The sequence below is a fragment of the Lissotriton helveticus genome, chromosome 2_1 (genome assembly GCF_964261635.1).
Source record: "Lissotriton helveticus chromosome 2_1, aLisHel1.1, whole genome shotgun sequence".
Classification (NCBI taxonomy): Eukaryota; Metazoa; Chordata; class Amphibia; order Caudata; family Salamandridae; genus Lissotriton; species Lissotriton helveticus.
In genome coordinates this window covers 262039226-262327583 of record NC_136059.1, presented here as the reverse complement: position 1 = coordinate 262327583, position 288358 = coordinate 262039226, and the positions used below count along the sequence as shown (strand labels likewise).

Below are 288358 nucleotides of genomic sequence, written 5' to 3'. Positions count from 1 at the left end.
GTCTGCTGGTGGTGGAGGTGCTACTTTCAATGCCAGATGAAGTGGAGGATGGGTGTGGCTGAATTTGACTCTGTTGTGCACTTACAGCACCACTACTTGAGGTAATGGAGGTCGAGCTGGATGGAGGTCCCTGCTGGCCCTTCTTACGAGAAAATATGGAAGCTGTAGGTCGTGTTGGTGTAGTAGTTAACTGCATTGGTGGTGGTACCAGTGCCACGCCGCCCACATCACGCTCAGCAGCAATTCGGGATAGGGTAAAAATGTCTGTCTGCTGCATGCTCTCTGGGCCTGGAGTGATGACTGTGATGACTGGGTCGTCGTCAGATTGTTCATCAGCAGCAGAATACAACACTTCTTGTTCGTCGTCATCACCCATAAATGGAAGCCTTACGGGAACCTTCCTTTTAGGCTTAGCTACCTTTGTCGGCTCATGGCGTGCCTCACTCTCAGACTGCATTGGTGGGTTCCAGTCAACATCAAGATCATCAGAAGGAAGGGGGCTTGAAGAAGAACTTGTAGTAGCCCTCCTTGACCTTTTTCTTGCTGGGGATCTGGAAGATAATGGATCATCATCAGGAGGAGTGGCTTCCTCGGATGATACCTCCGCTTCAATCTCGATTTCCTGATGTGCCCCTACTGCTGAAGGAACAAGCATTGTGGGCAGTTGTGCCGCTTCATGTGCCTCTAGTTGCGCCTCTCCATGCACCTCTCCTTGCGCCTCTCCTTGCGCCTCTCCTTGCGCCTCTCCTTACGCCTCTCCTTGTGCCTCCACTTGCGCCTCCACTTGCGCATGTACTTGTGCATGTACTTGCGCTTGTACTAGTTGCACCTGTGGTTGTCGTTGCATCTGTTATTGTTGAACACTCGTCAGATGAGTTACACCCTGCGTTGATTGGATGCTACTTTCTTACGATGAGCCAACATCACTGGTCGATGGTGATTGAACAATTAAAGTGCCTGCCTCTGCAGCACTCGTGGTCTTGGACCTAACTTGGCGTGGTGGCACTGAGCCCAATGAAGCGGAGGTGCTGCTCCCAGCTTGGTCCCCGGCAGATCCCGCTGCTGCAGGCATAGTTTTTTTTCCCCCCAAAAAAAGTGTCTGTAGGCAAACCACTCTCCTTGGTAAATGGCGCCACTTGCTTCTTCTGCTCCTTCTTACTGGCAGTGGCACTGGCAACTTTCTTGGTGGTGGAGCTACGGCCACCTTTCTTTGGGCCCATCTTCTTCAGATGTCAGAACAGCAGGCCGCAGTTGCACGAGTTGCAGAGTTGTCTGTGGCCACACGTGACGTCACGTGGCGTAGTGCTTCACACACCGCAGCAGGACGTCTTCCTGGCACTGATGATGAACGATGACTGATTTGTGATTCTCTCGTGCACCTAAAAGCAAAGAAAGCCAGAGGAACATCAGTTAAATAAATGTTGCATATGTCGTGCTTCAATTAATATATGCAACTAGGCATTTATTTTTACAACACACCCAAAAACGGAAAGACCCAAAATAAAAATTGCAATTCTAATCAAAAATAGATGTTTACATTAATAGAAGAGACACCCCACAGAAAGACATGGTACATGCACCACTGAGTACCCCTGGTCATAATGGATGAAAGCAAGGCAAACTGGGTGCAGGCCTGAGCACACTGCCTGGCTTCAAAACGGCCCCTTGACCCCACCACATGGCCAGGCCCTGCCTGTACCAGGCCTCAAAATGGCCCCCACCCACATGGCCAGGCCCCAACAACCCACCAAAAAGTCAAAAAACACACAAAAAACACCCGAATCCAATGCCATCCATGCCCTCAATGATCTTTAAATTCAAGACACCCCATAGAAAGACTTGGCCCATGTACCACTGAGTACCCCTGGGCATAATGGATGAAAGCAAGGCAAACTGGGTGCAGGCCTGATCACACTGCCTGGCTTCAACATGGCCCCTTCACCCCCACCACATGGCCAGGCCCTGCCTGTACCAGGCCTCAAAATGGCCCCCACTCACATGGCCAGGCCCCAACAACTCACCAAAAAGCCGAAAAACACACAAAAAACACCTCAATCCAATGCCAACCATGCCCTCAATGATGTTTAAGTTCAAGACACCCCACAGAAAGATTTGACCCATGTCCCACTGAGTACCCCTGGGCATAATGGATAAAAGCAAGGCACACTGGGTGCAGGCCTGAGCACACTGCCTGACTTCAAAATGGCCCCTTCACCCCCACCACATGGCCAGGCCCTGCCTGTATCAGGCCTCAAAATGGCCCCCACCCACATGGCCAGGCCCAAACAACCCACCAAAAAGTCAAAAAACTCACAAAAAACACCCCAATCCAATGCCATCCATGCCCACAATGATGTTTAAATTCAAGACACCCCACAGAAAGACTTGGCCCATGCACCACTAAGTACCCCTGGGCATAATGGATGAAAGCAAGGCAAACTGGGTGCAGGCCTGAGCACACTGCCTGGCTTCAAAATGGCCCCTTCACCCCCACCACATGGCCAGGCCCTGCCTGTACCAGGCCTCAAAATGGCCCCCACCCACATGGCCAGGCCCCAACAACACCCCAAAAAGTCGAAAAACACACAAAAATCACCCCAATCAAATGCCATCCATGCCCTCAATGATGTTTAACTTCAAGACACCCCACAGAAAGACTTGGCCCATGCACAAAAAGTAATCCTTCCAGCTCCAGTTCCAAATAAAAAGTGACCAGGACATGGACAAAGCACTGGGAGGAGCCTGCTGGTCAGGAACAGGAAGTTGGAAACTCTGGGGTACTTCCTTCCTCCCCCCCCAAAAAAATGGACTACTTGCACAAAAAAGTGCAGCCAAATGTCAATCTGAGGAGTTATTCTGATCAAAATCATCATTTTCAGAAGGTTTATGCTGCCTGCGGTAGATTTCTTGTGCAGAATTGCAATTTTCCCAAGTTCGGGAAAGCGAGCTGTTCAAATCTCCCACCTGAAGTCAGCTGCACGCCGCATCTACGTGTTCGCAATTGTTTACTCCCGCGATGCGTGATCGCGGGCCCTTATGACGTACTCGCGTTGTCAAACTTTCGCTGTGCAAGATGGCGGGCCGCGATGACGTACTAGCGCTCAAAAAACTCTCGCGCGATCGCGCAGCAAGATCCAAAATGGCGCAGCACATGCAAACCGGGAGAAAAACAACTCAGAGAACTCAGAATCACGGTAAGTCAACGCAGCACACGCGATATTGTATTTTTCAAGCGCGACCAAGCAAAAAAATCCGCCAGCTTGCGAATTGCGGATTTTGGGGCAAATTTGCGCGATTCGTGGACCGCGAAATTACCAAAAATCCGCAAATTCCACGAGCGGAACGGATTTTACGCCCATAGTTACTTTTGTACAGAGTTATTATACAAAAGATGATAATCCTGCTGTGTACGTCCTGGGCAGGGGATTAAGATATGATACTAGGAATCCTCATGCATAATAAATTAGGCCAGTTTTGGAGAAAACTGATCAACATTTATTCAGCCTATAACTAGGTAAAAGGTCAGTGCCAGAACTGTTATGCAGAGCAAGGTAGTATGAATGTGGGTAAAAGGTTGTGTAGCTACCTAGGCCTATATTTGGGTACATTGGGCTTCATACCAGTAGCACATCCACCTATGTATCCTAAGGTACGGGGTCTGCCACTAAACTCAGAGATCTATACTATATAACCAATTAGCTTCAGTAGTACGGGAGATGGTTAGGCAGATCTGTCAGATAACATGACAGGGCTTTTCATGGTATATGGTTTATTAACCATGCTGATGATATTATTGATATGTATGTGTTTTCTAATTGTGGTGCTCTTATTGCCTCATTTAGCACAATAGTTTAAATAAACATAGTAAACTTCCATCCTGTCTCTTTTTTATCTTATTGTGACCAAGTACGAGTGGGAGAGGTGTGTCCTGTTACCACGATTCCTAGGAGGGACGAGAGTGTTCTGTTTTGGGGTGCCAAATCACTTGTCTCGCTGGAAAGGTTAGGAGGGCAATTGAGGCATATAGATAGTCAGACACGTGCTCAAAGATACCGAGGTAGTATGATGACTCAGTCCCTGAAGGCTGTTGTTCTATGGTCCCAAGCATAGTTATGTTCCTGGGCAGAATACCTTTAACAGAATGACAAGAGACTTTATGCTAAAAAGAAGCAACATTTAATTGTGCAACAAACTGAAGTGAGATATGGGATGTTTGCAGGAGAACTGCTCAGCTTTTCAAGATTATAAAAGCTTGTGAAAATAAGTTTTTGATGTGACTAACTCTAAACTGTTGTACACCAGAGTGATGTGTACACCAGTATAGAGTTAGTCACATCAAAAGTCAATTCTTGGGGTACCTGGATCTTAATAACACTGAGACTTGGTTGCCAGAATGTATCTGTTTGCTCTATGTATGGCTCTGATAATTATAACCAATCTATTGTTCAGCAGGTAATCTTTGAGGCTGCTATGACATAGACTTGTTAACTCCCTAAGTTCTGTTGCGGAATCCCTTTATGATATTTGGGCTTGTTCACGCTTAATCCTTTAACTTTTTTCACACAAGGAAACCAAGTCAAATCAGCATCCTTTTTGGTCAATGGGGAGTGAGTGTCATCTTTAAAGGAGTCACCTCATACAACACATAGTTCATCTCATTCTTTGGCAATAGGAAATTTATAAAGGCACCAGGCTTCCTCTCAGTGTAATGCAGAACTCTCACTTTTCACAAAGCTCTTGACTGTCATTTCTTATTGTTTTATTTGCTACCCAAAGGGAAATTTCCCTTTCTTTGAGATGACCCATTATAAAAAAAGATCTGCAAATTTAGTTCTTGGTTTGCCCAGTTGCAGGCGAGATACCAACCCAAACAAAACATTACTCTTGTTTGGTGTAAGGATCCCTACTCGTGACTTCTGCAATAACTGCCTGGACCTGAGTCAAAAACAAAGTGGTAACTGGGTAATCTCACATCATATGGTAAAAAGGAGCTGACTACGCGTGACAGCAGGTGCAACCAACCGCGGTGGTGAGTTACAGCTTATTAATCATGTGAGGGGATATATACCCTCTGTGTAGTTGGTAAAATTGTATCTGTTGGAGGTTTGCTTTAAGATACACTTTTTCATGGTATTCTAGCATCCTTTCCCAGTCCTAATCTCCCTGGGAGGGATGTTGCTCTGTCGTCCATTGAGCTCTCAGTTTATTTAATGGCAGAATAGCTAAGGGCAGTATGGGTCTGTGAACCATGTGCTATGCACAATTTTCTCATCAATAATGTAATTGCAAATGTTGCAGTGATGTTATTAATGATCACTTAGAAAATGTCATGAATAATGTAACATGTTGGGTAGTGCATGATGAGGTCGCAGGTTATGGTTACTTTAGGGCACAAGTTGTAATTACGTGAGCTAAAAATAACTGGTGCATTTCAGTGGTTTTGTACTTTTAAAATGTTATGTTGTAGGACGGCAGAGGAGCGAGGCAAGATGGTCACTCGATAGCGACCCTCCCGAAGCACCAAGGAAACATTTTTGCCAGAGTAAAAGCTTTTTCAAAGCTATTCCCTCTCCGCTTGTCAGCCATGGCATCAGAATGTAAATGTAAATGTAAATGTAGGTATACTTATATAGCGCAACCTGTCACCACAAAGGGCATCCTGGCGCTTGCCTAGGGAACCCGTCCTGGTATTCCCCTGTGAGAAGCCCCGACAGGGTGTCCACAGGGTGAAAGTCAGGCATCCCGCCGCGAGGGGCCGTTGTGGAGATTAAGCAAGCTATTGCCCAGAGTCGCAGAGTGTGAACCTGTGAGTCGAGGAGGCACCGGGACGAGAATTATCGAGTCCGTGGAATTTTTAGCCCAAGACCTGCTGGGGCAGGGAATTGAACCCTGGTCCAGGACCGATCTCAGATTCCGGGTCTGCCGCCTCTAACCCCTGAGCCACACTTCTCCACTTCATCAGAAGCATCCGCGAGTGGCGCAGTGAGTTTGCACACATGGCTCTGATCTTAGTATAGAGGTTAGCAGTTTAAGTCTGCCATGTTCAACACAGCAACACTGCTGCTGCCGTTTTAAAAACTCCTGGCCCATTTTCTTTCCTCAACGCTCGGCTCTATACTCAGCAACCAGTGCATTTACTTTATTCACAATTAGTTTCTGGCAAATTGATCTGTTTTACTGGCACCAATTTCCTTTTTCCTATTGAATACCTTCCTTCATTTGCGATTCATGGGTCCCTATTGCTGGATTTCACCTCAACATTGCCTCATATGTAAAGCCCACTTTTTCTTTATGCCACATTTATTTTCTGTTGCTCTTTCATATAGGCTACTTACTTCATTCTCTTCAATTGTTTCAATGATTCGCTCATAAATGTTACCTAACTTTAGGCTTGAACTCTGTGACTCCACTTGACAAAGTCCTATATAATGATACTGTGCTGATTTATGAACAGACTTTAAAGTCAAAGTCCTCGGCGGAGCCATTTTCTTTTGCCAGTTACTAGCTGTGTAATCACAATGGCTGTTTCACTATTTTCAAAAGCACTTACTTCATATACTCCCAGTGCCACTGGCCATAACACATGCATCACAAACACACGCGCAGCGGACGCGCGCGGCGGGCCGACAGCGGGTCGCCGAAGGCTCGCCAAAGGCGAGCCCGTCTGCGCCCGCCAGCGCTAGTCCGTCGCTAGTTGCCCGGACCCCTGGATGTCAGGTTAGCGAATGGCCCCCTACGCCCGGGAGTAGCTGATTGCTATCGGTACACAGGCAAGCTGCACGGCTCACCTATGGCATCCAGGCTCTCTTTGCCTGTCATGCAATCAATGTGGCTTTAAGGCCTCGGAGACTAATCAGCTATTAGTATCAGCTGCGCCTGAAGCGAAGTCTTCTACAAAGTTACGCCTGGTGAGCCTTAACTGTAGATCGTTAGTAAAACATCATGAGGACGTCCATGAGTTTCTCGAAGACCACTCCCCTGACCTTCTTTTTCTGACAGAAACATGGTTAACTGATGACACTACGGCCATTTCCACCTTGGCGCTTCCCCCGGGGTGCCTCATATGTTTCCAGAATAGATCTAAAGGTAGAGGAGGGGGTATAGCTGTGATCTTCAGAGACAACTATTCCTGTACCCTCAACCCTACAAATATAATAAACTGTGAAAGTGCGGTTTTCAAGGTGCGGGTTTCTGACACTTTTACCCTTACGGGGCTGCTGATCTATCGCCCTCCCGGATCAGCCAGTGCTTTTCAAGAGTCGCTGGTGGTGACTATCACTGCGCTGGCCTTACAGCCAGCTAACTTCAGTGTTTTGGGGGACCTCAACCTCCATCTTGAGTGTCGGGAATCATCTACTATACTGAGGTTTCTGGGAGATATGGAGGCCTGCCAGCTCAACCAGTTGGTTGAGGGGCCCTCACATCAGGCAGGCCATTTATTGGATCCGGTGTTTACAAACATTCAGGAAGCCTCTGTCTCCACTCCCGGTCCCCTGAGTTGGACGGATCATTTTCTGTTTTTTATCTCAATTCAGATGCCAGCTAGATGCAGGGAAAAGCCTCCACCTTTGTTGCGGAGACGCCCCTGGAACAAGCTTGATAATACAGCGTTCGAAGCTAGACTCCACACTTCCTGCCCCACCTGGCCGAGCAATCTGGATAAGGCTGATACAGCCTATAGGGACTGGATTGAGGAATCACTTGATCATTTCATCCCGATGAAATGCACTAGGCCTAGACGGGGCCAAACTCACCCATGGTATTCGGAGGCCCTCACAATAAAGAAAAAACAATGCAAACAGCTGGAGCGTCTATGGAGGAGGTCATATGACCATCTGGCTAAAACTAATTTTAGAGCAGCCACTAAAGCGTATCATAAACTCATAAAACGGTCCAAAGCCAAATATTATACAGACTTGATCAACTCCAGTACTAACCGCTCCAAAACCATCTTTTCCTTAGTAAAGGATCTGACCAAGACACCGAAGGGTCCCGGTAATCTTATTGTATCTGATGCACAATGTGAAGAGTTGGCCTGTTTCTTTGTAGACAAAGTCAATGGGATTTATAATTCCCTAATGTCAGACGGACCCACTGCAAACCTCAACCCTGTGGGCCCTGCTGACTTACCTTTCGCACTACAATGCTTACCATCTATTGAACAAACTGAGATGGACTCCCTGATAAAAAAAATAAAGTCAGGCTCCCCGGAAGATCCTGTTAAGCCGGAATTGTTTAGACGATTCCAGGATCCTATTTTGCGGGAAGGACTGAAGTTAATTAACAACTCACTTCAGTCGGCTATCATTCCCTCATCCTGGAAACATGCCAAAGTGGTTCCCCTTTTAAAAAAACCTTCATTAGACTCCACAAGACCGGACAGCTACAGACCCATCTCCTTGCTACCTTATCTATCCAAGGTGATGGAGGTCCATGTAAACTCCATTCTGACTACATATTTGGAGACGAATGAAATACTGGATGAATCTCAGAACGGATTTCGTGCTAAACATAGCACGGAGTCTGCTCTGTTAGCTGTTACGGAACATCTGAGGGAGGGGCAGGACCAAGGTATGACATCGGCCCTGATCCTGCTGGATTTGAGTGCGGCCTTTGACATGGTCTCCCACAAGGTCCTGCTTGCAAGACTGTGGGAGATCGGAGTCAGGGAGAGAGCCTTGGAATGGTTCGCGTCGTTTTTATCTGACCGCTCCTTCCAAGTGCATGCCCCGCCGTACTCATCCAGCACACACCCCCTGGAGTGTGGAGTCCCGCAGGGCTCCGCGCTCAGCCCCACATTGTTCAATGTGTATGTCCGCCCCCTGGCCATGTTGGCTCGGGATCGTAACATCAAATTACAGTCATACGCGGATGACACACAATTCATTTTCACCTTTTCTAAGAACACAGGGGCCGACCAAGCTAAGTTCCAGGAAGACATCTTGGCTATATCGAATTGGTTGTCACAGAACTATCTCCAGCTAAATTCCTCTAAGACGGAGATACTTCTGGGAGGTAAGGACACTCAGAAATGGGATGAACACTGGTGGCCCCCAACCTTAGGTCTCCCCCCTGCCCCCAAAGAGGTTGTCAGAAACCTGGGCGTGATGTTGGACAACTCACTCTCTATGGAAACCCACGCTAAGAGAGTGGCAGGCACCTGCTATGGTCGCCTACGCTCTCTGAAACCTATTCTTGGTTTCTTTGAGCCCTGTATCCGTCAGATTATAATCCAGGCGTTAGTCTTATCCCATCTAGACTACTGCAATGTTCTTATGCTGGGTTCTAGTCTGACAGTGATACATAGGTTGCAGAGAGCTCATAATGCCGCAGCCCGCATCTTATTTGGGCTGCCAAAAAAATGTCACATCTCGCCTATTCTTCACCGGCTTCATTGGTTACCGGTTAAACAACGCATCCAGTTTAAAAGCCTATGTCTAACCCATAAAATCTTGTATGGCACTGGTCCTCAAACCCTGCAGGGACTCTGTTCCTTCTATGTCCCTACGCGTGCCCTTAGATCGGCTGATCTATCTCTGGCACGCATGATTAAGATCCGTAGGTGCAGAGCAGGCGGTCGCGTTTTTAGGTATTTGGCGCCGAAGCTGTGGAACTCGATCCCTCTTAGGGCTCGGGCCACCTCTAACCACTTTCTGTTCCGCAAACAAATTAAAACCTGGCTGTTCTCCTCTATTTAATTTCTCCTCGCTGTTGTGCTGCTCTGTCCTTAGGTATGTCCGCAGTGCTGGGACGCCCCATTGCTGGGGTAGCCATGCGCTATACAAGCAGATTTAACATAACATAACATAACATAACATAAAGAACCTGGTGAAAATGCTAATAAGAGAGTCAAGAAAGACCAGACCCAACCTCCTCCACTAAATCACCACTACCTCTAATGTTGGAAGACATTATGGACAAACATAAGCTAATGAAACCATTTGTGGTGGAGACAAATATGCGTCTGCAGAGAATTGAGGAGAAATTGTCTCATTTTGATTCTAGGCTTATCGAGGTTAAACAGCTTGTCAGTGATGTTCAAGACATTATGGTCAAAGTGGATGGTTTGAGTAAGGAAGTAATTCTGCTAAAAAATAAGACAGAAGATTTAGAAACTGTAATAGGCATAACAAACTTCACATTTATGGCATTCCAGAAGGCTATGAATGGTAAGATATGATTAAGCTTCTTAAACTCCACATATCCCAATCTGTTGACTTACATGATTCCGCCGACCTCAATATCCAAAGAGCACATCGTATTAGTTCATCACAAGCTTCTACCTCTAACAGACCAAGAGTGATTATTGTCCTTTTTCTACAATATTCAGATCTGATGAAGGTACTATCAGCTGTAGAGCAACATAAGCAAATGCAATGGTTTGGACATAGGATCTTTTTCAGCAAAGATGTAGCCAGAGCGACGGCTACTCGTAGGAAAGAATGTTTGGACTTGCGAATAGCTTTGAGATCTATGAATGCTTAAAATAGCCTTATCCATCCTTGTTTGTTTAAGGTCACAAACAAAGACAAAATAACTATTTTTGACAACCCAACGGATTTGAAGCAGTTAATATACACACACAAAGGAGAAGCTATGGAACTAAGTAAAACATGATCTGGTTTATTTGGGTCCCTTAAACTTTACTTTGTTTTCTGCAGGTTTCAAAGTCTGCCTAGACTACTAGATTTAGATGTTGTGTCCTCCAGTGTTTTAGTTTTAAAACAAGGATTTAGCTTCAAAGTACATTTATGCCAAAACAAAACTGTTAATGTATAGAGATAATACCATTTTATGGACATAGGATTTGTTTTTTTGACAAAGGGCCATATCATATTTTCTTCTGTGTATAGCTGTATGAGTGAAGTATGAATGCTGACGGTAGGATGTGCAGAATTTTTTGTAAATATATGTAAATCTGTCTGTTTTGACATGTATAGTTTTGTAAATGTTTGTACATGCATAAATATATCATGATATGATCAAAAAGTAAAAATGCTCTACTAGTGAGAAAAATACAAATTCAACTAGTGACGTAAGTTAAAAACGGACCGGTATGTTTCATTCATAAAGGTTAAGGTCTGAATACATAAAATCAAGTCCAGTATTGGCCATTGTATTGTTCCTTTGTTATATTTGGCTTAGCCTTACTGGGTTCAAAGCCGGAACCTTGTGGTGTTTTTCCTACTAATTAAACACCAGCATACATCCATTTACAAACAACACTAGTGTTGCATCATGGGAGATGTAGTCTGTGTCAAAATAAGTGTAGTGAGGGAATGACTTGAGCTGATAAACATTATTAAAACACTGATACAGTGAAACACGTCTTTTATTATCATCTGTCATCTCTTTTGTCACATAGACACACCATTTAAAGCAGAGGACACTGATGGGGACACATCGGGCAGCCACGAGCCAGAGGAAAATGAGGAAGGGCAGGATGCTGGTGAAACGAATGGGGACAGGCCCACTGACAACCCATCCACTGTGGCTGAAACCACTCCATTGTCAACACCAACTGCCACCTCTGCAGGGCAGCACGACACCACGTCACCATGCCCTCATTTCACCCGTGAGCGTCTTGCATGGAGAACCCAAAAGTCCCAGCGTCAAACCCAAGGTATGTCCACAACTGGGGCATTCAGTCAGGCAATGTCTACTCCCATTGATAAAGAAATGCTGCAGATACAGCGCCTGCACAGCCAAATACAAAAATAGAGAAATCTCAGAATGTCCCAGGGCTTCCGCATGGTGACAACAAAACTAGCACAAAAGCAGTCCAGAATAGAGACAAAACTGGATGCCCTCACCAGCACCATAGCAGACATGGCCAAGGAGTTTTCAGCGGAAAGAGAGAACCAGAGGCGCATTGAGCACAGCAGGGGACAGAAAATGGGCAGTTTCACCTGGGTAATCAACAGGCTGGCACATGCCACTTATAGACAAAACCAGCGCACACTTGGCCTACAAGTGGAAATGGGCCACTACAGTGATGACGTGGTTTGGAAAATATCATAGCTGCAGTTGAAACACTGCAGACAAACCAGTTACTTGGAGATGTTGGACTTGGTGGCACTGATATTGAGTTATCTAGCAGGAGCAGCATTTCAGCCACCGATGCACCTATGTTGCGCAGAAGCAGCAGCAGCAACCTTGGGATGGCTAGTGGCCCCTCTGGCCAGGCCACGCGCAGGGGCAGTAAATGACATTTTACTGTTACCCAACAGTAGTTTGAAATCTGGTCCCTGCGCCTTCTCCCCTCCGCTGCAGCGCTACCATCCCTTAGTTGTTGGGCAGGTGGTCCCGGACCATCATCCTCAGATCCTCAGAATCTGTGTCAGACACATCCATGGGCAGTCCACCAATGCAGGCCATGTTGTGCAGCATGCCACATGTTGCCACAATTTTACAGACTGTCTCTGGTGCATACTGCAGAGCTCCACCCGTCTTATGTAGGCATCTAAAGCGCGATATTAGTATTCCAAAAGTACGCTCAATCACTGTCCTTGTGCACCTGTGTGCAGTGTTGTACCACCTTTCATGGATGTTGTTGGGCGACAGGTACGGTGTGAGGATCCACGGACTCAGAGAATACGCACTGTCACCCGTTATGAGACATATGACGTTGATGTTGAATGCTTACAGACATGTTATGACATTAACAAAAGTTTGGAAACAAGTGATAACATTACCTAGGAGGTATCCATCATCTAAGTCACCTCTTTCTAACCTTTGATGTCGAACACTGTGCCGGTAAATTAATGCATCGTGGGTGCTTCCTGGGTATTTGGCTACAATATCTGTTATGGTGTTTCTTGTGTTACACACTACTTGTATATTGAGGGAATGTGTACTTTTTCTATTGTGAAAAATATATTTGATGAGGAATGGTGGACATATGGGCACATGTCTACTATCTATACACCCTGTACCTGTGGGAATCTTGCTAACCTGTAAAAATCAATTTTTGTCTGGTCTAATTCCTGATTGTCACGGAGCATGTATATGTGTTGATGTATGTGGTGTAGCATTGCGTCTAGGAAGTCATGGAATAAACGCGAAAGCGCACTTTGAGATACACCACCAGCCACTGCTATGACATCCTGGTAACTACCAGTGGCCAAGAGGTTGAGGGAACACAAAACCCGCACATGTGTGGGAACAGCATTGCTGTGCATGGTTCTCCTCTCAAGTTGTGGCTTCAGGATGTCAATGAGCTCTAGTATGACCCTGCTACTTAGCCTGACCTGATCAAAAATCTCCTCTTCAGTCTCATCCAACAATGTCAGCCTGACTCTGAATATCCTCTCCTGTCTTCTTCTCCTCTGCCATGCCGCCATTATCCACCCCCTCCTTGCTAACAAATACAGGGCAGCCATTGTGGAAAGGTTTGTGATGCATTCAGGGTGTCTTTTTTATAGGTTGGACCTGATTACCACCTGTTGCTGCTTAGTGGTAAATTGTATGTGCAAAATGGCCTTTTTGCGAGTTTTCGCAATTTGCAGCTGTTCTGTACATGCAATTTTGCGACTCGCAAATTACGATACGCAATCTGGCAGTCGCAAATTGCATGAGCTATTATTGTTTGTCGGTATTTACTCATAACTTGCTTGAGGCGATTGCGAGTGGATTTTGAACATAGTAAACAACCATTTTAGCATGCGCAAACCATTTTGCGACCGATTTAGCGCATTCAAAATGGTCGTACACCTGCCCCAGAGGGTGCTTACCCAGCTCTCAAAATTGAACTGCCAAATTGCTCTCTTACACCTTAAATAACGGGGCAGTGCTTGTTTTCGTCAACACTGGGTTGGACATTTTTTTTGTTCCCCTGCTGTTAATAACAAAAATGGTATAATAATTCTGGTTCTCAAATTCTTACCTATTCAGATTATGAATGAATTTAAAGATGATGCAGGCAGATGGATTATACTGACTATTAAGCACAATGGCTGTCAGTGTTCTATCTGTAATGTTTATGGTCCTACAGGAGTTGACCCACAATTTTGGCATCGTTTCTCTTCTCTACTAACATCATGTCGATTAAATAACCTCATAGTAGAAGGAGATTATAACCAAATAATGGAGACCCTTTTGTAGATTGTCGCTCTCAGACCAATACACCTTCACTAAAATGCAGAAAGCCTTTCAGAAATCAATAGTTTTCAGGGGCTTAGTAGATGCGGGAAGAATCTCCCATCCTGATGTTTTGGAATTTACTTTTTATTTCCTTTTTCACCACTCACATTCCAGAATAGACTATGTATTCCTTACAGAAAATGTTTTCCAGTTTATGTTGAACACAGAAATAGGGTCCATCTTTATATCTGACCATGCCCCTGTTACAGTTGATTTAGACATCCCATCCGGGATGTTTTCTAATATATGGAGATTCAATAATGCCTTGTTACAAGATAAGTTATTTATTGAACATTGTGTTTGCTCATGAATTATTTACAATGAATCTACCTTTAGACACTGGGATGAATTTTATATGGGACGCCTTTAAAGCTACAGCCAGGAGTTTTAGTATAGATTATACTGGAACGAAAATAAAAAAGAACCTTGAAGAATCCTTACAATTGCTCAAACAGATTAATACCCTTGAACACAAATATTTTACCTCTATAAAAACTAACACCCTATCCAGATTAATCCAGGCTAAATTACATAATAATAAGTAGTCCTGGGATAGCGCATGTGGCACTTTAATCAAAATTAATGAAACATTTTATGGCAGCAGGAATAAAAAGGCGGAATACTGGCAAATTATCTGAAAGACAAGAAACAAAAATCTAAGATATCTGTCATTACTGATAAACATGGGGCCAGACATACTAATGATTCAAAAATATTGGAATGTTTCACAGATTATTTTTTATTTTTTTATTTTTTTAAAACATATTTTTATTGATTTTGTGCAAAAATCATACATTCACTGCAGATTACGTATCAGCAATTATTCTGTACAGTTCCAGGCTCCCGTGATGACATCAATTACACAACAGGTTGTCAAAACAAACCTATAAATTCTCACAGAGTTCAAAATTAACAATATATCATTGTACAAACAAAAACAGGTTGTCAGAGCATATCACATGTCGTACATTTATCTAATTCTGCGTCGATCACAACCAAATCAACTACTGTTGCATGTGCACCATTTCCGTTCTTGATTATTCTTAACAACAAACCCCACCCTCCCCTTTGCAGATCGGTCCTTCTGGCTAGTAACACGTGCACAAGCATGTCCTTATCCCCGCTTGCATGTTTTCACTGTATGTACACCTCTCCCTGTCTCACTGTCAGAGGTGGAAGAGTAGTATCAACATAACCTCATATAGTTGCACCTGGCTTCTGTGGGGGGTGTGTGTAGGGGGCTAGGCACCCTTGCGCTCAATACGCCAGCATATCTATTGCAGTGTATTCCTCCATTAACATATTCCACCCCATAGAGATCGGCGTCCTTCGCAAACCCCTATGTTCTTCCCTTTGAACTCTGCTCCCTCCGCTCTCCCCCATCTAATCACTTCTGTATGCCACTCCTGTAGTGATGGAGCTCTATAGGCCTTCCATTTCATAGTAATGTTCCTTTTTGCGAATAGTAGTGCAAGGTTAGCAAATCTATGAGATGGGTTGCCTTTCTTCCCACGTGGCCCCAAACCCAGTATACAATACTCCATCCTGTCATTGTTGTGTGCTGGAACGACAGCCGTCAATATCTGACATAACGACATCCAGTAATATCTTAATCTCAGACAGTTCCACACCATGTGCGATAAACACACGTTTGATGCGTGGCAACGAGGACAGGTGTCTTCCACCTCAAGGAACATAATGTTAAGTTTATGCGGGGTGAGATATGCTCTATGGAATAGCATCAACTGGATACATCTGAATTTAGAGTTGCGCTACACTTTCCTGGGGTATCCCGTTATAGTATCCCATTCTTTATCTGTAAAACCCCAACCCACATCTCTTTCCCACTTGGCCCATAGCGCCTGCATAACGAGGTCTCCCCACCTGTGCGGATCCCCCGTGCTAGCCACCTAATCAAGTGTGCTCCGTGTCCCATTAAGTATTGCATCGTGATGAGGTCGTTCGTGATGGGTTCTATATCTTCCTGGGCCCATGTGTCTCTAATGTATCTTGAGATACCTGCATGTAGAAGAAACAAGGTGTCCGAAGTTCCATGTGCACGCACAAAGGCCTTGTGTGACATCAGTACCCCCTCTGAGAAGAACGCTCCTACGGTAGTTATACCTGCATCGGACCATGCCCCCAGTGCACAAGCGGGCACCGCCCCTGTCTGGTAAAGGGATCCCCAGCAGCGGAATAGTGGGAGCATATTGTGTCATGCGTTTGGTATATCACAATGCACATCTCCAGTACAGCAGCGCTATCCGTAATAAGTGCAGTGATGTTGGTGAGATCCTGACTTTTGGTAGGAGGAGTCTGTGAATATCACCCCGGTCCCTGTCCCGAGTCAACATTCCCACCTCATGCAGGTTACGGCCCGCTAGCCAATATGCCAGCCACTGCAGCTGGCTGGCGTAACAGTACGCTCTCAAATCAGGCACCCCCATGCCACCCTGTCCTCTATAAAGTTGTAATTTCGCCAAGCCAATCCGTCTTCTCCCTGTACCCCAGATCAACTCTGACAGTAGTGAGTCCAACATTCTAAAACCCCCCTGATATCAAATGTTTCACAGATTATTATACTAAATTATATACCCCAGAGACTTCCCCCACTGCAGAAGACTTAGATGGTTTCTTTCAATTTATCCCTAAAGCAGTTCATCATAAGGTAGATCTTTCTTCTTTAGACACCGCAATATATGAGACGGTGATCAAAATAGTCATCTCCAAACTTCTAAAATATAAAGCTCCTGGGCCCAATCGAGTTTTAGTCGAGTTCTATCGTAAATATGCACATCTTTTAATCCCAACACTATTACTTCTATTTCAGTATTTTAAAACCTAAGACCAAACACAAGGTATCTTGTCTGAAGCTATGTTATGCCTACTCCCTAAGAAGTACAAAGATATATCCATCTGTGGAAATTATAGACCTATTTTCCCTATAAATACTGATTGTAAAACGTTGGCAAAAAACTTGCTTTACACTTCAACCAAGTCAAACCAGACCTAATCGGTAAACAATAATCAGGCTTTGTGAGGGGAAGGTGTATCTCTGACAACTCTAGAACCTTCCTCAGCATTTTTCACATGGCCTTCAAGTCCACTACTCCCATAGCTGCCATAACTTTAGACGCAGAAAAAGCCTTTGACCGTGTTAATTGTGATTTCATGTTTGGCGCATTGGAATTGCATGGCTTTAGCTCCCATATCCTCAAATATATCCACTTATTATACTCTGCACCCTCCACCTCTTTGTTAATGAGAAGCAGTCACAGTACTTTCCTTTGCATAGAGGCACCAGACAGGGTTGCCCATAATCTCCTCTTTTATTTATATCATCTCTAGAACCCTTCCTGGAAAACAACCGCCAATCACCTGTTTTTCTGGTTTAAAACACAAATACATCGATATTAAATGTACAGCTTACGTGCATGGAATTTTGGTCTTTGTGTCAGATCCTCAAAATACAATCTCAGAATCTTTTGTTTATTAAATGAAAATTCAGCTGTATCAGGTTATAAACTCAACATAGAAAAATCAGAAGTTCTGCCACTGAATAAATATTGTTTTCAGGAGTTGTTTAAAGACACTGGTTTTACTAGGAATTCCAAAAGTATGAAATGTTAAGGCATTTTATATTCCAACCCCATCAAATACACTATTAAAACTAATCTCAGTGAGGTTAAATCTAAAATATGTGTGACAGCTAGTCTCCCCTATATTTGCCCTGTGTAATCAAAATGATGCTGCTGCCAACAATTGACTTCTATTTGTCTTTGCTCCCAGTTACACTCCCACTTATCTTCTTTCAATCTATCAATAGTTTTTGATAACACCGGATTCGTATCTTATCTAACCATCTCTTAGCACTCTTAAGAATCCTTGGCCGACTGGATCTTTTTATCTGCTGTAAAGTTTGAAGGGGAGAAAACCAATTCATTCACCTCGGCCGGTATGGACAAATCAATATAGGCTCTAAAAGGACCACTGAGTACAAATTAAAATTTAGGGGCTTATTACAAAGCCAAAAATAACTGGACATACAGGCACCTCATGGAGAGATTAAAGAAATACATGAGCACTAGTAAAAAGTTCATTCTACACACCAATCAGATCCACTGTAGCATAAGAACTAAGAATAAGCTATTCTAAAAGGATTAAACAAGCGACAACTGCTCCAATATCCAAATCCATCTTCATTAGTTGCTGCAGAAAGGAAACATAATAAGTTAACTCTCTCCCTACACTAACAATAAGGTGGCATCCCTATTAGCAACTCCCAGGCAAGACCGAGGAAAGGGATCAGCTCGTGAAGTTCAAGTTCAAGGATTTGTATAGCGCACTACTCACCCATAGGGTCTCAAGGCGCTTGTGGGAGGGGGTGCATTATTTATCGAATAGCCAGGTTTTAAGTTCCTTTCTGAAGGAAATGTGGTTCTGTGTGAGGCGGAGGTGAGTGGGGAGAGAGTTCCAGGTCTTGGCTGCCAGGTAGGAGAAGGATCTTCCTCCCATGGTGGATCTGTGGATGCGCGGAACTGTGGCAAGCGCTTGGTTGGAGGATCTTAGTTGGCGGGTGGGTGTGTAGAAGGACAGTCGTGTGTTGAGGCATTCGGGTCCTAGTTTGTAGAGGGCCTTGTGAGCGTGGGTGAGGAGACGGAATGTTATTCTCTTGTTGACGGGAAGCCAGTGGAGGTCTTTCAGGTGGCCGGTAATGTGAGCTTGGCGTGGGATGTCCAATATGAGTCTGGCGGATGCGTTTTGGATCCGTTGGAGTTTTTCCTGTAGTTTGGCTGTGGTTCCGGCGTAGAGGGTGTTTCCATAGTCCAGTCGGCTAGTGACCAGTGCGTGGGTGACCGTCTTTCTTGTTTCGGTGGGGATCCAACGGAAGATTTTTTTGAGCATGCGGAGTACGTTGAAGCAAGAGGATGAGACGGTGTTAGCTTGTCTGGTCATCGAGAGGGAGGAGTCTAGGATGAAACCCAGGTTGCGTGCGTGGTCTGTGGGTATGGGTGCTGTGCCCAGGGCCGATGGCCACCAGGAGTCGTCCCAGGCAGAAGGTGAAGATCCTAGGATGAGAACTTCCGTTTTGTCTGAGTTAAGTTTTAGGCGGCTGTTTTTCATCCATTCGGCTACTTCTTTCATGCCTTCATGAAGATTGGTTTTGGTGGTGTTAGGGTCTTTGGTGAGGGTAAGGATCAGCTGGGTGTCGTCGGCGTAGGAGATGATGTTGAGGTTGTGTTGTCGCGCGATTGATGCGAGGGGACTCATGTAAACGTTGAAGAGGGTGGGACTGAGTGATGATCCTTGTGGGACTCCGCAGATGACTTCGGTGGCTTCTGATTTGAATGGGGGGAGTCGGACTCTCTGGGTTCTCCCGGCGAGGAACAAGATGATCCAGTCCAAGGCTTTTCCTTGTATTCCGACGTTGCTGAGGCGTTGTATGAGGGTGCTATGACAGACTGTGTCGAAGGCGGCGGAGAGGTCAAGTGGGATGAGGGCAACTGTTTCTCCGTTGTCCAGAAGCGTTCGGATGTCATCTGTCGCTGCAATGAGGGCGGTTTCGGTGCTGTGTTTGGCTCGAAAGCCGGATTGTGAGGGGTCGAGGGAGTTGTTGGATTCAAGGAAGGTGGCGAGCTGGCTATTAACGGCTTTCTCAATGACTTTGGCAGGGAATGGGAGGAGGTAGATGGGGCGGTAGTTCTTAAGTTCAGAGAGGTCAGCTGTGGGTTTCTTCAGGAGGGCACTGAGTTCGGCGTGTTTCCAGCTTTCTGGGAAGGTAGCGGAGTTGAAGGAGCAGTTGATGACATCACGGAGATGGGGTGCGATGATGGAGTCTGCTTTGTTGAAGATGTGGTGGGGACAGGGGTCGGTTGGCGAACCTGAATGGATGGAGTTCATCAGGCGGATGGTGTCTTCAGTGGTGATTGGGTTCCAGGCACTAAGGTTGTTAGAGATCGGTTTGGGTTTGGAAGTGGGATGGGTGGGCTGTTCTTTTGAAATGTTCTTAAAGCTGTTATGTATGTCGGCGATTTTGTTGTAGAAGAACGAGGATAAAGAGTCGCAGAGGTCTTGGGAGGGAGTAATGTCGTTAGAGGCTGCGGTGGGGTTGGTAAATTCTTTGACGATGTTGAATAGTTCCTTGCTGTTGTGGGCGTTGTTGTCGAGTCGATCCTTGAGTGCTGATTTCTTGGTGGATCGGATCAATTGGTGGTGTTTGCGGGTGGCTGCCTTGAAGGTGGTCAGGTTGTCAGTTGTTGGGTTTTTCTCCATGTTTTTTTGAGAGTACGGCATAGTTTCTTGGAAATCTTAAGGTCATCGTTGAACTAGGGGGCCTTTTTGCTACCTTGTTTGATCTGGTGGTTTTTCAAGGGTGCTAATTCGTCAGCGCTTTGGGTGATCCATTGTTTGAGTTTGGTGGCAGCTTCGTTTGGGTCCGGTGAGAGGGCTGGAGGGTTTTGGTTGAGTGATGTGAGGAGTTGGTCGGTGGTGATTTTGTTCCAGTTTCTTCGAGGAGCAGGTTGTGGGGGGTTGTGAGTCGTGGTGGTTTTGTAGCTGAAGTGAACGCAGCTGTGGTCCGTCCAGTGGAGAGCTGTGGTATAATTGAAGAAGATGTGTTTGCTGGCGGTGAAGATAGGGTCGAGCGTGTGTCCGGCTAAGTGGGTGGGGGTGTCAACAAGTTGTTTGAGTCCGAGAGTTGCCAGGTTGTCCAGAAGGGTGGTGGTGTTGCAGTCGTTTTTCTTTTCTAAGTGGAAGTTGAAGTCTCCCAGTAGAATGTAGTTCTCGGAGGGGAGGGTATGTGGGCTGATGAAGTCGGTGATGTCTTCGCTGAATTGTTTACGGGTTCCTGGTGGTCTGTAGAGGAGGGTGCCTCTAAGTGTGGTCCTGGGGTCGGTGTGGATCTGGAAGTGGAGGTGTTCGGCGGTTGCAAGGTCATCTTCGGAGCTGGTTGTGATTCTGATGGTGTTCTTATGGACGATGGCGATGCCGCCTCCTGTTTGGTTGGAACGGTCTTTTCGGATGATCTTGTAAGCGTCCGGGATGGCTATGGCGATGTCGGGTGCTGATGATGCTTTCATCCATGTTTCTGTGAGGAAGGCGATGTCCGGTGACGCAGTGTCGAGTAGGTCCCAGAGTTCTGTGGCGTGTTTGTGGATCGAGCGGGTGTTTAGTAGGATGCATTTCAAGTGGTTAGAGTCGGAACTGTGTTTGGAGTTCGTGGATTTGGTGTGGGTATTGATGCAGGTGAATTTGCGGGAGTGGCAGGCGAAGGGACCGTGGGTGCGTCCAGGGGCAGCTTCGTAGCATCGAGGAGTGCGTCCGGGGTTAAGGGCTAAGAGGGTGGCGGCGTCATACGTAATGCGGAAGGAGTGCGGTTTGCGGGGGCCAGGGGGTCTGGCGCTGGGCGCGGTCCAGGCGCGGACGGGCGTAAACGGGCTTACCTTTGGCGCACCTTCGGCGCGCATGGGGCGCGACCGCTGCGCGTGAACGCTGCGCGCAGAAGCATCTGTCATATGTGGATGGTGGAGGGGGAGGGGCGAGGGAGGGTCAGCTTGGAGGCGGGAGCGGGGAGGAGACACTGGCCAGGGATCACAACAACAAGATGGCAGAACGAAATGGAAAGCGAAAGAGGGGCACGGGATAGCGCTATGATCTGAGCACAGTCAGGCACAAATGCAGGCAGTGCGGGCAGTTTAAAATAAATAATACACGCTATTGAGCAAAGTACGATACTGCACTACACCAATATCCAGCAAATCAGCAATTCAGTAGAGAAGTAATAGCAAGCGGTACGATGCTAGGCGCTACGGGAGTCAAATAATGCAAAACAGGCTCAGCTACTAATTAGCACTGAGCGCAACGATACCAGGCTGCAGGAAGGAGTGTGGCGCTGTGGATTCAGGAGTCAGGGAGCGTGGGGAGCAACCGCTTCAGTGGGAGCTTCGACGGTCACAGAGCTGGTCTTGGAGGGGTCGGCCTTTAGAGTCAGTGGGAGGGAGGGTCAGCTGGGAGGCGGGAGCGGGGAGGAGACACTGGCCAGGGATCACAACAACAAGATGGCAGAACGAAATGGAAAGCGAAAGAGGGGCACGGGATAGCGCTATGATCTGAGCACAGTCAGGCACAAATGCAGGCAGTGCGGGCAGTTTAAAATAAATAATACACGCTATTGAGCAAAGTACGATACTGCACTACACCAATATCCAGCAAATTAGCAATTCAGTAGAGAAGTAATAGCAAGCGGTACGATGCTAGGCGCTACAGGAGTCAAATAATGCAAAACAGGCTCAGCTACTAATTAGCACTGAGCGCAACGATACCAGGCTGCAGGAAGGAGTGTGGCGCTGTGGATTCAGGAGTCAGGGAGCGTGGGGAGCAACCGCTTCAGTGGGAGCTTCGACGGTCACAGAGCTGGTCTTGGAGGGGTCGGCCTTTAGAGTCAGTGGGAGGGAGGGTCAGCTGGGAGGCAGGAGCGGGGAGGAGACACTGGCCAGGGATCACAACAACAAGATGGCAGAACGAAATGGAAAGCGAAAGAGGGGCACGGGATAGCGCTATGATCTGAGCACAGTCAGGCACAAATGCAGGCAGTGCGGGCAGTTTAAAATAAATAATACACGCTATTGAGCAAAGTACGATACTGCACTACACCAATATCCAGCAAATCAGCAATTCAGTAGAGAAGTAATAGCAAGCGCTACGATGCTAGGCGCTACGAGAGTCAAATAATGCAAAACAGGCTCAGCTACTAATTAGCACTGAGCGCAACAATACCAGGCTGCAGGAAGGAGTGTGGCGCTGTGGATTCAGGAGTCAGGGAGCGTGGGGAGCAACCGCTTCAGTGGGAGCTTCGACGGTCACCGTCCGCCGTGAAGACTTCCTTAGAAGTACACTCACGTTGCAAGGGTCAGTAGCCGAAGCTAAGTATTCTTTCTGAGAGTCGGTTTCCCTTCTTCTACCCTCCTAATGGCTCTCTGCTAGCTCATCCCTCGGGGCACTGTCCCTAATACAAAATGAACTTTCAATAGATGACGCCCCTGTAACACCTCCTCTGGTCGGGCACCTCACATAGGTAACCTTCCACCGAAACTTGTATACAGTCCAGCAACGGTTGATGTGTTCTTGGGTCTCCAGCGGATTCCTAATTATGGGCATTTCACTATACACTGTTTCAGGTCTCCTCTAAATCTAACTCCTAAAACAAAGAGCATCAGTCTAGCTAACGAGAACAATGTCCTTGCACCTGCAACAGAAGCATGTGAACGAAGTAACCTTGCACACACAAGAAATCTGCTGACTGTCTTCAACTGAGAGCTCTTCCAGGGAAGTACATTTCGGGCCTACTCAATTCAGCTAACATAAGAAATATGAATGTGCCTTCCATAGTAAAATGTAAATACTCGGTTAGGCCTTACACAGCAAGAATTACACACATTACTAAACATTGCATCTATAAGTATTTCGTTCTTCACAGTAAGGCACAATTAGTCAGTTCTACACGTGCCGACTTTATGGTGCACGTTTAAATCTAATGCATTACATTACATATGAACTGATTCGTTAGGTATTTGCAATAAGCAGTTTACAGTCAAATGTCGTTTTACTTCTTCTCTAACACAAACTAATTTTCTAACATTACTCTTACATTGTTCATTATTACGTCCACATTTCTAATCATCGATTCTTAGGTCAACACAAGCATATATGCGGGTGCGGACCATCCGTGATTATGATGCACCCCTACAATTTCAGAATATCATGACTCTCCATCATATGCGAAAGTCATGTATTTCATTAGCCAAACTTCAACAACCCAATGGTAATGGAGGGATCTTTCCAAATCTCAGGCAGGCTGTATCACTCTGCTTTTACTCTAATGCAAATCTGGACTTCCCTCTCTCCCACTTCTCACGATCAAACTACCATCTGGTGTCAACTGGAACATTCCCAAACCACACCTTTCTCAATTTGGGACATAGCTTACATTTCACACACCCCTAAGTGCTTCCTTTTACCAATACTCACTCATTCTATTATTATTGCTAAACCTTTACTCATTCGCTTCCCATAGAAAATCTTGAGAAAACTCCTATATGGTACAATAAAAACTTAAAATTGAATAATCGAGTTCTCTCATGGCAAGAATAGATACATAAAGGGATTATAACCATAAGCCATAAATTCTCTGATGGAGGTCTTCTTGAATTTCAGGATATTCAACAAAAATGTGCTATATTTTCCTGTTATGTCTCTAAATATCAACACCTCAAAACCATTCTTCTTCAACTTTTCTCCCAATCTGCACTCTTGCACTCCAATACACAAACCTCTTCTTCTACTCATAATTTTTCCTCATACATAAAGGCACTTTTTATCTACAAAACTCTCAATAATGTCCCTACTCCTACTGATAAACCGAAGTCTATTGTAGAATTACAATGGGAAACTGAATCTCACCAAGTTTTCTCTCAACTTACCTGGAGGAAAGTATGGTCTAAGATTCACACTACATCTTGTTCATCAGGTACAACCCAAACAATGTTTTATTTTTGCAACAGACTTTATAACCCTATGTCTCCTCACAGGTTCAAATTGTCTAAAGATACTAAGGACCACATGTACAAACCTTTGTGCAGGTCGCACCATTTGTGAATGCAAAAAGGCTTTTTGCCTTCAACAAACCCAAATAGCAATACAGTAACTTGTTACTGAATTTCAATTTGGGTTTTGCGATTAAGTATTAGTAAGGGGCATGTTAAGGGCGTCCCTTCCTAATAGCGACTCGCCGTTCGATGTGCGAATGTTTTGCAACAGCATTTCGCATTTGCATTTTATTGTCCGCTTCAAGTAGGTCGTAACCCAGTCACAAACAGGAAGGTGTCCCCAGGGGACCCCTTCCCCTTCGTGAATGGTTGCAAAAACGTTTTAAGAACAGGCAGTGGTCCCAATGACTGACGTATTTCATTGTTCTTTCTGAAACGCATCCCATTTTCCTTCAGGGAAAAAGGACCTCTTTTAAAATAAAAAATGTTGCTTTATTTAAAAGCAAAACCATCCCTGTGTTTTAGTAACTCCAGATGGGTCGCAAATTGTGACCTACCTCATGAATACTAATAAGGTACATCAATTGCAACCCACTGGAAATTGCAAATGAAACTCAAAAGTGTTTTATACATTTGAAATAGCGATTTCCTAAATATTTCAAAGTTTTGTACATGTGGCCCTACATGCTGGTCTTGCTCTCAAAATGACTGTGATTTTATACCTATGGTTTTTTTAATGTCCTCTGGTTAAAACATTTTGGTTTCAAATTTGGGATACAATAAACAAAATGTAGTCTACAGATATACCTTTTAACAACCTACAATTATTTTTAGGAGGCTCATCTTCCATATGGCAGTATCAAGTTATGGTTGGCAAATTTGTTGACTTGCTTATTGCAAATGCATTACAAATTATCACTTTGAATTGGAAAAATACCACCAAAATTAAATTTTGGGGATGGTGGAACATACTTTGCCACAATCATAGAATGGATAGAGCTAATGCCAACACTACCAAACTGATGATTAAAAGAGATCTGCTATGACTGCTGCTCACGTCCTTCTTATCCAGACAAGATGTAATACCCTTAATTACCAATACCACTTTCGAACCCCCATGATGTTTCTTACAGAATATATGGTTGCTATAAGTATTATCTTTTGATTGTTTAGATTTGCATTTCTTAGAATTTATTAAATATTTCATCTTCTCTTTTCCTCCCCTCCTTTTTTTTCTTATTCTATTGTTAAAACTTCTTAAAATGTTACTACTTCTATAGTACATCATTACAGCATCATGTATTATACACAATGTATTCTGCAATTGATATGTTTGAAACATATTTCACGTTCAATCGCAATATTCTTTTAATTTATTTACAGTGCTCGGCTTGCATATTTCATAATTGTAGTGCTGTATGTTTTCCAATTTTCTCCAATAAAGTACTATTGAACTAAAAACTAAAATGTTACGTTATCATGAGAATTCTAACTATAACATTACTTTTACCTTTGTTTTTTCAGTGACTTTCTAGGGTTTTTTAACATAAAGTAATATTTAGTTGGCATACTTAAAGTCAACCATCCGTCATGCACAGCCCTGTATCCTATCCCACCCGGAGGCAGTTAACCCTACGCTGCACACGGTCTTCAGCCGTGTGGCAGCTGGGGGGTCGGCCACACTGCCTGGCCGCACCACGCACCTTAAGGCAACTATAACCCTGCCATGCACAGTTGTCTCATCAATAATTTCATTGCAAATGTTGCAATTATATTGTTAATGATGTCTTCGAAAATGTCATGAGTGATGTAATATGTGGAGTATTTAGCAGTGCATGGCGAGGGCACCATTTATAGTTACCTTAGGGCACGAGTTATAGTTACCACAGCTAATTATAACTGGTGAATTCAAGTGGTTTTGTGGGTTAAAATGTTATGTTGTCACTGAAATTCTCACCTAACTATAAGGTTACTTTAACTTTTTTTCCCCAGTGAATAGATATATATGTATGTGTGTATATGTTGGAAAGTGATTATTAGTAGTGGTAAATATGCATCTATTACTGGCAATAAATAAGGCCACTAATACAGTAATGGGCTCAGAATTAGTCTCTGAAAATTATTACTATGCTCAACCCTTGGTGGCTTGGCTTTGAACAGGCAGGCTTAACTTCAGGATGGATTTGGGCCCAGATCTTTTGACTGGGGTGAATGTGTGACATTGATCCACATTCTGTCCATCATTGTTGTGTTTGCAGTTAACTTCAGAGACAGCTTTTAAAAGCACTTAAAAACACCAGTTCAGTAAATAATTAAGACATAACATACAATAAAAATCCAACACCAATTATATAAAAATAGGAAACATTTTTATCTTAAAAATGACACCAAAATGAAAACAAAATCCAATGTAGGCAACCTTAGATATGACTTTTCAAAGAATAAACACTTTCTAGCACTTAGTCACCTCATGTAGTTTTTTTCCCAAAGTTGCTCCAAACTCTTCTAATCTTTTGGAACTTCTTCCTGAAGTTCCTCTTGAGGGTCCACGGGGTCCAAAACGCAATCCAAGGGTCTGGAAGCTCCAAAATGGTTCTGGAAGGATTGGAACCACAATTCCCACAATCCACCAAAGCCCTCAGAAAATCCACTGGATGCACTTCAGGCTCGGGACTGTTAGTAGAGTTCACCCAGGTGAGCTCATTAACTTGTATCTTGCAGGGAGTCCACTCTTTACTCCTCTTGAAACAAGGTACATCCAAAGGGCTGTAGTTCCAGACAATGCAGCAGGCAAAGACAGTCAAAATTGCAGGGTCTGATGGTGCAAATTAAGTTTCCAGCTTGGCAATCCTTCTTCATCTCTCAGTTTCAAGCAGCAGAGCTGAGAGGCTCTGCCCCTTTCAGATACTTATTCAGTGTTTCTTGGGTCAATCAGGAAGGCACTTCTGTCCAATGAGGTGCAGGACAACACCCCAGAGCATGACCATTTCAAGCACTATTTGTCAAAAATGTAATATGGCTGAAGTCTCAGCAGAGAAGCAAGAGCTAGCTAAACCAACCTCCAGGTTGGCTCTTTCAATAACTCCCCTCCCTCCTGAATCTGCACATTCTTCCCTTAAGGCTGCCATCTAGCTGAGTTCAGAGTGTAAAGGGGGTAGATGGGCCTGTCCCCTTCTACTCTTGAAGCTGAAGCTTAACAAACCTTCCCCCCCTGCTCTGGCATAACTGTGGAGCAGGGTCCTCTTACAAGAGATAGCCTTTTCTCCCTGGGTGCCACTTATCACTTCATCAAAGCAGCCTGGCTAATCCACTCAACTCTGAACAATCAGGACAGACCACTGGAAGGCTGAATTTTGGCTTAAAGACAAGAAAGTCTTATAACTTCTTTTCTGTGCATTTTAGGATATTTCAAAAACAGGGCATTGTTGGATTTAGTTACACCATTCTCCTAAGTCTTTGAATGATATTTAGTTCTGTCCCTTGTGCTAATTATGAATTCATAAACTATTGCAATGTTAACCTATGTGACTAGAGATCTACAATAAGAAAAATAAAATGTCAAATTTCTTCAAAACCAGACCCTAAAAACAGCTTTTATAAGGACACTGCTTATATCTGCATAACCCCCAATCCCTGGGACATCTAGGGGAGACATAAGGGGTTTTGAATATGAAAGGAATAATGTAGATCCCCTCTCAACAGTGCTCCTAGCACAAAAGTCGATTTTGGGAAGGACTTTACCACAATAAGGGAAGAGAAATATGCAATTTCTCTATCCCCAGTGCATATAAAACATATTTTTATAAGAGATCTCCTTATAAGTACCCGCCTTGCACCCCATAGACACCTAGGGGAAACCCTGGGGGTACCTAATATGTCACAATATTACATTTTATCCATTTTTATGTGCTCCTAACATTAAACTCAAGTTTGGACACAATTTACACTTGAAAGCAGTTCTGCAACCCAGGGCTGCTTTTACAATGACCTCAGGCTCTCAGCAGTGGACACATGTAAGTGCAGAAAGAGTGCTGGCCTATAAAACTACCATGCCCTATAATATACTTGGGACTTAAAGGTAGTTTTAATCCCCCTGCCCTAATATGTACTAGAGCCTTAAAAGGGAGGTCATGCCAATTATAGGAGTACCCTAACCCATTGTGTACCTCTACTGTACGTAGGTGTTTTAATTGTATTCTGAGTTTTTTCAGCATGGCACTGGCCTTGGGCCTAGTTAGGTAGCGATCAGGGACAGTCAGAGTCAGATACTACCAGTACCAGTCAGCATAAAGAAATGGGGGTGCCCAGGGCACAGGATGACTTTGCAATAAATATATATTTATATCAAAATATATATACATATACATATTGTAGGACTTGGCCTTTTTTCGTTAAAGTTCCCTAAACTTTTTACTTCCCCCCCCTAGACTGTTTTCCTCACATAGAATAGCCAATTTAGATGCTGTGGGTACTTTGCCACTGCTTATCAGTGACAAAGTACCAGAGTTCCCTGTTTAAAATGTAATGGTGATTGATTGGTCATGATTGGTATGTTAGCCTTACTAGTAAAAGTCCCTAGTGACGTGCACTGTGTGTGCAAGGGGTATAACTAGGAAAGCTGAAACCCCTGAAAGTGGGAATTAATTAGATATGGATTGAGACTGTAAAGGTTTGGACCCATTCTGTGGTCAAGAGGAACCTCTGCTAAAGAAGGAGCAACTGAAGAGACTGCTGTGGACAGACCAATCCTTGCTTTGTGATCTGGGGCTGGTCTATAGTTTGCTGTTCTAACTAAGGAGAGAGTCTGTTGGGACTGTGCTTAGAGGCGCTGGGTCCCCCTGCTCGAAGAAGACTTTGCTGTGTTCTGTGTCTTGTAAGCCCCATGGGCCCGAGGTGAGCTGGCTCCCTGTTTGTAAATACAGGATCATAAAAGTTTCTGGATAAGTCCCAAGCAACGCGGTATGCGCATGCTTTTGCAGCTTCAGACCCTCAGAAGTTGTGCCGTGTGATTGTGGGCATGCAGGAGTAAGCAAAGTCTCGGATGTGCTGGGTGCGTGTTGAAGTGCAGGCCAAGGCGTTGGTGAGGAGGGCCTGGTCGTGGTGTGCACGGAGAGACAAGGCGAGACTAGGACGCGCTGGGTGTGTGTCTTGGTGCAGCGTTTGGACATCGTGTACACCAACGGAAGAAGTGAGTCTCGGACGCGCTGGGTCCGTGTCGCGGTGCGGCCCGAGTGTTGGTGAAGAGTGCCTGGGCCTCGTAGGCACCAAAAGAAGAAGTGAGTCTTGGACGTGCAGGGTGCATGTCGTGGTGCAGCCAGGGCGTTGGTGAGGAGCGCCTAGACATTGTGTGCACCAGAAGAAGAGGTGAGACTCGGACACGCAGAGTGAGTGTTGTGGTGCAGCCAGGGCGTTGGTGAAGAGCACCTGAACATCTTGTGCACTGGGAGAAGAGGAGAGACTCGAAAGCGCAGGGTGCATGTTGAGGTGCAAGTGTAATGTTGGTGAAGAGTGCCAGATCATCGTGAGCACCAGAGAAGAGGCGAGTCTCGGGTGCGCGGTGTGCGTGTCGAAGTGCAACCTGAGGCACTGGTGAGGAGTGCCTGAGTAGGGGGGCACTAAAATGGAAGTAAAGTCTCCACAGAGCTGAGGACCGATCTCGGTGTGGACTGAGACCGCCGGAAGGAGGGCCAAGTCATTGGGACCTCAGCATCAACTGCCGTGGCCCAGACCGACAGTCACGGAAGAGCTGAGCCGCCGTATCCCGTGACGGAGTTCTGAATCAAGGCCCAAGTCGCTGACGTCAGCGTGGAGAGTGGGGTCGCACTCCTCCAGGTAACGTGGATCAACACCTGGGGTGGGGTGCGGGCCCGGAGGGACACTTTCTCAGCCTCCTGTTTCAGTCAGCTGCGCAATCGGTTGCTTAGGCTCGGATTCCGGCCCGTGCTGACCCAAGGAGGGGCAGTGCTGGGGACCGGAGTGGGAAGCAGTACTTTTGTGTCATCATTTGAGCCATAACGGGGGCACTGGTAACGGACCACGTAAAACTTTCGTATTACACTTTGCATTATTGCTGCTAACAAACTATCGAACTGTCTTATGCTGCCTGACCTCATATGTGCCTGACGAACTACATGCTTGGTGCACTACGCACTGCGTTATTTTTCCCTTGCATATTACCTGTTTGTAACGTGGTGCATTGCATTATTTTTTCAGTGCACAGTATCTGAGTAGAACGTGTAGCAGTGTATTATTTCTTCATTCCACCATACAGGATTGTAGCGTGACGCATTGCTTTGTTTTCTCTTGGTACAGGGCATGCTGGTGGTGATATGCATTGCATTATACCTTCAATTGCAAAGTACATGATTGTGGCGCTACGTATGGCATTGTTTCTCTGCTGCACAGTATAAGAGAATATCGTTACGCATTTCAGTATTTGTTTCCTTTTGCAAGGTGTGTTATTCCAACAATACGACTGGCCTAAACTTTTGAAAACAGTTAGAAGTGAGCTTAACTGTTGGTTAGAAGTGGTGGTTGGGATTAGAACCTACCAACCCACCTGAAAAAAGACTACCCATTCTTATATGTTGATTTTGTATTGTGTAGTCGTAACTTATAATTGCTATTATAAAGATTATACTCATTTTATCAAAACTCATGAGGAGTCTATTTGTGGTGACATCATGGGGTTACTGTGAGCGTGGTTGCACATACTGGACACTCGTGCCTTGGAGATAAGCCTGGCTGCTCTTGCCAGGCTACTAAGAGGGTGAGCAGGGCTATCTCAGTCGGTGTCCTTACTTAGCCTAACGTTGAAGCGAGGGGTCGGGGTCGCCCGCTTCCAGCATTTGGTGGGAGCAATAAGGACCCCCACTTCCAACACATATGTATATGCACATAGGCATATATATATATTGGCCAACAACTATCAACAATCCATAATATGAAACAATACCAGAAGACCTGCAGAAACTGATCCAGTCAAGCATGTTACATGCAGATCCCAGAGCTGCATTCACTTCTGGGACCTGAAAAGCACATTACTTTAGCCTGTGTTAGGGAAACAAAAGTCAAGCCAATATAGGAACACGTCTGGTCATTTTAAATTTGCACTCACTTTATATATATTTTTTTCACTAGGCCCTCAGACCCGCATGCACAACTGCGGCATCTCCACCAAAAGAACTCCGCTAAAGAGCCCCCTTGTGGGGCCCGTGAGGGACTGCAGCGCCACCCACACGAGGAGCAACGCCCAATGATGACTCAGGGCGCTCGTACGGTCTTCTGAGGGCACTAGGTCACCGAGGAGAATCAACCCACCTCACATCTCTCTCCCTTCCTTATAGTTTTCTGACAGAGCAAACGACCACGTTACCCAGAATATTCTCTCCTTCAATCTGCACTATTGAGCGAACTAGATTATGGTTCACTCTCCTAGAGGAACTGATGCCCCCTTTGTGTGTTTAATCCTCAATCTCATCTCAGAAGCCATTTCCCCCGCTTTGACGAACATTTGCAATGCTATGTTCACCACCGGCTTATATCCCTCAGTTTGGAAAGAGGCTATCATTAAGCCACTCCTAAAAAACTCACTCTTGATCCCCTTCTCCGAGCTAGTTACCGACCCATCGCATGTCTCCCTTTCCCAGCAAAAGTATTTGAAAAAACTATGAATATACAACTTTCCAAATTCATAGATAAAAACAACTTACTGGACGAAACCCAATCTGGGATTAGACAGGGACATGGAACCGAAACGGCTTTAATAAAAGCGGCAGAGGAAATAAGGATGACATTGGATAAAGGAGGAGCGGCAGTATTAATACTGCTAGATCTCTCTGCAGCCTTCGACACGATCGATCATGCCACCCTGATCGACCGTGTCTCAGCAATAGGCATTCAGAACAAGGCCAAAGAACTCCTCGCCTCCTTCTTAGCTAACCGCTCACAGACATAAAAATGGGTCATTTCACCTCCCGTACCTTCACCCTTCCTTGCGGAGTACCACAGGGCTCCTCGCTAAGTCCGACACTATTTAACATTTATGTTTCGGACTTAGCGAGGGTGATAAAGTCCTACGGCATCGCCCTCACGACCTACGCCGACGACACCCAATTGGTGCTATTTGTACACAACGACGGTGCAACAGTTGCTGCAAACTTTCAAAAAGGAATACTGGCAATCAGTTCCTGGATGTCATCAAACTGTCTCAAATTAAACTCTGACAAGACAGAGGTGATGACATTCGGGAAACTGGAACCTACTTGGTCCCCTCAATGGTGGCCAACTGAGATGGGATCTCCACCAGAACCTGTCACCAAGGTTCGTAACCTTGGAGTTACGTTTGACAATAAAATGACCTTCCATCATCATGTCAACTCCATGGTCTCCTCATCCTTCTTCACCCTGAAAAAAATCAAAAAACTTCTGCCCTCCCTCCCCACTTCAGCTGGTAAAACCCTAATCAGCACTTTGGTTCTCGCCAAACAGACTATTGTAACGCCCTCCTTCTGAATGCCCAGGAAAAAGTCCTTAACAGGCTACAGCTAGTTCAGAATGTAAAATGTAAATGTAAATGTATTTATATAGCGCAAATCACCGACACGGTATCTAAGCGCTTGCTTAGGGAACCCGTCCTGGTATTCCCCTGTGAGATACCCCGGCAGGGAATCCACAAGGTGAAAGCCAGGCATCCCGCCGCAAGGGGCCGTAGTGGAGTTTAAGCAAGATGTTGCCCAGAGTCGCAGAGTGTGACCCCGTGAGTCGAGTAGGCACCGGAGCGAGAATTATCGAATCCGTGGAATTTTAGAGCCCGAGACCCGCCGAGGTGGGGAATCGAACCCTGGTCCACGGCCGAACTCAGCTTCCGGGTCTGCCGCCTCTAACCACTGAGCCACACTTCTCCACTCAGCCAGAATCCTACTGGCCATTCATAAGTTGACTTCCATCTCCCCGTATATCCAACAACTGCACTGGCTCCCAGCCAGGAGCCGTACAAAGTTTAAGGCATTGTGCATTGCCTATAAAGCCATTAACAACTTAGACCCACAGTTTCTCAAAGACGCCCTCTGCCCGCTTGAGAATCTAAGAACGCTTCGCTCCTCCTCAGCTCATCTGCTCAAAGTTCAACGAACAAAAAAGGCCAACTGGGGTGACAGATGCTTCACGATTTCCACAGCCAAACTTTGGAACGCACTTCCCCTTTACATCAAAACGGCCCCAACGCTCATCAGCTTTAGGAAGAAATTAAAAACCTGGTTTTTCTCACATTAAATTTCTGCCATAGCTATCGTTCTGCATACTGAGCGCCGAGACACCCCCGGGTAGTTGTGCGCTATAAAAATCGCAAAAAACATAAACATAAACATAAACCTTTATGTGCACCCGGTTTCGCTCCTCGAATACAGCACTGTCCGGTTTTACTATGGATAATTTGTTAAGTGATATTTTAGGAATGTGCAAGGATAGGTGCAAGGCCGGGTAGCTGATAACTGCCAGCAAAAGATGTTATAGAAATTATGAATTTTTATTCCATACTCCAGTTAAAGACCATGTTAAAATATTTGCTTGGAAATTTATTTCTGATAAGTTTGAGTAACTTATGCTTGGATACAAACTGCATGACTTGATTGAACTAAGGGTAATCAAGGGTCCGATAGAGTAACAAGCTTAATCAATGAGCATTGATTGACAAGCTGATGTTCAAGTTGGCTCATATAGATAACACTGATCAGTGGCTTGAGTTGGCCTAATCCCACACACACTTTAAAAACTATTTCTCACTGTACATTTAGATTATTAACTACGTCAATGAAAATTGCCTAGCAATATGCTAAACAGAAAATGCAACAACCGTGGGTTTGAGGGTGGAATGGCTGAGATGGGGAGCTAAAGAGAAGGAGAAGAACAGAAGTAATGGAAACGTGAGACAAAAATAAGATGTAAATGCAGGAGACAGAAGGTAAAAAGAGAGCGTGGTATAGGGGACAGACAAAATAAGGAGAAAAGAAAGGGTGAGATAATAGGAGAATGAAAGAGGATAAGAGAATTGAATAAAACAATACAAAAGAAAATTAAGACAAACAATGAGCACAGTGGGGAAAATGAGAATGGATATGAAAAATAGAGGTAAAGTAAAATTTAAATAAATTATATCAGATGAGTGTATTAAAGTGGAAAGGGGAAAATGGGAAGAAGTAAAAGAAAGAAAGCCACTAAAGGAGACGGTCTGGAAGACATTGTGGATGAGAAGGAGCATAGGTAATTGTCAGATGATAATCTTCCACTGCTGACAGATTTTTCTGTGTCACTACGGCACATGCAAAATAAGCACACAATCTAAGTGTAGCTTGGGGCATATAAGTATGCTCTGGTTGTCATAGCTGTTCATTATTTTGACAACAAAAAGAGAGGTAGGGAGAGGTACGAACACTCTTAGTCCCCAGGAATTAACAGAAGAAACAACAAAAGAGTGTCCCTTTAAAAGGGATGGGAATATGCACGGAGCACAAGGAATCAACAAAGGCCCATTTGGTTTGTTTATAAAGCCCTCACTCACCGACCTGGTCGGTGACTTGCTTCATCATCGGGCCCCACCGGGTGTGACCGAATGTCACCCCGGTGTGCTGCAACGCCAGAATTACTGCGGAGCTGGTCTTGTGAGGAAGGAGGGCTATGTGATAGGTGACGTGAATAGTGTCAGAGGTGGTGGTTTAAAATTGTCTTGGATGTATCAAAAATTATTTAATAGGTGATCATCAAGGACAAGGTTTAAAAAATGTGGTGGTGAACAAGGCCAACTAATTGGATGGTCTTGTACCAATAACATTACGTGAAAATGTGGTTGGTCAACATGTTTCAGCCGATATGGTATATTGACCTGGCATTCGTCAGGACCTAGAGTGTAAACCCCGGCGGTCTAGGCACGCTAAGGCCCATCCGACCGTGGGCCGTGAAAGTGAAAAATTGTGTCTGTGAAGTAAAACCGAGGGGAGCGCTACACCAGCCAAGGGCGGGGAGCAAACAGCCTCCAGTCTCTAGTTAAAGAGACGAAAAATTAAAACCTGTAGGGATAAAAGTACAGACAAACATACAGAGAGACAAACAAAACAAAATTTTTTAAAATCATTTGTCAATTGGCTCATAATATTGCAGCCTGTGACTTGTGCTCAAAGTGCAAGGGGGTGTAAAATCATACAAACTAGCAGAGGTGCGTGACTCTGCCTGTGTTCAAGGTTCAGACGACTATAACTAAGCCTTTAGTGGTGACTGAACAGTCTCACGTGTGGACTATTAGGCTGGCTAACAGTGCTAGTGAGCATCAGGGGTTGTGAAAGTGATGGAGTTGGCAACTAGCAGTGTGATAGACACACACACGCAACTCAGTCACACGGGCGATCAATGGGCCAAGGGCCGGTGACCACACAACAATGGACTATTAAGGGTGAGAAAGGAAGGTTCTCACTTCACAGGGGGTGGTATTACACCCCATAGACCACGGGAGGGGGGGACAGCGCTTTTTGGCACATCCTAAGGTGAGACAAAAGGGGGGGGGGGGGAAAGAACAAGGGACAAACACAGTCAATGTGTTGCAAAGAGTACTTAGCTCGTTTCAGCTGTTGCGGTCGCGGTGTTACTCACGCCCACTACGCCAGTCTCCCGCCGATAAACCTGTTCGGCCCTCGGAACCGGGTCTCGCCGATCCGGGTTCGGGGAGTGTGAGGCGTTTTTATGTTCTGAATGCGCTTCCGGGTAGGCTGCCACGAGTGGTGCGCATGCGCCTTGTTCGGAGAACTAGACAGTACACCTGACTACGGGGAAGCGTACCCACTTCCGGGTTTGGAGGTTTGATGTGCGCATGCGTATGAATCAGCAAAGTAAACAGACTCGGAAGGACAGAAATAAAGGGTAATACGGCAAGGAAAAGGTTGTTACAAAAAGGTCTGGGGAATTCAGAATTCGTTTTCTTGTAGACCGCGCTCAGCAGAGCTGAGTCTGGGTTATTTCTTAGGCAGCCCGGGGGGAGTGGCACCCTTGTTATTGGGGGCAGTCTAAGCTCAGATTGGAACAGGGGATTTAGCTAATCAAAATCGATATAGGATCTTGTGGTCGGGAGGCAATCCATAGGTAATACTACATGAGAGGTATTGGGAACTCAGTATCCTCAAACCTCAAGCAGGAACAAGCAACCAACCAGTCTAGTAACTAACCTCTCGGAGCCAGACTCTTCAAGCAGGAACAAGCAACCAACCAGTCTAGTAACCAACCTCTCGGATTATCAACTCACTACCGATGAACTCACAGTACTAGAAAAGGGGCTTGGATTTGTGCCTACTGCCCGCCCAGACAAGTTTAGACTACATTGCGAATTAACTGATTTTTTTCGCAAATTAAAACTGAAGGCTTTTTTTGAAGGCAAGGAGGACCCAGATGCAGACCTACGAAAAGGGGACACAGGATTGAGATTAAAATCAACGTTTGTACCCCCACCACACTCGGTACCTGCTGCCATCACAGCTTTTGAACAAGCGGTGTTCCAGGATTTGGAAACCAGTTCTGAACCAGAGACCTATGGGAACTTTAGCGCCAAAGAATACCAGGCATTGGAGAAATTAAAAAACAACAACGCGATTACCATCAAACCTGCCGATAAAGGCGGTGGGATCGTCATCCAAAACACCACGGATTACGATAAAGTATGTGAGGGATTATTGAATGATACCAACAACTATACCCCACTTACTGTAGACCCTTCCTCTGACCTACAAAACCGTATCACCAACCTGGTTAAGGAAGCTGAAGGGAATGGCCACCTATCCAAGAATGAGGCGGATTATTTATCAACCAGTAAGAAGGTCATCCCTTATTTTTACACACTTCCAAAGACTCACAAGAACAGGCTGCCACCACCTGGCCGCCCTATAGTGTCAGGGATTGGTTCTCTACTAGAACCGTTATCCACCTTCTGTGACCAGTTCTTTAAACCAATTGTCCAGAACACTCCTACCTACTTAAAGGACACAAAAAACCTTCTATACGAATTACAGACAATTACGTTTGAGCCTAATACCATCATTCTAGCTACTCTAGATATTGAGAGCTTATATACCAGTATCCCTCAAGATGAAACGATAAAGGTACTCGGAACAGCCCTCAACTCAGTCACATGGGAATACAATACCCCCAAGGAATTCGTAATAGAATGTGCTACCATCGCTCTCAAAGAAAATTTCTTTGCGTATAAAGGACAGCTATTCCTACAGTGCTCTGGGACCTCGATGGGCAGCACGTTTGCGCCCAGCGTGGCGGGGTTATATGTATCAGACTTTGAGGCCCAAAACATCCAGTCTATTAATAACCCGTTTGCCAGAAACGTTACCTTTTGGAGACGATACATAGACGACGTGCTGCTAATTTGGAAAGGCAGCATGGAACGATTGATGGAATTCCTGGGGTGGATTAACACCATCAGTAGGTATCTGAAATTTACCCACACAGTGAGTACCACGGAGGTGGTCTTTCTTGATGTGGTAATTTCAATCAGCGGTACCACACTGACTACAAAAACCCATTACAAGGCCACTGCTAAAAACAATTTACTGCAGTTCGCCAGTTTCCATCCCCGTCCATTGAGGGAGAATTTACCCTATGGACAATATTTAAGAATCCGAAGGAATTGCAGTAGTCTAAATGATTTCAAAACCCAATCATCCGATCTGACAACCAAGCTTACACAGAGAGGCTACCCCAATCGTATTCTCCAAAAGGGTCTGAAACGAGTTCGAAACCAACCCCGAGAAGCCCTCCTTGAACCGGTCACAAAAACCATGATGGAAGTGCCACTAACGTGTGTGACCACCTATAGTACTTTATCCAACCTGATGAAGAAATCCATAAATAAAAACTGGAAAATCATCACAAGCACGAAGAAAGATTGGCAAAAACCACTATTTTCATTCAAAAAGGGACACAGCCTGAAAGACTCTCTTGTACACACGAGACCCAGACAATTGACAATCCCCCCAATAAGAAGCATCACTGATGCGTGGAATCTTCCTAAAGTCACTGGCCACTTTCCTTGTGCCAATTGCTCTGTCTGTCACCTGACTACCTCCTCCAAATCTCTAGATCTGGAACCGGGTAGAACCTGGTACCAAAAGGCACACACCAACTGCAACTCCACAAATGTGGTTTACCTTGTCACATGCCCATGTTCTCTTCGGTATGTCGGAATGACAACCAGAAAAGTGAAACAGAGGATATGCGAGCACAGGAGCAATATCAGGTGCAAGAGAGTAACCACCAAAATGAGCGATCACTTCTTATCGAACAATCACACCACGAACGATCTTAGATGGACTGTGATTGAACAAATCACTGGAGGTGCTAATATCACAGACAGACTGTTCGAAAAGGAACAGCGGTGGGTGTACCGTCTGGGGACCCATACAAATGGCCTCATTGACGACATACCTTGGGGTTCCGTCCTGAAATAAATTGAGCTCCCCATACCTTGCATGAAGTATTGTCTATAACCCGAAAGATACTGAGTTCCCAATACCTCTCATGTAGTATTACCTACGGATTGCCTCCCGACCACAAGATCCTATATCGATTTTGATTAGCTAAATCCCCTGTTCCAATCTGAGCTTAGACTGCCCCCAATAACAAGGGCGCCACTCCCCCCGGGCTGCCTAAGAAATAACCCAGACTCAGCTCTGCTGAGCGCGGTCTACAAGAAAACGAATTCTGAATTCCCCAGACCTTTTTGTAACAACCTTTTCCTTGCCGTATTACCCTTTATTTCTGTCCTTCCGAGTCTGTTTACTTTGCTGATTCATACGCATGCGCACATCAAACCTCCAAACCCGGAAGTGGGTACGCTTCCCCGTAGTCAGGTGTACTGTCTAGTTCTCCGAACAAGGCGCATGCGCACCACTCGTGGCAGCCTACCCGGAAGCGCATTCAGAACATAAAAACGCCTCACACTCCCCGAACCCGGATCGGCGAGACCCGGTTCCGAGGGCCGACCAGGTTTATCGGCGGGAGACTGGCGTAGTGGGCGTGAGTAACACCGCGACCGCAACAGCTGAAACGAGCTAAGTACTCTTTGCAACACATTGACTGTGTTTGTCCCTTGTTCTTTTCCCCCCCCCCCCCTTTTGTCTCACCTTAGGATGTGCCAAAAAGCGCTGTCCCCCCCTCCCGTGGTCTATGGGGTGTAATACCACCCCCTGTGAAGTGAGAACCTTCCTTTCTCACCCTTAATAGTCCATTGTTGTGTGGTCACCGGCCCTTGGCCCATTGATCGCCCGTGTGACTGAGTTGCGTGTGTGTGTCTATCACACTGCTAGTTGCCAACTCCATCACTTTCACAACCCCTGATGCTCACTAGCACTGTTAGCCAGCCTAATAGTCCACACATGAGACTGTTCAGTCACCACTAAAGGCTTAGTTATAGTCGTCTGAACCTTGAACACAGGCAGAGTCACGCACCTCTGCTAGTTTGTATGATTTTACACCCCCTTGCACTTTGAGCACAAGTCACAGGCTGCAATATTATGAGCCAATTGACAAATGATTTTAAAAAATTTTGTTTTGTTTGTCTCTCTGTATGTTTGTCTGTACTTTTATCCCTACAGGTTTTAATTTTTCGTCTCTTTAACTAGAGACTGGAGGCTGTTTGCTCCCCGCCCTTGGCTGGTGTAGCGCTCCCCTCGGTTTTACTTCACAGACACAATTTTTCACTTTCACGGCCCACGGTCGGATGGGCCTTAGCGTGCCTAGACCGCCGGGGTTTACACTCTAGGTCCTGACGAATGCCAGGTCAATATACCATATCGGCTGAAACATGTTGACCAACCACATTTTCACGTAATGTTATTGGTACAAGACCATCCAATTAGTTGGCCTTGTTCACCACCACATTTTTTAAACCTTGTCCTTGATGATCACCTATTAAATAATTTTTGATACATCCAAGACAATTTTAAACCACCACCTCTGACACTATTCACGTCACCTATCACATAGCCCTCCTTCCTCACAAGACCAGCTCCGCAGTAATTCTGGCGTTGCAGCACACCGGGGTGACATTCGGTCACACCCGGTGGGGCCCGATGATGAAGCAAGTCACCGACCAGGTCGGTGAGTGAGGGCTTTATAAACAAACCAAATGGGCCTTTGTTGATTCCTTGTGCTCCGTGCATATAGCTGTTCATTAGTCCAATGTGGCTTTTTCTTCTCTTGCTAAGTTAATCAGACCAATTCTCAAGGCAGAGTATTCTCATCAATTAATTCCATAGCCGATTACACTAACTTCCTCGGTGGAGGGACTTCAAAATTTCAATGCTGGCTTTAAGTGGAGAAAATGATTGTGATAAAAATGACATTGCTTTGTGAGAATTGCATCCAAAGGACTTGCTCAGCATTTTTGAGAAGAGAGAACATATATGAGGGGAAGGCAAACTGAGCCTCCTAAGGGCTCAGAACACTCACTTCCAAAGGAGAAAGGATTGAGGTTCCCCGTTCTTCAGTCCCAAACTGGAACTCTTCGCTGTTTGAGGCTAGAATGAAAACATCTGTTCCCGGGTTCAGGAAGGTACTGAAAACTCACCAGTATGCCCAAAAACTGACTGCCAGCAAAGGACCTTTCATAAGGTTTTACTACTAAGAGCTAGTGCCTAGAGGCAACACCGTTTTTAGCATGTGCCTTACAAGTGAAGTAAATCGGAGATAAATAAGAAAGATTTATAGAAATTTGAGAGTGGAGAAAAAGAGGGAGAACAGGAACAGTTGGATGGTAATGGAATTCTTGATGGCTGGGCCAAGTGCTGTATCCAGATGAGGATTCAGAGGAGGCATGTTCTCAAACATAAAGCTGTTATGGGACATTGCAATAGACAGGTCCTTCTCCAGTTATAGCACTCCCTCCAGAAATTAAACTATTGCACATTAGTACATTACCCTGCATCTGGCCCAAAGTCTTTTTGGACTAGAACGAAATCCTTAAATGGGTACACTGATGACCAAATAAGACTACATGGAAGGAAATGATTTTGAATCGAGATCTGAAATTGAAAATGTGTCCTGTTGTGGCACTCAGTGACTCTAGATATTTTAATAGAAAATATAGATAGAGGTCCATGTCATTACTATATATGGCAAATCTAGCATAAAGTGGTTTTATCGGATGCTTAATGATCACAGATGTGGTTCCCCAGGTTAAAAAGAGATCTGGATAGCATCAACATTCTTTTCAATAATGAGGGATGACTGGATACATTTGCACTGTGTAAACTTTTGTCCTGCTCAGGAGCGCAAAGAAAGCAAAAGACACACAATTGATGGAAGGAATGCAGAACAAATCAAAACATTAACCCCCAGTCAAGAGATCTGGGTTAAATCCATCATTATTTTGCTCACTATGCCACCCCAGTTCAGACCTGGCCATCTGCAAATCAGTCTTGACCCTGTGCCTCATGGGAACAGTCCAGCCTGAACTGCCAAGCCAGGTCCTCCCTGGACCGGAAACAAGCATCCTAAGACCGGTTTTGGGGTTTCACCCCTCATCAGCCAGGATAGCTTGAATCCAGTGGCACAGTGAGCCCGGGACCCACGTCTGGGCATACTCGGTGCACTTAGGGCAAGAAAGCAAAAGACACACAATTGGTGGATGGAATGTAGAACAAATCGGACTGGACTGTTCCCATTGGGTACAGGGTCAAGACTGATTTGCATATGGCTGGGTACAAACTGGAATGACTTGGTGAGCAAACAAACCGTGGATTTAGGCCCGGATCTTTGTACTGGGGTGAATGTATGACGTTGTTCTGCATTCTGTCCATCACTTGTTCTTTTTGCATTTTTCACCCCGAGTGGGATGGGTATGCCCAGACGTGGGTCCTGTGCTCTTCATGCCACTTGAGTCAAGCTAACCTGGCTGGTGAGGAGTGAAACCCCAAAACCGGTCCTAAGTTGCTTGTTTCCAGTCCAGGGAGGACCTAACCTGCAGTTCGGGCTACACTGTTCCCATTGGGACCAGGGTCAAGACAGATTTGCATATGGTTTGGTTCAAACTGGAATGACATGGTGAGCAGAAAAACGGTGGATTTAGGCCCAGATCTTTGTACTGGGGTGAATGTATGGGATCAATGACAGAATATCTACAGTCAGAATATCGAGGTAAAAAAATATTGACACAAAAATATCGATGTCCAGAATATCGAAGCCATATCTACATAATGGTAAGTACAAAAATATCGAGAGAAAAAAATTGTTAAAAATATCTTTATTAAAAATATCGTTTTTTAAGGTTTAAAAAATAATGTAAAATAAAGTAAATAATACAAATAATTTAAAACGCATCGTTAAAATTATTTTTTTAATTACATTTTAAGTAATATAAGTCAAAATAAATTAAACATATATATGTATAAAATTTAATATATATACTTACCTAATACCATTTATAAATAATTATTTTAATAACTTATAAATTGTTAAAAACATATTTAAAATTATAAATACATGTACATACACATACACCGATAATATAAATAAAAAAAATATATAACAAATGTAAATATTACAATATGTTTAATCTTTTACACTGCATTAACTAAAACAGTAGAGAAAATATTGGATAGCAGAGGGGATGAAATTACTATTCCTACTCCAGAAAGTGCAACAGTAGGGAAAGTGTTGGATAGCGTAGGGGTAAAAATTACTATTACTACTCCAGTGAGTACAACAGTAGGGATAGTGTTGGATAGCGTAGGGGTAAAAACTCATATTCCCACACCAGAGAGTGCAACAGTAGGGAAAGTGTTGGATAGCGTAGGGGTAAAAATAACTATTCCCACTGCCGAGAGTGCAACAGTAGAGAAAGTGTGGGATAACAAGGGGTAAAGATTACTATTCCCACTCCAGTGAGTGCAACCATAGGAAAAGTGCTGGATAGGGTAGGGATACAAATGACTATTCCCACTCCAGATAGTGCAACAGTAGGGAAAGTGTTGGATAGTGTAGGGGTAAAAATTACTATTCCCACTCCAGTGAGTGCAACAGTAGGGACAGTTTTGGATAGCGGAGGGTTAGTAATTACTATTCCCACTCCAATGAGTGCAATAGTAGGGAAAGTTTTGGATAGCGGAGGGTTAAAAATTACTATTCCCACTAGAGTGAGTGCAACAGTAGGGAAAGTATTGGATAGCGTAGGGGTAAAAATTACTATTCCTACTCCAGAAAGTGCAACAGTAGGGAAAGTGTTGGATAGCGTAGGGGTAAAAATTACTATTCCTACTCCAGTGAGTACAACAGTAGGGATAGTGTTGGATAGCGTAGGGGTAAAAATTCATATTCCCACACCAGAGAGTGCAACAGTAGGGAAAGTGTTGGATAGCGTAGGGGTAAAAATAACTATTCCCACTGCCGAGAGTGCAACAGTAGGGAAAGTGTGGGATAACAATGGGTAAAGATTACTATTCCCACTCCAGTGAGTGCAACGATAGGAAAAGTGCTGGATAGGGTAGGGATAAAAATGACTATTCCCACTCCAGATAGTGCAACAGTAGGGAAAGTGTTGGATAGTGTAGGGGTAAAAATTACTATTCCCACTCCAGTGAGGGCAACAGTAGGGAAAGTTTTGGATAGCGGAGGGTTAGTAATTACTATTCCCACTCCAATGAGTGCAATAGTAGGGAAAGTTTTGGATAGCGGAGGGTTAAAAATTACTATTCCCACTAGAGTGAGTGCAACAGTAGGGAAAGTATTGGATAGCGGAGATGTAGAAATTACTATTCCCCTTCCAGAGAGTGTAAGAGTAGGGAAAGAGTTGGATAGTGTAGGGTTAAAAATCACTATTCCCACACCAAAGAATGCAACAGTAGGTAATGCGTTCGATAACGTTGATGGGGAAATACTGGCAAGCATTGCCAAAGCCAGTAGGTCTGACATTGGAGGCAGGTCCGTCCGCCGCTGATCCGCGGGGTGTTGACCGCAATTTGGTGGCGGTGTCTGCAAGACACCGCCAGCCAAATTACGATGTGTGTGCAAACATGCTTTTCCGCGGCGGATTTTCCGCCGTGGAAAAGCATGTGGAGATTTGCTTCTGGGGGGCCCTTGCGGGCACCCAGGGTGTCGGGGGTGGGGGGTGCACATGGGAGTACCTATGTTACCCCCCTGCATTTGCATGCACAAAGCGGCAGGCACCGCGCAGTGCCTGCCGCTTTGTGCATGCAAATGCAAAGCATGCATATTTAACATTGCGGCGGGTGCTGCTTTAAACAGCACCCGCCGCAATGATAACTATACGGATGTGACCGCCAGGGTGGCGGTCACATCCTAATTCCGATGGAGGGAACGCCGCTGCCCCTCCGGACGGTCCCTCCACCTCGGGGGTGGCGGACGGACGCAAGTCCGTCCGCCATCCTAATCGACGCCTTAGTTTTGGTTCACGCATATAGTACCCAACAATTTCACAAGGAAAAGCCTTATTATAGCTTAAACATTCACTTGATATGATTAAATCTCATGATAAAAAAAAGGCAGCTCAGCAGGATTGTTCTCAATTTCTTTATTGATGACTCCTTTTTTCGCAAATGTAGAACTGTAGCCAACGTGTTTCGTCCTCGCGGACTTCTTCAGGGCAAGAGGGTGTATGCAGTCTCCTATCCTGAAAAGAATTTTTTGCGTTGTTCAGTCTCTCCTCTTATTGTTGAGATATTCACAATTTTGTCTGTAATTTCGGGTAATTTAGAAGACAATTAGGTCAAACCGTTTTTGATCATTTAGTGAATCATCTTATATTGGGCCAGTCAATCTGATGGTGATGTTGGCATCCGTGTCACCCCATTTGTGGCTTTCAAACAGTATCTCAGCTGACGTGGTAGCGTGGCATCATAAGTTACCTAAACCAGGCCGTATGTAGAAAGGATGCTCCCTCTGCTCCATGTCTCAGGCACTTAGACGATCTAGTGGTATAAATATCTTGCTATGTGTACTTGGGGTTAAATAAGTGTGACCACTGTAGCTTGCACCACACATTACCCCTGCTATGCCGCCAATGATAGTAACAACACATCTACTAAACATCACACTCTTACAAGTGTGACAGTTCAGACTATTTCAGGCCCCCAAATCTATATGAGTGGCTTGGGCGGCATGCAATAGTCACTTTTAATGTCTATTAAATGTACTATTAACTGTTGTTGTGGTCATCTCTAAATCAGCCCGACAGTGAAACCCTGTGGTAGACTGTCAAGCTCCGGTGTTGACAATTTAGTGCCGGTGCCGAGCACCTGAAACCACCAGGTCAAATTAAGCCCTGATTGTGAAGCAAGTTGTTTAAATGATTTTGTTTTAATCGAGCGTTCCCCAAAACCTTCCCGAATAATTCATTCATGGCTGCTCAGTTCCTGTCAGAGAGTGTGGGGCAGTGCTTTCCAAGTATGCCTAGCCTTCTATGGCATGATTAAGTGCCGTCCTGTGCCTAATTGCAGGATACTGTCTAGAGTATGCATCAAGGGCACATCGTTGGGCATAATGTCCAGAGTTCCTTCGCCGTGCCAGCTAATTTTGCATATTGTAAGAATTGCCCAAAAATGCAGATGTTGGTAAAGTGCCACTTCACTGCTTTTACACAGTTGCAATAATTACCTGGAGATTGGACAGTAATACCGTCACACTGTCTCATATATAAGACCAATGATTCTGATAGCTAACCACTGTTGAGGGAGGAAGCACTGAATACTGCATTTAAACATACCTGTGGCAGTGACCAGACTTATGATTGAACACTAATTGGATCCAGTGTTTAAATGGTAAAAGAACATAAGTGCAGGGCTCAAAGTTTTTTTAAGAGGTCGCCGTTGATGCTGCTAAATTCCAGGGTTGTCAAAAGCTAAGGCTGCCTAATCTTCCACCTCATTTATCTTCTTTCATCCTGCACTTCCAGTCTCTTTTCATCTCTCTTGTAAGCTCTTTTCCATCCCCAGTTTCTTCCTTTCTCAGTGCTTTTTCTATCGTTCTTGCCCTCCTTACCTCTCCCTTTTTTGCTTTTCTCTTTTGTGCTCTCAAATAAAAACTGATAATAAAAAATAAGTGCCTGTCCACAAAGAATGAGTGCTGATCCCCACCACCTGTAACCACTGACACATATTTAGGTTACGCTGGGATAAGAATGATGTTCCATTCCAGCCGGTGATCGTGTGGGGCCCACCGGAATCATTTTTGGGGATTGGCACGTATTTTTACTCAATAGATTTTGGTCCAGAGGAGGAGCGAGAAAAACGCAAAAGAGGAAAGAAGGAGGAAGTTGGAAAAGCAGTGACAAAAGAGGAGGGCAGGGATGAAAAAGAACCTCCATGAGTGAGCTAAAGAGGCAGGAAGTGTCTGGTGGTGGATAAAAGAGACATAAGGTGGAATCGACACTACACAGCCTTGAAAAGTCCAGAAAAGTGACACAAGAGGTGTGGCGCCGCGGCCAGGGCGACTGACTCCAGAATCTGGGGATCACGGTTCGATCCCCGGCACCGGCGGCAGATTAGCCCAGCACCATGTGACTCTGGGCAATAGCTTGCTTAATCTTCCCGACGGCCCCCAGCGCCTAGAGACCCTAACGGGTTATTGTGCGCTTTACAAATGTGGATATTATTATTATTATTATTAAAAGTGGCGCAAGGGGCTTGTAAATCTGCCCCGTCAGTGCTTAATTTGTGCCTGAGGTTTCCGGTGCTCAGCATTGGCACTAAATTGTCAGCACCTGCTCTATTGAGAGTCCACCAGATGGTGGTGCTGTCTTTTTAATTTCGAGATGAGCACAACAATTATGCTTATTAAATCAATATGTACTGAAAATGATTAATGCTAAACTCTGATGACATTATTATAGCTTTGTGTGGCCTGAAATAATCTGCATTGTCACACTTGCATAGTGTGATGGTTAGGTGTTATTTTGGTACTGTCATTGGTAGTGGTAGCAGGGTATGGGTGGTCTAGGCTGCAGTGGCCTTCCAAGAAGGGCCCCAGCACTTATTTTTTTTACAAATTAAGCACTTCAAACATACTCTGCCTACACATGCACACACATTCACACATGCACACACTCTCTCTTACATAAACACACTCAAAACTGCCAGCACGCACACAACAAGCATGCAGTTAAAAGCATGCCAGGGAAAGTTATATTCCAGCTATTTCTACTCATTTTTTTGTTAAACTAATAGCAAATATATAACATTACTTACTATTAGTATAATAAAAAAAATGACAAAAACGAGTGCTGTAAGAGGGAAATTTACAATGTTTCGGTGTTATGGCTGGTCGTGAGCTGCAGAGGGGCGGGGGTGAAGCAGACCCGCCGCTTGTGCTGTGTAACTTGACGTGATATGAACTCGCTCACTTGTACGGACAGAATTATCCGTCTATAAATAAATAAAGACCCACGTCATTCCCGAGGCCTGCTGAGTGCACACCAGCCTGTTACATTACTAAAACACATGATAACCCTGGTTTATTTTCACACGTCTGTCAAAAAGGGTCATGCCACGTTTGACACCTTCAACCAGTCCTGGCTCTTTGTCTTCTGGGACGTATACTTTCACTTTTCATATCCTAATTATGGGCTCGAATATCCCAGCATGCATAACGCTGTTGGCTGAATAGCCTAGAATGGATGTGGCTATGGCACGCGGCATTGAGCATCCCGGTGACTGTGAAACAACAACAGCAACCGGCCATGGAAACATCATTGGAAAATCCAATCAAAATGTTGTGTGGCCGCTCGCCTCGTGACAGCGAGCCAATCCCTTGGCATCAGTTGATTTTTCCTTTAATCGTTTGAGACAGAGATGGGCCCAGACTCTTTCGAGCCCATGACGTAGTGCAGGCCAGAGGTCACACAAGGCTGTATAACTTTTGCCTTGTCAAATGTTTGAGGGATTACTCTGGCCACCTCGCTAAATTTAGAGCGCTGATATATCTTCTTCGTGTGTCTTATCTCTCCAGTGTCTGCATTACAGGCTGAGTAGATTTAAGTACCAACAGATATATTCTGCAGATGCAGCATGACATATCTATCTATCTATCTATCTATCTATCTATCTATCTATCTATCTATCTATCTATCTATCTATCTATCTATCTATCTATCTATCTATCTATCTATCTATCTATCTATCTATCTATCTATCTATCTATCTATCTATTTATCTATGTCTCTATGTGCATATATATATATACATATATATATATATATATATATATATATTATTTTTTGGGGACACTGAGGAAGCCTTCACGGCGAAACGCGTCTGTCTTCTTGGGGGCAGGGGGGTCTGCCAATAAATCTTTTTTCTGCATCGAAGCTCGGAGTGCCGTCTACTTTGTCTGGAAAAGGAATTGAGTGTTTTGACCATATATATATATATATATCTATATATATATATATATATATAGATATATATATATATATATATAGATATATATATATATATTCCCATTAACAATTGCAGTCATTAAAATATTAAAATGATGAGCAATTCTGACAGATCAGTACTACGACTAACTGCATTTATATTGCTTTAAATAACGTATGTGTCTCTAGATTCTAGGCACTGCAATTTAGACATCTACATGTTATTTAATAATAATTCAATCGATGGATAAAAATGTGTGCAGAAGAAAGATATGTGTGATAATTTGAATAAAGATCTAGTCATGTTTTCCATCCGTTACTTCAAATCCATATGTCTAGTGAAAAAGTTTGAGTACGCAGTTACTAGAGAGCTCGATAGTGGCCCAACAAAGTGCCTTTGACCCTTTCAAGGTGCTTTATTATAATGCTGAATTAATTGTACTAGACAGGAACCTCTAGGGATAGTACGCACTGTGCAACAAGCATCTGGTGTCTGCCTTCAAGCCAAACACCCACCTTAGATTCCTAGTAAGGGTCTGCCATAAGTCAGTCTCAAAAGATAGAGAAACTTTCCCTTGTCACAAATGATCACCCGTGAGGAGTGAACAATTCCTGCTGTACCAGGATGCTGTGCTCGCTGAGGTTGAGGCATAACACAGTTTTGGGGAAAACCTTCTGAATGCCCACACCTGTTGGATCAATATCACATCTGCAGCTTGCAGGAGTTTCAAGGAAAAGAAAGGTCTTTGCCAAAGAAAGAGGCAGCAGCTGAAAGAATTAGGTGTTAAGTGCATATCAGTAAGAGTCTAGTGGAAACTATGCAAAACAGTTACCCTTGAGGAAAAGTCAAATGCTGAACATTGCCTTCAACTCTGAAAGTTCACATCTTGAAGACTGATGGACAGAGCGAGAGCTTTGGTGCTGGAATTTCCATTCGCTTGCTGACAGACCAGCTCTGGGAAAGGTGAAGGCAATGTACAGCATTTAACTTTTCTTCTAAGGTAACCATTTTGAATAGTTCCGCTCGTCCAGGAGTTAGTGAGCTTGTGCAGTCTTTGGTTGCCTGGAGCCCCGCTGTGGATTTGGACCTGCGTGGGGAGAGACTTGGAGCAGCAGGAGGACGGGACTGCGAGGTCCGGCAGGCTGTGCGTGACCCACCGAGCACACCTGCCGCCTCTTCCCGTGTCCCCGCCCCCTCATTTCTCAGAACACTTAAGATCCGGTGCATGCACGCGTTAGCGGGACGCGTGTGCGGGACATATCCCGGGACAAAGCCCGGACTAAGGGCGGACCCTCTGAGACCCTCCGAGACACGAGGAGACCGGTCCGGGCATACCTTTTTGCTTCCAGGTACTGACTGTTTTTATATCTAATTTTCTATTATCACCACCAACTGTCACAACAACCGACCCCTCTTATTTATATATGGCAACTGTTAATGTTGAGCTGCATGTGCAGGACAAACAGGGTTTGCTGCTTAATGGGACCTTGGACAATTATTTCTCCAAATCATCGCCTGATATTGCTAGGGAGATTGTGCTGGCGGAGCGGCGGGCAGACCGCCGCCGCTCAGTGGAAAGTATGAAGAATGGGTCTACTTTATCATCCTTATCTCCCGTGATCGGACCTCCTGCCAATGCTGCTGGGACACTAGTAAACGAGTCGATCCCTCTACTAGATAGTATACTCCCGGATGTAAATACGGCTGTTCTTTCACCTGAAACCGTATCTAGAGCGGATATGATTGACCTGTCCGCATCATCGATTGGAAGTAGCCTAACGACATTAAAGGGAGACGCCTTGTCACAATTGCATGCAGCCCGAATTAAGGCAAAAAAATTACCATCTTCGGGGCAAATTTATGGCCCCCCGCCGAACAAAAAGCGACGGAAAAGGAGGGATCCGTTGCAACCCAAATTGAGTTGCTCTGACTTTGGTAAAAAATTGTCCACAGTTGTCAAGAATCCCTGTGTTGCTCAATCTGATTCCGAGGGGATTCATATCATTTCTGCATCCCCAGTCCTACTGAATATGTCTGCAGACAATGAGGTCAATATGGAGACTAGTGCGAGAGATGATGTTCACACCGAGAATAAGGGTCCTGTGTCCCTACAGGACATTGAGAACTTGATCAGATCATACTCTGCATCTATCTTGGAGAGGTTAATGGAGGTGGAGTGTAGATTGTCAAAAATTGAGAATGCATTGCCCAAAAAAGATCTTGTAGGCCATAAAGGAGTTAATTATGCAGACAGTCAAGCATTTAATTGTGCACCCCAAGTTTTGTCATCTGCTGTTCAATCTCCTCCCCCTATTTTACCTCATATTGTTCCTACCCCTCCCTCAATTTTATCTGTACCGAAAACCTTGGGGAACACAGTAACAGCTATTGCTCATCACCATGTTGCCTCCAGACCATCTCAAGAAAAAACTGGTGACCAAATGCCGGGCACCGTTGCTAGTAAAACCTGTGTTAAAACACCTAAAAGTTCTGGCAACATAACTAATTCAGCTTTGACAGACTTAACAAGGGAGGTGAGGGAAACTAGACGCACCTGGGGGAAACCAAAAAGGGTTCCTTTGCCTGAACTTCCACCAGAGGCATTACCCTATGTGGTAGTCCTAACAGGTGTGCCGGCCCTTGAACAAAATAAGAGGGAGGGCTTTTTCCAACTAAAAAACAAGATAACGCACTGGTTGAGAACACACAGGCCTATTGCAAATCATATTAATGGGGATATAGTTCATGTTCGACGCCTTGAATGGTTGGGGGGCAGAACTAAAGATATCGAAGGTGACGTAGTGGTCGTTAATTTCAGGGATCCAAACGCGGTCCATTATATATTGAATTGGCAGATGGGCAGCTCTAATAGTACTATAATCCCAAGACCTCTAACGTACTTTTATCCAAGGTCAGTGGTGTTTCCATCTCAGTTTCCCCTTATACAGGGATCAACTCAAACTCAGCCACTTAATTATTCAATTGTACAGAATGTTGGGAGTAGTCAATATGCTCAGTACCCCCCGATTTATCAGGGTACGAGAAATATGCCTTGTGCCCCTTGCCCTGTAACAGTCCCAGACCCCTGGGGATGGAACTCTGTCCCAGTTAGACATCAAAACTTTCATAACTTTCAAGACAGAAGGATGGACCATCTAAAACCCTTCACGCCTCTTGAAACGTCAAATCGTTTTGATATTTTCAGTGGCCTTGATAGTTGCGATTGAAGTTTTTTGAGGGGGGGGGATGAGGGAGGGGACACAGGGAACCACACTGATATAGGGGTTGCAACTGAGAGTAATCTATTGCCAACTGTTCTATCTCGACCTTTGGGAAAAAACGCAATATGCAACGATAATATCCCTGAAGAACAGGTAGAACCTACTCGTACTTTAAGACACTTACCTTCTGAGGGAATATCCTCGGGAATCCAACAAGTGGCATACACTGGTGTTGAGATGCCAAGGGTTAATACTGTTATGTCTTCTGAACTGGGGACTTCGGTTAAACTTGTCAGTTGGAATGTAGCTGGGGTTGCTGGCAAATTGAGGGATCCTGACTGGGCTGCATATATGGAATCCTTTGATTTTTGCTTACTTCAGGAAACCTGGGCAGTTGATACTCCCCATAGGGTGGGCTACAAGACTTTTGGTATTGGAGCAATCCCATCCAGAAGTGGTAGGCCGTCCGGGGGTCTTCTGATCTGGACAAAGATCAATCTAAGGGTTAATATTGAGGTGTTAGACACTAATTCTGTAGATATCCTAGCATTAAAAATAACAACCTCCAATGGGAATAAATTATTCCTAATGAATATCTATAATAGGCCGACACCGTCAACAAAGGAATCTCCGACTGTTCTTAAGTTGGATTGCTTTTTGAGGGGGTTGGATCCTGGGGAGGATTTTGTCATCTTGGCTGGAGATCTGAATTGTAACTATGAACCTGTGCTGGGCATAAGTGAGATTTTCGAGGAGGAAGATCAGGCAAATAAAATCCCCCTCCTCGGGAGCAGCAAATCGGTGAAATGTTCCATTCTGGCTCTTCAACTGATCAAATTGTGTACAGAGCATCACCTTAGGGCCTGTAACGGTCGGTTACCGTCTGACACCATAAAAAAACCAACCTTTAGTAGGAATACATATAGGAGCAACTTGGATTTTGTAATAGTCTCAATCCCTCTTTGGTTGTATCTCATAGATCTTGAAATAATGGAGAGGGCAGAAAGTGATCACTTTCCACTAAATTTGTCACTAAATGCTGCATTATTTAGCGATCCTTCTCCAACACTCTCCCTTGATGGGAGTGTTGGGGATGGTAATGATATTCATATTAGTAACAATAGGAGAACGCTAAAATGGCCATTTATTTTGGATCATGGTGATATCTTGAGCGAAATATACTCACTTTTTGCAGGGACTTTTGCTACATATCTAAGTTTAACTCCCGAGGAGGAAGCAATAACTCCCTTTCTGACTATACACCAGGAGTTTTTTCAAAAAATAAAACTACTGGTAACTAAAATGCCTAAAAAACCCCAGCAGAAGACTCAGAACCTGTCTCACAGCAAGCCTTGGTATGACAGATCCTGTAGAGAGTCTAAGAGGGAACTGTTAATTGCTATTAAATCCAAGTCCCAACTGGATGTCAAAAAAGCTAGAAGTAACTACAAAACTGCCCAAAGGACATCAAAAATTGCGTGGGAGGAAGAAAAGTGGGCGGAATTGCTGTCAGCTGCAAGATCACATGACACTGTAGTCTTCTGGAAGCTGATAGCAAATGGGAACAAGGTAGGAAGGGTGGTTAAAGACACTTTCCTAGACGAGGAAACCTGGGTAACCCATTTTACCAATTTATACAGGAAATATGACGACCCTCATACAGCATCCACTGCAGTAAGTCCTGAATTTCCAGTAGACCCGTTGGACTTTACCTTGGGGGAAACAGAGCTGGCCATAAGCCAAGTAAAAACTGGGAAAGCCCCAGGTTTGGACAAAATCCCCGGGGATCTTTACAAGCATGACTTGAAAATATGGGCACCATATATCAATTATCTATGCAACAAATTATCTCAAACCTTAGAATTTCCTGAAAGTTGGAAAGGAGCTGAAATTGTTTTAATATTTAAAAAAGGAGACAGGAAGGATCCCTGTAATTATCGTCCAATAAGCTTAATGGACATCCTTCAGAAAATCTACTCACGCCATATTTTATTACGAGTGAGTAACTGGTTGGATGAAAATTCATTCTTGTCTAAATTTCAAGCCGGGTTCAGAACTAAAGTCAGCACTATAGATCAATGCTTTAGATTCTGCTGCCTCTACTGGAAGTACGTAATGATAAAGAAGGCCCACTTATATGTTGCCTTTGTTGATTTAAGGGCAGCATTCGATCTGGTGCCACGTGATCTTCTGTGGAAGACGCTGAGTGCAGCGGGTATGCCAAACAATATAGTAGCTCAAATTATAAAATTACATGATGGGAACTTTGCGAGAATTAGATGGGGACAAAATGGCAAATTATCACGGAAAATTCCTATCGAACGTGGAGTTCGCCAGGGATGCGTTTTGGCCCCCACTCTTTTTTCTATTTTCGTGAATGATATTCCCTCTTACTTAGACAAATGTAAAAATGACGCACCTAAATTGAATGGCGAAAGGGTAGCATCTCTATTGTTTGCTGATGATACCATTCTGATATCCCAAACAAAAAACGGCTTGCAGATTTTACTGAATACTTTTAACGATTACTGTTGTCAAAAGGGGCTAGAGATTAATGTAAAGAAAACGAAATATATGGCCCTTAATCCAACCAAACCAGACAAGGGTTGCCTAACTTTAAAAGGGATAAAGTTGGAATCAGTGCCTCACTTTTCTTATTTAGGGGTGACGCTTGATTGCAACTTTACCTGGAAAGCACAATTGGAAAAAAGCTAATTGTTATTTGCTCAGAACGTTAAACCAATACTCAGAGAGCAAAGCTTAAGTACCAGTAAAGCGGTGCGTCCCGTTATGGAACTTTTTAAATTTAAGGTTCAATCATCAGTGCTATATGGTGCTGAACTATGGGGGCCGGGCTCCAAGGAGACCTTTAGTATTCACGATAACAACTTTATGCGAAGCTTGGTTAGGGTTCCGAGAGGAACCCCATTAGTACCTCTGCAATTGGACCTTGACCTTAAAAGAACAGACCATCACGTTCTTATTAGACCGCTTATGCTCTGGGTAAGATTGTGGCACGTTTCTGAGCTTCAAGCATACAGAGAAGGGCTGATAGAGATCATGGGGTTGGATAGTAACAAAAAAATCCCATGGCTTACACATGTTAGGACTTGGCTTAACCTTATAGGCCTGAAACATTTTTGGGAGCATCCCGAGCTGTTACCATCTAATCCCAAATTAGTCCTGAAAAAAGCATTTTGGTACTATGTAGCAAACATGTCTGTAAATGTTAGTACTAGTGGTTCTTTAGTTTCAAATTTTTTACGTTTTAAGGATGAACCCTTTTATGAGTCCTTCATGGACGAAATAGAGCCCCCACTTGCCAAGACACTATTTCTAAAGTTTAGATATGGAAATCTCTTATTAAAATCAACCTTGGCACGTTGGGCAAGGAACCGTGATCCATCGGCTGAGGTATTGGATGAAGCTTGCTCATTTTGTGAAAACGACCAAATTGAGAATGAGCAGCACATTCTTTTCTTCTGTCCTATCTACGCCCACAAAAGAAAAAGATGGATTAAACCGATATGCCTTCTATTAGGCTTGAGGTCCTGCAATCAGGCTCTGAGAATTTTGACTACTAACACTTCACAACAGATAATATTTAGTGTCAGTAGATTTCTACTTTCTATTTGCTACCGTAGGAAAAAAATGGGCCTTCAGCTGTGAACCGAATTTCTATTAATTTGGTTTTAATTTATGGAATTGAATTTGTTCATTTTTAGCTTTAATAACACTGCAACCATTGAATTTGCTTATCGAACTATTGAGGTGTCCTCCTGTCTCATATCATTTTTACTGTCATGCTCCAAGTACTTTCCAACATGTGTTGCACAGTTACATAGAATGTATTTTATCTTTTTAGAGACCGTCATTTATTTTTACTAAAATGTAATGTTTAAACTGTTCTTTTATGGCGTAATGCCGAAATAAAGATTTGAAATTGAATTGAATTGAATAGTTTAAATGAGGCTTCTCTGGCAACCTTCCACCCCCACCTTGGTGGACCATAACGGAGACAGTCCATCATCTTGTGTGTTTTGCTGTTCACCCTATGTGGGAAGGGTATGCCCAGACGTGGGTCCCGTGGTCACTACACCACTGGAATCAAGCTATCCTGGCTGATGAGGCCTGATAGTCAGAAACCGGTCCTAGGATACTTGATTCCGGTCCAAGGAAGACATGACTTGGCAGTTCGGGTTGGACTGTTTCCATGAGGCACAGGGTCAAGACTGATTTGCATATGGCCATGTCTGAACTGGGTTGGCTTGGTGAGCCAAATAACAATGGATTAAACCGGGACGGGATCTGTGCCTGGGGGTGAATGTTTTGCCATTGTGCAACATTCCATCCATCATCTTGTGTGTTTTGCTGTTCACCCTACGTGTGAAGTGTATGCCCAGACGTGGGTCCCGTGCTCACTATGCCACTGGAATCAAGCTATCCTGGCTGATGACGGCTGATAGCCAGCAACCTGTCCTAGGATGCTTGATCCCGGTCCAGGGAAGACATGGCTTGGCAGTTCGGGCTGGACTGTTTCCATGAGGCACAGGGGCAAGGCTGATTTGCATATTCCATGTCTGAACTGGGGTGGCTTGATGAGCAAAATAACGATGGATTAAACCCAGATCTGTGACTGGGGGTGAATGTTTTGCTACTGTGCAACATTCCGTCTATCATCTTGTGTGTTTTGCTGTTCACCCTATGTGGGAAGGGTATGCCCAGATGTGGGTCCCGTGCTCACTATGCCACTGGAATCAAGCTATCCTGGCTGATGACGGCTGATAGCCAGAAACTGTTCCTAGGATGCTTGATTCCGGTCCAGTGAAGACATGGCTTGGCAGTTCGGGCTGGACTGTTCCCATGAGGCAATCAATCAATCAATCAATCAATGCATTTATATAGCGCACTACTCACCCGGAGGGTCTCAAGGCGCTGGGGGGAGGGGGTCCGCTACTACTCGAACAGCCAGGTCTTGAGCTGCTTCCTGAAGGCGAGGTGGTCCTGGGTCAGGCGGAGGTGGGTAGGAAGGGAGTTCCAAGTCTTGGCGGCCAGGTAGGAGAAGGACCTTCCTCCTGTGGTGGCTCTTCGGATGCAGGGGACGGCGGCGAGGGCGTGGCTGGTCGATCGAAGCTGGCGTTTGGGAACGTAGAAGTTGAGGCGGCTGTTGAGGTATCCTGGTCCTTGGTTGTGTAGGGCTTTGTGTGCGTGGGTGAGGAGCCGGAAGGTGATTCTCTTGTTGACCGGGAGCCAGTGCAGGTCTCTCAGGTGTCCGGAGATGTGGCTGCGGCGGGGGATGTCCAGGATGAGTCGTGCTGAGGTGTTCTGGATCCGCTGGAGTCTCTTCTGGAGTTTGGCGGTGGTTCCGGCGTAGAGGGAGTTGCCATAGTCCAGACGGCTGGTGACGAGGGCCTGGGTGACCGTCTTCCTGGTCTCGGTGGGGATCCATCGGAAGATCTTACGTAGCATGCGCAGGATGTTGAAGCACGACGAGGAGACGGCGTTGACTTGTCTGGTCATGGAGAGGGAGGAGTCCAGGATGAAGCCCAGGTTGCGTGCGTGCGCTGCCCAGGGCGGGGGGCCACCAGGAGTCGTCCCAGGCGGAGGGTGAGGATCCCAGGATGAGGACTTCCGTCTTGTCCGAGTTCAGTTTCAGGCGGCTGTTCGACATCCATGTGGCTACGTCTGTCATCCCTTCGTGCAGGTTGGCTCTGGCGGTGGCGGGGTCGTTAGGGAGGGAGAGGATCAGCTGGGTGTCGTCGGCGTAGGAGATGATGTTCAGGTTGTGCTGGCGTGCGATGGCTGCGAGGGGGCTCATGTATACGTTGAAGAGTGTTGGGCTGAGCGAGGAGCCTTGAGGAACGCCGCAGATGACTTCGGTGGCCTCCGATCTGAACGGGGGGAGGCGGACTCTCTGTGTCCTTCCGGCAAGGAAGGAGGTGATCCACTCCAGTGCCTTCTCCTGGATTCCGATGTTGCTGAGGCGCTGTACTAGGGTACGGTGGCAGACAGTGTCGAAGGCCGCGGAGAGGTCCAGGAGGATGAGGGCCGCTGTTTCTCCGTTGTCAAGCAGGGCTCGGATGTCATCGGTAGCTGCGATCAGGGCGGTCTCGGTGCTGTGGTTGGCCCGGAAGCCAAACTGCGAGAGGTCGAGGGAGCCGTTCGTCTCGAGGAAGGGGGCCAGTTGCTTGTTGACGGTCTTCTCGATGACTTTTGCCGGAAACGGGAGCAGCGAGATGGGGCGGTAGTTCTTGAGGTCGGTTGGGTCTGCTGATGGTTTCTTGAGTAGAGCGCTGAGTTTGGCGTGTTTCCAGCTCTCCGGGAAGGTGGCGATGTCGAAGGAGGTGTTGATGATGTCCCGCAGGTGGGGTGCGATGACAGCGTCGGCCTTGTTGAAGACGTGGTGAGGGCAGGGGTCTGTCGGAGATCCGGAGTGGATGGAGTTCATCGTGCGGATGGTGTCTTCGGTGCTGATCGGGGCCAGGCGCGGAGGGTGGTGGTGGGGGGCGGTGGTTCGGTCGTGGCGTGCGTCGGTTGAGTGCTGAAGCTGTTGTGTATGTCCGCGATCTTGTTGTGGAAGTAGGAGGCGAGGGAGTTGCAGAGGTCTTGCGAAGGGGTGATGTCGTTGTTTCCGGCGTTGGGGTTGGAGAGCTCTTTCACGATGTTGAAGAGTTCCTTGCTGTTGTGTGCGTTGTTGTCCAGTCGTTCCTTGAATGCGGTTTTCTTGGTGGCGTGGATCAGCTGGTGGTGTTTTCGGGTGGCGAGCTTGAGGGCAGTCATGTTGTCCGGTGTTGGGTCTCTGCGCCAGGTTTTCTCAAGTGCTCTGCAGTTCTTCTTGGAGCTCTTGAGTTCGTCGTTAAACCATGGGGCTTTCTTGCTGCCGGGTCTGCTCGGCGGGGTCTTCAGCGGGGCGAGGTCGTCTGCGCAGTCGCTGATCCATTTCGTGAGGTTGGTGGCTGCTTGGCTGGGGTTGGTTGTGCTGGTGGGAGGGTTCTTGCTCAGGGAAGTAGCGAGCTGGTCTGTAGTGATCTTGTTCCAGCTTCTGCGGGGAGCCTGTTGCTGGTGATGGTGGAGCGTGGTCCTTCTGAAGCTGAAGTGGACGCAGCTGTGGTCCGTCCAGTGGAGTCCCGTGGCATGGCTGAAGGCGATGTCCTTGCTGGAAGAGAAGATCGGGTCGAGTGTGTGTCCGGCGTAGTGGGTGGGGGTGGTCACCAGTTGCTTGAGTCCGAGGTTGGCGAGGTTGTCCAGCAGGGTGGTGGTGTTGCGGTCGCTGTTGTTCTCCAGGTGGAAGTTGAGGTCCCCGAGGAGGATGTAGTTGGCGGAGGGGAGGGCGTGTGGGCTGATCAAGTCGGCGATGTCCTCGCTGAATTGTGTGCGTGGTCCCGGGGGTCTGTAGATGAGGGTGCCTCTGAGGGTGGTCTTGGGGTTGGCGTGGATCTGGAAGTGCAGGTGTTCGGCGGGTGCGAGGGTGTCGTCGGTGTTGGTCGTGATGCGGATGGTGTTCCTGTGGATGATGGCGATGCCTCCTCCTGTCTGGTTGACGCGGTCTCTCCGGATGATCTTGTAGCCTTCTGGGATGGCGATGGCGATGTCGGGCGCTGAGGAGGCGTTCATCCAGGTTTCCGTGATGAAGGCGACGTCTGGGTCTACGGTGTCGAGCAGGTTCCATAGCTCGACGGCATGTCTGTGGACGGAGCGGGTGTTGAGCAGGATGCACTTCAGGTGGGTGCTGCTGGTGTTCGGCTTGGTGGGTGCTGGTGTGGCGTGGGTCCGGTTGCAGGTGAACTTGCAGGAGTGGCAGCTGAAGGGTCCGTGGGTGCGTCTCGGTGTGGCTCGGTAGCAGCCCGGTGTTCGGCCGGTGTTGAGTGCGTTGAGGTCGGTGGCGTCGTAGGTCCATCGGGACGGCTTCCGGCGGTGGGGACCAGGGGTCCTGGCACTGGGCGCGGTCCAGGCGTGGACGGGCGCAGACGGGCTTACCTTTGGCGCACCTTCGGCGCTCAATCGGTGCTCCCGCTGCGCGCGTCCGCTGCGCGGTCGCTCTGGGGGCGTCATAAGAAGGGAGCCGGGAGGGAGGGTCAGCTGGGAGGCGGGGAGCGCGTGGGCCACTCGGCAAGCGGGGGGGCGGGGTCGCGGCAGGAACGGCGGGAAAAAAACGGCGCACAGGGTCAAGACTGATTTGCATATGGCCATGTCTGAACTGGGGTGGCTTGGTGAGCAAAATAACAATGGATTAAACCCATATCTGTGACTGGGGTGAATGTTATGCCATTGTGCAACATTCCGTCCATCATCTTGTGTGTTTTGCTGTTCACCCTATGTGGGAAGGGTATGCCCAGATGTGGGTCCCGTGCTCACTACGCCACTGGAATCAAGCTATCCTGGCTGATGACGGCTAATAGCCAGAAACCTGTCCTAGGATGCTTGATTCCGGTCCAGGGAAGACATGGCTTGGCAGTTCGGGCTGGACTGTTCCCATGAGGCACAGGGTCAAGACTGATTTGCATATGGCCATGTCTGAACTGGGGTGGTCTGGTGAGCAAAATAACAATGGATTAAACCCAGATCTGAGACTGGGGATTAATGTTTTGCCATTGTACAACATTCCGTCCATCATCTTGTGTGTTTTGCTGATAGAAACAGGCAGCAGCTGACAGAATTAGGTGTCAAGTGCAAATCAGTAAGAGTCTAGTGGAAACTATGCAAAACAGTTACCCTTGAAGAAAAGTCAAATGCTGAACATTGCCTTAAACTCTGAAAGTTTACATCTTGAAGACTGATGGACAGGGCGAGAGCTTTGGTGCTGGAATTTCCATTCGCTTGTTGACAGACCAGCTCTGGGAAAGCTGAAGGCAATGTACAGCAGTTAACTTTTCTTCTAAGGTAACCATTTTGAATAGTTTAAATGAGGCTTCTCTGGCAACCTTCCACCCCCACCTTGGTGGACCATAACGGAGACAGGAGGCTCGGCAGCAGGATGTTCACCATACAAGAAAGAGTAAAAAATGTCCCCTTCCTGCACATAAACAATCCAGAATGGCGAATCGTAACTTCTATGTGTGCTGCACTGTGCAGCACACATGGAAGTTGCAAATGGTCATTGTTTTAATGATTGTTTATGTGCAGGAAGGTATACCTTTTCATGGTACCATTCATGGCGGTTTGCTGTTTCTATGTGTGCTGCACAATGCAGCACAAATAGAAACAGCAAAAAGGAGGAGAAATAAAACATTTCTCCCCTGTTTTCATGTAAAGACCAGGTTTTCCCTGGTCTTAATTTTGGCGCTGCCTCCTATTTACGCCACCCTTCTAAATAAGGGGCAGCGTCAAAAGCAATGGGTGTTGCGGCAGAATGCCCACCACAACACCCATTGCCAACCCCTGCCATGCTGAGTGTAGCGTAAAAGGGAGCCTTATTTATAAGTCGGCGTTAAGTCACATTAAGTGGCCTAACACTGTCTTCTAAATAAGGCTTAAGGTTTATTCCACAGGAACGCCGTAAAAAGTGACCTTCCTGTGGTGATAAACCCTTGTAAATATGCCCCTGAATCTTCTAGAGGCTAGTACCAAGTATTAGTTTGCTGTGTATGCTATTCCTCTCCATTGAGCAAGATACAGTCCCCGCTAAATCAACGCAACTGGTTAGTCATGTTCAAGGGTATAGGCTAGCATGTTTTGAGTTTGGACATCCATTGCTGCATTTTATCTCAGTCCATATTCACCCTATACTCTGCTTCATTTTACTATGGAAGATAATTTGGTTATTTTCAGCACATTTGTCTTGTGTCTTATGTTTGAATGATTTTGAATCATGTTAGTTATTTGGCTGGGTCCAAACTGGGGAGGCACAGTGAGAAAATGAACTATGGATTTAACCTAGATCTATGACCGGGGGTGAGTGTCTGAAAAGTTTCAGCGCTCCGTCCTTCATCTCCTTGTGTTTGCGTTGTTCGCCCTAAGTTGGCAGGGTATGCCCAGACTTGGGTCCCTTGCCCACTTTGCTACTGAATTCAATCTAGCCTGGCTGATAAGGGGTGATACCCTGAAACTGGGCCCAGGATGCTTGTTTCTGGTCCAGGGAGGACCTGTCCTGGCAGTTCGGGCTGGACTGTTCCCATGAGGCACATGGTCAAGACTGATTTGCATATAGCTGGGTCCAAACTGGAGTGGCATGGTGAACAAAAGAACAATGGATTTAACCCATATCTGTCACTGGGATGAATGTTTCAAAAGTTTCAACTCTCCGTCCATCATCTTGTTGTGTTGCTGTTTTATTAGGTCCAGCCTCGCTTTTCAAGGGTAGACTTGGATTTGGTCGCTTCTGATGAGCCAGAAATGTGACATTTTTAGTTTTTTAATGTATGTTTTGCCCATGTGTATTTTATTTTATAATTTTGTTGTATTTTGTGAGATATTTCACCGTGAGTGAGTGACTGAGTGTCTTGGTGAGTGAGATACATGTAAATTTGCATTTGCCCAACGTCTTCTTGGCACATGGACTAATGGCTCCATTTGAAGAACCCCCATACTGTCACTAATGTCACAAAGCTAACATCACTTCTGATAGAATAGATGAGACTTAAGCACTCTAGAATTAGAAACTTGTGGAAAAAGTGTCTGAATGTTCCACAGGTGGAAAGTACTGGTCGAATAGTCTCTGCTCCATGCTGAATTAATCAATCAGAGGAACCCAAAAACAATTAGGGGGCACAGACTGGAGGAAAAAATGAAGGAGCATAACAATGAAGTTTTACAGAGATACATTTAAGGCTGTGTCCGTTGATATCTGAAGGTGGGATGCTGCGCGAGCAGGTCCTGGGAACCGTACGCTGATGTCAGGAGTCATGCTCAAATATATGGAAATTAACACTAACCATTGGTCCGTGTTCTGGACACATTCACATCCAGCCACTCAATGATACAAGAAGACAATCCCAGAGAACAGATGTTCCCCTAGTCCAGCCTTGCCAGCAGCTCTGGTGTCCACAGATCTCAAAGAATAAAGGTAGTTTGTACCTCAAGAGCCTTGTTTGTAAAATAACAGGACAACAGAGCTAAGTATGACCGCTCAGCAAATGAAAGATCCTTGTCAATCAAACAGCCAACATTATAAACATTTGAAACACCACTACTTCTGATCTCATCAGACCAGAAGTGGATCTACAGACAACCATGGCGTATGAACGGTGCGGATGTCTTGTTGCAAGTGAGTTTTAACAAATTACTACTGATCCAGACCTGGATAGAAGATAAACGTGACCGGAGAGCGCGTTGGAGCTCTCAGAGTGGCGGACACACTAAGTGTCTACTTTCACTTCTGAAGAGTGGCCTTTTGTTTAGCCAGCTTCCAACACCAAACCCAAGCCAGGGTACCTCTCTGACACTGGTGTTCTCTCCTTCTCCAGGGCCCTAATCGCCTCCTCTGATGATAGGACCCTCGGATTGAGCTCAGATTCTCCTCCTTCTCACTAACAACTGGGACGAACCTGCACATCCTGTATCTAAACATATTATTGGTCGGTAACAAATATTATTTGGAGCCAGTCAACAATACTTGACAACTGTGGAACGAAGTGATTTTGGTACAAAGTGGCCAGTTCTGTGGAAATTGAAATATTTCTCACAATCACTTGTGAACCCTGATTGAATATATCCTTAAATTTGATCTCTGAGTTAATGGCCGTGGAAAGCATGGGAACTTGTGTGCTAAAAGCAAGATGCTATCAGAGAAAGATTACATTCTTTTTTAGTTTTGTAAATTGGCTCTTTGTGTTCTTACCATTGGCAGGTCAAACGAACAACAGTACCCAGTATGTTTAATATTTGTTGTTTATTATAATATCCGTTGCATGGCATGGGAATTTTCTCTGAATGGCAAGATCTGACATTTCAGGATTTGTCAGTTTTCAGAGCCCTGTGGGAAGGATGCTCCATGCCAGGCACCAATTACCTGATTTACAAACCCATTTGAGCACATGATTTATGGATTCAAATTCACTTTTGCAATTCACAAACCACGACTTTACACGAACGCCTATTTAATCATGGATAATATTTTACCAGTTTGGTGTTGCACCAGCCGGGAGTAAATCTGCTCCCAGTAACAAATTGACAATTCAAGGATAAGTTTACCATGGAAATTTGGGGGACCACTACAGATCCTAGGTATTCACAGACATGTTCATGGCACATTTCCACCCTGGAATGGGTAGTACTGCTAAGTGTATGAGAAAGAGTTTCCACAGGAGGAAACATTTTCCTCATGGATTTATAAAAAATGTGCCGGTGCAAATGCTATTTTGCTAAGCATTTACACCTGCTGAAATATACAGCATGTGTCCTGGAAAGTGGCAAGTGTTACCACTTTCCTGGAGTACTCCAAGAGTTAGTTGCGATTTTCACAAAATGTGAAAATTGACTACAAGCATAGGTATAAATGAATGGATGTAAATTTTCTCGTTTTTTGTGACTCAGGCACTCCATGAGGTGGGTGGAGTGTTTTCCACTGGTGACGTTTCCATGTTTGCACAGATCCTTCAGACATCCTTCCTCTGATGGCAAGAAGCCTGTACTATCATCTGTTCATTCTTGCAGCTACATGTCAGCCACAATCCTAAATTTTAAGCAATACAGAAGGATGATCCACATTTAAAAAAGGAAGATCAACTAATTTGTGTCATAAAAGTGGTTTCATACATTGTCGCATTTCCACTACTGAATGAAGTTAGCACCAAGACTCTTGGGTATTTGTCCACTTACATCATGCCATTACAAGTTGAAAAAGGCCCAATTTGCAGATGTGGGCCACTTTTTAGCTAATAGATTTGCCACTTGTATGTTGGTCCTCATGTATATATTATCTGTCAGAATCTGACCCTGCCCATCTCTTAAGGTCTGCTTTGACCCTTTCCGACACACTTTGGGCCCTTTCCAGCTTCCAGATATGAGTTTTTGGAAGTTCCCAGTAGAGAGCATTGACACATTCAAGCCATAAGTTAACTACTGACCCTACTATCAATTTGCATAGTTTAGTTGGAAGGAAAAGTGGGATCGGTTGGTACTGACCAATGAGCTCGACTGTAGGGTTAGCACTGTGTCAGGGGTCAACATCACACACTTTTTTAAAGTAATGGTTATGTTGTTTAAGGTGGTCTTTCATTTGAGAGGTCTCTGGTTTTCCATATACACTGAAGTGTGATTTCTTGCCTTCCATTTCCAATTCTTTAGCTCCCCAGCGTATGTATTTCTGTATTTCCTTGTTATTTTGCTTCTATAAAATGGGCAGGCTGCATTATGAGAAATGTTTCCCATCAGGGCAGCTTGTGTGCATATATTTATTTCATTGATGATGACAAATGTCCTTAAGTTCATGTTCAGCTCCCACACATGACTCACAGCTTCTTAGGCATGTGCTTGATGGTGCAAGAATACTTCATTGATGTGGAGAACATGGAATAAAAATCAGTTGTTAGTCATTGCCATTAAATATTAAAATATTATTCGAACTAATGCGCCCGAATCACAAATAAGTTATGAATTTCGTAGTCATTGGCACAAACCTTTGGTTAACTTGAAGAGGAAGTTATAAAATTCCATGCCTACATTTGGACGTGTTTCCACGCTTTGGAGGTCTAATACTTCCTTGCCAAAGACATGCAAAGTAAATAGAAGTGCATAGTTTGGTGCCTGGTGAAAACCTGCTGATAAACTGCTTCCTATTTTCGGAAGTCAGAGAAGACAATGTGAGTTTGGAGATGGCCACAGACAGCAAAGGTAGAGGGCCTACTTCCTGGGTAATAATTCTGGAGCCTTTGGTGCATTTCTGCTATCTAAAACCTCTACAATGAGGTTAGTTTAAGCAGTCCATACTCCTACACACATTATGCACTGCAGAAGGGTACAACTGTTCCCAGTTTGCTTAATGTTCCTAGTTTACGCCTGTTAGCCGCCCCTAACAGTGCTAGATCTCTACAATGTGGAAAATATAGACTCGTAGGTTCAGGATAGCTTACCACTTAAATAAAGATATTTGGATATTTTTTTAGTCATGGGTATTTTTAAAAGAAATGCATTTCTGTGTTTGCTACACCGCCCCTATTAACAAGTAGTATTTGTTCTCACACTTTCTCCATCACTTGTAACTAGTTCAGTCTATCAATCAATGGCTTGTATAGTGCGAAGAGCCATGTCTTGAGGTCCTTCCTGAATTGAAGCAGTGAAGGAGATTGCCGGAGGTGGAGGGGCAGGGCATTCCAGGTCTTTGATGTGAGGTAGGAAAAGGATCTTTCTCCAGCTGTGGATTAAAAGGCCTCTTATGTCCTAGACAGTATTTTAATTAGTCCGGAATAGAGGTGAGTAAAAACAGTGTGGTGCGTGAGAAGACGGATTAGCAGTCTAACGCACTCTTAGTGTCCAAAACATGTTTCAGCCCTTATGGGTCGGTGGGAGCTTTCTTCAGGACCTCAAAAGTGTGATGGTAGCTATGTCAATTGGTATAGCTACCTAAGTAAACAGCTTGTAGTTCGCTCTTCATTAGGAAGGTCATGTGGTACCTTTAAGCCTGCAATTATGGGCTTCAACAGTGTTACCGGCGGGCTCAATAGACCTGCTGCGGCCGTCGTTCTGAGCAACTTGTGCTCGCTCTTCCTATGGTGCCCTGGATGTCATCTCATGCACTACACTGTTTTTACTCACCTCTATTGCGGACTAATTAAAATACTGTCTAGGACATATGAGGCCTTTTAATCCACTTCACCACAGCACTAGAAATGCACTTGTTTTTGATCAATAACCAGTGGTTCATCCTCCAGACGGAGTTAAGCATACAAAAAATAAGCCCAATGATGATGCTGTCACATTTTTAAACTTGGCGGAGAACCTAGATATACCGCCTCTGACCTACATATGTGAATGAAAGTTTTTATTTGAACACATTGCAAACCCTGGTTACTCTGGTCAAGTGATCCATTCCCTATTAAGACTGAGCATTACTTCAAGGAAGCTGAATGGATCACAGCCTCTTCCTCCTCCCCCCACTTGATTAATCGTCGTATTTAGGAGGGGGCCATCATGACGAAATGCTGGCCCTGACATGTTAGAAATAATCTTTGACATAAGGTTGGCCCATAGTTTACCAACAGCATTAGTTGCAACATTCGATCAGTAGCATATTGTATCTAATTTTCTAACTAAAGTGGCACCCATGGCATATGAGCAGCACCCTGATAGTATACCGGACCTAGCAGAAATTAAGGTAATTTTTGAAAAATATGTTTAAATTGTGGGCACATCAGGTTACATTGACCTGGCACACCATGAAATACTTAAATATTTAATGAGTGCTATTATTGGACCCCCAGGACCCTCCATTCAGGATGTCAGGCTCACTTGTTTCACTTGCTACAATCCATGGATAATAATTATGACCACCACTTTAACAAAATTACCAGCTGCAACTTTCTATACCTTCCACTGGGGCTGTGACAGGGACTTTACACGTTAGGTTTTGTAAAATAATAAATTCAGCAGTGGAATGGTCATTCTTCTGATTAAATAAAAAAATAAGTTGTTGGCATGTGTTATTATTGTGAATGCATGAAAATGTAAGTGGCTGAATGCAACCATTACCTTTGTGAAAGAGTGACAGAGCTTTGTAAATGATCTTAAATCAAAATGTATTAACAGTAAGGAATAGTTTAGGCCAACATTAAAGAATATATTCATTACATGGTCTTCATTAATTAATACATGTGGACATAACTACTATAGTTTTATTTAAATCTATCTAGAAACACATTTCTCATTGCAGTATACAGTAGGAGAACTATTGTGACAGTTTGTGGTATAAAAAAAGTAGGGTTCCAGTGCTGTCGTGTGTTTTGTATCACTATATCCTCTTCAGGCAAACATATAATTTATCATGCAAAACTAAAAGAAACAAGTAATGATCCCCTTGCATTTCATGTTAGCACCCTAATACAGGTGCATCTAAAACATACATGTGTCTACTTTGTGTTATTATATTAATCCTGCATTTATTATGGAACTTCAGCAATGTCAATTATTGTAATGTCATTAGCATTCAGGTCATTCAGGTCATGTGACATCCCTTATTTGAAAGATTGAGCGTCAAACCCACATGATGTCACTTTCTGTGATGCCATTAACCCTTTAAATGTAAAATTTCACGAGTGCGCTCCTGGCCGTCGATGCACACGCCATCCGTGACGTTGAGCGGCCATGGGCCGTCCGACGCATGCAAAGGGTTAAGGTCAAGTGTGTGTGTGTGTGTGTGTGATGTCACTTCTGCTACCCAAGGCATTTTGGTGAATTGACGTCTATGACTGGAGAGACCTTTCAAGGACAATACAGACCTGGTCTCACAGGTCGTTTGTATTGCAGGCCCCAGCTGCATTGCAATTCCCTGACTGCTCCTCTGAACCTCACATGGGGATGACCACTCTTACACATCTAGGTTTAATGTACAATCCCAGAATGTCTAAATAGCAAAAACTCTGCAGTGAAATATAAAATCTTTAACAAGCATTTCAAACTTTCTGAATTGCTTCTATGTCATGAACGTGTGCTTTATATGAAGAGACATCTAACCGCTTTCAGGAATACATTACTAGCCCTGGATAACGTAATTAATTTAATTTTGTTCACCGATTTTCTTGCTGCCCAAATCCACGCATCTCCTCTTCTGAGTGTCCTGGTTTTATCACCATTCCCCCTCTCCCCGTTACCATTAAAAGAACCACTAGTAACTCCAGGGGTTCGGATTTACCAGGAATTACAAGTGGGTGGAATCCATGAGGTTCGGTGAGAAATGAGGAATTACTCATAGAACGGATTATTGTGTCCTGATTCCACTGATCACTCAAACATTTCAGCTACTTTTATTAGCCCAAGTCTAATAATTTGTAAACTGATGGGGCTGGTATCAGGTTAATCAGAAACTCATAATAGAGAATCACCTCGCGGTCTGGCTCTCGGGTCTGAACAGGTCCCAGATCAATTTCCTCACTCTGGTTTGGAGTTCAAGTCAATGTTAAGCACATCCCTATCCAACAAACTACTTTAGACTCTATCATACTTCTCTCACTGTAGTGATGTACATTAGGGCCCACGCTAAGTCCCCATTTCAGTGTCACGTTTTAGCTTGTCATCTTTTTCTAATGGTGACTTCTGAAATGTTTTACACTAACACAGTAATGTACCAAGAAGCTACTGTATGAGCAGCGTATTCCTAGTCAGTAGCGCTGCCTCGTTGTCTGCATACTCTGTTCAAGGCTTGGTACATTGAACACAATGCTCTTGCATTTGGTTGTCCGGTTGGTGACAGCTCTAAGGCTCCAGACAAACCAGAGCTTCAAGTCTGCACCTTTGACACAGTGCGATATGAATAGTGCTTTTTTATAAAAACAGCCTCTGGGCTACAATCGTCAGAGGAGCACTTCTGCTGGGATTATCCTGGAGCTTGGTACACTGTGACTCAGATGGAACCCTGCTGACTCTAACCTTTATCCTGCAAAGCCTGTTATACCCAGACCGATTGAACATTGAACTCTGGTATTGAGGATTAGGGTGACCCAGTAGATTCTACCACTGTGCTCTTGGTAGTATAGGTAGTAATAAAAAGCAGTATAATCACACAATAATGTTATCATGGCAGAACTCTTTATCTTTTTCACCATTATCGAAATGCCTGGTTACAATACTTTGTTAAATTTGCCTAATAATTGCAGCTCATGCTTTCTATACAAGAATGCGATTGATAAAAGAATTTTTGAAAAGCTATATTCGTATCTTTCTTGTGTTTATCGTGGGCATGCAAAAGAAACAATGAAAGGGTATATCTGTTCCCACGATTTCCTTGGGGAATAAGAGTGGTCATGTTCCAGGTTGCTGATACTATCCAGTACCGTGGTAAGATTAGGGATTCAGATTGGGCAGAGTGAGCTAGCTAGGAATTGGACCAACATTTTCTGATGGTATGTGTGAACTGAGCCCTCATATTCTGAAGTTCATGTAGTCCAGATACACAGTCCTATTTAATTCGCAGGAACCGTAAAAGATCACCTTTCACAAGGCCACCCATCAGTTTTTAGCCATCCTCAAAAGTCCATGAACAGCATTGCCAGTCAAAGCCTTCTCCCTTCTTCCCACACTACTCTGCAATAGTCACTTCGCATGCAGTCTTCATGAGAGCTGTCAAGGGTCAATTCACAGCCTTAGAACACAGCTTGAAGGCTCCAAAAGCATAAACAGGTGCACTTTAAAACAGATAAATGAACTGTCTATTCAAGTTTATACAGTCACTGTAAACACCATCCATGCATACCTAGATATAAACAACTCAAGCATTAAATACTACTATAATGTGTACATTGGGTAATGCATTATAAGAAATGTTCATAATACTTCCTCCAGCACTTTCAGCATTGACCAAAGTGAAAATCTGCAACCTCAATCTCAGTTTCTCTGTATTCCCAGTATGTACGTACAGCACTACGTATCTCATAGAAAAAAACTAGATCTGTTTATCATGCTGTTAATCTGTCCCCCTCCACTACAATCCCAAACTGGGCCAAAGCAATCCATTTGGGAATTGGCATTTAAATAGTACCACAGCATGCTGATTGAGTCCAATGCAACAATGAGCACATATTAACAGAAGATAATATTTGTAGGAGGCTGGTTCAGTATATGGTGTACACCTATTGGTGAGGCACCATGTACTGAGTCCAGACAACCCTTAGTTATAGTTGTAGTGGTCCCCAATAACCAAAGATCTCAAGGCGTTGCTGTGGAGAGCAGCTAAGGCTTATCCAGGAAAGTGTAAAGCAGTACATTTACCACAATAGTTAGTTAGTGAGCTTACACACAAGAAAGAACCACACTAGTGTTAGAAAAATACTTCTGCATTTATTAAACACAACACTAAGAACTACTTGGTATATCTCCTACCCAGAGGTATCAATACATACAAAGAAATACTTTAAAACAGGTAAGCATAGGATCACACTAAAAAAATGGGAAGTGAAGTGAGTAACCAAGCGAGACCAATACCTTATATCTACTACCCAGAGGTATCAATACATACAAAGAAATACTTTAAAACAGGTAAGCATAGGATCACACTAAAAAAATGGGATGTCAAGTGAGTAACCAAGCGAGACCAATACCCAAAGATAAAGGAGCCAGGGGAAGCACAGAATCACCAGAGGTAAGCAGCTACGGACTCCCAGGCGCTCGGGTGCAGAGGTGTTACACCAGGTCAAACATCCGTAGGATAACACAAGGAAAGTTGTGGTTGGTATTTTACTGTTTCAGGACCCTTCACAAGGGACCCCGAGGAAATCAGTTGGATCAAGGAAGATTGGAGAGCCACCCCACTCGTGAATACCCAGGGAACCAGGATACCTACACCAGGAACACCAGGTGCATGGGTACGAAGTGGTGTCGGTACTGCCCGTTGATGTCAATGGGGGATCTTGGAAGTCTGGCAGCTACAGCGTCTCTTGGACCAGGTTGGTGAAACCCAAACGTGGATTCTGGATGAGTAGTACCTGAAAGCAGAGGGGACAGAGTCCAAACCATCCGGAGGTGTCCAGGAGGGGCAGGAGCACGATACCACCCCTTGTCGGAGGTACTTATTGTAGCACAGATGTTTAGATGAAGCAGCTGTGGGCCCCGGCAACGATGCAGGAGCACAGGAGCTTTCCACAATCAGTCAAAGAATGCAGGAGGGTCAGTGGCTGGCAGCACCACCAACAAGCCTTGGCAAACGCAACAGTTGGGTTACAGGAAACAATGCTTGGCTGCAGACCAGCAAGGTCTGTGGGACTAACCCAGCAAGGGTAAATCAGGGCCTGCCCTCAGCCCGTAAGAGAGCTAGCAAGAATCAATGGAGACCCCAGGTGGACCCTCTGGTATCCAGCCCAAGGAGATGCAAGAAGGCCTCAGAAGCATACAGAAGATGGACACCCATGTCGCAGTAGAAGTAGGGTGGATGACACTCTTGGAGCTGTGCAATGTTTGAGGCTGGGGTTTCATGGATGAGAGAGTCAGGAGAGTCAGCAAGCCTTGGCAAAAGCAAACAGATACAGTGCACAGGGATGCGGTGCAGGTTGGTTGGAGAGGGATTATGGTCTCCCAATTTGCATAAGAGACTGTTCAGGCCTCTAGGGAGCCAACAAATCACCACCTGTGCTGCAGAGCCTTGAGGTGGCTGTGGGACAGCAGGATTAGCAATCCTCTTGTCAACGATGAGGTGCTTGCAGATGCAGGGAGGTGACTCCTTCACTCCAAGGGAGATTCCTTCTGTCTTGGGTGCATGCAGAGTCATGGGAGACTCAGGGGATGCACGGAGTTGCAGAAACTTGGAAGAGCACTAAGATGAAGTTGCAGTAGGAGTTTTCCTACCTGGAGAAGCCTTGTCTTCGTTCCTGGCTGGATCCGGCAGCAGAGTTCCAGTGTCGAACAACAGAAGTGTCTTTAAACAGGTCTTGACAAATCATGGCGGAGTCCAGGACGAATTTAAGGACCCACCCTCATGGGAGCCCTCAAGTAATCCTAAAAAGGGGGAGGACAACCTTTGTGGTGACCCACACATCAGAGGGGGTCAGGGATGCAATTCTGAGAACCTAACCAGTCAGATGCTCCCAGGGGTCAAGATTCAAGATGGCAGAATCCAGCTGCCACCTGGAGGAGCTCTGTCCCCAACTCCCCCCGCCCCCCATGGAGAAGCTGGATAAGGGGTGGTCAAACCCCTGTCCTTTGTGAAGTTTCACACCAGAGTGGGAGCCAAGGGCTCCTGTACTGGTGGAAACTGGTTTATGTAAGGAGGGCACAAAATGTGCCCTTCAATGCAGTCTGGGGGCACTCGCATGCACCCCCACCCTGCCTAATCCCAAAGGAGAGGTGGTTACACCTCTCCTCTACAGGAAATCCTTTGTTCTGCCTTCTCCTGCCTGGGTAGGCTCATCCCACGGGTGGAACCTGTTTTCTAAAGACATGTAGTGGCACATGAAAATCCACCTTGGATAGGAAACCAAAACAACATTGTAGAGGTAATTATTTAATAATTCCTTGCCTAATATGAACATTAGGTTAAGTACATGACTTTAAATATGGGCTCCGCATTAATCTTCCAGAATACTTGGATTAATTTCTTGGATTCAAAAGGACTGAGCCAATTGGAGTGGGAACCAAGATCACTATATCCCTAGAAGGGTAAGCATTCTTGTAATTCTGCCCTTGTTTTAAGTGACTAGGCAACAGCCCCAACCCTAATGGGTTTTTATCTCTCATAGGGTCATCAATGAGATCCCTTATTGTCCCGTCCCATCTGTCCTGAAGAAGACTCGCATGGCCCAGGCATAACCTACCGCAAGGCCGCAAGACGAGTCGAAACGTCGACGACATTTACTAAAAACCTGGACCACTAACTATATCTCCCTTTATGATATAGTGCAGACATTTTTTACATCTTATGTTTTGGAATAAAACAAGGGAAATTGTGCTGATTTATTGGAGTGGCCAGGATATATACTGCTCCGGCCTTCATTGGCTGGTGTTCATGTTGAATGATTTAGAATAATTGTTCACAAATCTGTGTGATTCTTTCTCCTTTCTCCTTATCACGTTCACGTTCTTTTTGACACCCCTTTTTCTACTGCACGCTCTAAATACGGGGCAATGTATATAAGGAATAGTACATAACACTGTGAATAGTGCTTTAGTTACTACATTTTGACAATAGATTAAAAATATTGCATATATCTTGAGTTTGTTGCTGTTGCCTATTTTCCATATGTTCATCATCGATTGAACAGGGTTGTTTGAATAACATACACCTTTTAATTGAAAAAGTTTTGATTTTTTGCATGTTTTGAAATATATAGGTCTCGGACCGTTGTTTGTTTATACTAATACATTACCCAGGTCCAGTACCTTCGGGTCACCCCATTTCTTTAATGGGTAGGCTCATCAGCAGGGGGGCAGAACAGGGCCTGCGGTTGGCAGCAGGATGAATTGGCAGGCAGAGCCTGCAAGGCTACAAAGGTAGGTATGGGAGGGTCCTCTAAGGAGCCCCCTAGTACATGGTATAATGCAATTAGCACTGGAATCGATGCAGTTGCATGATTTCAACATGTTTGATACCAAACATGACCAGGTTCTATGAAGGCATTATGTATTTGGACATCTCGAGTTGCCAGTGTTCACTACATACCTTAAAATGGATTCCCCGCACTTACCAAGCACAGAGAATGGTGTCCAGAATTTGTAGGGGTACCTCTGCTTGTGAAGGGGGTACCCACACACTTAGAACCATGCACCCTCCTTGTGGGCTATAAGGCCTACCTTAGGGGTGACTTATAGGTCTTAAGTGCAGAGACCGGGATATAAGGAAAACCTTATACCTAAAGTGAAAGGTGCATGCACCATTTCACGCAGGCTGCAATGGCAGCTATCCAGGCACAGTTTGCATGGGCTCTCATGGGTGGCATAATATATGCTGCAGCTCATTGGGAGGTACCTCGTGTACCAATGCCCTGAGTACCTCAGTACCATATGATAGGGACTTACAAGGGTACACCAGTATACCAATTGTGGCGTGTACAAATAACTTACCAATAAATTGAGGAGAGACAGTGCAGATATTGAAATCCTGATTAGCTGGATCCCAGTGCACTACAGTCAAAACACACTGACACCAGGCAAAGAGTGGGGGTAACTGTGCCAGAAAGATCCTACCTTCCTACAATATTGTCCATTCAAAAATTATTCCTTATTATTTGTATGCAACCTCTGGTCCCACTGCATCATGGAACAACTGCTAAACTCTACAATAAAGTGACAGACTAGTGGGCATAAAATAAGGAGATAAGGAAAGAGAACACACAGGTTACAATGAGCAAACATCTCTGCACCATCAAGTATTAAACAACATCTGCAGGCATAATTTCCCAAATTCTGAAGCACAAAATCAAGATTTCAGCACCCAGAAAGTACTTGGGGAAATCCACTAGATTATCCTTGTATGTCCACTGGAGTTCTTGCAACAAGTCCTGATTAGGCCTTTGAATGCGTTTTAGTCGAAACACGCCAACAGCCTTGCTCGCAAAGTATGTAAAGTCAAAAGGGTATTAAAAAGGATATATTCACAAGTGGAAGGATGGTGCACCGGGATGAAGTCAAATAGTTCCAAAAATGTTCCAAAATATATTCTTTATAAACACTGTGTCTCTTACATAAAACAGCACATTGACAAATTGACAAAAATGGACGACGTGTATATATAAAACCGAATATAACAACATATAAAACATATACATTTCTAACAATGAAAGAACGGCAAAACAGAACAGTAACAGTGAAATCTCAAACAATTCCATAGTCATTATTTATATCCATACATAAAAGTGCTATTAGCACAGATAAAAAGGGGAAACACTTGGATATATAGTTATATCCTAAACCTAATCCACAAGCGTCAATATGAATAAGTTTCTGATCAAATCAATACTACTAACGCAGTAGGAAGCTCAAAATATTTCTGATCTTTCGTCACACACGATAGAAATAAAAGCTTTGAATACATAGAGAAACCTATATTCAAAAGCCTTATATAGAGAAGATATACACCAAAGGGTGCAAATTAAAAGACTCATGTAAAATAATGAGACCAATGTGCAAACAAAGTGAAAAATACAAAATATCCCAAGGATAAAAGAAAACAGAGAAGGAAAAAAGCAAAGGGAAAAGAGAGAATAATGTTCCTCTATTGAATACAGTGAGTAAATACACAACACAATATTCATAAATAGACCATCAAGTAGTCTCACCAAGAATGTCTATGTCTTGTTTCACTCAATCGGTGTCCGACCATCAGTGGATCCCAAAGGGTTTATTTATACATTTACAGTATTCTTTGAAGACCTGGATTCTAATTTGGAAAAAAGGTCAAAGCTCTAATCATCGAGTAATCGGCACAATATCACAACACATATCGTCACTGTTAACCTAATCTGGTTAATGTAAAATACCAGATATAAATTCAAATGCTGAACCAAAACCATCCCAAAGCCAGATATAAGTCACACACTAGTGTAAAGCTTACCAAAAATCATGCACCAATTACGACGTCATACAGACTTCCAGATGGGTCATTGGAAAAGTAAAAACCAGGTCCTAGCCGCAAAGGAAACGTGTAAGATAATGCCACTATATCCTTGAACATTTCCACTAGCGCTGCTATTAAAATGATACATATTGTTCATCAAAAACAATCTTAACCACCAGAAACACCAGTCCTATCCATTATACAGGATATGATTTAACTATGGCCAAAAATAAAGTAAGGTGAGACAAAATGCATTGTCATACATTCACATCCAAATCTACCTTCACTAATCCCTTCAAACTTTAAGAAAATCCAAGGGCCAAAATCGCGGCCACGAGTCCTGAAGGGAAAGAATAAGTGCTTATATGAGGCCCCTCGTTGTTTCCAAAAAGCTAGCAATCATGCATATGCAGTATCCAAAATTTTCAGGTTTCATAATTCGTAAAGCCAACATCCTGTGCCAAAATTGCACTCCTCATTTAAGGCAGGCGACATTAATCGCCATATCAGAAAGAACGGGCCATATGCAAAAAGCTACTTATCCTATTAGGTCCGTAACCCTAAGCCAAAATTGCACTCCTCATTTAAGGCAGGCGACCTAGTATCTAATATGGGGCCCGCCTTTTTGGAATAAGTATATTTGGATTGGGCTTGAAATGGGATAAGCCACGAGGCAGCAACGTTTCTATCTAAAGCTGGCCTACTCGTATGTTGGGTAATCTCAATTCGATGAATAAATAAATAAGTATTTTAAATTACTGACTTGAGGGTGCAAGTCTTCTGTCAATATGGTGTTGAACCTATTGTGATTATATTTTTGCCGATCTTCCACCGTTCAAAGATGGCGCCTGTACTTCTTAGTAAACACACGTGACCAAAGATGCGGTCACGTGAATCGAATTGCGAGGCATTTTTTCTTTACTTAAGACCGTGACGATATATCAGCTTTTCTTGTAAGTCCACATACGGGACGATTAGTGCAGGCGTCAACATTGACAAGGTAAGTGCTTGGGATGGGTGGGGGGCTGCTTAGCCTACCGTTGTATGTAGCTCCCCAATCGCAGGGTTAGATACTAGGTCCCAGTGTTGCGTGGGTGATGTAGTAACATACATACTATTTTCCGTGTACATGATCCTAACTGTGATGTAACCTTAAGGTATTCTTTGGTACTGTCATGTAGTTTCCAACTTTTTGTGGGTAAATGGGCCATAAGGATTTGCTTTTACTGTCGCTGTCATATGTATAAGGGCTACAGACCTAATGGGAAAAGTATCTTCTTACATTTGGCCCGTTCTTTCTGATATGGCGATTAATGTCGCCTGCCTTAAATGAAGAGTGCAATTTTGGCTAAGGACTACAGACCTAATGGGATAAATAGCTTTTTGCATATGGCCCGTTCTTTCTGAAATGGCGATTAATGTCACTTGCCTTAAATGAGGAGTGCAATTTTGGCACAGGATGTTGGCTTTACCAATTATGAACTCAGAAAATGTTGGATACTGTATATGCATGATTACTATCTTTTTGGAAACAACGGGGGGCCTCATGTAAGCACTTATTCTCTCCCTTCAGGACTCGTGATCGCGATTATGGCACTTGAAGTTTCTTAAAGTTTGAAGAGATTAGTGAAGGTGGATTTGAATGTGAAGGTAAGACGATGCATTTTGTCTCACCTTACTTTATTTTTGGCCATAGTTAAATCATATCCTGTATTATGGATAGGACTGGAGTTACTGGTGGTTAAGATTGTTTTTGATGAACCATATGTATCATTTTAATAGCAGCGCTAGTGGAAATGTTCAAGGATATAGTGGCATTATCTTATACTCAAAGTTTCCTTTGCGGCTGGGACCTGGTTTTTAGTTTTCCAACGACCCATCTGGAAGTCTGTAGGATGTCGTAATTGGTACATGATTTTTGGTAAGCTTTACACTAGTGTGTGGCTTATATCTGGTTTTAGGATGGTTTTGGTACAGCATTTGAATTTATATTAGGTATTTTACTTTAACCAGATGAGATTAACATTGACGATATGTGTTGCAATATTGTGCTGATTACTCGATGACTAGAGCTTTGACCTTTTTCCAAATTAGAATCCAGGTCTTCAAAGAATTCTGTAAATGTATAAATAAACCTTTTGGGATCCACTGACGGTCGGACACCGATTGAGTGAAACGAGACATAGACATTCTTAGTGAGACTACTTGATGGTCTATTCATGAATAGTTTGTTGTGTATTTACTCACTGTATTCAAAAGAGGAACATTCTTCTCTCTTTTCCCTTTGCTCTTTTCCTTCTCTGTTTTCTTTTATCCTTGGGATATCTGGTATTTTTCAATTTGTTTGCACATTGGTCTCATTATTTTACATGCGCCTTTTAATTTGCACCCTTTGGTGTATATCTTCTCTAAGACTTTTGAATATAGGTTTCTCTAAGTATCCAAAGTAGGCCTGGGCGGTAAATTCCATTCCGCTCGCCGAATTTGGGTAATTTCGCGTTCCTGCGCGGAACGTGAAATTGCCCAAAATTCTGCGTTCCGCCACTTCGCGGAATTTGTTGCTTGTTCCCGTTCTCAAAATGCGTGTTAGCGAGATATTTCCCCCCGAGCACGCAAACAGCGAATGCAAACAGTAAAAAAACATCGTGAACAAGCAATTCCACGTGTTTGCGGAATTTTTGCGTGTTCACTGAGATTTTTTACCGTTTCGCGGAGATTTGCGTAACGCGACTACGCAAATTCTGCCCACCCCTAATCCAAAGCTTTTATTTCTATCGTGCGTGACGAAAGATCAGAAATATTTTGAGCTTCCTACTGCATTAGTAATATTGATTTGATCAGAAACTTATTCATATTGATGCTTGTGGATTAGGTTTAGGATATAACTATATATCTAATTGTTTCCCCTTTTTATCTGTGCTAATAGCACTTTTATGTATGGATATAAATAATGACCGTGGAATGTTTTGAGATTTCACTGTTACTGTTCTGTTTTGCCGTTCCTTCAATGTTATAAATTTATATGTTTTATATGTTGTTATATTCAGTTTTATATATATGTCGTCCATTTTTGTCAATTTGTCAATGTGCTGTTTATGTAGGAGAAATACGGGTCGATTCCGATTCGGGAAACAAATCCGTTCGACAATTCGTATTCGTAGCTGTTTCCGTACGAATCGTCCGAATCCGTCCGAATCGCGTAGTACGATCCGTTGCGCAAAAATACGTCCGAATCATTGCCAACCGTACGAAAATCAAGGGTAAATCCGTGCGACACTGACCCGCACAGTGAACCGTATGATTCGTAAAAAAGCCGTACGACCCGCCAAGTACGATCCGGACCGGGGAATGAGTACACGATTCGTACGGTAAATGTCGCGTATGAGCAATTTGTACGGAGGGCAACACTATCACATATGCATCGTACCCCTAAAATCAAGGGGTGTATGGATGGGGTGTACGCACCGTACACCTACGACCTTGGGGTGTACGAACCAAACCCCTAATGTCCGTACACCTACGATCATGGGGTGTACACACGGGGACATATGCACCGTACCCCTGAAATCCAGGGGTGTACGCACCGTACCCCGATGCACCGTACCCCTGCAATAATGGGGAGTACGCACCATACCGTTTTGTACGCATTTTGAGGCAAAATCTGCTTTTACGGACGTTTTAAGCTCCCATAGAAAAAGAGTCATACGGAGTGTTGTCGATACGATTCGTACTTGCTGGGTCAGAAAATGCAGCTTCGATCCATACGGACAGCGCGTACTGTGCGTTCCGAATGCGATTCGTACAGATTAGTGAGTTGTACGGTCTTCGGAACGATTCGTATGGAGAACTGCTTTAGGTACACATCGTACTACATCGTACGTACAAGTACGGTTCTGCATACGATTCGTACGGGAAAGAAGCACCGTACGGCTATTCGGAGGGCATTTTACCGAATCGGAATCGGCCCCTTAGTGTGTTTTTATTTGTGTACCTTTTTCAGCCCTAACGAAGTTCCTTTCGGAACGAAACGCGTTGGCTGATGTCCGAATTTTAAACTGAAAAATTTAAATAAAGAATATATTTTGGAACATTTTTGGAACTATTTGACTTTATCCGGATGCACCGTCCTTCCACTTGTGAATCTTCTTATCTGGTCTCCAGTTGAGTATAAGTGGGCCATACTCTGGATGTGATTGCACGGACAATATACAACGTTTTTCACTTAAGAAACTGATATGCTAAGCCCTCGTCAGCCGCACTTTGGTTTTTTCATTAAAAAGGATACATATTTACATGGTGGGAATGGAAAAACCCACAATTCAGGGGTTGACTTTGGAAAAAGGGATCTTTCTACTTGTATGTTTTATTATTATTATTATTAGTGGAGAAAGAAAAGAAAAAAAGTTTAATTTGCAAATGCACAAAGATCTAATACTTCTTGTATCATTTGTCCGCTCAAACTGCAATGATAAGTGTAGGCCTGAGAGCAGAAGTCAGCCTGGGACCAGGGTTCAATTCCCGACGCGGCAGGGTCGTGGACCTTGGTCAGCGGACTCGATAATTCTCGCTTCGGTGCTTACTCTAATCAGGGGTTCCACTCGGCAACTCTGGGCATTAGCTTGCCTAATCTCCACAACGGCCCCACCAATTCCGGGGATGCCTGGCTCCACCTTGGGGACTCCCAGCAAGGGACCATCCCACAGGGAAAGCCAGGACGGGTTCCCCAGAGTTATACAGCGCCGGGACGCCCCGTTGCTGGGGCAGCTGTGCGCTTTACAAGTATACTACATTATAGGTGGTGAAGAATTCATGGAAAACTATGATTGCATTGGTTATTTGCATTTTCCTCGCATTTATTACTTGGATAATTTGTGTAACCTGTACTAGTTCTCTTAAAATGCTTAATCTTTGTGAATTCTCTTATGACAAAGTTTGTCGAAATAAAGATACAATGAATGAATGAAGGATTTGCATATATGTCCATTTTCTCATTTTCTAAATCCCGTGTTAGAAATCTATACAAAATGGAGAAGTAAGTCTATGAGTCGTAGAGTTTCAACTTTTACAGAGATGTTTGGAAATTGACCCCACTCCTCTCTGTAAGAAGATACAGCACCCACATTTGTAAACCGATTGAGGAAAATTGTTCTAAGAGCAGGCACTCAGAAAAGCAAAGGGAAATCTTTTACCTATTACACCCATCACAAAAACAGGCATACATACTCCAGGCATCAACTTTAAGTTGTGCCCACGAGCACACAAATTAGTAAAGTAAAAGAAAAACAAAACGTATATGTCAAAATGAAAAAGGCGATTAACACCTAATTACCTGGTACCTAGTGCAGTAATGCCAGCAAAATCATAGTGTGAGCACATTCTCAGACTCTTGATTACCAGAAATTGCACCACACGTTGTAAAACTCTGAACCTCAACAGAGAAAATTACATCACAGGAACATTGACCTGTCTGGGATAAAAAAAAATGTAAAACTTGTATTTATATTAGCAAGTGTAGTTAGTAAGCGGTCATTTAAAACAGAAGCAACCGACTTCTAAAAGTAGCAAAGGTTCAAAGCATTTCGAGTTTTCAAATATGCAATTAGGTTGATTACATTGCAAGAGCTAATAAAGCAATCCACAGGAGTTGCAAGAGGACAATTTGTGGCATAAATAGCTAATCTATTGCTCCCGGAAATTCACTTCTACTTAGTGCCCTACTATCAAACTATACTTTAGGAACAGCTAAAATATGAGCTATTTGCCAGCCTGCCTGCTCCACCCATCCACACCAATAGACTGAATTTCAATGGTCTTGGAGGAAACTTACTCTAGAATAACTCTGCTCTATTATTAAGGGCCCAACCACACTGTAAACTGTGAATCATAAGTGCCACCTTAATGTGTTTTAAACTGTATAATAAATTACACCTTCTGAAATTGTGTGTAGTGCTGTCGTAGGTTAGTGAATAAACTGTACAATTATAATTTTATAGCACAGCTAGTACTTCCCAAAAACTGCAATATAAAAGACAGATTTGCGTATTGCAAAAGTAGAAGAAATAAACAATAAAAAAAAATCAGCGCAGAATTGATCAATTCTCCATTAAGCAACCAAGGGGTAGATTTACAGGAAACGTCCCGCAGCGGCAGAGGTATCACTTTGCCGCATTTTCTCGGACATGTCGGCTTCCGCAGCTAAAAGGCAGAAAGAGTTTGTAAAAATGTTACATCTGTTCAAGAAACAGGGGGCGCAGGCAATGATTGCCCAACAGAGCAAGTTAAAAGTGCTTGTTAAAGGCAGATTTCACATATTTTGTATTGTCCCAGAAGCACAGGAATTACTGCAACAAATTTCGATGGATAAATCCTACTGGCTTGTAGACTCCATAATGTCAAGATAATGTCATAGTGTTAATGTTTTGAGTTTACAAATGTTTTTCAAAATGTTTTCAATTACTTGTTCTGGTCTCTTATCCTTGGTTCAGAAATTATACTTGAATACAGAAGCCAACATTATCATTAATGCCAAAGAGGTAGGCCAAGTCAAGGTTAAACGGGGGACTAGACAAGGCTGTCCATTGTCCCCGGTGCTATTCGCCTTTTTTATCGAGCCATTGGCGACAACCATTAGGAACAGCATGGATATCTGCCCTCCACTCCCAACTATGGCAAAATTGAAATTATATGCCTATAATTTCATGCTCATTATAAGGCCTGAGAAGGAGGTTCAGGCAAAAGCCTTTGAGATTTTTGAGCAATTTGAGTTGCTTGTCAGATATAAAATAATTTTTAAAAAAACAGAAATTATACAGTGTGGTGGTGCACCTACGAATTTACATCTCGATATTCTCCCTTGTCTATACAAAACCAAAACGTTCTCTGGATGTTTACTTTACGGCGCGAATTTCTGAATTATACGATTTAAATTAAGCCCCACTTCTGCGAAAAGTCCAGGATGTATTCTTCCGATAGAATTCTCTTCCAGTAACCATTTTGGGCAGGGCTGCATTGATTAAACTGTCTGTTCTTCCGCTGTTTAATTTCCTTTTTTCTGCGATTCCATGTGTTTTAATGACCTCTTTTTTTTCTAAATAAGAGTCTATATTTATATCTTTTCTGTGGGGAAAGAAGGTCACCCGAATTGCACTTAGCACTTTATATGAGGAGCTGGAAAATGGTGGATTAGCTCTCCCAAATATCAGGGAGTATTATTTTGCATATTTTACACAATATATGTACAGATTTAAGCTGGAACTCCAATCAGGTCTTTTTATTATTTATTTTATGAACCTATTCTGCAAAGAGAATAAGATCCACTGCCAACTAATAATTGTTAAATCTCTTAAATTAGTACGGTATAAGTGTATACAGTGGTTTTTCCATAAACGCCAGGGCTTTCATAGAAGATATTCTATCCCCGCAATTAACTCCTCAACTCGATTATCTTGTCCTATTTTACTATCTGGGATTAGCGATTCGTAGGTAATTCCACAAAAATGGGTCAGGGCTGAGATTTTTTAAGGAATGATAGATGGCTGAATATAGCTGAAATGTCTCATTTAATTCCAAATGACTTCCTTCTCCTTGGGTCATATAACACTTTTAGTAAGTTCCTGAGTAAACTTGATTTGGTCCAGATCATCGAATGGAAATGCTTAGTATATGATCTTTTAGAAGATATTGCATTTAAGAAACCTGGGTAATGGAAAAAGCGTTTAGCCTCTATCAAGAGTATCGATCTGAAGGGGAAGGCCATAACAAAATGGGGAAAACATGAGGAGATGGAAATCTCAGCAAGTATGTGGTCAGTAGTTAATAATCTCAACTTTAGTACGCTAAGGGGGGCTAATTGGCGAAGGATGTTATTTTTTAGTAAATGGATACTTTAAAGAACTACACTTTTTCTATCTAAGGTTTACCCTAACCAATCTGGGCAGTGTTTTTGTTGCCTTAACCATCCTTCAGCCAACTGGACACATATCATATTACAATGCCCCTTGATCCAGAGGTCCTGGAATTACATTTTTCACTTTTTGGAAGCCGAATGCTTAATTACATTAGGTTGGAATACTTGGCTGATAGTGTTTGGCTATGACCCAGACCTTCTTCTTTCAGACAAGATGATCAAATTATTATATATTTCAATGGCTGTCGTCAGATCACTTTTGCTTCGGAGATGGCAATCGGATCTTATACCAACTAAAAAGGAATGGGTCCGGAAAATGAAGCAGGTTATAAAAAGTGAACAAGCCTATGCACTGTTTATTGGCGGACTTAAGAAGTTTGAGAGGGTTTGGGCAGCCTAATTTGATTAAGACCTCAAATTCTAGCTTATATCTCAGGAGGTATTTTCAACATGTTCGACTTCTATGTATTGTAATATCACCATTTTAATTTATTATACAACATTTCATATTTTCTTGTAACATCGCTACGTTAATAAAGACAGGATGAATTAGTATTGTGGCCATACTTGCTGATTTCTCTGTATATCCTTAAGATTTTTAAGGTCTAATCAATTGTTGAGTTTGTGTTAATCATTGGCAGTGGATGCTGTTCCAAGATATTATATGTTTTATTTTTTTAATACTGGCTTATATGTTCATATTGTCTATCTTTTATTGATTTTAGGATCCTCTGCTTTCCTGCAAATCGGTGCTATTTAACAAATGTTGTATCATTTGACATAGTCAATGAATTTTATGGATGTATGTATGGATAAAAAACTTCTTGTTATATGGATTTCCAGAAAAAAAATAAAAAAACATTTTTAAAAGAAGGTGCCGCAGCATGGCACTGCAAGCCCTTCGGCTGCGCCACGGTGCTGCACTTTCAGAGCAAGGGAATGCAACATATTTACAATGGTATGTCGCATTCTTGTGCTCTCCCCTGCGCTGATGCACAAACAGCTGCCATGCGTCATGGGGAGATTGTTTTTGTGCAAGAGGGGGCTCCTTCCTGCATGACAACAATCACTACAGGCATTTTCTTCTTTCAATGTGTGCTGTGGAATGCAGGACGCATTAAAAGAGGAAAAAAACAGGGAGAAATTAAAACATTTCTCCTCATTGCGCCTCGCTACGTCACCCATCGTAGCATACTGACACATTTCCAGATTTACGAATCTTCGTAAATCTGGAAATGTGTTTGGTTCCATGGGTGTTGCGTGGGAACACCCACAACAACACCCATGGAACGCCCCTTTCATGCAAAGTGCTGCGTGTGAAGGGCCGTATTTACAAGGAAAAGGAAAGCCACGCAGGGTGACTTTTCCTGTCCTTGTAAATATGGGGCATTAAAATGCGCTGCCAGTGCGTCACAAACAGTGACATACTGTCAGCGCAAGGGGCTTGTAAAACTGCCACCACATTTTTTTTTACTTGTTTTTATTGCAACACCGCACAGCCATCATTAGAAATAATCATCAGAGGAAAGTGACATGCTGCCCATGGGACTGTTTCGCAAGCTACATCATAACAAAGCAACCAAAATTAGATTTTTCTTTACTTATGAGTTTAACACAGTATCCAATTTTTCCAAACTGATTTTGTTCCATAGTTTAAGAATTCTTCCAACATAAGGCGACCACAAAAGATAGCCCTTTTGCCCAAACCTATGAGATGAGAGGAGATGAGAGCACTCCTAACCCAAAACTTTCATATACATTACATATATTATTAATCTTCCTGTACCCAGAGCTGGTAAAATCACAGTTGACCAGGCAGATTTGCCTTTTGTTCTGAAAGATGTGGCAAACATTTGCTTAATTTCTGTACATTCTAGAGCTCATGTTCACCCAGTGCCAAGAATTTAAAACTCTCTAGGCAGTCTAGTAGTGAAGCCTTGCTGTAATACATGTAATCTTTTTTTTAACCCTGTACGTCATGAAAGCATACCCTTTTTAAACCGCTGCTCACCTAAGGTTCCACCAATCAGGGTAATTTTAAAGCACTGTTTGATTTTCCTTATTTGAACTGATACCAGGATAAAATACAAATTGCATGGAACTATCACTATCTTGTGGTACAAAGAAATGACACAAGATTAAATATGTTTTTACCTACCCATGTCTGAACTGGGGCAGCGGAGTGAGCAAAAGAATGATGATGGATAAAACCCAGGTCAGTTGACTGGGGGTGAGTGCTTGCATTGTTCAACACTCCACCCATCATCCCCTTTGGTTTTGCTTTGTTCGCCCTAAGTTGGCAGGGTATGCCTAGACGTGGGTCCCTTGCTCACTTTGCCACTGGATTCGAGCTAGCCTGGCTGATGACGGCTTATTAGCCAAAAACCAGTACCAGGATGCTTGTTTCTGGTCAAGGGGAAGACATGGCTTGGCAGTTTGGGCTGGACTGTTCCCATGAGGCACAGGTTCAGACTGATTTGCATATGGCCATGTCTGAACTGGGGCGGCGGAGTGAGCTAAAGAATGATGATGGATAAAACCCAGATCAGTTGACTGGAGGTGAGTGCTTGCATTGTTCAACACTCCACCCATCATCCCCTTTGGTTTTGCTTTGTTTGCCCTAAGTTAGCAGGGTATGCCCAGACGTGGGTCCCTTGCTCACTTTGCCACTGGATTCAAGCTAGCCTGGCTGATGACGGCTGATTAGCCAGAAACCGGTACCAGGATGCTTGTTTCCGGTCCAGGGAAGACATGGCTTGGCAATTCAGGCTGGACTGTTCCCATGAGGCACAGGGTCAGACTGATTTGCATATGGACATGTATGAACTGGAGCGGTGGAGTGAGCTAAAGACTGATGATGGATAAAACCCAGATCAGTTGACTGGGGGTGCGTGCTTGATTGTTCAACCCTCCGCCCATCATCCCCTTTGGTTTTGCTTTGTTCACCCTAAGTTGCCAGGGTATGCCCAGACGTGGGTCACTTGCTCACTTTGCCACAGAATTCAAGCTAGCATGAATGATGACGGCTGATTAGCCAGAAACCGGTACCAGGATGCTTGTTTCTGGTCCAGGGAAGACATGGCTTGGCAGTTCAGGCTGGACTGTTCCCATGAGGCACAGGGTCAGACTGATTTGCATATGGCCATGTCTGAACTGGGGCTGTGGATTGAGCTAAAGACTGATGATGGATAAAACCCAGCCCAGTTGACTGGGGGTGAGTGCTTGCATTGTTAAACACTCCGCCTATCATCCCCTTTGGTTTTGCTTTGTTCGCAATAAGTTGGCAGGGTATGCCCAGACGTGGGTCCCTTGCTCACTTTGCCACAGAATTCAAGCTAGCATGGATGATGACGGCTGATTAGCCAGAAACCGGTACCAGGATGCTTGTTTCTGGTCCAGGGAAGACATTGCTTGGCAGTTCAGGCTGGACTGTTCCCATGAGGCACAGGGTCAGACTGATTTGCATATGGCCATGTCTGAACTGTGGTGGCGGAGTGAGGTAAAGAATGATGATGGATAAAACCCAGATCAGTTGACTGGGGTTGAGTGCTTGCATTGTTCAATACACCGCCCATCATCCCCTTTGGTCAGACCTACAGACTACATAAAAGGACTGAATCTGATAAATTGGATACTTTTGCTTAATAAAGTGTTTTCATATGTTATGCATAAGATGATTCTAGGAATAAATGATTGGATATATTCAATGCCTTTGATGTACTGCATATAATTTGAATGAAAATGAGAAAGTGGTGTATGATACAATTTTAAGAAAATTAATTTAAGTGAATGCTCCTGTCCGAATGGAGATGTCTAGAAGATCCATGAGACCACATTTTCCCCTCCAGAGGGCTGATCTCATGGGGAGGGGGGCATGCTGACTGTTTATAATCTTTTGTGGCACACTCTCAGCCTTCTACGGGCCGGTTTGTGTCTCCACCTAGGCCCATAATAGGGTGTGGGCAAAGAGGCAATGTGATTTCTTGATTAGCATGGGGCTGCGCTACCCATTCAAATGAGGGAAAGCCCTCTCAGACTAGCGCTAGTACACTATTACAGAAGGAATATATGACGTTACATTGCGGTGTTTACACAGCGATACCTTTACAACGCAGACATTACAACGCAAGTCGTTGTAACGACTTGCGTTGGAGGGCGCTGGACTTAGGAATAGTATGATTTACTATTCCAACTCCAGTCTACGTACATTAGGGAAGGTGTTGGAATAGCAAATAATACTCTTCCTTAGGTTAGAGCGCCATCTACTGCAAGTCATTGTAATGTCTTTCGTTATAATACCCGCGTTGTAAAGGTATTGCGGTGTAAACACAGCGATGTAACCATTGTTTCCCTAACAGAAGGGGTCGCCCAAGTGTCTGCCAGCCCTTCTGTAATACCATAGTGCCCTAGGGGCTAGTTGCACCCCCGGGGCACTATGTATAACGTTGCCCCGGGGCACTATGTATAACATTGCCTCGGGGCACTATGTATAACATTGCCTCTGGTCTGTGAATGGATTTGTGGTCTGTTGACTTGGTGATTTGCATGCAGGTTTTCAGAATTAGTGCTTCATGAATGAGAATGAGTTTTCACAAACAGGTGATTCCTCAACATGCGTGCATTTATGTGAACTGACAGTCTGTGAATACAAATGCACTTTACTGAATTTGTAGTTTATAAAGTCTCATGCTCATGAACGACTTGAAAAAGGGTGAGATTCAAAAGTTAAAAAAGCACTGGCAAAGCCAATAGGTCTCACCTTTCTGAGACCTATTGGCTTTGACAATGTTTTTTTAGTCATGTTGTAAAGCACCAGTGCAGCAGTACAACTTGGCTGAACGTGTTAAAAAAAGCGATATGATACGGTCAATGCTGACTGCGTCAAAACAATTTATTTGACTTTCAGCCATGCTGCAGAGCAGCTGCGCTGCTTTACAACTAGTTATGTTATGTTACGTGTATTTGTAACTATTACAGAGATGCAGCAATTTCACCATACAACCAGCACTAAAACCCCCCACAGAGTGTGGTCAATTCATCAAAGTAGTGTGCTACAACAGACTACACCTCTGCAGCAAAGAGGTGTAATTATGGAAAGAGCCCATGGTAATACCAAACAAAGCTTGATGCACTTGCCTGGAGCACAGAATCAACTACAAAGTTATAGAATTCCATATATCTCCAATCTTTAATTGTATATTCAAAAAGTATTTTTAGTTTATAAAAAAGATTGAACAATCACATAATATACTCATTGTAAAATATTGATAGATGATAAACCTTATGGTTTGTCTTGCAACTAAGTCTGTTTGTTGGTTCCGACATCGGGGCTACCTATCCCATATTAGGGGGGTCTCTCTCGTAACACTATCCTGTTACAACTCCACTTACCTTGTATTTTTGAAAACTATTACCATCCTTTTCCTGCTTGAATCAGCTTATTCAAAGACATAGGTTATCTAGTAGATTTATCTATCCCTTATCGGGGGGGGGGGGGGGGGTAATCCAGTACTACTGGTTGGTACAGCACCACTTATTTAGTATTCTGTGAGAACAATTCTACCTTCCATATTCTTGGTGCAGCTAACTATAAGCTACTAGGCTATTGATTGTTAAAAGCACCCACCTATGGTCTGATCGTCCCTTCCGGGCGCCATTGACCTATATAGTTCGGTTCATATTTCAAGGCATGGGGAAGTCTTGTCTAAAGACGAAACATGTGCTGGCTGTTCATATACTATTCTGGCTGTGTACCTATCATATTGAGACATCTACCATTATTTTACAATGTGTACTGTTTACATTATATGATTGTTCCATATTGTATATGCTAATAAAACCTTTTGAATATACAACTAAAGATTGGAGAATTATGAGATTCCATAACTTTGTAGTTCAATCTGTACTCCAGGCAAGTGTATAAAGTTCCGTGTATTTGTTTTTGCTACCACTCGAAAGGTATCCTGTTTCTGAGCAGGTCCATGGCTTGTCATGCCAAGGGTGGGTGGGGGGGTTAGTCAAAGAGCCAGGCCTTCTACCTCTTGCGGAATTCTAGAAGCCTCAGGAGGAGTCTCTGATGTGAAGAGGTAGGTTGTTTCACACTTTCAGAGTGTTGTAGGAGAAGGGCCGACCACCGAATTTGGTTCTGTGTATGCATGGGATGTGTGCGAGTAGGAATTTGGCTTGATGGTTTGTGAAAAGATACCAACTATTAAGGTAGGCTGAGCCCAAGTTGTGTAGTAATTTATAGGTGAGTGTGAGGAGTTTCAACTTTGCACGTTTGTAAATGGGCAGCCAATGGAGATCCTTGGGAAAAAAACAAACGTTGATAAAGCCAAATAGGCCTATTATTTGGTTTGTCAATGTTTTTTAAGACATGGTGTACAGAAGAGCGACTGTTATGGAGCATGGATGGGAGTAATTTAAAAGGCTCTTCACGCAGTGAGTGATGGCTGCATCACAGTGCTTTTCTTTCTACTTTCACAAAACTCTGGCGTCTGGCACTTATTCTTTTACAAAATAAGCACTGGTAGATAGGATGTGTCCATATGTGTACCTAAAGTAACTGAGGCCCCATATGTGCGTCCAATCATGAGGGACATTAAAGGAATCTTGAACATATCCGGTGTCTCGCCATAATATTTGCAAATACTACAGTTGGCACTAATGAAGGATGCCCTAATATTTTTATTAAAAATGTATTACTCCATAATACACTTATGATTTTGGTATGCAGTTTATTGATAATCAGTTACCGACCCTGGAATGTTAAGCTGGCATTAGGTGAGATTTGAACTCCTAGCCTGCCAATAACAACAGATATCAGCGGCGAGTGTGTTACTCCCAGACCCATATTGAGTACTCGTGCGGTTCAGCACGTGTCTGTCAGTACGTGTGTGGGGCCTCTAAGGACAGCCTACCCAACCAATGGCAATTCTTAAAAAAATGTCAAGAGCCAGTGGCAGATCAAAAGTCACATTTTCCATACTGTTTAGGTATGGTGTACGTTCATAGTAATATACTGGCAACATGAGGTATCTCATAGCTGATGCTGTCTATAGGTAGCATCTAAAAAGAGAAGGAAATTGCAGAGACATTGACTCTGCTGGAAAAGCTCCAGCACTCCAATTGCATGCAAGGTGTGGTGTAAAATATTATGGACATGTTTAAAAGCCCCTTGCGCAACTGGTGCATCACTTTTTTTGACGCACCTTTGACGCAGTGTGGTGCTCCAAATTTACAAGACCTTGTAAAGCCATCCCTGCTTTCCTTTTTGTGGCCTTGTAAATACGGCCCCTTTTCACGCAGCACTTTGTGTGAAAGCTGCGTGCCATGGATGTTGCTTTGGATGTTTCCACGCAACACCCATGGATTCTGCTGTATTTCCTGATTTACAACATTTTGTAAAAGTGAGAATGCAGCAGAATCCTACGCCTCCCCAGTGGAGGTGTAAAGAGCTGCAACAAGGAGAAATACTTTTATTTCCTCGTTTTTTTCTCTTCTATTCATGCTGCATTATGCAGCATGCATAGAAAGAGGAAAACACCTCACACGATTGTTTTTGTGCAGGAAGGTGTCCCTTCCTCAATATTCTCCCATCAACACAGGCACCCTTGCACCTTAGCGCAAGGGTGCCTGCTTTGGCACATGGCAGCCAATTCTGCGCCAGTGCAGGGGAAAGCAGACTGATGTGACATATTGTTGTAAATATGACGCATCCCTGTGCTTTGAAAGTGACGCCACGCAGCGTAGCCAAATGGTTTGCAGTGCTGCTCAGCGTCACTTTCTTGTAAATAAAGCCCATTGTGTTCTAAAGTATCCTGCATGTGGAATTTTACACCTTAGGTCTAATCTCCAAAATCAACGATTCTGATGGTAATCTTCAATATTGGCCAACAGCAGATATCAAGAGAAAAAGAGTGGTCAACAGAACTAATTTGGTACAATAACTTTGCCCCACCATATACAAATATACCAGAAGGCAATTCAGAGAGTGCTCAGGAGAGAAGAATGAAGAGGAACAGTCATCTTCGCAAAGACGGCATTCACCTCACCTTTGGTGAAGAAATAGCAACCAGAAGATTGGAAACTGGTTGTTGGCTATTAAGGTGTGTGACAAAAAGTGCAGAAGATATCCTGTTTTTTCGCATTTTTCGATCTCAGTTTGGAAATTCCTTTTTGTGGAATATAGTTTCAAGTTTAGTATTTTCTTATTGATTATTTTTAATGGAAAAAAATACAGAGGAAAAGCACTAAAGATGTTCATAACTACTTTTATTGGTTTAAAAATAGGCGTATCTTACAGACTCCTGCCTATATGATTGAATTCAGAAGTCGAGACTCGTCAATATACATATAATATTTTGTATATAGAAGCATTCTGTTAAGGTAATAACATTGCACTTTTAACAACACTCTGGCTTACCTACACATGATAGCAGAAACAATAGTATATCGTTTGTGTCAGACTGCACCATAGACCGAAAGCTGTATTGAGAGCAAGAGATCTGGGCACAGGACAGGGAACAGGCAAGCCAATTGTTAGCTATATGGATCAGGGTTTGTGGTCTGGGGACTGAGGGCATGGCATGAACAAAGGCCAAGTTCTATGTCCTAATCCCACTCAGTATGGCCGAAGGGTGTGGCCAACGCCAATACGCTCTGCCCAATGCCCAATATGTACAGCCAACAATGTGAGCAATTCTTTCTGAGGGCATATGCAGACTGTGAGCAGAGAATAAATGAAGGGACCAAAGTATATAAATGAAAAAAATAAAATTCACTGGCAGATCGTTGCTAACAGAAAGTTATGGGTCTATTCTCAAATGAGAATATAATGTCTCTTCTAATAAACTGTTGCAATACTCTTGAAAAACATAAAGTTGAAGGTAACATTACACCTAAAAACCACTAGAAATTATGAATTATAGCCAAGGCCACTGGAATTATGCGGCAGAGGAGGGCCAAATTATTCGCAGGGCCGAAAAAAATTATTAAAACAAAGTGACGTTATGCGGCATAATGAGGCACATTTTGTCATAGTATTACTTTGTCATTTTGTCATTTTTTTACACTTGTTAATAATGTCTGGCCATTGGTTGCACCTCTTTTTAACACCCAAATATAGCAATAATACTCCAGTGAACCTTTTCAAATGGCCTTCCACCGCACTGCAACACGTTTCGTTGCATTTTTAGGAAATTTTGAACCTTTTCAGCGAGAAATAAAGGGCTTCATTTATGAAAAGTGTCACATCGCTGCGATAAAACAGCAATGCAATACTTTTCACTACCGCTCCTTTTGACACCATGGATGCGCCGTATTTAGTGTACGGCGCTCCATGTCGCAAGGATTGACAGGTGCATTAGGAATCCTGATGTATCTGTCGGTGCAAACCTCAAGCATTGCTGGAGTTGTGTCGTATGCATGACGCAACTCCAGCAATGCATGGGGAGGCCTATGCCTATTGCATTGCACCACCCTTACACCTGCTATGAGGCAGGCATAAGGTTTTGATGCAGTAGCATCCCAGAAGTGGTGCAGTGAAATCTGGCAGATTTCACTGCACCACTTCTACGAGGCTTTCTTGCGGGGGAACTCCCACCCTGCATACATTATACCTGATGCAGGTATAATGTGCCACAGGGGTTTACAAAGTTATGTATCTGTCTAGATGCGTCATTATGTAACTATGTCGCAATATGGCGCATTATTTATACTGCCGCTGTGTCACAAAAAGTGACGCAACAGCAATGCAAAAGTGTTGCAAGGGGCTCATAAATAAGCCCCAAATTTTCTTTGTGAAAATCTGCAGATTATGCAAAGGGTGATGTATTCTGTGAGAAATAAAACTAATCTATAATCATGCGAAAATCGCCGGGACCGCACAATCGCATAATTTCAGTTGCCCTGGTTAGAGTAGATCCCTGTTATGGTTTGAGTCAAGGTATTAGGACAAATACATACATTGATAACACTCTTACATTTTCTGCGTACAAATACAAGTATATCCACTGTGGAATTTTTAAAAGCAACTTTGCTGGATATAGCCAATAATCATGCCAGACTAGAAATTGGCAAATTGAGCAAAGGTTGAGCCCAGAAGAGCCAATCAAGATCCATGCCCATTTGGTTGCTTTCTGTTTCTCCTGAAAGTCTAAATATATAAAGTATTATCCTTTCAAACCTCATCAGACACTGTCTGGTAAAGCAGATATCTTAAACACTACAAAACTTATTAACCCCATCACAAAAAAAGATCTGTTCTCACCTGAATTCTAGACTTGTGATAGTTTGCATTCAACTATTTTTGCTGTTGCAGGAGGAAAACAAATTGTATGAAACATACAATGGAAACTGCTACTTTTGCATCTACCAAATAACTTTAACTTCCCTCCACCCAGAGTGAGCAATGTGCTCAAACTGGAAATAGAGAAACCAGGCTGGGCGGGCCAATAAGACACCGAATATTTGTGCAGAGATGTCAAATAGTGCCAAAGGCCACATTCTGTGTAAGAATTGTGACTAACGTCTATCAACCACCTCTCATTAACCTAGTGTAAAGTTGTATAACACTTGCAGATTATTACTCGCACACATGTATTCACTTGCAACAGTGTTCCAAGGTAGCCACAAGTTAACATGTTCGGCACAATACAAAACATGCTTCAGATCTTAACGGATAGAACAAAAGCTGTCAGTCTGGCTCCTTACTGCTCGAAAGCCCGCAAAGTCACCTGCGGAGTGCCTCATATATTCATCGCTACGCCCCACCCTCTTCAACACATACATGATCCCTATGGCCAACGTCATCCGTAAACACAACATCAACATCCTCTACTATGTCAACAACACGCAACGCATGCTTTCCCTCTCGGACAAGTCCACAAAAACAAGAAACAAGTTCACCACCTGCATGCCAATGACTGTATGAAAGTCAACTGTCTCAAGCTCAACAACAAAATAACAGAAGTATGTCATGTATGTTTGTAGAGCATGATATCACCCGAGAGGGTATCCTCGTGCTGAGTGAGCTTTGTCAGAAAGCCCTAACTATGGGACTTCAACTAGTGCCCCGCAAAACTCAGACCCACACCCAGCACTAACTCCAGGAACCTCAAATGATAATTGACAGCAAACTAGACATGACCGCACAAGACAACACCATCACTGCATCCTGCTTCCATGCCTTTCACACCATGAATATGCTTAGGAAAATCTTCAAGTGGCTCCCAAGTAACTCTAGAACAACTGTCACTCACGCCCTTTTCACCAGCAAGTTGAACTACTGGAACACTTTCCACACCACGAACGCCAAACAACTCACTAGAACACTACAAGCTATCCAGACCTTGGTAATTCCTCCTCTGTCCTCAACCTCCCACTCAGAACTCATTCCAAACTACACCTCAGGGAGCTCGACTGGCTCCTGATACATAAATGTGCTTATTTCAAAGTCCTCACACACACATTCAAGGAACTACACAACTAAGGCTCCACCAACCTAAACACTTGCTTCTTCCTCCAACCACCCAGACACCTCCAATCCGCAGGACTCCTACTCGCCCACATGCCATGCACATACAGAACCAGATTTGGAGGATGGGCGTTCTCATGCAACCCTACTAAAGCACAGCACCGTCTGCCACTCCGCGTTAGAGACCTCTCCTCTCTTCTTGAATTTCACAGGAAGATGAAGACCTGGCATTTCAATTAACCAACCTACCATAGGTAGGCCTAAGCACACACGCCTGCTCAGCACCAGGATACCTGGGCAGGTGATAGTTTGCTTTGCAAATACAAATAACATAACATCAAATAACAAATATAACATAACCTAATAAACCTGTTATTTCCTGTACATTCATTTTCTATTTTAAATCTGTGAACTCTGTGTTGATTTTTTAATTTGTTTTCTTTATTTATCTATAGATTTTGTTTATTTATCTAGCACACACTACAGACTTGTCAGAGTGCTAATCTTGTACTGAGAAGAGGAAGCAAGATCAAGACCATTGAAGCAGGGTCTATTTTTCTGAGGAATAACATTGTGAGGCTTTCCGGGAGTAGACTTCGGTCTAATATCCAAAGGCAGGGTATTCCAATTGTTATATATGACTATTTGTAGAGCACATATCTCAGCCAAGAGGTTATCCAGGCCCTTGGTGAAGGCTGTCAAAAAAGAACCTCTGCTCACCTTTGCACCTCAGGTGCATGCATGGTACAACCATCTGGCAATTAGTTAGATCATAGCACCCGAGTTGGACTTGCGTCAAACATATGTCTTCGTACATATGGTGCATTTTGTTCTCTCCCTAGCACTGATGCACTTTTCCTAGCCATGTGCCAGCACCCACACCCGTGCATCATTAGTGCAAGGGTGTGCTTATTCTCTGAAGCATAGATTTTGTAATAGAAGGGATCCATTCTGGTACAAAGCTATGCTGTAAGGCCTTTCCGACTTTGTATGTATACTGCACAGTTCAGCACACATGCAAAGTTAGAAAAACGAGGAGAAATGAAAAGATTTTTCCTCGTTCAACCTCCCTCGTTGAGGCATAACATCTTGGCACAAATCCCTGTCCACCAATATTATTTTTCAAACACAATCTTATTTGCGTTGTACCATTTTGGGATATTACAATTCACACTGAGCAAAAATAAAGTGACAGGCAATGGCATCCCTATCTACCAATCTCTGTAGATAGGGATTTGCGTCAAAACCCATGAGCCATTGCATGGGAACGTCCATTCACAACACATGGAGCACCCTCTTGAAGCAAAGTAACGCAAAGCAGCACATAGCCCAACCTTCAGTTAAATTGGAGTGCTATCCAACGCAAAAATTGATTTGCTTTGGATAGTTAATCCCACCATAACACGTGTCTCCTTAAAAAGGGACGCAAACATGGTGCAAAGCATTAGAAAATCGTGGACCAGGTGTGAAGGTGTGTCTGTGAGTACATCCACTCCTTTAGCGTTTAACATATGCAAAATTGTACGCACACTCACATAGACCCGAATAGCATCCTCAAATAAAAGGAATTTATTTTTTAAATCTAATCATTGAAACGTATCTTTTATATTTATCTCACCCAGAAATACTACTCATGTGATTAATACACCGGTGCAATAAGCAGAGCACACACAGAACTGAAAACAAATCAGTCAATAACGAGAAGGCTGAAAAGTTACAAAAAATCGACTCCACGATCTAGCACAACTTGCCTGTATCTAAAACGCTCCTCCAGAGGGAACATATCTGTAAAAGGAAGTTATCACACCACGGAACCCGCATGTTACTCAATTAAACCAGAACCACAGGCCGCACAATTCAACATATCATACATAATCACAGACTGAAGACTTTGGAAAAGGGACCCAGTCCATGACAGTCTGAAATACAACCGCAGCCAATGCAAGAAACAGCAAAGAGGAAGGAGGTTTAAACAATGCAAACCAATGCACAACTTCACTGATCAACAATACTCAGAAGTAACCTTATCAAGAAGCTACCGCAAAATACATGAGACCCTGTGTTGGCAATTGCTTATGTGTGTCAGAGGCTATGTTCTAGGCATGCTGACCACAGTCAGACGGTCCCCTGCAACGCACTTGACATTTCTCAATATTTGTCTACCAGGCAATTTGTCAAGAAAAACACACAATTATTATTGCATGCTTTGTCGTTTTTCAGGGTTCATCAGATGCTTCAACAACGTCAGTGGCTTCCCACTCAAACAGCACAGTCGACTGCACATACCTTGTGTCAAGAAGCATGTGTCCCTCTCCTTCCCCACCACACCTGCGAGGGGTTCACAAGTCTGAAGATACTATTGGTGTGTGATGCCCACCTAAGATTCTCTGCCTGCTCAAAACATTTCTTTTTATTACGACATGATGTTGCAAATGCAGAAAATGTATCCTATTAAGTTACAGAACACATGCCGCAAAGATGCATATAACCCCCCCCCCACACACACACAGATACTCATGATACTCATGACACTGCCCTTTTTCCAACTTGAAAGACACGGTTTATGACACTGTATTGCATCTGAAAGGAACCCATGGCCCAATCTTGGTGCAAGCAGCAAGATGTTTCTCAGAAAGTTTTTGTGGTATGAGTAAAACACCTTACCAAACAATGATGCACTTAAATATAAAGAGCTTAGGAGGTGGATTTATTTATACTTTCACGCAACACAGCAAGATAATAGGCCCACCCCTCTATCAAGTCTGTATTGATAGCAGGTCACCTGCCCAATACCCCATGCAAGTTGTAGTGACATGTGAAAATAGCGCTCCCACCATACACATGAGATAGTGGTGAAAACATGGCACAAGTCTTGCCACATAGCAACAATATGCATAGCTGTCCCATTGTTATGTGTGATACCTTCAACAAATCCTGGCTTTTTACCCAAATGCACTTTACTGCTGGGGTCTTTGAGCCCAAACTTACAATATTTACAGCAAATTGTCAAAGTTCCAGAATACAATGTGATGTCTGTTGAAAGGTCAGGACTTACTTAACCCCTTGCGCGCTCGTGACGGAACCATTCCGTCACGAGCCATGGTGGGGCTGTGCTGGTGATGAAATGGTTCCGTCAAGGCCCGGCCGCCGCGCCTGCGCGGCGCGTTCTATTGAGCGGGCGGGGCCGTGACGGAACCATTCCGTCACAAGAACAGCGCCACCGCGGCTCGTGACGGAGTGGTTCCATCACAAGCATGGTGGCGCCGCGCAGCCCCCCCTCCCCCGTAGCGCCACGGCGGAATTACCACCGCGTCCAAGGGGTTAAAGTGATATATCTGCCATTGACACTCAGCAGCTATGAATCCCCACACAACAACAGCACCACCTTAATGTACTCAAGCAAAGATAACAAAAACAGTGGCGATCATGTTTAAAGCATCAGGTTTTAGGTGGCTTAGTATACCTGGCTGCACATTAATTTGGTGTAATTCAAAATCTTTAAGGTTTCACAGGGTAAAATACTGTTGGCAGGGTTGACCACCACTACATTGTCATAATATTCTGTAAGGAGTAGGTGATCAACCCCCAACAGTTTCCAGGAAATTAGTTATCAAACCAATTTAATGCAGCTCTCTTTCTTTTTAGATCCATTAATAGTCCTATAAACCAGACAGGGTCCTGACAGAGTCAGTGTGAGAGGTAATGAGATTTGAAAGAGGTAATTGAGATGTGAGTGAGACTGCAATACACAGACTTTCTATACTTATAACAGTTTAACATAAGTTCATTGGATGCACTGCCTTTGGGAAGTCACTACATACCCTGCATTACTTCTCCTTTAAATTAAATATGTTCTTTATAACAATTATTGCAGAAGCAGCATTTTGTGTAAACACTGAAAACTGTCTTTCTCTATTTTGGGGTTTAGGCAGCTGAATAAACACTGATAAGCACTAATTACAAAAGGTTTATAAAACAGTACTGAATTACTCCTAAAAAAACAATGACTACAAGACAGCCTACATATAAGTATGTAACTGGACTAGCATTGACAAGATGAGGTGAAGGGGAAGGTAGACAAAATATGAGAAAAGGAGGAAAGTACCATATCTACTAAGACATGGCACTGTCCAGCTCTCTCCCTCGCGCTAGTGCACAATTCGCTGCTTATTACCATAGCATTGTGGTGTGTGTGTGTGATGTCTAGCATATATTTTGTGCTGTGAGGGTACCCCTCCAGTACAAAATATTATTTCTAGACAAACTTTAAAATTCTTCCCAATTTGGATGTGTGTTGTACATGGCAGCACACATGCAAAGTCAAAAAACTTTGGAGAAATAAAACAATTTCTCCAAGTAACACCATCCTCAACAAGGAATTATTTGTTTGACACAAACCCCTGTATAGTATTGTTAGTACATATGGCTTTGTGCCAAAATCCTTTGGCGGTGCATGGGAATGCCCATGTACCACCCATTGACTATCCATCTAAGACAAAGTAATGCACAGTATCACAAAGTATTAATTCGTGTTACTTTCAGGCAACTTTTCAGCACATAACAAGTTTTGTGCTGCAAAGTAAATTCCAAATAAATCATTTCTGCTGGTTTGCGCCATTTTTTTAAGCTTTGTTTTTTTGGGCACAAAGCAATGCACGCATGACAAGCACATGAGGATGCAATCATTTACAATGAGAGGCTCCCGCACCGCCACCCTTACTTTCCCTCTGCTCAGGCATTGCAGTGGATATTCCTCATGAAAATATTCCTCCATTATTTCCCACTCCCTGAAGGGGGGGAGGGGGTCCTAACTAGGGGTAGAAGTACATTTTGAACCAAGTATATCTTCATTTGGTCCATAGTAAGTTCTCCATTTTTCCCAGACAATCTCAAATTTCTTCTGGCATTCTCTTTCAGATACAACACCACATTTTATACATTTACTATTATGAAGGGCAAATTTAACCCAGCTGAGGTGTTGGAGGTGTTAAGTGTCTCAATGTTCATTACTTCAGTTGAGCTTTTCCAAGGAATGCAAAAACGGTATGCAGATAAAATTCTAGTCTAGAACAACTGTAGTTGGGTAAATGAACCAAAACCATTTATGCTGATCAGCAGTCAAGGACATAATGGAGACCAATGTACCGAACAACTTAGCAAGCCATCGGTAGAAGAACGGCCCTTGTTGTGCCATTCTTCAGTACAGTCTGTGGCTGTATTTGTATCAGATTGTACATATGCAAGGAATGTCCCGATTCAAGGCATAGTGCCATGGACAAATCTATAAGGGCTTTCTAATTCTCATTGCATACCCATTCTTGGAACATTAGTGCAGGAGCTGGTGGGGGAGGGTGGTAGGCTTGTTGTTTTCACAGATCCTGTCATTCTGTGACTTCAACAAACTGATGGACATGAAATTATTAGATCAAGGTTTTCACATTAAATTGAAAGACATCTTCTGGGTGTGACAGACACCTGGGATCCAAAATCAGATAGCACTTTTATTTAGAGATTGCATAGGTGTGATGCAATATGTTTAAATCCATGTCAGAGGCTTCAGGAGAGTAACTCCACCTCTTAAATGTGCACCTAAATGCATTCATCTGGGGGCCCCTCTGGTTTAATCAGGACTCAATGAAAGATAACTGTTTAGGAAGGAACAGTACAATAGATGATAAAACTTTGGGAAGTATACATTCCTCTCTTTCTCAATCCTCTTTTCCTTTCATCTGGCTTTGTATGCAACCCTGCAACCCTTTATTCTCTCCTACATGAAATAACCAACAGAATATTGTAATCTCCCCCCAGTCTGCTGTACATATACAATGAGAATGCTAATCTATCAGCTCTGCTTTGCTAGTTATACATATCCTGTTGTCTGTATTTTCTTACTTTTTATGATGTCTGTTGTACATTAGAGCTCTGCCGCCCCCCTCAACTGGGTTCATGATAAATAAATAGATTCCTTGGATTGTGCCATTTTCCTGACCTATATTTCTGAGTGTCCCTGTTTGAGTGTCCCTGGTCAGTAAATTAGCAATGGTATTTGACCGCCATTTGTCTTCTATTACGCAATTTACATTTGCCACCAAAAACCTGAAACATTATTTGCCATTCAGGAGCGGAAGGAACTCATGAAAGCTAACATATCATAATCTATCACTACTGTGCCGGTTTGCATTCCTACCAACTTCTGACTCAAAGCAAGTGTATTTAGTGTTAAAAACACAAGAAATGTGTCCTGCTACATTTGAACATAGGGAATCATCAGCCCAACAGCAACAAAGTGGTTGTCATTTCTAATCGAAACTGAATTTCTGATTCTATGTATATTGCATGGTGGTTTCTGTAAACCTGGGTTTGTTATTTATGTAACTGCATTTATCAATATTGATCACCTTCATCTGGTTGGTTGAAAAATGTGTACTCTTATTATAAACAGCCATACATTCGGCACACATGTGTGGAATAACTCACATGAACTTTAGGCCATAAGACTTGCATTTTCACTTATTATTAAAAGCCTGCATATTTTGTATCACATATATTATACATCACTTTTAAGACAACTCTGGTAGCAGTTTGTTTTAAATATATAAAAAACTTTAAAACGTACTCATTCAGAATGTAGTTTTTAGAAGTATTACATTTTTCCTTTTTGTCCTACATTCTTTATCCATTTGCACTGTAGCTTCTTGATTCTATTTGAGTGAAGATTACCGTTTATTTCACTACTTTAAACTTACATAACACTTACTCCTCCATCAAAGGTGTGTCGCATTACTTGATACACTTTACAGTAAAGAAAGTAACCCTTTGCATATTTTCTTCTTATGCTGACTATTGACATTGGAATTTCAACTGCAGCCTACTTTTGTCTGTTTTTCTTTTAGACAAATAGCCTGATTAAGGGCTGGGAGGTAACAGAACCTGATTTGTCCAGGAAATGATAAATCTGTAGGGGAATATACCAGTTTATTATTTTCTCCACTTTATGAAATACAATTAATCAGTATCAAAATCAAATCAAAGTGATTTTGGTACTTAGAGCCTTAGAAACTCTTTCAAATAAATGAATGAGTCATTTTTTAGGGTTCATGAGCCATGACCAATGTCTTGTGTTAGAGAAACATTGTTACAGCAAAAGCTTATATGAGTATGCTAAATAAGACCACCTCCATATTGCTAGACTTCACTTCACTACACGTTCACATGATGACTAACACAAACTGGGGTCTTCCTGAGATCAGGCAGCTACCTCTCCAACCTATTAGCCATTAGCCGTTTCAAGATTGCCTTCAGCATCATTGGTCGATCAAAGCTCAACAAGAGTGACATAGGAGTTTTTTAAAACACATCAAAAAATAAAATATTTTATTATTTGTGTATTTGATAGCAGTATACTTGTTTCTGTATGTCTGCATGTTGTTTTCAGGGTCAAGTCATAGAAATTGCTATGGGGGTGTCTCCTACTTCTAGCACTGATTCATTGGGGGGTCTAGGAAAGTCAAAAGGTTAAGAACCACTGACTCAGGGAATATCAATCAGGCTTTTGGCTGAGATTGAAAAGAACAATAATCATGTTGCAGATTATTGATTATTCCCTTGGTATTGTCATTTATCACTGGCCAAGAGTACTGTTGAAAAGCAACTGAATAGCAAGGACAGTCTCTACTTAACCCAAATGGTGCAATCAAGCCATGTTCTTGGGGGTAGTAGTAGCAGGGTTGGGATTTAGGCATATCATGGCATTATGGTCATATACAATAAATTCAATGTTCAGTCAGAAAACAGATCTTAGTTTACAGATACCAAATGTAAAGCAGGTACAATGACACAAAATAGAAAACTATACAATTCTTGCATTTCTGGGGATAAACTACAACTCAAACTGTGTTTATAGCACTAATGCATGGTATTGTATTTGAGCTAACTTGAGAGACTGTGGGGAAGGCTATCATATGGAAAGGAAATGTAAAGGTTAGGCGTCATATACATTACTGAGTGTTCTGTGACAAAGTCAACAAAACCACCACTCACAAGTGAACGGCCAGTGCCAATCTAAACAAAAAAGTAATGCTGAATAGCAAGGGGAAACTGTACTGCAGCTCTAGTCTCTAGAGTGTTCAGAGTTCAGACAGAGATCAGAGGACCAGGTATGCCGCAAGCATATCTCCACAAATTTCTAGGTGAGAAGGGTATACAGCCTTTGGCCTCTCCATTGAGCAGGCCAGAGAAACTGCTATAAGGACAGGAATCCACACTGGACTTAACCAAGATATATTACACATAAAAACAACTAAACACCATGAACTCCAATTATGGCGACAACAGCCCAAAATAGCGTGTGTACTGCACTTTACCATTACACTGGTGGAGATGTGTTAAATACCCCTTATTTTTTAAGTACTGAGGGATAAAATAAGGTATAACTTAGATTCAGTGTTTGTTGCACTAAAATATACAAGTATTATCTTTTGCAGCATATTTTTCCTATTACAAGATCAAACATCCCCATTAACCGACAGTCTCCCTGTAGCCTGATGAGGTGCCCGTGCCCACGCAACACTCTGGGTAGTAGGGTCTTTTGGGTGCAAACAATAAGCAAAACATGTGGAACACTTCTAATGGACTAGAAATATGCAGTTTGCAGGGTAAAGACACTGAATTCCAATAAATACATTTGGGTTGCATGTCAAAAACATTTGGTAGAAAATATCACTGTCCAAACATTATTGGCTTTACATACTTGAAATCTAAAGTACCAAACTTTCAACTGCAAAATATTGTGGTAATAAAAACAATATTACATCAGTAAATATAAATATGCATTTCTAAACAGCATTATCAAAATTTAAAATACAAGTTGGATTATTATAAAAAAAGTTATATATTTTAAAACATGTTTACAATATTTAAAATATATATACGTTTATATGAATTAAAAATTAAAAACAATCTAATTTTCCATATTGTTTATTTTTAACAATTAATAAAATAAATATGTCAGAATCTTAATATAAAATTACTTTACATTTATATGCAAATATTTTTTTCATTCAAACTAATATGGCATTTTAAATAGATTTAAACAAATAAAATACAATATACAGGTATATATAAAATATTATTAACCCCTTCCATGCTGGTGACGAAGCCCAGCCATCACGCTCCACGGTGCTCGTGTGCTGATGATGGCTGGGGTTCGTCACGGCCCCGCCCTGTTCGGGCGGCGGCCGCACACGGGGGGAATGCGGCCGCACGGAAGGGGTTAATAATGCTAATACAACAAAAAAATAACAAAATATATTACTTACCAAATCCTTTAAATGTTAAAAAAAATAATAATTTCAAAAGCCCGAAAAATACTTAAAGAGAAATAAACAAATAAATAATTGTATACATTTAAATTTAACATGCTGAAAATATGTTTAAAAAACACAAGTAAGAACTGTTTACTAATCTACCCCAAATTCCAAATATATAATAAAAACAGCAAAAATTAAAAATATTTAAAATGTACTACTATCACTCCAATCCAACAACCATTAAAGAAAATGCATATTTTGGGTGTAGGGTCTAGGATTACAATTCTAATTCCAACCAAGCAAACATTGAAGGAATTAGAGATGTTTGGGGGCGAGGAGGTCCGATTCAATAGTTGAATTCCAGTGTAAATAACATTTAGAGAAATACATGTATCTGGAGGGCCATTTTTAATATTCTAACTCATGGGTACTCGCAAATAATTTTCCAGGGACCAAAAATGATGGTCTGTGGCATGATTGAGGACCACACTGATGCCATCAGGGTGAGGGTTGGGTTGGTGTAGGACTGTAGGTAAACTTAGGAGAAACGAAGCATGTACATGCTGTGGACAGTGAGTCGTAGAGTTATTTTGAGGGTCAAATCATATCCTTCCTATGCTTTTCTCCCCTTTATTGCCATTATGTGATAGAGGTGTGTGAACAACAGAAGGCTTGAACGACACTCAAGCCAAATGCCTGGCTCTGGCTCAGCTGGAGGATCTCTGGGTTCCTTGAGGCCAAAACAAGCCTTTATTGGGCTTCTGTATCCCACACATGCTCCAACCTCATGCATCAATAATTGCAGTGACATCACAAACTTTTGATGTAAAAAATGAGAGGGAAAGAAATGCCAATTTAGTGGCTAAATTGCACAATGTGAAACCCGAAAACCTGAGATGAATCCCGGCTTCCCGGCTTCCCCACTGGACTACATTGTCTGATACTAGATTACTGTTTATTTCAATTTGCCTCCTTTTTCTTCATTATCACATATGAGAGGATCTTGAAATACATGAGGTCAGGATGTGTGCTGTACAAAACATTCTCTTGTGTTTGATTTAATAATCTATAATGTTGTTCCAAGTTTAATAACAATTTAGGCCACGCAGAGGGTGCACATGACAAATGACTTCCCTCCAGGTTCACTAATGGTACTGTTGGCAGGGAACGACAAGGCATGTATGTTTCTATAACTATCACTGCCACTCAATACAGTGGTACAATCTGATGTGCTAAGGTGAAATGCTTCTGCATGATAATTAAATACACTTTTCTTTTCTAATTTGAAGAGTTTATCATACTTTTTACATGTTTGTTGCACAATGTCTTTAAAACCGAAGGTGTTCCTAAAGATCTTTTACTTTAGTTAAAATGTAAATAAATGCTTACCCATATCCTTAACATCTTTCTGAATGTTAGTGCTCAGTCAAGTAAACAGCAGCCCACTGTTGCTGTTCAACATGGGGCCAAATGGAAGGGCCAGGAGGGCCGCAAGAGGACTCCGGCTGTAGTTTGAGTACTGCTATACTAACTTCAGTCCAGATACCATTAGGAAAAGGGCATATATTGGGGCGGGTAGATTTACTATTCTAACTTCAGTCCAACTCATACAGGGGAAAACGAATATATTTATGAGGTATGGTGTACTATTTTAACTCCAGGGCAACCAACAGTGTCGAAAATGGATATGATTGGGTGGAGTGGTGGTAGTCAGATTTTATATTCTCACTGCAATCTAGCTAACACTGAGTATAGTGCAATTATATGAGCGGACCGGATTAAATATTCTAACTCCAGTCTAGCTGATATTAAGGAACGTGCATCTATATCGGTGGGGGGGTCATGGTGGTCAGATGTATTATTCTAATTCCAGTCAGACTAACACTGGGAAAACTGCATATATTTGGGTGGGAGGAAATGTACTATTCTAATTCTTGTACAGCTAGCATTGAGGAAAGTGCATATATTTAGGAAGGATCAGATTTACAATCCTTACTGTCTAACATAGGGAAAAGTGCATAGGTTTGGCGATAAGGGGGTCAAATTAAATAGTCGAAATCCAGTCCAACTAACTTGAGGAAAGCTTATATATTTAGGGTTTTGGATGTCATAATCTTACTCTAATTCAACTACCATTGGGAAAAATTCACATATTTGGGGTTGGGGCGCATGTACGGTTTCTTACTTCAATAAAATTAATATTCAAGAAAGTGCATATGTTTGTGGGGTTTAGATTTACCATTCTAACTCCAGCCACACCTACCTTGGGGAAGCTGTGTGTATTTGTGGGGTGAAGGACAGGGTCACATTTAATAAATGAATTCCAGCCAAGCAAATTTTTGAGAAAGTGCATATATTTGGGCTTGGGGTTCAGGCTTACTCTTCTAACTCCAGCTCATCTAACAAAGGAGAAAGTGCATGTATTTGGGGGGGGAGGTTACATTTACCAATCTAACTCCAGTCCACCAATCTTTGAGGAAAGTGCAAATAACTGGGTTTCAGATTTCAGATTTTAACTCCAGTTGAGCTATAAATGGGGCTCAAATTTACTTTTCTGATCGCAGTTCAACTAACATTGAGGGACATGTTTATATTTTTTTGGGTTCCGTGAGGGTGTCAGATTTAATGTTCTAATTTCAGTTTAACTAACATTTGGGACAGTGCATTTCTTTGAAGGTGGTGGCTATATTTGAACTCAAGTTCCACTAACACTAAGGAAAAATCATATACTTTTTGTGGGGCGGGAGTGACATTTACTATTTGTACTCCAGTCCTTCTCCTACCTTTCCAACTAGCACCAGTGTGTTCAAATGGACATGTCCAGGTCAGGATGTGCTCTGTACACAACTTTACTTGAAATTCTTTTCTCTTTCGGACATCCAAGGCCTCAAAAACTACCTGCACATCATTCAGACTTGAATGTCCAGGGCTTACCTGAAACTCAAGCCAGCCATTACAGAATTCCTGTTATCTGACAAGAATAACAAACAAGAAACCGTACAAACCTGACTTAATGACATGAAGCTTGATGGTTTCAAACCCCATCTTTTACCCTGGACATCAAACTCTGTCTCAAGGAATACATTGCCATGAAGCAAAGAAAATGACACAATTCCTTTCAGAAAGCAACTTCAGAACTACTGTGCAAGCCCTTCTACTCTCACACCAAGATGGTGGTAACATCTTGCTCCATGGCCTCCAGACTTCACACTGTAATCTCCTTAATGGCATCCTACAATTCATCCAAGGCCTGAAGAGATATGATCACATCGTCCACATCTTGATGGTACTACAATGGTCCCCTTTGCTGCTCCACACCATCTTCAAAACTGGCTACTTCATTTACAAAGCCATCACAACCAGCACACCCACTCACCCTGCAGCTCATCATCTCCGGAGACTCTAAGCACCTCCCCAGCAAGAATACCATAGACTGAGAAGTGTAAAAAATTAAAAAGGCAGCAAGCTTTTTCCATCTATGCACCCAGGATCTGGCACAACATCCCATTGCCATCAGGACCACCCTAGCAATGTCCCCTCTAATTATTTTCCTTTTTGTGCGGCTCTGAAGGATCTTTGTGCACTTCAACCTAGGCTATGTGCACCAAAGACGTGAAATATTACAATGCAAGTAAGTGCAGCACACAAGGTTCTAAAATCTTTGGTGTTTCTCCCTCTGAAGATTTATTTGAAAAGCAAAGTAAAATGGTGCATTTGGGTTCAGTTTAGTTGCATGTAATAGTCATGTGTGAGACATACATAATTTCCCATTCAACAATATGATGCTGAAGATACTGCAGCAATGGATCACTTTACAATCTCTCTGTTATGGAAAAATGTGAGTTCACACAAAATAAACAACTGAGGAGTGACTTAGTGTACAAATAAATACTCTGTGAAACAAAAAAAGGAGAAGTGTAAAGGTGTCAGGTTTGTTCAGCAGACCCCAATCTGGTTCAGGTAACTGCAAGATTATGCAAAACAGTAATCTTATTGACCAGGAGGTTGTAACCCAGTGGACGTGGGGTATTCACCCCCAACTGGGAAGGGCAGATAAACCTCTATATTAAAAGGACCCTCACTCACCACTAGTTGGTGATATGCTTCCTCATTGGGTCCCCGCTGAGGTTCCGTGACAATTGTAAGTGATGTTTTCGACTCGCACGAATATGGTCGAGTCTGGTATCTAAGAACCGCAAATGACGAGTTTAGTAAGTGTGCGCAGTTTCGCTGTGCTAACTTAAACCGTTCGTTTAATATGTGGGTTTTTCATCTGTACCCACGGGTTCCATCTTAGATACGGCATCCATTTTGTCTCTTGCCCTCAAGTAGCCAGCGAACGGACACTGTCCGCTTCGTTACCCTGGGACTCTCAAGATATTTGTGGAAGACACATGTTCTTTATAAATATCTTTTACGATGAGGGGGGATGATACTGTAAGGCAGATGGCCCCGCTTGAGGCTCATCTTGCCGTGCCGGTTTATTGTCTCAGCCGTGCATCTCATTAGGCACGTCCCTTTGATGCCTGTATCTCGTGTTTCCCGATACCTCCCCTTTTACACCCTTTTCGATCTCCCCACTGTCTCCATCTTCCTCTGCACCTGTCTTTGTCCCTATTTCGATCTGTTTTACTGCCGATTGGAATTCACTAATGTTGGGAAGATGGGTTTTTACAGTTGGGAACCGCCAAATGTTTCCGCACTTATGTTCCGGACCTTATGTGTACCAAAGTGACCAAAGCGACCCCTCTGAGGGATAATTATGGGAACCAGGTTGTAAACTTTTGTGTACCATGTTGTCCTATGAGTAAATTCTGTATAAAAGGAGCGCTCCACAGAACCAATTTGAAGCAGTCTCCTCAAGTTACACGTGTTGTACTTGTTGTGACTTCTGTGTTCCCTGCAGTAAATAAACCTTGAATCTTTGACGCCGAAGGAAGTGTCCCGTGTCTCTGTAGTTTGTGCGCCGAAACAGGTATCCCATGAAGGTTATAGGTGTTGTTCCCTGGCACCGCTGGTACTGTTAAAAGTCCAGTCCTTCAGTTGGCGCCCAACGTGGGGCGACTTCAGCGGTACCGGTCCAAAGCCTGATGATCGTGAGGAACTTCGTGTGAAATCTCCGAGGGAAGGTGCACCCCGCTTCATCGATCCTGTTGTCGAAATAAGTGGCCCGAAGTTTTTCCCTGCGAAGATTCCCGCCTCCTGACGGCTGCGACGGACCGATGCCCTGACTGTCGACCTGTCTTCGACGCCCGGCGTAGACCTTATGTACAAGCGAGACGATAGACGGGCCTTCCTGGTGACGCCATTGAAGTTCTGAGTTAAGTATTTGTGGGTCGCTCCCAGTCCTTGGTGGTTGTTCTAGCTTTTTGAAAGCTTTGTTGTTAACCTTTAAGGTTTTTGTTGTAATAGCTCCTGAGCTTTGTAATAGCCTCCTCAGGCTTTGTGGTTAGCTCTCCGAGCTTTGTAATAGCCTTAAGGCTTTGTTGTATTGCATGGTTCCATTGCATTTGTGGTTCTTAGTATTGGTTCTTAGTATTATTTGACAGTTGCAATTGCCAAAAACCGAGGGTTTTGACTTACACGAGGTTTCATTGCTTCGGTAATCCTTGAAGTTTGATACTAGGTTAGTGTGCACGATGCCTAGCCATAGTGGTTTGTTTCGTATTTTCAAATGTTGCGCAATGGATTCCCGGTTGGAGGACTCATGTCCGATACCTCCAGTTGGAACTCCGATACATGATCTTTATAGTCGACATGGGGTGGGTCCTATAATATATAATGATTACTGGATCCGTTATACAAAGAAAGACGGTGACCTTAGATGGCCACCACATGGAACTTTTGAACTTTCGATTTTAGATAATCTTGAGGCTAAACTATTTTTAAAGAAAGCTAGGCCAGCTATGTTTGATTCCTTTCGGATATGGCGTAAAGAGGCCAAGCAGAAAGAAATCAAACAACTCAAAAAGGATCAAAAGCAAGAGTTCGTTCCTGTAATGCAAGCTATACGAGAATGTAGACAAGACAAAGAAGAAAAGGACATGGAAATCTCTACTAGATTGCATCACATGAAAATAGATAGATGTTACCCAGTTTTACCGAATAAATCAGAAAAGAAAGAAGAAGATTCGAAGGAGGATTCCTTGTTATCATATTTGATGAAATCACCACCTCCTTATGTACAGGGTGCTACTGCTCCTGTAGTTGCTCCTGTAGTACCTCCTGTTGTACCTCTTGTTGCTCCAGCGGCTGCGGGTCAGCCCGCTGTTAACCCTACGTTTGTTTCACCACCTATTCTCGTTCCTACTGCTCCTGTACCTGTACCTTCGCAGACTGTTGTTTCTGCTACTCCGACTACCCTGTCTGTTCCTACTATGCCTTCTTTTACTTCCAGTGTTGTTGCCCCTGTTTTTCTTTCCCCTTCTGTTCGTAAGCGTGTTCCTAACTCTGTTGCTACCCTTTATTCACCTCTTTCTGGTCCGTTATTTTCGTCTGATTCATCTGAAACTCCTCAGAGACGGAGTCAGATCCCTAGTGGTAGGGAGAAAGAGACGTTAGTAACAATGGCACATAGGTGGATAAGACATCCTGCTAATTACACTCCACGTGTGGTCTTTGATACGTTTTCTCAGTTTAATGAGCCTACGCAGAGATTCGTATTTGAGGAGATGTGTAACTTTTTGAGGGAAGAGTGGTACAATGATGATGTAGATAATGTACCGTCCGACATAATTGAACTTCAGAGTCACTTTTCAAATGGTATGATTATAGGAGACGATGTACGACGTGCCGTGGAACGCTTATTAGCGTTCAGACCCACAGCACATTCCCGGGTGTCATTAGATGATACCACTGAGAACTGGAAAGCGGTTCCTGGTCAGTATCCCATGAGAGAGGTTCCGCCACTGTGGGTGCCTGGTGACCCTGCTGCTAACCCTCCGGTTCTACCGCATTTTCGAAGAGTGTGGATACATCTTCCATGGAAACGATCAGAAGTTTTGCAAGTGAAGCAATCCTTGCCCGATCCACGTAAAAATCCGGCTGGTTATTATAAGGAGTTATCACAACTGATAGAAGCTTCTATTATGAACCTTGCCGACATCGACATGTTGTTTGGCAACGTTGTACCGCAACCAGTTTGGACTAAAATTCGTCAAGCCAATCACGCAGTTGAATTAGGGGGTGATTGGGCTGCACTGCTAGCAGCTGATGCATTACAAGTCGGTGGGGCCAAGCCTGAACAGTTGATCTTGGATTTGCCTCAGAAAATAATTACGCTCATGAAAACTCTCATGCCAGCGATGAAGGTGAACTGGGATAAGTTATCAGCTTGTAAGCAGAAGAAAGACGAGAGTGTCTCGGATTTCTTTACAAGGTTTGAGGAAGCATTTGTCGACCACAGCGGCCAGGACATGGGCGCTGAGGGAGGCCAGCGGTTATTCGTTGACAAATTCGTGTCGAATTTGTTGCCTGAGCTATGCAACAAATTAAAGAATTCAGAAAGTGCGTGGGCAGTTTCAACCCCTGCGCAAATACTAGCAACGGCCCAGTATTATGAGAATAGGGAAAAGGAAGAAAGTGATCGTGTAGAAAAGAAAACTAAGGAGCTCAAAACGAAGGTTTTGTTGCAGCAAGCATACCCTCCACGATCAAACCAAAATGATTCACAACAGCAGTATCGACCACGAGCACAGCTCGATAGGACACAGCCGCGCTCTGACAACTTTGATTACAGATCTTCACTTGGGTATAATCAGTGCGCATATTGTAGGAAAGAGGGACACCTAAAATATGATTGTCTTGCTTTACGAGACCGTCTAAATGGTGTGTCAGCACGAGGAAATCATGGCGGTGGTCCCCAACAAGCACCACGTGGTAGAGGTCGTGTTTCATCACACAATCAGAGTGATCGTTATCAAAATCAATCAGACGCAAATAATTGTTTTGACCAGCGCAATGCGGGGTCAGTTCGATCTGCACAGTATAATGTGGATGATTATTATGCAGAGCATGAGACTGTTGTAAATGACCACTACTAGGACAGCCAACGACAAAGAGAGGGAGTAGTGTCAGTTCCGGTCGATCAGAGTGGGCCTTACGTTGCAGTGACTACATCGGGTGTAGTTGAGCCTTTTCTGTTAGACACTGGTGCGACAAAAAGTTCCATCATGCATTCAAAACTCCCTGGCGCACCTTTGTCTGGCTTAACGAACGTTTCCGTTGGATTCTCTGGCGCCCCTGTTAGTAACCCAGTCTCTAACCCTTTGCCTCTTATGATTGGACCTCGTGAGCTAACGGCTCCACTGATTCTATCTACAGGGTGTGGTGAAAATCTTTTGGGCCTGGATTTGTTGAAACGATTATATGCAACATTGTATTGTTCCCCCGAAGGAGTGGAGCTTACATTAGGACGGAGAGTGATCTCTCCCATGTATTTGTCAGTCGATAAATTCCCACCGGAATTGAGTTCCCTCCCTGCGTCTCTATGGGCCACAGGTCCCAATGACGGGGGCCTGTTAGACATTCCACCCTATGTGATTCAATTGAAACCAAATGCGCGATTACCGCGTTTACCTCAATATCGTATTTCTCTTGAGGGCGAACGAGCGCTGTTAGCAATCGTTCATGATCTCATTGGAAAAGGTGTTGTTGAAGAAACTCGTGGAAACGTGTGCAATAGCCCTGTATTGCCGATTCTGAAACGAACTGACCCAACTAAACCTCCTGTGTATCGCTTTGTTATAGATTTGAGAGAGGTAAACAAAATAGTGGTTCCGCAATTTCCTGTGGTTCCCGACATTACGGCCTTACTAACAATGATTCCGGCAGCTGCCTCCTGGTTCACAGTGATCGATTTAAAGAATGCTTTCTTTAGCATCCCAATTGCAGAGGAAAGCAGAGACCTATTCGGATTTTCATTAGGTGGTCGCAGTTTTAGGTTAAAACGCGCTCCACAGGGCTACTGTGAGAGTCCGTCAATCTACAGCCAAGCACTTAAAGGTCAACTTGATGCCTTTGTATTACCAACGGGTGCAGCTTTGATTCAATACGTGGATGATCTTTTAGTGGCAGCTGATACAGAAGCTATTTGCAAAACGGCTACAGTATCACTGTTACGCTATCTACATGATTTACACCACAAGGTGTCGCCTTCAAAGCTACAGTATTGTTGTCAAGAAGTTACCTATCTAGGTCACTTATTGTCAAAAGAAGGGAGAAGGTTGACCCCAGAAAGAATTGCAGCGATTTCCCGAATGACTGTGCCAAAAACTCAGAGAGATGTTCGCGCCTTTTTAGGTATTACGTCCTACTGCAGACAATGGATTCCAAATTTTTCATTGTTGGCGAAACCATTGATAGCCCTTACGTGCAAGGAATGTTTCATCCCCAGTACCTTGGTCTGAAGAATGTCAGAAAAGTTTTTCGGAATTACGTGATGCGTTGTGTTCGGCTCCTGTGTTGGGTACCCCTGACTACAGTAAGCCGTTTACACTATACGTTCACGAGAGGGATGGTTGCGCGTTGAGTGTTTTAACACAACCTTTTGGTGGTAAGCAACGCCCATGTGCCTATTTTTCTTCGACTTTAGACCCAGTAGCTAGAGCCTTGCCGAGTTGTTTAAGGGCAACAGCGGCAGCTGCGGCGTCCATTCGACAGTCCGCAGGTCTAGTCATGGATAATATGCTCACGGTAATGGTTCCGCATGCAGTCGACACTCTATTGAACCGAACGAAAACTCAACATCTGACAAGTGCAAGATTGTCTGGATATGAGTTGACGTTGCTGGCCAGTCACATACGGATAAAACGATGTAATGTGTTGAATCCAGCAACATTGCTGCCGATCGACACAGAATCAAGTGATGAAGCAGTACATGACTGCTATCTCAAAACTGAAGAGGAAACTAAGGGTCGCATTGACCTAAAAGATACTCCATTGACAGACCCCGATGGTACTTTGTATGTGGATGGTTCTTGTTTCAAGTTGCCGAATGGTGATGTGACAAATGCGTATGCTGTAGTTACATTGAGAACGATTGTGGAAAGCGCAAGGTTAAGTCAGAATTCGGCTCAGGCTGCTGAGTTAATTGCTTTGACGAGAGCGTGTGTGTTGTCTAAAGACAAACGGGTGAATGTGTTTACAGATAGTCAGTATGCGTTTGGTGTGGCACATAGTTTTGGACGACTGTGGAGAGAGAGAGGATTCCTTACGTCACATGGTACGAAGATTCAGCATGGCCAGCTCGTGAATGATCTTTTGGATGCACTTACGTTGCCTAAGCAAGTGGCGATTGTTAAATGTAGTGCGCATCGTAAGGTGACGGATGATGTTGGTCGTGGTAATGCGTTTGCGGATGAGACTGCTAAGGAGACTGCCCGGAACCTTAGCACTCGAATGTATGTGACGAGTTCGGTTAGGTGGCCTGCAGAATCAAGTATGTGTGAAAACACTATCGAGAGTGTGAAAGCAATTCAGAATGAGGCTACCGAGACTGAAAAGACGAAGTGGAAAGAAAGTACGGGAAAGTTGGATGCGAATGGTTGTTGGATTGACTTATCGGAACAGAAAAGATGGATGTTGCCTGATGCGTATGTGCTGGCTGTTGTGACTATGGCACATGGGTTAGCACATATTAGCGCGAAAGGTATCTGTAAATTGCTGTTTCCTGTGTGGAAGAATGATGGTATTACGAAATGTGCTGAACGCTTGGTTAAAAATTGTATGATATGTATGTTGTACAATCCTGGTAAGGGAACCCCAACTCCTTCTGGTAGTTTTGCTCCCCCTTCATGTCCCTTTGAGGTGATCCAATTGGACTTCATCCATATGGAGCGATGCAATAACCTGAAATACGTTTTAGTTGTTGTTTGCGCATTCTCCCGATGGATTGAGGCCTATCCTCTCAAAGACAATACTGCTTTGTCCACTGCGAAAATCCTACTGAAGGAATACTTTCCTCGGTATGGAATGCCTAGAATTGTGTGGTCAGATAACGGAAGTGAGTTTGTGGGGAGTGTGATGAAGAGTGTGTGCAAGGGCCTTGGAATTAATCAGAAATTCCATAGTGCCAATCATCCTCAGTCAGCTGGTTTGGTTGAAAAGTATAATGGCACCCTTAAACTAAAACTAGCAAAGATTCAGGCTGTGACAGGTCTTTCGTGGCCTGACGCTTTACCCTTAGCATTGCTGTCAACAAGGGCAACTGTACACTCCCGAGTAGGGCTCAGTCCCTATGAAATAGTGTTCGGTGCCAATGTTTGGGGGGTCCCTAGACCGGGTGCCTTTTGTGATCTTGAGTATCCAATGTTGATCGATTATCTTCATGACTTGACTGCTAAACTGAGGTTAATTCACCAACAGGTTCACGAAGCATTGCCGACACAGACGGAGGGTCCAGGCCACCAGCTCCAGCCCGGAGATTGGGTGGTAACGCGAAATTTTTCGCGCAAGAACAATTTGGATCCCAGGTTCACTGGACCCTATCAGGTCCTCCTTGCCACGAGAACTGCAGTTCGTCTCGAGGGGCGGAAAAATTGGGTGCATGCCACCCATACCAAGAAAGTCCCCATCCCGTTGCCAGCAGACTCGTGGGTGAGGAAAGGCATTGCATCAACTGAAACCGAAGGATTGCCGACGTTTGTACCTTTCAGCGACGCACAACCTGTCGGAGAATCCTCAGTGCAGCAAAAAGGCATTGTTGAACACTTGTCATCAGAAGACTCAAGACCAGAACATTCAGCTGATCAACAGGGCGTTGTCCCTTCAACGGATCTTTTGTTTAACGAACAGACACGTCCTGGGAAAACCCGATATTTTTTGCGATCCAGCACTAAAGACTAATAAAAAACCCCGTTCTGTCCCTTGACAAGTGCATTATCCCGTTTTCCATGATCAGTTTGAACACTCATACTATTGTAATTATTTTGTACATATTCATTGAGCTTCGTTCCTTACACTTTTTGTTTCCACAGCTGAGAGACATTAATTTCGCATATATATATATATTTGTGAAATAAAGGCCGTAGGGCCGCGCGCGTACTTCCTTCTGGTTAGTAGGTCTTGACGCTAGGTTAAAGACCGTCGGATCCTGGGAACTCCTAGGAATTGACTATTGCTACACAGAACGAAGTGCGTCAAGAAACGTTGCGGACGGTCATAGGGAATGGCATTTTCGAAGCTGATGGACTTGGAAAGAGCTCAAGCACAAAGATTCAAGCTGCAGCAACTCAGTCGTACCAAATGTTTTGTGTTCCAAATATTCGTACTGTTTGTGACTGTTTCTGCGTTATTGGCGGGTGGAGTATATTACACGATGTCTTACTTCTTGCCTTCTACCATACCTACTCCTACCCCTGACCTTAAACTCACCTCCACTGTTTCTCCTCATTCTTTTCACATTTTACCTGAACACGAGCAGGCTAGACGTGCAGAATTCCGCAACAATTCCTTTATTCAGCTCCTTCATCAGCATCAGTTAGTGGTTAACACTACTAATTGTTGGGTGTGTGGGTTGATGCCGCATACTACGGATAAGGGAATTCCATATCTGGTGTTACCGTATTGTTGTATAGCTCCTATATATCCTTATATCGTGTTAAGTTAGCATAGGTACATTTGAGATTTAAACGCCATTTTTCCTTTCTTGCAACTTCTGCACACGACCCTTAATTGTTGACTTAGCTTTCAACCTAGTGGTTTGCCGTGGTGTATGTGAGAATAATATGTTATTGCTCTGATATCAGTCTTGTTTAATAAACCATGTCTGCACGGAGAGTGCTGAAGTTTCAGGAGCAACACGATATGGAATTGTTATGAGGTCTGATCTCCACGCTTTCATAGTCATAACACAAGTGCAGCCTTTGCCAACTTGGGCTTGAGGCGGGATTGATATTGCTTTGCACGAGAATCGTTAACACACTTGATGCGGTGCACATGCAGAGAGAGCTGGTGTATGCTGATGTGATTCCTTCATGCTAGAACACTAAGGTATGGGCCCGCCCTAAAACAACCCAAAGAGACCTTCTTAGCTAATAATATAATATATGTGTCAGGGAGGGTGAGATATAAGTGTTGTTAACTCTTATTCATTACAGCATGTTAACATGCTGTCACCATTCGCTTTTTATGTCTTAGTAACTATGCTGATAATTTTGCTACTGATAATAAGTATACTTGTATTATCAAAGATACTGCGCCTGAGAAGACGGCATTAGTAAATAAACATTTCAAATGCACATGTGTCTTCTTTACTCCATGTTCTGGTTTGTAATGATAATATAACGAAAGAGTGTTCATGAGTCCCACGTACCCTGAGGTACTGTAAGTTCATGTTCTGGTTTGTCTAAACATTGGGTGTTTGATATGTCCAATGAGACACTGTAGCTAGCTCGGTAAGGGGTGAGTTGGTTGCTAAGGTAAGTTTTGGGACATCCTAATTTGCCGAGGTTCCACTCCTCTGTGCACAGTTCTGTGTGAGTACAGAAACCCTGCAACATGGCGCCCAACGGTTTCGGTGGTCTTATATCATGACACTCGAGTAGTTTATCGTTCATGCCTTAACCCCTTCACGTCCGTTTCCGGAAAACGGGGTGTTGGTGAAACCTACCTATTTTTTGAAATAGGTCTTTATTCAAGCTTGATTCTTACTTAAACGGTTTCTTTGAATTACTACCCAGTTGTGCTACAAAGTATTCTTTGTGTTTTCTTGTTTCCGATTCTGTGATGGCGGCTGCGGTGGCTATTGCACAGCATAGTCGCGTAGCGGTACGCAACCATCTTCAGACGTACCAGGTCCCAGTAGATGGGATGGCTGTGATTTTCGTGGTAAGTGCAGATCCGGCGTTTCCTTACGAGTTGTTTTACTCTTGGGTTACGTTTCCGGCTGTGGACGCTAATTCTGGTTTGTACCACTCCTACACCGCCTCGGATGTCCCGGCTGAATATACGCCATACAGGGCATTGGAAATACCTATTGATCATTGGCAGCATCGAGTTTGGTTTGATGGCGCCCTCCCCCACTCTTTGTCCCGTGCGAGGTTAGGTCCACTCTCAATTCCAGGTACTAATTGGCCTGCATTGGGTGGCTTTACCCCGCACCCGAATCACGGGGCTTGTACCCTGGCAGAAATTCGCAGGCTACATGTAGTTTCCATTTCCGTGATTCGTGCTTTAGTGCAATACATTGGTCGACATCTTCCTGGTGGTCCCCAGGGGGGTGCGGCCGCTCCCATGGAACGAGGCGGAATGCGTCTCAATCCAGTGATGGTAAATTCGGTTTTTGGTGCGCGTCCTGTTGACAACGATGACTTCCCATTCTGGCTAGCAGAGAAGTTTGATCAACTGGAGGCGGTTTTTCCGAATTCTACTCCTGCTGATAAACATAGAATGTTGACGATTACTCTACCGAAGGATATTACTCCTGAACTTGCTGACTGTGAAAGCTGGGGAAAAACTTTTGCGGCAGTTTATACGAGGTGCTTCGGCACCCCGTCTATGAATGCCCTGCCTGAAATCATTAGACGTGTTCAGAATGATCACGGTCCAGAGGCAGCTGTGGAATTGGGTATGCGCCTGTGTGGTTCTTTTGAGATTGTAAGTGATCTCATTCTCTCCAATGTTAAAGGAGATGCAGTTAACTTTCAGGTGTCGAATGCTTTGGCTGCTCTGCCCGATGCCGACAAACCCCGCCAGTTAGCAAAGATTGTAGTGGCCGCTTATAAAACTATTGGCCGCACAAGTAGAGGTCTGAAATATTTTCCAGTGAAGGATAAAAAACAACCTCAGGGACAATCTGCAGTGACAGATGCCCAGCCCAAGTCCAAGAAATCGAATTGGCCTAAAAAACAGACACAGGGGAAGCAGACAATGCAGACTCAGGGTACTTTTCCTGCAATACAAGCTCCTGCGCCATCCGAAAAAGTTTATGATTTGCGCGACCGCGCGATGATTAAATCACCTGATCGTTTTCAGGGTTCTGATCAACGCTCTCCTCGTTCCTTTCAGGACACATCGGCCCCGAAGACCGGTGGAGGAGGAGGGGGTGGACGTGGACGTGGTGGCCAACAAGGACGTGGTCAGTCCCGCCAGACGGACGGCGCAGTGAAGCAGGAGGATTCTACGCCTAGGCGTCCGCAGTTTGCGAAAAAGAAAGTCGCAGCCTTAACAGCGCATCGATATGCCACAGATAGTGAGAACGCGGCTTCGGAATCTGACGTGGGCTCTGACCTTGCTGGACAGCGCGGCGGAGATAACCATAGTCAGAGAGGCGCTGCGTCCACTACTGAGGGTGACAGCGACTGATGTCTACGTTGTGATAGAAACAGCGGATACGAGACTTGCTCCCCCTGAAAGCCTATATGAAATTGTCCTGTTAATTGAAGGTGACATACAGCGTACCGTTAAAGGTGTATTTTGGGAGAATCTGTCTTCTACATATGATATTTTACTTTCGGAGGCTGACTGGCCCCCACCTTTTGTGCTCGCGGCGCCGCGAGGGGAGGAGGTGATCCTACCCAGTTTCGCGAACACTGTCTCGAAAGAGCATGCGCAGCATTTTGCAGAAGAGTGGGCTCGGGCTCTCGCGCCGGCTCTGTACCGTAACCAATGTGGTTGGGGTTAATTGTCGCCTTGCCACGAAATTCCGTTGCGGTCTCAGCCGCAGCCTCAACCTCAATATCCCATTCGGCGTGAAGCGAAATCTTCCGTCGCGGAAATCCTTGAACAATTGGAATATCAGGGAGTTATTGAAACGTGTGTGTCACCGATGAATAATCCCCTTTTTACTGTGAACAAACCTGACGGATCATATCGTTTGGTTTTGGATTACCGGCATTTAAACTCGCATTGCCGTAACTGTGCAGTACAGAATACCCACGGCTCTGCCCTAGTGGATAGTCTCGTGCGTAAGCGTTTCAAGACAACGCTTGACATATCCAATGGTTTTTATGCCCACAGATTGGACAGCTTTAGCTCCCAATGGACCAGTTTTACGAGCGCTGGAGTCCAAAAGCAATTCCGGCGTCTTCCAATGGGCTACAAGAATAGTCCTGGTATATTTACCGCTCGAATTGTCTCTATTCTGGAGGCACTCGACCCTGATGCTTTTTCGTATGTGGATGACATATATCTCACTGACGACGATATTTGGGAGCATCTGTGTCGTGTAAATTCTGTTGTTTGCAACTTCGCAGACATGGGTTACAAATTTAACTTTGCAAAATCGCACATTGCTGAACACACAGTGTTGTTTTTGGGCTATGAGCTCAACAATGAAGGTAGAGGTTTGGCTCCTCACTTCTTGGAGAAGTGCGCACAATTGCGCGCTCCAACAACACTGAAAAAATTACAATCTTTACTGGGCTTTTTGAATTTCGGCAGAACTTACATTCCGGAATATGCCCAGCGTATCAAGCCTTTGTATGCTTTGATACAACCAACTTTCTCTAAATCATGCTGGCTGCCTGAGCATTCAGCCATTTTGCAATCCTTGCAGGCTGATCTGCTCGCTTCTAAATATTTACTGACTCGTGATAACCACACCAACCTGGTCATAAGAATAATTCCTGGGACGGTGGGTTTCACGTACCTCACTTTTAATGAAGGTGACACGGTACCTATTGCTTACAAGTCACACTTGTACACTTCGGCTGAGATGCGGTTTCCCACAGTGGAAAAGGTTTTAACTGCTGTACAGATGGCAATTCTAAAAGAACGTGCTCTGTCACAGGGGAAGCGCATGCTAGTGGTAACACCCTGTCCTCATTTGGAGGCAGTCACGAAAGCCAGTGTACCAAATTCAAAGGCTTTGCACCCTCGGTGGATTCAGTGGGCTGCGTCATTGTCATCCGCGGATGTCATGTTTATTTTTGACGCTTCCTTACGGTCGCAGGAGTACTTGCAGTATGAATTCGTTCATCCTGCTCCTCTGGCGATGCGACCTTTGGAGGACTTCCATTGCATCATTTACACTGATGGGTCGGCGCAGGTTGCGCATGGCTCTAAACATGCCTACGTTTCCGCATGCGCCATTGTGGTCGGTGCTATGTTGAATGATGAGTTCATTTCCAGGGAGGTACACACGTTGCCCCTGGGCGATTGCACCGCACAATTGGCCGAGCTTCGTGCTCTCTTACTAGCTTTGGAGTACGCAGATCCAAGTGTTACTACTCTAATTGTAAGTGATTCTTACTACTGTGTCCAGTCTTACAATGAAAACTTGTTCTTTTGGATTCAAAATGATTTTCATGATTCCAAGGGTAGCACAATAAAACATAAAATGATCTGGGTTCGAGTGGCAGAGCTTAAGGCTATGTTGCCGCTCGTTTATGTGATTCATACTCTCGGTCATCAGCGCGTGGGAGTACACGCTGTTGGCAACTCGCTTGCTGATGAAGCGGCGAAATCAGCAGTATCTACATACTTAGTTGCAGCAGTTACTAGGTCTAAAACCAAGATTGATAGCGACATCTTGGCAGCGATTGCTGCCTCTGAGAAGGGAAGTAAACATCCTGCGGGATTCCCTTCGAAGTATAAATACCACTTAAGTCCCGAAAAGGTTCCTTTTGTGACAATTCCTGATGTTGGAGAACGGCTGATTCCCAACTCGGATCGCAGAGCAGACTTGATTACAGCGGCTCATGAAGGTGTGGCGTCTGCGCATGCGGGCGTCTCGGCAACTGTAACTCAATTACAATTACGTTTCTGGTGGCGGGGACTGTACAAACAGACGCGTGATTATGTCCTTCTTTGTGACATATGCCAGCAGATTAAACCTTCAACTGCTACGCGTCCGCCTCAGACTCAGTTGTACATTTCTAATAAACCGCTAGGCTGTGTTTATTTAGATCACTGCGGTCCATTTTCATCTGATACTGCGTATAAATACATCTTAGTAGCAGTTGACTCATGCACACGCTTTGTGTGGGTATGGCCACATCGCAGCGCTGATTCACGGACTGTCATTAGAGATTTGCGTATCTTTATAGGGATTTTTGCCTGTGGTACCTTCCAGTCGGATCAGGGTCCGGCTTTCGCCTCTAAGGCGTATAAGGATGCCATGACTTCGATGGGGGTCCAAGTCAAGTTTTCGTCACCCTACAGACCTGAGGGTAATAGTGTAGTTGAACGAATGAACCGTGATTTAAAGCAATCTTTGACAGCCCGAGTTATAGGCACTGGCAGAAACTGGCTGGCTCACCTCTATGGCGTGCAGCGTGCTCTTAATAATCTCCCTAGAAGGTCTCTGGGTGGGCGGACCCCATACGAAATGCTCTTTGGCATCAAGATGTTCGTCCCTGACCTTGACGGTCTAGACTCAGTGGTTCGCGCCACTTCCTTTGACGCAGATGAACATTGCAATGTTTTACAGAATCTACAAAAGACCAGAGACACTCTTGCAAAGGAACATTTGCCCTCCACTTCGGATGATGCGTTGCAGATCCCGGTAGTTGGCTGGCTACCCCAAGTTGGAGAACTGGTTCGAGAGAAGATCGACAACAAGAAAGAGTTTGGTCCCTCCTATCGAGCTCCAGTCCCAGTGCTTGGAGTGAAGGGCACAAGAACAGTCATTTTACCACCACTTCCAGGTCGTAAGGAAAACAGGTTTATTTCTATTGACAATGTCAAGATACACAGAGTGGCCGATTCTTCTTAGCATGACACCGGCTGTTTCCTGTCCTTCCATTGTGAGAAATTCAATTATGCCCACTGCTTCTAATAATGAACCTGAGGTGGCCATCGAATTACCTGCTGTTTCCAGTCCATTATTGAATAATTTACCAGGAACAAACCTTGATGAGACAGACTATACATACCCCACTGATTTGTCCATGCCTGACATACAAACTCGTTTAGCCACGGAATCCAGATTTTCATTTGACTCTGCTTCCCTTGCCTCGAAAAAACCCTCTAAAATTGCAGTTTATGCTAGCCTGTTTAAAAAACATTTTTTGATACCTCCTTGGATATACATTTGGCTGGTCCTTTTTTCGGTTTACCTTTTTATGTCAATTGGTTTTGTGTTTTATTTTTTTCGGATTATGAATGGACACTATGTCGAGGAGAGAACTTGCATTTCTCATTTAAATGGAACATTGGCCCCACTTTCCTCTTCACATTCTACACACAGGTTAAAAAGAGACTTGACTTTGGTTAACATCACAGCGTGGCCTGTTCTGGATGGAATCGCGTGGGATGCAGTTCGTTTTCAGATTCATGGCCCAACGGAAGTCGTTAATGTCCCTAATGTACTAAGAGTTAATATGGGGGATGTGGTGAAACAAAACATTCGTTCTGATGATTGGGATGTTAATGCTGTGGAAAGTTTGTTTTCTGATTTGAAATATTATGCTGCTTTTGATGCTGAGGATTTATATTTAGAATCTGCTATTTATGGTGAATTGTTCTGTTACCAACATTATGGCAATCACTTCTTACACAAAACATCTTCCCGGAGGGAGGCTGTTAATTTTACTCAGTGGGAACATTGCCCAGCTCCTACACAAGGGAGTTCAGAAACGTTTCTTAAAAAGTATACTTATTTCACTGACTTTAACCAGTCCAATCCCGAGTCCTTTTATTTTAAATTTCACAAACAGCCACTGTCCAAGGTTAGACTCACCGATACAAAATTGTTGTACTCGAAGGCCTTCCTAGATCAATTAGTTACTGGGGGCTATGAGTTATGGAAGGAAACAATAGACCTTAAATCAGTTTGGGGTTCAAGGGCCTGGCAGGTACGAGGCACTGAGGCTTTGCACCGTGCATGTCTCATCCCAAATCATATGTTGTTTTTAAATGAAACCATTTCCCAGACCACATGCTTTGGATTGGCTACATCTAAAAGGTTAAACACCCCGTCTTTCCCAGAGTTGGAGGAATATGAGGATTGGAGTAATTTTACTAAATTGTCCATTAGAGATATACAGGCTCTGCTTCTGAATTCCTCCTTTAACATTTCCAGTATGAATCCCAAGGGTTGGCTGCTTTGGCACCGTAGTGCTGATTCTTGCCAAAAAAGATTTTTAAATATAACTGACGGTTTTAAGACTGTTAGATCTGATCCCCGTTTTGATTTGAGTCATACTGTCACCTCTTACTCTGTGGGCAAGTTATGTCAAGCTTGGCTGAAACATTCAACTTTACCTGCGGTTAAGTATCACCTTTCCAAACTGAATGCAGACGTGGATTTGAATGATTTCATTAAAGGCCCAGCTAGTGGCAGGTCGAAAAGGTGGTTATATGGTGTTTACAATGAAATTTGGAAACTCTCACAGATTGAGGCTGCTTCACGCCTTAGGGCTATTGATCAGGCGAATCTTGAGAAAGTTCTTGCGGTTGTTGACAATAGCATTAACGTGCTTTCCTCTAGAATTTACACATTAGATAATATTGTGTCGTCTGTTGTTGATATTGTGCATGATGAAGTATCTGTATTATACCATGGTCAAAATCAATTACGTTCGATCATGCAGTTTGCATGGACACTTCAGACTCTGAAAATGGGTAAAGTTCCCTGGGGATACATGAACGTTTCCTCTTTATTTGCACCGTTTAATTTGACAAACAAACAACGCTTGCTTTCAATGCGTGATGCTTCCTTTTCTATGCTCCATATTGAAAGGTTGGAATCTTTACCTTTTTCTGTGGCAGAAGCCACTGCTGCTACGTGGCTTATCCACGGTTTAATAACGCTGCCTTTTGCTTTATATAAGTTTTCAAATTGTATGAAATATGTGCCAATAGGTCGTTTTGAACCCTTAGGTAGCGGTTTTCTTCATGAAGTCTGGTCACTCCCATACACATACAGATGTTTCAAGGATGAACAAGAAGTTTATCTAACAGGGGATGAGTGTACTGAGACGCCAGATCATTCTTTAATGTGCAGACACATACAGTTACACGGTTCATGTAACAAGGACCGACCGAATATGGCTTGCGTTTTACAGGGCACGCCAGTTCCTGCTATCATCCCCACGTTTAAATTGTTAGAGAATGGTAGTTATTTAATGCTCAATAATGTAAACTGTTGTGGTTTAATTAAAGGTATAGCTTTCATAGTAACAGTTAGTGAGCGAGTTATTTGCTGCAGAAATGTTCTTTATCCTCCCACACGTGAACATAGGGAGTCTTCCATTTGGCCACAGATACCGACCTTGGGAGCAGAATTCAGCGGCATGGCTAGAATAAGAGCTCTATTGTCCCAGAAAGAGGTGGCCTTGAGCTCGGCCCGTGAAACTTTCGTGCTTCACATTGCTAACACCCGTACGGAGGTTCAGGCTCTTTTAAACACTGATTTGCCTTTGCATTTCGGAGCCATGGTCCGTTCTATCTTTAACGCATCCTCCACAACGGGCCTAGCACATTTTTTTAAAGTTGTTAGCGGTGGTCTCGTGACTTCCTTTGAGAAGATATTTGGAGTCATCCCTGCCTTCTTCCATTCTATTTTTTCATCCTTATTTGGAGGGTTCCCGTTTTTGCTTGCATTAGCGGCTGGCGCATTGGTGGTTTTCTGCCTTTTTAAATATGGATGCCCTTCCTGTGCAAGACCACGCACAGCTACTATTGACGCGGTTTCGCAACCGCATGCTTGATTACTATGGCACACTGCCGTTAGCGACTCTAAGCACGGCGTTTGGATTATCTTTTCGGTTCTCCTATTTCACCTGTGTCCAGCCTGTATTTCGCTGTCTGACCTGTGATTTCCTTTGGGCCATTGATTTGTGTCTCTGCGGACCAGCATCTTCTGACGTCGATTTTGATCAACTGATGAGTCCTATCATTGCTCACGAGTTGGTTTGTTCTGACGAAAGGATTATGGCCTTGGCGGTGGCACATGGACTAATGGGTCCCTGGGATGTGTTGTCGGCAGCGCAAAATTTCTTGGAACTAAGTTTTCTTGAGAACCCACCGAGCTGTCCTCTGATGGTTATAGAGGATCCGGTGCTGGAAGATCACGTATGTTCCTTTCATCTTTTAAATTGGATGGCTGAACTGTTTTCTGATGAGGACAGTGACTTCCTCCTGGAGGCTGTTGCAGCTTACTTTTCATATACGGTCTTATCATAGACACTGCCTCAAATTGACATGCTGATTGATAGCATTTCCTTGATTTTATTGACTTTTGGTCAAGACATTTTATTTTTCCTTGCCTATTGGCTTGAGCCACATTATATTTGTGGGCTATTTTTTTAGCATTAGTTTTTATAATTGAATCTTTATTCATGCTCGTTTATAAATGGATTCTGCTCTCATGTGATGGCACTTCTGTTACCTTATTTAGTCCGTTCTCGGATCATGGGGGGGTGTTGTATAGCTCCTATATATCCTTATATCGTGTTAAGTTAGCATAGGTACATTTGAGATTTAAACGCCATTTTTCCTTTCTTGCAACTTCTGCACACGACCCTTAATTGTTGACTTAGCTTTCAACCTAGTGGTTTGCCGTGGTGTATGTGAGAATAATATGTTATTGCTCTGATATCAGTCTTGTTTAATAAACCATGTCTGCACGGAGAGTGCTGAAGTTTCAGGAGCAACACGATATGGAATTGTTATGAGGTCTGATCTCCACGCTTTCATAGTCATAACACAAGTGCAGCCTTTGCCAACTTGGGCTTGAGGCGGGATTGATATTGCTTTGCACGAGAATCGTTAACACACTTGATGCGGTGCACATGCAGAGAGAGCTGGTGTATGCTGATGTGATTCCTTCATGCTAGAACACTAAGGTATGGGCCCGCCCTAAAACAACCCAAAGAGACCTTCTTAGCTAATAATATAATATATGTGTCAGGGAGGGTGAGATATAAGTGTTGTTAACTCTTATTCATTACAGCATGTTAACATGCTGTCACCATTCGCTTTTTATGTCTTAGTAACTATGCTGATAATTTTGCTACTGATAATAAGTATACTTGTATTATCAAAGATACTGCGCCTGAGAAGACGGCATTAGTAAATAAACATTTCAAATGCACATGTGTCTTCTTTACTCCATGTTCTGGTTTGTAATGATAATATAACGAAAGAGTGTTCATGAGTCCCACGTACCCTGAGGTACTGTAAGTTCATGTTCTGGTTTGTCTAAACATTGGGTGTTTGATATGTCCAATGAGACACTGTAGCTAGCTCGGTAAGGGGTGAGTTGGTTGCTAAGGTAAGTTTTGGGACATCCTAATTTGCCGAGGTTCCACTCCTCTGTGCACAGTTCTGTGTGAGTACAGAAACCCTGCAACAGTATAGCTCCCAAGGGTCTGCTCGAGCATTTCAAACAATGTTTCGAAGCGCACTGAGTTTCCACCCCATTCGAGAACCACGTTCCCCCTACTCTGGTCCTACCTCGTACCAAAAATCTTTGTCTATAGCAATAGAGGATTTAGATAGTGATATCTATAATCCCTCACTTATCCCTGAAGAAGAGGTACAAGCCTATAGGGTCCTAAGTAGAGGCGAATATAGTGTGTTCACTAGTGAAAAACAGCTTAAAAGCTCGCCTCCGATATGGGTCGTACCCCACATTGGCAATTTTTGTTTAATAGGTCGCGGCCGTAGATCGAAAGCCCGACTTGGAGAGAGTGCTTGCACTGAAAATTATATTTTGCCAATGGTCTCGTCCCCTGTGTTTTTGGCTGCCAAGGGTACATACTTTATTTGTCATGATCGTGCGTATGCATGGTTGCCCTCTGACTTCATGGGCTCATGTTTTATCGCAAACTTGTTGCCTCCGACGTTTACTGTAGATGCAGATTATCACAAAACTAGAGTTGTGAGAGGCGTAATTAGCGAAGAGGATACTGCCGGTCAAGAGGCAGGAGACTTTTTCAAGGGTTTCCTCCCATTTTGGGGACCTATGGTTAATAGTAGGAACCTAAGACAGTTGACTCGAGTGGTAGAATCGACAGCTAATATTACTGCCAGTGCCCTTGGTAATATCACCACAGAACTTCAGGCGGATAGACTTATGACGTTACAAAACCGTATGGTTTTAGACGTGATCTTAGCAGATCGAGGTGGGGTATGTAAGGTGATCCATTCGAGCTGCTGTATTTTCATTCCTGATAACGCTCCGACTGTCTATCAAGCCATCTCGAAGTTGCATAAGATCTCCGAATCCATACACGTGGATGTAGGGGATTGGACGCTACTTGGATGGATTTGGGGCCTGATGTCGACTTGGGGTTGGAAGATTCTGATGATCATTGGAGTTGTTGTAGCGTTCCTGTTCACGTGTTGCCTTTGCGTGCAGTGTGGTCCTGCCTTATGTGGCCTCTGTGCTACAACGTGTATGAGACAGCCACCTGTTACCAAGAGGTCTCGGTTGGACAGAGCTATGCTACAGCAACATCTCGAGGGTCTGATGAATATCGAATATGATTCCGACTAGTGCTTGCCTACATGAGGGCAAAAGGAGCGTCTGAGGTTCCGTGACAATTGTAAGTGATGTTTTCGACTCGCACGAATATGGTCGAGTCTGGTATCTAAGAACCGCAAATGACGAGTTTAGTAAGTGTGCGCAGTTTCGCTGTGCTAACTTAAACCGTTCGTTTAATATGTGGGTTTTTCATCTGTACCCACGGGTTCCATCTTAGATACGGCATCCATTTTGTCTCTTGCCCTCAAGTAGCCAGCGAACGGACACTGTCCGCTTCGTTACCCTGGGACTCTCAAGATATTTGTGGAAGACACATGTTCTTTATAAATATCTTTTACGATGAGGGGGGATGATACTGTAAGGCAGATGGCCCCGCTTGAGGCTCATCTTGCCGTGCCGGTTTATTGTCTCAGCCGTGCATCTCATTAGGCACGTCCCTTTGATGCCTGTATCTCGTGTTTCCCGATACCTCCCCTTTTACACCCTTTTCGATCTCCCCACTGTCTCCATCTTCCTCTGCACCTGTCTTTGTCCCTATTTCGATCTGTTTTACTGCCGATTGGAATTCACTAATGTTGGGAAGATGGGTTTTTACAGTTGGGAACCGCCAAATGTTTCCGCACTTATGTTCCGGACCTTATGTGTACCAAAGTGACCAAAGCGACCCCTCTGAGGGATAATTATGGGAACCAGGTTGTAAACTTTTGTGTACCATGTTGTCCTATGAGTAAATTCTGTATAAAAGGAGCGCTCCACAGAACCAATTTGAAGCAGTCTCCTCAAGTTACACGTGTTGTACTTGTTGTGACTTCTGTGTTCCCTGCAGTAAATAAACCTTGAATCTTTGACGCCGAAGGAAGTGTCCCGTGTCTCTGTAGTTTGTGCGCCGAAACAGGTATCCCATGAAGGTTATAGGTGTTGTTCCCTGGCACCGCTGGTACTGTTAAAAGTCCAGTCCTTCACCGCTGGGGTGGCCGAATGCCCCCCCAGCGTGCTACAACGCCTGATTTACAGCGGAGCGGGTTGGTGGTGAGTGTAACAGTGATATAACTCAAAAAAGTGCAAAATATGTGAGTGCAGAATTAAAAAATACAGGGTTGATACCCAGACAAAATATTTAATGTGGGCCAACCTGTATTAAGGTTAAAAACGTGGAAAGCGGACACCAAAAGGTTTTAAATTATGAGACCCGTGTCCTTAAATGAAATATAAGGTCAACATGTTTCTGCTGCTAGAACGCAAGATCGCACAGCATTCGTCAGGACCACAGAAATAATTGCTCTCCGGTGGTATGTGCGCGCTAAGGCACACCTTCCCGTGAGGCACTGAATGTGAAAAAATGCACAAAAAAAAATCTTTTTACATCAGGTGCAATTACTCACGGATATTGCCCGTGCCAGCTTGCTGTGCAACACAGCAGCCAAGGATACAAACAGAAGGAAGGGAATTCACTTCCTGGGACAGGACGGCGCGGGCATCATTCACGCGGTGTCCAATCTGTCACACTCGCGACTCCCCGCCTTCAACCTACTCGTCGGGAAAGCCGTCGCGCCCTTTCTCTCCTGTTGATTCATTTAGTTCACACAAAATACCTATTTCAACATCTGATCTACGATATCTCTTCAATCACTTCCGTCTTTAGGTTCCATGCATCCAATGTATTACACAGAATTTGTCTCCTAACGTTCACAAACATCTTATTAAAAGTAGTCTTAGGAACAATCCTCAGAGCAAAAAGTTACTCAACTTCTGGTGGGTTGTAGACAACAAACTCACATGTCCCATCTAATCAACATTAGCTGTAAATATGTCAGTTGATAATTTCCTGAAAACTGTTATAGTAGTTTCTATTACCCCAATATTTGTCTTTCTTACCAGGGAATTCGGCCTATATACATTTAAAACATTTATTGGCATCAAAACAATGTCAGCACAAACCAAAGTACTAGATATTATATTTTATCCACGGTATCAAATCTGCTGTTATATATATTTCAGGTTTTGGAAGGCATTTTTTCCAGCATACATGCCATCACCGATGAAGGTGAAATACAGGCTTTTGTACCTCAAAGTGAAAAATTGCTTTTGCCATTGCAAGAGCGCAAAACAATACCCAATGCAAACTATATAGTAGCTTGAATATTTGATGCTTGTGTCTACATTACCCAACTGTCAAAATTGTAGGCACTTGCTAAGAGGTTAAATGTCAGTATTAAACATAATATAAATAGTTGATATTTACATATTTGTCTCTAAATGAGATAGAGAGAAGAGGGATGTCATAGCATTTTAGAATTTTTCATAGCCCATATGCAGACTTTAAGGTGCTTCTAAGTGCTCTGTGACAATAGAAATAGGAAAGAAGTAACTGGAGAGAGCGAAAATCAGGAGAGAGGGCAGGGAATTGTTCGGACAGTCTGGAAGTTTATGTAGTACATATGCCCATAATCCTGAAGCTGCTCCCAAGCGAACAAGGTAAATGAAGAGGGGGGAAAGTTGGGGTATGTCGCAGAGAAGAACAATACAGCATGTTGGTTGCTTGTTTAATTGTTATGCTGCCCCAAGATTACTTCAAAGTGAAAAATGCGGAAATGAACCACCAGGGAATAATGGATCATGAGCGAGAGGTAGGTGAGGAAACATGACCTTATATTGTTTCATATAAAGGATTACAACTTCACCTTCCACTCTCTCTTATCAGTTCCCTATATAGCTTTTTGAAGCAGCCTTAGGGCAGAATAAGAGTTGTTCAAGTACCCAACCAGCCAGAATGTTCCCCTCTTTCCTCTACCTCTGATTCTGTTCCCTTTCAGCACTTCAAAGAAAACCTACGGTAACATATTGTTTTATGCAAACAACGTGCTATAAAATTCCCTTATTCCTCCACTCGTCTTTCCAGTACACTCCTTGAAACATCTGTTCACATGCAGCCCTTTAAGGCATTCTTTTGATGTACATAACTATGTTTTACTACATAAAAAAAAGATTGATATTTTTGACACCTCATCAGGGGTAGTAAGTGCTATATAAATGCAATTTAATTTAAAGAAGCCTTCCTTGCAACCAAAGCTAGCACTCTATTGGACTTCAGTAGATGTTGACTGCTTAAAGTTCCTTTTTGCATTTTTTCACTGATAGTGAATATTGTGTGCATTAAGGAACATGATAGGTAAGTAAAAATTACACTATCCATTACAACAGTCTTAATTACTTTGAAGTTTGTGTAAACGAAACACTCCTCCATTAAGTTTCTTCAGTTGTAGTCCTGGCATTTTTATTGCTGCTCTTGGGGGATGATCAGCTCATGATGAGAGATCCTGTTCCTTATCTAAAAGAGAGGTTGAAGTGGATGTTTTGAAAATGTGCTTCATGGAAGGAAAAGATCATGGCTGTCAGTAGAAAGTCTGAAAAAATAAAAATGCCTTCTCCTGAAATGCCTGTGTTTAAATCCTGTCCATGATTTAAATACACGCATATTTCAGTAGAAGGCATTTTTATTTCTGCACTTTCTTACACACACATTTCAGGACAAGGCGTTTTCTTTTCTGCAGACTTTCTGCTGATAGTGTGACATTTGCCTTTCATGAGGCACATTACAAAACATCCACTTCGTCCTCATTTCGGATCTGGGCAAGTGCTCGCTCCAGGAGAGACACTGGGCGCTGGGAAACTGGTGCTGTGTGCAGGCCCATGCACGCAGCTTACTGGGAACATAGCTCAGCACTGCTTCAATTCAGGAAGGAGTTGAAGGCTCACCTCTTTAAAAAAAAACTAGAAATCAAAATTCATTAATAGTCCACAAACCAGCCCCCTCTCCTACCCTTGGATGACTTTATGCTTGTCTTTGACTCTGTATGGTGCTTTGCTGCCTTTTTGCTAGGTTTGTGCTATAGTAATACTACATACACAAATACATACAGTTCATATAATATTAGGAAAAGTGTATGTATTTGGGTGGGGAATCAAATGTACTATTCCAGCTTCAGCACAGCATACATTGGTGAAAGTGCACATATTTTAGGGGCTCAGAGTTACTACTCAAGAGACGGTGCTAGGTGCTGGCCAAGATGGCTGTGTAGAATGGAGCACTCTTTCACCCTCTCTATTTGCATGATAAAATCACCACTTACTGCGCTCAGGGCACTCCACTGGGGGTGGCCCTAGCTAGTAAACATCTCAGAGCACCAGACACTGTGGGAATCATTGTCCTGCAATGCAATTGTAGCCCAGACTGAGCTGTAGGCTTGACTGGTCTGCATCTCTGCTGCCTGACCACGGAAGCGGCGGCAGTACCATACTTTCCCTGAGGGAAGTACCAAGCAGAGGCACAGCCCAACTTCTGATAAAACCTACCAAATCAATTACCCTGCAGTGCTGGACCAGTACCGAGGTGTGAACTGCCTGGTGCGGATGACCTACCTTGACGTGGTGCCCCCTTCTTCATTTATACCGCTCCTCAAAGCCCCCTTGACACATCTGCAGTGCTGGAGATGAGCTGGCCCCAGAGTTGAACCTATTAACTTGACGGCCTGTCCAGAGTGCCGCATGAGGGACTAACCAGATATCCCAGTGGTGCTGAACATTGCTGATCATACCCAAATTGACTAAGGTGTCTGATTGACCTACTTGTGGGCGCATTGTGAAACCCTGAGCTGCAGTTCTTGCACTCTCTCCTGGGAGGTCACATTGGGAAACCCACATGCCCCTATCGCTCACCAAACACAGAATACTCCACCCTACCGATGGCATCGGGAAGTCAGACCTCAAAGAAGGCAAGCTGCCCTTTGAGCAGAGGTGACAGACTGGGACGTGAGCCAGACAAGCCTCTCCTGGGCCACCAGATGACAGCAAGAGAAGAGATGTGAAATATAAAAGCAATCCTATTGGAGAAGAAATCCAATCTTAAGGGAATAGATACTAAAATAAACCCATTTAATGTTTGAATTAACCTAATGAATGGCAGACTAGACAGAGTAGGTAAACACTTAAATATAGCAGAAAACCAGTATCTCAGTGCTGGAGGGTGGGAACCCCATCATCAAATACAAGGTGCAGCAGCTCGAACGGAACAACGTGGAGGTAATGATGAAAAATTAGTATTTGGAATCTAGATCATGCATAAACAATATATGCATCATTGGCCTACCTGAAGCCACTGCCATGGGTAGGCTTATGCTATTCATTGATTCCATATTGACTGTGCTCCTAGGCAGGGATGGTTTCTCTGAACTCTTGGCTGTGGAAAAGGCACACAGATCATTGAGCCCTCATCCTCCGGTGGGGACTCCTCCCAGGCCAATCATTGCCAGATTGTTGAACTATCGCAACGAAGATGCTGCACTGCATATAGCACGGGAGAAGGGTCTCCTCCCTTATCAGGGTTCCACTAACTCCATTTACCCAGGCTTTACAGTGACCGTACAGGACGCTCAAAGAGCATTTGCATATACGGAAAAGATCCTGCGAGTTAAAACCATTAAATATGCCTTGCTCTACCCAGCTTGACTGTGTATACAACTGGCAGACCGAATACATATTTTTACCAACCCTAAGGAGGCACTCAAGTTTGTTAAAAGGGCTCACAACACTCAACTGAAAGACACAGGAAATCCCTGAGTGGCAGACCGTAGTGATATCGCCAATGTGAGAAAGAACTCCAACCAAGCCCTACCTCAGACGACTCAATTTGATTGGATTTCACGTTCCGGATTTTATTTTCTACATCACTTGATTCTATAAAACTCTCCTATTCGGGGCATTATTCTGCCTCTACTTTGTACACACTGCATCCTATGTTGATCTCTTTGGGTGACCTCCACTACCTGCTGAATATTCATCAATTACGGCAGTGCTTTCATTGCATTTCATTAACTTGAGGTACACTTTATCAGAACCGGAGGATGGTTGGGACTTAACTCCCCACCCCCAAAGCAACATTACAAAGGTTCTGTTTGTGGACTAAATGGTGTTGCATTGATAGTTGGGCACCTCTGTGTCGCTGGCGGTAGGAGGACATGCTGATTTTTCTTGTCATGTAACTGTTTGTTGACAGAGATACTCATGATGTACTTACCTATAGCATGGACTGTAGTTGGCACAAATCGACCCTTATTGGCCATATCCTGCATCATTATTGATGAGCAAGATTAAAGCAATCACACGTCAACAACCTCAGCGACCCCAACTCTGCCACCCTCCTGGACAACTTAGCCAACCTCGGACTGAAACAACTCATCACCACCCCTACCCACAAGGAAGGGTATACCCTTGATCCGATTTTTGCAGGAGGGAACAACATCCACTTCAGTCACACCATGCAACTCCCCTGGACAGACCACCACTGCATACACTTCCACGTCAACAAACCCACCGCCCCCATTCCTGCACCATGCCCTCCGCGGAGGAACTGGATCAAGGTCACTGAGGAGCACCTCAACTTCACCCTTAACAGCGATGCCCAACCACCAGGACTGACGCCAACTCCACAGCCAAAGAATTTCACAGATGGATCACCATCTGCGCAGACAAGCTTGCCCCCTTCGCAACCCTGACAGACAGCCCCCCAGGAAGGCCACCTGGTTTACCACCGCACTCCAAGAATACAGACGTACCTGCAGACGTCTCGAGAAGAATTGGAGAAACAGCAAAACGTCAAAAGACTGCACCATATACAAGAACGCCATGACAGAATACCACCAACTCATCAGACTCACCAAAAGGACCTTCATCCGAAACAAAATCCAAGCCAATGCCAGCAATGCCAAGGAACTCTTCAACATCATTCAGGAATTTACCAGGCCCCCCTGCAAATCCACTATTGTCACACCCTCCCAGGACCTCTGCGAAAAACTCTGCTCCTACTTCCACCTGAAAATTAGATCCCACTGCAACAACTTCAACAAAAAGACTCCAGACACCCACCCCACTCCTCCCCCCAGCAACGACAACCAGTCCACCATCTCCTCCCGGACTCTGCCCACCACTGAAGACACTGCGTTGACCATGAAAGACATTTACTCAGGAGCCCTACGGACCCCTGCCCTCGGCACATCTTCCACAGAGCCGCCTCCACCATTACACCTGAGCTACAGCGCACCATCAATGCCCCCTTCCAAGCTGGCACATTCCCCGTGGACTGGAAATGAGGAGAAGTCAAGCCCCTCCTCAAGAACCCCTCAGCAGATCCGAAGGACCTCAAGAACTACTGCCCCATCTCACCTCCTTTTCGCAGCCAAATTCACTGAGAAGATGGTCAATGGCCAACTAACGAAATTCATCGAAGAGAACTCTATCCTCGACCCCTCCCAATCCAGATTTCGCAGCAACCACAGCAGCGAGACCTCCCTACTCCCTGCCACAGACGATATCTGTACCCTCCTCAACCTAGGCCACACCGTGGCCCTGATCCTACTAGACCTCTCTGCAACCTTTGACACAGTCTCCCACCACACTCTCACTGCCATCATAAAGGGAACCACTCTTGACTGGCTCCACTCCTTCCTCACTGGCAGAACCCGAAGAATCAAACTTCTGAACCCATAGAGATCAACTGCGGAGTACCCCAAGGATCATCGCTCAGCCCCACGCTCTTCAACATCTACATGTCCCCCCCTCCCTGCCATCATCAGACAGCCTGGTCTCAGCATAGTATCCTAGGCTGACGTCACCCAGCTGATCACCTCTCTCACTAAGGACCCCCACACCACCAGACTCAGGTTCCCGGAAGGAATGAAGGACGTTGCATCATTAATGAGCAGCAGCTGCCTGAAGCTTAACTGGGAGAAGACAGAAATCCATATCCTTGGACCCTCCCCCTCTGCCTGGGATGACACGTGGTGGCCCACTGCCCTCAGCAGCCCCCTCTACCCACACAAACCATGCTGGGAACCTTGGCATCATTCTTGACTACTCCCTCACCATGACCCAACTGATCAATGCCATCACCTTCACATGCTTCAACACCCACGGCATTCTCTGCAAGACCTTCAAATGGATACCCACCCTCTAATAAAGAAAGACAGTTGCCCATGCACTCATAACCAGCATACTGGACTACTGAAACTCCCTCTATGCCGGAATCAACAAACCTCTGCTTCGCAAGCTCCATACCATTCAGAACACTGCAGCCAGACTCGTCCTCGGCATCCCTCAACACAAACACAATGCCCGACACCTGTGAGACCTCCACTGGCTTCCCATCAAGAAGAGAGTAACCTTCAAGAAACTCACCCACGCCTACAAATGCCTCCACAACACTAGACCCCAATATTTCAACAAAATAATCTCCTTCCACGTACCCAAGTGAAACCTCTGATCCGCCGACCTCACCCTCGCATCCGCAAAGCCAGAACGGGTGGAAGAGCCTTCTCCTACATCGTGGCAAAGACCTGGAACGGGCTCCCGATCAACATCAGACATGCCCCCACTCTTCACATCTTCAGGAAGACCATCAAGACCGGGCTCTTCGACTCACCAGAGCTGCACCCGCCTCCCAGCGCCTTGAGACCCCTACAGATGAGTAGGACGCTTCACAATTGATTGATTGATTAATTGGAACATTCGTGGAATTGACAATTAAAAACAGAAATGCTGAGTCCTGATATATATGGATAGGCATAATGTGGAAAAAGGATTCCTATAGGAGACACACCTAGGGCCAACTGTTAATAACCTGAACACCCGGGAGTGGGGACACTCTGCTTACTATGCATCAGGCAGCACGTACTCTAGAGGTGTGGCTATACCCATCAGAAAATATTTATACTTTCACCTGATATTCCTCCCTAAAGACCCTGAAATTAGACATATACATGTGGAGGGCATGCTAAATGAAACATGTCACCCTTATTAATTGATTTGCCCCCAATGCCAATAGCCCCACATTGTTTGAATACTTACTCACATAATAAACTGTTGGTCTGACACTCTTTCCCAACTTGGGGATACCACGAGGGAATGCAGGAACCTCCTGGATAGTGAGACATGTTTTTTAGCTAAACATACTGAAGCTAGACACCAAGGCGAGGGCCACGGTCCAAGCCATACTATGGCGTGGCTGGTGAGGAAGAAATGCACCATTGATACTGTGCACTCCCTCAAGCTGGACACAAGGTAATTCATTGGGGGCTGAGCAGATATCCTGTGAGAGTGCTGATCATACTAGTCCCACCTGTATGTTAGTGAGATCCTCAACTCAAACTACATCAATACTTAGAGGATATTAGATGCACAATAGCTCAGCACCTACCTAAAAGTCAATATATAACAACGAAAGTGATGCAATGCAACATCTGAAATATTAATCAAACATGAGATAATCTCCCAAATAAATGAATCAAGTCTTCAAATTCTTGTGAAAGATTGTTTTCCTTTTTTATTCCTTTTTGTGATATTTCTTCATCAGAAATTTTCTTCATAAAAACCACAATACAATGTTCACAGCCATAGCCGACGCAACGCGTTTCGTCCCCACGGGACTTCTTCAAGGCTGTTTGTGGTTTTTTATTATTTCGTTTGTAGTTGTTGCAGACATAAACATGTCCCGTTATATCCAATAAAATACTCCAAATCTAATTCTTCTGATAAACGCCAACACTCTTATGATCATTGTACACTGATAACCCTGTGATCTTTTAGTGTCCTTAGATCTTATATTAAAAAGCATCACCTTTGTAGTTTGTGTGCTGAAAAGTCTGAGGGGTAAAGTAACCCCACCTTATAACAAAGTCAGAGATGCACGTGGTCTGGAGTCCGGGTCTGTGCATCTAGAGGATATTGCCCTAGCCTGGATGGCCTTAGGGAATTCCTACTCGAGCACATCACAGTACAAGAAATACCAGAGGCTATTGATGGACTGGTGGGTGGGAAGTCTCCAGGCAGTGATGACCTAACGACTGCATTTGATAAAACATACAAACTACTGCTGGCACCACAATTGGCTACCTTCTACCAGGAGGCGGTTGAGAGTGTGAACTCTCTTCAACTACTAGGGAAGTGATTCTCATAGCTCTTTGAAGTCAGGCAAAGATGTACAGAGATGTCAATAATATAGACAACAAGACATTAGTGGCTGACATAGAAAATAGGCTGGCCCCCTTGATGTTGATATTACCTGAGCAATTGGGATTTATCCCAGGCAGGGCTACATCTAACAAACTGTGCACATTCTTCACAGTTATGCCAGACATTAGACCAGAAATTAATGCCATAGCAGCCCTTCTAGATTCGGAGAAGGCATTTGATTCTCTAGAGTGGCTCTTCCTGTTCACGGTTCTCCAAAAGTCTGGCCTCACATTTCAGATGCTGAACCTTATTAAGTTACTGTATACTAGGTCACAGGCTTGATTCTGGATCAAGGGTTGCCTCTCTGATCCAATTCAAATATGCAGGGGAACACAACATGGATGCTTCCTCTCTCTCCTTCTGTTTGCCTTGGTCACAGAGCCCCATGCCATTCGACTCTGTGACCACCACTTGCATAGAGAACTGATATTGTTAATGCTTTACACAGGTGATATCATGCTCAATGTTAAAGACCCAGATACACATCTCACTCAGTTTATGGCCGAAATAACACTGTATGGTGATATCTCTGGAGTTTGCTTTAACTGGTCTGAATCCGAAATGTTCCCATTGACTGATGCCGCTCGCAAACCAGGGATGGCATCCCATTGGAGTGGTGCGAGTGGTTGATATGCTGTTTAGGGGTCATGCAACAGATCCCAAACTATACTGGTTAACTATGGTCAGGCCTGAATCAAGCTGCAGGGCCATGTGGAGATATGGATAACCTTAACTCTAGCGACCCATGACCCTCCGGGTAGGTCGCTTCCCCACCGCTGCAGCTAGCTCCACCTGTGCCTCCTGGTTCCTGCTGCCTTGCCTTCCGTCGCTGCCCCCGTTTCTTTCCTGCCGCTGACTCCCGTGCGGCCCCTTCCCCCCGCGCGCCCATTGGCCGTCCTGACCTCCTGCTTCCCGCCTCCCCGCTGACCCCTCCTCCCCTTCTACCCTGCGAGGTCGCGCAGCGGACGCGTGCACCGCCGATGGCGCGCCAAATGCGCGCCTAAGCCAAGCCCGTCTGCGTCCAACCTGCGCCTGGACCATGCCCAGCGCCAGAACCCCTGGGCCCAGCCAATGCCAGGGCACCCGACTGAGGTACGAGCTGCCACCCTCACCACACTCAACACCGGTCGACCTGCCGCCTGGCACCAAGCCACCCCGAGGCGCACCCAAGGACCCTTCACCTGCCAAGCCTGCAAATTCACTTGCCTCCAAACCTGCACCCTGCCCACGGAACACAGCAGTGACAACAACAACCACCTCAAGTTCATCCTGCTCAACACCCGCTCCGTCCATAAACACGCCGTCGAACTCTGGTAACTCCTAGATACCACAGCACCAGACGTCGCCTTCCTCACGGAAACCTGGATGAATGCCTCCTCGGCCCCAGACATCACCTTAGCCATCCCAGACGGCTACAAGATCACCCGGAAGGACCGCGTCAAGCAAACCGGAGGAGGAATCGCCATCATCGACAGGAACACCATCAGCGTCACGACCAACGCCGAAGACACACTCACCACCGCCGAACACCTACACTTCCAGATCCACACCGACCCCCAGACCACCGTCCGAGGAACACTCATCTACAGACCCCCGGGCTCACGGACACAATTCAGCGAAACCATCGCCAACTTCATCAGCCCGCACGCCCTAGCCTCACCAGAATACATCCTCCTAGGGGACCTGAACTTCCACCTGGAGAAAAACAACGACAACAACACCACCACCCTGCTCGACAACCTCGGACTCAAGCAACGGGTGGACACACCCACCCACCTCGCCGGCCACACCGACCCCATCTTCTCAGCCAGCAACCACGTCTCCTTCAGCCACTCCACCGGACTACACTGGACCGACCACAGCTGCATCCACTTCACCTTCAAAAAGACCACCTCCCACCACCAGACGCTACAGATCCCCCGCTGATGCTGGAACAAAATCACCGCAGACCAACTGACCACATCACTGAGCCAGAACCCACCTGTCGACACCCCCGACGCCAACGACGCAGCACACAATCTCACACAGTGGATCACCAACTGCGCCGATGACCTCGCTCCTCTAAAGAAACCCCCAGGCAAGACTAGCAACAGAAAAACCGCATGGTTCACAGACAACCTCAAAATCGCAAAGAAATCATGCCGAACCCTCGAAAAAACCTGGTGCAACAAACGAACAGCAGAAAACATGACAGCCCTCAAGAGCGCCACCCGTGAATACCACCAGATGATCCGCACCACCAAAAGGACAAAGTTCAAAGAGCGTCTGGACAACAACGCCTACAACAGCAAGGAACTCTTCAGCATCGTCAAAGAGCTCTCCAACCCCAGCGTCAGCAACAACGACATCACACCGTCGCAAGACCTCTGCAACTCCCTCGCCACATTCTTCCACCGGAAGATCGCAGATATACTGGACAGCCTCGGACCCCAGACTCCGCCTCCAGCCACCAAACCAACGACCCCCACCACCAGCCTCAGCGCATGGACCCCCATCAGCACTGAAGACACCACCCACGTCATGAACACCATCAACTCCGGCTCCCCCTCCGACCCATGCCCTCGTCATATCTTCAACAAAGCCGACACCATCATCTCACCCCACCTCCGGAACGTCATTAACAGCTCCTTCACGTCAGCCACCTTCCCGGGAAGCTGGAAACACGCAGAAATCAACGCCCTGCTGAAGAAACCAACAGCGGACCCCAAAGACCTCAAGAACTTCCGCCCCATCTCTCTTCTCCCCTTCCCGGCTAAAGTCATCGAGAAGACCGTCAATAAACAGCTGACTGCATTCCTCGAAGAAAACAACTCGCTCGACCAATCCCAGTCCGGATTTCGAGCCAACCACAGCACCGAGACCGCCCCCATCGCAGCCACCGATGACATCAGGACCCTGATGGACAACGGAGAGACAGCCGCTCTCATCCTCCTGGACCTCTCGCCAGCCTTTGACACCGTCTGCCACCGCACCCTAATAACCCGCCTCTACAACACTGGGATCCAAGGAAAGGCCCTGGACTGGATCACATCGTTCCTCTCCGACAGAACCCAGAGTGTCCGCCTCCCTCCCTTCCGCTCCGAGGCCACCAAGATCATCTGCGGCGTACCCCAGGGCTCCTCACTCAGCCCAACACTCTTCAATATCTACATGAGCCCCCTCGCCACCATCGCACGCAAACACAACATCAACATCATCTCCTACGCCGACGCCACCCAACTGATACTCTCCCTCACCAAAGACCCTCTCACTGCCAAAGCCAACTTCCAGGACGGAATGAAAGATGTCGCAGAATGGATGAAGCACAGCCGTCTGAAGCTCAACTCGGACAAGACGGAGGTCCTCATCCTCGGACAATCCCCATCCGCCTGGGACGACTCCTGGTGGCCCACAACGCTGGGCACCGCACCGACACCCACAGACCACGCACAAAACCTGGGATTCATCCTGGACTCCTCCCTCACGATGACCAAGCAAGTCAACGCAGTCTCATCCTCATGTTTCAACACTCTGCGCATGCTCTGAAAGATCTTCCGGTGGATCCCCACAGAAACCAGAAAGACGGTCACCCAGGCCCTCATCACCAGCCGATTGGACTACGGAAACGCTCTGTACGCAGGAACCACAGCCAAACTTCAGAAACGCCTTCAACACATACAGAACGCCTGTGCACGACTCATCCTCGACATCCCTCACCACAGCCACATATCCGCCCACCTGAGAAACCGGCACTGGCTCCCCGTCAGCAAGAGGATCACGTTCAGGCTGCTCACCCACGCACACAAAGCACTCCACAACATGGGCCCCCGAATACCTCAACAGCCGCCTCTCATTCTACACTCCCACCTGCAAGCCCCGCTCCACCAGCCTCGCCCTCACCAGAGTCCCACGGATTCACAGAACCACCACCGGTGGAATATCGTTCTCCTACCTAGCAGCCAAGACATGGAATTCCCTCCCCGCACACCTACAACTGACCCAAGACCATCTCACCTTCAGGAAACACCTCAAGACCTGGTTATTCGAGCAATAGTAGGCACCCCCCCTCCCTTCAGCGCCTTGAGACCCTCACGGGTGAGTAGCGCACTTTACAAATGTATTGATTGATTGATCAATATCCATGGCTGGCCAAATAGCCCTAATAAAAATGATAGTCCTGCCAAAATTTCTGCAGCTTTTTCATAACATTCAATTCCACTGAACCAAACTTTTTTTTCACTAATTAAGATACGTACTAATCTAGTTATTCTGCGAAGGATGCAATTCAAGTCTAAAATGAGAGACATTAACATTACCCTTGACCGGGGAGGCTTTGCGGTTCCCGATATGGAACAATCCTTTCATGCTGCACAATCAAGCTACATCGCCTTCTGGTATGCACCCACGTGCAGTGCCCTTCATGCCCCTATAAAAAAAGACCACGTGTCGCCAGAGGATATCCGCACTGCAATAACCACTAAACCTTTAAAATTCAGTACATTCCATATAAATGGTCCGTTGTCCACTTTGAACACTGTGACATGAGACTATTCGAGCTTGCCACACACAACCAGATTCGCCACATATCCCTGCCCTGATAACCCTTCTTTGCCGCCACCATTGGAAAGAAGTATGATGCACAGACTGCAGAATGCTGGACTGACATGGGTGGGGTAATTTATTGTAGATGGAAAGTTCTTCACTCTTGATCACTTCAGTGGAGGTCAGACAATTAAGCCTCTAGACATATTTGATAATATGTGATTGTATCAGGCGGCTAAGCCAACCTGGGGACAGAAATCCCTGATGAACCCCCAGTGTTCCCCCTTCTTACCCGACAGATCCAAAAACCAGAACAGCAAGGCTAGTTTTCTGTTCTATACAAACTATACACTGAAATAAGCCTATACACAGACCATAGAGCCTTGGGGAAATGGCGGCTAGCTATAGACTACAATATTACTCTAGACACATGGAAATATTGCTGCGGTCAAACTAAATAGTTTTCCATTAATTACAGACACAAACTTCTCACTTTAAATTCGTCCACAGATTGTATTGCTCCCCATCCTACCGGCACAGAGTAGACCCAGAAAAAAATGCAAAATACACTTTGTGCACCTGTCACCCTGCTGGTTTGTTCCATTTGACTTGGGAGTGTCCCCTTGTTAGGTCCTACTGGGAGGAAGTCTTCCTGACCATTGAAGAGATAGTCAAAAGCCTTGTAGAATACACTCCTCTGCTTGCAGTAGTTAGGATGCACAAAAAATTTCCCTCAACCAACTCGAAGGTTGACAGGAGCTGTATGGCTAAAAAACATCTGTCTCTCTATTGGATGCAGGGTCCACTACCCAGGGCCAAGCACTGGCTGACAGAAGCGGCTCTTTCCCATGAATGAGCTGAATACTATGCAGAGCTGCAACCACCCCAGTCACATCTGCATGGCATCTGGGGAGGAAATATCTACAGTCGAGACCCCCCACTGCTAGGTCACAGGTGGACCTATCCCCTTAGAGCCTCACAGTCAGCACTCCTGAGACACATTGTTTACATTGACTTTCATATGTGTATAATGCTATTGACAAGCCACTTGTGCTTTATTTCCTAGATGGTGTGCTTTTGTTAACATTGTTAACATTTGAGAATTGCTACGGTTCCATGCTTTTATGTGCCAAACTAGCTTTGTACTACTAAACGTTATTATATACCTGTTATCTCTGCTGTATAAAAATAAATACTAAAAATAAAATACTTTTTTTTAAGAGAGTTACTATTCAAACTCTAATTCAACAAACAGATAGGGAACAAATATTTGGGTTTGTCAGATGTACTGATCACATTCCAATCCAACAATAATTGAAGACATTTTGAGGTTTTTCTTATTCTAAATTCAGGCCAAATAAACATTTTGAGATGGCAATATTAATAGAATTGGTTATATTAATATGACATTAATTACACAACCACAAAACGACTTAATCAATTAAAAATTAAAATGAAAAAATTATTATGAACCATTATTTCTTCTAAATAATAATTTATCCCCTGTAAACCACACATCCCAATATGTTAGTATCATATAATATATATATATTTCAATTGAAATACTTGTTACCCAATTCCCTAATAAATCCCACAATCCAAAATCAAAAATATGTATCCATTGAAAAAATATAGTAGTCAATTAATATCAAGTAATGTGTATTTTAATGAACTTATTACCCACCCAATGCACAAAAAACTCCACAACCTGAAAATAAAAAGAACTAAAGACATAATAAACATGATGTTAGGTTTGTTGGTGAGAGAGAGAATCAGCTGGGTGTCGTTGGTGTAAAAGACAATGTTGAGCTTGTGGTTCCTGACGATGGTTGCGAGGGGAGCCATGTAGACGCTGAAGAGGGTGGGGCTATGGGAGGAGCCCTGAAGCACTCCGCAGATGGTCTCTGTCGGTACCAAGAGATAGGGAGTGAGTCTAACCCGCTAGGTTTTGCGGAAAGGAAGGAAGGTATCCAGTCGAGGGCCTTGCCGCGGGTGCTGGCATCGTGGAGTCTGGTGGCTAGGGTGCGGTGGAAGACGGTATTGAATGCAGCAGAGAGGTTCAGGAGGATGAGGGCTGCCATTTTGCCCTGCTCGAGGAGGGAGTGGATATCGTTGGTGGCGTGAGTAGGGCGGTCTCGGTGCTGTGGTTGCTTCGGAATCTGGATTGGGAAATGTCCAGGATGTAATTAGCCTCGATAAAGTTTGCTAGCTGGGTGTTGATGGCCTTTTCGATAACCTTGGCTGCGAAGGGAAGCAGGGAGATGGGCCTGAAGTTCTTGAGGTCTGTCGGATCTGCAGAGTGTTTCTTCAGGAGAGGGTTGACTTCGGCGTGTTTCGGGAAGGTGGCGGGCTCGAAAGGAGCAGTTGATCCTCCTATGTTGTTTGGGTGCGAAGGTAGATGCGGCTCAGTAGAAGATGTGGTGTGGGCAAGGATCTGATAGTGCTCCAGAGCGGATGCTTTTCATGGTCTTCAAGGTGTTTTCTATCATGAGCAGGATCCATTTGAACAGGGTCTGTTGGGTGTCGTTGCATGAGGAGGGATCAGGAGTGGTGAGGTGGTCTTGGTTGTCGAAGTTGTTGTAGATCATCTTAATCTTGTGGTGGAAAAAGGTGCTGAGTCTGTTGCAGAGGTCTTGAGAGGGTGGGACGTCTGTTGCTGTGCTGCAAGATTTGGCGAATTCCTTGATGATGGAGAAGAGCTTTTTGGGTTTTGTGTGCGTTGGTGAGGATTCTGTCTTGAAGGGATTTTGTAATTGTGGATTTGATGAGTTGGTGGTGTGCGGCGGTGGCTGCTTTGTAGGTGGCACGGGTTTCCCGGGTTTTGTTGTTCCTCCATTTCTTTTCGAGTCGTCTGCAGGAGCATCTGGATACTTGAAGTGCAGGGGTGAACCAGCTTACTTTCTTGATGTGTCGTTCGGTGGCTTCTCTTAAGGGGGCACAGTTCATGATCCAGAGGCGGTGGAAATTCCATGCTGCTGTGTTTGCGTCTGACGTGGTCGGTGGTAGGGTACTGATGAGGGTGGAAGTGAGCTGGTCTTCTGTGACTTAGTTCCAGCTTCTGCGGGGGAGGCGGTGGGCCCCCCTGTGTACAGTGGGTTTTTTGAAAGAGAAATGGATACAGTGGTGATCTGTCCAGAGAAGTCCCGTGGTGTGGCTGGAGGAGACACTTTTTCCTCCAGTGAAGACAGGGTTGAGTGTGTGTCCCACTGTGTGCGTGGGGGGCGGTGACTAGTTGATTCAGTCTCAAGTCGGCGAGGTTTTATAGGAAGGAGGTGGTGTTTGAGTCGTCATGGGTATCCAGGTGAAAGTTTAGGTCTCCATGTAGGATGTAGTCTGTGGATGCAAGGGTGCAGTGCGATGAAGTCAGTGATGGCTTTGGTAAAGGGGGCCTGGGGAATGGTTGGCCTGTAGATGAGGGTCCTCCGGAGAGTCGTTTTGGGATTGGTCTGGATATGGAAGTGGAGGTGCTCCATGAGGTTCGTTGTGTCGTCTGGGAGGGTAGTCATGCTGAGTGTGCTTTTGTTAGCGATGGCTATGCCTCCTCCTAGGCGGACTGGACGGTCCTTATACAGAATCCTGTATCCTTCTGGAATGGTGGTAGCTATGTTGGGTGCTGAGTTGGCATTTGTCCAGGTTTCTATGAGTAAGACTACATCAAGTGAGTAGGTCCATGATATTTTTGTAGTCACAATGTTTTGACATTATTATGTTCACTCGACATTAGAGTGAAATAACTACATATTATGATAGAGAGTAAAGACTTGAATTGGACTCATCGATAGAGTGCTTAAGTCATTCTCTTAATTATTCAATACCCCACCAAGATAATCAGAAATGAAGGCTCCAATGCCACTATTGTCCCAATGACCGCTAGTGATGATTACATTTGTTAATGCTCTTCAACTGAAATATGACACATCTTGAGGTCATGTCCCCAGAAATAGGCATCAAAGTGCAACAATGTGCTTACAACACAAAGTTGTTCCTTTAGTTAAACGTGGCACAGGACATCCAACTTCTAGAAAAGGTACATCAGAAATAAAGGGTAGGGTGCCACAGCAAAACCGCACACTAAAAAACAAAAATGTGACTGTTGGGTTTTATGTACCTTCTAAATGCAAGTAGACCTCCATATTATCAATAATGTGAAGCAAACACAATTTCCGCTCCACCAGCCGTACAAAGAATAGAAAAAAGAAAGCTCAAGATAAGTAATAAATCTTTCAACTTTGAAATAATAGGATATCTTGCTGAACATTGTAGAGCGGCAAAGCAAGAAGCCTACCTGCTAATGAAACCAAACATTTTACCTTCAAGAGAGAGGGCTTGTTTTTCAGTTTGGACATGACTGACAACCCTGCGGTCATCTCTGCCTTCACAACGGTTCCTTATATGGCTGTACACCAAACTATTAACAGTTTTTGCTTTTCAAAAACAAACTCCTAAAGTGAGAGGTTTTTTAAAAAAAAGTCTGATGACTCCTACACTCTGGGAATCTTTCCCCCAGGGAGTGGGGGTCATTATTGTTTTTTTCCTATCTTTCACTGACAGGTTTTTCCTAGTGATGCTGGACAGGAACAAGAAAGCATTACACCCTAAATAGGGTAGATGGTGTAATGATTTTCTTTTGACGCCCCCTACTCTGCCAGTCCATCGGAGAAAGTATTCCTCTGGGGCTCCATGAACAGAATATGTAAGGTCAGCTTGTAGGAAAGTGCTCCTTTTTACATGGTTACCCCCCACTTTTTACCTGACATTTGATACACTTTGACTTGATGTGCCCTGGGTCCCAGCCAATCAGGTTCCTGGGGCCTGTGTTCTTTCCCAAAAACTGCACTTTTGTGGCAACCATTAGCACTTCTGTGGACATAGGTAAGCCCCTTGTAAAAGGTACCATGGGTACCAAGTGCCGGTGTTTGCCTTCAGGAAGCCTTCACGCCCGGGCCTGCAGCCTTTTCTTCGAACCGGAGATCTCTATTGCCAACCATAGGGCTCCGACATCTTCTCAGCACTCTGCATCTGACCGCCTCCATGCCGCTGGTGGTGTACCTTCTGTGCTGATTGTTGGCCCCTGCAGTGCTGATCCTGAGCGCAGGAGCTTTGCTCCCAGATCCAAGTGGCCTGCTCGTTAGCAGCCGCCAAGTGACACCCACCTAGCCCCATTGGCTAACATTGGGGATCTGCACCCAGCTGCTCTAGTGCCGCTGGTGTTGCGATTTGAGTGCCTAACTAGACCTTGGGGAACCTTGGTACTAACCCCCAAAAGCCATACTTGCAGGTCGTTTACTTAGCTGTAAACCATTAACACTCTTTTCCCCAAAGGAACCAATGTTATGATTTTTGTGCCACAAATGTTGTGTTGCACTGACTTTTGTATGGAAAACCAAGTGACTTTGCCTTAAACAAAAATTGTCGCAATTACCCGTAACTTGTAAGTCCCCTTGTGTGATATCTCGGCATATCACCCCAAGTAGTTAAAGTAACTGAAAAGTAATCAAAATTATTTTCTATGTATTTTAATCTGTTTTAAAAGCAAATACAAATACAAACCTGTAACGATTGCAAATACATTCACAATGCATGTCCTTGTAAGGTTTTGCATTTGTTAGTATATTTTGCTTACCTGTGCCAAGTCCTGCTTGGTTCTAGAAATAAACCCTAAGTATACATTTTCTTATACTTACCTTATTTTTATGTATTTTTTAGTTTTATGTAGTGTGAACTAAACCCAAAGTAATTGGTCTGGATTCTGTCTCTGAGTGTGTGTAATCAGTCCTTGATTGATTGAATACATTACATTCTTAACGCACCCTCCTGATAAGCCTAAATACTCAACCACACTACCATAAAGAGTGCTATTAGTGATTATCTGATTTAAACTCTGCTATACCTCTGTGCACACTATAACTTACTTTGATATAGTATATAAAGAGCCAGCTTCCTACACGGCTCGTCTATTAATGAGGGGGGTGGACCAAGGCTTTGGTGGGCAGGTACTCTGTCATGTCTGCAATGGAGTACCCTGGCCCCCAAATACTAAATCTGGCCAGGAGTTTCGTTTCAGTATTTTGCATTTTTTAGTAATTACTCAGTTGCCGCTACTCACCTGCCATTATAGGGTTCCATAGTTTGTAATGAGGGTTGAAAAATAGAATGCAATAGAGGTCAAGGTCAACAATATCTTAGAAAGAACAGCAGACTGACCTCCTTTTCTTTTTCCTTTCCCAGCTTCTTTCTTTCTATTCTGCTTGGTGATTCTGTATTCCTTGGTGGTCTCCTTTCTTCCCTTCCATTTTTGTAATTTGTGTATTATGTGAGATTCCAATAAATACAGTGTTATTTTAGTTTTTTAAGGAAAGAGCAGCAGATAACGTAACATTGTGCTCAATTATATATCATGCATATCGCTAATCATTCTTTGTACCGCTTAATAAAAGAGGGAGCTCTCGCCTAAGTATTAGGTGGTCTTTGCTTATTCAAATGTACAAATTCAAGGGACAGGACCTCAGTTATATTTAAATTACAGTTTTCAAGGAATCAGGTGCCTTTTTCTCCGATCCACAATCCAGTGTTGAATGTCTCTATGGAGAAGCAGTGGTGACCAAGATAGAGCAGCAGAGATTTACCCTGTTATAAAATATATAAGCTAGATAACCTGAGCTGTGACCCTCAGTTGGTAGCAGATGCACACATCTCATTCAGCATATAACCTTTTGGAGAATTTCATGAGACTTATTCCCAAGAGGCAGTTGTAGAGATAGCCCTGTACTCATTGGCCACATACGCTTCCACACGCTGGCGCTGCATGATGCACATACGATCAGTGCGCATGCTTGGAGGCCATTAAGCAACTGCTTGACGTGTCAGAAGGACGACCAGGCATAATAAAACAAGGCGCACCGGTCTCAAATATCAGCCTCATTGTTGCAGGGTGGCCATTTTAAAACAGCTTGTTATTTCTTTCACGGTGAGTCACACACCGGTGCAGATACAACAGGATCATTGTGTGTCATTTCATGTTAACACCGGTAATTCGCACACCTGTGCGAGCACTTAAACTCTACAAGTTAGCCATATTTAAATTTCTAGTTCTAAAAATGCATCATGGTGACTTGCACACCAAAGGAAGACCATAATTTCATGTACAACAAGTTTAATGTACACCTATTTATATTTGTATAAATAATTAACAAAGTTTACTTAAAGTTAAAATAGATTTATGCATTCGACAAAATATCTTTGGTGTGTGTAAAAAAAATCTAACAAAATTATTAACAACATGGATGGTATTGTAGCACCTTTATCTTTCTGCCCAGACCAGGTGAACCAGTTCTAGAGTGGAAACAATGAAGAGATGGTTTTGAAGCGTATCCTGAAGCTATAGGGAGGGGTGCATATACAGATAAACGTAAATTAACGATTGTAAAACACTGTCTAGGTGTTAAGGTAGACGTATTTTCAGTCACTTACCACCCATAGTAACTAATGAGGATGATAATGATGACAATGATGTTGATGTATATGAAATAAAAAGTCACAGTTAGACATTTTGTACACCAAGAAAGTTAACGAGGTAGTTTCCAGACATACATTGTTAAGCAGAGTACAGCTGCTGAATGAATCAATTGATTCTTTTGTGAACGATTTAAGAATTTTGGTGGCCAAATGTAAATATCCTGATTTTCATGATCAGATGTTAAGATACCAATTGGTTCACAAGATAGCTGACACTAAGTTACAAGGAAAGTTGTTAGTAGCAGAAGATTTAACATTAGAAAAAGCCATAAATATCTGCCATAGATTTGAAGACATGAAATCTGGCATGAAGGAATTAGCTGCAAAACTTACCACTGAAGTACAAATTGTTAAAAAATCTGAGGAAAAAAAATGTCTGGTGAAAGCAGTAAAGGGAAAACTAGAATGATGTCACAAAATGTTGAACAAAAAGAGTATGTGTGTTTTAAACGTAGTTTGTCTGGACATTTAGCAAACAATAGAGCGTGTCCAGCTCTAGGACAAATTTGCAGATATTGCAAGACTAAAGGTCACTATGCTCACACGTACAGGAACAAGAATTAATACAACAATAGATACAGGCCCACCCAGGTTAGAGAGATCAACCGAGAATATGATGACATTCCAGAGGAGTTTCTGCTTAATATTCATGAGGTCAATGAAAATAATAGTGATGCTCTATTCTGTGTAATTAATAGTGATGGCAACGAGATCAGCGTTATGGCTGACTAGGGAGCTTGTCACACATTAATTGGAGATCAATGGTTAAAGCAATTTCCAGATGTATAATTGTTACCATCTGATATCAGATTGGTGGGGTATGGTAATAAACCCATCAGAATCTTAGGATATTTTTCAGCCAATATTACTTTCAAAGGCAAATCTAATGTAGCAAAAGTGTATGTTGCCAAGGAAGGGTCCTGTTTATTCGGATGGACGCAACAGAGGGATTTGCTGATCACCCTTAGGTTATAGTGATCTTATATCACAGGTAACTGAGGATAAGGCTGCTGATTAGGAAAAACTATTTCCTAAAGTGTTCCCATCCATCCTAGTATTACAAAAGTACTTTGTACACAAGATTATACTAAAACGCGATGCTGTGCCAAATGTGCACGATGTTAGAAACATTCCTTTATCCATGAGTGACGTTTTAAAAGAAGAACTGGAAAGACTATGCACTCCAAATATAATTGAAGAGAATGGTTGTCACCGGTGGTTGATGTATATAAACCTGATGGAAAAATTAGGCTTTGTGTTGATTTAAAAGATCTTAATGCATGTGTGTGGGTGGATTGTCATCCTTTACCCAATATTGGTGAAAAGAATTCGGCACTGAAAGGGGCTAAAATGTTTTCAACATTTGACTTATCTAACGCCTATCACCAGATTGCTTTGCAACTCTTGCACATCTTTTATTACCCCTGAAGGAGCATTTAGATACACAAGAATACCTTTTGGACTGATTTCAGCTTCAGCGGTATTTCAAAGAGCCATGCATTAAATATTCAAGGATGTAAAAATGCTCTATACTTTCAGGATAGCATTTTGGTCTTCAGCAAATCAAAACATAATCATGCTGAACCTTATATAAAGTTCTGAACATTTTACAAAGCCATGGGATGACTTTAACTAAGAAAAAATGCCAATTTGAACCTTGACCATTGGCAAACATGGTGTTTTACCAAAAACATAAATTTATCAAGGCAATAGAGGATGTCCAAGATCCTCAAAACAAGGATCAACTCCGGTCTTTTCTTGGGTTGGCAGAGTATTATTTTTAGATAAAACGAATAACATGAGGGATCTAATGAAAAATAATTTGTAGTTTAATTGGAATAAAGAGTGTGCTCTTGAGTTTGTATCCTTAACAAAAGAAATTGCTTTAGCTCGTGCTCTAGCAACTTTTGATACCCGTTACAACTCTATCATAATTACTGACGCTAGCAATGTTGGCATTGGTTCTGTTTTAATGCAAAACCAAGAGGGTAAATTGGCCACAATAGCTATTGCTCCAAGACCTCTAAGAGATGCAAAATTCATGTATTCCACCTTAGAAAAAGAAACATTAGCTTGTTGGTGGGGAAATAAATATTTTCGGAAATATGTGTATGGTACTCAGTTCAAGTTAAGATCGGATCATCGTCCATTGGTAGAATTATTTACCACTAAGGGCTAGATGTAGGTAAATCTATTTTACCACTTCTTAAATACCGAATTTTACCGATTCGGTATTTAAGAAGTGGTCAAATAGAGGGGGGGAGATGTAGGTAAATCCAGATGTGGAATTACCGAATCCTTAAAATTCGGTATTCACCGATTCGGTAAATACCGAATCTGTATTTCCTATTGATTCCTATGGGCTCTGAAGCCCATAGGAATCAATGGGAAATACCGATTCTGTAATTACAGAATCGGTAAATACCGATTTTAGCAAGGGTGCAGGGGGTGTCACTTTGACACCCTCTGGCACCCCGAAAATTGACATGTGCGCCATGTGGCACACAGACATGCCCTAAGGGCATGTCTCTCTGTCACATGGCATAGGTGTGCATGCACACATGTGCATGCACACCTGAATTCGGTATTTTAACACCCAATTGGATTGGGTGGTAAAATACCGAATTTGTAGGGCCTTTGGGACTCTGAAGAGTCCCACCTACATCTGAGATTTACCGAATCGGTAAAAATACCGATTCGGTATTTTACAGAATCGTTAAATTTACCGAATCTGTAAATTTACCGATTCTGTAAAAAAGTGCCCCTACATATCGAAAACCCATTTACCGGTCGGTAACGGCCGAAATCGGCCGTTACCGGTCGGTAAATGGCTCCTACATCTGGCCCTAAAGGTTGTATAAGGCCACACCCTGAATTGTCAGATGGCAGTACAAATTACCTCATTTCCATTTTAAAATTGAATATATCCCTGGTGCCAGAAATGTCCTAGCGGATTGTTTATCCAGATTGACCATAAAAGAATAAGAACATTTGAGTATTGTTGATGGCTTGGAAAAAGTTGTATCCATTTGTCAAGTGTCTAATGGTTGTATTAAACAAAATCAATGAGAAAAAGCATGTTATCAAGATAAAGAAATTCAGGAAGTCGTTGAACACAATAAGTCTGGTTGACCAGAAAAGAAGTATTTAAACAAAGATTTGTTACCTTACTTTTACGTTGCAAATGAATTGTCTGTATTAAAAAAATGTTTGTTTTGTGCTGAACAATTGGTTGTACCCCAGAGTATGAGACTGGTCCTTTTAGAACTGGCTCATGTAGGTCACCCAGGCATGAGCAGTATGAAAAGAAGAATGTGCAGTGAATTTTGGTGGCCAGCCTTTGACAAATGCATTGAAGCCAAAGTTAGATCATGTATTGAGTGTGAAGTCAGTGACAAATCCCACAAGGAAGCCACTTATGATACAGCGCCTGTGTCGTCTAGACCCAGTAGGGTGTGGGAAGGAATCTCCTTGGACATTGCAGGTCCCATGTGTTTGTTGAGTACCCAAGTGTTTGCCATAGTTTTGATTGATCAGTTATCTCAATGGCCGGAGGTCAATTAGTACATCAGGCTGACTCTCACACAGTAATCCAGTTTCTCAAGGAGGTATTTGAGAAGGAAGGATTTCGCAAGTGTCTGGTCACGGACAAAGGGGTGCAGTTGAGGTCTTTGGAAATGAAAGAGTTTTTAGACGAATATTGGCATCATTCATGTACGCATCTCGGTGTACTATCCACAAAGTAATGACATTGTGGAAAGGTGGATAAGAGTATGGAAAGAAGGTTTACAGTTGGCAATATCCAATGGGGAAAATTGTTATCAAGCTCTGAAGGACTTGTTGTGGGGTTACAGGGTTACTCTCAGATTGTTGGGAGATGTGTCTCCGTTTGTGAAAATGAGAGGTAGAAAAGCAGTTTGCAACGTACATCAGATGTGGATGATAGAAATGAAGACTGAGATGGATCAAGGTTAGTAAAAAAAGAAGTTGGTCATAGTTGGAGGTTGGACGACAGGGTGGTGGTGAAGGGTGGATGCATTGGTCATGTACAACTGTTCAAGGTTAGTGATTGGGTCTGTGTAAGGAAAGGAAGGATGGTTAGATCTGGTGAATCCAAGTTTACTTCACCCATGAAGGTTATCAGAGTGGGACATCAGGTGGTAGAATTATCTGATGGAAATGTGTGGAGCATGAGTAAGGTTGGTAGAGTACCAATGTGGTTGTGGCCTATAGGAACCAATGACAATAGTAAAACTACAGTATCTAGCTACAAATATGATGAGCACCGGGTGGTAATGTCTTGATTGGGTTCTGGGATAAAAGGATGAAAATCAAACCTGTGTGGAGGAAAGATTATGTCATGTCATGTCATGCTAGTATTTCCTCTTGCAGTGCCCTATGACATTGTGTGTTATCTTTATTTCAAAATATGTAATGTATTTTATCGTATGATTATTCCATGCATTGCAACACATGTGGTTTAATGTGTCAATGCTTTATTAATGTTAATGTGTTATTATTTACGAAGGGGAATGTGTGGTATCCTGGCCCAAGATTTTGTATGGAATCTGATGGACAGCCTGAGATCCAGATTCCATACAATGCCAGTTGGCCCAGGCTTTCTACGAGGAGAGACACGTTTGTTATTAAGAGAATAAACGTACCTTAAATACCACTACTGCTTCATGTGGCACATCTGATAAGGAACGTAATAACATTATTACCGGGTGTGAGAAAAACCCCACACCTTCAAGTGTTCTCTAGACAAATTTGCTTTGGTGAATGTTGGCAAAATCGACGAAGGTATAAAAAGCTGCATAACACACTCACAGATTCCTGCAGTTATACTCTGTTCCCATATTTCATCCATAAATTACCTTGCCCTAGGGTACCAGTTAGTGCTGGTGAAGTATTTGTTCATGAGTTTTAAAATGAATATTTCTAAACATAACCATGTGGATTTAAAGGGATGTTGTATTTTAGTAATCCTTCTACCTTGTATTGTTTGTAATGTATTGCAGTCTAGGTACAACCTAATCCCATCCTAATCACCCATTCCTCTTCTGGATCACTGTATGTCTCAGGTTTACTACCTCAGCCAGTTGACACCTGGAGGAGTGCCATCTAGCATTAATCGCAGCAGCTCGACTTTCGAAGGACATTGGGTTTTCTGATAGCTTTGGACCCCATGGTCCTCCTGGCAGAATAAGAGCTTAATATGTACTTACAAGTGTTGTCTTGCTGCCTAAACAGTTGTACACTATGCGCATGGGCAGGTGAAGGTTCCAACCAATGAAACTTCCTAATAGCCCATAAAAGCAGGGATGAAGAGGCACTTGTCAGGCAGAATGTTCTATTCTGATACTCACACATGCAAGACACTAGGAGTATCTTGGATTCTAATGGAGAAGCCAGATATTGAGTAGTATTTTGTCCTTCTAGCAATAAAATGGCACATGAATTGAATACACGCAAAAGTAGCATCAACAGGCTTGAGATTAAGAAGTGCTATAAGGAGAGGAGCATATTGTGTGCACACCCCCCAGCCTCCAGCATCCTCCATCCTGACATTTACCCATTTTTCTCGCCTCTTACTTTGAAGGAGCTGAAGATCCACCTTTTGAAGGATTATCACATCCGCAAGTTATTTGTTTTCACCTCCGTCTCTTGAATGCCTCTAAAGAGTGACCCTATTTTCTAACAACAAAGTATACCTACCTCAACTCCTGGTTTATCCCTCCACTTCTCCCTGTTGAGGACTCTGTTGTTGTACATCTAGGCTTGTGCTTCTTAAATACACTTACAAACAAGCATACAACATATGAAGAGTCTTAGCAGAAGAACTGAGCTTGAGGGACTGCATAAGAGATGTTATTCTGAAGTGCTGCAAAACTCATCTCACAGATGTGGTTACATCTGGTGAGCTAGAGTGCTGTGACCCATCAGAAGCCTGGGGGACACTGATGTTGGTGACTACTGAACCATCCAGGTGTCAAAAGATGTAGAAAGATCATGAAGATTCATTAGGGGCATCCGTTAGTACCGACCAAACACCGCTGCCATGCAGGAACCACAGCTGGGCGAAAGTGGATCACAGAAGGAGTTTGAGTCCTGGAAGGTCTGGAGTTGCACTGTAGTGGTAACATCTGTGTTTTCCCCAAAAAGGAATGTTTGTCTCTGAGTGAATATTGGGTTGAGGGTAAAGGGAAGCTGTTTTGGGGCTGGATTTGATACAGGAAAAATTTAGGTATCAGTGAGCAACTTTTGGAGCAGCTCAGTTTATGCAGAGATTTTACGAATGGGCTGAAGTTAATGCAATAACCACTGAAGCATTGTGAGCAGCAACAAGCAAGGAACCAGAAAAGTTACATTCAAGCGTTATTCTGCAGACTTCCTAGCAGAGAGAGTTTGAATTTTGGAGGTGGAAGCTTGAGGGAGTTCATGCGGGGTGGAGACAAGAAGTGGAAGCCGAAGTGGGTGTAGGAGGGATAGCAGCATTAACTTTTCTAATTTCAGTCAAATGATTTTCTTGAAGTTATTGAAGTTTAATATCTTTCTTGTAGATCCACATTTGTTCCTCCTTGAGTCAAGGTTTACAAGAAGCAACTTGTTCTCCAATCTGTCTCACAGTCTTCTCAGTCCCTTCTATTAACAGTACCTCCACCTGTGGCTTCCGTAAAGCAGTTAAATGTTAGTTATGTTGTGAAAGCCCACCCTTTGATGTTCTCCATTTTCGGCTCGACCGAAATTAAATGTATGACTCATAATGTCTGATGACAATGAAGTCGCATTTGCGTGAACTGTGGCTCTTAAACAATGAACAAAATGTTTTTAAATACTTGCAACCTCAAAGTTAATGTTTCCAATCTGGGTAATCCTTTAAATATTTTTTGTTATAGCTAATCCTGATCCAAAGAACATTTTCTTCCTAAAACAACCCAATTCAACCTCTCCCGGCCAAACAAAGAACACATACTTGTCTGAAATTGAAGCAGCAACTCGCTGCCTAGCCCTCTGACAGGATTTTTACAGTAATGTTTTAGATTTACTGACATAAAATCCGGCCAGACATGTTACCTCATTGAAGTAATTCAGTTTCATCTTAACCCAGGCATTCACACATTCCACAACTAGTCTGGTCTGCTTCGAAGCTACATTTAGAAATGTTTGAATGAACTGCACCAACTATGTAAAAAGGCTCTGAATGCACAAAACCCTAGGAGCATCTTACTTTAAATCCAGATGTGTTTCTTCAGCTGGATCAAATGAGCTATAAAGGACGCCTATTGTGTTATAGATGGAATTAACTATCTTTCTGAGACTTTGGAGATTCGAAGGAGATAGACATTAACTGTGAACAGGTAGACATTTTTTACCTAAACACAAGTGCGCTTCCCTCACCAAAGCCTACTTTACTTTAAAGAAACTGCCCTTCAGGGATGTAAAAGAGTTTACCAACACAACGAGGACCAAATGTTATGTTAATATTTTTTATAGAGCACGTGGATACCAACCAGGTTGGCCTCTTGTTGCTAGTCTTACAGCTTCCAAAAGAAAAATTTGGTCTATTGGAAATCTTAATTGGTTACCAGGGGGAAAAGCCATGTTTTTAGTTGTTTTCTGAAAATTAACAGATTAGGCTCGGCGCTGAGATGGCGCGGCAATGCATTCCATCACTTACAAGTGATATGGGCAAAACCTGTTCCTCCCCAGTGTGCCTTTTTGATTCTAGGGACCACTACCTTATTAGCAGTGGTAGATCGAAGATTATGGGTAGGAACATAACACTTAAAGATTTTTTGGATGGAATAAGGGCCAACCTTATGAAGGGCCTTATGGACCCAGCAAAGGGCCTTAAACTGGACCAGTTCCATAATTGGTAACCAGTATAGGGCTGAGATGCTACTTGAGATAGAGCTAAACTTCGGAATTTTCAGCAGCACTCGGGCTGCAGCATTTTGGAGAGTTTGTAACTTGCTTAGTAGCACTGCTGGCAGCCAGCATATAGAGCATGGCAGTAATCTAACCTCGAGATTACCAAGGCCAAGATTATGTGTTCCGCAACTCTAGGGGAAGAAAAGGAAGGATTTTGTTTTAGCCTTTTTAGTGTGAAAAAGCATGAGAATGTTACCTGATTGATGTGATCGACAAATGCTAGCTTGGCGTCAAAGATGAGCCCTAGGTTCCTTGCTTTTTGGACTAGTAAGGGGAATCAGCCTAAATCGGAGGGATTACCATGAAAAAAAGCAGCACCTCCGTTTTCTAAGAGTTGAGTTTCAAGCAATTTTTCAATCAGGGTTGGTAAAGCACAATACTCACCGTGAGGGTCTCAAGGCAATGGGGGGGAGGGTGGCTTGGTTGCATGCTGGGGTCACTCAAAAAGCCAGGTCTTGAGGTGCTTCCTGACTGGGGCAATGTGGGAGATTGCTGGAGGTGGAGTTGGATGATGTTCCAGGCTGAGGCAGCGAGGTAGGAGAAGGACTTTCCTCCCATTCTAGTCTTGCTGATACGTGGGATGGTAGCCAGTGAGAGCTGGGCTGATCGGAGGTGTCTATTGGGTGCGTGGAAAGAGATGCGGCTGTACAGGTATGCAGGTCCGATGTTGTGAAGGTGTTGTATGTGTGGGTGAGGAGTTTGAAGGTTATTCTTCTTTCAACTGGAAGCCAGTGGAGATCGTGGAGGTGTTGGGTGATGTGACTGCGGCAGGGGATGTCGAGGATCAGTCTAGCTGCGGTGTCTGGACAGTCTGGAGCTTGTGAAGGAGTTTCTTGTTCATTCTGGCGTACAGAGGGTGGCCGTAGTCCAGTCTGCTGCTGATTAGTGTGTGTGTGACAGTTTTTATGGATTCAGTTGGGATCCAGCTGAAGGTCTTTCGAAGCATGCGGACGGTTGTGAAGCAGGTCGAGGAGATGGCGTTGATCTGGCAGTTCATTGTGAGCGATGAGTCTAGTATGATGCCAAGGTTTCGTGCGTGGTCTGTCAGGGCGGGAATATTTCCAAGGACGGAGGGCCACCATGAGTCTTCGAATGGGGAAGGGGTGCAGCCAAATATGAGGAATTCTGTCTGTTCTGAGTTGAGTTTCAGGTAGCTGTTCTTCATCGAGGTAGTGACGGCTTTCATCTCATCTTGAAAGTTGTGTCTGGTGATGTTGGGTTTGTTGGTGAGGGAGAGGATCAGCTGGGTGTTGTCAGAGTATGAGACAATGTTGTGACTGTGGTTCCTGACGATGGTTGTGAGGGGGGCCATGTAGACATTGAAGAGAGTGGGGCTGAAGGAGTCCTGAGGCACTCCACAGTTGGTCTCTGTTGGTTCCAAGAGGTAGAGAGGAAGTCTGACCCGCTGAATTCTGCCGGTGAGGAAGGAGCAGATCCAGTTGAGGGGCTTTCCGCTGATGCCAGTGTTGTGGAGTTTGATGGCTAGTGTGTGTGAGAAGTTGGCCTGGTATATGATGTTCACTATTCTAGTGAGCACCTTGCACCAGTCCAAACAACCCTTATGGTGATGGTTGTAAAGTCAACCTTATAGACCAGCTATCCTAGTGGTAGCATGGACAAAAGCAGTCTTAGGCTTAACTCAAGAGGGCATGTGAAGCCAGCTGTTTTACCATATGCAATCCCTTTAATACCAAATGAAAGGACACCACACAGGTTATATATCCAAAATATATATGTGTTTATTTCTAAATCAATCCTCTGAACTCTTTATGAGGGCAGAGGCACAAGCGCATAACAAGAAACTTAATATACATACAATAAGTTGCACAAATATGGATAGGCCCTGGTGGCACGCTAAACCATATATTAAAATAGTGGTATAAGAACCACGTCACGAACAATGGTAAGGCCTAGGGCCTTGGGAATTGCTGGGGCTACACTGGACTAACAGTGGTTAGGGAGCAGGAGGCCCACGGGATGCGTGTGCAGGGTCTAATTGCGCATGCGTGCACACATTGAAGTCAATGGGTGCGTAAAGTTACAAAGTTAGAGAATTAGGAGTCTTCCGACTGGATTAGAAGCTAACCACTTGAAACTAGGACACTAGGAGAGTTACTCTTTACAGGAGCACCGCATTACTTGCGTTACCTCACCCACAGGAAGCGGGTGCATAGGTGTCAAAGTGTGTCGGGTTTCGTCGTGGAGTTCTACGGAGCCTTGGAGAAAAGATGCTGCAGGCGACCAGGAGAGAAGAGTCTGGTTGGATCCAAGGGTGGATCGAGGATGAAGAGTAACTGAAAGTAGAGGGGACAGAGTCTGGGTCAATAGCCAGTGACCAGGAAAGAACCAGGAAGGAACCAAGCGATGTCAGGAAGCAATCAGGTGATGTCATGAAGCTTGTCTCTGCAGCCACGTGGACCAGGAGGTGTCGACAACAATCAGGAGCTGGATACGAACTGTCCCACAAAGGCTCTCGCTGTCGGCAGTGTCGGTTCTCGATTTGGAGTAAACAGGCCTTGGCAAATGCAACCCATGCAGGAATCAAAGATGGCTTCTTACTCAAGCCAGCAAGGACTGAGGTGCTTCTCCTTCGCAGGGAAGCAAGGGCCAGTCTGGAGCAACCAGACCAGTGGTGTAGATTTTGGATTTTGTCGTCACAGAGACCACTAGCCAACAGGCAAGTGACCAGACAGATGCGTCGAGCAGGAAAATGCAAAAGAGCCCCACGCAGCACTCGTGAGTGTGGAGAGGTGATCTTCGGTGCAGTTGGTGCTCGGGGCTGGGGCTTCTGAATCCCTAATGCACAACTTCGTGGGTGCCTCAGAAGTTGCACAGAAAGCAATTCGCTGGCTTTCCAAGATGGCTGGTCCCATGTCTCTCGTTGCCTCCACGGGTCTCAGCTTTGCTGTGGATCGGGCTGTTGGATGTCTGGAAGTCTGGGTCTTGTCAGGCTCTGTGTTCAAGCTCTGGTGGGAGCAACGACAAGGCAAACTGTTGAGTTCTTGATGGTGCCTGCTTGCACAGGGTGGTCACTCCTTGACCACAAGGGAGATTCTTCAGTCTTCTACGTCGAGTAGGATGTCGAAGGTACAGAGTTTCGTATCAGAGTTTCAGTCAGGATATATCTAAAGTCTTGGGACTCAGCTCCTACCTATATACCAAATCTAGAGGCTGGATTACCTGCTAGGTCCGTCCTATGGGTGGGACCCAGGAAGGGGGTGGTTACACCCCTTTCCCTTTGTCGAGTTTCACGCCAGAGCTGGGGCTGGAGTGCCCCAGCACCGGGTTGAACTGGACTATGCATGGGACACCTTGTGTGCCCCAGGCAGTGTCTCCTTTCATTCAGCCCTCCCTGCCCCAATACACTATAGCCTGTCTGGGGTGGTGCTAGCACCTCCCTGTGACAGGAAACCTATTGTCCAAGCCTCCCTCGCTGGAAGGACTCCCAGCAGCAGAAGGTCAGACTTGTGTCTGTGGCAGCAGCATCCATTTTGTGATGCTGATGCTCTGGTTAACTTTAACTGGGATTAATGGAAGTAACATGTCTTCTCCCTCTAGAAGGGTGGAATGCTACCCTGAACTGGCGAGGGGGTAGTATTCCAAAGCATATGACACCTTACACGACATGTTTTGATAAAGCCAAACCAAAGATAGCATTTAACTGAGAGGTTCATAATGCACTTAAGAGTATATGGTATAGCATTATCCTAGAACAGCTATAAGGACATGGTTCCGAAAGCTGCAGACAGGCTCAGCTCATGCTAGAGCACCATCTCACATAAAACCAAGCACTCTGCCTTCAGCATTGTTAAGGCCTGCCATAGGAGTGACTTTGTAGGTGCATATGTGTCTATATATAATGTTAGACATAGGTGTTGTAATCTGCTTACACTGTTATGTATTTTTATAGTGGTACATTCCCGCCCCCTCTGGAACCCTACCTGTTGGTATGTTCCACTGGAGTCTGCTTTAGAATGTTGACATCCTCCAGGCAGTCCTGGAGAGTGGGTGACAGAATAAAGACAGTTCTAACCTACTCCTGTCTCAGAGTTTCATCTTTTCCACACTGGCGATGAAACCGGCGCAGGGGGCCAAGCTGTCATCTCCCCTTTCAGTGCTCTCTCCATCTGCTGCAGATCCTGGTTATATTGGAGTGCTTTGTATGAAGATTCCCTCATGGTGAGAGGTGGTCTACAGTTGCCCAGTTCCTTGTGCCAGTAACTTGATGAGACTGCCAAAGGTGTTTCCCAGTGAAGAACACAGTGTCTAACTTCTGCTGCCCAGGAGTCCATTGGAGACGTGAGTGTGACTGGTGCTTGTCGTTCTGCACCTTATTCATCAATCTCGCTGTGCCCACTGGTTTGACAATCGGATCGCCTGACTGCAAGTCCTGAGTTAGTGGTTAGAGAATTTTACCAGGAGTTGCTGCGTGAGTTGTCTCATCTGGCGGTCATGTGCTTTTGGGTGCATTGGTGCTCATGTTAATTTTGGACATATGCGGTCGATGGGTTAACTTTTTTGAGCATTGGGCAGCGTGTGAAGCGTTTTGTGTGGGGCGCGCTACCGAATTGCACTCACCCTGAAGAGATACATATGGGTGGAAATCCTGCACAACAAAGGTACCTTCGCCGTCCCCTGTGGTGAGTGTGGGCAGCAGCTGTGCCCATCTCCATGGGCGTCAGTGGTATCGTAGGTACTGCCACCTACTGTCAGCCTACATTTGTGTTTTATTTGAGCTAGCGCAGCTGCTGCCTTTCCTGTGTAATCCCTATCAGGAAGAAGACGGGCTGAGGCAGGTGCTTTGCAGAGACACTTTCCTGCCGTCTCTGTGGTGTTCCTCGTACCCGTCGGATTTGCGCAGCAGCAGTTCGGCGGAGGTCCCGTCAGCTGGGGCAGACGCTGTACAGAGACACTTCTCCAAGCCAGTGAATTGCTCGTGTTCCGTGTGCTTTTCGGGCCTGCGCAGCAGCACCGCCTGGAAATCCTGTCAGTAAGCGTCAGCAGTGATGAAGTAGGCATGAGTTCTGGCGCATTCTTCCCTCAGGGCCACCATTAATACTATTCGTTCCAGTTATTGAGAGCGGCGTCCACCCACCACCCCCGGCGCACCAGCCTCTTCAGGACCGCCATACACTTCTCCTCAGTCCTTCATCATTTATTGTGCAGCTTTTCAGTTCCTGGACGTTTCGCCGGATGTGTTCAATCGGTGCTGATCGAGTGACAGCAGCTCCCTGATTCAACCTGTGAAGCGATTTCTTCTGTGACTGACTGTTCCTACAGTAAGACTGCCCATTCTTTTTACGCCCCCCTGGAACTGATTTTAGCCTCATTAAGACTGTCCCATTTTGTTTTTTCACCTCTTTCCCTTACAACAGCCTTTGAGAAATATTTACTTACTTCCCATTTCCTGGGCGTTTATTGTTATTAAAGAACGTCCACCCTCTTGTGTAGGTATTATATTTTTTAAGGTGTCTCAGTGTTCCACGGAGATACATACACTAATTTCTCTTAGATTCATTGGAATTTTTATTCCTCTTTAGAATATTCATGTGTTCTTAGGGGCTAATATAAATGTTCGAGGTGTAGCTTATATGTTTGCATGGTTCACTCTGCACTGTGTTAATATTTTCTAATTTACAGTATTTAACAGTTACTTGTGCCATCTTTCGCTCGTATGTGGGTTGACCCCTTTGCTTTCCCTCCTTTTGAAATCAGAGTTTCGGGTGATACTGCATGTGTTTCCACTGTGCGCCTCTGTATAATACTATATTTATCAAGGAACATTTTATAGTAATCTGTAATCAGTTCCCCTAGGTTATTTTTCCTGCGTACATTTAACTGATTCGGGGTGGGGGATGTTTTTATCCCCTGGTATTTACAAACTCAGTATTACGTGATATTGTGCTTTTGTGACTAATTAATTTATAGAGGGAAATTGTGACATTTTGGTACACCAGGTACATTCTGCAGTGTCTGTACAGTGCGTTAGTTCTATCATTCGATAATTATAAGTACCCTGTAATTCTTCATACAGTCCAGTTTGTACTTCTAGTACATTTTCAGAGCTATTTAGCACTTTAAGGGTACAAATCTTAGTCTTATCGGGCAGTGTGTACACATGTTATGTTATGTTATGTTACAGTCATTTATTGTGCGCACAGCTGCTCCAGCGAAGGAGCGTCCTGGCGCAAAACAAGGTGAAACACAACACTGCTAACAAAGAACAGAAAAAAAGGAACGACAGTGGGATAAGATTAAAACAAGAAAGTTTTATTAGCCTTACGAAACTGCAAAAGATCCTCCAACAGACGGATCTCAACCGGGAGAGAGTTCCAGATAGCCGCAGCTCTTACACGAAAAGATCGGCCCCCGGCACGACAAAGCTTAAACCGGGGAACCACGGCGAGAGCCTGGCCCAGGGATCGAAGAGAGCGTGTCGGGACATACAAAGATAAGAGATTGGTCAGGAACTGGGGAGCAGTGATTTTGAAGGCCAAACATAAGACCTTGAAATGAATTCTCATCTTCATCGGCAACCAGTGTAGGGAGCGAAGGGTGTTAGAGACGGGGCAAAATCTGGGCAAGCCAACTATCGCTCTGGCTGCAGTATTTTGAACGCGCTGCAGGCTAGTGATTTCTGCCTGGTTAGCCCCCACCAGGAGAGAGCTGGCGTAATCAAGCCGGGAGATTACCGTCGCCTGAATCACCAGCTGCCTGGTCGGGGCATCGAAGAATTTAAGCACAGGTCTTAAGCCCCGAAGGACACCAAAGCAGCAGGCCGCAGTTTTCTTAGTGTGGCCAACAAAGTTAAGGCTAGAGTCCAGCCAAACTCCCAAGTTTCTTAATTCCGAAACCGGAGTCGGAGATGGTCCTAATTCCGAAGGCCACCACCTGTCCCCCCAGAGCTCCGCTCTCTTACCGACAATCATGATTTCTGTCTTTCTTGCGTTAAGCTGGAGACAGTTCGCCGTCATCCAGCTGGCCACCGCCCTCAGTCCATTCTGAAACCTAGGGGCATCCAGCTCCGCATCCCCACTGAGAGTAACCGCCAGCTGAGTGTCGTCGGCATATGAAACCATAGTTAAGCCCCACTGCTTTACGACCTCAGCCAGCGGTCTCATGTAAAGATTGAATAACGTGGGACTCAGCGAGGATCCCTGTGGAACCCCCATGGCCAAAGGATGGAATTTGGACTGGTAAGGAGGGATGCCCACGCAGAAAGAACGATTGTCGAGAAAGGAGCGAAACCACTACAGAGCAGGCCCCCCAATGCCAATCTCCTCCAAACGGTGCAGCAGATAGCATTGCATGTACCTTGTAAGGCTTATATAATCAATTGTACCATTAGTGAGTTTTCAGAGCAAATGTTAAAGTCTACATTTCTCAGCCTATTGCCTCCATTGTAATTTGTAGTAAAGCACTTATTTCCCTTCTCCATGGCGGCATCATCCATGAGCCAACCGCCCTCCTTTTTAAATGAAATCGGGGTCCAGATATCCACTGGAAAGACTGGATCAATCTATTTGATTCCTGCCTCATTGCCATTGGGGGGGGCATTTTTCGGCTGTCCGTAAACAACATGTATTACTCCATAACCTAGGAGTTCAGGGAAGGAAAATTTATGAAACCCTTCCTGATCCCGAATTAGAGGATGATGAGATAGACTTAGACGTATTTAGGATTACTATGTTGAAATTAGAAACCCACTTCGGGGACAAAGTTAATGTGGTCCTAGAACGGCATAACTTTTTTTCTCGTGTTCAGGGTAAGCATGAGTCAGTCACCAATTATATAGCCGCACTCCGAGGTCTTACTCAGTTATGCGAATTTGGAGAATTGAATGACTCCCTTATCAGGGATCAGCTGGTGAGGTGTACACACAACCCACGAATAAAAGAAAAACTACTTGCTAAAAATACCTCCTTAAGAGAAGCCATTACCATGGCTCAATCCATCGAACACACTGTGAAGTGTATTCTGGAAATGAATCAACCGAAAGAACCTGTCAGTAGCGTGAACAAAATTAAAGGTAATGTTCTTGAGGATAATAGAGATGTAGAAGTTCTCAAGATCAGGTCTAAGGATATTAAAAGTGAGAAACCTATCAGTATTACGGAAGGGTTGAAATGTTTCAGATGTGGGAGCACAATCACCTTGCCAACAGTGTTCATTGCACCGCACGTAATTCTAATTGCATTAAATGCAATAAAAAGGGCCATTTTGCAAGAGTGTGCAAAGATGGGGAGATGAATCAGGTAAAGGTGGTACACAGTAAAGAAGAACAGACTCCCAAGTTCGTGTTTTAAAGGGATGGTAGGGTGAGCTTTCTGTTATTTACCCCACAAAGTTTCCCTCAAGCTGTATTGTCTAGGAATATATACATTATATGTTTCCTCCTGTGCCTTGAGTTCCATTACATTTTTACAGTGGTGCATGTGTACCTGTGTACCTTCACCTGCGACATGACAAAATGTTTATTCTTGTATAATGTTAGTACTATCCATAGGCTTTTCATTCTGCAGTATAATGTTAGTACTATCCATAGGCCTTTCATTTCTACAGGTCCATGTTTTGAGATCCATTACTATTTTACAGTCTGTGCAGGTGTACCTTTACCGCCGACATGTAAAAATGTTTATTCTTAAATATGTTCTTACTATCCATAGGCCGTTTTTCCCTACAGGTCCTAGAGACTCTTCCGTTTCCGCCCTCTCCCCTCGGTTGTTGGTGTACATCAAGGGTGACCTTTGACTGCATCATTGTGTAATCTTTCCCCCCATTTTGCATGTTTCATTACCGGGTATTCTCTTTTAGTTACCTTTTTCCTTTGCTAGCTCCCACCCCCTCTTCTCCCTCCTCCACATGTTCCCCATCATTAGCGAAGGGAGATGTGTTGTAATCTGCTTACACTGTTATGTATTTTCATAGTGGTACATTCCCGCCCCCTCTGGACCTCTACCTGTTGGTATGTTCCACTGGAGTCTGCTTTAGAATGTTGACATCCTCAAGGCAGTCCTGGAGAGTGGGTGACAGAATAAAGACAGTTCTTACCTTCTCCTATCTTAGAGTTTCATCTTATGTAAGGGCATCTAGGGTTATGCACTGCACATTACGGTGCCCACTCTGCCCCTTCGCTGAATGTCACGGAATCTCACAGAATTTTAATGCAATTCTGCGGAATTCTGCAGAATGAAACTTTGCCAATTCCACCCACCCCTAGTCTCAACTTGCCAACCCTTCAAAAGACTTGTGCGGGGCTAAACATCATAATGCCCACATTAAGCATATCCCAGGAATACATCCAACTGGTGAGTCAGTGCAAAACCACACAAAACTCAAACCAACATCCAGTGCAATTCGAAAGTTAGATCATGCATGTAATTGCAGTAGAAAAGTGTGGCCTGATATGAATGGCTGGCAAAATCTGGTGACATGCATGAACCAACCAGGATATTCAAAGAGGGCAGCCTCACTCGGGTGGGTTATCAGCTTGGAAGTAAAAGCAGGGACCCAAAAGAAAACGCAACTGGGCAAATTACATACTTCACCGAGAGCTCACTGCCAACTCAACTGGTCTGTCTGCGGTGAGCAGAGGACGAGCTCCTGTCGCCCCCCATTTTCATCGCAATATAGCCCTATCCTGGTGTTGGTTTAATGATTCCACTGTAAAAGGTATCGTGGTAGCACTTAAATAATATTGGCACAAATATGTTTCTCTCATTTCATTGTTTTTCAGATGCTGGCAACAATAGTAAAGCCACATTCCGTAGGGACCAGTGTTAGTATTCTTGTTTATATTTGATTATATCTAATAATATTGGTCCTGAAGAATGCCAAACACCTCTTTGTAGGGTCATTAGGAATGGCAGACACCTATTTTACCCCATTATCACATATAGGTTGAAGTTCTATCCCCTTTAGTGTGCTCCTCGGGGACACCCTTTAAAGCTATGATATTGTCCAGCAAGAGGCATTTTACATCACCTTTTCTCTGTTCTCCACTACACTCTGCTCACCATCACCTACACCAAACAGCTCACATAGGGATATCCTGATAGGTATCATCAAAGAGCTCCTCTTCAGTCTTGTGAGAGTTGTAGCACACACGACCAACTCACATGTTAGTGGTGTGAGGAGGAGCCCATGATGAAGCATGCCACCGTAGAGTGTGTGAGGTTTTTTAAGACCTTAAAACAGAGTTCTTTTTCTTTTCCCCCTTTTTGCAATTTTCCTTCTTCCTAGAGACTTACAGAGGAGTAGCATGGCCCTGTAGAGGAGTTCCTTCATCAGACCCACCAGCGTCTTTTGTGTGTTTATATTGATTTTTGAAGCAATTAATTGTTGTGTTAGTTAAACCTTTTTACCTCCCTGAAGGGCAGTTTCTTTAAAGTAAAGTAGGCTTCTATGAGTGAGGCGCACTTACACCAATCTGTAAATGTGAGCAATGGTGTAGGAACCATGGGGGACGGGGATTTATTCTCCCTAAACGTATGAGTAGAGGGGCTGCAGTAGACAGTACCCTTCAACCCCAGATTCTGAAGTGGAAACTGTAGATTAAGCAGTGACAGACATTACATGTCCCTCTGAAGCCATGCTCCACATCACCTATGAATTTGCAAACTCTGTGGGGGTTTCATGACCTCTTTATTTTGCTAATTATTTGATTGCAGTCATTGAGTTGTTGACCCTCTACTAAAGTCATTGTTTGCCAAGCCTGGTGTGCCGGCAGAATTAAGGGAAAGCAGAAGATGATATTTTATGTTAACCCCTTCTGTGCTCGTGACGGAACCACTCCGTCACGAGCCACGGATGCGCTGTGCTGGTGACGGAGTTGTTCCGTCACGGCGCGGCCGCCCTGCCTATGCGGCGTCAATTCCGCGCCTGCGCGGCCGTTTTATTGAGTGGGCGGGGCCATGACGGAACCACTCCGTCACAAGCACAGCGTGCCCGTGTCTCGTGACGGAGTGGTTTCGTCACGAGCATGGCGGCGCCGGGCGGCCCCTCCTCACCCCCAGCGCCGCGGCGGAATTACCGCCTCGGCCAAGGGGTTAAAGTTAGTGCTGGCTCAGCAGGCTCGAGAAAAAAGTCACTTTTAGAGGCATCTCAGAGCCCTCACCAAGTTCTCTCATTAGGTTTCAGCTGTTCGAGGAGACACTTGCAAAATGCATCATGACTTCAGACAGGCATTTTCTGTCACTGAGTTTGATCTTCAGACAGTGTCTCTGGAAATACTCTAAACAGAAAAGTAAAGTTTTAATTCTTATGACTACGCATCTGTTTATGTATGTCTAGCATCAGTTTGATTTAAGGTGTGATAAGTCTATTTATTGAACTCCATTTACTAACTCTAACTCTATTTTCTATTTACCCTATTTGTACCACACACGGCTATCAACAACAGGTTTCTAAGCACCAAAGCTGTCCGAACCTGAAGAAACCCAGACAACTGACAACAAATTCAGCCAAAAAGCCATGTCTTGAGACCATTCCCAAATGGTAATTCATCTGAAGTCTTCCACAGGATAAGAGGCATCTCGTTCCATAGTGTTTTAATCAGGAATGAGAAGGAAAGGCCACCACTCCTGCTTTTGGAGATTTTCAGAAGAGCTACCAGATAGGATTTAGCAGATCGCAGCAGTCTTCCCAGGCTATAATGTTGCAGCATATGGACTAAGGCCTTAAATGTAATGTGTTTTATAAGCAGTCAATGCAATGTAGCCAGAGAGGCCAACTACTGTTTGGGAATCCTTAGCAGGAGATGACCTGCAGCGTTTTGCACCACCTGCAGTCTATTCAGCACAGATTGTGAGGGTCCTCGGTAAAGCATATTTCCGTAATCCAGGTGAGCAGTCACTAAAGTTTATACAAGGGTTCTTCAAGTGGATTCTGCTAATAATACCAGAAATGTAGCTTGCTCCCGATAATCATCACTTCAGGCTTGTCTCCATCCTGTTTTAAACAACAAGAAGCCATCCTTTTGCCTACAGTAGTAAGACAAGTTTATAGCAGCCCTCCATAAGAGGATGATTCTGGGGCCACGGAAATGATGATCTGGGTATCGTCTGCATATCAGACCAAGGAGAGGCCAAACAACTCTTCCTTATAAGCCAATGGCCGAGCAGACATGTTAAACAATGTCAGGCTCAAGGAAGTAACGTTGAGGTACTCAGCACACCAAAGGTAGGGACAGTGAGCAAAAAGGTTTGCCTCATACCTGTGAGGTTCTGTAATTCTCGAGTCTGACTCCATTTTGTTCTGTGCCATTTTGTGTTGCCCTCACGTAGGCCTGTAAAGGTAGCCTGGCGAACAAAGTGGCCTGGTCTTCTTAGTTCATGTATACATTAACTAGGTTTCTTTTTGACTCTGAAATGAACTGTAAGAAACTGACCTCTTCACCTGAAACTGACCTCGCAAAGCCAATTTCCCTGATCGATCATTGTCTGAGATTACCAATCAATGTTCAGGACATCGTTAACTTTTTAGTTTCCTTGCACATGCCTTATCTTGTTCAGCATCTGTTACTGTTTCTTTTTTTATGTTTCTTCATTACAACATGGGTTATGCTTTCAATTATCGGTTTGTCCGGCTTGTGGAGATTGAATTTGGGACATTCCTAATATTTAACTTTTGGGTTGGGATACTGTAAATTGAGTTTTTGCTATGTGATACTTTGTTTGAAAATGTATCTTATTGGCTAGAATTTTGTGCAGTGGGTGTAAATTTATAATGTGAATATTGGGTATAAAAGGAGACATCTCGCCTTAGTAAAAGTAGCAGTCTCCTGAGAATTTACACCATGATGTATTTCTAGGATCACTGTTACTAGCTGCAGCTAATAAACTTGGTCTCTGATGCCATCCAGAAGTATTCCGTGTCTTTGAATACCAAGACAGGTGAACTCGAAGATCTTAGGCATGCCCCTGACTTCGCTGGGTTAAACCCCGGTTCTTCAACTGGCGCCCAACGGGGCGACTTCAGCGGTACTGGTCCAAGCCCTTAGATTGTGAGTTGCCCTGTGAGGAAATTCTGGAGGACGGCCGCCACTTCATTGACCCCTGCATGTCAACGTGGACCGAAGGTTTTTTCTGCAAGGCTTCTCCTTTCCGATGGCTGCGAAGGACTGCTGCCCTGACTGTCGCCCTGTCTTGGAACCTCTTGTGATGATTTGTAAGGCGAGACGTTAGACGGTCTTCTGGTGGCGTGCCAGACATTTTGGTTAAATATAAGTGGGTCGCTCCCATGACTTTGTTTTGTTTCTTGGTTTTGATTCGGCCATTGCAATAGTCGAAGCCGAGGGGTTCGTATATTTATGAGTGTATCATTTTTGATAACCGCTTGAAGTTGGAAGCAAGACTAGTGAGCTAAAGATGCCTGGTTTTGGCAAAATTAGGAAATGGTTTTGTTGTAGTTGTAATAAGGATTCCCGATTGGAGGACTCGTGTCCGATACCTCCGGTTGGAGCTCCAACTTATGAGTTCTATTCAAAGCATGGTGTGGGTCCCATTACCTTTAATGAAGTATGGGTCCGTTATACAAGGAAATATGGTGTTTTACGATGGCCCCAACATGGTAGTTTTGAATCAGATGTTTTAGATAACCTAGAAGTTGCGCTATTTAAGAAGAAAGCACGGCCGGCGATGTTTGACTCTTTCCGCCTTTGACGTAAGGAAGCCAAACAGCGAGAAATTAAGCAAGCTAAGAGAGATAGGAAGGAAAGGAATATGTCGGTAATGCAAGCTGCTAGGCAGTTTAAGGAAGATGAAGAAGATCGTGCAATTGAAGTGTCAGATAGACAACATTGCATGGCCATTGATAAATGTTGCCACCTCCCCTTTCAAATGTGACTGAAGATCCTGAAAAGGATCATTTGATGTCACATTTACTGAGATTACCACCCCCTTATGTGCAGGGTGCTACTGCACCTACGTTACCTCCAGTTGTTGCACCCCTTGTTGTCGTTCAACCCCCTGCTGTTGTTCAGCCATCTGTTGCTTCACAGGTGGTTCTTCCTCCCGCGGCGCAGCCCCCTCCAGGGCCGCCAGCTTTGTCACCAGCCTTGCCTCAAACTCCTTTGCCTTACACTCCTTTATCTTCGACTTCTCTTATTTCTGTCCCTACGTCTCTCTTGCCTCAAAACACTTTGTCTCCTCTCCTCATGTCAACTTCTTCTCCTTCTGCTCGGCAACGAATGACTGAGACTGTCACTAGTCTTTTGTCTCCTTTCTTTGGGTCACTGAATATGACGCCTGTTTCTGAACGTAAGCAGAGACGTAGTCAGCTTCCTAGTCCCGAAGAGCGGGCAGTGTTAGATCTCCTTGCTCGTAGATGGGTTTCGAATGCCTCCAAGTACGGTCCACAAGAGGTTATGGATATCTTCCCACAGTGGGAGGCACCAAAACAAAGGTATGTTTTTGATGTCATGTGTACCTTCCTTCGTCAGGAGTGGGAAGATAATGAGTTGGGTTCAATTCCACTGGAATTGATTAATGTTCAGTCTGAATTTACTAAAGGAACGATAGTGGGTTCCGATGTTGAGGAAGCGGTAGAGACACTACTCACTTTTAGATCTAGACTTCCACTCAGTTATTGTTCGAACCTGACCCTTCTGTTAGGAGAAAAGTGAAGCAGTATCCTATGAGAGAGGTCCCCCTTGTATGGAGAGAGGCAGTTGTGGCTGATGCCGCTCATGGTATTGTGGCTGCACCGGCTCATTTTCAGCGAGTGTGAGTGCATGTCCCTTGGAAGAGTGCTGAGGTCCTGGCTCAAAATCCTGCTGGTTATTATAAGGAGTTGTCTCAGACAGTTGATGCGTGTGTTATGAATTTAGCTGACATAGATATGTTGATGGGTAATGTCGTTCCTCAACCCTTGTGGGCGAAGATCTGTCACGAGGATCACGCGCCAGAGTTAGGAAGTACGTGGGTTAATATTACTGCTGCAGATGGTCGGCAGGCAGGAGGTGCCAAACCTGAACCCTTAGTTGCAGAACTACCTGGTAGGATTATTAATTTAATGAAAACTATGATGCCTCCTTTGCGGGTGAATTGGGACAAGTTAGCAGCATGCAAACAAAAGAAAGATGAGAGTGTGTCTGATTTCTTCACTAGGTTTGAGGAAACATTCATTGATCATAGTGGTCAGGACATGAGTACAGAAGGTGGTCAGAGGTTGTTTGTAGATAAGTTTATTTTTAATTTACTTCCTGAACTTTCTAATAAGTTAAAGGACTCTGAGAGTTCATGGGCTGTTTCTTCTTCGGCCCAGATATTGGCTACTGCACAATACTATGAGAATAGAGATAAAGATGAGAAGGATAAAGTAGAGAAGAAGACTAGAGATTTAAAAACGAAAGTTCTTCTGCAGCAGGCTTATCCGCCTCGCCCTAATCAGCGTCAGTTTCAGCAACCCCCACAGTTTCAGAAACTGTTGCAGAAGCCTGAGTCTTTTGCTTCGCGACTCCCGCTAGGTTCTAATCAGTGTGCTTATTGTAAAGAGGAAGGTCACTTCAAGAATAGTTGCCCGATCTTGCTACAGCGTGCAAATGGTATGTCTTGTCTGAGAGGTCGTGGTGGTTACCAACAAGTACCTAGGGGTAGGGGACGTGGTACGTTTCCCCAGAATGAACGTTCCTTTTCCCCTCAGAATTCTATCAATTATTTTGACCAACAGAATGTTCCGACTGTCCAGTTCGCTCAGTACTACACTGATGATTATTATGTTGGAAGTGAGAGTGCTGGTTTTAATGATAGTTAGGACAGCCATGGACCTAGGGAGGGAGTAGTGTCAGTTCCAGTAGACCAGAGTGGACCTTATGTTGAAGTGATTACATCAGGTGTGGCAGAACCTTTCTTTTCTTTTGGATACTGGTGCAGCAAAGAGTTCTATCATGCACTCTAAACTCCCTGGCGCACCCTTGTCTGGCTTGACTAATGTTTCGGTAGGATTTTCTGGCGCCCCAGTTCGTAACCCGGTTTCTTGTCCTTTGCCCCTTTCTATTGGTCCTTGTGAATTGGAAGCTCCCCTTATTTTAACGACTGGCTGTGGCGAGAATTTGTTGGGTTTGGACTTGTTGAAAAGATTGCATGCGACATTACATTGTTCTCCTTTGGGAGTACATCTTACAGTGGGTAAGAAAGTGATTTCCCCAATGTATCTGTCTAAGGATCGCCTTCCACTGGCACTGCGTTCTCTCCCTGATACACTTTGTGCTACAGGTCCTAATGATGTTGGTCTCTTGTAGATTCCACCCTACGTTGTTACCCTTAAGTCGAATGCTAAATTAGTACAAAATTTCCAGTGATGGCGAAAGAGCTCTTTTAGCGATTATCTATGATTTGTTTGAGAAAGGTGTGGTTGAAGAAACGAGAGGTAATGTGTGTAATAGTCCTGTTCTGCCTGTCCTTAAGCGTACTGACTCTTCTCAGCCACCTGTGTATCAGTTTGTGATCGACCTTCGAGAGGTTAATAAGATTGTTGTGCCACAGTTTCCTGTTGTTCCAGACAGTACTGCTTTATTGACTATGATCCCTGCCTCAGCTGCTTGGTTTTCTGTTATTGATCTGAAGAACGCTTTCTTCAGTATTCCGATTGCTGAGGAAAGTAGGGATATTTTTGGCTTCTCTTTAGGAGGCCACAGTTTCCGGTTTAAACGCGCTCCTCAAGGTTTTTGTGAGAGTCCCTCCATTTATAGTCAGGCTTTGAAAACTCAGCTTGATACTTTTGCATTGCCTTCTGGTGCTACTCTTATCCAGTATGTTGATGATTTGTTGGTTGCTGCTGATGATGAAGAGATTTGTAAAGAGGTTACTCTTTCTTTGTTGCGACACCTGTCTGACCTTCATCATAAAGTGTCACCTTCGAAGTTGCAGTATTGCCGACAAGAAGTGACCTACTTAGGTCATCTCTTGTCGAAGGAGGGAAGACGATGGACCCCAGAGTGTATTCAAGCGATTGCCCAAATGACTGTGCCATGCACACAGAGAGAGGTGCGTGCCTTCTTAGGTATCACCTCGTATTGTAGACAGTGGATTCCGAATTTTTCTTTGCAAGCGAAACCTTTGTTGGCACTTACACTTAAGGATACACCACACCCTCTTCCTTAATCTGACGAATGTCAGAAGAGTTTTTCTGAATTGCGTGATGCATTGTGTTCTGCTCTGGTGTTGGGTACCCCCAACAATAGTAAACCTTTTTCACTTTATGTACACGAGAGAGAAGGTTGTGCGTTGTCAGTGTTGACGCAACAATTTGGAGACAAGCAGCGCCCATGTGCGTATTTTTCAGCCAATTTAGATCCGGTAGCTAGGGCGTTGCCTAGTTGTCTAAGAGCTACAGCAGCAGCGGCTGTTTCTATCTGACAGTCTGCTGGTTTGGTATTGGATAATACATTGATTGTGATGGTTCCACATGCAGTGGATACCCTATTGAACAGAACAAAGACTCAACATCTTACCAGTGCACGTTTGTCAGGTTAAGAGTTGACGCTTTTGGCTAGCCATGTGCACATCAAGCGGTGCAACACATTGAATCCAGCCACATTGCTGCCAATTTTTGTAGAGACAGATGTTCAGGAACAGCATGACTGTTTTCTCCGGACAGAGGAGGAAGCGAAGGGTAGAGTTGATCTGAAAGATACTCCTCTTTCGAATCCTGATGGTACCCTATGGGTAGATGGTTCGTGTTTTAAGCTTACGAATGGAGAGACGACTGCAGCATATGCTGTCACAACTTTGCACACGATTGTTGAAACAGCACGTATTGCACAGAATTCAGCACAGGCAGCGGAGTTGATAGCATTGACTAGAGCGTGTGTGTTGTCAAAAGGAAAGATAGTGAATGTTTTTACTGATAGCCAATATGCATTTGGCGTGGCTCACAGTTTTGGTCGTTTGTGGAAAGAGAGAAGATTTCTTACTTCCCATGGTACGAAAATTCAGCATGAACAATTAGTGAGTGAACTTCTTGAATCACTTACTTTGCCGACCCAAATTGCGATAGTAAAGTGTAGTGCGTATAAGAAGGTTACGGATGATGTGGGTCAAGGGAATGCGTTTGCAGATGAAGTAGAGAGAGAAACAGCGAAAGATGTGATGAGTCGGATGTATGTTGCAGGTCCTGCCAGATGGGTTGTGGAAGGAGGAATGTGTGCAGATACAACAGAAAGTGTGAAGATTATTCAGGCAGAAGCTACTGAGAAAGAATTGAGTATATGGAGAGAGAGTACGGGAATGTTGGATTCGACAGGCTGCTGGGTTGAGTTGTCAGAGCACTGGCGATGGTTGTTGCCGGATGCATATGTGCTCCCGGTGGTTACTATGGCTCATGGGCTGGCTCACATTAGTTCAAAAGGGATATGTAAGTTGTTGGCTCGGGTATGGCAGAATGGTGGAATTCCTAAGTGTGCTGAGAATTTGGTTAAACACTGCATGATTTGCTTGATGCATAATCTGGAAAGGGAACCCCAACTCCAGCGGGTCATTTTGCTCCTCCAACGTATCTGTTCGAGGTGCTGCAGATAGACTACATTCATATGGAAAGATGCAATAACTTGAAGTATGTCCTTGTGGTTGTTTGCGCCTTTTCCAGATGGATAGAGGCCTACCCCCTAAAGGATAATACTGCCTTGTCTACAGCCAAGGTTTTGCTCAAATAATTTTTTCCCAGATATGGCTTGCCGAGGATGGTATGGAGTGATAATGGTAAGATTATCATAGAACGAGATATGGTAGAGGTGTCTTCAATAAGGAAGATACTGCAGCACACGAAGTAGGAGATTTCTTGAAGGGCTTCCTGCCCTTTTGGGGTCCTATGATCAATAGTAGGCATATTCGACAGCTTGTCCGCGTTGTTGAAGCTCCTATTAATGAGACAGCAGGTGCTCTTAGTAATATTACAGCTGAGCTTCAAGTGGACCTCCTTATGACTTTGCAGAATCGTATGGTATTAGACATCATAATTGCAGATCGAGGAGGAGTATGTAAATTGATTGGATCCAGTTGCTGTGTTTACATAAAAGATAATGCCCCTACAGAGTACCAAGCCATCTCTAGGTTGCATAAGATCTCTGAGTCTATCCATGTAGACGAAGGAGACTGGTCATTGACGGGATGGTTTTGGGGACTGCTGTCCAAATGGGGATGGAAGATTCTGACATTCCTTGGTATGGTTTTAGCCATCCTTTTCTCTTGTTGTCTTTGCATCCAGTGTGGTCCCGCCATTTGTAGTCTTTGTGCTACTATGTGTGTTCGGAGATCTGTCCAGAGAGAAGTAGAGAATAATAAAATGATGCTACAGCAACAGTTTGATGACCTAATGAATATCGATATAGACCTAGATTCAGATTAACATGAGTCTTAGGTTATTGCCTACGTAATGGCAAAAGGAGGGGCTGAGGTTCTGTAATTCTCGAGTCTGACTCCATTTTGTTCTGTGCCACCATTTTGTGTTGCCCTCACGTAGGCCTGTAAAGGTAGCCTGGCGAACAAAGTGGCCTGGCCTTCTTAGTTCATGTATACATTAACTATGTTTCTTTTTGACTCCGAAATGAACTGTAAGAAACCGACCTCTTCACCTGCAACTGACCTCGCAAAGCCAATTTCCCTGATCGATCTTTGTCTGAGGTTGCTAATCAATGTTCAGGACATCGTTAACTTTTTAGTTTCCTTGCACATGCCTTATCTTGTTCAGCATCTGTTACTGTTTCTTTTGTTATGTTTCTTCAGTACATGGGTTATGCTTTCAATTATAGGTTTGTCCGGCTTGTGGAGATTGAATTTGGAACATTCATAATAATTAACTTTTGGGTTGGGATACTGTAAATTTAGTTTTTGCTATGTGATACTTTGTTTGAAAATGTATCTTATTGGCTTGAATTTTGTGCAGTGGGTGTAAATTTATAATTTGAATATTGGGTATAAAAGGAGACATCTCGCCTTAGTAAAATGAGCAGTCTCCTGAGAATTTACACCGTGATGTATTTCTAGGATCACTGTTAATAGCTGCAGCTAATAAACTTGGTCTCTGACGCCATCCAGAAGTTTCTTTGAATACCAAGACAGGTGAACTCGAAGATCTTAGGCGTGCCCCTGACGCCGCTGGATTAAACCCCGGTTCTTCACCTGAAAGCTTCAGTCTTTCAAAACGCCCAGCCACTTCCAGGCCTGGTGTGTCACTCCTAAACTACCCAGTCCCTCTAAAAGGGTTCCATGCAATACCGTGTTAAATGCTGCGCTAAGATCCAGCAAGATTAAAGTTGCTGAGCCACCTCGATCGAGTGTCATTTTAAGGTCCTCTACCACCAGGAGACAGTGGCGGCTGCTATGGGGCCATGGTAGGGGGCGGGCAGGGAGGAAGCGGGGGGGTAATCAAAAAGAAAGAAAACAGCACTTACATGGCCACCGCCTCTCCTATTTTTTCTTTGTGAGGACGCTGAAACATGAAACACCCAGGCTCCCAGTCTGTCCTAGCCAATCACAATGCTGCTTATGCATCGTTGTGATTGGTCTGAGCACCAGGGTTCGGCACTCATAGAGGGAGTGTAAGCCTGGGCTTGTTCTCCACCCAGGCTGTAATGGGTGGAGAATATGCAAAGTTCACATGATTGTTTGACCGGCCCGAGACGGCCGGCCAAATTGCCATGCACACTTAAGTGCACATACCACTCCCCCCTGCTGGCTGACAGCCTAGCCCTGTCCCGCCCCTTAAAAAAACGGGTCCAGTACGGTAAAAATAAAATGATAATAACGTTATGTTATTATCATTTTATTTTTTGTGTGGGCGATTCTCCTCTGCCTCAGCGGAGGAGCTGCCGCTGTCAGGAGAGCAGTCTCTGTGCTATAACCAGGCCTAAAACCTGTTTGAGAGGCATTAAAAAGATGAGTCTTTTCCAAAAAAATCAGATAGTTGTTTATTAACCTGTCGCTGAAATATCTTGCCCAGAAATGGAAGTAAGGAGATTGGCCTATATTTTTCAGTAAGTAGAGGATCCAAAGAAGGTTTTTTAAATAATGGCTTTCAGGTTTTAGGGACCTAACCACTCAACAAGTGGTTCAGAATTCCATTTATGACTGGGAGGATGCTTTCCGCTGCCCTCTGCAGAAGCAAATGTTGGGTCAGGGTGGAATCAAGACCTGGACTTTTACCATGGTCACTAAAATGACCAGATTCTCATTTGTATGCCTGAAAACGCAAGAGCTTGGTTATAGAGGTTTACTCCTGGGTCTCAGACACTTTCCTGGAAGATCATGGTTCCTGACCTTGAAATAATGCATAAATGTCGCAAATTTAATTTGAAAAGAAGCCTGCTATGTCATTTGATTGTGCTTCCAAGGCTATTACAACAGGGATCATTGCTGAGGGGTTCGTCATAGTAATGACAATGGAGAACACCTCCTTTGCCAAATTTGCCGCACTATTGATTTTTTGTGTATAATAGTTGGCCTGAGTTCGTCTTATCATGAAGTGATTTTTAATGATAGATTTCATACAGTCCTTTTTCGAACTTACATCATAAGATTTCCCCCATTTACGCTGTAGTCTTTTACAATTCTTCTTTGTTCTTTTTACTTGGAATTAAATCAAGGTGCTGGCTTCTGGTGCAGACTTTTTTCTGAAAGGAATCATCTAATCTAAAGCTGAGGCGATCCAGTGCTCAAATTTGTAATCCAAATCAAGCATATTATCGACCAGGTCCAGTTTGAACCTGTGCATTTCCAAACTTTGTGTCTTCTCTACTGAACTAGGTTAGGGAATAATAGAAAGTGAAATAGGAATCACAAAGTGGTCAGGCCCGGTCACTGGGAATGGTTGGTTAACTTCCATATTTGGTAGATTTGAGAACACTGGGTCCAACAGATGGCCTTTCTTGTATGTTGGGAACATTACTAGCTGCATCAGTTGCAAAGCCTCTGAATCATTTAATAAATTTGAGGTTTTGGCGCAATTTAGATAATCTAAGTGGATGTTCATCTCTCCCAAAAGGGTACAATTAGTTCTATTAAGGGCCCGTATCACAGTCATGTCCAGTAACACCTTTACATACTGTGCTGAGGAGCCTGGTGGACGATTAATCAAGCCACTGAAAAGTGTAGACGAAGAAAAGTATTCAATTGAGAATAATGCGCTTTTGCTGTCTTGCACGTCCCATGGTAATACTCCACAATGTACATTAGATTTACTACTATAGCAATCCCACCTGCTATTTTTCCCACCCTGTCACTTCTCACAATGAAATACCCTTGGGGAACCGCCAGAACCACATCTGGCATCGATCTTTCTTACAGCCAGGTTTCTGTCAGAAATACAACATCTGGTTGTTGTTTCTCCATCAATGTTGATATTGATAATATTTACTAAGCGCACAAATGCCTGAAGGCGTCTTGACGCTGACATGTATCAGATATAAAGCACCTGAAAGTTTATAAAGCAAGAGAGAAAAGCCAGGACTTCAGCAATTTTCTAAAATGAATGAGAGTCTGCTGGTTCTTGAGCCCCAAGGAAGATTATGCCACACTTTACATGAGGAATAAACAAATCTCCTACCGTCCGAAGATGCTTTATTGCATCTTGGAGTGGAAACTGTTTCCAATGCAGCCGATTGCAGAGTTCTCCTGGGAGTGTACCAAGTAAACTTTTTCCTCAGATATTCTGGGCCTATCCCGTTAAGTGATTTATGTGCTGTACAGAGAGCCTTAAAGCAAAAATGTTATTGACAGGGAGCCAGTGAAGCTCCACTAAGGCCTGAGGGCCCGATTCATAGAATTAACTTAAGACAAAATCCTAAACTTACTACTTTTGGTATTCACAGAATGCACTTACTACTTTTGGTATTCACAGAATGCACTTACTACTTTTGGTATTCACAGAATGGATTTCCAACTACTAACTTTACGTCTGCACTCGGGCTGGAGATTCCGGCCCGGAGGCGGAGCTTCTGGTCCAGAGGCAGAGCTTCCGGCCCAGAGGTGGGGATTCCGGATGGTGGAGGAGATTTAGCCATGGCTGAAATCTCCACCTCTGGGACGGCAGTCCCACCTCTGGGCCAGAAGCTCCGCCTCCAGGCCGGAAGCTCCACCTCTGGGGCGGAAGCTCCACCTACGGCCCGGAATCTCGGACCCGAGTGCGGACGTAAAGTAGGTAGTCATAAATCCATTCAGTGAATACCAAAAGTAGTAAGTGCATTCTGTGAATTCCAAAAGTAGTACGTTTAGGATTTTGACTTAAATTAGTTCTGTGAATCGGGCCCTGAGAGACTAACTGATATTTAGGAATTTTTCTGAGGAGATGCACTGCTGTGTTGTGTAAAAGCTGGAGTCTATTTAACAAATGCTACCAAATGCCCTGATAAAGGGGATTAAAATAGCCCAACCATGATCAATAAAAATGCAATAACCACTGATTTCTGCAGATCATAAGGATTCAAAGGAGAAATTATTCTCAAAGTTCTTAGGATAAAAAAAACAGGTAGAGGTGAGTTTGTTAATCTGATCTCTAAAAGAGAGATTGATATCAAAAATGATTCCCAGGTTCATAACTTATAAAACCGGCGTTGGAAGAGGAAAGGGAGACTGGGGTCACTAGGATGGATTCCAGAATAAAAGGTCCTTTCCAAAAAGAAGGACATCAGTTTTTTCTAAGTTCAGCTTCCGACAGCTACATTTCATCCATGTGACAACCTCACACATGCAACTATTGAAGCGGCGGGAGACTTACCCCACATTGCTGGAAATAGACACAATATTCTGAGTGTCATCAGTGTATGAAATTGTCAAAAAAAGCAAAAGGTTGAATCAATTTGGCTTAAAGGGACACATAAACAATTAAAAGTGTAGGGCTCAGTGACGACCCTTGCGGAACTCCGCAAGACAGTGAGAAGGGCTTTGATCTAAATTCTCCAAGGGAGACAGAGTGCTCTCTATCCAAGAGAAAAGATTGAAGGAGATTCAGGTCAGATCCACGTAATCCTATATTGCCTAAGTGGTCTAAAGTTACCGAATTACTCATAGTGTGGAAGGAAGCGGACAGATCTAAAAGGATTACTGCAACCTTCTCCCCATTGTCCATAATAAATCTTATCTTCTCTGTGGCAACCAGAGCTGTTTCAGTACTGCAATTTGTTTTAAAGCCAGATTGAGCTTCGTCAATATTTAGTTTTTATTAAAAAAATCAGAGAGAGTAGCGTTAATGTGTTTTTTCAATAATTTTCTCCGGCATTGGCAAGAGAAAGATTGGACGATAATTCTTTTCATTTTCAGGATTAAGAGAAGATTTTCTTAACAACGAAAGTATGGAGGCTTTTTTCCATTTCATTGGAAACTGTAATGATGTAATACTATTATTCACTAGAGAAGTGGGAAGAGCTGCTACTGTCTCCGCTAACACATTAGGCTCTTTGGAGAGCAGGGGTTAGACGGAGCTCCAGATTTACTATGGGTGTAAAGCTCAAGCTCTTTATTCTTTAGAAACACAAGGAAACTTATCAAGCTCCTGTGTGCTTGATCCTAATGATTATTTTCCTACAACATCAGTGTGATTGTAATGCCTCGAATCAATGTCACAATCTACTGCTTTAACCTGATCTTTAAAAAAAGTTAGCAAGTTTATCACAAAGCACCTGACTGGCTGACTGTGCGAGTTAAGGAAAAGCTGGAAAGAGTGATGATTGTTTTAAAAATGTTTGCTTGAGGAATGTCAAGTCAAGTCAAGTCAGAAACACTTTATTCGATTGTTTTAAAATCATAAAAGTATGCTACAGAACCATAATCAATCATACAGACAAATTTTTAAAACAAGTTAAAAAGTTAAAAAGTTACTATGCACATAAAAATTCATATAAAAATCATCTTTGCAAAACATATTTACAATGATCACAATCTTATAATCCTTTAGCAGTAATCGGGTTATAAATACAGTACAAAACTAGAAAAAATCTTTACAATTTTAAATACAGGAGATGCTAGCCACCTGGGGTAAAGTGCAAAACGTGCAGTTTTTGAGTTCAAATTTGGTACGACTAAGGGTTACATAACCAAGGGCCATTTATTCAATACAAGCAATTTAAGATACACTAATTATTTGATTTTAGTCTTGCTTGCTTTGACCGAATTGACGTAGTCAGAAAATTTGCCACCCCATACATTACTACTGCAGTTTCCATAAGTTGTAAGTACAGTAGGGCTGGTTTAATCTGCACGAAACCTCTCAGAATTGGTTTAATATATCTTTCTCTCCCATTTTTATAGAAGGGACAGAAGAACAAGAAATGCGATATGTCCTGATCTGAGAAGTAGTCGCATTTGCAGGGAGCATTTTCGTGAGGCTTACACCATTTTTCAAACTCGCCTAGAAGAAAATGTGATTGATTGAAACGAAATTTAGTGAGGACCCACCTATGAAAAGGTTTATTTACTATCTTTAAATAGGATTGCATAGATAACGAAGCAATCGTCATAAAATGGGCCCTAACAGTTGGTTTTACAATTTCGATAGCCTCTCGCTCTAAAACCTTTTTCTCAATGTAGCTTTTCTTTACCCACTCAATATCCTCTCTCATAATGCTCTCGGGGCATGTATATAACTCCGGGCGGCCTAGATATTCTGTTGTAATTTTGATGTATTGTAGCCACCCGATCTTAGCCACGTTTTCTCTCCCCATGCAGTCCCTAATAATCATATGGTTTAAAATTAAAGCTGGATTAAGCCATATCCTAATCCATGACATTAAAGGGGCCAGAGTCAAGGAGTCCTCAATGTACCCTATCCCCAATTCCATATGTACGGGAAAGGCTGGGGTGGTTTTCGGGAGGCCGAGTAGGGATCGCAAAAATATGTTTTCTTCTCTTTGTATGGGGTCCAGATTTTTATAACCCCATATCATGGCACCATACCTTGCAATGGCCAGTGTTTTAGCTTTATAAATTGCTAATATAGCCTCAGGTGGCTTACCACCCAACCTTTTTGCAAAACCTAGGATAGCGGCAGCCGATCTTTTTACTGCCGCAGCCTTACTTTTGATTTGTGGAGCCCATGTCCCGTTCTCATCGAACACCACACCTAGGTAGGTAAAAACTTTTACTTTAGATAACACTGAACCATTACAGGTAAGGGTTTTCATACCATTTTGCTTGAGGAATGTTTGGCTTGATAGATTTTGTCACTGAAATACTGAGTTTTCTCAGAGATTATTCATTTTTATAATCCTAAATCAGTTGTTCATATTCAGTTCTTTCAGTTAGGTTATAGCTTCTTCTCCATATCTTCTCTTGCCTGCTGCATTCTGGATTTAAGCAGAGCCAGCTTTGATACTGCTGAATAGATCCAATTAGCATAGTTATCCATATCTATGTTTAAATCATTTGACAAAGTAAGTTGGGTGGCAGAAAGGATATATGTGAGTTCAGTTACATTAATTTCATGCCATGCCCTTGTTTTTATGACCTGCACTGTTTTGCCTAACAATTATTTGATGCAACGATCTTTAAGCTGAAACCTACTGCTTTATGGTCCGACCATATTGATTGTAATATGGCCTCAGGCTACAAGTCTCAATGGATTGAGAATATAGCATCCAAAACATGGCCAGCCTCGTGAGTAGCATATTTTATCAATTGGCTAAGATGAAAACAGCTTAAAATATCCATAAATTGTTCTGTTTCTTTGTTGGCTAAGTCTTCCAAATGGAAGGTAAAGTCGGCTAAGATGGTATTATTTGTGTACTGCAGACTAGGGGCAAGATGTAGGTAACTCCCATTTACCGATTCTAAAATACCGAATTTTACCGATTCGGTATTTCAGAATCGGTAAATGGGACGTAGATAAAGATTCAGTATATTTTACCGAATCGGCAATATTCGATATTATCGATTCCGAATCGGTAAATACAGATTCGGTATTTACCGAATCGTTAATAGGGGGACCATTTACAAGGGTGGCAGGGTGTCACATTGACACCCTGTTGCACCCCTGAATAGTGCATGGGTGCACATGTGGCACAAATACATGCCCTATGGCCATGTATGTCTGCCACATGGCACTTTAAAAAAAGCAAATAATTGCTTTTTTACAGGTATTCGGTATTTACCACCAACTTTTAGTTTGTGGTAAATAACGAATCCTTAAATGACAAATGCACTCACTTGAGTGCTCCCTACAATAAGGATTCGGTAATTTACAGAATCGGTATTTTAAGAATTCGGTAATTTACCGATTCCTTAAATTACCGATTCGGTAAATTACCGAATCCTTAAATATGGCCCCTACATCTCAGATGCCTAATACCGGTCGGTAACGGCCGAAATTCGGTAATTTCGGCTGTTACCGACCGGTATTGGGCTACCTACATCTGGCCCTCGATTCTATAAATTCGCTTAAGGACCTTAGAAAGTGTACTTTAGAGCAGGGGGCCTGTAGATCAAGAGACAATTGAAAGTTTAGTTATCAGACAGTTTACAGCTGGAAGTGAGCGCTTCACTGTCTGTGATGCTTATTGGCTCACATAAGATTGCTAAGTGATCGCGATGAACGACCACTAAGCCGTCTCTGCATTTAAAAATGTAAAGGAATGCAATATGTGTAGTGCTAAAGATCAACAGTTTATCCAAAAGAGATGTTGTCTTTAAATATTACTAATTTCAGGAAGGGCCTTAGACCCTGTTAGGCACCCTGGTGAGTAAAAACAAACTTTACATCTAAGCGATGTTGCTGATGAGTAAAGAAAATGTTGATGCCCCTTCTTACATTAAAATCTTTTAGCCAATCCAGAAAATAGCACTGTCTTTTTTTTTTTAAAGGACCAGGGTTTCTGGCCCCATCTGGATGCGGACTGGTGCCGACGGACTTGCCTCTGGTACACCCACTGCACGCATCTGCTGTGCGTCCACGCCCCAGGCCCTATTAAATAGTGTGGCCAGGGAAAAAGACAAAAGAGCCAACCAAGATGGCGGCTCTAGATGGCACCGCAATGGCAGCTGAGGCTGAGCTGAAAATACAATAAAACTACCATTAAAAGTGTTCAATAGACCTGTCTAAGACTCAAATTGATAAAAGTACCTACAAATTGCCCCAACAGTAAAGTGCAACAATGGAAGTGAATTCAAATAAACGAAAACACTTTTTAGATTATTGGTAAGGGTCCCTGTTTTTCGTTTTTACTGATTTGTACAGATAAATACAGACGGAAAAGCAATTATTTTCCTGTTTGTGTTTATTTTTAAATGTGAATAAAAATGGAAATTAGGTTGTTATGTCTGTGAATCTATATGCTATCAGCCATGTCTGCCAGACCAATGGCTGTGTCGATTAACTGATAAAGGGGATTAATAACAGAGAGGAATTTTAGTAATGGGGCCTAAACAGCAGTAGATATGCAAAAAGTTGATACTAAGATTAGCAATTTTTCATATAACTGCATTGATTTATCATCTGTGACTGTTCATATCAATGAAACTTATCAGGCATTCAAGTATGAGTGTGCATTTGTCAGTTAAATAAATCTGGAAATATACTAGCTTCAGCTTTGTGTTTTTCACAAAAACCCCCAAAAATATGGATAAATACAGACCAAATAAACAAAAAATAAATACATATGCAAATTTCAAAAAATAAATACAATAAAACGGGGTGCCCTAATCATTGGCTTTGTTTTTTACAGATTCAACATCATGTCCCCGTTCGCCTGTATACATTTATAAAAATGGATAAAGGCTCATTTAGATATGTTAGCAATTTTCCAAAAACATTCCAGACAACTTAACTGAACAACTGAGCACAACCCTTACTGAAAGCACTGACCTTTAGTGTTAAATGGAAGAGAGAAGATGTAAAATTAGGGGGTGATTTACTGAGATTTTGGGCCATGTTTGCATCACAAAATCTTTTTTTTCCCTATTTACTTTCCAGCGCTAAACTTGTTAGCAGTGGAAATAACAGAAAAGTAATGCGAAGCAGCGCTGATGTGCTGCTTTGCCTTACTTTGCGCCATGGGGGCGTACCAAGGGTGGAACATGGGCGTTCCCTTGCAAACACCCAGGTTTTTTACGCTAAACCTAATTTACTAAATAAAGTAGACTGGGTTTAGCGTGAGAAAACTGCGCCCTTTTCAAGTAGGTGCAAGGAAGAAGAAATGCTTTTACTCCTTCCGACTTTGCATGCTTGCAGCACTGTGAAGCACGCATACAAAGTGAGAAAAACTTTGCCTTGTGTCTGGGCATTGTATTTTGTATAGGAAGGGTACCCTTCCTGTACAAAACCTATGCTAGGCTAATGCACACACCCTAGCACTATAGTGCTAAGGTGTATGCGTGGCGCACGGCAGCTGTAATGCGCGCTGGCACAACGGAAATGGGAGGAGAGAGCCACATCTCTGAAGACATGGCGCTTTCTTGCTCCCTCCCTGTTGCGCAACAGAGGGCAGCATTGCGGGAGGCTGCCTTGCACGAATTGTTTGTAAATCTCCCCCTTAGAGTCTTTGAACTACACTATATACAATCCTGAACTTAAATCCAAGCTTCAACACTTAACCAAATTGTGTGATCCAGTACCGTTTGATTTACTTCCCTATGTATCATTTTCCTTGACTACCCAATTTGACAGCACATTGAAGCAATTTAGTACAGGATCCGCCCTCTACAAAAACACCATTATATGTGGTTTATATAAAATCATCTTGCTTCACATTTAATAAAATAGACTATATAAATAAAGAGCATGGCATACTGACACATTTTTAGGTAACTCATGGCAACATTGGGGCATGATGGTATTCTTTAATATTTCAAGTTTAAAAAAAAATACTTGCTGTGGCTCCCCAGAGAACACGGAGTGGTTAGAGTATCCGGCAGCGCCAAGAGAAATGAATCTCCATGCAGCCAAGTTTTGCTTGGTACAAGTTATGTTTTTGCATTGTGTTTATTATAGGAGGGAGAAACGATGCGGTGTTAAACACCAATAATCTCTCCAGTGCTTCCCAGGTCAGGCCGCATTGGGAGGTCTATTACACATGGACTGGCAAAACACCGCGTTGCAGAGATATTGGGGAGTGGAGGGAAGGACCTGTAATGAGGTGCTCCGCATCCAGATTACTCTGGGTCAGTGCTTAATTTGAGCCGGTGGTTTCCAGTGCTCAGAACCAGCACTTAATCATCAACACCAGCGCTTTTCATGAGCACCAGTGAAGGACACATTCATTTATGTAGAGATTAAGTGATCTGCCCAGAATCACAGAATGTTGCGCTGACGCAACATTCTCGAACCTGGTTCCCCTGCTCTGAAGTCGGCAGCTCTAGCCATTATGCGACATCCTCGTCCCAATTTCATGGTTAGGAGTTGGTTCTGTTTGACAGTGCTAACAGGAGAAATGGGCTGGTGCAAGCTGCCTCCTGACAATAGCCCCGGCACATATTTCTTTTTACAAATTAACCGCTGTTCTGGGTCCATGGATGGCCCTATAACATGATTATAGATTATATGGTGATGGCAGGCTGCCAATCAAAGACATTGAGTTACTGTCTAATTTACATGAATGCTGATTGTTAATTTACAAATGGGTGCAAGAAGTTCTATGTTTTATATCTGGTTTGGTTTCCTTCCCTCTCCTGGGCGCTATTGGAATCATCATACTGCAATCAATGTTCATATATATCGTCGTTCGCCAGATAACAACAGTGATGATGCTACATATGGGTGCTGCTGCTATGCAAAATAAAAATCATAAATGGAAAAAAGGTTTAAAAATACTACTTTCAATAAATGTTACTTAGTTCTGTGGTATACTCGTACCTACTTAATTAAAACACAGAGAAATGTTGAAAAGTACACGTATTCCATTTTAAAGTGTTTATCATATTTTTTCATGACATTTGTTGTCTTCGGAGCCCGGATGGCTCGGCTTGAGGTTTGACTCCTAGAGCCAACCTAGACACCTGGCTCAGCTCTCCCCAAGACTACCTTTTGTCCCTCCCAGATATTTGTGCCTCCTTTAATCTTGTATGTAAGCTCTAAAAGTGCTCTCATTCATTCATTTATTCTTTCAGAACACTCCCAAAATAAACACTTTTGGAATTTTGCTTCTATAGATTTTGAATATCTATACGAGGAATGTTAGCTGTTTGAGATTCGATATCTATCATAACCGTTCTGTTGCTGCTCTTATTAAAAAGCAGTCGACCAATTAGCTTAAATATACACACGCTGCAATAAAGGAGTAGCTGAACAGTGTCCCATCAGCGGGAGCTCCTCCGCTATGGCGGAGGAGTGTCGCTTCACTGCTCTCTGAGCAGTGCAAAGGAAAAATAAAATGATAATAAAAGAACGTTATTATAATTTTATTTTTAGTATGGATCCAGGTTAGGGCAGGGCCGGGCGGGGCTGGGCTTCCGTCAGAGTGAGGAGGAGTGGTTGCTGCACCATAAGTGCACAAGACGGTGTGGCTGGCCATCTCGGGCCGGCCAAACCATTATGCGCACTTAGCATGTTCTCTCTCCACCCGGTTGTATTGCACAGCCTGGGTGGATAACATGCACAGGCTCCCACTCCCAGTCTGAGCGCCGAACCAGGCCACTCAGACCAATCACGATGCTGCTGTCATGCTGGTGACAGCAGCGTCGTGATTGGCTAAGGAGAGTCTGGGAGCCTGGGTGCTGCCAGGAGACAGGAAAACAGGGAGGATAGAGGAGAGTTGTGGCTAGCGACCAGCGACCAGCAGGTAAGTCTTCTTTTTGTTCTCCTTTTTTTCTACCCTCCCTACCAGCCACCACTGTATCCTATCCCTCTGGAGAGTCTCCCTATCTGTGCCTCTGTGTGCCACAGCTGCAATATTCACACCGCCTGATAGCTCTGAACTCCTCTTCCCCCACATCTACCCACTTTGAGAGTTGGGGTGGTTTGATTTACAAAGCCCTTGCGTAGCCATTGTGCCACACAAGGCCTTCAGTGAGATTTACTAATCCACGCAATGCCACCTTGCAAGGCTCTGGGTGGTTTAGTACATCTGGAGTGCAGCAAGGCAGTGCAAGTCACTGCCTTGCATTACTCTGCCCTGGGATGGCATTCCATGGGTGAAGCATGGGTGCTCCCATGCATGCACCCATGGATTTTGGCACATTCCCAGATTTACTAAGACTAGTAACCTTGGGAATGTGTCAAAATGGTACGCCTTCCCTGGTGAGGTCTAATGATGAGAATATGTTTATTTCTCCTTGTTTTTTCCACTTACTTCATGTGCTCCATTCTGCTGCACATGTAAAAAGAGGAAAAAGGTTCATAAGATAATTTTGTGTAGGAAGGTGCCCCATTCTGCACCAAAACAATTCCGTCTGTAACGTAGCCAACCTTGCTTCATGGCCCAAAGGTGCCTGCATTGGCTCTCGACTGCATTCAATGCGCTAACACAGGGAGCGGTAGATATGGCGCATTCCTGTCCTCTCCTTGTCACGCAATGCAGAGCCGCAAGTTGTCTTGCAGCGTTGCTTTGTGTGACTTGATAGTAAATCTGCCCCCGGGTATCCTGTGTCACAGACACACCTGCTTCCACTCCAGGGCTTTCCTTTTACAGATCAGCATCCTAAGGCGTTCATGCAATTCATTTAAATTAATTTGACCAAGTTCCCACTCAGCTGTGAGAGCCTCTGAAAATAAAGTTTAGCAAATGGTACCAAAAAAGCAGCTGGCAAGAATGTTCCTTCCTGTTTACTAGAAAGGTGCAAACAATTATTACCAAATGATAGGGTGTCCGGGCGTCCCGCACAATCTGCCGGACAGTGTTCAGCCAGCTGTCCGGGCAGATTTCAGGAAATGTAGCTTCTGTGCCGGTTTTTAGAGAGGGTCGGTTGAAAACGTTGGGAGGTATATTTTTATATTTTGCAAAGCAGGGATAGTTAGCAGCTGTTATAAGAAAACAATTCAATTAACAGGCATGCTAATGGCTTTAATAATGGCGTTTTATGTATGTTCTTACTGCCGCTTCTGTAATTCTCTGTCAAGGTGCGCTGTCATTCTGTGCTAGGTTGAAGGGAAATTGTAGTCCTTCTTCTATTTTTGAGAAATATCCTGGTTTTTGGCTTTAAAATTCTGGTCACCCTACAGAATGACCATAATTGTTGTTTATCTTAAGCGTGGCCTCTAACTAGAAAGTGTGATGCTGCCTGTCTGTGGCATCTTCTGCTTGCATCGCCTTAGCGCCTGGAAGCTGGGTGCTTAAGGAAGCAGAAATCAAATCAAGCTTAATGTGGACTTTTTATTTGACTTTAGGACCTAAAATGTGGCAGTCAAACCTAACACTTGCAATAGTTATCTTGTAGAAAAACTCTGAATGAAATACTAACTTGCAAGTTTTGCTGGGGCGCATTTTAATATGGAGTTGGTTGGACCCCTGCCAGCTGAGCACATGGTTGAAATACCTAAAACTCTCTGCAGACCTCGGGACAGTTGTCTCCTGCTCGCACCAGTTGGATTCAGTTTCACACACACGGACGACACCACCACAAGCTTTGCATATAATACAATGCGTCACTTAGGCGTGCGTTGGGCTTGTTTGGTTGTTAGGGAGACTGTCTGCAGCGCACACTGCTTGCCATCTGTTTCTTTGGGTGTCACCTTAATGATAGAGTTAGTACTATATAAATCACTTATTAAAAAAGGACTATACTTTTATTGTATAGCTTTATAGCCTGGTAATTGGTTGAGTGTCAGGAGAACAGAAGGGAATGAATGGTATGATGTAAGTGTACCAGTTCCAGCTTTCTTCTAGCATAAACCAGCTACAGTCTCACTTCCTGGAGCAGCAAATGTATGCAGGGACTTCGAGCTGACAAGCCTATGATGTTACCAGGACCTGACAAAACAAAACAATGCAAAGATGAGGGTGTGGCCATTTGCTTGAAAAGGGAAGCACAACAAGTGTGTTTTCTTTACATACCACTTGGTGCAGCGGAATGTAGGGTGGTACCATAGGTACCCTCAAGTGCACCCCACCTCCCCCAGACACAAGGGGGGCCTGCAACGGGCTCTTAGACCCAATCCCCGGCAGCTTTTCCATGGCAGTGTTGCTAACATGGAAAAGCCGTTCCTTTCCCACATCCTAATATGGCCACCATATTAGTGTCCCTGCTCCGCCCGCCAGGCAATCGTTACAATTGCCACCGGCGTCCGCTGCGATACCCACTGCCATCCTAATGTGGCAGTGGGTAAATCTCATTACGATGGCGGAATGATCGCTACCGCTGGCACGGCGGTGGCGATCGTTCCGCCATTGTAATGAGCCCCTTAGTTCTTAATCCAGGGACATGCTCTCCAGCAATTGCAATCCCAAATTCCAATGCACTTCAAAAAAGAAACAACACAGGTATCTACTTTCCTCTTTCTCACCTCCCCTTTATTCAAACTCCTCCCAAGGAAAGCCAAGCCCCAATCAAGGATTGGAGAAAATCTCCACCCGGTATGTCCCATTTGTTCTTCATCCCATTCTATGAGGGGTACCTTTGTTGATTGTCTTTTATCCTAAAAGTGATGTCAGAGAGAGAGAGAGACAAAGAAAGAGGGCGTGTGTTTGAAGACCCTCATTTGGCCTTTTCAGCCGCAAGGGGGTTATGAGGTAAAAAGGGACAAGGTATTTGAGTGCTACGCTGTGCATTTAGACATCACGCTTTTGGCGATTGTAGTCGCGAAAGTGAGCGCGTTTTTAAAATCCCTGTTTTGTCTAATTTTCTTTTAAAGTTCATTTATTAAACCCTGCTTTTAATTGTAGTCATAGCGCATACCTGCACTATAATCGTCACTTCCACCGGTGCTTGAGCGGGTCATTGGCAGGTACAAACGCTTTGTGGCCATCTTGGGGGTAGGTAGGGACGTGTTGTGGCGCCATCTTGGTGAGCGCTCCAGTGCTCAGGCGTGCAGGCAAGTCCCCTACTTAAGACGGTCTTTACAGGCAGGTCGGCCTTGGACAAGGTATTTGAGCGCTACGCTGCGCATTTAGACATCACGCTTTTGGCGATTGTGATCGCGGAAATGAGCGCGTTTTTAAAATCCCTGTTTTGTCTAATTTTCTTTTAAAGTTCATTTATTAAACCCTGCTTTTAATTGTAGTCATAGCGCATACCTGCACTATAATCGTCACTTCCACCGCTGCTTGAGAGGGTCATTGGCAGGTACAAACGCTTTGCGGCCATCTTGGGGGTAGGTAGGGACGTGTTGTGGCGCCATCTTGGTGTGCGCTCCAGTGCTCAGGCGTGCAGGTGAGTCCCCTACTTAAGACGGTCTTTACAGGCAGGTCGGCCTTGGACAAGGTATTTGAGCACAACGCTGCGCATTTAGACATCACGCTTTTGGCGATTGTAGTCGCAAAAGTGAGCGTGTTTTTAAAATCCCTGTTTTGTCTAATTTTCTTTTAAAGTTTATTTATTAAACCCTGCTTTTAATTGTAGTCATAGCGCATACCTGCACTATAATCGTCACTTCCGCCGCTGCTTGAGCGGGTCATTGGCAGGTACAAATGCTTTGCGGCCATCTTGGTGGTAGGTAGGGACGTGTTGTGGCGCCATCTTGGTGAGCGCTCCAGTGCTCAGGCGTGCAGGCGAGTCCCCTACTTAAACCTGTCATGGAGACGCGCAGCGGTGACGCGCAGCGGGAGCGCCGTAATCGCGCCGGAGTCGTGCCAGAGTCCTGCCCGTCTGCGCCCGTCAGCGCTAAGGAAGCGCCTAGCGCCAGGAACTCTGCACGGCCTCAGTTCATTGGAGGTAGGTACTCGCGGGATGAGCTCCTGAGCATTCGGTATCTGCCCCCATATTGTACTTCGGGATTGGTTGACCCGCTGTGCGGTCCTTTCCAATGCGCATGTGGTACTTTTTCTCTTAAGACATCAACTCCTATTTCAGTCTTAGCTGGACTCTCCTCGGATGCATCTTCTCATATAGAGTCTAAGGCCCCTCGTGATCTTATAATTTGGAATCTTAATGTCAGATCTCTGGCTAAAAATCATTCCGATATTTATGATCTTATTATCGAGGAGGCCCCGGATATTTTCTTCATGACCGAAACTTGGTTACAGGATGAAGCGACGGCTATAGTGAATCTTGCTCTTCCTCCGGAATACTCCATGTACACCCATAATCGTAATTCTAGGGGTGGGGGCATCGCCCTGATAGTTAAGTCATGTTTCCCTTGTGCCTGGAAGGTTTTAAATGTGGAGAGCTGTGAGTGTGCACATTTTAGTATTACGGTTAATCACCACTTCTCTTTTTCTGGACTTTTGATCTATCGACCCCCTGGAAACGATACTGCTTTCAGAAAGTCTTTCCCAGAATTGGTGAGTTCTCTTGCTATAAGCTCTGCCAATTTCAGTGTCCTTGGAGACCTTAATCTCCATTTTGATCTCTGCCATACTCCAGATATTAGCAGCACCCTTGCAGATCTGGAGGCACTACAACTAAGCCAGCTGGTGACCCACCCTACGCATGTGGGTGGACATATTCTGGACCCCATATTTACGAATTTAACAGGAGCCATTGTGTCGCGGCCTAGCCCAGTAGCCTGGTCCGACCACTTTCTTGTGAAATTACATCTAACGATTAAGGACCCTCTCTTTAAATCCTCAGAGAGAGTTGTCTTGAAACGCTCCTGGAAAAAACGAAAGCTTGTAGACTTTCATCGATTACTTGATGAAAATCCGCTTGGTCCTTTTACTGATGTGGAACTTGGCTATGACCTTTTTTGTGATTGGATTACTCGGGCTCTCGACCTTTTGATTCCTGCCCCCTGGAGTAAATGTCGCGCCCAAGAGCCCAGTCCTTGGTACGATAGTACCCTATTGCCTTTGAAAAAAGCTTGTAAACAAGCGGAAAGGCGCTGGCGTAAAACTTACGAGGCTGGGAACAAAGCACTTTATCTTACTAAAGTCAAAATCTATCATAGAGCCATCTGTAGAGCCCGTGGGGCCTACTATTCCCAAGAGTTTAAAAATAGCCCTAATCCTTCGAAGTTGATTTTTAAAGTTCTCAAAGACTTGAGTGCCAAGCGAGCCCCAGCAGCCGAAATCTGCTCAGTGTCTCATTGTGAAGACTTAGCGGCTTTTTTTCGTGAAAAGATACTGACCATTTATCGCTCCTTCCCTAGTTCTACCTCTCTGAGCGAGACCTCGAGGCCTAATTGTACTACGGATGTGGCTCTTTTGATCCTCCCTGACTTGTCGAGGGAGGTATTCGATAGTTTGGCAACTAAGGTCAAATCCGGGTCCCCTGCCGACCCACTTAGACCGGCACAGTTTAGAGAATCTTCTATCTTATGTATGCCCCACGTGCGCCACCTTATAAACTTATCTCCCTCATCAGGCATAGTCCCATCCAAATGGAAACAGGCCTATGTCACCCCTATTGTGAAGAAACCTACGCTGGATCCCCTCAAATTAGAGAATTATCGACCTATCTCTCTTCTTCCATGGGCCTCGAAGGTCGCTGAGGCCCATGTTAACAGCATTTTATCTGAACATCTGCAGAGGGTTAATATCTTGGATTCTTCTCAGAATGGCTTTCGTGCTGGCCACAGCACCGAGACAGCTTTACTCTCGATGACGGAACATCTGCGCACTGTGATGGATTCCGGTCAAACTGCGGCACTGGTGTTACTCGACCTCAGTGCCGCGTTTGACACGGTCTCTCACACGATACTGTTGCAACGATTGGTTTAGGGTTGCCACTCCACCCTTTGAGTCTAAATCTTACCCTCTAGAACTGGGAGTGCCTCAGGGATCGGCATTGAGCCCCACACTATTTAATCTTTATGTGCAGCCGCTGGCTGTGGTCGCCAAGCTTTGGGGTAGGACTGTTGTCTCCTATGCTGACGACACGCAGCTGGCGGTTGCTCTTAGTGGGAATGCCGACCTCGATGCCCCCAGGTTTCAAAACGGTCTCCTGGCAGTGGCTGGCTGGATGACAGCCAACTGTCTTCAGCTCAATGCCAAGAAAACGGAGGTCCTGATCGTGGGCAAGCAGAGCAACCTCTGGGGTGATAATTGGTGGCCCCCAGAGTTAAGTGTTACCCCTATCCCGGCTCCTGAGGTTAAAAAATTAGGTGTCTGGCTAGACCCTGCCCTTAGTTTCTGTGGCCATACAAAAAAAGTGGCGGCCACCTGCTTCGGGATTCTGCGTGGATTGAGGCCCGTTTTAAAATTATTTGATGCCCCTACTAGGTAGCTGATTATTCAGGCAACCATCTTATCCCGACTTGACTACGCCAGCTCACTCCTGTTAGGGGCCAATCAGGCGGAAATTGCCCGGTTACAGCGTACACAGAATGCGGCGGCTAGGGCCTTGATAGGTCTACCGAGGTTCTGCTCTGTAAAAGGAACCATTTGTGCACTCCATTGGCTCCCGGTGGCGCAAAGGATTGACTTTAAGACCTTATGTCTTTCCTTCAAGATTCTCAAATTGTCTTCCTCCAAGATTCTTGAGAATCTCCTTATCCCTTACGTTCCTTCTCGATCTTTGAGGTCTCTTGGCCAAAATCTGGTTGTTGTCCCACGGTTTAAGCTTTGCAGAGCAGGTGGGCGATCCTTTCGTGTTTTAGCTGCTAAACTCTGGAATTCACTTCCATTCGATATTCGTGCTCTTGATAACTTGTTTGATTTTAGGAGGGCTATCAAAACCTTCCCGTTCCCTCCTGCACCTTAGTTTTCTGTCTCCTCTGGTTTCTCTGATGTCTTTGTAGCGTTGTGTTTCCTTTGCCTGTCCTAAGCGCCGGGACGCCCCTTTGCTGGGGCAGCTGTGCGCTATAGAAGTCTCCCTAACATAACATAACATAACATAACAATGAGGTGGGAACAGAGGAGGTCAGCCAGGATACTGTGAATAACCCTTTGCTAAACACTGCTGCTTGGTCTGAGGAAGAGTTTCTAATAGACATTCAAACATGGATCAATCGAGGAGAATTATTACATTCTAATGTTTTGATTGAGGTTGTTATATTGAATTACTTACCTGCACACCGCAGATTGTAAGTGTGTAGCATTTTCCTAATTGTAGGTACCGAATTTAGTGATTTTGTCCATGCCACACTTTTAATAGCAAGAGTTTCTGCATGCAGAGAAATGGGCTTTAAGTATGCATTATGTTGTGTAGATGAAATTATGAATTTAAGTTTGAGTTTATTAAAGAATAACAAGAAAAATATTAGAAATACAATGAATAAAACAAATCCCATTTAACATAAAGATATGTAGTAGAATAAGAGTATATAAGGATAAGTTTATCAAGCTGTATACAAAGAGAAGTATACACAATATAAACAATGTAAGTTGGGCAAGTGAAGGGAAGCAATATGCAATTAACATATAACAATTGACAGTAATGATGTAACATTGTAAGCATAACATTAACTGAGTTTAAATAACGTAATATAAAACATAGGCGTGTGAATAATCTTCTAATCATCTAGGAGTAGAGCGACAAAGGGAGACCGTAAGTGGGTTTCCGTACATCATCTGAAACGTTGGTAGTTTTATCGTTAGAAGAGGCAGACAGAGATAAATATGTTGTTAATGGAAGCCATAAAAGATCTCTTGTAATTGCTAGAGATATAGGGGAAACATAATTAGTATCTAGTCGGTGATGAAAGCAAACAGCTTTCCACCAGGATCTGAAAGTGACTTTATCTGCCTGTTTCCAGTTTGAGGTTATTAAATGAAAGGTAATAGCTAGCAATAAATCTCAGAGTTTAAAGCTCAGTGGTGATTGGGGCCATTGGGGTGATAATATGCCTAGGAATATATTTGTGAGAGAAAAAGGGATCTGAACTTTGAAAATTATCTTTATTTGGGACCAAACCAACTGCCAAAATTGGTGGATAGGAGAACATTAAAAAAACATGGGTTTTTAATTGGCAGAAGGACAAGGACAGGACCAACAAGTAGAGGACATATCTGATGAAAAAGATGCTAGGGTTGATGGAGAAAATTGTACTTGTTGATAAATGAAATAAAGGGTTTGTGTGGTATTTGCAGCATGAGACGTTTTGTGAAGCTTAGACCATAATTTGTTCCATAAAGTGATTGGCCAATCTTGTGATAAATCCTTTTCCCAAGCCAATTCAATTTTAGATATGTGTCTGTCCGGGGGAAATTTTGTATATATTGGAAGCAAGGGCAGAAGCGTCAAGTATTGAAAAAAAGTTTTTGTAATTTACAGGAAAGCTATTGGTTCTTGGTATATTTTGGAGATATTGATTGAGGGAAAGACTTAAAAGATTATATTGCAATCTAGAGGATGTTGGTAGAGAGAATTTAGTTTCAGAAAAAGAGAGGGGTCGATCATTAAGTATAAGCTGAGATAACCAACGTATACCTTTAGAATGCCAAGTTTTCCAGTATACAGAACGATTTTGAATTTGTAATGATTTATTATGCCAAATGGGTTGTTGATGGTGGGATATGATGAGGGATATGATGATGCTAAAATGGGAACCAACAGTTTACGGGAGTGGGAAATGACAGGGGAATGTAAACATGTAATATTGGTGGTAAAAGCAAGGACCTCTCAAAAATCGAAAGGGGCAATAAGAAATGTCTCTATTTCTATCCATATTGGAGGATATACAGGAAGCTCCGTAGTGATCCAACGAGAAGATTGTTTTAGGGAAAAAGCGGGAAGATAACCTTTAAAATCAGGAAACCTAAGACCTCTGTTTTTTAAAGAAGACAGAGCTATACGAGGAGGTTTACCTTTCCACAGAAATGTTGTCAAAGTAGATTACATTTTCTTAAAGTAGTATCCAAGAATGTGTATAGGGATCATGGAGATGGTATATAAAATAAGAGGAGAAAGCATCATTTTAATCATGTCTAAATGACCCCACCAAGAAAGAAAAAGGGGGTGCCAACGTGTTATAGCGTCATTCAGTTTTTTAGTGATATATTCAAAGTTTAATTTTATTGTTTCAGGAATTAAGGGAGCAAATCACAAGCCATAATATTTTATTTTAAATGGTTGCCATGAAAAAACGGAATAGTCAAAGAGATGTTTTTGGCATAAAACATTGAAAGGTAAAACTTCACATTTGTCGGTGTTAAGACGGTAGCCTGAAAGCTGAGAAAAAGAGGTTACCTGTTGAAGAAAAGGGGGAAGAGACGTTTCAGGATTAGAACAATATAAAATAATGTCTTCGGCGTGAAGTGACATTTTAACCTGATGTGAACCAAATTAAAATCCTGAAATACGATCATCCCGCCTAATCTTAGTTAAAAAGGTTTCTAATGCTATGACACATAACAATGGTGACAAGGGGCATCCCTGTTGCACCCCTCTACGCAATGGGAAGTAATCAGAGGCTTTACCGTTGACAAATATTGAAGCTTTGGGGCCTGAGTATAACAAAGAAATTAAAGCAATCAATTTAGGAGAGAAACCGGCCCATTTTAATAGATGAAATATAAAATCCCATCCAATCCTATCAAGGGCCTTTTCTGCATCTAAAGCAATAGCAGCAGTAGGGATTAGGGTGCTCTAAGGATAAGGCCTTGCTTAGGACATTAATGAAGACTTGAGAGTTTCAGAGGCTAGTCTTCCCTTAATAAAACTGGATTGTTCAGAGCCAATCAAATCAGGTAGGACATGATCGATACGAAGAGCCAAAATCTGTGAGAAGATCTTATAGTCTGTATTACCTAGAGAAATAGGCCTATAATTCTTACAAAGAGGGTGATCTTTATCTTCCTTAGGGATCAAACAGATCAAGGCATCCTGAAATGTTCCTTGAGAGGAACCATTATTAGAGAAAAATGCAAACAAAAGTAAAAGATTAGGCAAAAGAATCTGTGCAAAATGATCATAAAACTCAGTGGTAAAACCATCTGGTCTGGGCACTTTCCCGCAACTTAAAACCCAAACAGTATGGGAAATATCCGCTAAAGAAATATCAATTACCAGGGAATCAAAGTCAATGTGGTTAGATGGAGGAGAAGGAATGGATTGAAAATAGGAAGAAAGATCAGACTGTTTTGGTAGGGATTCAGGTGTATATAAGTTCTTAGAAAAAGTAACAAATTCATTTAAAATATCTTTATCTTTAAAAAAAAGGAGTACCAGTAGGACCATGTAAAGATTCTATTCTCGTTCTTTCCTTTCTAATTTTTAAGTAGTTAGCCAGTAATTTCCCAATTTTGTTATGACCCCCATAGTAGCAAGAATTACATTTCAATAAGTAATTGGAGGCAGCATCTGTACATAATCTATTAAAAGTAAGTTTGGCATCAATATGATTTTTTAAAGAAGACTCATTATTAGATTGATAATAAGTATATTCTAACTGATTAATTTTATTAAGCAATTGAGTGGATTGGGTTACCAGAGATTTTTTTTTTGTGACAAAAAAATTATAATAAAACCGCTGGCAGCAGCTTTTTTTTTTTGATTTCACAATTTTTTTATTGGGAGTTTCAACAAAAGAAAAACATTACATACATAATGATAATAAGGAAGACTAAAAGCATACTGTGACACATAGTAAAATACAAGATCATGATATATTGGTAGCACAAATAACAGAAACACAAAAAGGCAAATAAGAAAAGGTAAATCAGGCATATAGATGCAGATAGACAACAACTCTTGGAGGCGTCCTTTCAGGTGTAGTAGTCGACACACATAGCCATTCGAGAGAAGGGTAATGGTGCGCAAGTGGTATGTAGGTGCGCACTAGGGTCAACAGGTGAGGGATGAAGTCAGTGGGGCATTTCTGAGCTCAGGTGAGGATTCTCGGGGAAGGGAACAGCCCCAGAAATCAAAGTGTAGCGCCAGTGATCAGGGGGGTTTATGTAGGCTAAAGTAGCTGTCTAGCGAGGTCCACATTTTCCTGTGAGGGGGGCGCCAAGGGGTGTTCCTAAGTGAAATGTTGTCAGCGCCTCTTAAGTTGGATATCCAATGAAGCCAATGTGGGAAGGATGCTTTACGGGTGGCAGCAGCTTTAATGGAATCCCATATCATAACAAAAGGAGGTTCCGAGGATGTGATAAGAGTGAAGAATTCAAAGGCAAAGGAATTAAATTGTTGACAGAAATTAGGATCTAGAAGTAGGGAATTATTAAAGTGCCATCTTCCTGGAAGGGCAGAAAAAGGGATAAGATCTATATCTACATGTACAGGAGCATGATCTGAGATTAAAATGTAACCAATTTCAGATTGAATAGTATGTTGGGCCAGAGATTTACTGAGGAAAAGGTCATCAATACGGGACTGTGAGTGATGTGAGGCTGAATAAAAACTATATTCTCGAAGGTCAGGGTGATAAAGGCACCAAATATCAACCAACAATTTGCGACGTATTGTGGATGTAAATTGTGATTGTTTTAGAGGGATCAAAACCCTTGCTGTGTGTTCTGGGTCTGGCCTGTAGTTTGCTGCTTTAACCAACGAAACAATAAAGGGACATTGCTGTGTCCCCCTGCTTGAAAGAACTTTGCTGTGCTGTGTCCTGAATAACTAATCCCCAAGGGCCCAAGTTGAGCAGGCTCCCTGTTGCCGAAACACAGGAACACAAACGTTTCCAGGAGAGTCTCAGACGTGCTGTGTGCGCATGCTTGTTGCAGCCTGAGACCCTCTTAAGGTGTGCCCTGTGATCGTAGCACCTGGAGTCCAAGCAAGGATCAGCGACGCTGTGTGAGTGTGCTTTGTGCAGCGTGAGACCTTTGTGAGGATTGCCTTGTTATTGTGCACACCCAGAATCCAAGTGAGTCTCATTGACGCAGTGGGCATGTGCTTTGTGCAGCGTGAGACCTTCTTGAGGATAGCCTTGTTATCTTGCACCCAAAGTCCAAGTGAGTCTCATGACACCGTGTGCGTGTGCAGCATGCAGCGTGAGACCTGTTATCTCGCACCCGGAGTTAAAATGAGTCTCAGAGGAGCTGTGCACGTGTTGTTCATGCAGCCTCAGACCTTCATGTGGAGTGCCTGGAGATTGTGCACCCCAAAGTTTAAGGAAGTCTCAGCGTCGCTGTGTGCGTGTGCCCTGTGGCATCCTGAGATCTTCGTAGCAGTAGCGGCCCTGACCGGCAGCCCCGGAGTAGCTGAGCCACCCACCCAAGCCCGCTTTTGCCCATTCACCAAGATTGCATCGGAGGCCCAAACAACTGGTCGAGCAAAGCAAAGCAACAATCAACTGCCGAATATGCGGGAACGCAAAAGAAGACATTCAACATCTAATTTGCACCTGCAAAGGCCTGGCCACAGAGCGCAGATTACACCTAAAAGTGCCCTTTAACAAACTGGGCATAAGAACATGCCGGCAAGCAGTCATGGCTTGCTTCGATGGAAAACACATCCAATTAGCATGCCACTTCGTAAAATTTCTAGAGAAAGTAGAAAAGAAACAGGAAAGCCAGACGGCAGACACCAGCTGCAGTAAAAATCAAGAAGCAAATTAAAGGGGCACTGAACAGTGAGCCAAGTCACACACTACAACTATGCTTAAAACCCAGGGGCAATGCCTTTTACACAGTCACCGAAGGAATACAAGGGACCAACGCTACCGTAAGGGTTACACGGTGTGAAAGCAGTAAACATTTTAGTTGCAAGGACTTCCTACCGTACGAAACCATTGTCATCGTGTACTCGTTTTTTTCCAAGGTGTAAGACTTTTCTTTCAAGTAATACAAGGGACTTATGGATTTTAACTCACGTTTTGTGGAAAATTTGTACAAATTTCTGCAGCAATGACTATTAACATCATGAACCTATAGCCATTTTATACTTTTTATAATTTTATTCTTTCCATGTATTCATATTTGCAATGGTTTTAATTAACTGAGCAATAAAGATTACTTTACTCGAACTGGTAGAGGAGAGGAGAGTAAGTTTGCGTCCCCCAGGTAAAGTGTTTCTACTCCTGGGGCGGGGTGCAGGCTCGGAGGGACACGCTCTCTGCTTCTCTCTCATTCTGGCAGCCTGTATTGCCATGGGCGTGGCAGTACCGGTGCCGGAGTGTGGAACTGCAGTTCTTGTTACACCGTACCCGTGTTGGGGGCAACTGTTGACAGAGGCTGACTGCGAGTTAGAAAAAGTGGAGGAGAAGCCGCCAAAGGCACCGTGATCGGTGCCGGAGTGTATTGCGCATTATCTGATTTCTGCATAACAGAGTACCTGATTATCCTATTACACATTGCATCATTTCTGCATAACGAAGTACCTGATTGGTGTATGATGCATTGCATTATTCCTGCATAACGAACTACCTGATTAGCGTATTACGCATTGCATTATTCCTGCATAACGAACTACCTGATTAGTGTATTATGTATTGCCTTATTTCTGCATAACAACGCACCTGGTGGTTTTATTACGCATTGCATTATTATTACAATGCAAAGAGCCGGATTGTTGCGTTACGCACAACATTATTTTTACATTGCAAAGTGCCCGATTATTTTGTTATGCATTGCATTATTTTTACCTGACAAAAGTGACCGATTCTAGCATTACGAACTGCATAACATGGTATTAGGATTACAGTAGGATGTTTAGAAGTGCTCATTAACCCGTTCAGCGCGGCGCGAATTTTCGCGCTGTGCTGAACGTTCTAAGAAACGGGTGTGGTCGTGACGGAACGGTTCCGTCATGAGCACAGCTCAACCGACGCTCATGACGGAACCGCTCCGTCATGAGCACCGAAGGGGTTAATATCGCCAGAACTTACAAGGGCTGGCTGGCCTAACAACCGGCCAGGAGAGATAGTACACATATTCATATGTTGGATTTATATTGTGTGGTCTTATAGTATATCTTTTTATATAAAATGTATACTTCTTTTTATAAAACCCTTGTGGAGTTAATTTGTGGTGTCATCATTGCGTTGCTGTGAGCGTGGTTGCAAATACTTTACGCATTTGCCTTGAAGATAAGCCTGTCTGCTCGTGCCAAGCTACCGAGGGGGTGAGCGGGGGCTGTCTCAGAAGGTGACCTTCCTTATCCTGACGTGGAACCACGGGTCCCTATTTGGCCTAAGGTACCTACCCCAGCCAACCAGGGATCCCGTTTTTTTTTGTTTTAAAAAAATAAAATAATAATTTGTATTCCACATATACCAATAATGGGCATTCTAGATGAGGAAATCCCCCTCTCCTCTCCAATGCTACGATGTTCCGACCTCCGCACTTTGAACAGAGGAGAGAGAGAGATAAGAATACCCCTCTAGTTTCAACTGTTTGCTTGCTCCACTCCAATTCTCTATATCTAGATGACCCTTGGATTGAATTGGAGAATAAACACCAACAGTGCCCAGGTGAAATCATCGAAATACTCCAAAAGTAGTCTCATCTGTTGCGCCATGCCACTAGGGCCGCCCAGATCTTATCCTGGCTAGAGCTATCACAAGCCATATCAGATTCACATATATATATGATGTACTTCAGGCAGTCTGAGAAAGTGGGGGCATTTGCATCCTTCCAAGCCTTACATATTTCCCGCCTCGCTAGGACCATCACATAAAAGATGAATTTAGTTGCCATATCATTGAGCTGGTATTCTACGGCTAGCCAAAACAAAATTGTTCTGGGAGTGATTAAAAATTGTATTCCCAGAACTTCCGCTATAAATTCTTCTATTCTGGCCCAAAAGTCTATTAGCCTGGGACATTCCACAAACATGTGAAGGTCGTCAGTGGCATGAGCTTTACATCTCGGGCAATGGTGTTCTAAGTTCGTAATTTTAACCAGTTTTTTAGGAGAGATGTAAACTCGATGTAGGGTGAATAGGTGGTTTCTTTTTAGAGGTGCAGCCTTAACTACAGCATTTAGCATCGTAAAAGAATCACACCACAAATCTTTTAGATTGCTACCATCTAAAGCCGCTGCCCCCCCCCACACATCTTTTGGAGTTCTTGTTCTATAACTCCCTCCGACTCAAGCATGGCCTCATACCAAAAGGATACCTCTTTCTTCCAGCTCCCCTTTCTATTTACCAGATCCATCTTGGTTTCAGATGTTTCTAAAGCCCATGATATACTACCCCACCAGGCTGATAACTGGTAGTATTTGAACCTGGTAAGGGTTCCTCCCGTCAATCTGGAGATGGTATTGCAATCCATGAGCTGAGAGTTATTTTGTAGGTCCTTCCAATATGTAATGCCTACCGCTTTGAGAGGATTTGATAATCGATCTTTAAGACATTCAGGTGTCCCTGGGGAATCCCATATCGGTGAGGGATCCCGGGTTTGAGAGGGATCATGAATTTGGTTACACTCACCACCAAATATAATATAATCATCATCATACAGAAGCAATTTGTCAGTTACATTAGCCCAGAAAACGTTATCGGCCGAAGTAGGGCCATATACATTAAAAATAACTAAAGGGATCTTATCTATAAGGAGCTTAACAATAACTCAACGACCTTCAGTATCGGATTCCTGTAGAATAAGGGAAACATGGATTCTTTTTAAGACATAAGATCACAACCCCATTTTTCTTACACAAAGCTGGAGAAGTAAACAAATGACCCACCCAATCTCTTTTCAGCTTGTAAGCTTCATCTCAGAAATATGGGTTTCTTGAAGTAAAGCAATGTCAGTTTTTAATTTCGCTAGATGAGATAGCACACATTGCCTTTTGATAGGGTTGCTTAAACCTTTAATGTTCCAGTTAGTAACCCGAAATGTAACTCAATGACAAACGCATGAACATGCAATATGCTTACAAGAGCAAGACCAAAGTTATAATGAGATAAAAATGAGGAAGAAAAGTAGAAGAAATATAGTATTTGTTTTAGTAAAGAAGACATAAGTGAGGAAGGAGTAAAGTAGATAGAATACAAAAGAAAGTGAAAAGAAGAAACCATAACAGAGAATACCATTGAAAGAGAGATAAGATAGAGAACAAAAAGACAGTACAGGCTATACAAATGACGACTGAAGAACATACCTACAAACACAAGACGAAATGGGGGATGGCCACACCAGAAGATGGCAACGACAGCACCGGAACTCCACCAAACCCGAGAGGAACCATGGATAAGACAACAACATATAAGGGAGACCAAAAGGGAAGCGAATGACCGGAAAAACTACACCTGTATAAGAATGAAAGAAAAACATTGTAAATGAGAAGATACACTCAAAAAGAGGGAAAAGAGAGAGAATATGTAAAACAATGTAATACATTGAACATTACAAGAGTACAAGCGAAAAAAATCAAGGAATTACAAAGACAAGAAACAGTCAGTCAGACATGGCGAAGCAAAATAACATATAATAATAACAATATACAAGTTTATAAAGCGCCTGGATACACTAGGCTAGTGAGTCCCCGCGCTATGGTACCAGCAAACAAGGCAGATTTCCCACGCCCTATCCCCCCACCCCCCAGTCAGCCTCAGACCTCAGACATCCATTAAACTGGTCAGTGGGGAATAAGAAGGTTTTCAGCTTCCTGCGGAAGACTGTCTCCGAGGCCTCCAACCGAAGCCCCCCTGGGAGTTTTTTCCATTGTTGAGCTGCCATGAAGCAGAAGGAGCGACCACCCATTCTTGCCCTCCTGACAGTGGGTATATTAACCGGCCCTATTCCGCTAGATCTAAGTTGTCGGGAAGGGGCATATGGAATCAGAAGGTTATGTATATATGTGGGCCCTGTTCTGTGTGGAATCCTTTGGCTCACACACAGGGCATTAAACAGGATTCGCTCCTTGATTGGGAGCCAATGCAGGGTGACCAGTGCCTTCCTGGAGGGGACACTTTTGGGTAGCATCAAGACCATGCGAGCTACTGGATTTTGGATATGTTGAAGCCACTGTATGCAGTTGATATTAGCACCAGGTAAAGGACATTTCCATAGTCCAGCCTCGAAGTTACCAGAGCATGGACCATAGTTTTCCTGGCTGTGGTAGGCAGCAGGTCCAAGGTCTTCCAGAGACCACACAAGACTCCAAAACATGTACCTGCCATCCTCTTTGTATGGTGCTCAACGAGAGCTCGGGTTCAAGCCACACCCCTAGGTTCTTGACCTGTTCACTAGGCACAGGGATCGTACCCAGAGTCTGTGGCCACCAAGCCGATGTCCAGACAGAAGGAGCTTTACCAAAAACCAGCACTTCCGTTTTGCTCCCATTCAATTTGAGGAAGTTGTTAGCCATCCATACCGCTAGTTCCTGCATGCATGTATTAAAATTAGTGTCTGCCTTATCATCAGAGTGTGCTAGGGACACCACTAGTTGCGTGTCATCGGCGTAGGACACGACTTCTTCACCAAACTTTCCCGCAATCTCTGCCACAGGGGTGGCACATAGATTGAATAGAGTCGGACTGAGGGTGGCACCCTGTTTCAGCTTGATGTTCTTAGACTGATATGGTCCCTGTGCTACCTGAAAACTGCGGTCCTGCAGGAAAAATTCCATCCATTCTAGGGCTTTGCCACCCACCCCTCCCTTTCTGAGACACTGTGGCAATGTATGATATGCCACAGGGTCGAAGGCGGCATTCAGATCTAATAAAATTAAGGCCGCCGTCTGTCCCTCATCAACGTACCTCCGAATGGTCTCAGTGGAAAAGAGCACATTGAATACGTTGAATACGTTGCTCGGAAGCCGGACTGGGTGGGTGGAGAAGACTATGTTTGTTGATATGAGCCGTCACCTAGATGTTCACAACCTTCCCTGCAATTTTCGCACAGTAGGGAAGTAAGGAGATAAGACGCTGATTGTCTAGCTGGACCATGCTGACATTTGGGTTCTTTTTCAGCGGCAAGACCACAGCCTCCTTCCATTTCTTTGGGACAATACCTGAACTGAAGGAGAGTTCCAACAGGTGCCTGATGTGGGGTTCAAGACACTCCATACTCCCGCTCAGCACCCCAGGCCTAGCAGGATCTCTGAGGGAACCAGACTTAATGCTGCTCACTATCTTTTTTAAGGTCTCGTGGTCAGGGATGATGAAAGTATCCAGACCTTCTCCTCCCTTTATGTTACTGGGAGCCGCAACCTCAGCGCGCCCCTCCCTTGCAGAGACCGGGAAAGTGGAATATGTCTTCTCAGCCTTTTCAGCGAAAAACTCTGCTACTCGGCTATAGGATTCCACTGAACCTATGAGCGGTGCAGTGATATTGGCCAAGCAGGAGATCTCCTTGTGAATGGTAAACATCTCTTTTACCGAGTTGTCAGCACTCTCGATTCTCTCCTTATACTAGGAGGCTCTTGATTTCCTAATGAGAGCATGGTAGCACTTAAACCTCACTTTATACTCGTTCATACTCGAAACTGAGAAATCCCTTCTCCATCGTCTTTCGAGACGTTTACAGGCTGCTTTTGCCAGTCTAAGTTCATCTGATTTTGCTTGCCTTCTGGACGCCTTTGCAGCCCAGGGAGCACAGCTGTCAAGTGACTCCCTAATGGGCCTATCTAAGGCCTCACAGGCCAAGTCAATCTCCTGCCCACCCGGTGGTCTGCCCTGCAAAAGGGCCTTGCTAAAGTTCTCTTGTGAGAGGGTCGCCCACCTCCTATATTTATATCTGAATTCCCCTATGGTATGCGCCTTTTGAACCGGCATCCGTACCTTAAAAGAGATCACAAAATGATCCGACCAGGGAACCTGACGCTCCGGCTCTATATCAAGTGCATCCCAGTTAGCAAAAAATGGGTTGAGTAAGTGGCCCAATAGGTGAGTGGGGAGGTCTGATTTAAGTGTCATCTGTAATGCTGCCAGTTATTTGCAGATCCCTTGTACCCCAGACTTGGCAGCATCATGAAAATGCAAGTTCAGATCTCCTAACAGTAATTTCTCATACCGTATTGCTGGATTGACCAGGCACTCAATCAAACTGGGTGCAAACCGTGTTGCAGGTCCTGGGGTCTGTAAACCAAAAATCCCTTTATGATATAGTTATTGGATACAGTTATGGTGAAAAACCCTGTTTCGCTATCTGTAATGTTAGTGGCCTCGAGGGTGCACTGTATAGAATGCCTGTAGATTATTGCCATCCCCCCTCCTCTCCCCATGGATCTATCCACCCTAGCGATGCCATAACCATTGGGGAGGGCCTCCAAGATGTCAGGGGCTGCATCCTCGTTTAGCCATGTTTCTGTGAGGAGCAGGACATCTATCTGTCCATCAGATAGATGGTCATAGATATCCTGTCTATGCTTCCTCATAGATCGACAGCTAATCAAGGAGAGGCTCAATCCCCCTCAGTCTCCCTGAACTCTAACTGCGGGCTAAATGTATAGGAGCAATGATTACATTTCCTACTGTTACTGTCTACCTTTAGACTGTGCCTGCACTCCCAACATGGGGCATATCGCATACAGTTGTTGAAAGTTATAGTGCACCCCTAGGCCAAAACCAGCAGGGGTACCGGCCCCTGGCCCCGGTCGGGCGCGGACGGGCACAGATGGGTTTGCCTTTGGCGTGCCCGCTGAGCACGTTCGCTGTTGCATGTGCTTTAAGTAAGGGTCTTCCCCTTCCCACTAGAGCGCTAACTGCCGCTCTGCCCTGGGAAACCAGAAGTGATCTGCCCCTCTTCCCAGCCCTCCGTACAATCGGCAAAAGATTGCCATGACGGACCAGGGCGTGGAGAGACCGAGACTGAGGACAGCAAACAAGCCAGCCGTAAGTAGTTATATTAACAAGAAGCCCCCAGCAAAGTAGTGCAAAAATTCAGTGCAGTTTAAAAACATTTAATTTAAAAAAAAATCCCCTTTGTGTAGTGGGAGAGTCAGCAGCGTAAAAGCAAATAGCGTTTTCTAAATGCCTCGTGTGATACCGATAATGCAGGTTAGACAGACCCTGCCACTGTCTGTCGTTGCTGCTAAGCGTTCGCTGTGGCCAGCCCCTTAAATACCTATCTTCCTATTCCCACTAGAGCGCTAACTGCCGCTATGCCATGGGAAACTGGAAGTGCTCTGTCCCTCTTCCCAGCCCTCCGTACAATCGGCACAAGATCGCCGCGACGGACCAGGGCGTGGAGAGACCGAGACTGAGGACAGCAAACAAGCCAGCCATAAGTAGTTATATTAAAAAAAAGCCCCCCGGCAAATTAGTGCCAAAATTCAGTGCAGTTTAAAAGCATTCCATTTTTAAAAATTCCCCTTTGTGCGGTGAGAGAGTCAGCATGGTAAAAGCAAATAGCGTTTTCTAAATGCTTCGTGTGATACCGCCAATGCAGGTTAGACAGACCCTGCCACTGTCTGTCGTTGCGCCTAAGCGTTCGCTGTGGTCAGCCCCTTAAATAACTATCTTCCTATTCCCACTAGAGCGCTAACTGCTGCTCTGCCCTGGGAAACCGGAAGTGTCTGCTCCTCTTCCCAGCCCTCCGTACAATCGGCACAAGATCACCGCGACGGACCAGGGCGTGAAGAGACTGAGACTGAGGACAGCAAACAAGCCAGCCGTAAGTAGTTATATTTAAAAAAAGCCCCCCGGCAAATTAGTGCCAAAATTCAGTGCAGTTTAAAAGCATTCCATTTTTAAAAATTCCCCTTTGTGCGGTGAGAGAGTCAGCAGGGTAAAAGCAAATAGCGTTTTCTAAATGCTTCGTGTGATACCGTCAATGCAGGTTAGACAGACCCTGCCACTGTCTGTCGTTGCGCCTAAGCGTTCGCTGTGGCCAGCCCCTTAAATAACTATCTTCCTATTCCCACTAGAGCGCTAACTGCTGCTCTGCCCTGGGAAACCGGAAGTGTCTGCCCCTCTTCCCAGCCCTCCGTACAATCGGCACAAGATCACCGCGACGGACCAGGGCGTGGAGAGACTGAGACTGAGGACAGCAAACAAGCCAGCCGTAAGTAGTTATATTAAAAAAAGCCCCCCGGCAAATTAGTGCCAAAATTCAGTGCAGTTTAAAAGCATTCCATTTTTAAAAATTCCCCTTTGTGCGGTGAGAGAGTCAGCAGGGTAAAAGCAAATAGCGTTTTCTAAATGCTTTGTGTGATACCGTCAATGCAGGTTAGACAGACCCTGCCACTGTCTGTCGTTGCGCCTAAGAGTTCGCTGTGGCCAGCCCCTTAAATAACTATCTTCCCCTTCCCACTAGAGCGCTAACTACCGCTCTGCCCTGGGAAACCGGAAGTGCTCTGTCCCTCTTCCCAACCCTCCGTACAATCGGCACAAGATCGCCGCGACAGACCAGGGCGTGGAGAGACAGAGATCAAGTAGATTTTGAGGTATCCATAGCAACAGCTCCATATTGATGAAGAAATTCCTGCAATGCGGCTGGCTCCTCGAATGTGGTAGTCTTTTCCTTATATGTGACCTTGAAAAGGCAGAGATGGATTAGTCCATCATCTGGCATTTATTAAAAAAACACAGTTGAGGACGAAGATCAAGAAGTTTTTTCCGATGATCAGCTGTAACTTTAGCCACATCCTGAGAGAAAAATAGACGTTGACCTTCCCCAAAAATGTGTTTTTTGGACTTAGCAGCAGACAGGACTTGTAGAAGATCTGTTCTGTATATTGCAAGAAAAACATGACGACTCAACGAGGTTTCGTAGAAATCTTGGGACCAAGTCTATGAGGTCTTTGAATGTTAAGAGAAGAAGTAACAGGTAAGTCCAAGAGCTTAGGCAAAAATGTTTGAAAGAAGACGGTTGGATTGGAACCCTCAATATTTTTGGGAAGACCATAAATTTGAAGGTTGTTTCTGTGATTTTGATTTTCTAAATCTTCAGATTGCTTCGTAAGTAGAGATATTTCAGACTCCAGAATTGAAATGCGAGAACATGAGACTTGAAGAGAATCTGTTCTTTGTTCCACCACAAGCATACGTGATTCCAACAATGACCACTCATCATCCAAATGCTGCAAAGTTTTATTAGTTTCCTCCATGAAAGGTTTCAAAGCATGAATTTCTTCAAGGATTATGCCCATGGAGGCTGAAGATGAGTTCACTGGAGAAGGAGGGTCTTTTTCCGTCGCTTAGTGGAAATCACAGTTAGTTTGCTTGAAAGTTGTATTTTTGGAATGCTGCCTGTCGTGTGATCAGGTTTCTGAGGAGAAATATCCTCCATTTCGTTGAAAGCAGAGTCAGAGTCCGAGTGTGCAGTAAGTTTGGAAGAAGTAGTAAGCTTAAGGTTTCTTAGTCTCCCCATAAAAAGACAAATGAATAATAGTAAACAATGCTTAATTTTGAGTTTTCAAAATCAATACAGCAAAGTAAGGTGCACTGTGAGGAGAAGGAAGTTTCAGTTCAAAAAGGAAATCGCAGGGTCCGCCCTCTTAGTCAACAAAATCACTATGAATGTGAGGAAAAGTGAAAAAGGTTACATAGTGAGGGTACCTAAGCTTTTCAATTTATAATGCAGAAGAACATTCCATAAAAATTAGATAATCTGAAGAGTAAGGGCACAAAGACATCTTTGTTCATTCTAAAATAGATATGACAACTGTGCATAATCGGAGAGAAAGCTAAAACGCAAAAAGAAGGCTACAGAACATTTTGATTGAGGGTGCCTTCAATTATATGAATTCGATGAAAATCGAAAATAATCAAAGTCTTTTGTGGCACTAACAGAGCAACAGTATGGGAGACACCCACTGATCGAGAATCAGGCTAAATCTCGAAGTAAGAGTCTATTCATATCCAGAAATCATGAGGTGTGACAAGGGAAGCACAAAATGGCGACCGTTAGCAGATAAGTCACACCATATCTCTTGAAATGTCAAGAAAGCATCAAGGTTTTTAATAAATAGGGAATTTCACTTGCCCAATATTAGATGTCAATCACCAGGCGCTTCCTGATTGTAAGAGTTGAGCATTTTGAAAACAGCACGCAGCGCGATGTAGAGGATTCAAAATGGAAGCCGTTGTTTGAAGAAAAGCTTCTCCCTGCCAAAAATGTTGAAAAACAGGAGAAAGTCCGCAAAGGAAAGATCCAAATGCTTCTCGCAATAAAAGGAAGTTGAAATCTTACATCCTCAGTGCAGAAGAGAAGTGCTCCCCGCTCGAAACAGAGCTATCTGAGGACCGTCGGCACGGAGCTCCGCAATCATGCCGCCATCTTCTTTGGCGTCCAAGCAACGCCCCCGTATATGCAAACTGAGATAGATACAAGATTTTCAGAGAACAAAAATGCAAATAAATCAGTTTGAACAATAAAAAAAGTTGAAATTGCTCAGAGTATCTGGCTTAATCTTATATTGAGATTTCAAAAAAGCCATTCAAAACACCAGTTCATTTTTAGGTCTGCTAAGATCAAGGGATTTTGATTTTACTAAACATATATGTATAATATGCTTACTTGTAAGAGCTTTCAGCCTGCTCTCCCTGCTCCACATACTCTGTTATTTTGTCATTCCCAGTTTTCTTCTGCCCACTTTATTAGGGCATTTTGGCATTTCATTGCTGAATTATAGGCGCCAATATCGTTTGTGAGGGTAGATAGAATGGTCAACTGGTGGGGAGGAGGGATTACTGTCCATTCAGTTCCCAATGGCTGGCCCGGGCTGACCCACTGGCCCATTCTATCTACCTTCAAATAATCATATGTCAAGTCAAGTCAAGTCAAGAAATTTGTATAGCGCACTACACACCCAGAGGGTTTCAAGGCGCTTCGGAAGGGGAGGAAGATTATTTGTCAAATATCCATGTTTTAAGCTGCTTTCTGAACGCTAGGTGGTTTTGGGTGAGGCGAAGGTAAGCGGGGAGTGAGTTCCATGTTTTAGCAGCCAGGTAAGAAAAGGATCTGCCTCCCATGGTGGTCTTGCTGATGCGGGGTACAGTGGCGAGGGCTTGGCTGGAAGAGCGTAGTTGGCGGGAGGGGGTGTAGAAGGATAGTCGAGAGTTGAGGCAATCTGGTCCGATGTCATAGAGTGATTTGTGTGCGTGGGTAAGCAGTCGGAAAGTGATCCTTTTATTGACGGGTAGCCAGTGGAGGTCTTTAAGGTGACCAGAAATGTGTTCGTTGCGTGGGATGTCTAATATGAGCCTGGCTGAAGCGTTTTGGATTCGTTGGAGTTTCTTCTGGAGTTTGGCGGTGGTACCTGCGTAGAGGGTGTTACCGTAGTCCAGTCGGCTCGTGACCAGGGCGTGGGTGACTGTTTTCCTTGTTTCGGAGGGGATCCAGCGAAATGTTTTTCTGAGCATGCGAAGAATGTTGAAGCAGGAAGAGGATACGGCGCTGACTTGTCTGTTCATTGAGAGTGAAGAGTCCAGGATGACGCCAAGGTTCCGTGCGTGGTCTGTCGGGATGGGTGCTTTTCCGAGGGCTTCCGGCCACCAGGAGTCGTCCCAAGCAGAGGGGGATGTACCTAAGATGAGGACTTCTGTTTTGTCTGAGTTCAGTTTTAGACGGCTTTGTTTCATCCATTCGGCAACTTCTTTCATTCCTTCGTGTAGGTTAGTTTTGGCGGTGCTGGGGTCGTTGGTGAGAGATAGGATCAGTTGAGTGTCGTCCGCGTAGGAGATGATGTTGAGGTTGTGTTGGCGAGCGATGGCCGCGAGGGGGCTCATGTATACGTTGAAGAGGGTGGGGCTGAGTGAGGATCCTTGAGGTACTCCGCATATGAGTTCAGAGGCTTCTGACTTGAATGGAGGAAGGCGGACTCTCTGGGTTCTTCCGGTGAGGAATGAGGTGATCCATTCAAGTGCTTTTCCTTGGATTCCGATGTTATTGAGGCGTTGTAGAAGGGTGCTGTGGCAGACTGTATCGAATGCTGCAGAGAGGTCGAGGAGGATGAGGGCGACTGTGTCTCCATTGTCCAGAAGAGTTCGAATGTCGTCTGTTGCTGCGATGAGGGCGGTCTCAGTGCTGTGTTTTGCTCGGAAGCCAGATTGTGAGGGGTCGAGGGATTTGTTGGCTTCGAGGAAGGCGGCGAGCTGGTTGTTGACGGCTTTCTCGATGACTTTGGCCGGGAATGGAAGAAGCGAGATGGGGCGGTAATTTTTGAGTTCGGTGGGGTCGGCTGTTGGTTTTTTCAGAAGGGCGGTGAGTTCAGCGTGTTTCCAGCCTTCTGGGAAGGTAGCGGAGTTGAAGGAGGAGTTGATGACGTCTCTGAGGTGCGGTGCTATGACTGAGTCTGCTTTGTTGAAGATGTGGTGGGGGCATGGGTCTGTGGGGGATCCTGAATGGATGGAGTTCATCAGGCGGATGGTGTCCTCAGTGGAGATTGGGTTCCAGGCGTTAAGGGTGTTCGCGGGGGGAAGATGGTCAGCAGATGGTGGGGTGGGTTGGTTTCCGGGTTGGTTGTCGAAGCTGTTGTGGATGTCTGCAATCTTGTTGTGGAAGAATGAGGCTAGGGAGTCGCAGAGGGTTTGAGAAGGGGTGATGTCGTTGGAGTTGGCCGAGGGATTGGAAAATTCCTTGACGATGTTGAAAAGTTCCTTGCTGTTGTGGGCGTTGTTGTTAAGTCGATCCTTGAATGCTGTTTTCTTGGCTTTTCGGATCAGTTGGTGGTGAGTGCGGGTGGCGCTTTTGAAGGCGTCCTTGGTGCAGGTGGTTGGGTCTTTTTTCCAGGCCTTTTCAAGGGAGCGGCAGAGTTTCTTGGACTTCTTGAGATCATCGTTGAACCAAGAGGCTTTCTTGCTGCCAGGTTTGTTTTGACGTTTTTTCAGTGGGGCTAATGTGTCGGCGGTGTTGGATAACCATAGGGAGAAGTTGGCGGCGGCTTCGTTGGCGTTAGAAGAGAAGGCTGGGGAGTTTCGAAGGAGCGATGTGGAGATTTGGTCCGTGGTGATTTTGTTCCAGTTTCTTTGAAGGGTAGGATGGGAGTGGTTGACGGGTTTCGGCTTGTTGTAGGTGAAGTGAACGCAGCTGTGGTCGGTCCAAAGGAGATCCGTAGTGTGGCTGAAAGAGACATGATTGCTGGATGTGAAGATGGGGTCGAGTGTGTGACCTGCGATGTGGGTGGGGGAAGTGACTAGTTGTTTAAGTCCGAGGTTGGCGAGGTTGTCTAAGAGGGTGGCGGTGTTGCGGTCGTTGATCTTTTCGAGGTGGAAGTTGAGGTCCCCCAGGAGGATGTAGTCTTTGGAGGGGAGCGCGTGTGGGGTGATGAAGTCCGTGATGTCTTCACTGAATTTTGCGCGGGGTCCTGGTGGTCTGTAGAGGAGAGTGCCTCTGAGTGTTGTTTTGGGGTCGATGTGGATTTGGAAGTGGAGGTGTTCGGAGTTGGCGAGGTTGGCGTCAGAGCTGGTTGAGATGCGGATAGATTTCTTATGAACGATAGCGATTCCTCCTCCTGTGTGGGTGGTACGGTCTTTGCGGGTGATCTTGTAGTCTTCAGGGATGGCAATGGTGATGTCTGGTGCGGAGGAAGCATTCATCCATGTTTCTGTTAGGAAGGCGACGTCTGGAGAGAAGGAGTCTAGTAAGTTCCAAAGGTCAATGGCGTGCCTGTGCACCGATCGGGTGTTGAGAAGGATGCATTGAAGGTGGTTGGGGTCGGGAATCTGTGGAGTGGTCGTAGCGGAGGTGTTGTTGGTGCCGATGAATTTGCAGGAGTAGCAGGAGAATGGTCCATGGGTGTGTCCGGGAACGGCTTGGACGCAGTTGGGGGCGCGGCCGGGGTTAAGGGCTAGGAGGGAGGCGGCATCATAGGGAACTCCTGTCATATATGGATGGTGGAGGGGGAGGGGCGAGGGCGTCACAGCTGGGAGGCGGGGCGGGCACACGAGGACAACAACAAACAAAATGGAGGCGGAGGGGGGGGCACAGCGTAGCGCTACAGTCTAGCGCGCTAATAGGACTGAAAGCACTGTGGAAATAACCAGTTAAGCGCTAATGAATCAAAGCGGCAATATTCAACACAGCAGATGAAGTGTCCAAATCAATCAATTACACAATTAAAGCAGTGCAGGCAGGTCAGCGCTACGTAAAAGTTAATATAGCAGGCGGAATGTCACAAAGCAGTTCACACAGGCAGCGCTAATAAATAATTTATACAGCAGGCGATATGAAAGCAAATGAAAGGCGCTTTTAAGCTCAAACTTCTAGCAATGCAGCGCGATAAAACCAGATGCCTGCAAGAGACACTGGGAGCGACCACTCAGCTTGTAGGCGAGGAGCGAGTCACGTCGAATGTGGGGAGTGGAGCGCTCTTACTATTCTGTGGGAGGGCGTCACAGCTGGGAGGCGGGGCGGGCACACGAGGACAACAACAAACAAAATGGAGGCGGAGGGGGGGGCACAGCGTAGCGCTACAGTCTAGCGCGCTAATAGGACTGAAAGCACTGTGGAAATAACCAGTTAAGCGCTAATGAATCAAAGCGGCAATATTCAACACAGCAGATGAAGTGTCCAAATCAATTACACAATTAAAGCAGTGCAGGCAGGTCAGCGCTACGTAAAAGTTAATATAGCAGGCGGAATGTCACAAAGCAGTTCACACAGGCAGCGCTAATAAATAATTTATACAGCAGGCGATATGAAAGCAAATGAAAGGCGCTTTTAAGCTCAAACTTCTAGCAATGCAGCGCGATAAAACCAGATGCCTGCAAGAGACACTGGGAGCGACCACTCAGCTTGTAGGCGAGGAGCGAGTCCATGTATGAATGGACACTTGTAGCTTCATAACCATTGGTTAGAGTGGATCACCCTCATAAACGCTATGTTTTTAAATGCTCTATAGACCCGGCTGGGCATAAAGGAGCAGAAACATGTTGACAATTGTTATCAAGTGGCATAATAGGATCTAGTAAGCTGATCTACAATTATACCCACCATTAAGTCTTTTAACAACAGAGCCCCACCTTTTATATTAAAGTTGATTTTGGAGAGACTCTGTTTATTAATTTTTCTTAATTTCTTCACCTCTTTCTCTGGGGGTGCCCCTCATTCTCTGGACACTGCTACCAAAACCAGAGGTTGCCTCTGGATGAGGCTGGCATATAGCACGACTGGACATCCAATGATAATGCCTTAACGCTAATGTGGGGCGGAGAACAGATATGCACCGCAATTTAAAAACATAGCGTTTATGAGGGTGATCCACTCTAACCAATGGTTATGAAGCTACAAGTGTCCATTCATACATATGATTATTTGAAGGTAGATAGAATGGGCCAGTGGGTCAGCCCAGGCCAGCCATTGGCTAGCTTCACTGTGAGTGGCAGGATTCTACCCTTGAAAAAAGAGCCCATCCCCCACACAACATAGGGCCAGATGTACAAAGCATTTGTCTGGTCACAAATTGCCTGTTGCTTTTTTAAAATGTACAAAATGTGATTCGGTAACTTGTTATCGAATCACATTTTGCATTTGCGATTCGGTATTTGGAAGTGGTGTTTTTAGGGCGTCCCTTCCAAATTCCGAATTGACATGGTGTGAATTATTGTTTTTTTGTGTCTGAATTCCGGTCGCAAAACAGTAATACTTTACCACCAGTTTAAAACCGGTGGTAACCCATTCGTGAAGCAGGTCACTATCCATGTGATGGCTGTGATTCCTAATAGGTCGCAAACTGCAACCTACCTCATTAATATTCATGAGGTAGCTCAATTTGCTACTTATGAGGAATCCCTAAATGAAACTTAATGAGTTTCCTACAATAGTAATACTGATTGCCTAATTGCAATACGGAGAGAATCACAACTAGAAAGTTGGTATTCCTCTTGTTTGTACATCAAGTTCAAGTTCAAGTTTGGCATTTATATAGCGCACTACTCACCCATAGGGTCTCAAGGCGCTTGGAAAGGTGGGAAATTACTTCTCAAAAATCCAGGTTTTGAGTTGTTTTCTGAAAGAGAGGTGGTTTTGAGTAAGGCGGAGGTGGGTGGGGAGGGAGTTCCAGGTTTTGGCCGCTAGGTAAGAGAAGGATCTTCCCCCCATGGTGGACCTGTGGATGCGTGGTATTGCGGCGAGGGCTTGATTGGATGATCGAAGTTTGCGGGCGGCCCATAGTTCCACTCAGTGCCTCGTACTACTAAGGTAATACGTGCATTTTGTGACCAAAAATATGTTTGCTTTTTAATAATGTTTTTTTTATATTGACACAGTTCCAGCAGTTTCCCGAACAATAAAGTTTTGTAAAAACCATGACAGAACGAAAAAAGCATTTACAAAGCCAAAAGGCTGGCAGCAAATGCCAGACTTATTGGCTTTGCCAAAACATGTTAGATCTTTGTGATCAGTTCCTGATTTAGATCGATCTATCATAGAATAAACAGCATTCCCCCTCCTTGCAGCACTTGTAAAATCTTTTTGTGATGAAGTTACTGGACATCAAACAGTGAAACAGAAGGTAACTTGCCTCACTTATTCTTATTCAGTACACAAATGCAGCCTTTTAAGTCACTTTTTGCTTTCCTTTGTGTAGCCTGGCTGAGTTTAAAGCACAGTGATGGGAGAAACAGGAAACAACAAACAGCGCAAAACTATTATAAGATATAGAAAATAATCTCCATACAAAGGCATCAGTAAATATAGTAAACTACTGAAAGACTAAGGTAAAACTAAGATTATTTGGGATGTAAAGTAATGGGCATTAGGGAATTTCGGTGTTGAATGATAATGACAATGACGTTTGAGGGTAGACAAAAATTCAAGGAGAACTCTAAGTTGACCCTCTTGTGATTTTGTAATAAAGATTGAGAATTTAATAGTCTGTCATGGCAGGCGTCTGGAAGTTTTTCTGCAGAAGATACTTTCAAGCGAAACCTGCTCTGGAGGGAATATTGAATCCGAAATATTGAAGGATTACAATATCGTAACCATAATATCAAGGATTAAAATGTTGAACAGGTAAGTGTATAGAGGCAGATAATAATTTACTATTCTTAACTCCACAACTATTTATCTTGAAGGTGTATATTTTATTTATATATATTTTGTTTCCATGGGAAAAGCATTTTTTGTTTTGCTAATAACTTTGGCAACGTTTCACAAATCATTATGAAAAATTCTAAATAAGTATGACGCTCACTTCAGCTGCTGTCTTGAAAGTTTGGGGATGATCCGTCAAGCGGTGGCCGAAAATGGGTGGTCCCAAAACACGTTTTCCTCATGCAAATCCCTATAGGGATTTTGAACATGACTTCAACCCAAACTGCTGAATGGAATTACACAAAATTTTCCAGAAAAGTAGCTGTTAGTCCGGAAAGCGACCTTTTTGTGAATTGGTGTAAATCCATTCAGTCGTTTTTTAGCTATTAAAAGAAATCTAAATTTATATATACAGGGATGTGGATACTTCGAGGTTCTAACAGTCCCCAGGCTGAAATGTGAATTGGCTGCCAACACTTCAATAAGGAAGTGTTGGCAGCCATCTTGGGACTCGGCTTCAGAAACGAACAGGAAGAGATAAAATTGAGGTCAGAAATGAGCAGAAAGAGGCCAAATAAAGGCCAGCAACGAGCATAAAGGGGCAAAATAGAGATCAGAAACGAGCATAAAGAGGCAGAATGAAGGTCAGAAACGAGCAGAAAAGAGGCAAAATAAAGGTCAGAAACGAGCACAAAGAGGCAAAATAAAGGTCTGAAAGGAGCAGACAGAGGTAGAATACAGATCAGAAACGAGCAGTAAGAGGCAAAAAAGGACAGAAATGAGCAGAAAGAGACAAAATAGTAGAAAGAGGCAAAATAAAGATTCAAAGGAGGCACAATAAAGGTCAGAAACGAGCAGAAGAAGGCAAAATACAGATCAGAAATTAGCAGAAAGAGGCAAAATAAAGGTCAGAAATTAGCAGAAAGAGTCACAATAAAGGCCACCAACGAGCAGAAAGAGGCAAAATAGAGATCAGAAAGGAGCTAAAAGAGGCTGAATAAAGGTCATAAACAAGTAGATGCAAACTAAAGGTTAGCAACATGCAAAAAGAGGCAAAATAGAGATCAGAAACTAGCAGAAAGAGGCAAAATAAAGGTCAGAAAACAGCAGAATGAGGCAAAATTAAGGTCAGAAACTAGCAGAAAGAGGCACAATAGCGTTCAGCAACGAGCAGAAAGAGTAACAAATAATGGTCACATGCAAGCAGAAAAAAGGCAGAAAGCTAGCAGAACCTACTGAGCCACTCATGCACTCCCTCACAGAACACCACAGACACTCACACACCCACTCAGACACCCTCACAGATACTCACACACCCACTCACAGACACGCACGCACCCACTCACACACTCACTGAGATACTCATGCACTCACTCACATGCTCACCCTCAAAGGATACAGGTTACAAGTAGGAAAGAACATTAAAAAAACATAGAAATTCCCTGAAAAAAACAAAGTTTACAGGGACATTACTGTTAGGAAATAGAGCTTAAAAAACATTAGAAATTCACTAAAACAACTAAAGGTTACAGGACATTATAGTTAGGAAATATAATTTTCAAAAATCGTAGAAATTCACTGAAATGAACCAAAGGTTACAGGGATGTTATAGTTAGGCTCAGATTTCACTCGTACTAGAAATTCAGCAGTTATAGTTACCTGAGCGAACTATAACCTATGCCCCTGCAATGCACTGCTTATGACCTCACACATTACATCACTCATTACATGGTCAGTGACATTACTGATGACATCTCAAATTATATCACTCATGACATCATCCACAGAATCACTCATATACACACTCACACCCCCATTCAAAACATCTCATACACCACCTTGCATACCCCCACAACCACTCACATACCCATTCACAAACCCATACAGTAACCCATGCACACACAGTCACTCACACAACCAGTCACTTGCCCTTGCCCTTACAGATACTCACACACCTACTTGCTTACTCATACAGATACTAACACATATTCTTAGTCACCTAGTCACTGAAACAACCATATATTCTCCCATAGATCATCTCTCTCACTCACTTTCTCACCCACACAGGCACTCAGACACCCATTCACTCACCCATACAGCTGTTTGCATACCCACTCACTCATACAACCAATTAAACGCCCATTCATCCACCCATACAGCCACTCATGCTCCTGCTCACTCACCCATAAATCCACTCATGCACCTTCTCATTCACTATTTATAGCCACTTACACCCTCACTCACTCATCCATACAGCCACTCACATACTCATACAGCCACTGACACAGCCACTCGCTCACCCATACAAAAAGGTACACCACTCACCAGTCTCACACATAACCACTCACTCACCCATATCCACCTGCACACCCACTCACTCACCCTTGCAGTCAGTCGCACAGCCCCTTACTCACCCATTACGCTACTAACACATCCACTTATTCACCCATACAGCCACACACACCCATTTACACACAGAGATACGCAGTTAAACAGACACTCACATACTCTATGTTTTAAAATAGAATCACTCATTAGTAGTTCGCAAAGTAAACTAATTTAACTTTTGTTATAACTTAGTATATATGTTTAACACTCAGAAACCTTTAGAAAACACACCCAATCACTAGATGGGATGTCATTTGAGATGTCATCAGTTATGTCAATGATCATTTCATGAGTGATGTAATATGTGAGGTCATCTGCAGTGCATTAAGGGGGCGTAATTTATGGTCAGCTCAGGTAACTATAACTGCTGAATATCTTTGGTTTTGTACGAGTGAAATTTTAGCCTAACTATAACGTCCCTGTAACCAGTTTTCTTCAGGGAATTTCCACGATTTTATTTTTTGAAAACTATATTTCCTAACTATAAGGTCCCTGTCAACTTAGGTGTTTTCAGTGAGAACAAATATATATATATATATATATGTATATATATGTGTGTGTGTATATATATGTATATATATATATATACATATATATACACACACACACATATATATATTATATATAAATGTATGTATATATCCTATATATTTAGTGAGACACTTTAAATTAGTGACTTAGACAGTCAATCACAGTGCTACTAAATTCTCAATCCAGACACTTAAACATCCACTCAGTCTTCAATGCAGATTACAATATATATAATACTTATTTAAATATCGAACCAAACCACATTCACTGGATGATGTCATCAGTGATGTCATTTGAGATGTCATCAGTGATGTCACTGACCATGTCATGAATGATGTAATATGTGACATCATCAGCAGTGGATTGCGAGCGCGCGAATTATACTTAGTACAACTAACTATAACAGAGGAATTTCAATGGTTTTATACGAGTGAAATGTCCAGCTAACTATAACACCCCTAAAACCTATGTTTTTTTCTGTGAATTTCTAAGGTTTTTTAAATGCTAATTCCTAACGATAACATATCTGAAACCTATGGTTTTTTTCAGTGAATTTCGAAGGTTTTTTTAAATGTTAATTCCTAACTATAACATGTCTGAAACCTATGGTTTTTTCAGTGAATTTCAAAGGTTTGGTAAATGACAATTTATAAATGTATTAGTTGTTATTTATTTTTTGGTACTGATTTACTACATTTTTTTTAACTATTTATTTTTAGATATTTTATTTTTTAAATTACATTATAATTACATTATAGATTACATTACAAAATACACTTTCCCAGAATGAATTACTTTAGTTTAAATACTTTGCAAATAGGCAATAGACTTTTAAGTACAGTAGTTACAGTTGTTGCAATGCAGCACAATTTCAAACACAATGCAACATTGAGCTCAACAGGAATTTCTACTTAAATGCAATTAGTTGCTTTATGGATTACTTTTTCTAACCACAGGACCTGGGACATCTCCTGTAAACAGTTGAGTAAAGCGTTTTGGTTACAGTAGTGATTTTTAAGGATTATTTTTGTATTTTAAATTTGACACTTTGAAACTTTTTCACATTAAATCACCAATGTTCTCCTATGGGAGGAAATTCACTTAGCAGGTTAGTAGTGTTATCGTTACTTTTTCTTACTCAGTGGTGGATATCCTGGATCCAGCACTGCTGCATCTCCTGTAAACAGTTGAAAGAATGCGTTTAAGTCATACAGGCGATTTTTAAGGAATATTTGTAGTTTGTGAGAATCGACACTTAGAAACTTTTCTGGTGAAAACCAGACAATGGATTCCTATGGAAGGAAATACATGTTACTGGTAAGTACGATTAGAATTACTTTTCAGGGTCAGTGCTAGGCTAAAAGGTAAAGCATTAGGTTCTCGCCTGATAACAGGTGAGTAAGTCGGAATTCGTTGTTCGGATGATTTTAGGTGAATATTTTAAAGTTCCAAAACTCCAAAGTTAGAAGAATTTCCAAGTGAAACCAGTCAATGTTAGCCTATGGAAGGAAATTTAAGTTACTGGTAAGTACGGTTAAAATTACTTTTCTGGATCAGTACAGGGCTCAAAGATGCAGCACTGAGGTCTCTCCTGATAACAGGTGAGTAAAACAGAATTCGTAGTTCGGCTGATTTTAGAGGAATATATGTAAGTTTCAAAAATCGACACTTCGAAACTTTTTTCAGCAAAAAGCAGGTAATGATATCCTATGAAAGGAAATTCAAGTTAATGGTAAGTACGGTTAGAATTACTTTTCAGGATCAGTACTGGACTCAAAGATGCAGTACTGGGTTCTCGCCTGATAACAGGTGAGTAAATCGGAATTCGTAGTTTGGCTGATTTTAGAGGAATATTTTAAAGTTCCAAAACTCAAAAGTTAGAAGAATTTCCAAGTGAAACCAGTCAATGTTAGCCTATGGAAGAAAATTCAAGTTACTGATAAGTACGGTTAGAATTACTTTTCAGGATCAGTACTGGGCTCAAAGATGCAGCACTGAAGTCTCTCCTGATAACAGGTGAGTAAATCGGAAATCGTAGTACGGCTGATTTTAGAGAAATATTTTAAAGTTCCAAAACTCCACACACAGAAGAATTTCCAAGTGAAACCAGTCAATGTTAACCTATGGAAGGAAATTCAAGTTACTGGGAAGTACGGTTAGAATTACTTTTCAGGATCAGTACTGGGCTCAAAGATGCAGCACTGAGGTCTCCCCTGATAACAGGTGAGTAAATTGGAATTTGTAGTTAGGCTGACTTTACTTCGGTCCAGTATATATAGAGCCACTTTCCTACACCATCCCCTTCCTTCACCACTGTGCAAACACGCCCTGTGGTGCATTTTAAGTTGGGGAAATAATTCCCCTTCAATCCTGAGGGTCCCTAGGGTACAACTAGCCCACTAGGTACATCCAGTAAGCGCCACAGAGCTGCATTACAGAGAGGTGTAAAAAAGGGCGTGGCCTCTGAACACCTCTCTGCAACGCAGCTCCCTTCCGAATTAATTCCTCAACTTAAAACACACCACAGGGTGCGTTTGCACCATGGTGAAGGAAGGGGGTGGGGCCTGAGGTGACATGTCTGCAAACAGGCCCTGTGGCGCATTTTAGGTTGGGGAATTAATTCCTTTTCAATCCTGAGGTCCCCTGGGGGCCAACTAGCCCACCAGGTACCTCCAGTATGCGCAAGGGAGCTGCGTTGCAGAGAGGTGTTCAGAAGCCTCGCCCCTTTTTACAACACTCTGCAAACATGCCCCGTGGCACATTTTTAGTTGGGGGATTAACTCCCCTTGAATCCTGAGGTACTGTGGGGGCCAACTAGCCCACCAAGTACCTCCAGTAAGCGCCACAGAGCTGCGTTGCAGAGAGGTGTAAAAAGGGGCGTTGCCTCAGAACACCTCTCTGCAACGCAGCCCCTGGCACATACTGGAGGTTCCTGGTGGGCTAGTTAGCCCACAGGGACCCCCAGTATTCCAGGAGAATTCGTTCCCCATCTGCAAACGTGCCAGGAGGGCGCGTTTGCAGATTGGTGCAAGGAGGGGGCATGGCCTCCGGCACAATCCCATTTTTATTTTTTTATTTTTGTTTAAGAAGGGGGGCTGTGTGGCCCCCCTTCTTTTTCAAATATATTGGCCCTGGGGACCCCATCCCACAGGGCCTGCCCCCAATTATTTTTTTTTTAATGTAAAAACGGGGAAGGGAGCCGCGTGGCACCCCTCCCGAGGCCATAATCTGCCCCAGGACCCCATCCCCCGGGGCATGGCCCTTTTTTTTATTATTACTTTTTGGGAGGGGGGCTGCCTTTCCCCCCTCCTGTGGCGACTTATGGCCCCGGGGACCCCATCACACGGAGTCCGCATTTGTTTTTTTAATTTCTTTTTTTTTTTCAATTTGAGGAGGGGGTCCACGTGGCCCCCCTCCCAGGCCTCTAATAGCCCCGGGAACCCATCCCCCGGGGCTGGCCTTCTCCGTTGGGGGCCGTGGGGAGGGTCCCCAATCCCCCCACGGTCCCAGCCAGCTCCCCGCGTCCTGCGGGAGCCGGCATTGCTTTTACACATGGGGAGCAGCTAACATGCTGCTCCCCATGTGGAAAAGCAATCTGCTTTGCTTGATTGAAGCGAGAGCAGGTTTCCCTGCTCTCGCTTCAATGAAGCAAAGCAGTTTGCAATGACAGGGTGGGAGCCGAGAGGCTCCCGCCCTGTCATTGCAAACAGCAATGTCCCTGGGGTAGGCACCCTGGTACACTGCAGGAGCCGGCAACGAGAGGTGGCGGTCCCCGGGTCATATGGGGGGCTTGAGCCCCCCCCACACAGGTTTTTTTAAAATAAATAAATCAATCAAGTCCGGGGGGTGGTGGTCCCCGGGGATGCGGGGGGCAGTGTGCTCCTCTGCAATATCAATGAAGTCAAGCCCCAGGGGGTGGTGGTCCCCCGGGCTTGGGGGCCTTAGAGCCCCCCAAAATATACTATTAAGCCCCAGGGGTGGTGGTCCCCGGGGCTGCGGGAGTGAGGCGTGATGCAGGAGCATCGTTACGTTTTTTTTTATCGCCAAGATCCGTGTACCCTGCGTGGATTTTGCAGATTTGTTTTAAAAAACAAATTTTTTGGGGGCCTTGGGGGTCCTTGCGGGACCACCTGAGCAGGCCTAGGGGTCAGGGTGTTTCTACCCTGCCCCCTTTTCGCGTTTTGCGTGTTTTTTATTAGCATTCTTGTGCCTCAGTTCTACCGAGGCAAAAGACGGCTGCCAACACTTCCTGATCTGGAGTGTTGACAGCCATACAGAATACAGCTCGTGCACGGCAGGGTGCGCTTATGTAGCGCGGATCCACCGTGGCCATAGATATGTACTTATAATTGTGATTTTTCTCAGGAACTACTGAACGGATTTACACCATTTAAGCAAAAGGCATGAATCTGAACAAAGGACTACCTCTTTGCCAAATTTGGTGTCATTCCGTTCAGCAGTTCGGGCTGTAGCTGCGATGAACAGTTCCTATGGAAAATTGCATGGGGAAAACATGTTTTGGGACCCGCCCTTTTTCTCAGCCCCCGATTCACAAATCGCCCTGAGACTTTCAGGATAGGAGCGGAGCGGAGCTGGCCATTAGTTTTGAAAATTTTGCGAAGATTCGTCAACCGGCGCCAAAGTTATTCCAAATAGAATGTTGCGGATTTTCTATGGAAAATAGGTCCTAACTATAACTACCTACTGGCGACCACCAGTACGTAATACCACAAGAAACCAAAATGATGCGCACACTCAGGAAATGCCAGTAGCAGGTTTAATGGTCACAGGTAACGCGTTTTGACAGCTGCACTGTCTTGATCACAGCGCGGCTGTCGAAACGCGTTACCTGGGACCATTAAACCTGCTACTGGCATTTCCTGAGTGTGCGAAAATATGAGGCAGGTACCCTGATACTTGACAAAGGGATGGGTCTATGTAACATCAAACAAAGAAAGAAATCCCTGTCTGAAAGATTAAACAATGAGTGAGGTAAGTGTATCTGTAGACTATATTGCGGATCATATGCTATAGGTACTTTAACTCAGTGTGCGCATCATTTTGGTTTTATATATATATATTTGGCAAACTGGTGTTGGGCAAAATAAATCTCTGAGAAAACACCAAGAATTGGGTCTCGTCTCGTCTGTTACAGAAATTGGCTGTTGGCGCTACATACCGCATATATATATATATATATATATCAAAACAAAACCCTTTCAGGCATAGAGTGACGCATAAATTATGCAAAAAAGAAGGAGAGAACTCCGGGTAGGTCTCCGTTTAGGTGGAAAGCAGCTCCTGTTAGAGCACTCTCAACACCAGCGACACTCTAGATCTGCTCACCTCAAATGTCTGTTTTTCTATCAAAGTTTTTAAGCATAGGATTAGCACAGTGCTATCCACGGCGAGATAGAAAATGACAAAGTCTTTTGCCAATTAAACAGCAAAGTATTTAAGCATAGGACTAGTTTTTGCCAATTAAACAGCAAAGTCTTTAAGCATAGGACTAGTACAGTGCAGTCCTTGCCGAGCTGTAAAATAACAAAAGCCATTTATCACTCCAGGCACAATATTACAGCTTTGAATTGGTAAAATACCAACTCAAGCCAACCTGAAATGAGTAAAAGCAACCCCTGACACAGTGTTTCGCTCTAATTAGAGCTCTTCAGAGAGGTATAGCTTTGTCCAGACACAAGGGAGCACCCAGTATTAAGTCAAAACAAAAACCCTTTCAGGCATAGAGTGACGCATAAATTATGCAAAAAAGAAGGAGAGAACTCTGGGTAGGTCTCAGTTTAGGTGGAAAGCAGCTCCTGTTAGAGCACTCTCAACACCAGCGACACTCTAGATCTGCTCACCTCGAATGTCTGTTTTTCTATCAAAGTTTTTAAGCATAGGATTAGCACAGTGCTATCCACGCCGAGATAGAAAATGACAAAGTCATTTTCTATCTCGGCGTGGATAGCACCGACACTCTAGATCTGCTCACCTCAAATGTCTGGTTTTCTATCAAAGTTTTTAAGCATAGGATTAGCACAGTGCTATCCACGCCGAGATAGAAAATGACTTTATATATATAAATTGTATTTTTATATATCACATCAGTATGGATGTGTGAAGTTAGGGATAGGAAATGTATGCAAATTTATCTTTCGATATTTTGGCCCTAGATATTGTTGTCACTATTTTGTGACGCATCAATATTTCGATTTCGATATTCACAGCATACACCCTTGAACCTGCTGAGTGGAAGATCACTGTGAAGAACTGTCAAGGTGATGAAGCACTTTCTTTGCTCAGCAGGATCCAGTGACATACAGGAGTTTAAAAGGGCTTAATTAATGCTGTTGGTTATCTTTAGACAATGCGGCTGAATGACAAAGACCTGCAGAGTACACTTTCTCAGACTAACACAATTGGTGCCAAAATAGTGAGTTCTCTGTGTTTGGTAAAGCACCTTCATGAAATGACAAGAGACTTCTTGGAGCTCTGATCAAAGGCTTTCTAAAAGCCTATCCACACTTCTTGACCAGTTCTGCCACTTCTAATCCCTATCACCCACTATGTAAAGAGTCCATTTTCTTCTATTATTTAATGTATACACTAGGCTTCCTGCAAAATTACTACCATTGTAAAATGTATATATGATGATTGTGATTGAATGTACCACTGTCAATATATGATTTACTTTCTTATTGCAATGCAGGGCTAGGAATCACAGATGGGTGGGGAAGGAAGGAAGGAAGGAAGGAAGGAAGGAAGGAAGGAAGGAAGGAAGGAAGGAAGGAAGGAAGGAAGGAAGGAAGGAAGGAAGGAAGGAAGGAAGGAAGGAAGGAAGGAAGGAAGGAAGGAAGGAAGGAAGGAAGGAAGGAAGGAAGGAAGGAAGGGAGGGAGGGAGGGAGGGAGGGAGGGAGGGAGGGAGGGAGGGAGGGAGGGAAGTAAGATAGAAAGAATATAAATAGCGGAAATTATTGGTTACTTTTAGACAAATAATCAGAGATCAGAAACCAGTTAAATGTAAATCCAGTACTTGTACAGCACACCTATCACCCCGGTAGGCGTATCTCGGCGCCGAAGGACATTAGGAAGATTAAGCGAGCTATTGCCCAGAGTCGCATGGTGCTGGGCAGATCCTTGCCGCCGGTGGCGGAGATCCAGCGTCCAGTGTCACTCGCCCTGGCCGCAGCCCCACACCTCTTCTCTTCCATCGCGGCACCACACCTCTGCCAGTTACAATTTAAAACTTGGTTCTACTGCAAATTTCTTCAGGGTTTACATACATGATGTCATATTTCAATAAATGCAACCAGAGGAAAAAGTAAGATGAATGGATACCCACCAAAATATAAACAGAGACATGAAGCGATCCAAGACAGTTTTGTACTCTGGAATGAACCTAGCGCATGAGTGCCAACGGGGAATCCTTTGGGGGGTGTCGTGTGTTCAGCACCATCAGTGAAACTCTGCCAGGCTGGGAATGAAAGGCAAACTGCCTGCCATACATTTACAAGAATTTACGTAATTTGGCCATCCCTGCGATTAACTACTGGGTTGGACTTGTAATGCGCCGTCTAATTGGGATTTTAAGTGCTGTTATTTTCTCTTCTATGTAGACAGCTGACATCCTACTTTGCATCTAAATACCAGAAGACCAGTCATTTTGGTCCCACTGCTGCCACCCTTTGATTGGGTGCATTGTGCAGCGTGGACTGGGAGCCGGCTGATAGGCCTTTTGTCTGCTTGTCTTCTTTGCAAATTACTGCATAGGAGGAAGTCGGGCTCTGACTTGTGGGGCTCCCCATCTTCCTCCATGATTTTATTTTTAGTTTTACATATTCTTAGATTGTTTAAAGGTCCTCGCTGAACCAAAAACTTTTTTACGCCCAATTTTCTTAAAATACGGTATTGAAAATCGTGCACATGCTGTAAATCTGTTAACTGAAATGCGCTCTTTGGATATAGCATGTGTAATCGGAAGGTTTATGCTCAAAGTAAAAAAAAATGCATACAATTGGTGCGCTTAGAGAGTTTATGATGAAAGGTATTCTAAATAGAAAGGATGAGCTATAATGAATTTGTCAATTTATCGAATTTTATGTAGGGGTTTACTCTTTTCATATAGTTTATTTAAGGGATTGTATTTATGGACTTTGAGAATTTTTATGTGATAAATAAATATTCTTTTTTGACTGACTGGTAGTAGAGTGAGGGCGGGGTTGCTTTAAAAGAGGGAGCACATTATATTCCCATCCCACCTGCCATGGAACCTGCTTTATTTATCCTTCGAAATTTTCCTTTGACTCAAACCAGGAGTGATTTGGCAATACAGAGGTATAGACATGAATGAGCAAAGTTTAAAAATGTAATTACTAGGAAAAAAACTCATCAGCAGTATGAAAGATCACCCATCGAGTCAAGGATGATATTAAACTCTCAGCAACAAGGATGCACACATCTAGCAGGTTTGGTATTTGTAATTGAATTTATAAGACGCAACAGCTACCCACCATGGGGTCTACCCTTCAGTGTGCTAAGTGTAGTTTTACCATAGTCGTGCTGATAAATAGCAATGTAAATTAAAGGTGTCACCCATTTTATCAGCCACAGAAAGATGAAAGGTTGAGCTGGCTACAACTAGATTTGATTATGTGAGCTGGGCGGTCGAAACATTAAACTGCTGACCTGTCTTAACGTCTAGACATCTGCTGGTCCAGTGTATCTGCTGTTAAGATATCTCGGTGTGTTAATGCACCTGCAAGACATCTGCCTGTATCCAAAAAGGCCAGTGTTGCATGAATGAGAGTTTTAAAACCAGCCTCTGATTTCCTGACAGGGACTGTCGCACTGTTAAAGTGGAGAGGAACATTGCATGAAAAGGAGTGTTACTTACTGCGTCAAATGCTCTGATGGTTTTGAAAGGAGTGATGAGGTTCTGCGAGATTCAAACCTGTGAGGTGCACTGTTTACACAGGCCCCAGCCAGACAAGTCACAGAACTATTTGAAGGGGATTTGAACGTCTGCTCTGCTGAGGTAGCGCCTTGCAGCAGCTATTCCTGGTTCCCCTGCCAGCAGTCTGAGAGGGACTGGAACCTGCGGGGTGGAGCGGGCACAGTAACACCTAGAGATATTGTATTGTATTGTATTGTATTGTAATTACATTTATATAGCGCTTACTACCCCTGACGAAGCGTCGAAGCGCTTTTTCAGGCGGGTAGCACGCTACTCCGGGACCCGTAGAGGATTAGTGTTGAATTAGTGTAGTGAAACATGCAAGTACATTTTAAGTGGTGGATAGGTTAGTCAGTTATTTGGATTTGGAATGATAGCAGAAGGATAGAGGAGGACAAAGATCTAAAGGATTAGTGGTGAATTAATATGGTGAAATATGAGGTAATTTCAGTGGTGGATATTAGTCTGTTACTTGTCGTACTGTGATGACAACTTGTGACCCGCAGGGTACCCACGTGACATGTCTCGGCAGCAAGAACATGAACCCCCCAGAGGCATTTTACTGGCGCTGGAGCCGGCTCCATACACATTTCTGTCGGGGCATAAACTCCTTAATTTATGTTTCTGTGTTTTTTCTGGCATTTGGAAAGTGGAATATTGATTAAAGTCACAGTAATCAGACATGATAACTTAACTAGACTAACACCTGTAAACTGTAATTGGATTAAAACCAGTAAACTGCAGGTTACACTCACAACTGTGCATCAAATGTGTTAACCCTCAAGCTGTCTCACCTGTATTGAAGCCTCTAATTTAGGTGAGTCCCATTTAAAAGGCCTTGCATCATTCCTTACGCCTGGTCTGAGAAGATGTAGGGATTTTAGTGCAGTGAAGGCGTAGAGTGACGCAGTGAGATGATGCAAATTTCACTGCATCAGTTCTACATGGCTTTTAGCGTGGGAATGCCCACCCTGAATACATTAGACCTGATGCAAGTATAATGTGACGCAGGGCTTTACAACGTGACGCATCTCCCTAGATGCATCACTTTGTAAATGGGCTGCAATGTGGTGCATTGTTTACGCTGCCGCTGCATCACAAAAAGTGGTGCAACAATGGCGCAAAAGTGTCGCAAGGGACTGGTAAATCTGCCCCATAGCGTTCAGGTTATTGGTGCAGTACAAGCGTGGAACGACCTCCCACTTCACATCAGAGACTCCTCCTCGCTTCTTGAGCTCCGCAAGAAACTGAAGCACTACGGGTAGATTGGCTAACATTTTGTGTCGTGGTTGCGCAACTAAAAATGCTCGCAGAAATCTACACAGCGCGTCAAGGGCCGATTAGTGGTGCCATGTGTGGCTTTGTTAAAAAAACAAAGCGCGCAGCCTTGCATTATCTTGCGCCAGGGAGGTGTTCTGTAGGGGGAGCATGATTGTTCCCATTCATCTACCCATGGATTATGACCTAATCCCAGATTTACAACGGTCTGTAAATTTGGGATTGCTCCAAAATGGTGCGCCTCCCAGATCCATGCATAATGAAGAGAAGAGAAAATATCTATAGTTCTCCTTGTTACTTCCTATTTCTATGTGTGATACATTCCGCATCACACATGCCGTGATTGACATAGAAAATGGAAAATATCAATAAGAACTGTTTATGTGTAGGAAGGTGTCTCTTCTGGCAAAAAAAACATCCTGCCCATAACGCAGGGACCCTTGCAGCATGGCATAAGGGTGCCTAAACTGGTGTTAGGCTACACAAAGTGTGCCAGCGCTAGAAGAGAGCAAACATCACCATATCTTAATGAATATGGCATATTTCTGCTCTCTCTGTTTCACGTAACACCGCACAGCAACTTTGCTTGCTGTCCTGCGTCACATGAAACCTTAGTAAATCTGCCCCCTAGCCAGTGGCGGCTCCTGCGCTAAAGTGGAGGAGCATCGCCCCTCTGCTATTTAAGCAGTGCACAATAGAAAAAGAAAATGATGATGACAGGAGGTTATTATCATTTTTTCTCTGCAGCACTTGAAGCCAGGTGGGGGTGGGGCCAGGCTCTGTGACGCCATGCAGAATAAGGAGTGGTTTGAACTTTGCCTGCCCTCTTGGGCCAGCCAAACCGCCATGCACACTTGGCATGTTCTCCATAGGGCTGTGTTGCACAGCCCCATGAAGAACATGCCCAGCCCCCCTGGCACTGCCTGAGCGTCCGAACAGAACGCTCAGACCAATCAGGACGCTGCTTCTGCAGCGTCGTGATTGGCTGGGAGAACCTGGAAGCCTGGGTGCTTCGGTGCTGTAGCAGACCTGAAGAGGACAGAGGAGAGGCGGCGCGGCGGCAAAGGAAAAGGTAAGTTCCTTTTTTTATTATTATTTCTTTTTTAATCTATTTCGGCTCGCCCCGCCACCCCTGTTCTGAGGCAGCCACCACTGCCCCTAGCTCTTTGTCTAACTCCCCCCACCTTGATGCGAGGTGCTCACACCCACTCAGTGTGCTCTAAAAATACAGTTAAAATAACACACTATCAAAACTGAGGTACAAATCCATGCTACAGGTCAGTTCATACGTGCTCCATGAGAGCCCATTATTATGTTTGCCCGATAATTCAGCCTAGGCTGGTGGTAGGACTTGCTGACCCTTTGGAATGACAAGAGCTCTGCGATGACCATGGATTTGATTACTTTCACTTGAAGATTTCAGCTACAGAGAACACTGCGGTGCAGAATGATGAATTACTGGGAGAATGTGACCTGGAATTATTCATTCTCCTAGGAATTCATCCAGGGATTCTCAGGTTTTAACTTGCACCCCTAATTCAGGACCCGCAGAGTTAACACGATTCCCAAGGTAGTTCATTCTGGTGTGTAGAATTAACATCAGCGCATCATAGGAGACTTATTCCCAGTAGGCCAGTAAAGTGGGAAAGTTTAATGCATGTGTTTCGCGAATTCCAGACCATGTTCTGCAGTTGTACATACATGTGCCCAGTGAGCAGAAGCAATGTACCCCACCTGGGGTTGTGACTGTCATTGCGTGAAGAGAGGTAAGAGAAGTACACCTAGACTGGCCTGGACAAGTTGCCTAGGTCTATCTAGAGATGGTCATGAAGGTTACAACCCGTTACCCAAGTGGATCCCCAAGGTTCCCCCTCTAGGAACTCCTCATGGGTGGTGAACTCGAGCCATCAAGGCCTGCCCTAGTGATGGAGGTTAGAAGATGCGGCACAGTAACCGCTCAGTATACTCACTGGCCAGTCAGTGCTGTATCTACGATGGTGGAAAAGGCTTTTATTTACAGATAAGCAAAAAGAACACTTACAATTATGATACAGGAGAGATCTTAAATCTAAAGATGATGCTGAGATATGCCCCAGAATGGTTTTCTAAGTGTTAACATGCTGGCTACTAGATTTTCCCATGATTTCTTATGGGGCTTCACACGTGTGTATTCGGATGTCTCTGGGAATCTTTGGGTCTTATCAACAAAGGCATATTGGGACAGGAAAACTAATACAAATAAAAAGAAACACTTATGACTCTGTACTTCTTAAACTTTGTTTTAATGCTCGCTGGGTTCACCTCTGGACATTCCAGTGGTCTGAAACTCCGGCTGCTTAGTTTTGAGTGCAAGAATTGATTGATCCCTCCGCCCACAGACCCACCACGCAACTACAGGGGTCTTACTCCAGTATAGACAATGGTGAAGGGAATGCAGTAATAGAGTGCAATCGATACACAGTTGAAAATTAAGGCTCCAACTAGACTCTCAATCTTTCAAAAAGTGCGGGTGCAGTAGTGGGTGAGCGCTTTATCTGGAAACCAGTCATTCACTGTCAAGCTATTCCAGTGGCACTGGCAACCATTGGGGTGAGACACCCACTGAACCGCACAGCTTTACCAGTACCAACTAGATACTGGACCTCTAGTACAAGGGAGCAGCTGTTAATTTTATCTCTGGATATTGGAGGGCCACATGGTTGAAATGGTTCTGAAACCAGAACTGCTGTGGGTGAGATGCTGCATGATCCTCAGGTCACCTGAGACTGAGAAACTGCAGATACAGGCAGCCAGGTTAAGTGCAGTCTCCCCAATGATGCTAAAGGAAAGCATTTTTGCAGCTTCAAGGTCCAGGCAATACCTAGTAGCTAATGGGATGGTTGCAACTTTGCCAATCTCTATGGCGACATCTGGTTGGAATTGTGTTGGGTGCATCCAATTATGCAAAAATGGAGCCTGTGCACTGTAAGCATAGAGCGCGAAACCAGGGTCCGGGATTGCTCTCTGTGACTGGGGCAGACTTAGGATCTCTCATGCTATTCTGAGTTGCGACCCGCCCAGACTAAGTCAATCATCAGTGAGCTTATACGTTTGAAAAAATGCTGCGTTAATGGAAGTTGAATGTTTACAAAGAGGTAAAGTAATTTAGCTTAAAAAATAATTTTTGCGATTGCTACGTGACCTGCCAGCGAGATTGGGAGGTGTCGCCAGCATTTTACCCTTTCCTCCACCCAATCTATTGTTTTCCCATAATTTGTCTACCAAATCTCTTGTATATCCCCACTAATCCATATCCCCATATAGTGGACCGGATCTTTCGCCCAAGAGATTGGATACTCTTTCTCAAACTCTGGAGTGCCTGATGTTAGTGGGAGTATGACTGACTTTTTCCAGTTAATGGAAAGCCCGACAGTCCTCCGTCTCTTTCTAATTCGCGTGTCATGGGAGCAAAGTTTTCTTTGGGGTTAACCATGTACAGAGTGATGTCGTCCACGTACATTGATACAGTTAGGCCGCAGGTGGTAAATCCGATACCCCGATTGGCATGATGTTGATGTAGCCGGGCTGCCAAGGGTTCGGTGGCAATAGAGAATAAAAGGGGTGACAGGGGGCATCCTTGCCTCGTACCTCTGGTAATAGTTATGGGGTCTGATACTTGTCCATTAACTCGTATTCGAGCGGTGGGTTTGGTATTTAATAATTGAATTTGCTGTATAAATAATGGGCTTAGACCCAGTCTACGGAGGAGACAAAACAAACCCCCCCATTCTAAAGAATCAAACGCCTTTGTGGCGTTCAACAACGCAGCTACAGCCAAGACATGAGGTGCTAAATAATGCAGCAGGCCAAACAATGTTCTGAGATTGTGTGAGGTCGATCTGCCCGGCACAAATCCAGATTGATCCGGTCCCACAATTATTGGTGATAGGGGTTGCAATCTGGTAGCTAAGAGTTTAGCAAATATCTTTGCATCAAGGTTTATTAGGGATAGTGGACGATACGAATCGCACTGGAGGGGATCTTTATCTGGTTTCAGTAGTGTTTTTATTATGGCCTCCCTCATAGACTCGGGGAGAACCCCAGTTTGTTGAGCCTCTTGGTATACTTTTAAGAGTTGCGGGGCTAATAAATCAGAATACTCTTTATAAAATGTTGTGGTGAGTCCATCTTCTCCCGAAGCCTTGTCTGCAGAGATGCCACCTATCGCCGTGCGTACATATTCCAAGGTAAATGGGATATCCATATATTCCCTGTACCCCTCACTGAACCATAATAATTGTATGGAGTTAAAGTATTCCTCAAGGATCGCATCTGCAGGGGTCGACCGTGTGGTTTAAAGTTCTGCATAAAAGTTTTGCATTGTGTGAAGTATTTCTGGTGGACTGTGTACTGTGACATCGGCGGGAGTTTTGAGTGCTGTAATGAAGGTGGAGCCCCTTGGTTGGCGTAATAGGTTAGCCAGAGTTTTACCTGCTCTATCACCCTCTCCATATTTCCGAGCTATTGCATATTCATTTAGAAAATGTGTTTCCCGGAGTGCCTCCTCCTGGTGTTCTGTGAGTATCCTTCGTATATTACCAAGTAGTGTGTTCGTTGGTTGTGTAAAGTATTGCTTCTCTAGCAAACTTAATTCTGCTTCTAATGTTGCAAGCCTGTTGCGTATGTCTTTAAGTATACCTGCTTGTACCGCTATGCATTGCCCTCTAATTACCGTCTTAAACGCGTCCCATAAAGTGAGAATACCATCCACCCTGCCAGTGTTAATGTAAAAATATTCATTAATTTTAACCCTGAGTTCTTCCCGAAACACCGTGTCCAGGAGCGCATTTGGAGGTAGGCGCCACGTAAAGGGTTGTACATATGGCTTGGGCACTTTAAGAGTAATCAGGACTGGGGCGTGGTCAGATAGTGTGCGGGCCTGATGGGCTATAGCAGTTGTCCTGGAATGAACCTCAGGCGTTGTTATCCAAAAATCTTTTCTGGACCATGACAAACAGTGTTGGGTAATACATGTGCCTTCCCTGTCTTGTGGATGAAATATTCGCCACGTGTCAAGTAATCCCCCATCCTTCATCATTTCTGCTGCCTGCAGATGGTGTAGGCGGGCAGCTCCCACTCCATCCTCTGTTCGGGACAAGACTGTGTTACAGTCCCCGCCCCACAATATCCCTGCCTTCCCCAATGCCTGGATCTTGTGCCACACTTCTTGAAAGAATGTGGGGTTATCGGTATTTGGACCATATATGTTTGCTAGGATCATCTGTTTACCAAATAATGTCCCCTTAATAAGAAGGTATCTACCTTCTGGATCCCTGTTCGCGGTCTGGGTCTGCCATGGAACCCCCTTTTTAATCGGAGTGGCCACCCCTCTGGAGTAGTTGGAATAACAGGAGGCATGAACCTCACTCCAGCGTTTTGAGTGCAGTTCAGTGCTCGTGACATCTGTCAGGTGCGTCTCTTGAAGCATACATATTCCTATTTCATGCCTTGTGGGGTAGGAATATACTAGCCTGTTTTTTCAATGGCCATTGAGACCACATATGTTCCATGTGATACATCTTAAATTAGTCATCTGGTAGCAACTCCCTACAGTGAATGTGTCGCTGATAGTTCAGCCAGCCTACTGGATCTCTTACAGTCGCAGGTATCCATTTCGCCTTGTTATCCCTGTAGGTGGTGAACTTGCTCCCTGCTGTCTAGGACAATATATCATTGAATGCCTCTGATTTGAGTGTGAAGTCATTATGCACTACACTGAAGAAAAAAAAGAACAACAATAAAACGCCCATACCAGACCTCCCCCCCTCCCACACCAACCCCCCAATTAGGTTGTGTATCCCAACCAAAATAACACCCTTTAACCAAAAAGCCACCCAATAAGGGGCTGTGGGGAATTATCCCTGCGGGGGCGAGGAGTTGACCGGCAAACTGCACTGTCTTGTTACAACAGGGAGGCCGAGCGGTGGGATATGTAGGCCACCATGGGATTAATATTACCACATTACATTCTTATAGTTCCGGTGAACATCAGCAGAACCAACCGGGGATGCCGAGGCACATTTAGGTATGCATTACTCTACTCAATGTCACTTAAATGGCCCTGCGATGAAGTCTCTGGATCTTGTGCGACATTTTTCATCTTCTTAGAGTATTGTTTAGCAAATTTCAAAGCTTCTCCTACCGCAGTGAAGAACATAGGCTTGCCATTGGTTTGCACTCGAAGTTTGGCCGGGTACAACATTGCATATTTTGTGCCCGTTTGTTTGAAGATCTTTTTTGCAGGGATGAATTCTCGAAAGTTAAATATTTAATTGCATTATTAATGTGCAAAAATAGAAGTCTGTTAGACCTGACACCATTGCGGTGGTATTCTCCCAAACCTTTTTACCCCTCATACTCCCACCATTAATGCAGAAGTTGTTTTTGCTGGCATTATGATTTTGTGCACGACACCCCTGCTAAGCAGTGGTAACTCTCTTGTAATCTCCCTTAAACATTGGTAAAATTGGTATAGACGTAATTGGCACCTGTAATGTACTTACGTCATTAGTAAAGGGTACTACATGTACATAGGGCCTGTAAATTAAATACTTCAAGTAGACTACATCGGTCATTGTGCACCCCACTAAAGTATCACTGTAAAACAAGTCTCAGACCTACTACTGTAGCATGCAGAGCAGGTTTAAACTGCCATTTTTATTTGGCAAAATACACCATTTGCCAGGCCTAAACATTCCATTAAAAAAATGTAAGTCACTCATAAGGTAGTCCCTAACGGCTCAAAGGAAAGGGTGCATGGTATGTAAAAAGTAGAACATGAATGAATGAAGGCTACAGTGCAAAACAGCTTCTTCAGGCAGAAATTGCCATTTAAAATCCTCTCTAATGGTACAATCAGATTTTAAGTTACTGTTCTGAAAATGACACTTATAGAAAGTTGCCATTTTTTCTGCCTAATTCAAATGTGCCTTTCTGCCAGAGTTCAGGGTCACATGACTATGAATGGCTCTCATGAGCTGTGCTGTATATTCCTTCCAGACATGGGGATAAAAGTGGCCTAGGCATACAGGGAGTGGGTCTACCTGACAGGATGGCTGAGGAAGAGTTGTGCCCTGTCCTGATTACACTTAAAATGATCCTGACTCCACCACACACAAAGGTACCTGACACCAGGCCTGCCTTTTCCTTTTCCCCCCTAGACAGTTTGAAGCCAAACCCAGGGGAACGGAAATAAATGACCAGAGACAGTTGAGGAGTAGGCCTGGGATTGCCCACCCACACACACACACAAAGTCTGGCACTATGTATAAATGTGCCACCTTCAGAACCTCTCATCAGAGCACACCTGGACCTGTGCAAGATTTTAAAGCAGGACTGCTCTGCTATCGGAAGGGGGAAGACTGGGCCCTCTTGACTTGAACCAGAATCTCCAGAAGTGACTCACAGGGTTAGCCGACTGACCTCCTGTTTGAGCTACCGAGACACAGCAAATTTCTAGAGGCCTTCCCTGCAGCTGCTCATCTGACCAGCACCAACTGTACTAGCCTGAGCCCTTCTGATGGCTTCTCCTGGAGTGAGTCCTGATCCCCAGGTGGCGCCGGTCAGCCTGGGAAAAGGTCCACATGCTGCAGCACAGGATCAGGATGATGATGAGGAGGAGGATGAAATGGAAGTTGAGCAGGGTGAATTGGAAGATGAGGATGAAGAAGGGAATAACTTGGCAGCAGCCCCAGAGCTAGACGGACAGCAGAACTTCCTGTCCATGGCCCCAGAGGAGAGAAGAGGGCCTACAGGAGCATGGTCCCCTGCTGGATCCAGGGTAGGAAACAGTGCGTTCTCTGGAGGACAGAAGAGCAGAAAGAGAGCTGAAACTGCAGCTCTCAAAGCTGAAGTTGGCTGCAGAGGAAAGGAAAGCAGCTGCAAAGGAAAGAAAAACAGCTTCAGAGGAGAAAAAAGTTGTGGCAGAGTGAGCTTTGGCAGAAAAGAAGCTGGCTTTGGAAGCTGAGAGGATAGCAGCTGGCAGGTCCATAAAAGAGAAGAAAATGTTGCTAGCTCATGAGATGAGAAAAAAGCAGGCTGGAGACTTTGCAGTGAAGCCTTACTTTTGTTTTCTCGTCTTTCTTTGAACAGCATTTTTGTCCCCAGGTGGGGAAGTGCACCATTCCTGGATGTGTTGCACTACCTGGTTGATGGGTGGATTGGAAAACAAAATGTGTACCATGGCTCTGTGTTCATGGATGTGGTCTTTTTCAACCATACTGCTTACGTTTTGTAAGGATATAAGCAATGGACATTGAAACAGTTCCCTTCAGGGCCCTGTAGTCATGTCCTTAACTTTTGAAGTAAAAGCACTCGCTGATTTTTTAATAGTGAGTGAGAGATATCGTTAAGGTAACCATGTTGTTTCTGCTTACATTTCACATGCTTTACTTAATCTTGCATTCCCTATGAGAGTTTGCTTTCACTTTATTTATTTTTTAGGCAGCATATTACTCTTCTCAAGTGCATAATTTGAATTGCGCCACATCCAAATGCTTATAGTGGGCACAATTAAGTTGTAGCTGAAGGCAGTGCGGGTTTCTCTCAGTGGGGCAAGATGGTGTTCAGTGGGGAAGAGGTTGTGGCACTATGGCCAGAGCTGTCGAATTTGGAACTGGGGAACAAGGTTCAGCCTTCATGACCAGTCCACCAGACCACTCTCCTGAGGGAGCATATTCCCATGCTAGACCCTAGAAGGCCTGATGTCTTAGCACAAGTAGGTGTACCCTGGTGGTGTCAATTGAGTGTTAACCTTGAAGGCCTGTCCACCACAATCCATACTGAAGTGTATCTCCAGTCGTGCGGGCAGGCCTACGAAGCAGCACACCCTAGAGCAACAGTGATCCAGTCACTGTGACTCTGTCACTGAGGTCACATGAACCTTGAGCAGGGTAGGGTGGTGTGAACAGTGTGACCGCACTGGATACCTATTTCGGGTGGGTGCGCAGGGTTGCAAGTATTTTATGGTTTAAAAAAAAACTTGCAGCCTCCTTCCTGGCCTCCAGCAATTTTCAGCAACAATAAAAATGTCATGATAACTTCGGTGAATAATGTTCTTCCTAGAGAGAGATCGGAGTTTTGTCTAGTGGAAGGGTTGACTCCTGGAAGGTAGCACAGAGGGTTAATGTGCCTGCTGCAAAGAACATGTACCATGCAGATCACAAAGTGCACATAATGTTAACTAGGTTAGTAGGTTACTGCTTTTGTCAGGGAGATCGTTTTGTTACTTGCAGTTCATCAGTTAAAATCCTAACATAGAACAGTGAGCTATTAAACTATACAGCCTGCTAGCATGGTTGTCATGTGGCTTCTACACATTGTAGTCCTTTGTCTTATGTAACATTTCCTATACAGTGATTTACACACCTATAAATTATTGTCTCTGTGTAGGGTGTGTGATGTAAAGTGCTCTGACACTGCACACTGGTATGAGTGGCGCTGTAAATCAAATTAAATGCATCTGAGAAAGAGAGTAGTTATGGAGACTTGAGGGAGACTGTTAAAGGGTGGTAGTGAGGGAGTCCGAGGCATAGGTGATCATTGGGGGCACCAGCAAACATTGTTGCACAGGCGCCACCAGCATTAAAGTCGGCCCTGCCATCGAGGCCCGTCCACCTCACCCATTGGTACCTCCATTGGCCTTATTTCAGCAGTAGTAGCTGCAACTCACTAAGGATCGGCAAAGCAGGATTTGCATGCACACCAAACTAAGTTTGAAAACTTCACAGTCTCTCTGCTACATACACAAGCAGTTTTAACATGTGCTACCTGCTCTGGAGCCACTGGAATTATGCAGCAATGGGGGACAAAATTATGCCTCAGTGTTGACTAAATTATGCAACAACAAAAAAGGCTGCAGCGTGATGCAATATATTTCCTTATACTTTATTATTTAGACATTTTTACACATGTTAAGTCTCTGCAAAGATTCTGCCTCATTAGTATCAGTATAACATACAAATGCAGCAGTGATAAAGGAGATCAGTCAACCTTTGCAAAGAGCTGTCCACTTTGCAGCAACTCAAGTCACGTTTTTTAGTAACTTTTTATCCATTTGAGCTACAGAAATGATTAGTTAAAACTGTAAGATTATGTAGTGGATGATGTATTATGTGGCAAATATGACAGAGCCATAATTATATAGAAAACATTTGCAAACTAGGATATTTTGCCATTCATGTTTCAACGGCTCTTGTGGAAGAAGGGAGGAGAAGTGCTAATGAGAGAAACTGCATGACTTGGATTCAAATGGCTTGCGATTCCACTTTTAAGAGTATTTGAGTCATTGTGTGATTGGAAATATATGCCACTTTGTGAATGTATTTAAATGCCAATAACTCCTATTAAACATTAAATAATCAAGTGAATCCATTGGTTGAATTAAATAACACAATAAGCTGTAACTGGTCTGTGAAATGCCAAACAAATACTAAAAATTGGGATGTTTGGCACATTCTAGCCACACCTCTGACCCCGCCCACTGGTCAAATCCTTGGGTTAGCTCCACCCTCGGAGTCTCCTCCCACAGTTCCCCTACTTTTTCCCCCACTTCGACCACTGCTTTAGCTCAGGGACTATTCGTACAGGTTAATGGAATTATATCCTACAAGGTCACTAAAAATAATAAGAGGACACTCCTCATCTACAAAATGGTGGCATGCTTCATCATTGATGTTTTTTCTCACCCAGGTAGATCACTGCCACCTTGGTGGGATCAACCGAATCCGGGAGCTCTTATATGAGTAATTCTCTGGACAAATGCGGAGGTCCAGTAGAGTTTAAAAATGGTTATAGGATTACCTTAAATGGCTTTATTTGACAGGCACCCATTCTATGATTATGCCTAAAATATCAGGATGCTAAACGGAAGTCCAAGGGTTCCCGCATCTCAAATTTAGCAACATGTTTCAGACGAATTCAGAAAAATTCCTTTGGGTCATTCAGCTTTCTTCAGGGCTCCTAGACCAGTGGAAGGATCTAGGAACCAAAGTTAATCAAAAAGGAATGGACACTAGTATCTACTAAACCATTGGTTCAACTATGACAACCCTCATAGGCAGCCTGATTCAATCGATGCGGTATATCTTTTATCCGCCCCGTCAGGTGTCATGGCATATTCATAGGGTAGTCAAGAAGCGTGTGGTATGCCCGCCTCACCCGAGGCTACCTCTGGTCCAGGTAGAAGTGTCCAGGAATAACAGGGAGGGAAAATTATTATAAAAGGCAGTGTGTCTCCAAAACGTTTTTTAATGAAAAAGGTTGACACTGTCGGTTAAAAATTATCGATATATATGTAATCGAGTAACTAGATTACCATATATCTATGTATATATGGATGCGTTTAGGTCCCTGTGCTGACTCTGCCCCAGAGTCAGCACAGGGACCTAAACGCGGTCCGCGTGGCAAAGACCACGTCTAGCGACTTCTAAACCCCTGTTGAAGTTCTCGAAAGAACCTATTAAGGTGACTTAATAAGAAACGCTAAAAATAGCGAAAGGAACCTACACGACTTGTGTGAGTACCTCATTTTATGTTTTTTGTGTTTTTTTGTCCTGACAAAAGCTCTACAGACCCGGCTGGGCCCAAAGAGCTGAAACATGTTGACGCATCCATATATACATAGATATATGGTAATCTAGTTACTCGATTACATATATATCGATAATTTTTAACCGACAGTGTCAACCTTTTTCATTAAAAAACTTTTTGGAGACACACTGCCTTTTATAATAATTTTCCCTCCCTGTTATTCCTGGACACTTCTACCTGGACCAGAGGTAGCCTCGGGTGAGGCGGGCATACCACACGCTTCTTGACTACCCTATGAATATGCCATGACACCTGACGGGGCGGATAAAAGATATACCGCATCGATTGAATCAGGCTGCCTATGAGGGTTGTCATAGTTGAACCAATGGTTTAGTAGATACTAGTGTCCATTCCTTTTTGATTAACTTTGGATCTAATCAGGGGAACTGAATGGACCGAAAATCCTCTTCCCTCCTTTTTGATAGAAGGATCTAGGAACCTACCAATTTTCTACTTCTTAAGTGGTGTGTGAAAAGAAGGCATAAGGCTCTACCAACTGATTAGTCACGCGAAACCTGTGGTATATAAAGGATAAATACACATTATCAGCTGGACAGTATCGTTGCTCATGTAAAAACGCATCTGTACCGATCATTGTCTGTGTAAATGAGAAGACTCACATTTCAAATCTGTGTTCCAGCAAACCATGCACACTCTGTGCTAAAAATGCCCTAGCACCAATATAGGTGTATACTGCACGCCATAAAGTCAATCCCTGCTCATATATACAGCAACCTAATATATATATATATATATATATATATATATATATATATATATATATATATAGATAGATATATATATGTGTGTTACATACTATATGGCCAAATATGAGTGGGGGTTTATTTAGGGCATTTCTTGGGTGTGTCCTAACTCATCTTTTTAGGCTTTTCATCAGGCCCTATCGGCTTGGAGGGAGGAAACGCTTCCCTGTAGTCACACTCTTAAAAGTGGATGAAACACATCCGCAGATTGTTTTCCATCTCAGGGCATATCTACTCCTATGCAATGTATAAATGATTTTTGGAGTAACTAGTAACACCATCTGTTCACTACATTAGTCATCATCAGTAGCTATGATCTTATTTGTATACTATAGCCCAATATCTTTGGGTGATGTAACTATACATTTCAGCGCACATAAGAAACGTAACTTTATTCAACATATGTATACTTAAGGTACCTTGTAATGTGGTGTTATAGAGAAGTTAAAAAGGTCAAATAAGAACACGTTTTAGAGGTAAGCACAAGCAAATGAATGGTGTACAGTTGTGGTAAAATACAAAGAGTTGTAAAGCCAGTAAATTCAGAGATCAAAGAAGGGGGAGCCACATAACAACGGGGTAATTTCATTTCATCATCCGGTGACCCGGTAAACGTCCCAGAATCTAAATTTGAAGATGTTCTACAATTCTTCTATGAGATGGTAAGGTTCATCAACCTCTCACATCCACCTACACCGGATCCCCCGGTCAAGTGCAAACTATACTTCAGTGCTGTGATGACCGAGTCTCATTTCATTGAGCTCACAGCACGTCAGTTACTAGAAACTATAATAAACGTAAAAACCTCAAACAACTTAACTAATGCATACCCAGATACATTGGTAAGGAACTGGCCAATCACATATTATTTCCTATTGGACCAACTGGTGAACTTGTCACTTGTACAAGATTTGTTCCCTGATGTTCTGAAAATTGGATAAGGCTCAACCCTTTTTGGAGAAACCTGCAAATTTGACTAACCTTCACAACTTCCACCATTTTTCAGGGAAGGTTGTGATGTATTCCTATAGGTTCTGTATCGATCCCCCTATTCCTGACCCTATTCTGGTTAACAAATTAACTAGCAGCCATCCCATGATGCAGAAACCGTTATCTGATTACACCAGACCACGGCACAGGAGCGCGTTATCTGATTAGGTCATAAGGCTTGCCATCTAATTAGGCAAAAGCAATATTCCTCCAGCCCCTGATAAGGCATACGGAGTTCTCAAAACAAATCAAACCTATGACAACCTGGGAAAAACCCCGCGGCCATTGTTTTGATTTCACCGAGAACTTCAGTAAAAGAATGTGCTAACGACCAGCTCGTATGACATCCTTATGGACGTATCTATGTCCATCCTTACGTCAATCTCAGCACCTTACAGGTATAAATATTACCGATATTGCCTTAAGCAAACACACGCGGTGGTGACGAGATCGGAGCAGCAAGACTTGCCGAAGCCCAGCAGAGAGCGAAGCCCACTGGCGCTGCCCCGCCCTCCTGACGCGCTGAGAACGAGACGCTGCTTTCTCCTGCCGAGAAATCCAGCTCCGGCGCTTCCGAGCAGCCCTCGCAGGCAGCTTGGAATATCGAGACCTCAGACGAGAGATACTATCCCTCAACCATCCTAGATCTCAGGTACAGAGCTGAATAACCCCTTGCAGAGAATTCTTGAGTCAGTCACTTGGCAAAACAAACTTAACTTAAACTGCTACTTTCTATCCCCGCCCACGTATTAGGCTTAGGTCAGGTACACTGGGGTAGGCGTAGTTAGAAGCACCAGTTGAGTACTATTAGTTAAATGTATATGTGTATGTATATATTCTGTCCATTTTAAATAACGTATGGCTTAGAAACCATATCAATGTTTTTACAGTATTATTTTATAATTCTGCTTTTATTGTATGCACTTTACTTAACCATAAGTATTGCGATAATATCGATCCATTTCTCTTGTACGAGAAAAGAGACTGATCAATAAATAACATCTTTTATTGAACACGCCCGTCTCTTCCTTTTCTCTACAATCTGGTGAAACTAAGAATGCACGTACTGACTGAGTAAAATAAGTTGTCTTTTGTTTTCACACGACTCTAGAGATACACTCTTGATTAGGGGAGAGCAAAGTTGTCATGTTCTATGGTTGTCAGAAACTAAATCCCTTCTTGTCTATCCAGGGAGGTTCAACTCCTCCTTGCCTATTCGAGAAAGTTTCTAGTGAACTCTGAGCTAGCTGGCAAACCCAAAACTTTAAGTCTAATATCGACAGTAGAAGACCTAGTTAACGTCTGGTCTAGGTCTATACTATTGGAGGTATTATTCCAATGCGCAGAGCCTATTGGGATAATAGGAACTACACTACATGGCGCCCAACGTGTTTGGATAGGCGATAAAACTAACGCAAGACTTTAGAGTAACTCAGTCGTGCTCTTTCACTCAGACCCCTTTTTCCCATAATACTCCAAAGACGTCTGGAGTGGGTGAGAGGTAAAATCCGCCAAACCTCGCAGGAGGGAACTCCTATGTATGGTTCTTGGTTCAATCAACGTTGAAGGATACACTGTTCCAAAATATTGTGCATCTAATCTTTGTTTCCATAAGAAACCTGATCTGCAAACAAACAGAATAACCTTCCTGACAGTAAAATGCCAGAAAGTGATGATGAAAGAGAGAGAGCTAGATTAGCAGCTGAACTAATAGAAGCTGATAATACTATGCAAGAAGCGGACCCGGATATAAAACTCATCCCGGTCAACATAAGAAGATCTATAACGTTAAAACTTATAGACAATGGACTGACACCAAGAGGTGGTACAGTCATATTCGTAATTGAGGCACACGAATATCGGCAGACAGAGGTATTCTATTCATGGATAAACTTTCCAGCAGCAAATGCTGTAACAAAGGAGTTCCACTATTATAAAATAGAGGAACCTCCGGATACCTACACTCCTTTCGAGGAAGTGGAAGTACCACTCAAATTCCAAGAGCACCTGCTCTTGTTTAATGGCGCCCTAAAACATAATAATCACATCACCAGGCTCGGTCCACTAGGTAGACCAGGAGCAACATGGCCGGTCCTAGCCGGATACACACCACATCCAGACATCGAAAGAATGTCTGCAGCAGATGTTTTAGTACAACTAAAACAACTAATTAAAATATATAGACAACTAGTCCAATATGTAATGCGGACTTCAACCATCCAACCTGTAGTTAAAATTCCACAGCTGACCCCACATCAGGGGAACACAAATAAAATTACACCACAGAACATACAGTCCTGCCTAGGTAAAGTACCAGCTAAACGGGAACAAATACCATTCTGGTTAGCAGAAAAAATCACCCAAATAGAGGCGGTGTTTCCAGACACCACCCCTGTGGATAAACACAGGATTCTGACTATCTGTCTTCCAATGGGAATCGCACCACACGTGGAGGACTGTGACACTTGGGGTACAGTCTTTGCTTCCATTTACACAAAAACACATGGTGTACCATCCATGTCGGTAATACCAGATGTGCTAAAACAAATTCAAGACGAATACGGTCCAGAACCCGCTTTAACTCTCAGTATGAAATTACTAAAAGACTTCAAGCAGGTCTCGGCAATATTACTAGCCAACATAAAAGGAGAAGCAGCGAATGTGGCGATCCGCCAGAGGTTAAAAGAGACAGATATAGCTGACCAACCAGCTGAAATTGCCAGAATTATAGAAAAATCCTATGAAGAACTAGGTAGAGATAGTTTGGGTGGAATACCAGTAAAACCGCAACTAATTGAAAGTCCTGAAAAAATATTTATTAAAAATAAACTAAACAGTCAAAAGAAGAACTGGGATGGAAACAAACAATCCAATCCAAAAGAAAAGAGATTCCAGTCCAGAGGAAGGTCTCCTCGGCGGAGAGAAAGATCTCCGGACCAAGGACCCAAGTCTCCCCAAAGGGAGCCCTCTGTGAAAAAATACAACCTTAGAAATAGGGATAACATAAAGAAACCGGATAGATATCAAGATTTTGATACACGTCCCTCTCAATCTTTTCAGACTTCCTCGCAGAAATCGGAAAGAAGAGGACGATCGGAACCCAGGGAAGGGCACGTCAAGTCCAAAGACAAGGAACCTGCTCATCCAAATAAAAAATTACAGTTTCCAAAAAAGAAGGTAGCCAGTATTAAAGTATTCAACAATGCCGAGAATACTGAGGACACAGCTGAAAAACGGAGAGTGGGCTCAGACAATGCTAGACAGCGCAGCAGAAGTGAACATAGCACGCAAAGTCCTTATGAATCATCTGGAGACAGTGGACACGAATGAATACATTCAGGTGGAAACTGCAGACACCAGAGTTAGCAAACCTCACAAAATATATGAAATAACTTTACGTATAGAAGGGGATAAGACTAGGAAAATAAGGGGCCTTTTTTGGGATAATCTCTCCAAGGGCTATGACATCCTTCTAGCTGAAAAAGATTGGCCACCAGAGTTCGTCAGGGAGTGCCCACATGGCGAAGAAATAATTATGCCTGCCTTCTCAAATCATATTCCAATTCATAAAAAATATACACTTGCAAAAAAGTGGGCAGTAGCTCAAGCTCCTGCTTTATATAAAAATCATGTAGGATGGGATGAGGAGTCTCCTCCTCACAAAATCCAGTTAAAATCACAACCTACTGCACAAAGGCAGTATCCAATCAAGCAAGAAGCTAAAAAACAGGTAAAAGAAATTCTAGATCAACTAGAATACCAGGGGGTGATTGAAACTTGCACCTCACAAATGAACAACCCTTTTGTTTCCTGTCTCCAAACCAGACAATTCATATCGTCTAGTTTTGGATTACAGACACCTTAACTCATGTTGCAAAACTTTTGCAGTACAAAACTCGCATAGTGCTGCACTAATGAATAACATAGTGCGCAAAAAATATAAAACAACATTAGACATCTCTAATGGATTCTTTTGTCAAAATATAGCACCAGAGAGCAGATGCTTGTCAGCGTTCTCAATAAATGGCGCTCAAAAAGAATTCTGTCGGTTACCCCAGGGGTACAAGAACAGCCCAGGATTATTCTCAGCGAGAGTAACAGAGTTACTACAAACATATGATGACGAAGCATTATCGTATGTCGACGACATATACCTAACAGACGATGACTTGGATACTCACTTAAAGAGAGTGAACACCATAATACTTGGGTTCGCGGCAGAGGGTTACAAATTCAACTTTAAAAAATCTAGAATTGCCCATCTAACAGTCCTGTTCTTAGGATATGAATTATCAAGTGAAGGCAAAAGCCTGGCTGACAATTTCCTAGAGAAATGTGCCGTACTCCAAGCACCTAGAACACTAAAAAACCTACAGTCAATTCTAGGCTTCCTAAATTTCGGAAGAACATACATTGCAAATTACGCAGAAAGGGTCAAACCCCTTTATGATCTAATAAAACCAGATTTTAAAAAAACCAATTGGACTCAAATACACACAGAAATTCTGAGATCCTTACAAACAGATATGTTAATTAAAACAAAATTAGACACACGTGATAACACACGCAACCTTGTGATTCGAGTCATCCCAGGAAGATGCGGATTCACATACCTGACCTCTAATGAGGGAGAAAAGGTATCAATTACATTCAAATCACACTTGTACACAGAAGCTGAAAAGAAATTCAGCATTAAAGAAAACATTGTTCATGCAGTTCAAACCGCAATAGCTAGAGAAAAAGATAAAGCTGACGGTAGACACATCACAGTCAGAACAGCAGAATCAGCCTTTGAGGCATTAACAACCCCGTGTAATTTACCAACAACAGCATTGAATCCGGAATGGATACAATGGGTGAATTCCATTACAATGGACAAAGTAAAATACTACTTTGATCCAGAACTAGAGGAACTAAAATATCTAGAATATGAAAGAATATTCCCTCTGCCAATCGACATTCTGCCATTACGACAGTACGCTTGTGTAATCTATACAGACGGACATGCTCAACCATCCGTTTGGGGAGAACAAGCATACAACCCCACATGTGAGATTACAAAAGAAGTGTGGCGCGGAGGTATACTAAGACCTCTATTAACAAAAACACACTCAGTAGAAACTAATTCAGAACAACAGACTGAAATAATAGCATTGAAAATGGCGCTAGATAATGCAGATCGCGAATTCCCGACACTCATAGTGTCCGATTCGTATTACTGCGTCAAATCATATAACAGCGATTTACAGAAATGGATTCAAAACGGTTACAAAGATGACACAGGTGCAACAATAAAGCAAAAACTGCTTTGGGAACAAATAGTTCTGTTAAAAAAAGAACTACCAAAGACTCACGTGATACACTCACTGAGTCATCAGCGTGATGGCGTTCACGTTGCAGGGAATTCATTGGCTGAGAAAGCCACAGCGGTAGCAACTAAATCGGCTTCCGTAGCTAGAAAAAAGCGTGCAGTAAAATACATTGACGGTGAAACAATGCTGGCGGTGAAAACGTCATCAAAAGGCGACTGCTCAGCGTTACCGATCAGTTACCCACTCGAATATACATACATAATCGATGCGAACTCCGTTCCTTTTGCTCGAATCCCTGGAGTGGGGGATAGAGTAATTCCAAACAAGGACAGGAGAACTTTGTTAATAGCAGACGCACATATGGGCGAGGGTCTCAGACACCTCAAACTAAAAGATTCTCTGGAAGAACTACAATCAGTGTACTGGTGGCCAGGCATGAGCCTGCATCATCACATTTTTGTAAAAAAATGCCCGGGCTGCAACAGAGATGGCAGCGGCGAGAGGAACGGGGTAATACCATGGCGTTTCACTCAATAAGGGCTAAACAATAATCAGTGAAACAAGTGTAAATAATGCGTCCCATTAACAAATAAAGACTAGTTTCCACTTATAAATGTAGACCCCAGCACTCGGCTGACGTCGGGACTGTTATACAAAGATTTGCGAGTCTAAATGGCATATACGCTAGGAGCATGCTACGTTTGACCAATGTTTTCACTTTAGCCCTCAAGCTTGTGGGAAAGCACGGCCAAATGAGCATAGCGAAGCGGGATTCTTCTCACTTCCTTCCTGAGGGATACGGGATGGTGTAAAGAAAAAACCAAGGCATAAAGCAATCTATAACAGCAAAGGTATTAGGTTCGGGAGCTGGGTGGGTCAAACATCTAATAAGTGTCCAACGTAGTCTAAACAACTTGCCAAGAAATTCTCTGAGGGGATTCAGTCCGTACGAATTACTGTTTGGGACTAGGATGCTAGTCTTAGATCTTGACAGTCAGACTTCAGTGGTGAAAGAAAAAAGCTTTGATATCAAAGATCGTTTGGCTATTTTACAGGACTTAAACGAAACAAGAAAAGACCTGAGCAACATAAAGTTGAAACAGCAGCCAACAACCACTGAAGAACCACCACCTGTCCCAGCAAGACCTGTCTGGATTCCAAAAATCGGGGATCTAGTCAGAGAAAAGATCGCGGTAAAGAAGGAATTTGGGCCTTCTTACAGAAAAGCAGTTCCTGTCTTGTCCATCAACGGGACGAGAACAGTTGTACTACCGCCACTTGCTGGTAAAAAGGAGAACCGAGTTGTATCCATCGACCTGGTAAAACCACAATCATGTGGCCGATAACAAACAGTAGGCCAAGTGGACTCCCGATAAGTAGTAGAACACCGAGGTTTGCTACAAGTACAGAGGTGCTAACTAAAAGGCTAATCACATTCGAAACGCCTACAGAACAACAACAAGGAATATGCAACAATGCAATGGAACTCACACCTCTGAAAACCCAAATAAAAACATTTAGTAGAGACACACCAACCTACAATGAAGTAACAAATGAATATGCTGAAGCTGCAAGAAACAGTAATCCTGAAGCAATTGGAACAATAGACAGAACGGCATCCGGCTACTTCATCAACTTTGATGATTCTTCTGAAGATCTAAGTGAATCAAAGACACAGCCATCAACAAAAACTTTTAAAGATAAAGCTAAGGAACTTTTGAAACAGCTGAAAGAAACCTATCTGATTTCTCCATGGATTGAATTTTGGGTGTCCTTTGGTGTATTTATCCTGATACTTTGGTTCATCATGATACTATGTTTGGGACGCTTCATTGAGGGAAAATATGCAAAAATGGACACAGCAAGCCAGAAAATCAACTTGATCCTCAAGCCACACACGTCTTCACACGTCGAGAAAAGAGAACTTTCTTCAGTCAACTTCACAGCCAATCCTATACCGGGTGGGGTAGCATGGGACAATACTGACTATGAAATTTATGGTCCGGTTGAAATCCTCAAATATCCACACCAAATCAAGATCTCGTTGAGTGACTTTGTAAAACCAAACTCATTTGCTGATGATTGGGACTTTGAAAGTATTAATGACATGATGTCTGACCTAGTGATGTCTGCTAAATTTACCAAACATGATTATTTGCAGGGTTCATCTAATTATGACAGTATGTACTGCTACAACCACTATGGTAACCATTTTTTACATAAATCAGCACAACCTAGAAATGTTTTAAATTATAATCAATGGGAACATTGTGCAACCCCTCCAAAAGGAAGCTCAAGAACCTTTTATGACAAATATTCATACTTTTCAGGGTTCAACACAAGTAATGCTGAAACATTTTATTTCAAATTGTCAAATAGGACAGGAACAAAAACCATGCTTACAAACACGAAATTGATATATTCGGACTCATTTTTTGAACAAATGAATACATTTGGTTTTGATTATTGGGACAAAAATGTTGAAGTAAAAAGTGTTTGGGGTACAAAAGAATGGCAAGTACAAGGTATAGAATCATTGTTTAGAGCCTGCATGATCCCAGAACAAATTATATTCTTGAATGAAACTATTCAACAAACTACCTGTCTTGGATTAGCCAAAATCAAAGACTTAAATAAACCGTCTATTCCAAAACCAACAATGAACAGCAATAACTCTGCAGATGAAGAGATAGACGTAAACTTTGTATTAAACCAAAACAGAACAAATCCTGATTGGAAACAATGGTTGATCTGGCCCACAGATACTAATAACTGTCAAGACAGATTCCTGAACAAAACACAGGGGTTCACATTGACCAGGCCAGACCCTAGATATTCCCAAAGACAACACCCAGGGATAATCACCACCTACAGTGTGGGCAAACTCTGCCTTCAATGGCTACAAACTTCCACACTGACAGAGATTAAGCAACACCTAACTTTACTTACTGATGGTGCTGACTTGCGTGATTTCATTATGGGACCGCGCAAACAGCGTCAAAAACGCTTCATAGCAGCCTCTATATATGCAGCTTACAACGAGGCCTGGAAGATAACTCAAATTGAGACAGCAGAAAGTATACGGGAAATTGACCGTATTAATTTGGAAAAATCGCTTTCTGTAGTGGACAATGGGTTAATGACTCTGTCCTCCAGAATCTTTTCATTGGACAGCATTGTGTCATCAGCAATCAACATAATATCGCAAGACTTACTGTTGTTACAACACGGTCAGTCTCAATTGCGTTCTATTGTACAGCTTGGCTGGACGTTACAAAATCTGCGTTCAGGCTATGTGCCTTGGCGTTTAATCAACACAACGTCACTATTCAATATCTTTAACCTTACTGATAAACAAATCAGTATGGCACAGAAGGGTGCTGATTATACAATCCTGAGCATTGAGAAACTCGAGAGATTACCATTGACAATGTCAGAACGACCTGTCATTGAATGGATAATACATGGGATAATTAATATTCCGATATCTACTTTCAGGTTTCAATACTGCCTAAAATATATACAGGCTGGCATGTACGAAAAATTGGGAAAAGGGTACATTAAGACAACATGGAACTTGCCCTATTCACATGCATGTGTCAGTAATAAAGGACAGAAAGTGTTTCTTAGTGGCAATAATTGTGCGAGGTCACTAAGCGGTACACTTCTGTGTAATGGAATTAGTTTGCATGGAGCCTGTGAAGGGAACTCAAATAACCTTTCATGTCACCAGCTAGGCACACCTGCAACAGAGATAGAACCATTCTTTAAAAGACTCTATAACGGGAGTTACATTCTAATTGTGGATCGCAGATGTTGTAGTCTACTGCCCGGGGTTCCTTATCTCGTTAGTACGACTGCGAAGGTCATGTGCTGTGGACGCTTATTGTTCCCCAGCTCCTTTCCAGACAGGGAGGCAAGGGCATGGCCTAACTTGAAAATTACTTCTATTCGAGTTGATACTTTAAGCAGAATGAAAACAGTGCTTCTTCAGACGCCGACCAGGCTCACGTCATCAAAAGAAACGTATGATCTCCTAGTCGCAAGGACGACTGCAGAGATTCACTCATTATTATCAACTAATTCCCCCATACATTTTGCAGAAATCCTGAATGAAATCTTAAATATTTCTGATACCAGTGGAGTCTCAAATGTATTTAAGACAGTATTTTCGATTGCATTAACATAATTCAAAGCCATACTGGGTATTTTTCCAGACTTCGTCCATTCGATTTTTGGAGGAGTTCCCCTCATTTTGGGACTAATTGCAGGAATCCTATTCTTAGTCCTTATATTTCGTTATGGCAAACCATGTCACAGACAAAACACCCGCGACAAGGGAAGAAAAAATCCGAGCCATTGGATACCTGGACCGGATATCAAAAATCCTGGGACTAACCCGGCTTAGAGACCTGAACATGACTTGGTTTCTTTCATTTCGGCCGATATGGCAAAGATGTGTTTTACCTGTATTAAGGTGCATGCTGTGCGGAGAAGAATGCGTGTTGGACACCTGTCTGACGCTACAATCGGATGCGCCAATGGATGCAGAAACATTGTTGGGTCCGGTAAAGGCTCATGCATTGTGCTGCCCTCAACGGCTGCCAATCCTGATGACGGCATTCGTGGAAACTTCACCACTACGATTAAGGGGTAGTGAAGATCAAGATGAAAGCAGCATCGATCAGGTACAACCTTCTGTCAGCAATACTACTCAAAACGTCAATGGAGACAATCATGCACATGAATGCATGGTTACATCCTTTTCCGAGTTAGTGGAACTCTCACAGGAAGCTGTTGACAGCTTTTTCAGCAGTCTCAATGATATGATGTTCTCACCAGAGCAGAAATAATGACTCTTGAACAAGCTAGCACACGGCGTTCCCGACACCTTGAATTTGGCCTTCAACTTTAATAATAAAGTAGCAAGATCAACTTTTCCTCCAGTCCACGGACAGCAATTTTTTTAGCAGCCCCAAAATATTTTTTTTTTACTTTTTACGGGACACTTTTCTTCTGCTTAAAGTAGGAACTATTCTTAGAGAACTAATTTCTGTTTTTAGAACCTTCATAGACATTAGCTGCCCGCTGGTATGTTCATAACATTTTTTTCTTCTTGAACTGTGATGAAGTGGTCTCGAACTTTTCTTCTGTATTAAGAGCCATTTCATGTGTAATTCTCATATTCAATTACTAATAATGTATACATGCGTGATTAGTTTAGCATTAGTCTACTGCTTAAGTGCATATAGTACATGTGACTATTTTTTTCCCGTTTATTACATAATATCGAAATGCATTATATGTATTTTGGGGTCGTAAGGTATACACGATACTCTACAGTATGTTTTACTATGCCTAGATTCGTAAACATGGCCATAGTTAGCGTGGAGTGGGTGTGATGTATTCCTATAGGTTCTGTATCGATCCCCCTATTCCTGACCCTATTCTGGTTAACAAATTAACTAGCAGCCATCCCATGATGCAGAAACCGTTATCTGATTACGCCAGACCACGGCACAGGAGCGCGTTATCTGATTAGGTCATAACGCTTGCCATCTAATTAGGCAAAAGCAATATTCCTCCAGCCCCTGATAAGGCATACGGAGTTCTCAAAACAAATCAAACCTATGACAACCTGGGAAAAACCCTGCGGCCATTGTTTTGATTTCACCGAGAACTTCAGTAAAAGAATGTGCTAACGACCAGCCCTTATTGACGTATCTATGTCCATCCTTACGTCAATCTCGGCACCTTACAGGTATAAATATTACCGATATTGCCTTAAGCAAACACACGCGGTGGTGACGAGATCGGAGCAGCGAGACTTGCCGAAGCCCAGCAGAGAGCGAAGCCCACTGGCGCTGCCCCGCCTTCCTGACGCGCTGAGAACGAGACGCTGCTTTCTCCTGCCGAGAAATCCAGCTCCGGCGCTTCCGAGCAGCCCTCGCAGGCAGCTTGGAATATCGAGACCTCAGACGAGAGATACTATCCCTCAACCATCCTAGATCTCAGGTACAGAGCTGAATAACCCCTTGCAGAGAATTCTTGAGTCAATCACTTGGCAAAACAAACTTAACTTAAACTGCTACTTTCTATCCCCGCCCACGTATTAGGGTTAGGTCAGGTACACTGGGGTAGGCGTAGTTAGAAGCACCAGTTGAGTACTATTAGTTAAATGTATATGTGTATGTATATATTCTGTCCATTTTAAATAACGTATGGCTTAGAAACCATATCAATGTTTTTACAGTATTATTTTATAATTCTGCTTTTATTGTATGCACTTTACTTAACCATAAGTATTGCGATAATATCGATCCATTTCTCTTGTACGAGAAAAGAGACTGATCAATAAATAACATCTTTTATTGAACACGCCCGTCTCTTCCTTTTCTCTACAATCTGGTGAAACTAAGAATGCACGTACTGACTGAGTAAAATAAGTTGTCTTTTGTTTTCACACGACTCTAGAGATACACTCTTGATTAGGGGAGAGCAAAGTTGTCATGTTCTATGGTTGTCAGAAACTAAATCCCTTCTTGTCTATCCAGGGAGGTTCAACTCCTCCTTGCCTATTCGAGAAAGTTTCTAGTGAACTCTGGGCTAGCTGGCAAACCCAAAACTTTAAGTCTAATATCGACAGTAGAAGACCTAGTTAACGTCTGGTCTAGGTCTATACTATTGGAGGTATTATTCCAATGCGCAGAGCCTATTGGGATAATAGGAACTACACTACAAGGTAGTTGAAAGTTGTGTTGTCTCCCAACATTCTCACTACAAACAATGCTGGTGAGGAGATGCAGGAGGGAGGCAGGTACAGGAATAGGATCTGAATTCAGGAACACGTTACAGGTATGGGAATCCCATCATGATATATGATGTAACCTGCTCAGTCCCAACTGTAGACTGAAGCTGAAAGATACAGAGATGCAACACTCACTAAAGACATCACAGATTCTACATCACAATACAACATTCCACGCCAGGTTAGGACAGAATAGAGTAGACCACACATCTTGCCCCACAAAGAATAGCAACAGAACACAACCGAGATTTAAGGCTTAAAAGAGCCAATATCAGCAGTTAAAGTAAAATATGTGTGAGCCTCTCAGACACCATACTACAAATTATTTCAAACCTAGACAACCTACACCTTATGCCCCCAAGCACGGGGCACTCAACTGCACACTCATACAGGCACACACAACAAAAAATAACCCCAATATCAACCATCCGCACAGGCATCACAACCAGTAGAGTAAGGACCATCCATGCAAAGAACACATGAACACTCCACCCAGTGGAGTGCACACACTCCTTGCAAACCGCCAGCCACGCAAAGAACATGTGGGCACTCAACCAATGAAGAACGCACCCTCCTTGCAAACAGCACATGGGGTTCAACCTAGTGGAGAATGCACCCTCCTTGCAAACAGCACATGGGTTTTCAACCAATTGAAGAACGCACCCTCCTTGCAAACAGCACATGGGCGTTCAGCCCAATGAAGAACGCACCCTCCTTGCAATCAGCACATGGGCACTCAACCCAATGAAGAATGTACTCTCCTTGCAATCAGCACATGGACACTCAACCAAATGAAGAACGCACCCTTCTTGCAAACAGCACATGGGCACTCAACCCAATGAAGAACGCACCCTCCTTGCAAACAGCACATGGGCTTCAACCTAGTGGAGAATGCACCCTCCTTGCAAACAGCCAGCCACACAAAGAACATGTGGGCACTCAACCAATGAAGAACGGACCCTCCTTGCAAACAGCACATGGGCGTTCAACCAAATGAAGAACGCACCCTCCTTGCAAACAGCACATGGGCGTTCAATCCAATGAAGAACATACCCTCCTTGCAATCAGCACATGGGCACTCAACCCAATGAAGAAAGCACCCTCCTTGCAAACAGCACATGGGCACTCGCCCAATGAAGAACGCACCCTCCTTGCAAACAGCACATGGGCACACAACCCAATGAAGAACGCACCCTCCTTGCAAACAGCACATGGGCACTCAACCCAATCAAGAACACACCACCCTCCTTGCAAACAGCACATGAGCTTCAACCCAATGAAGAACGCACCCTCCTTGCAAACAGCACATGGGCGTTCAAACGAGTGGAAAATAAACTCTTTATAAGACCAGCCAATAGTCCTCAAACCAACTCTTCATGAAAGCAACATATGGGTCTAACACCCAGTGCAGCACGCACCCTCCACACAGAGAAGACATGGGCATGGAGCCCTGTGTAGACTGCATCCTTCACACAAACAGCACAAGGGCACTGCACCCAGTGATGAAGACACCCTCCATGCAACAGACCTCAGATTTTCAACCAAGTGCAGCACATTCATCTTCCACACAAACAGCACACAGGGAGCACATTAAGTGGGCAATCCATACTCTTCGTAGACAGGAGCATGCACCCAAGAACTAAAAGCACTCCAGTGGATGAAATGTGGACACAGTGGCCACGCGCAAAGTACACTCAGCACCGCACAGGCTGTGGAGCATGCCCCATGCAAAGTACACTCAAAACCACAAATGTTCTCGTCCCATGGAGCTTGCACTCATGCAACAAACAGGAAAACATTGAAAGCAACTCATGAAGGAAATTGACATTGAATTTTGGATGCTGAGGTACATTCTTCATGATGCACAAAATAAATCACTAAACACCCACGGATGCCAACCCCAGTCACGGTACAATTAATTAAAACAAACCCATGCATATGCACACAAACATTAGTATAATTCTGCAAGGGCATAAAATACAGAACCCGACTGTACCTTAATTGGGCTAGGTTCACCTGCTCCAAGTCATTGATCCTACAAACATTGTACCATCAATTCATACTGCTCTTCTTTACCGCATGACCCCCTTCGTAGCCCGCTATATACCATGTTATTGTATTACTCTCCTCAACTCAATTGTCCTGTAATTATGCGATCATTCTTGTTTCTTATATGATGTCGATATTGCATTTATGTCCTTCCTTCCATCCTATTGTAAAGCGCTCTGATATCCCTCGGAATCTTGTTCGCACTATATAAAACTTTATAAATAAATTATGCATGTGTGAAGTGCTGTTACACCACACTGAAGGGATGTCCCTTGTCCCACATAGGACTAGGAGTAAGAAAACCTCAATCCAATAGCTCTTGATTGACGGTGAAGGGATTTCAGAAATAGATATGACCCTGACATCAGGGAAGGGGAAAGAGCCAAACAAAGGTAGCAAGAAAAAGATCCAACGGAAATCCAGGATGCAAGGAAAAAAGATCAGCAACAAAAATAGAAGCAATTGTGCGATAAAAGTAACATAAAATAAGGGAACAAATGCATTGTGATGCTGCTTTCACCTGTTAATGCCTCCTTCATATACGAGTCAAACAGAAACTGACATCACAGGAAAAGACTGGACTTCTTCTTGAGTAGAGAAGCTCATGCAGAAAGTTTTACACTGACCATCATCTTGGAAAGGGAAATTTTTGAGGCTTGACCACTCCTATCACATGGCGTTGATTAAGCATGTGCGGAAGAAGCCCGCGTTTGACCTGTTTATCCACTGTAGAGCTCTGCCCTCCCTCCACTGTCCAAAGCTCCTTACACGTCACAGAGCACCCCTTTGGACGGTAGTGGACGTAGAAATGCTGAAGCAGTCTAGGCTACAAGGATGCCCAGCTGCACGCTGGACACAACATCTGGCCTAACTGTGTGATGACTGATTTTTATATCACTTCTGGATCCCCTCCCCCATTTAACTCTTGATATATCCCTACACATTCCCTCAGATTACTGCCAGGGCCCGACTGTCACTGGACAATTCTCTGGCGAGCGTTTTTTGGCCAAAGATTAAACATGACACCGGGGGAGGAGATATATTAGAATATATATAAGAATCCACAGAAGGGGCACATTTATCTTTTGTCCACCCTTGCCCAAGGTCAGTCTCAAAGGTTTCTTAACATCTTTCAGTTGGCAGGTCTCTCGTGGGATTTGACATTTTGAGTCTTGGAACTGTGATGGGTTCTCCTTTTGAGTCACTGGAAGCAGGTCCTTGTCCCAGCTCCCCGTTGCAACAGTTCTGTCCAGCTTGCTCGCAGTCCACTAGCCTCTGCTGCCTTAGGTTTGGGCCTCCTCTGCTCATTTTCTGACTTCCTTTTTGCTTTTATCGGCCCACTTGTGCCTTCTATTTTTGCCCCTATCTGCTCGTTCTGCCCATTATTTTGGCTCTTTCTGCTCCTTTTTTACCTCTATTTGTCCTCTTTCTGCTTTTTCTGACCTTCACTTATCCTCTTTCTGCTAATTTCTGCCTGTTATTTTTGCCTATTTCTGCTCGTTTCTGAACTTTATTTTTCCTCTTTCTACTTCTCTGTACATTATTTTTCCTTTTTCTGCTCGTTTCTGGCCTTTATTTTCCATTTTCTGCTCGTTTCTTCCCTCTTTGGTCGTTTCTCTCCTCCCGCCACCCAGCTCTCCGCCCTCCCCCCAGGATCTACGTAATGGAAGCCACAACGCTACCCCATTGAGCAGGTCTGCGTGCCAGCTTCTGTTTAGCTAGCCCGTAGTCTGCTACCCTCTGCTGCCTTAGTTTGTGTCTACTCTACTCACTTTCTGCCTTTATCTGACCACTTCTGCCCTCTATTTTTCCTCTCTGCTTGTTCGGTCTGTTATTTTCTCTTTCTGCTCGTTTCTGACCTCTTTCTGCTCATTGTTAAAATTCATTTTTCCTCTTTCTGCTTGTTTCTGATCTTTATTTTTCCTCTTTCTGCTCATTTCTTCCCTCCTCTCACTGTTTCCCTCCTCCCACCACCCAGTGCCCCGCTCTACCCCAGGACCTGCTTAATGGAAGCTACAGCGCGACAAGCAAGGTAGGGACCGGCATCAGCCACGCCGCAGGTATGGCAGTCGTGTCGGCCCCCGATAACGTCGCAGGGAGGCGGGGCAGGCTGGCCCACGCACAATGGGGACGCGGTGGCCGTGCCTCGCCTAGGGATTGGTCAGCCTGCGCATGACCCGGAAGTGATAAGAATCACTGCCGGGGCACGCATAGAGAAAGCGCCGGCGAGCTGGTTAGAGCCGGCTCCAGAATGCCCAAAAAAGCCGGGGAGTGGCAAAAGCGGCCTCTTTGCTTGCCACCCCCCGTAGCTGACATGGAGCATAGCTCCTCCGGCCTCGATAGGAAGCCTAATCAATTTCTTTGTTTTTTGGTTTCAGGACAAGGAGGACTCAGTCGACGATCCGAGAGGGCAGAGCGCAGGCAGACAGCGGGAGATTTTGTTCAAATTGGCAGCAATTTCTGTTTTCTTTTATTATGCAGGTTGGCAACACAGGGGCAGGAAAACTCGCAGAGAGGAGCAGCAGCTGGCAGTAGGACATAAAAAGTCACAAGGACACCACCAGGCTTCAGGGTGCAGTGTGTCTGTTTTCTGTCTTCCATTGAGGAGAAGTCACGCCACAGGGGAGAAACACGATGTGAAGGTCACAGCGCCTGAGGAGCGCATCATCTTGGGGTGCTGGTGGAAGCCTCGCCTGGGGAACTTCAGCGCTCGTGTTGTTTCCACGGGACACGGACAGGCCTGCATTCCAGTGCTTCTGGGAGCCACGCGGGTTTGAGTTACTCACCTGACTCACTGGATTAGCTGGTGGGTGTGGCACTGGTTGCATGGGTGCTTGGGCCCCTACGTTTGGTGAGGTAAGGGTCAGGGCAGTGAACCAGGCCGAGTAGCTTGTGGGTGTGTAGTGGTGACTAGTATTAGTCTATGTGGGCTGCGCAAAGGGTTCATAGCTGTGTTGGGTGGTAATCCAGCTCGTGTAGTTGTTGGAGTAGCAGCACACGCTTGTGACAGTGCTATGGCCCCTAAGGCAAAGTGGAGCGACCAGCGCTCACGCATGGAGAGTCTCATGGAAGCAATGATGCGTAAAATGTTGGATAAGGAGGACAGGTTGAAAAAGGTTGATGAAATGGGGCAAGCCATTTCAGACTTAAGGGAGGAGGTTGATGGGCATGAAGAGGTAGAGGAAAGGCCCAGAAGACCCGAGTGGCCCCAAAGCAACATTCCCTCCCATGCCCAAGAAGAGTAGATCGAAGAAAGGAGGGGCCCGAGAACAGGGGTGGGAGCGAATGGGCCCATTGAGCCGATGGCCCCCGTGCCAGTCCCATCAGCAGTCGGGGGGGGGGGGTGCCAGGGCCAGCGGGGGAAGTACTCCACCAGGCAGGGGTGGGGGTGATACTCCGTCACGTACAGGGGGGTAACTGGGACCATTAGGTACCAGCCCACAGGACCCTTGCGTCCCTTCTGTGGGGGCCCCTGCGGGAGTCCCTCCAGTTCAGCCGGATTTGGTAGCCAGCTTAGCAGCTGTCCTCCCCTGGCTAGAGAAGGTGGGTGACTGGTCCCCGGCGGCAGGGTTGTCTGGCAGCGGGGAGAACATTCTGGATAAGGCCAGGAAGATAGTGGCATAAGCCAGGCGAAGAGCAGGGAGCTCTATCTCCGGGTGCTCCAGTGACTTTGGCCGCTCTTCCTGGGGCTAGTAAGGAATTGCCGGAAGTAAGCACAGGTGCGGACGCGGCAAAGGAGAAGCTAGCGGAGCCACCGGGGGCGGCTGCAACAGGTAAGCAGTAGACACTGCCTTTGTTAGGTGTGGGTGGAGCGTGCACGCCCAGGGAAAAACTGGCAAGGCATGTGACACAGGAGATCAAAGAACGAATTTGGAAAGGAGTTACTTCAATATGTTTTCATTGCTTCTGGATGAAACTGAAAGGGAGAAGGTCAAGAAAAAAAAAGATTGGATGCTCCCTAGAGAATGGGCAAGTGAATTGCAGGAATATAGAATTGAGGAGCCCATGATTAACTGGGTGAGGGTTTTTTTAGTCTATATGGCAGTCATGGTGGAATGGTTTCCATGCTTACCGGCAGAAATGGCATGCTACCAGAGCAGGAACACTGGGGCGCATGACAAATATGGGGGGGCAGGATGGAAGGAATACAATAAGGATTTTAGGAGAGCGAAGGCTTCCGATCCTGCCCTCACATGGGATCAGATTGACATGATTTCGAGGTTAGACCACTTGGGGCATGGGCCACATGATAGTGCCAAAGGCCAGTCATTTCAGTTCTTTCGGTCATTCACCCCGGCTAGCCACAGCGGCAGTGGGGGGAAAAGGGGGCATGTTGGGATTTCAACAGGTGTACATGTACCAGAGAAGCAGGCACGTGTAAATTCAAGCACTCATGCTCTTTCTGTGGCAATACCTCCCACCCTGAATCAAAGTGTTTTAAGAAGTCAAAGGATAGGGGTGTAAGAAGCAGGAATGATGGTATCTCACTTACCAAAGCCCTTTCCCCCATAATAACAAGTGCCTTGATTCAGTAGTAAAGACAGGGCCCTGCTAGTACACATTTCTATGTGAGCATAAGCTTATTAGAAGTTAGACGCCATTTTGCCACTTTGCAGCTTTTGCACACGACACTACATGTAACTGTTGTTGTAAGTTGAACTGCTTAATTTTCCCCGCATGAGACCGGTCTGTTTTGCACATCCCTAGACTTACATCGCGACCTTAGTCTGTACACTGCGTGCAGAAGCCTTCAAGGTCAACCTAACAATGTAGGCTGTTATTCAGGTTGATCGGCCCACGCTCTAGACACAACATGAACACAGGTGCAGCTGACTGAAATTCTCGTGCCTTTAATATTGCACTACATGCATGATTTGGGCACTTGGAAGAAAACCTTTTCAAGACACATAGAGCTTTGCTGATCCTGAGATGTGTTTACCTCTGCTGATCTTGGAGGTAAGGGGTTCCCCATTCAAGCCTAAGAGACCTTCTATTATTATAAAACCTAGTTCCTAGCAGGTGAGGGTGGTTCACAAGGCGCTATATGACCTGTTTCCACTATCATTATAACATGATTTCTCCCTTTGTGTTTTATGGAATTGTAACAATGCATTATTTCTAATCATATGACTACTTATGTTAGCCAAAATACTGCATCTTAGAGCACGTTGTTAAAAATAAACATTTAAAACTTTTCTGTGTCTCTGATTACTCACGTTGTGGACTCGTATGAGAATAAAAATGAAAGAGTGTTCTTGAGTCCCACCAATCCTGAAAGTACCCTTAGTCACATTTTCTGGGTTGTCTAATCATTGGTAGCTTTGCTGTAGGACGGAGAGCTAATGAGATACTGATGCTAGTCGGATAGGGGTTCTGGGTACTGAGGTGAGTTTCTGGTACACCACAAGTCACTGAGGTCCAGGTTTCATGCGCACAGTTCTGTACCTAAGCAGAATCCCTGCAACATGGCGCACATAACGTTTGGTTTTATATTCAAGACACTCGAGTAGTGCTTGTAACAGTCCACGACACCATCACTCCTGTTTCTGGTTGACAGCAGTGACGGATTAACCCACCTATATGGATAGATTATACGTTCATTCAAGCTTAAGATTTTAAAAAAGGTTCATACTTTTAACTACTACCCGTTTGTACTACAATTCATTTAGATAGTTTTTTCTGTACTGTGTCCTTATGGGTGACATTGACATCGCTCAGCATAGTCGTGTACCACTCCGTCATCATTTGACCCAATACGGGGTACCCGCTTATGGTATGGCGGTGCTCTTTGTGGTTAGTGCTGATGCAGCATGCCTATTTGAGCTTTTCTACTCTTGGGTTACGTTTCCTGCTGCTAATGCAGATGATGGTACATTCCATAAGTACGCTCCCACGGTGGTGCCTGTGGCCTATGCACCATATAAGACACAGGAGATTCCTCTTTTGGCTTGACAGTATCATGTTTGGTTTGATGGTGCCCTTCCCCACACTGTATCTGCGGTTTGGTGGTTTGGTTAGGTCCCTTGTCTATTCCTGGGGCCACTTGGCCAGTCTTGGCCGGTTCACACTGCATCTGCGTTACCAAACAGTCCCTATAGCTGAGTTACGATTACTCTATGCCTCCATAGTTGGGGTACACAAGGCTTTAGTACATTACAATTCCTGCAACATCCAGGTGGGGGCACCAGGAGCTGCGGCGCAACCAGTTGTACCGGCCGGGATCAAGATTAATCCTGTCATGGTTAATTCGGTAATGGGCAAGCGCCCCCAGGATAAGGACGAAATGCCTTTTTGGCTTACCGAGAAATTTGACCAACTGGAAGCAGTATTTCCTAATACGACTCCTGTTGAGAAACACAGGAATATGACAATTAGTTTGCAGAAAGACTTAGTGCCTGATGTAACAGATTGTGAGACCTGGGGTAAAATATTTGGGGCAATCTATGTGAAGTCCTTAGGCAAGCTGTCTATGACTGTCCTGCCCTCCGTGATCAAGCGTGTTCAAGATTAACACGTCCCGAGGCTGCTGTTCAATTGGGAATGCGACTTATCGGAGTGTTTGATGTAGTTTGCAATCTCATCCTTGCTAACGTTAAGGGAGATGCAGTGAACTTTCAGGTGTCTAATGCTTCGCGCAATATCCCCGAAGCCGATAAACCCCTACAGTTGCCGAGAATTATTGCGGAAGTTTATAAGACCATTGGCCGCAATAGTTTCGGTGTTAAGCCTTTTGCTAAAACAGCAGCTCAACTGCAAACTCAGACGGCGAAGTCTACTAAAGATGACCATCCCAATTTTCCGAAACAGAGTTGGAAAAATAAAAAACAGGTGAAACAGCAGAAGAAACAAGGGTCGCGTCCTGCATCACCAATACCTGTGTCTACTGAGTGCACATATGATTTGGGCGACCGCACAAGTGTTAAGTCACCTGATAGATTTCAGGTTCCTGATCAACGTTCTCCTTGTTCTTTGCAGGAAACATCGATCTCACAAACCGGGGGAGGAGACCGCGGCAGAGTTCGGGATACCCCACAAGAATGTGAGCAGCCCCGCCAGACTGATGGTAAAGGCAAGCAGGACGACTTTCAACGTCAACGCCCTCAGTTTCAGAAAAATAAACTTGCTGCTTTAACGGCAATATATGCCACAGATAGTGAGAATACAGCTACGGAACCTGACATAGGCGCTAACGCTGCTAGACAGCGAGGCGGAGGTTACAGTAGTGCGGAAAGCACTGCGTCCGTATCTGACGGCGACAGCAGCTGACACGTTCATTACCGTAGAGACTGCTGACACTAGAGTGGCTCCCCATGACAGACTATATGTTGTTGTTGTAATACTTTATTCGATAGATATTTATCATAAAAGTACAAACATACAAAATACATAAAAACAATCTACCCAATAGTATTACATTTCCAACAGAACAGCACAAGACAATTAAAAAAGGAAAACAGCGGGTTTTAAAACAATACAATCATCCTGAATAGCTTTTATACATTGCCCAGCAACCTTGAACGGATTATCCAAGCACCCGCGAGGTATTTTGCAACCCCACAGACGATATACATAGAGGCAGTGTTGGTTAGCATAATTCGGAGGGCTGATCTATGATCCTTCACGCCCAAAACCCTACACACTGGTTTCAACCAATTATTCCTAACATGCTTATAGGCTATGCATGCAAATAGAAAGTGGCCCAGGGTTTCCTCCGGGCAACTACAGCCTAGGCAATTTAAGTCATGCTCCCCCTTGCTTTTCCAGCCTTCCACACATTTCTTGAGGGGCAAAGTACCATATCTCAGCTTCAAAAACAAAGTCCTGTCTCTAGGTATCTGGATAAAATCCAGAAAGGGTTCCAGCTTACAAGTTGGTTTATGATCAAGGAAGTTGGTCGTCAGGGTTCCCAATTTGGGTTTGACATAAACCTTGGCCTCAACCCAGTCCCAGTATAATTTTTTGACAATTTGTTTAGCAGGTGGACATTGCGAGGCCCAAGACTCTCCCGAGCCTATAGATGTTGCCAACAATTTGAGGTTGTTAAGCCACTTTATCTTGTTGTTGACATTTAGGGATATTAGTTCGTCCACACTCGAGCATATTCTGTTAATTCTTGAGTCCTTCTAAGGCGCACCCAAAATAGCAGCAGCCTAAGATGGATTTTATCAGAAATTGGTTTTTTACCCATGTCGAAAAATAATGGTAACAAAGGGGTTGACACTGGGAGTGAAACCAAATCTCTAATGAACTTATTCTCTGCGGATGTCAGGGCCTTAATATTTTCGGTACCCCAAAGTTCAGAACCGTAAACTGCTGAGGCTACAGCCTTTCCTTCATAAACTGCCAAGGCTGGGGCAACCGGTCTGCTGATGGAGAGGCGCTGGTTCTTTAGTATCGCTCCAGAGACCCTTTTGAGATTAAGTACCATTTTAGATATATGGGAGCCCCAGGACATATTATTGGATAGCCTAACCCCCAGGTAGTCGAATTCATTCACCACCTCCAGGTGGGACCCGCACAATGTAATGTGTAACTTCCTAGCCTTTCTATTTGCAGATAAAACCATTAGCTTTGTTTTCAGGGTATTTATCGATAGACCGCGCTCTTTACAAAAGAGAGCGAAACGGTCAAGCAGTTTTTGCAGGCCCTTCGGGGTTTTAGACATCAGGAGGGTATCGTCCGCAAAGAGGAGTGAGGGGGTCTTCTCTCCGGCAAGGACAGGCGCATCCGCAGGGTCCTCCCTCAAATGGTCCACCACCCCATTTATAAAGAGGGAGAATAGCGTTGGAGCCATCACGCATCCCTGCCGCACCCCTCTGTTGACTGATACCCTCCCTGTCAATTGCCCCTGACTCCCCCACCTTATCCTTGCAAAATTGTCCTCATGGAGCTGGATGACCAATTGCAGCAAATAGCTTGGGAACCCCATGGACAATAATACCGCCCATAATTTAGCTTGTGGAATAACATCAAATGCGGTTTTAAGATCAATGAAAGCCAGATAGAGGCTGCCCTTATTGATAGATACTGACTTCCAATAAACCGCACAGAACCGAAACACCTGGTCCATTGCACCAACATTCTGCCTAAACCCGGCCTGAAAATGTGTTAGTACACCTTCATCCATAAGCCATGTCTCTACTCTACTTATAATGACCCTGCCAACTACCTTTTGGATGGTATCAATTAAACTAATTGGTCTGTAGTTGGCAGGGTCCTCTCTATCACCTTTTTTCTAAATCGTGATCACCTCCACCCCTTTCCAAGATTCCGGGACGGGATGGCCTGACTGGATTAAATTCATTAGGCATGCTATGAAGTCTGCCCAAATTAGGGGGTCGTAAGAAAATAAGTCTCCAGGCAAGTCATCTGGTCCATGTGCCTTGCCTGGTAAGATATTAGAAATACCATCTCGGACCTCTCGCGGGGAGAATGGGACAGCCTCGGTAAGAGAGTCTATTCTTAGGTGGGACAAGGGTAATGCTGCTGGGTTAGCTTGAGCAACATCATCAAAATATAGTTTTGAGAAATGGGCATGCCATTGCTGTTCATTAATATGATTTAAAATAGGATCAACTCCTCTACGGTCTAAAATGTTAATTAATTTCCAAAAAATGACTGGATTCTTTCCACAGGCCGCGGTTTTAAGCTGCTGCCAATGGTCCTCCTCCCAGTTTCTTTTTGCAAGAAGAATAGTGCTCCGGTAGTCCCTCCTCGCCAGTCTCACTGCTGTGGTGTCTTTCGATTTTATAGCTAAAGCAATAGCCTTCCTTTTGTTCCTGCAAATTGCTATATACCAAGGATTAGTCTTTGGGGGTCTAGGATCAGCCGATGGGTTCCCCTTAGAATTTTTAAGGAAATACTTTCCTATTTCTACTGTAAAATGCTGGTATTGAGCTAATAATTCCAACTCCGAAATATTTAGATTGGCCAAATCCATTACTGCAAGGCGGGAAGTTTCGACTATAACTAGCTCTTTGATACAGTTAAGTTTCCCCTCATCGCACTTAACCACATCCCATCTTAGTTTCCTATTGCAGTTAGAAGGAAAGACCTCCTTGGTGATCAACTTCGGCCCCACGCTCTCACATAACCCATTGTTCCAGTTGATTCCCATACACAAAGGGTTATGATCGCTGTATGAGGACTGCCTGACCTCCATATCTACAAGATTGGCCCAGGATTGGACGTCTAAAAAGATGTAATCAATTCACGATGGGGAACCTATCCTATTGTAGGTCATCGCCCCATTGCGATCAGAGATGGTCCGCCCATTGAGAACCCGTAAGTTATGGTCCAAAGCCAGAGCATTCAGCTGGATCGCTCTGGCGGACCATTTCCTAATAGGAGCCAATACTAGAGGGGGTATAGAGTGTCTCCAGTCCTCCGAGCTCCAACCCAATATGTCCTCATCATCCAGGGGTTCAAATGTGCAATTAAAATCGCCCCCCACCAGGATTTTTGACCCAGGAGGCAGTTCTGATATTTTGGTGTCTAACAGCTCTATTATTGGCGAAGTTTGGCCACCCTGTGCCCCTCTTGCATAGACACAAAAAAGATGTATAATACCCCCATGGGGGCTTTTCAGAGAGATATGCAAAATATCATTGGAGGGGACACTGTGCATAGTGACCACATAGTTTAAATTAACTTTCACCCATATGAGAAGGCCACCAGACGGGCGTCCTTTCCCTGAGGAGACTGCCGGAACATGATAGGTGGAGTACCCATTTTTGTATTGCGGGGACAGACACCAGGTTTCCTGAAACATGCAGATGTGGAAGGGATCAATAAAATCATTCCAATCTGGTATTGTAAGGTTTTTCCTAAGCCCTGCTATGTTCCAGGAAAGAATATTAATAAGAGTAATGGCTGGGGTCGGTACAGTTGTTAGGTGTGTGGCACCCGCTTCCTCTACACTAAGACTAGAGCCGCAGAGCTCCAAGTGTACTTGGCCCTGCCTAGCACTACCAGCTTCAGCCCCTGGAGGGTCTAGCACGTCCCTCAAAACTTCTTTACCCGGAAAATTTGCGTGTGTGGAGTCATCTTCGACTTCACTAGGACTAAGGCTACAAGTTTCCACGTATACTGGGCCCTCCCTAACTCTATCCCAATCAACCCCTGGATCATCCAACATTTCCCTCAGACCTACATTACCCGGTAAAGAAGCTAGGAGTCAGTCAACGGCTTCCAACCCACTATAACGATCAAAACAGGGTATAGGAGGAGGATTATACTGTGGACCTGTCCATGCCCCATTGAGGGGGTTAGCCCCATACAGGGGCCTATCAATTCTTCTGGGGACTGTGTTCCACCCTCCATTGTCGCCGCCATCCCACTGGCTGGGGTTATTAAGATGTTGACCAGACCATATCCCATTCTGCTGGTTGATGGCAGGAGGGCGCCTATCAGTTGTTCTTTGCGCTAGAGGCCACCCTCCACTGTTACTACCATCCCATTGATTTAAGTTGTGGTCCAGCCAAGGCCCCCATCTTGTTCCTCCTCCCATTTGGTTAGAGCCTCTCAACCAACTCCACCTATTACTACGATGGTCTGTAAGCATATAGAAATAGGATAGTGGTTTAGCTAAAATTGTGGAGTTAATGTTGCATGGGGGCCCTGCACATATGTGTTCAACCGGACGCGAGTCCTCAAATGTCACAACAACACAGTCCCCTTGAATATTTTTTTTATTCTCACCCACCCATGGGGCTCTCTCTACCATAAGCAGATTACTATGAATATTTGGTGGTAATGGGTAGTTTTTATCTAACCAATGGCAGACTTTGTTTTTGAGAGCCCAAAAAGATTCTGTTGTTGAGGGGGCAAGCTCAGGGACGCCTGTTAACACTACTACATATGGGCAGGCGTCGGGTGGTAAACTGATATTGCGACGTATCTTAGGGTTCACAGATGGGGGTGTTGGTAATTTAAGTGCCGGGATGGGGGGGTCCAGCAGAGTTCTGAGGTTTGCTAGGGGCGATAGATTTCAACTTAGCTGCACCGTTGTTAGTGATCACGGGAGTGGGTGGTTTAGGTGGAAGTGATTTTTTGCCAATTTTTTCCCTACTGGCTGCTTAGGAGGTGCCGGTGGTTTAGTATTAGACAAAGCTGGAGTACCCAATGCTTTTTGAACAGGGGCTTTTGGTGAAGTTTTTAGCTCCAGGTGTAGGACCTGGAGCTGCTGTTCAATCCCCTGCAGTCTAATCTCCAGGGATGTAAGTAGAGATTTGATGAGGTTGGATAGGGAACTCATAAATATGCCATTTCTATCTTCCAATCCCTCTGTTGTTTCATCCAGGCTGCTTGTCTCAAGGAGACTCGCAAGGCTGGTATTTGAAACTGATTTGTCAGGAATACTCATCAGGATGGGGTTGGATACGTGGTTTACCTCTACTCTCACTGCACTGTTGCCCAAATTAGCCATACTATCCCTTCCCTCAATATGGCCACTATTGATGCTGGCGGACTCACTAGGCCCCCCTGCTCCTTCATCAACCTCCGTACAATCACTACTTTCCTTACTGGTTTGTTTGGGCCGTTCAGGGATAGCACCCTCCCGTATGCCCCTATGGTTGAGTGGCTCTTCCTGGCGGTCGATAACTAGCTGGGGGATCACGGAGGGGATAGGAAGGGCTGGAGATGGGGAGATCAAAACGAGGGGATCCAAAGGGGCTGGCTGGGTGCTGTTGAAGGAATGGGTTATAGGAGAGGACACAATCAAATTTGGTTCAGAGGTTTGATGAGCTTTTAGTGGCATGCGTGCAGAAGCTATAATACCTAAAGACGATCTTCTCGCTTTTGCGAGGTCCTGGGACACCCTTCTTTCCATAAGGGCAATACCTTCATCAATTAGGGAATTAGTACGCACAATAAAACTATCTAGAGTGCCTGTTAATTTTGAAGCACCAGCTGCGGTCTTACTTCGCGTTTCACGGGTACACATTCCTACAGCAAACAAATTAAGCCTAGCTAGCAAGACACAACCCTGCAGAGTACAAAACAGTTACTTTAGGAACAAGCAGTTCACTCACAATAATAGCGGGTCACAGAGACTACGCAATAATATATTAGGAAAATAATAAAAGTGGCTTACAGCAAAATCAAGAGTTCAGGCCCAGACCAGACTCTGCAGGCCTCGGAGGGCCACAGAGGGCCCGCCCTTTGCCCGGGCTGTGTCCCGCGCGCGTCCCGGGAGCGCGGGGTTAGAAAGGTTAAAAAAAGGGAGTTGGGGGCGGGAAGAGACACCAGGTGCGCTGGGATGGTAATGCGCAAAGCACCCTGGGTCTCGCAGTCCCTGCCCCGGCAGCAACGGCGATGACAGCCTCAAGGTCCTCGAAAATCAGGCTCCAGATGAGGGGCAGGTCGTGAGGAGTTTACACCCAATGTCCAGCCACGGCTAAAAATGAATCCAGCAATGGTATTCCCAGTTCTCGGCTGCGAGCGGCTCCCGCGGAGCGATGGCCGCGAGCCGTTAATTGCCGCGAGGGAGCTGGGGGCGTAAAGAGACACCAGGTGCGCTGGGATGGTAATGCGCAAAGCACCCTGGGTCTCGCAGTCCCTGCCCCGGCAGCAACGGCGATGACAGCCTCAAGGTCCTCGAAAATCAGGCTCCAGATGAGCGGCAGGTCGTGAGGAGTTTACACCCAATGTCCAGCCACGGCTAAAAATTAATCCAGCAATGGTATTCCCAGTTCTCGGCTGCGAGCGGCACCGCGGAGCGGGGGCCGCAAGCCGTTTATTGCCGCGAGGGAGCTGGGGGCGGGAAGAGACACCAGGTGCGCTGGGATGGTAATGCGCAAAGCACCCTGGGTCTCGCAGTCCCTGCCCCGGCAGCAACGGCGATGACAGCCTCAAGGTCCTCGAAAATCAGGCTCCAGATGAGGGGCAGGTCGTGAGGAGTTTAGACCCAATGTCCAGCCACGGCTAAAAATTAATCCAGCAATGGTATTCCCAGTTCTCGGCTGCGAGCGGCTCCCGCGGAGCGGGGGCCGCGAGCCGTTTATTGCCGCGGGGGAGCTGGGGGCGGGAAGAGACACCAGGTGCGCTGGGATGGTAATGCGCAAAGCACCCTGGGTCTCGCAGTCCCTGCCCCGGCAGCAACGGCGATGACAGCCTCAAGGTCCTCGAAAATCAGGCTCCAGATGAGGGGCAGGTCGTGAGGAGTTTACACCCAATGTCCAGCCACGGCTACAAATTAATCCAGCAATGGTATTCCCAGTTCTCGGCTGCGAGAGGCTATGAGATAGTCATTTTAATTGATGTTGACATACAGCGTAAAATAAAAGGGATTTTTGGGGACAATCTGACCTCTACATATTACATTTTGTTAGCTGAGGTAGACTTGCCCCCACCTTTTGTTTTGGCCGCTTTGAGAGGGGAGGAGGTAATCCTCCCTAGTTTTGATCACACTGTGCCAAAGGAGCAGGCGCGGAATTGTGCAGAAGAGTGGGCTCAGGTGCTGGCACCGGCTTTGTACCGTACTCAATGTGGATGGGACAAACTTTTGCCCAGACACAAGAATCCATTGCGGTCTATGCCACAGCCTCAAACCCAATATCCCATGCGGCGAGAAGCAAAATCTCCCGTTGCAGAAATCCTTCTTCAATTGGAATATCAAGGTGTGATTGAAACATGTGTGTCACCTATGAATAATCCTCTTTTCACTGTAACCAGACCTGATGGGTCGTACCGACTAGTATTGGACTACCGGCATTTAAACTCTCATTGTCGGACCTGCGCAGTACAGAATACTCACAGTTCTGCCCTGGTGGATAGTCTCGTGAGAAAAAGGTTTAAAACCACACTTGACATATCCAATGGCTTTTTTAGCCATAACCTGTCCTCCATTAGTATAGTAGTCAATGGACAGCCTTTTCTTCTAGCGGCAAACAAAAACAGTTCAAAAGAATAGCCATGGGCTATAATATCAGTCCAGGCGTCTTTGCCGCTCGTGTAGTCTCTCTGTTAGAGAGCCTCGACCCTGATGCGTACTCGTATCTTGATGATATTTATCTCACAGACGACGAATTATGGCCGCATCTGTGTCGCGTTGACCGCATAATTGTTATGTTTGCGGACTTCAGTTACAAACTTAACTTTGCCCAATCTCACATTAAAGAGTACACAGTGTTGTTCCTGGGCTATGAGCTCAACAACGAAGGTCGGGTTTTAGCACCTCACTTTCTGGAGAAGTGCGCACAGTTGCACTCTCCAACAACTCTGAAAAAACTACAATTTTTACTGTTTTTTTATTTATTTTGGGCGTACTTACATTCCCGATTATGCCCAGCGTATCAAGCCTCTTTATACCATGATACAACCTATTTTTACCAAATCTTGCTGCCTGCCAGAATATTCAGCTGTACTGCAATCTTTCCAGTTTGATCTTCTTGAATCTAACTACGTGCCGACTCGTGACAACCACACAAACCTGGTGAAAAGAATTGTGCCAGGCGCAGTGGGTTTCACGTACTTGACGTTTAATGAAGGAGACACAGTCCCTATTGCTTACAAGTCACACTTGTACACTTCGGCTGAAATGCGATTTTCTACTGTTGAAAATGTTTTGACTGCAGTGCAGATGGTGATTCTGAAAGAGAGAGCACAGTCGCAGGGGAAACACATGTTGGTTGTTACACCGTATCCTGCCCTTGAGGCAGTGACGAAAGCCAGTGTACCTAATTCAAAAGCTTTGCATCGTCGTTGGATACAATGGGCCACATCCAGGACGTCTCTGGATGTCACGTTTATCTTTGATTCCTCATTGCAACCTCAGGAGTACTTACAGTATGAATGTGTTTATCCTGCTCCTTTGTCCTTGCTCCTGCTTGTGGATTACACTGACGGTTCGGCGCAACCAGCGATGAAATCTTAGCATGCTTATTCAGCGGCCTGTGCAACAGTGGTGGATGCCATGGTGAATGGCGAATTCAAGTCTGATGTCATGCACAAGCAGACATTGGGGGACAGTCCCGCCCAGTTGGCAGAGCTACGTGCTCTGGCGCTTGCATTAGAGTTTGCTGATCCTCGTGTGACTACTCTAATTGTAAGTGACTCTTAATACTGTGTTCAGTCTTTCAATGACAATTTATTCTTTTGGACTCAGAATGAATATCGTGATTCCAAAGGTAGCACAAGCAAACACAAAATGCTTTGGGTTCGAGTCACAGAACAAAAAAAGCGTCTGCCTCTCATGAATGTAATTCATACTCTTGGTCACCAGCGCGTAGAGGTACACGCTGTTGGTAACAGTCTTGCTGATGAAGCAGCAAAGACGGCAGTGGCATCATATGTAGCAGCAGCAGTTACATGTTCCCAAAAGTAAGATGGATGATGGCATCTTGGCAGCCATTGCTCCAACAGAGAACAGAGGTAATTACCCTAGAGGTTTCCCTTCTAAATACTCTTATCATTTAAGTCCTGATAATGTTTCCTATGTGAGAATTAACGACGTTGGTGACAGATTGATTCCCAACGCGGACCACATGCTCTCCTTGATAACAGCAGCTCACGAGGGCATGACCTCGGCACATGCCGGCATTTCAGCGACTGTCTCTATCTTACAGAAGCGTTTCTGGTGGCGCGGATTGTACAAACAGACACGTGATTATGTCCTTACTTGTCCTTACTTGTGACATTTGCCAGCAGATTAAACCTTCGACTACTACGCGTCCTCCACAAACACAGCTGTACATATCTCATAAACGGATCACTGACATAATATCGAGGGACATAATATCAACTATCAAAAATATCGGCGACAAAATATCGACAGACAGAATATCGACTTTGTATCTACAAACAGGTAAGTACAAAAATATCGAGTAAAAAATATCGTTTACAAAAATATAGGGGCCCATTATGATGGCGGGTGGATCCGCCCGCCATCAACTCTCGTTTTCCCCCCCGCCATATTAGTATGGCAGGGGGTACCTCGGCGGACGGAGAGACCGTCCGCCGCTTTACCGCCCCGGTCGCCTTGCGGCCGGGGCGGAAAAAGAATAATATGGTGGCGGTGTCTATCAGACACCGCCAGCCATATTATGATATTTTTTTTTTAAATGTAAAGGAGTTAGGCCCATAAAACTGTGGGGCTGGCTGGACCATATATACTATATTATGCAAAAAATGCCACCCCACCTTACTTTTGAACTTTTACTGATAGGCAACACATAAATCTTAGTTAAACATGTGCGGTATATTTATTTACCTCTTTTTTAAAAAAAATATTTTTAGAAGACAATCTTTAGTCATATGTCAGAGTAAGAAAACACAACATATAATATATATACACGACGATTCAACAATAAAGCAAAAGAAAAAATCACTAGTACATAAACAGTGCAAATTACTATGTGCAATCACTATACACAACAATACATATAATTCTGTTACCACTCGTTCACCAAGGCAAGTGCCAATCCTTTGCCTAAATAACCATAAATGAATAGTATTAAATGGAACAATAGTGGAAAAACACAGTTAGAAGGAGATATCAAGCCTTATTATTTCTGGGATTCACTAATTATTAGTAAAGGATTTTTAAACTCCTTCTCTGCCGACGCGTTTCGAACTCCATACAGCTGTTATGGGTTCTCTTCAGGGCCTTGTCACTTCTATCTTCACTGTAGCCAGTTTGGATATTCCTATCACTGGGATTTTAGTTTTGCGCGCTGCAATCTTCAATATCGTTTTAGGGGTCCGGACCTGGACGTCTCCCTATGGTGCGGGGTTATTTAGACCTTAGGGCGAACCCCGCTTGCTTCGGGGACGGTTTCAATCTCCGCCTCGCTGGAGATGTCTGTCACTGTGCGTTCCACGCACTTAAGTCTGTGTGGTGACTCCGACAATGATTCTGCCCCCCTAGCTCGTGGTCTTAATCACAAGCTCTGGCTCCAGGTGCCTCTTTGGCCGCAACCTTCGCTCTTAAGTTTGTCTAGTGTCTCTAGTAGCAGTTTGGTCCCCGCTCGTGGTCCTAGTCTCGCGCTCTGACTCCGGGCGCCTGTTTGGCAGCAGCCTCCGCTCGTCAGTTCTCCCGTACCTGTGGACACAGTTCTCCTCGTCAGGTACGGGAGAACTGACGAGTGGAGGCTGCTGCCAAACAGGCGCCCGGAGTCAGAGCGCGAGACTAGGACCACGACCGGGGACCAAACTGCGACTAGAGACACTAGACAAACTTAAGAGCGAAGGTTGTGGCCAAAGAGGCACCTGGAGCCAGAGCTTGTGATTAAGACCACGAGCTAGGGGGGCAGAATCATTGTCGGAGTCACCACACAGACTTAAGTGCGTGGAACGCACAGTGACAGACATCTCCAGCGAGGCGGAGATTGAAACCGTCCCCGAAGCAAGCGGGGTTCGCCCTAAGGTCTAAATAACCCCGCACCATAGGGAGACGTCCAGGTCCGGACCCCTAAAACGATATTGAAGATTGCAGCGCGCAAAACTAAAATCCCAGTGATAGGAATATCCAAACTGGCTACAGTGAAGATAGAAGTGACAAGGCCCTGAAGAGAACCCATAACAGCTGTATGGAGTTCGAAACGCGTCGGCAGAGAAGGAGTTTAAAAATCCTTTACTAATAATTAGTGAATCCCAGAAATAATAAGGCTTGATATCTCCTTCTAACTGTGTTTTTCCACTATTGTTCCATTTAATACTATTCATTTATGGTTATTTAGGCAAAGGATTGGCACTTGCCTTGGTGAACGAGTGGTAACAGAATTATATGTATTGTTGTGTATAGTGATTGCACATAGTAATTTGCACTGTTTATGTACTAGTGATTTTTTCTTTTGCTTTATTGTTGAATCGTCGTGTATATATATTATATGTTGTGTTTTCTTACTCTGACATATGACTAAAGATTGTCTTCTAAAAATATTTTTTTTAAAAAAGAGGTAAATAAATATACCGCACATGTTTAACTAAGATTTATGTGTTGCCTATCAGTAAAAGTTCAAAAGTAAGGTGGGGTGGCATTTTTTGCATAATATAGCCATATTATGATAGGCATTTCACAATGCCTTTCCGTGGCGGCATTGCCGCCACGGAAAGGCATGCGGACTTCACTCTGGGGGCCCCCTGTGGGCCCCCAGAGTGAAGGACAGTAGGGGGGTGCACACGGGGGTACCTGTGGTACCCCCCTTCATTTGCATTTACTAAGCGGCAGGCACCGCGCGGTGCCTGCCGCTTTGTAAATGCAAATCCTGGAAAGCATTTTTAGCATTGTGGCGGGCGGTGCAGAGAGCACCGCCCGCCACAATGCTAAAAATACAGGATGTGCCCGCCACTGTGGCGGACACATCTTAATACCACCCCCGGGACCCCCGCCCTTATGGCGGGCAATGCCAAACCCCGCTAGGATGACGGGCGGACTTTGGACCCCATAGTTTATAAAAATATCGACTTTATTAAAAACAATGTTAAATTAAATTAATATTAAAAATTAATTACTAAAATATACTTACAAATACTTAAATTACCTTATAATAATTAAATAATTAATGAAAGTTATAAAAAAATTACAATCATATTTGTTAAAACATATATATATAGTAACATAATATAATTAAATAATATCCAATATTATTACCGTAGGATAGCGGAAGTGTAAAAATTACTATTCTCACTCCAGAGAGCGCAACAGTAGGGAAAGCGTTGGATAGCGTAGGGGTAAAAATTACTATTCCCACTCCAAAGAGTGCAACAGTAGGGAAAGCGTTGGATAGCGTAGAGGTAAAAATTACTATTCCCACTCCAAAGAGTGCAAAAGTAGGGAAAGCGTTGGATAGCGCAGGGGTAAACATTACTATTCCCACTCCAAAGAGTGCAACAGTAGGGAAAGCGTTGGATAGCGTAGAGGTAAAAATTACTATTCCCACTCCAAAGAGTGCAACAGTAGGGAAAGCGTTGGATAGCGTAGGGGTAAAAATTACTATTTCCACTCCAGTGAGTGCAACAGTAGGGAAAGCGTTGGATAGCGTAGGGGTAAAAAATACTATTCCCACTCCAGTGTGTGCAACAGTAGGGAAAGCGTTGGATAGTGTAGAGGTAAAAATTACTATTCCCACTCCAAAGAGTGCAACAGTAGGGAAAGTGTTGGATAGCGTAGGGGTAAAAATTACTATTCCCACTCCAAAGAGTGCAACAGTACGGAAAGCTTTGGATAGCATAGAGGTAAAAATTACTATTCCCACTCCAAAGAGTGCAACAGTAGGGAAAGCGTTGGATAGCGTAGGGGTAAAAATTACTATTCCCACTCCAGTGAGTGCAACAGTAGGGAAAGCGTTGGATAGCGTAGGGGTAAAAATTACTATTCCCACTCCAGTGGGTGCAACAGTAGGGAAAGCGTTGGATAGAGTAGAGGTAAAAATTACTATTCCCACTCCAAAGAGTGCAAAAGTAGGGAAAGCGTTGGATAGCGTAGGGGTTAAAATTACTATTCCCACTCCAAAGAGTGCAACAGTAGGGAAAGCGTTGGATAGCGTAGAGGTAAAAATTACTTTTCCGACTCCAAAGAGTGCAACAGTAGGGAAAGCGTTGGATAGCGTAGGGGTAAAAATTACTATTCCCACTCCAGTGAGTGCAACAGTAGGGAAAGCGTTGGATAGCGTAAGGGTTAAAATTACTATTCCCACTCCAAAGAGTACAACAGTAGGGAAAGCATTGGATAGCGTAGGGGTTAAAATTACTATTCCCACTCCAAAGAGTGCAACAGTAGGGAAAGCGTTGGATAGCGTAGGGGTAAAAATTACTATTCCCACTCCAGAGAGTGCAACAGTAGGGAAAGTAAATACTTCTTATATTATTTAAAAAAAATATAAATTAATATCTATAAAAAATTAATTACAAATAATTACCAATTTAATATAATATAATAATCAATTACAATTACAAATTACAATTAATTTATAATATTAGTTACATATTCAAATTAATTACAAATTAACAATTAATGAATTAACAATTAAAAATTAATTAACAATGAATTCAAATTAAATACAATTAATTAATTTGAATTATTTAATTATTTGTGAATAAATTACTTCACACCCTATTCCCCTATAAACTCACAACCCGCTACAGAAAATAAATTAGTAAAATTAACATAATTAGCAATTATTGAATTAAATAAAATTAATTGCCAATTAAAATGTAATTAATTACCCATAAAAAATTAATTAACAATTAATTCAAACAAAATAACAATAAATACTTTTACATATTTAATTAATTATAAATAAATTACTTCCACCCAATTCCCCTATAAACCCACAACCCGCTACAGAAAATAAATTAGTAAAATTAACATAATTAGCAATTAATCAATAAATTAAAATTAATTGCCAATTAAAATGTAATTAATTACCAAATATAAATTAATTAACAATTAATTAAAAATGAATACCAATATATAAATTTACATATTTAATTAATTATAATTAAATTACTTCCCACCCTATTCCCCTATAAACCCACAACCCGCAACAGAATTAAATTACGCAAAAAATAAAAAAACAAAATTCATTCATTAAAAATAATTATAACATAAATACACACTTTTTACACATATAATAACATAACAAACACTATAAAAAATCGATATTATTAAAAAATCGATAATTTTAATAACCTATATTATATACTTCGATATTTTAACTTTCTATATTTTTAACATTCAATATTACATTACTTACCTTCAAAACGATATTTTTGATGTCTATATTCTGTCCATTCGATATTTTGTCCAGCCTATATTTTGTACTCGATATTATGTCCATTCCATATTTTGTAGTCGATATTATGTCTGTTTACCCTCATAAACCACTTGGGTGTGTTTATTTAGATCACTGCAGTCCTTTCTCCTCAGATACTGCGTATAAGTACATCTTAGTTGCAGTGGATTCATCAGACCCTCCAGTTTATCGCGATTTCGCGATACACGAAAAATTCGCGAAATCGGCAGACTACCGCGATGGCCGCGATAATAACCATATTGGCCGCGATATTTAGAGAAAAGTGTCTCTACCGGGAGACAGCAAAACAAACAATGCCTTTTATTGGCTGTGCGCCCCTCCCCACTCGTGTGTGTCAGCAGCTTCCCGGGGACACACAGACAGTCCGTTTTTTAGCTGCCAGCCGCACCCGAGTACTTCACAGGTCATTAAAAGACCTTTCACTTGTTAATGAGGCTTTGTGTTTCACCCCTTCTTTGACCCCTTTGCCTAGGGCTGGAATAATTAATCACGGGCGATCACGACAGTCGATGTAAGCCACAACTTTATTGGAGCCTTATCTTCCCCGATTCTGAAAAGAGGGAAACAGATCAAAAAGAACGAAACTATAAAATGTACCAAATTGAAAAGGATTTATTAACAAGCAATTAAAATGCTTTAGTTGGGTCAGTGCTCGTTGTGGATTGACTACCTTCATTAAATAGATAGGTTAAGCATGAATGTATATATTTGTTTGATGGTTTGTTTTTCCCCTATTAACAAACCTAAAATTATACTGAGAGAGTGTCCTTTTCAGCTAGAGATTCAAAAGTACCTAAAAACACTGCCATGAGGGTTTCTGTGCAGTGGCAAGCCTCTTAAACTTACTGAGTCACCTTTCAGTTGCTAATTGCTGTATTTACATGCTAAACTGACACTCAGGATATCAAACCTTTGCCCAGACCACGTTAATTTGTAAAAAGAACAAAATCATGAAGGAATGCTGCCACAATTTGTGCAGCATTGCACCGCATAATTTGTGTTATCTGCTACATAATTTAGTCAGTTCTGCACATAATTTGATCCTCCATGCAGTGCCTAATTTGAGCAGGTGTTCACTGGTGCGTGACAATGGCACTTAAATCTCAATAATGACACACATGACAGTAAACCGCGTGGTGGCACTGTTTAGCTGTTTCTACGGTGAGCACATCAACAGGATTTTATAATTCAATATACATTAAAAAAATTTATACCACCACTAGCCCAGGACATTTTCTTAGCTTTGGGTGGCCTGGGATAGTACACACTGTCACTCTTGGAAGAGTGTGATGGTTTGTAGTTATATTGGAACTGGCAGAGCTTTAGTGGCAATGGGCGGTGCAAGCTGCAGTGGCTCTCTGAGAAGGGCCCTAGAACTTTTTTTTAAAACCAAAAAAGCACTGTCCTGCCCAGACACAATTCTAGTGACCACAGTCAATGGTTAATGCAATTATTTATGTACTAATATCACTTTAATGAAACTCCCAAAACTACCAGTCAATACATACTATGGGGCCGATTATGATGGCGGACGGACCTGAGTCCGTCCGCCACCATAGAGTAGGAGGGACCGTCCGCAGGGGCAGCGGCGGTCCCTCCGTGCAAATTAGGATGTGACCGCCACCCTGGCGGTCACATCCTGTATTTTTATCATTGTGGCAGGTGCTGCTTAAAGCAGCACCCGCCGCAATGATAAAAATGTAAGTTGTGCATTTGCATGCACAAAGCGGCAGGCACCTCGCGGTGCCTGCCGCTTTGTGCAGGCAAATGCAGGGGGGTACCATAGGTACCCCCCATGTGCACCCCCCACACCCCCTTCACCCCTGGGGGCCCGCAACGGGCCCCCAAACACAAATCCGTATGCCTTTACACGGCGGAAATGCCGCCGTGTAAAGGCATCTTTCTGCAGACATCCTAATATGGCTGGCGGTGTCTGATAGACACCGCCAGCCATGTTAAAGCTTTTCCGCCGCGGACGGAAGGCGTCCGCGGCGGAAAAGCTGCGGACTGAAAAACGATCCCCCAGCCATCCTAATCTGGCAGGGGGTCTTTTTCGGTCCACAGCGGTTTTCCCGCATCCTCCGGGCCGGCGGTGGCTTCCGCCGGCCCGGAGGATGCGGGAAAACCGCAATCGTAATCAGGCCCTTAATATGCAAAGCTCTTAACTTCTATGAAAATGTCGAACTCTATACCTACCGATATTCTGCTTCCAAAAACAAAATGGTTTAAGGTGAGTAAAGATGTAAACGATCCGACTTTTTTCCCTTGATCTAGAAAGTATTTTCGATCTGGAGACTCCATACATGGAAACACTTCCCTGGCAAAAAAAACATTCTTCAAAATACATACCCTATACAGTGTAGCTATAGCATGTTACACATAGGGATGGGTGTTGCAGCACAGCACATAGGGGAGTAAGCGGTATATAGATGATACAATACGAAAAATATGTTCTGTTTTCTTTTTTTCCCGCCATATGGAAACTATTTTGCCAGAGGAGAATTCCCTTCACCTGCACCCCTAGAAAATAGAGACGTTAGTGTCTTTTTCACTTTCAATTTGCAAAGTTAGTCAAGCTTTTCAAAACCTACATAGAGTTAAGCTAAAAAGAATGTGAAACCTAAAAAGATTCTGGAAATCGGAGTACCCATTTTGACATAAATGTGGTAAAGTATTCTGAATAAGACACCATGACACAGGTGATACTTTAATGACTGAATAAAGGACATTAAATAATTACATTTAGTGAATTGTGCGGTCTACCTCCATAATATAAGGACTGCATACGCCTATTGTTGACTCCAGAGGTACCAGAATAAGAAATTACAATGTCTGTGTACTTTAGATGAATACCTTTTATAGAACACTAGCTTACCCGTCGCGCGTTGCTGCGATCTCAGAAGAAAGGAAATTTATGGAAACTTGTTATGATAACATTCAATTTACATTGTGTCATTTTTATTGAAACGTATTCATTTTAATATGGAAAACATTTCAAAGTGTTGTTTTAATTCTGTTTTTTTATTCGAATCCGCTATGATGTTGCTAGGAACTCACATGACTGTATGAGCATAGCTCCCCCAGCACGGATGTGTGATTGCACAAAATTGTATTGTATTGTATTGTTATTTATATAGCGCGGTTGCTGCCCAATGGGCGTCCAAGTGCTGAAGCATGAAGACAGAACTGGGAGTGACGGAGGATTAGGTTTCAGTGGACCTCGCAAACAAGTAGGTTTTCAATTGTTTGCGGAACGAGAGCAAGTTTGAATTGGTCCGGAGATGTAGTGGGAGTGAATTCCACATCCTAGAGGTGTTTAAGGAGAACAGCCTTCCTCCGGTCCTAGCTCTCCTAACTCTGGGTACTACGGCCAGGAAGGCCTCCGTGGACCGGAGGTTTCTTTTCGGATGATATTGGGTGACTAGCTTATCAGTGATAGCTGGGCCTGTCTTCCAGAAGGCCCGGTGGGCAATGCATAGTGCCTTAAATGCCACTCTCTGTCTCACTGGGAGCCAGTGTAAGCTGTTCAATGCGGGTTTGGCAGATTGCATCCGTGGAATCTGTAGCAGGGTGCGGGCTGCACTATTCTGCACCACTTGAAGCTTTCGTAGGGTTGTCTCGGGGGCTCCAACATACAGGGCGTTGTTTGAGTCCAGCCGGGACTGAATCAGGCCCTGTACTGCCACTTGTTTGGCTTCCATTGGGAGGAGGTGGAGGACTTTCCTTATTGTTCTTAGTAGGCCAAAGCAGATGGCGGATAGTTTGGTGGCCTGAGTGGAAAAGGAGAGTTTTTTGTCAAGCCATACTCCTAGGCTTTTTACGCTTTCTTTGGGAGTAGGAGGGGGGCCCAGGCACGGAGGCCATAGGGAGGTGAATGACATTGGTGATGCTGGACCTAGGAGCAAGAGCTCGGTTTTGTCTCCATTAAGTTTTAAGGAGGAGCATGTCATCCACTTCTTGATATCCTCTAGGCAGTTCATCAGACTTCCTGAAGTATGTCTGGTGCCCTCTTGAGCCAGTGAAACCACTAGCTGGGTATCGTCAGCATATGATACAATTTTTATGCCATAAGGTTCGACGATCCCAGCCAACGGCTTCATGTATACATTGAACAACGCAGGGCTCAGTGAAGAGCCCTGCGGTACCCCGCAGTTCAGGGGTTTACTGGCTGATCTTGTGTCCCCGTCAAAGATCTGAAAGGATCTATTGTTCAGGAATGAGTCAAGCCATCTTAAAGCATCACCTGTGATGCCGATGTTGCACAGACGGTTCAGCAAGGTGGCATAACTGACCGTGTCGAAGGCCGCGCTTAGATCAAGGAGGATCACTGCCACTGATCCTCCCTGATCTAGTATCTTTCGTGACTCTTCGGTGACCGCGAGCAGGGCAGTTTCAGTGCCGTGCTTGGGCCTGAATCCTGTCTGGGTTGGGTCGAGGAGTGAGTTGTTTTCCAGAAATTGTACAAGCTGGGTGTTTATGTGCTTCTCCAGCACCTTACTTACCCAAGGGAGTAGTGAGATTGGGCGGTAACTGGAGTGATCTTCTGGGTTGAGGGTGGGTTTTTTCAACAGTGGCCGAACCATAGCTCTCTTCCATCCAGTGGGTACTGTACAAGAGGATATGGAGGCGTTAAGGAGGTCCAACACCACGGGGAGAGTGGCTTGGCTTGCCTGGAGCAGTATCTCTGGTGGGGCAGGATCAAGGGGAGAGCC

At 44.0% G+C, this 288358-nt stretch overlaps 1 long non-coding RNA gene across 1 annotated transcript; it reads left to right on the top strand.

The window, feature by feature from the left end:
- The first annotated feature begins 77339 nt into the window (after positions 1–77339).
- On the top strand, positions 77340–265207 carry LOC144817894 (uncharacterized). Its single transcript, XR_013606995.1, has 3 exons — positions 77340–77450; positions 78024–78100; positions 264370–265207. It is a non-coding gene; the product is annotated as an uncharacterized LOC144817894 (long non-coding RNA).
- Positions 265208–288358: the final 23151 nt, after the last annotated feature.